The sequence below is a fragment of the Vidua chalybeata genome, chromosome 3 (genome assembly GCF_026979565.1).
Source record: "Vidua chalybeata isolate OUT-0048 chromosome 3, bVidCha1 merged haplotype, whole genome shotgun sequence".
Lineage (NCBI taxonomy): Eukaryota > Metazoa > Chordata > Aves > Passeriformes > Viduidae > Vidua > Vidua chalybeata.
Window position 1 is genome coordinate 50,111,413 of NC_071532.1, and position 288,358 is coordinate 50,399,770.

At 40.6% G+C, this 288,358-nt stretch overlaps 4 protein-coding genes across 5 annotated transcripts in view; 2 read left to right on the forward strand and 2 right to left on the reverse strand.

Moving 5' to 3' along the window:
• The window catches only part of LOC128786407 (p53 apoptosis effector related to PMP-22-like), a 10,702-nt gene extending 10,201 nt beyond the window's left edge, over window positions 1–501 (reverse strand). Inside the window, exon 1 of the mRNA XM_053939651.1 lies at window positions 229–501. Within this exon, the coding sequence (XP_053795626.1) occupies window positions 229–439 (211 nt within the window). The 5' untranslated portion in view covers window positions 440–501. The remainder of the gene's footprint in view (window positions 1–228) is intronic.
• Window positions 502–20,411: 19,910 nt separating this feature from the next.
• On the forward strand, window positions 20,412–107,369 carry ARFGEF3 (ARFGEF family member 3). The gene is made up of 34 exons (XM_053937929.1): window positions 20,412–20,896; window positions 21,992–22,043; window positions 34,373–34,454; window positions 37,467–37,598; window positions 51,727–51,795; window positions 56,358–56,480; window positions 57,953–57,995; window positions 58,960–59,038; window positions 60,935–61,039; window positions 63,745–64,069; window positions 65,417–65,529; window positions 66,260–67,170; window positions 71,623–71,789; window positions 73,764–73,929; window positions 75,322–75,429; window positions 75,674–75,889; window positions 76,142–76,252; window positions 77,568–77,718; window positions 78,159–78,473; window positions 80,088–80,221; window positions 81,644–81,789; window positions 82,485–82,664; window positions 83,040–83,184; window positions 84,270–84,392; window positions 86,481–86,584; window positions 87,964–88,108; window positions 91,241–91,369; window positions 91,900–92,076; window positions 92,658–92,772; window positions 93,541–93,643; window positions 94,192–94,323; window positions 96,421–96,551; window positions 99,322–100,552; window positions 101,249–107,369. The coding sequence occupies exons 1-34, from the start codon at window positions 20,812–20,814 to the stop codon at window positions 101,438–101,440; spliced, it is 6,540 nt and encodes a 2,179-aa protein (XP_053793904.1). The 5' UTR covers window positions 20,412–20,811; the 3' UTR covers window positions 101,441–107,369.
• Window positions 101,729–126,466, forward strand: SMIM28 (small integral membrane protein 28). Of its 2 annotated transcripts, XM_053937927.1 has the most exons (4): window positions 101,729–101,805; window positions 109,011–109,052; window positions 118,669–118,908; window positions 125,264–126,466. In XM_053937927.1, the coding sequence occupies exons 3-4, from the start codon at window positions 118,798–118,800 to the stop codon at window positions 125,660–125,662; spliced, it is 510 nt and encodes a 169-aa protein (XP_053793902.1). In that variant the 5' UTR covers window positions 101,729–101,805; window positions 109,011–109,052; window positions 118,669–118,797; the 3' UTR covers window positions 125,663–126,466. The 2 variants fall into 2 exon arrangements, with proteins under 2 accessions (XP_053793902.1, XP_053793903.1); XM_053937928.1 differs by lacking the exons at window positions 101,729–101,805; window positions 109,011–109,052 and adding an exon at window positions 117,647–117,692.
• A 16,123-nt stretch (window positions 126,467–142,589) lies between these two features.
• On the reverse strand, window positions 142,590–211,032 carry NHSL1 (NHS like 1). The gene is made up of 8 exons (XM_053937509.1): window positions 210,831–211,032; window positions 192,970–193,122; window positions 176,563–176,690; window positions 167,493–167,685; window positions 162,487–162,618; window positions 150,344–153,757; window positions 149,656–149,785; window positions 142,590–146,221 (listed from the first exon to the last, which is right to left on the reverse strand). Exons 1-8 carry the CDS (start codon window positions 211,030–211,032, stop codon window positions 145,498–145,500), a joined length of 5,076 nt encoding a protein of 1,691 aa, XP_053793484.1. The 3' UTR covers window positions 142,590–145,497.
• Window positions 211,033–288,358: the final 77,326 nt, after the last annotated feature.

Below are 288,358 nucleotides of genomic sequence, written 5' to 3' on the forward strand. Positions count from 1 at the left end.
AATAACTTCAGAAAACCCCAAAATATCAACACCACGGCTTCTCAGTGTTGTACTGATAAAAAAAAAGATCGCTCTGGAGTAGTCTAGTCCTGTGTCTCGGAGCTGGTTTAAGCCCCGAAACAGCATGGATACTCCATTCCAGAAAGCAGCTGCTCCACAACAGAGTTAGGGGAGGCCAATAGCCTTGGCACCTACTGCCCCGGATGCCTCGGAAGGCTCCTCACTCACCGTAGTCCATCAGGGATTCGCAGCTCCAGTTGAGGTCCTCCTCGCCCCGCGTGCAGCTCTCCCACAGCGACGCTTGCTGCACGTAGGGCTCCGACTCGGACTCCAGCCAGCCCCGGCCCGCCAGGGCGATGATGCCCATGATGATGGCAAGGCCCAGCAGCAGGGGCAGGAGCCACCTGCACCTCCAGCAGGCGAGGCCGCACACCACCATCGTGCCCGGCCGGCGGCGCGCCCGGCGAGCCCGGGCGTCGCGGGTGTGGTGCGGCGGGAACCTCCGCCGGGACGGGAGACTGCGAACGTGCCGGTCCGAGCGGGGCTTTAAGGCGCCGGGGAGGAGGGAGTCCCACCCACATTCCTCTGACTAAGCCTGCCGCCGCCGGCGGCCCCGACCGGTGAGGCCGGCGGAGAGCGGCGGAGGGAGCGGGGCCCGGCCCGTCCCGGTCCCGCCAGCCCCGCTCGGCCCCGGCCCCTCGCTCGGCCCGCCCGGGCTCACCCTCGCACTTCTCCTCTCGCCGCCCGCCACCCTCCCGCACCCGCTCCCGCTCCGCCGTCGTGGCACAGACACCGCAAAAACGCAACCGCAGCGAAAAAACTTGCGGTTCTCGGGGTTCCACGAGCCCTGCCTTCCTCATGGGGGCTGGAGATCATCCTCCTCCTCTCTGATCACTGGACAGACCGACCAGCATTGCCTAACACTGATAATAGTGATGGTGTTAGCCACTTCAGGTACCAAAAGCTTGCAAAAAGTTGCTTTTGCAGTTGACAAAAAAGAGACACCTTAAAGAAAGGTGTCATATGAGGATGGGAATATGACATTATTAACAAGGAAACCATCATTTGTTTCACATCACACTCAGCATTAAAGAAATGCATGTTTCCTAATGGCCATCTAATGAGTGCTTCATTGCAGTTGTGCTCTGGCTTCCAAGCAGGCTGTTCTGGGCACTGGACAAAGCCCAGCAGTGGTAGTCAGGACCCATCCACCCTGATCCTTTCCCATTCTGTGTCTGGAAATGCACCCCAAGATACCAGATGACCAAAATGAATGCTTGCCCATCATATAGCATGAATGGACACCCACAATTCTGGTCATGGGAGAAGCACTTCTCCACAGTAAGATATCTATATATCCCATTGTGTCACTCCGTTGCCCAGCATCAAATCAAATTCATTGTCTGAGCAGACACATGCCCATGACAGGCCTAGTGGAGCTTGTGTTTTGGGCACACAGCTCACACATGTTTGATTGAGTCCTGGAGCAGCTTCTGAGGCCTCACCAAAGAAGACATTAGGAAGACAAATCACTGAGATCTGAAGGACTGAAAATATAATAGTGGGTGAGAGGGATTACATGTGCTTCATGGAGAATGGGACCATATGAGTTCTTACTGAACTGCATCAAATGGGATTTTGTCACAGCTATGTCACATATAATCAAATGGTGCCCAATGCCAATTCCTCAAAAGATATTCATGGGAGGTGTCCTGTAAGGAGTGATGGTCAACCTCATTAGTGTACTGATTGCTGGCAACTATTAGGGAATGGATTGAGATGCTAAAATCAGAACAATAAGATGACATCACTATAGGCAAGTTGCAAAAATCTCAGGCAGGGTACCTCAAATCATGTGGAGTTTCACCAGTTCTCTCAACATCCTTTTGATGTTCATTCCCATTGTTCAGGCATTATTTAAAATTCATAATAAAGTAGAGCCGTAAATAAAATTTGCCAGAACTACTTACAAGCCTATGTCATCAGCACACAGGTTTTGCATGTCAGAGAAGTAATGGCAGAACTGGGCAATATGATCCTCTCTTTTTGCCACACAACAGAACTTCGTTTGTGCAGTGCCAAGCAGTGATTTTCCAGCAGTCTCATTATTAGCACTCAAGTCACCTCAGAAGGAGATGCAGAAAGTATTTTCTTCAGAAATTCTGCAGAAAGTATCTTCTTCAGAAATTGAGTGCTGTTGGAAGAGAAGTGAGAGTAAATTTCATCCACTGATGAAATGCACCCCTCAGGAAAGTGCTGTCTTCATTATAAGGTCAAAAATGAGTGAGTTCCCCCCGTTCAGACAGGAGTATAGAGCTGGCTCCAATTTTTAGTAATTGCATTACTTGGTTTCCCAAGTCTGTCCTACACCTGGAGTGCCTCAGTGCCCAGATGCTACAGTAGTGTGATGAGAAGCTCTGAGGGCAGCCTCCAAACCCACCTGTGGCATTAGTGGCTTGTGCTGCCTTTGGCCTATCCTCCTACTCCAAGTGATGCCATAAAGAAAGAAATGCCATCTTCTCTTTTCTTCTTAAATCCTTGGTTTTTTAACAACTAGGAAATCCAGCTGAAGTTAAAAGATAATACACCAAAGATTCCATTCTGTATGAGTGAGGGCCTATAACACAGTCCATGAAATTGTCTGCCTTCAGTCCCAATGATTGTATTTATTAGCAAAGAGATCTATTGAACTAATAAACCAGTGCCTCCTGCAGCAAAACAGGCATCTCCAGCAACATATGCAGCTTTTCTCACCTCTGGGCTGTATAACCCACATCTTCCAGAGACCAGATGGTAGGAGTCAGCTCTGTGGGGCTGCAGTGATACAGGCATGAAAAACAAGTAGTGCTTTTATTATGAGGAAAAGATGCCCTAATACATAACAAAACAAACAGGAGGTTTGCTCTCCTAAACACCAAACCTGCCTGAATGTAGCTGGACATTCTTGATCAAGCTGCACTGACAAATGTACATTATCTTCAGTTGTGAACACAGCTACATATTCTGTAGTAATGAAAATAAGAACACTTTCCCCAGTTTTATCTTTGGCCATGTTAAAAAACATCATAAGCTTCTTTCACCACCACTACCCTTATCTATTTATTATGCAAATAATAAATTAATTTCATAAGCTTTGTGGCCCTATAGAAATATTTTTTCTCTGCAGTGTAACAAGGGATATGCCTCTCTAGCAGGCAGTGCTTTACATGGAGTAAATCATTTACTGGTGCTGGCAATCATTCACCTAGCTATCAGAGAAAACCAAGCAGCACTGAGAGAGGGTCAGGGATCAGCTCCAGCCCAGACAGGTATGGCTGGGCTCTCATGGGCTTTGAAATACACCAGCAGGAATCTGCAGGCTGGTTGCCAAGAGTGCATCTGGGGTGAGGGGAGGGGAGTGGGACATATAGTGGGTAGCACAGTGCCAAGGGCATCCCTCTGCCCTGCAGAGTCCGCTCAGGTATAGGGTACTTTCCTTTATCCATTTTACATGGCTGGCCTTTTCTAGCCTGTTTACCTCTCAGATAACAAAAAATTCAGAAAAAAAAAGTCTGCAGACTGAGTATCTGTTATAAATCCGATTCCTATGTAGTTCATGGGTGTTGCCCTTCAGCAGCGTCCTATGCTCACTTTTCTCCATGTCCAAGTGCCCCAATTCTGCTTAATCTCTCTTCAGCATCACAGCCACCTAATTAACATCACCTAAACAGGGTAGTCACTCAACCCATAAAACAGGATAGGCATGGGATGTAATTTGTATAACCCACAACAACCACACCATCAGTGTTTCCAGATCTAACTTCAATGTCCTCATGTGTGCTCAAAAGCTGCCATTATGTGAATTTACAAGAAAGCAATTTTTCTGGCCAGCTCTTGTTAGTAGCCCTTAGCTGAACTCAGTTTACATTACAGACTCCTCTATGGCTGGCATAGATGAAATAAGCTGGCTCTCTGCAACTGATGTACTGTGGAGCCTACTTCAAAAGCCTTGTGGAAATACTGGGGCAACAGTTCGGCCTGCAGAGGTGTGACTAGCCCTTTCTCATTCCTGCAAGGGACAACTCATGTGACTCCATCAGCCTGAGATGACCTAAAATCTTAGAAATAAACGGGTATTAAAGAGTCCTACTTCTGTGCTTGCAGTGCCTATGGCTGTCATACAGCAGTGAAGGTGACGTGTGCTTGCTAACTCCAGTTTTCTACATTTAGGTTGTGCAAAGGTCTCTCTATTGTCCTGAAGTTGCACTGGGTGAAATTCCATTTCAGTAAAGGAAATGGCAGAATCCCAGGTGGCAGGGACTTTACCCCAAAACTCTCTAAAGGCCTCAGGCTCACTTAGATCATACCTACAGAATAATGAGGGTCTTCAGACAACTAAGGTCTATGGACTTGTTGCTGCAACTTTTCCTCCTTTGCCTCATCCTCTCATTTGCATGTCCAAAATGCAAGAAAAGAAATAATCAAATAAAGAACTGTGTCATCCTTGATCTCCTTATTGATTTTTATTTTGTTAAAAAGCCCTTTTCCAAGGTTGCAAAATGGCCATCTTCATGTGTGATGCTACAGCATGCTAGCAATTGCCTGGCTAACACTGGAACTATTCCTGTAGGAATGGGAGATTGATGCAGCGTGTGAACATTTCTCCTAAAGTTGCTATTTACTTGAACCATCCCTCCAACAAAACCCAAGGTACTGTATGTACTTGTGTTGAGGGGCCAGAGGGTTTTACTGGCTTTTAACTTTGTTTTCTTTTAAGATAAACTTTGGTTTATTCAAGAACGGGAAAGATTTATTAATTCTTGCAGAGCAGTATGCTTGTGTTCCTTCTGACTTTTACATTCACATCTGATAAATCAAGAGAAGATGTGTCTTGGAAAATATCACATTTGTGCAATATCAGATGCAAAACTGGAAATCTTTCTTCGCTTAAACTCCGCTTCATACCTGAGATTTCTGCTGCGCTGACACTGTTTTATTTAAACAGCGCCGCGGCTGTCTGGGGGCACCGGGGCGGGGCCGGGGCCTGAGGCGCCTCTGCCACCAGGGGGCAGGAAACACCTGGGGAAAGCTGGGATCGGGAATGGGATCCTGGGGCAGAGACACCGGGGGAAAGCTGCAATAGGGAGTGGGATCCTGGGGACAGGGCAGCCTCCCGCCAAAATCTCCTGCCTGTAGAGGGGCTTGTCGTGTCCTGGGACACTCGGCCCAGTACCCCGGAGCCTCCTGAGCGGCTTGGCCACGCTCAGCGGGGCCCTTTCAGCCATCCTCATTTCTGCTCCTCTGGCAACAAGACAGGTGGTCTAGAAGGCCAGTGGCATCCTGGCCTGCATCAGGAATAGTGTGGCCAGTAGAACCAGGGCAGGGATTGTCCCCTCGTACTCAGCACTGGTGAGGGCATGCTTCAAATCCTGTGTTGAGTTCTAGGCCCCTCATTACAAGAAGGACACTGAGGTGCTGGAGTGAGTCCAGAGAAGAGCAGTGTGGTTGGTGAAGGGTCTGGAGCACAAGTCCTGTGAGGAGCAGCTGAGGGAGCTGGGATTGTTTAGCCTGGAGAAATGGAGAGTCAGGGGTGACCTTATTGCTCTTTACAAGTCCCTGAAAGAAGAGTGTAGCCAGGTGGGGGTCAGCCTCTTCTCCCAGGTGTCCTCTTGACAGGACAAGAGGAAAAGCCCTCAAGTTGCATCGGGGAGGTTTAGATTGGCTACTAGGAAAAAATTCTTCATGGAAAGGGTTGTCAATCATTAGAACACAATGCCCAGGAAAGTGGTTGAGTCACCAGCCCTGGAGGTATTTAAAAGGTATGTAGATATGGCACTTGGGGAATGGTTTATTGGTGGACTTGGCAGTGCTGGATTAATGGCTGGACTTAATGTTCATGCACATCTTTTCCAACCTAAATGATTCTATGACTCTCTGGCATTTAGGTGCTTATCTCCCCTGAAACTGCAGGCCAAGAACCTAAAGTGGATTTGCTATCACTCAGATGTTTTAGATGAGGCTGAAGTGGAGAGAAATATCTGATTGTTTCACCACTGATGAAGGGTCACCCAGGCCATGGAGTTAGCTTCCACCCAGACACCTGCACCACTGGTGTGTGCAAGGCAGAGCCTAGCACCTGTATGCCTTCCAGTGGGAGAGTGGCACTGCCTTCCATCCATGGGTTTGAGTTCATTTAGGGAGATGGAAGCCCCTATACTGGTGTCCATTCTTAGCACTGAGATTTTACATTTATACACACACACACACACACACACACACACACACACGTGTATGTGTATATATATATGTGTATGTATGTATGTATGTATGTATGTATTTAACTCCCTGTTTCTGAGAGTTTGTCATTCCAAAATCTCATGGAAAAACTGGTGTGATACATATACAGTTTTTCTTTCCACCAATATGTGTGTTTGCTTGCATCAATCTGTATTTCCTGTCTCCATTCCTTCTTCTTCTCTGTAAAAGACACATGCATCTCAGAGCTGCCCATACAGCATTGTAAAATCACCATTTTTGTGCTTTCCAACCTCAGCACAGTTAGATCTTGTGAAACAGCATCTTGGTTCCCCGGAGTGACATCAGGAGCTTTTGAGATAAATGTAATCACCACCTGCACATCCAGAAGAAGACACAGTACGTTTGATTGAACAGCTCCACTTTAAAGTCTCTGTTTAGCTTTTATAAATGACTCACCCAATAGCTCAGTTCACTGAGGCCTGATTTTGGAGATACAGTCTGGTCTTTAAGCACATACTCAGATGAGGGATCACAACTCTAAATTAGCAGCACATGTGGACATGATGCTGGATTAACACAGCATGCATGAACATCAATACTTTGAGTCATTATTTTCAGGGGCAAATCAGAGGTGCTGCTTCTGATGCAATTTCTCCCAAGCCTTGTTCCACCAGGAGCTGCTTCTGTGTTTCTCCCTGGCAATGACCCACTTTGTTCTATTATTTAGAAAAGCGTAACCATATAATTCTGAGTTATAATTTTGAGTTTTCTCTCCCCTTGTGCTGGACAGAGAATAGAAATTTCCATCTATTCGTCCTGCTGCAGACAACTCACCTTCTTCACACCAGGCTGATCACATTTGTGGGGTTTAGCTTCCCTTTGCAGAAACCATGCTGTACCTCTAATTTTAAAAGCATGTCTTTCTTGAGCTCCTTGCTGTGACAGACAGAGTTGAGTGCAGGAAGATGAAACAGGATTGTGCAGAACATGGTATTGTATATGCCTAAAAATATGGGAGAAGAAGTAATTTTAAAACTACACACAATATTAACACATACATGACCAAGAGTAAGTATTGAGAACAGTAAGAAAGGGCTGGGAGATGGAAGAGAGAGAATAGGAAATACTGCTTGGGGGGAGAAGTTTCTGTTTTGGGGATGGTTGCAAGGAAGTGTGACAGCATCTACCTGTTTCCCTCAAGTGTTGGTGGGCTTATTTTGTAAGCTCAAAACCTCAAAGCTTTTGTGCTTTGTAGTAGCAAATAGTGAGGTACAAACATTGGACCCATGTAGAAAAGAGTAGAGATGAGTGATTTAGTTTAAATGCTGTCATTGATAAAAAGTAAGCACCGAAGCTATGTGCTTACATAGAAAGAGAGGAATGGTAGGCAGGGGAAAAATACCCTCATCTTTTTGCTCCTCTCTCTCTCGTTTACACATCATACAGTAGATAGCAATTACAATGAAATATAGTCTGTGGTATAGCATGATCTGTCGGAAAAGTGAGACCACAAGAGACTTTAATTGATCACTCAATAACAGATGGGGTTATAAAACCTGGGACAATAAGGAATATTTGTGGAACAAATGAAAGATCAATTCCCCTTCTGTTGTAGAAGCAAGAAAACAGGCAAGTGTTAAAGAACAATCTAAAAGGCAAAATGATGAGGAAAAGAACATATGGCAAAGATGGGAACTGCTAAATACACACAGAGGAAAATATATGTTTTTAAACTTGCTTTATAGCATGCCTCTTTCTAGTTTTTGCATGCTTCTTTTGCTACCATTTGTGAAGAAATAATTACCTGGATCTCAGTAGTACAAACCATGAAGAAACTAGGTACAGAATATAGGTTCAGTAAAAGTTTAAAGCACAATAGGCAGAGGAAAAAGAAAAGGAGTATTTATCACAGGTGGTCTGAACAAAAATGCTACTATGATCTTTTTCCCACACATATCATTGTAAAGGAGATTATGCCACATTTAGAGAGTGAATGTAATTAGAAATGAGAAAGGAATCAGCTCTGTGCAGCCACAGACACTATACTTTATAGTGTAATATCTAAGCAGCAACACCAAGTGTATCCCTTACTCCATTCTCCTGGGAATAGAAGCTCATTAAGCATGGGAAGCATTGATAAACTACTAAAATACTGAAATCCCTTTCAACTACTCAGAGTCTGTTTGTATAGTCTGATGAAGGCCAGGAGGAGGCCAGCGTGTGAAATGAATGACCAGTGCAGAAATTCAACCTAAGAGGGCAGCTCCAAGGACAGCCAGAGCTTGCTGAGTCCCCGTGGGACATGCAGAGCTGGATATGGTTGGCATTTCAGCAGTCCCAAATGGTATTCAGTTTCTGGGTGAGACAGATGTGAGGATGAGAGGTACCCAGATCAGTGCTTGCTGCGTGGCACAATTCAGAGCACCCTGGATGAGTGCAGTCATCCACATCCAGCAGTGACCACTCCAGGGACCCTCTGTGAGAAGTTCATTCCAGACTCAGCACTGAGCAGCCTGACTCCCACTGTGAGCAGGAAGGCTGCCTTTAAACATGTGCTGGAACTGCAGATTTCAGGGAGAGCACCAGGCCTTCTTGTTCCCTCAGTCTATGCCCAGTTCTTTGCTATAAAGGTCCCACAGAGTTCATTAGGACTGTTCTATATTTAAAAGACCTGCCAGCTAGAAGTAACACCTTTTTTTTTTATGTTTCTATGTTTGTTCTAAACAAGTATTTCTTTTTCTTTATGCTGCATTTTCTTTTTCTCATATTAGTATGGAAAAGAAGAAAATTAAATTAAAAGAAGACAGCCCTACATATCTGTTCCTACAGCTCCATTTGAATACATCACAGTGAATGTTAGACTACATCACAGTGAGTACTATCATTTATGGCAATATGAGACCAACAGCATGGAGAGAACAGCAACACTGATACTTATCACCTGGGCTACACTGCAGAAGAGTGTGAGCTGTATTCTCAGCAGAGCTTTTTCTGGGTTATGACTCATGCAGAGCCCTGTTTTTCTGCTGCTCTCCCACCTACTGAGACAAATGAGAGCTACAGTAAATAAGTAAATAAAGAAATAAATAACCAGCTATTGTTATCAATCAGAATTCAATAAAGAAATTTAATATACTGGTGCACATCCTGCATGCAGGCACACCAGGATCCTGAATCCAACATCACACTTGTGCCTTGCCCCCTCCCACTCTGAAGCTTTGGTTGAAGCTCCCTTATTTCAGGCCTTCTCATTTGCAGTCATTTACCTATAAGAGTAGGCCAGCAAAGAAGAGAGGTTTTTGAGGACTGTACAGCCAAGGAAGAGTAGGTGGAGAGGTTGGAAGGAAGAGATGAAAAAGTCAGATGAGGTTAGCAGTAGGGTAATGAGATGCAAATCTGGGCAGTGGGTGAGAGCTTGCTGGCAGCAGCTTTGTTCCCCTGTTGAAGACCTCTCCAATCATGTAGGTAGGGCTTGTGACCACAAGGACCTCAACTTTCTCTTTTTTAAGGATGGGTATGTTCATGTGCCAGATGGAAGTTACAAATGTGAACCAGCATTTATCCAAGTTTGGTGGAGAGCCCTCTTCATATCCACCATAGCAAAGCTGATCCTGAGATATTTCAGAATCTGACCTTGGGGTACCAGCAATCTTTTACCATCCAGTGACCTTTGACAAAGTGAATTAACATAGGAGGCATCTGTATATCTAGATGGGAGGGGATATGTGCTCCATGAACCTGCTTTGTCTATGCTGCATTTCATCTTTTTGCTGGCTTAATGAAGGGGCAAAATCTTGACGTAATTGTAAACTCTTGACTACTTGGAAGTAGAGACTGTCTTTATAAGGTTCACCAAAATAAAGGACATCAGCATCTGTTTCAGATAGCTGTACACAATCAGACTTGAAACAGTAATAATAATGCAAGTGCTCAAGTATGACACATTAGGATAAAATCAGAATGCACAGCCAAGTAAGTGACTTAATCTTCTATGAAGCTGCTTTTATTTGGAACCCTTTAGAAAGCTGCAATAAATTCATTCTTTTGGCTGAACTGGCATAAGCATCTTAAAACATGGCAACATGTTTCCAGTTTCTTGATTGCTAGGCTTTGGGGCTCATCTTTTTGAAATACTTATCAGTTTTCTCCCATCCAGTCATTTTGTGGTTTTTTTTCTTTTTTTTCTGGGGACAATACTGCAACAGTGAAGCTCTTCCCTCGGGCTGGTTTTATTTCATGGACATCTGAAACATTTGGGATCAGATTACATACTGGCAAGTAGGACAGTGGCATTGCTGTAATGAACTGGAGGCTAATTTATAGGCTTTGCAGATGTGAATGCATTATCATGCAAATCGTGAGCAGCTCCTGCCTATAAATAAAATAACTTACCTTGCCAAGGATGGCTGTCCCAAAAATATAATGAGTATTATAAATTATAAGCAGGTGTCAGTTTTCCATTTCCTTTGTATTCTTGTTTGTGCTTCTCTAAGGAAGCATTTAAAGATAAAATGTGCAATACAGCGTATGGCACAGGCAGTAACAATCTTTGCTGCCCGGTACTATTATCACCTTTTGCCAACTGCTACTCCTTCATTTGTTAGAAAAACAGCTAGTCAGACTTGTCAGCAGCTTTGAATAATATCTTCTTACATGGTAGTCCTCTGGAAAGGAAGGATGAACTGTGCTGAATGCACTGAGCAGTGGTGAATGCACTGAACTGTGGCTCAGAAGTTTTCTGTTCACAGCTCTGCCTCAGACATAGCTCTTCCTCAGACCTGGTGTGTGGCCTTTGACAAATCTTTTAAGCAGTCCATTTCATTATTTCTTTAGCTAAGAAATAAGCAACATTGAAGTTTGTTTTACCAGTATTTCCCATTCAAATATTGTTTTGGGGTAAAGCCTGTCTTTGCTGTCTACCTGTGAAAGTTTGTTTGTGTTGGCGCACACTGGGCACACCTGGCAGCAGAAATAACTTCTGAAGTTACAGCTTCAGAAGATATTTAGAAATTAGGTCAAATCTAATGGGTGCAAAAATCTAAGGCGTTTTTGTGGTTTGTTTTTGTTGTTGTTGTTCTTGTTTGGTTTTTGGGTTTTTTTTTTGAAACTTGATGAAAACTTAATGAGACTACACTTAATCACGTGACTTGGTTAATCAAGTCATAAACTCATTCAGGACTGATGTCTCTATGATTTTGCCAGCTTCCTGCCTACTTCCCAAAACACCTTTTAATGACAGGAGAACAGAAACAGCAAAACTGAAGAATTCGTACAAGTTTCACTGAAAAACACTGCCTTGTGGAGGCGAGAATCACAAAGTATTGCCTTCCTCCCCTAAAGGAGAAATTCAACAGTGTACTTAGAGAGAACCTCAGCACTGTTAAATTTTGCTCCTAGTAAAACTACCAGTTTATTTTTAAATCATATTTTTGATGTTGATTCCAGTGGAAGAAAAATCTTTCTCAAAGTGGAATAGGCCTGCTGGAAACAAGGCTCACTGACAGCTTTGCTAATTTTATGGACATATTAGACCAAGCTAAGCCTTTGCCATCTGCTCTGCCACCAATTGTAAATGGAAAAATCTCACACCAAACAAACAAAAAGACCAAATCACAAGAACATGAAGGAGATAAAAGTGATTTATCTACCACCAACAATGCAGCTTACACTGAAGATGTTCTTTCTCATGATTCTGACACAAATCACAAGGAAAAGAGTTCACACACAACATGGTAAGTTTTCTGCTGAGCTGGCATTTTCTTGAACCAGACCTGACTCCACTAGAGTGTTCAAATGTATTTATATGAAATTATGTGAGCTTTATATAAAGTGTGTCCTTAATAACTTTTTATATTGTTGGCATCACAGGCAGTAAGGTACAATGGGATGTGCCCACAACTTTGCAAATACTACAGTGGCTAACTGCAATTTACAGGAACAGCCTTTAAGAAGCAAGCAAGGAAGGAAAAGAATACAGGAATTGCTGCTGCCCTCCTCAGAGAGTCGAGTGTATGTACATACACTGAAGCATCCAACAACTGCATGGAATATGTGAGGTATGTTAACTTGTGTATTGGGAAGGGTTATGGTAGCTACAGGATTTGCGTCCAGTTCTGAAGGGAAAGCCTTTCCCTCTAGTGCTGGTAGGAAAATGTGTCTTAATTTCATGGCAAATAACAGTAAACTAGCTTGAGATATCTTGCATAAGGCTGAATGGAAACAAATGGAACTTGAGTGTTTAATTAAAAAAAATATATTTCATATACTTTGCACTTATAAATCATGGCTAAAGCAACATGACTAAATCCTCTTATTCTGACATCTACATCACTATTCATTAATGGGTCAATGATGCTCTGTTCTTCTGCACTATAAAGATCAGCTTACCCTTGGCCTGGGAAACAACTGGATTAATTTGTTCCCAAATTAAGAAATTATTCAAAGTAGACCCTTTGTATTTAAGAATATAATGTTTTCAACTTTCACAAAGATTGGGAAAGACACAGTAAATGAAATGAACACTTTCCTCATTACTAATTACACGTAACTACATAAAATTAATATTGTATCTGTAATACATATGGCATTTATAAAGTTGGCTGGCATTATAGGTGGCACTACCTCAAGGTTACCTGGCAACTGCCACAGTACAATCTCATTCTCACCCACTTTATCAAATACTAACTGGAGCTGAAATCTTCCATCTGGATGGGTGCAGGGGTGATTGCTTTGCATTTCAATCAGATCAGTTTCACAATTTTGAGACAAAAGAGAGCAGATAATGTTTTGCCAATTTTAATACAATCTGATAACCTTTAATTAAGAAAATGTCCCTGTTTGTTGTCATGAAGAATTAAAGCAAAATGTAAGATTGGCTTATGTATCTGGGTTATGCTTTTTGCTGCATGTCAAGAACTTGTCCAAATGTGTACAAATTTCAGCAGATCAGTGTGGATATTCTCAGTTCAGTCAGAGAGAAAAGGAGAGAGATTTCTACCAGGCTAAGCCTAGGAAAAAGTCCAAGAGGAATGTAAACAATTATTATCTCTCTTTCTGTTCATATTGTTTATAGATATGTTCTACCACCGTGTGCTATTCATAGTGCACCATTCGTGTGAAAAGTTTTCACTTTGAGACCAATCATATTTCACCTTAATGATCCTAGTTATAAAAGAGGAACGCTAGTTGTTAATAAAGATTGGATCATTCTTTACCTTCTGAACTTAGAGTAATTTTATTCCCATCCCGGCCTCAACAGTGAAAGATCAGCTTACAGACATTCAGTAAGCTGACTAGTTTTTATCAGTTCTTACAGATCAAATGTGAGAGAGCACATTGCAAAAGTAAAGGGCTATGGTAGAAAAGCTGCTCTCTTTTCATATCAACAAGACCCAAAATCACACAGTTCTGCTGGTTGCAATTGTTTCAACAAAACATGAGGGAAAAGAGCTGCACAGGACCAATCATGTACTAATGTAATCAGTGAGACTTGCAGTACTACAGAAAGCAAGAGTACTGGTAGTATATTTAAGATCAAACCATCAAAATCCATTTGTGCTAAATCCCTAAAAATAGTCTTTGTTCTTTAAAGGACCATCATTTTAATAATCTCCCCAAAATTTCAGTCTTTTATTTTTCTTTCTGCTTGCCCCATAGTACACAGAAGATAGCAAGCAGTCCAGTTTGACGACTAGAAACCAGATGAACCTGTGGTTATTAGATCTGTTTTCCCCCAAGGTTCTTCTTTTATAGACTGAGTACATTTGATCTGGAAGTTACTGACATTTAAACACAGAACTCTAGAATGCCATTCCTTGAAATCTCTTTTCAAAATACATGTTGGGAGACACTATATTTCTGCTTGATTTTTCTTTTAATGCAAGAGAAGTTTTCAAAAATTATACATTTGGATAGTGGTACTCTCCCTCAGGTCCACAAGGCTGCTTGTGACTATTGCTGTAATAAGAGCTTTTGTGTGGTTCAATATCACTTAGCATTGGATTTTCAGATCATGACTTAGAGGGAATTACTGTCTACTACCAACAAGGTGGAAGCTGAATGCTCTACTCCCTCTGATTATATCTCCAGAAAGTACATGCCAATATCAATCTGAGCATTGATTTCATGTTGATTAATACTAATAGTGAAATATAAAAGGACATCACTCAATATACAAGTTCATCAGTTAGTTTGTAGGAAACTGTTCTCTTGAAGAACATTCCAAGAAGGCTTCCAAGTGTGTGACTATACCACAGGTCTACTTATAGGTCGACTTTACTGCTAATGTGCAATTTAAGTGTCAAATTCAGCAAACCAGTCCTGTGCCCAGTCAGATGGCAGAGGGAGATGTAGAAGTAATTGATAGTCTTTTCCAACCTAATTGATTCTGTGATTCTGTGATACCTTTGAGATGAAAACCAGTGTCTGCAGGGACAAGAGCAAATGACATGTAAAATATCCTTATACCCTTTGGAAGAGCTTTTGGAGACTGGGACTTAATTCCCTTGAAAGAAGTTCCCACTTACTATTGTGAGGAAAAGGCATAATAAATAGGAACTAAACTATGATCTGAAGTTAATTATCTCTCTTAATTCAGAACATTTTATGTTTTAAATCTTTTAAGTTGGTCTTTAAAGCTGGAAAAATATTAATCATTGACTAACAGAGTCAAACTATATCTCTGAGAGTTTGGGAGCAGCATGGAGAAGAAGAAGAAGGAGATTTTTTCCTTGTGTTTATATTGAGTATTATATGACTGCATAAAAAGTAGGCTCTGAATTGAATTTTGCCACTGTTGCATTCTAAACCTGAGAGCATTGCCCTGAAACCAGGGAATTCATTTCAGATTGATCTATCTGTGGCAGAACAGAATCTACATATTAACACTATTAAACATCTACTTAACCTGTCCCTTTGTGTTTCTCTTTACTGTGCACCATACTTTACAAATTCAGGGATTTGTCAGGGAGTGCTTCTACCTTAAAATTTGTAATAGTGGTGGGAAAATCTATTTATCTATTTCAAAAAGAGCATAGTAAGTTCAAAGCTTGTATAATATCTAGCTTTTCTAGGAGTATTTCTAGTACTTCAACTCATGTATTTATATGCTTAACACTAAACAGGCAGTGCAATTCACAATCCATTTCCTGGCCAGTAGAGATGCATTTAGTTAGACCTTGCTGACTTTTCTTGACTTTGTAACATAAGCCTCTGACAACTGCAGATGTGATGATGTCCTTGTTTCCTCATAATGAGGAAAGGCCACAACAGATTTCAAAGCAGGTTATGAACACAAATATCTATAATACATTTGTAACTTTCAGTGACCTACATTTCATACAGCTACATGACAAGTTACCAGCTCAGATAACTTTCCAGAGACAGCTTCAGAGAGTTAGGGTTTGTCCATTTTGAATATTCCAAATATATGATGCCCAGATGATACAAACTTTTTGTATTCAGCTTTTGAACGGACTGCACTTTTAATCTTTCTTTCCACAGATTAATACTAGGGGAATCCTCTAGATTAGGGGAGAAAGGTAGGACACAAGGAGTCCCCTGAAGTTTAGTTTTCTGTCTGACTTGAAACTCTTGTGATATTAGGGTTAACTCCACAATTACTTGTCATTTTCTTGCCCCTTGAAGCCTTTTCAATGGAGTCTGATGGAAGCAAGCGAGCTTTTATAGTACAAATCTTCATGCCACCTTTTGCCATGTACTCCCTCTTCTTCACAAACTCTTATATTTCAGGGTAGAGAAGAACTAGAATTGGTACAGAGAAGGGCAGTCAGAATGACCAAAGATCATTTGGGAAGAAAAATTAAATAGAATAGTCCACTGTAGACTGGAATAAAAACAGCTGAGGGAGAATATGTTCAATGCATAAACAATCATGAATGACAGAGAGAAAATAGGGGATGATTATGCAGTGCTTCTCAAAGCACAAAAGGTAGGTAGCTTCAAAAACCTAAGCAAAAAGAAGAAAAAACTGGTCAAAAAAAGACTTTTCTTTTGTTTGCACACAACTTGGCTGTGGAACTCACTGCCAGAGGGTGGTTGTGCAGGTCACAAGCATAAAAAAGTTTCAAAATATATATTCCCAGAAGAAAAATCTGCCACTGCCTCAGGAAAAGCCTAGTCTGCAATTTAACAGAAACTGGGGGAGTTTAGCATAGGGAAGGGTATTTTACTTTTTCTGCCCTTTCTTTAAGAATGCCCAACTAACTTCTCTCACAAATACAACCACTAGGTATAAATGACCTCGATGTGGCCCAGAATAGCTGTTCTGATGCCTTCTTCAACTGCCTTGGCAACTCTGCAGGGATGAAAATATTATGGTAAATTGAAGACAGTCATGGTGAGTTCTGTTTTTTGTCTGTCTTTGTAAAAAATATATCTTCAATATAAGAAAGTCTTGTCTCATATTTCTACCCTGGCATGCATCTGAAGATTTTACATTTGTTTCAACTGTTCTTCACAGAATAAATGCTGTGAGGCTGTACTGAAAAGACAGTTCTGAATATATGCTGGCTTTATTTACAGCTGCCACTCCAGAGGCTTTTTCTCCCTAACTCTGTAATCCTGCACTGAGCAGCACTGATGCTTAATGTGCTTTGCCGTGCTCAGAAAGGTCATACTTTGAAGGGTGCAGAAAGCAGCAGCAGCTCAGGAAGGACTTAATTGAGTTCTCAGCTCTAGCCTCTGGTAACTCTCTGTGTAATCAGGCAAACTATGACAGATGCCACCCCACCATCAGGGGTGTGCTTACAGTCTAGACAACCAAAACCAAAATCCTGACAAGGGTCTTGTTTGTCTGTGTCTTGATGCCCTCTGGGAGAGAGAAGAAAGGGTACCTCCATCTGCTATGAGGTGTCACAAAGGTGATGATGAGCCCATGGTCCAGCTACTCCCTTCACTTCAAATTTTTTTAGCAATTTATCCTTCATAAGGGGAGTTACATGTACAGAGCTGCCTGAGCAAAACAGAGTCCAAGCTTCTGACTGCTGGTCAGTCCAGTTATACAGGTGCTTCTGGGAAGAGTAATTTTGAAAAATCTGGCTAGGTATAATTTTTGAACCATGGAACCAAGTGGTTTTCCTGTCATGAGAGGGAATTTCTTAGCATTTTGTAATTAAATTTGTAAGAAGTTCTCAGGGACAGAGCCCATTTCTTTGTTACATGCTTTCCAGCATCTGCAGTATACAATGAGATCAAGAACATTGTTAAAATGGCCAAAGCACGGGTAATACATGAGTGATAATGATTAATAGAAAATATATGTGATTATCTCGCAGTCTAACATGCCTGTCTCACACTTTTCCACTTTTTTCCACTTTTCCACAGACTTTTAAATTCTTTCTTATGTACCCAAAGACTAGAATTACAGGGCAGGTGTATCCAGGGGCAGTATGGCTTATGCTATCAGAAAATATTAAAAATAGGGCCACATTGCCTTCCTTGGCGACTAGAAGGCCCAGAGACATAGTAGCATGGAGACCTTTGAAGTCAAGCAACTGCTGCTTTCTAGCCTGGACAGAGAATTGTACTAATACAGCTCTATTACTCCAGGTATCTTGAGTAGCTTGGCTTTGCTTACACACTCTTGGCTTTGCTCAGAGCTGTGACTGTATCCTGGGATATAATCAGTATTCACATAATGCAAAAGATCAGTAGCACTGGCACTGCCAGGTGAAAGCTACAAAAGCATACTGCACATCTGCCACTGCTTCTTAGTGATATATGACCACTGCATTGTGCAAATTCCAGATCTGCATAGGAGCCTTCTGTCTCCCAGTTGGACCAGGATTCAGCTGTGCAGGGGATCAAGAGCACTGACTCCTAGGTAGCCTCTACCACTGTAGAAGGCTGCTTTGCACAACCAGGACAAAGCAAGGAAGATTTATGAGCTGTAAGGGTGACCATAAAAGGCTTAATTTTCTCTTCATGGCAGAAGAGAGGAGCCTTCATCACTATCATCCCGACTCTGTAGCTGCACTTCCAGATATTGTGACATTTTAGGACACTTGCTTTGAAACGGCATCCAGAGCACATGATTAAATATAACCTCCTCCCTAAGCAAAGTTTATGTATGGAGTGACTTCCAGCAGGACATAGTTACTGTGTATTTATGTGAGTATACAGACAACAAACCCAAGGACTGATGGACTCCTGTCCACCTGGAAATGGAGGCCCTCAAGTGAAAAGTTTCAGCAAGCTGACTCATGGTGTTCTGACATACACACTCAGGAAGAGTCATCATGGCTTACTTATTTCTCCTTGTGGATAATCTTACTGGCAGGCCTTAAGATTCTCTAAGGAGCCTGAATATGACCTTTGTTTCTCACAAGCTGATGACATTACTACTGAGAGAAAGTGTTTAGCAACACAGAGTCTGTTTTGCTTGAACACATTGGACAGCAAGTGAAACACAAATTAATACAAATCTTGGTTCAGTGACATCGAGCATCTTTGAAAAACACCATAGCTCTGATGAAGATGCCAGCTGCAAAGGCCTTCCTGTAGAGACTACAGAGAAATTAACCAGTAAGTTCATGATGCATATAGCTAGAAATAATCTGAAATTAAAAATTAATTCAGTTTCATCAGTAGTTCCCTGAAAATATGCAATTAATTATTTACTACTTACAGATACATATTTATCTTTGAGTGTTCCAGAGGCCCAAATGAACTCTGGTAGGTAATTTCTAGATTAAAAATATTTAAATCACCATCATAGTTTTTTTTGTTGTTGTTTTCCCCCCAGGAAAAACAAAAACAAAGCATTGAAAAGCCAGAAATTGACCCTCATGCTTGTTTCCACTAAGCACAATGCAGAATAAAGAGGAAGCATATAGGTGGGAAACAATTTATCATCACTTCAACATGAGCCTTGACTTACAGCATCGTAGTGCCCTGAGAATCCCAGCCACTAGCTATCACTAGATTTTTCATTCCAAGGAAGGTGGCAGAGCATGGTTAGAGAGAAGAAACTTTGGGAAACTACTTTCAGTTTCTTAAAGGTTGTTTTATGGCCTGAAATGGGAAGCTAAATGGTATTTCTGTTAAAGGTTGGGGTTTTTTGATTAAGGTGGGGTTTTTTGTTTGTTTGTTGGTTGGTTGTTGTTGTTGGGCTTTTTGGTTGGTTGGTTGTTTTTTTAAATTTTTAGTATCGTAGCAATAGGCTACACCTTTCCACCTCCAGCAATAATCTATGCACCTCTAGACCCTTCTGGCATTATTCTAAATCCTTTTCTTTTCTGACAGGACTTTTACATTCTGGCTTTAAAAGGCAACTATGGATTACCCATTCATTATATGTCTGAACACAGGATGAGTCCTTGTAAGTATTTGGACAGGGGACAGCCTTTGAAAGCCCAATATCCTATGGGAAATGCTATGGCTGATTCACCGGGTGCCAATATCCTGCCTGGTAATTCACTATTGGTACTCTTCCAATTAGCAGTCGCAGACATAACAGGGCTAATACTACCAGCTGCTACCTGGAATGCCTTTCTTATCTGCTGTCTTTTCATTATCTGCTTGTTTTCTTGTCTCTTTTAAGAGAGATTCTGCACGAAGACAAGGACGTTGTAACACTCAATTAAGCAATGCAGTCACAAAAAGGGCAACTAGCATATAAACTAGAGATAAGGCAGGGAAACAGCAAACAGAAGAAGGTAGGACGTTTGGTGGGTAGGAAGCGTTCCAGGTCTGAGCAAGTGGAGTGGCTGCTCTTTCTCCTGGAGGCTGGCTTGCTGGGGACATTAAGGTGTGCGTTCCTATGAAGGCACAGACAGGTAGCTTAAGTCGTGACCTTCTGCACCTGCCAGCTAAGGAGAAAGGCACAGATCTCACAGCCACTTAGCTGAGCCCACTCGTTACCCAGTGCCGGCACTCACGCCGGTGCGCTGGCCTGGCTCCCTGCGTCCGGCCCGGTGCTGCGCTGCGGCAGCGCCCCCGGGAGCGGAGCGCCGGCCAGCAGGAACCTGCCCCGGGCTGCGCTCAGCGGCAGCAGCAGCAGCCCCGGCCAGAGCTGCGGGCCCCAGCGCACACCCAGCGCCCGCCTCCCGGTGCCCGGAGCGGGCAGGCCGGGGCTGCCGGCGCCCCCCGCCCGCCGGTCGCCATGGCGACTCGCCTGCCCGCCTCCCGCGGGGCTGCCGCTGCCGCCGCAGGGTCCGGCTCCGGCGGCGCCGGCTCCGCTCTGCTCCGCGTCTCCTCCAACCCCAGCGCCGCGAGGGAGTCCTTGCGCTCCCGCGGGCAGGGCCAGGCCCGCCCCAGCCCCGCTGCGCCAGCGGGGCCTGGCCGGGGTGGGAGAGGAGGAGGAGGGACTCCGCAGCGGCAACAACTGACGTGTCCCCGCCATGGAGCTCGGCGTGATTCATCAGCGGCTGCGGGGCGGCAGCGGGGCGCCGTGCTCCGTTCCCGCGTAGGCACTGCCGCGGCGGGGACAGCCCCGGCACCGCTCTGCCGCCCGCGCCGCCCTCCTCCCTCCTCCTCCTCCTCCTCCTCCTCCTTCTCTTCCTCGTCGCCTCTCTTCTTCCCCCGCGGCTAGGCGAATAGCCCGGGGGAGGCAAGATGGAAGAAATCCTACGAAAGCTGCAGAAGGAGGCGTCGGGGAGCAAGCACAGGGCCATCAAGGAGAGCTGCACCTGGGCCATCGGTAAGGGGCGCGGGCGGCGGTGCCGGGCCGCCCGAGGGGGAGCGGAGCGGGGCAGGAGCCACCGATGGAGCGGTTTTGTAACGGAGGGGGCAGGGAGACCTCAACAAACTTGTTCCGCGCTAAGGAGAGCCTCCTTAGCTGAGCCTCCAGCGGCCGGGAAGAGAGCGGAGCACCTGGGCCGTTCAAAATGCCCGGGAGCTCCGCGCTGCTGGAAGGGGCCGTGGCACCTGCTGCCGGTCCCGGAGAGCATCCGCGCCCTCGCCTTCCCCACCGCCTGGATCTGCTTCGTGGCTCTTGCGAGGCAGATATACGTGTATCAGTAGCTGTCAGTTTTCGTGTATGTTTTGGAGGTGCTGTCCTTTTCTTTAAAGGCCCCCTCCCTCAAATCATCGTAAAAAACATGCAGTACAGCTTTTTCGCTGGGTTGTGTTCGAGAATCTATTTTAAAAGCTAAAAGTTTTGTTTTACTGGGTTACATGAGCTCTTTTATCCTTGCAATATAATGATCAGTATAACGAGTTAATCTTTCAAGGGAATACAAGCTTAGGTACATTTTAACATCCACCCATTTTCCGAGATTGTTTGTGGCTTGAAGTGTTTTTTGACATTTACAACCTCGAATGCTAATCATCAAGACCTTAATTTAAATCAGCATAACTGGGATACTTTCAATTGCTTTAAATTTTTGTTTTTTATTCATGCTGCAACATTCTGTGGTAGATTAGACCTGTTGCTGTCTTATTACTGTCCTTTCATCTTGATATTGCATGAGTTGCTTCATTAATTGCATGTTAGTCTTGCAGAGCAGCCATGCAAGTATCCTCTATGCTGTTCCAGTTTTAGTGGATGTGCTACTGAAGTGCTGATAAGTGAAAGGGAAAATATGGTACTCGATGCCTTCTCATTGGGCATGCAATGTCCTGAAAGACTTAGGCAGAGCTTTGGCAACTTGGAGCAGCAGTGGTTGTTGTTCTGTCATGTGGAGTAGCTGTAAACTTTAGGATCATTGGCTCAGAGGCTGTAGCCAGATGCATTAACTGTGGCTGAATGTATAAGTTTCTTTTAAAAGCCCTGTTATTTCCTTTAATTTTACAGAAACCTTGGATTCTCCTGATGCTGCTATCAAGATACCACCATATCAGCTGAGGTAAGAGCATTGAACTTGAGTTCTGTAGAGCTTGTGAGTATTTGTAAAATTGAAGCAAAAATTTTGAATTAAAGGTGAGGTAGAGGAGCAGGCTGCATCTATATGATTTATGTAGTTTGTAGATTTACATATCTAGGCTGGTAGTAGTAGAAAATTTTCTGATGTGTCATTGGCCTTTGGCCCTGAATGAAATGTAAGGAAATGTGATAAAATGGACATGAGTATGTATAGTGGTGAAATTGGTTGTAAAGGAGGGCTCTCTTATGGGCTAAAAGATTTCCCTGCTAAATTCCATCTTTCAGTATAAGCAATGATGCTTCTTAGTTCTTCTCAGTGTGCTTGTGTTCTTTTAAATCTAAATCAGGTTTTGTTACTGAAAATAAATATTCCAGAAATGTAAAAGTTATATCATCATATAGCTAGGACACTGACTAGGAACTAAAATAATACATTTTATATGCCTCCTTCTTCCTTTAGCCTGCTAGATTATCTTGAGTGAGCCTTCTTCCTTCTTCCCACTTCCGTTTGTACACATATAAAATGGGAGCGACAGCATGGCCCTGATTTGTCTAGCTATTTAAAATCTCATTTTGGAAATTGTCATTATTATGGTGTAGGTAAATATGCAAAATTATTCACTGTCCTTTTTGACAGAACCATTAGGAGTCATCAAAGGAAAGTAGCAAGTGCACTGTTTAAAACAAAAGCACGTTCTTTCATACAGCTTAATAGTTAAGATGTGAAATGCTTAGGCTTGCCTTATTAGAGAACGTAATGGATGCTGAAAGATTGTGTGCATGTAAAAGTCACCTCAACAAATCCATGGAAGAAATTGATTGCAATCTATCAGATGCACAGGTAATGTTCTTATTCAGAAGTACTTTAATCAGAGGTGATTGAGTTTATAAATGAGTATATAGGAGTGCTGCTGTATGTTTGGCCTGTCCTGTGATCCTCTCAGGTATCCACTGTGAGCTGCTGACAGGGAGAGACATTTTTTGCTACAATATTACTGCCCTGGGAGTGTTTTTATCACCTCAAGATTCCCTGATTCTTCTTTCATATGTGCTTTTCAAGGAAAGCTAGGGATTGAAGAGCTAGTTATTCCAGAACAGTTGCCAAACAGGGAAAGAATAGGAGCAGTTCTTTTGCCACTCTAAATTCCTGTCAGCTGCAGTCCACAAGAGGCCTCAAATCAAATGGGGGATGGATGTAGCACAGGTCTGACATGACCAGTGCCAGACACAATGCATTTCCAGCACAGGATGGAAACAGCTGGATGACTAATTCTCAATGGGTCCACTAGAATTATGCTTACTTGACACTGTGGCTGGAGAAAACTTGGCTCTTCACCTTCCCATTTATCAGCCTCTAATATGGTGTGTGGTCTGTGCCTTTAAGTGCTATTGTCATTCCCTATGAATTAGTTAGCAAGCTGTTACCACATTTCTTCCTTTTTCCCTTGTCTACTACCTCTTTACAGAGAGGCCTTTTTCTCTTCTTCCTCCAGTGTTCTTAATGATGTATTTGTTTAGTTGGGGTATTTTTTTTCCACTGTAAATCCCAAATTTTTAAAATAAAGTTAATACCTTTGCAGGTGTAGCTATTATTAAATAAGTTCTTAATGTTAGACTTATCAGTAGCAATGCACTCATTATTACTGGATGTTTTGGAAAATGAAAGGTGCACAAGAGGATTTGGACAAAAGCTTTTGTTGCAGGGTCCTTGGTAAGGCTTAGCCACCCAGTGGCTAAGATATTGTGGGAGATGTTGCTAAACATACCCTTCACTCTCTGATAACAAACTACTGCCAGGCTTCAGATCAGCACACTGGGCCACATCTTGGGCTGGAGTTCGCCTGTATGACGTGCAAATTAGATAAAAGTTATTTGCTTGGTATTTGTTAAAAAGCAGCACCATGATGGCTTGGTTCCTAACGCTGGAAAAGAATAGCCTGGAAAGAGGAGCAATAGGTGGGACCAGAAACACAGCCAAGACATAGGATGGAGATGTCCTGGCCATGCCTCTTTTCTGCTTTCATCTTACATCAGGTGCAGGTTGTGTCAGCTGCTGTAACACAGATCAGCCTCTGGCTGCTCATCCAGTTAGAATCTTAATCTACACTTCACACTTAGGTTCTTTTCTTTCTAGAACTGAAGAATGAAGGCTGCTCACAAGAATGAGAATATGTAAACTCTGTACTCACTTCTTTCTTACTTACAAAATAAAAAGCCATTTTCTGCTTCTGACACTCCAGTGCTAGATGAGTAGAGGTTCTTTGTAAAGTTGTCTTTTGTAAAATTGTGGTCCTAGTGCGATAATGTGAAGGACAAGGTGTCTCTGCTTTTCCTCAGAACATGGCCATTTGAGTTCAAGGGTTTTTGACATGTATTATATCAGCCACATGCTTACCTCTGCTGTAGTATTGGGGTAGACTGTGTTCTGTCTTGTTCCTGACCTATCCATAGTTTCATCTTGTCTTGGACTTGTGTTACTGAACACGAGGCAGGCCACATTACACTTCCCTGATATCTGTGCAATTAATTGGGGACATCAGCTGTAGCATTTGCATGGGAGCTGTTTCCAGCAGTTATCTGGTAGCAATTTAGATAGCACATGCCTGCTATGTTTGGAAGCACCTTTTGTCCCAAGGGAGTCCTAGTGACTGACCATCCAGACTAGAATGTAATTCTTTAATTAGTTTGATAGAGATAAGTGTGGTATATCTTCCAGGGGCTAGATCAGACTATTTTGCTGTTCAACTTCCTTTGATGTTAATTTGACTTATGAATCAAAATCCCCATTAATGACCTTGCATATTGATTCTAGTGAGGGGCATTATTTAAATGTCTCCCTTCCTAAAGAAATACAAATCTCCAACAAATACAAATTTTCCCACAGAGTCCTGTCAGCTCTGCCTTGAGATAGGAATATATGTGTGATTTTGCAGTACTTTTAACTTAACGATCAGAGTACTGGGCAAGGGTGTGACATAGTAACAAAGATTAAAGTGGATCAAGATGGAAATGGCCTAAAGGCAGTTAAAGGCTTTGTTGTAGATGTTCCATGAAGAGGAATTCGTGGGAGAGAAGGGAGAGTCACATAACCCATTGGTAACTGGCCTATTGTGATCTGTCTAGTACGATGATATTTGTCTCTGAACATGAGTTGTGAAAATTGGGTATATACTAAGTGCTTAAGGAGGCTGGGTGGCTGACTTATAAATAATGAATTAGATAAGAGAAATTGATGTGCTTGTGTTTTAATTGGTGAATTGATCACATGGAAAATAGCTTAAGAGACGTTAATGTTGTCTGCCAGCAAACAGTTGTTTGCTACTCAGCTGCGCTATATTCACTTCAGCATTTTCAGGATGGCAAATTCTCCCCTAAGGCCAGCACTATACACGGAACAAGACTCTCTTCTTGGCTTGTGATTTTAGAGGCTGAAATATGAGCTATAAAAGGTAACTGAACAGACACAAGAAAATGAGCTTTGAAAAGAATGTTTGATTGGAGCAGTTTAATACTCATGAGGATTATCTACATATCAGAGGATAAAATAAGAGGCTAGACAGCAGTTGCCAGTCACATTCTGCTTTGAAAAAACTTAGGATTGCCAGAGTTTCTTGGAATGCATTATGTCATTAAGTCATGCCTTATAGGCTATGTAAAATTAACTGACTTGCTATCAGCACAGACTTTGCTAGAAAGGAGAGATTGGTTGGGACTTCTGAAAGGACATTTCTTTTTGGAGGAAATGTGAATTGGGTTTGTATGGCCAAGTTTTGGTAGCAGGAGGGGCTACAGGGGTGGCTTCTGTGAGAAGCTGCCAGAAGCTTCCCCCATGTCCAGCAGAGCCCATGCCAGCTGGCTTCAAGACAGAAGTGCCCCTAGCCAAATCTCAGACAGTCAGAAATGGTGGCAACCTCTCTGTGATAACAAATTTAAGAACATGAAAAAAAGTTGTTTTGCAAATGTAATTGCTTCCAGAGAAGAGTGGGGTGAGAATATGTGAGAGAAACTACTCTGAAGATACCAAGGTCAGTGAAGAAGGACAAGGAGGAGGTATTCCAGGCGCCTGAGCTCAGATTCCCCTGAAACCTGTAGTGCAGATCATGGAGAAGCAGCTGTGCCCCTGCAGCTCATGGAGGTCCTTGGGGGCGCAGAGATCCACCTGCAGCCTGTGGAGGACACTCACACTGGAGCAAGTGGATGCCTGAAGGGAAGCTGTGAGCCTGTGAGAGGCCCATGCTGGAGCAGGTTCCTGGCAGGTATCTGTGGACTCATGAACAGAGGAGCAGGTTTCCTGGTAGGACTTGCATCCTTGTGAAGGACCCACATTGAAGCAGGTTGTGACTCCTTTCTCTAAGCCGTGGCAGGAACAACGTGTGATGAACTGACCATAACCCACAGACCCTGCCTCCCTGTATCTCTGGATGGGAGGAGGGAGGAGTGGGGGGGAAGGTGTTTAGGTCTTATTTTACTTCTCATTACCCTGCTCTGGTTTTGGTAATAACAAATTCAATTAGTATCTCTAATTTGAGTCAGTTTTGCCTGTGGCAATATCTGGAGAGTGACTTCTCTCTGTCCATATCGCAAACCATGAACCCTTCATTATATTTTCTCTCTCCCCTGTCGAGTTGGGGAGGGGAGTGATGGAGTGGCTTTGGTGGGAGCCTGGCATCCAATCAGGGTCAATCCACTAAAATCCCTCTTATATTTTTCATTGGCTTTTTAGAAGTGATCAGTATTTCTGGAGATTACAGCTGGAAAGTCAGAAGTCAATGAGAAGCAGGGTCCTGTGTAATAACCAGTTCATGTCCAGTTCTGTCTCTTCCTGCTTGTGTCCCAGTACTAATCATGTTGGTGCTAGCTTTTGAGGGCAGTTTGTGAACTGTTTCTGTAGTCAAGGACAAGTGGGGAGGAGGACATTTGGAGATGAAAGTGGTAGTTCTGCTCTTTTTTTTTTTTGTATCTCTAGATTAGCATCTGGCATACTTCTTGAGAAGTATGCAGTTTATAATCTCTTAAATAAAACACTCATTTTGCCTTACATATGCTCAACAAATAATAAAAGCAGCAGTTGTGGTGCGATCATCACCAAATAAACAATGCTATAGAGACTTTCAATCCAATTAGCTTTGCAGGTAATTCATCCACTTACAGAATCTTGAGTCTTGGGATGCATTTCACCTTCTCTATTGTGAAGAAATGTTTGTGATTTCATCATTTTTCTCTTCTCCCATCTCTTAATTTTGTTCATGTTTTCTGTTTCTTTCTACTGGAAGAGAGTGGCTAGGAAAGTTGACACATACATAGCAGATCCTTGAACAGAAGCAAGGAGTGGGGAGGGAGGAATGGTTGTCTCTGAGGGTTTTTTCCTGGGAGGTGGTTTTAGCATATCTCTCTCTATTTTACTCTTTCTCTTTTTTTAAAACAATTTATTTCCTGCTCCTGCTGCCACAGCCACCTGGCATTAGGTGCTCCTGTGCTTTCTTCCTGCATGTGACTGCTGGATGTGACTCATGGCGCTCAACCATTACACTCTCTGCCATTCAGCAAGTGAATGATGAGTTCCCTGGCAGGCAGCTGGCCAAGAAGAGATCCTAGTGACAATGTGGGTTACTGACCTGCATCTCCCATGCTGGCAGTTTACAGCCTGGATCCAGATTTTTGGGAGCACTTATGTAGTCCATTTGGTGTTTTGGATGGTGTATACACATTGGTTTTGATTTAAAATTTTGCATTCTCAGTTCTAATGCTGAGGAGTAGATGAGGGAAGGAAATTAGTGTTTAGAAAGGCAATGTGCCACTGATACAGTATTTGGATCAATCTGCATGTTTAATCTGGGATATGTAAGTGGCCTTATTTCTTGTATTTTTATCTCAGCAAAACTTAGCATCTGTTCTGGGACCCCAAAAGACAGTTGTGTTGGGGAGGAAAGGGAAAGGGATATGTAGGGTCAGCCTCAGGAGTCCCTGAAAACCTGTTAGCTGGGGTTGTGACTCTTGAATGTATTGAGCAAAGTTTAGCATTGTTAAAATAAAAAGACACATTTCTGTTACTCTTACTTGTGAGTTTGAGTGAGGTTTTTTCCCTTAGTTTTAGTGGGGTTTTTTAAAGAGCAGTGCTTGCTCTTTCTGAAGCTAACTTTCTGCATTTCCTGATGTTCTTTGTATTAGTGAACTATAATAATCACCACTGCCTTGGGTCTTTGTTCCTTTTATAGACTCTTCTAAAAATTCATTCTACTTTTGTGACAAAAGCCCACAGTCTTGGCTGGGTTGAAGTTAATTTTCGTCATGGGAGCTGGTAGAATAGGAGTAGGGAGCAGCTGGGTGAGGCTGAGGATGAGAGCAGCCATAGTTTTAACTGTCTGACTTCTAACAACAAATGCATCTGAAATACTGACTTAAGATTCTAAGGATGATAATGGGATAGCAGTATGTGTGTTTGTTTTAAACATTTGATCACTTTCAGTGTTTTCAGAAGAGAAGACAATGAGAACATCATGAAGATTTTGATAACTGCCTTAGAGAATGAAATATGGTTGGGGGCGGGAAGAGGAGTGGCACTGAAACTGAGAGGACTGTTTTCCTGCTAAATGCTCTGCTCTGATCTTTGTGTGATGCTGTGCAAGTCATGACTTTTCCTTGTTTTGAAAATGAAGGGGTGAGTGGGAATAATGAAAGTCTTTTCTCACATTTCCTTTATTTACATTCCATGAAAAGTAACAAAGCTGCAGGAAATTCAGTACCTTTCATTTCCTTCAATGTTTGTTTGCTTAAAAAACTGAATATGCTGAAGTGCAGTGAGTATAAAATTACGTAATGCATTGCAAACATGGGGATATTTTTAGCAACCATCCCTTAGGTCTGTCAAGATTTAGCACTGAACTGTTGTGAAAGTTGAATGGCATTGCAGGTTACAGCATTGACCTTGAAAATGTAACTAGTAATGACCAGAAACACACCTCATTCTTCCGTTTCTTCATCTGATTTCTGTAACTCACAGCTGCAGTGGAGAAAATAAGGTAATTTGCAGGATGTCCATGTGATGGTACTTCTGTGTCTCTTTTTCCATTCCCTCAGCCTGCCTTCTTCCAGCATTGTAAAACTTCTCTTGATGGAAGTCTAATTACCATAAAACACTTTATTTGTTATTTTGTACTTAAAATTTGAAACAAAATGCTTTCACTAGACAAATCTTCAGCTTCTCTTGCACAGTTACCAAACATAGGGAAGAGAGGTTTAATGGAATAGTTTGATAAGCTTTCAAAATTGTAGACTGAGCAAGTCTAGCTTGTCACCTCATCTTCATACTCTAATTCAAATCATAATCAACAAAATCACCTAAAGGGTACAGATTGCTTTATGACTAAGACCTGGTGAGGTTTACATGTGTCATCAAGCTCTTAAGAGCAGAATTTGCAATTGATACCTTGTGCACAAAGGGCAAAAATATCTGTGGGGGTGGATGTTCTAGGGAAAGCAATGATAACGTGTCAGAGAGAGATTGCACTAGAGCTTTGGAGACTGGAAGCATCTGATTATTATTTTGGCCTTGTCCACCTTACTTTAATATTGTGTGGAATCTTCTGCTGTCTCTCTTCCTCTCCTCTCTAGTAAAAGTACACCTTGTGCTTATAGGGTTTTTTTGTTCTGTTTTGTTCTCATCTTGACAACAAATCCCTATCTAGGAACTTTGTGTTTCTGTTAAAATCAAGATGTTATTAGCTAGTATAGCAAGGAGGCAAATAACCTCAGAAGTGCTCTCCAGCTGAGTGACTGTGGTGAGCTACTTAATTATGATAGTATGAATTCTGTGGTCTTGGCTGCTCTGGGTTGGCTGGAAGATTAAATTGCTCATGTTTCCCTTTCCCATGAGTAGAGTTATGCTGCTTCTGTAGTGGCAAATTCATTTCTCTTAGAAAGGTTGTAAATAAAAAAGATTATAAATACCATTATGTCACTTCTTTAATACCAAGCAGTTTTACATTGCAATCTCATTCATGATTCCAGGTTGAAAAAAGAATTATTAAAGTTCTAGCTAGGAAACTGTGTGAAATTACATTTAGGCATAATTCTGCACTTTTTTTCCCCCTGTGTTATTAAACATCCTCTGATAAGCAACTCATATTTCCCTGCAAAGGCAGACTTATTTAACTGTTGGGTGAAGACTGTGTCTGGGTTTGAAAAGCAAGAGGATTGAAGGGAAGAGAGAATACATGAAAAAAAGAGGAAGGAAAACTTAAATACTGAGTTGGATGGAACGCTGAGAGGGAGCTGATGTCAGCAGCTGAGGTGAGAAAATTAGATATGGAAAGGAAAGGAGCATAAACCTTAAGTCAGAGGAGAAGAAGCCTTTCTATTGTAACTGGATAAAACCAAAGAGTTTTGTTCTCTGTAGGAAGGAAAAGAATGAGATTTTAATAAAAAATAAGATGCAAGTGGTGAGACAGAAAAATGAAAAGGCCTTCAGCCAGAAATAAAAATTTCTTTAGTTATTAGTAAAGCTCACCTGATGTGTGCAAATATATGAGGCAAATCCTGTGATATGGGAAACATGCCCACAAGTGTGCTTGTGAGTAACTGGAGTAAAATCCTGGCCCTGTTGATGCAAGTCAGCATTTATATATGCATAGTTTGGCAACAGTCTCCCAACTGTTTCCTTTATTTTTTCCAGGACCTGTAAACTGCAACATTGAGTGCTTGTTCATTCGTATATAGCATTGGTAGCATCAAAGTTGTCTAACAGTGCATGATCTTCTTGTAGTGGCACAGTGTCATAAAGATAATATGTTGCTTTTTTTTTTTTCTTGAGAAGGAGGGTTCTAACTGGAAGGCTTCAGATTTTGTCTTATTGCTCTACTATGTCTCTAAGTACTATTGACAAACTTGTACTTGCATAGAGGTGCTTGTCTGTTGTAATCTTCTGGTTTGACTTTTTGCATTGTGGAGGTGGCTAAACTTGCACTGGATTACTGTGGATTCCAAACCTCTCTCCTGTAATTCTCTTTGTAAGTGGGATGATAATATTTCTGCAGTAATCTGTCGTTGTTGAGGCAGGACGGGAACAGAAGAACTCCAAGATCAGAAGGCAAAAGAGAGCTCCTTTATTTCAAATGCATCACTCTATTTATAGAGAACATCATGCAAATTAATTTCATTGGTCTTAAAGTAAAAACATCTCACACCATTGGTGCGCTCTGAATGATGCACAGTGGCAGAACATATCTGTAAACAATGTGAACAACAAGAGAGATAGAGAATTATTTACATTCCTTTGAAACACTTTCCCAGGCCAAAGCCCAGTTAGAAACCTCTCTCTTTCTCTTTGACTGAACTGAGAATACCCATAGTAATAATTTCTCTAGAATGTGAGTAAGGACTTAAATATTTCTTCTTCTTGAAGAGTTGCTATTTGAAAAACAATGCATTTATTCCATGTTCCTAGTCCAGGTTTTAAATACTTCCATTATGCCTAAACTTGTTGGTGGAATCTTTTATCAACATTCTTTAAGCTAGTACAGGAAAAAATATTTATGTTTCTATTTTTATATGTACATGTGTTCATATATACAACACTAGAATTTGTTTTATGTAAATTAAATCATTCCTATTTGTGCAAGGACAGTGTTTGTTTCTGTTTGGTTAACTCAAGGATAGCAGCTGTGGGTACTTGCAGAATTCTGAGAATTTGTCGCTACCAATTATTTTCTCATCATGGGCCAACTCGTCTTCTTGAGTAAGTGATGCTAATAATATTACACTGTGCTACTCTGTTCTTTTTAAAGCAGCCAAGACAGAGAAAATCTTTTCAATTGTTGATTACTCTGACTGTATGTCAGACTTTGGTCGTGACTGTTATCCTGCCTAATAAACAGTGTATCAGAAAATAGCAACAGTGGTGAATCAAATTCTCATCTGTTCTTTGACTGGGCTGTGAATTATTCTATGGAATGCAAACTGGATGCTGATAAGGCCTTGAGGTTCTGAATTTTGCTTCTCCTATGTAATTTTCAGCAGGAAGATAATGCAGAGAGCTGTCTTATTTTTAATCTTTAATTTTCAGAAATGGGATTAAAAATAATAGGATTATCACCATTTGTACGAAGGGAAAAATGCTTCATTTATCATGCTTTTTTTCCTAAGTCAAGGAGGGGAAGGTGGGCTGTGAAACTGTGTTCCAGGCACTAACAACAAGGAGTTAAGATTAGGCAATTTCCTATCTTCATTACAGTTTTTATCATGAGAGTGAATTAATGAACCATTATTCTTTTCTTACTAAAGGCTTTTTTTGTTATTACAATGAGAACAGAAAGATTTTTATGATCTCTCTATGTACAATTGTAATTTGTCTTGCTCTGACCTTTCTGTCAGTCTGTTTTGACTGACCTGCCATAGCATCTCTTATTCCAGACCTGCAGGGAAAGAGGTAGGTTGATAGGTTGACAAGCCACAGCAAGCTTGGACAACTACAAAGGTCATTATAACCTAGTGTGCTGAATATAAAGGCTGTGTGTGTTCTCATCACTCATTCTGCAGTTGGCAAAGTGACAGTCATGGAGTGAGGTAGCTCAGGAGGGACAGCCTGTGCTCTGGGAGGTACTGGCCCTGGGTTATGCACTTGGTTCTGTTGCTGAGCTTTTTTGCTTGCCCTGGCAGATAGCTTCTTCTCTTCCAAGTCAAAGGTGTTTCCTTCCTTTCCTTCTCCCTCTGTGTTGTACTTGATGTGTTTCAATCAGGGTTAAGTTGGTATTTGTGCTTCAAACTGTATGTCTATGTATGTCCACACCAGCATGCAACAGTATGGATACTTAAGAGCTGCAGTGTGAAACTACTTTCTGTACATTATATAACTGGAGAATGTTCCTAAACGTGTTTTGAAGTATATTGTTGTGCATCAGCTTATTCTGAGGAGTTCACTTATGTAAAATGTCTTACATGTGTAGTGCCACAAAATCTGCATGAATTGTCACTTAACCGTGCAGAACTGCAGACAGTGCAATAAGCAATGAAATCCCATGGCAGGAGACTGCTCAAGATAGAGTGGAATTATAAAAGGGCTGCAAGGGGAAACCTCATTCCTTTACTTCACTGCACTCCAATCCATTGAGGTAATTTCAATCCGCATTCCATATTTTGCAGCCTTATTGAACTGAATTCTTAAGATGTTAGAAGGGACTGTGTTAATTTACATCATTCTCTCCTGTTCTGCCTGAGGATTATCTGCCGTGTCCTTCATGTTCTCATGCTATCAGATGATGCATTTGAATGGCAGGTTGAACTGAAGTGTGAAGGGTTCTCAAGCTAATCAAACATTATAAGATATCTCTGCAGGTGTTTCATAGCTGTAGCATAGAAATGCTAAAAGCTTAATTGACTGAGTGTGTAACAAGAACAGGAAATGACACAATGGCAATTCATTTTCTCCAAGAATACAGTGGGAGCACAGTCTGCAGCAACCTTAATTAGATTTTCAGTTAAACATTTTTAGCAAGGATGGGAAGTTCAGCTAATTGAATCTGTTCTAATTTCCATCCTCCTGTTTGTAATTTTTTGCTCTTCTTTTTGGGACATCTATCAAAGCTCTTATTGTTCTCTGCCCACTGCAGTATGTGATGACAGATGGCAGGCAACATGCTGATGTGCGAGGTAGCTACACATAAGCCATAGAAGCTCCCACCTGTCTTCATTATCATGAAACTGAACTGGATCCACTCCAGGGGCTTATGACTTTCTTCATTTTCCCCTCTCCTCCCAGTGTTCATCCACTTTAATATGAGAATAAATTCATTCTGTATTAATAATGCCCAAAATGTTTATAAGCTGTTGCAAAAATCTGTAGAAACTGTAAAACAAATGTGGTGTTTTGCCTAGAAGAGATGCAGGTCCAAATAACTATCAGTTTTTAGTATCCTTCAGTTGGTACTATGCACTGTAGTATAGTATTTGAACTTCCTTATTTTTTCGTGTTTGTGTCTGGCTGATAGACTACCAGTTAATGCACAGGAATCTTGTTTTGGCACCTGTTGATCTACTGATTTCAAATGCAAGTTCTCCTCACTTTAACAGAGGGAGTATAACTAAGTCACAATGTAAAAGCACTTATAGGTGCTTTCGGGATTAGAGATGTGTGAAGTGTGTGATGAAATATGCCAGCTTTCTTTAGAGGGTAAAAGTGCTTCACAGAATTGTGAAATTATCTTTGGATGCTGTATGCAAACGTGATCTTTCTGAAACTGATGCATCCCTTCTGCAATGTTACTTGAATACCAATTTTAATTGCATTTTCCCCTCTCATTTGTTTTAAATTTTCCTTAGGGAGAAGTGTCTCCTTCCTCTTCAACTGGCTCTGGAATCAAAGAGCATGAAGCTGGCCCAACAGGCTCTAGCAGGGATGCAGGTATGACTTTGGAGTAGGAGTGTGTTGGCATGCGGTGGGTGTCAAGAAAATCTAGGCTTTTCTTTTGAAAAATACTACAGAAAAAGTGTCTGTCCTTGGATGAATCTAACAATAATGTTCACGTTTCTGTTCAGAAATTAGGATGCAAGTAAAGGCTGGTGATTTTGAAGAAGCTAAAAATGTTTTGCAGATAGGAGGGAGGTCCTGGATTTTAACATTGAAATGTAGATGTACTCTTCCTTGTGGGCCCTGTGCTACTCCCAGAAAAGTTTGCCACTGCTAAGCATCTTAGAAATTAAGCTGGGACTTGCTGTTTTCTTTGATTAAAAAAGAGGACTGCCTAGAAGATTGAGAGGTTAATAGAGGATCTGGAGCTGTGTTCTTTATGTGTGGGCACTTTTCTGGGTTTTTTGTACACTGAAATTAGTAGAAACAGCATCTGATTTGGAAGTCTATGAAATTGCAAAAGAAAACAGCAGTGCAGCACCAGCAACAAAAAACTCTTCTGGGTTTGACAGTATTAAAACTAAAGCAGTTTACTGTTCTTTTAATTGGACAAATGAGTACAAGTCAGTTAATACATATCACTAGGGGGATGCTAGTTGTGGAAAAGGCTGGCACACTGCTGGGGCATAATATCCATTTTCCAAAAATAATTTTTTCCCTTGGAGGGCTGGAAAGAAATTGTTCTGGGAATATAAGGATGTAAGTGAAATTCAAATTCACCTTATCCAGCATATGAGCTGTCAGACACTTGGTTAGGTTCCTCATATTGGGGCATGGTGTGGTTGTAGAAGGGAAAGGCTGTTAAGGTAACAGCAGGACTGGAGCATCTCTCTTATGAGGAAGGGCTGAGAGGTGGGACTGTTTAGACTGGAAAAGAGGTGCCTCCAGGGCTGGAGACACCACAACCTCTCTGGGCAACCTGTGCTTGATCACCCTTACTGTAAATTTTTTTCCTGGTGTTCAGAGGAAACCTTCTGTGTTTCAGTTTGTGCCCAGAGCATCTTGTCTTGTCCGTGGGCACCACTGAAAAGTTCCTGTCTGTTCTTTTTGCCCTCTTCAGATATTTATATGTGGTGGTGAGATCCTCCCCGAGCCTTCTCTCTCCAGTCTGAACAGTCCCAGCTCTCAGCCTTTCCTCATAAGAGAGATGCTCCAGTTCCTTTGTCATCTTAGCACTGGACTCCAGCAGCTCCTTATCTCCCATCCTGAAATAAACATTCTTCTTTATATAGAAAACCCCATTATTGTCATTGCAGATTGAGTTAAATCTCATCAGGCTCTACAGTGCTAAAACACTTGATCTTGTGGTATGTGGGGAATGTTCTGAGTTAAACCCTGGCTGGTAGTTCAGCTTTACCCACTCACTTCTTCCCTCTCAGAGGTATGGGAGAGAGAATCAAAAGGGTAAAAGTGATGAAAATTGTGGGCTAAGACAAAGTTTAATAGCGAAAGCAAAGCTGCATGTGGAAATAAAAGAATATGTGGAATTCGTTCACCACTTCCCATGGAGCAGCAAGTGTTCAGCCATCTCTAGGAAAGCAGGGCTCCATCATGGGTAACTGTTATGTTGGAAGACAAATACCTTAACTCTGAATGTCTGTGTCCCCTCCACTTCCTCTTTCTTTGCCTAGCTGTTGTTGCTGAGCACAGTGTCATATGGATTGGGATATCCCAGTGGTCATGTTGGGGTCAGCTGTCCCAGCTGTGTCCCCTGTCAAACCTTCTGCACCCCCAGCCTACTTGCTGGGGAACCAGTCTGAGAAACAGGCAGCCTTGAGGCTGTGTGAGCTCTGCTCAGCAATAGCAAAACGTGGGTGTGTTATCAGTGCTGCTTTGGTCACATACACAAAACACAGCACTCTTTGAGGTCCTGTGAAGAAAATTAACACCATCCTAGCCAAAACCAGTACAAGCATAGGAAATAAGAGGTAGGAGTGAACCAGTGAAATGTGCTGCAAGGTTGAAGCTGAGGATAAGCATCAGTACAAAAGTGAAGCAGAATGTAGAGAAGGAAGTGCGCTGCTCAAAGTCTCTACTAGGACATAGCAAGACTGTGTTCCTGGGATCTAGCTTGATCTAAGATCTAGCTAGTTTTGCTCTGTTGTGAGATCTTCTGAGAAGATAGGCGCTGGGAAAAGACTTGTGTGGATACATCTCTTGAAAGGTGCCTGCCACTAATAGGAGACACCCATGAAGATGATTATAGACTATATGAAGCGGCATTTCTAGTAGAAGTCCAAGGAAATAGTGCCATTGACGATGTCAGGAGGTAGTTTCTGAGATACTGGGCAAAGTAAATCTGATCAGTCTAAAATATTCAGTCTGAAGTTCAGTCAGTCTGTATTGATTTCAGTTCAACCAACCCAATGTCAGGACAAGGAATTTTGGTATCACCTCATCTTGGGTTGGTTTCTATGTGTGTTTGTGTTAGTCACTTGTTAACTGTGCTCTTTGTGTGAGGACTTGATTGTATCCATTAATGGTCAACTTCTGTATGACACAAAACATGTCTTGCCAGGGATCAAAACTGCCACCTCCACAGCACTTGTGCTCTGTTGGAGTAACTGGGGCAATAGGTGACTGTCTCCTGTTGAGCAGGAGATCTGATAGCGCTAGTTCAATGCCAGGATACTAGCCTGAGTGAGTTTCTTTTAATTTGTTGTTGTTATTTTGATGGTCTGGGGGGTTGCAAAGGTTCCAGTCGCTCCTGGCTTCTAAAATACTGGGAGGTTTCAACATTATTTGAAGTGATATCAATTACAGATGTCTGCTTTCTTCTAAGCACTGGGGATGTGGGATGGGCAAAGATGATACTGGAATGGCAACTGACATGACACAGATCTCTCAGTTTTGCTGTTTTTCTTGTATTTTATATTATTGGATTAATTTGAAAATTTTAGACAGAAAGCCTAACCACCCTCGTACCAAGCGCTAATAGGTTTAGGTGCAGTACTTTGCAGAGGCAGTTTTTGTCTCAACATGTACATTGCCATTTTCTCTCTGCAGAAGCTGCTGTCTGATGAGAGGTTTGTATCCGTGGAAACAGACTCAGATGAGAAACAGTTGCTTAATCAGATGCTGAATGCTGTCAAAGTGACTCCTTCGCTCAATGAAGACCTGCAAGTTGAAGTGATGAAGGTTAGTGTTTCACACACATCAGTGCTTGCAACAGAGGCTGCATGACTGAATGCTGGGGTTAGCAAATAAATTAGCTGTTGCCTTGAAAATCTTCATTTTAGGACAGTGTTTGATTCCCTTTTCCTACTGGCAAGTGTCAGTTGTTTTCATTTCTATTTTGTGTTTCCTTGGATTAAATAGGAGATAGTTTACATTAAGATTCAGAATATCGGTGGTTCCAGTTTTAGCAAACCTAAGCAGGACAATCAATTTCCTCCATGGGAGAGCACAGACGAATGACTTGTAGATCTGGAAATTTGTTATTGAGCTTTAGTGGTCGTGAGGTGGGCTGTGCACATTTGTAATTTTGTATTGTGTGTACATAGGTACTGTGTAATTTGTTATCTATATTTTCTCTTTGTAAAATGCTGATGATGGAGCATGATTTGTTTAGGCATCAAAATGACCCTGGACTGTTGCAGCAGCTCTCTGGTCACAGAGAGCAGGCGCAGACTTTCCCAGGCATTTTCCCAGGGAAGGCTGTGAGAAGACCAGAGAAAGAATAAGAAACAATTCTTATCTCCACTTGTTGCACCTGCTGTTGTGCACATGTTGTATGTGTCATGGAGATTTGTTTACCAAAGGGTGATTTCTTAATTGGACACTGGATGGTGTTTAGATTGATTGACCAGTTAAGTCAAAGCTGTATCGGACTGGCTGTAAGGGTTACTGAGTTTCTTAATAAGTATAGTGTAATATAGTATAAGAAGTTTTAATAACACAATTAATCAGCCTTCTGCAATCATGGAGTCAATACTAATTATTACCCGGCTGGGGGCCTGCGGCGACACTGGACCTGTGCATGAGGAAAATTACTGTTTTGTATATTCTGTCAGAACTTCAATTGCTAGGAATACTCTAGCATTCTTCTGTGTGCATACTAGGAAGCTCACCTCCCAGGAGGTACTGTTTTGGGGGGGAGGCGATACCAAAATTCCTTGCCCTGTGATGATGTTGGTTGCATGACTTTGCAGTCTCTTTTCTATATCACTATTGGCAATACCCGTATTATTTGTACCAAGCAAGATGGTGGTGAACAGTTTTCAGATGTTTGGGTGTAAACTTTGTGCTGCAGGGTTTGTTGTGCTATAGCTGATCATTGGCTGAAATCAGTTTGGGACAAACCTGGTTGTCCTTTTTGCATGTTCATTATACCTAGTACTGATTGAAATATTTGGATCTATTCCTTAACCATCCTTTATTTCTAAGTGCATAGATTAGTTACTTTGTTTCTTCCATGTGACACCTTGGGTCTAATGAATTTGTTATCCACTCAGAAACTACTCTCTACGAGCTGTACTCTTTACCACTGGAGGTGGAATATGCGCACACTGAGTCAGAGCGTGCAGAGGGGTGAACCTAGCAACAAAAAAAAGGGGTGGCATTTGTGTGGACTGTTACCTGTTTTATGGCAGCAGGCTTCTGCTAAACTAGTAGCACCCTGCTCTGCATTCCTAACCCAACACACCTCCTTCCTGCCTCTTGTCTCTACAGAGGGAAAGTGGAAGAGTTAAGTACTTGCTGTACTGAACCAACAGGACCCTCTTGGAATGCAGTAATTTTTTGCAAGTTGCTTTTTTTACATTCTTGAGTGTTACAGATTCAATGTGCATGCACAGTTTCTTTGAAAGATTTAATGTACATCTGCTAGGCAAAGCCCCCACACTAAGAAGAATGTGAACACTGTATTTTTGTACATTTCTGAGTAAACATCTTCTCAAGTTGTCTTGACATGTGAGAAGCAAATATAATTTCAAAGCATCAAACCACAGAAAACCCAAGCCAAAATACTGTATTTATGTATGTTTTTTTTTTTAATTAGAAAAACATGTTCAGTTCCAGTTTAAGTGCAAAAGAGAAAAGAGAACATTGTCTTAATTTCACTGAGTGAAATTTTAATGTGCAAATCCTGAGTGAAATGTATGTATTGTAAAAATCGGGCTGCAACTTCAACTTTACATTCTAAGAACAAAGCAAAATTCTATTTTGATTTAAATACTTCGAGAGACCAGAGGGCCAAAACATATTGTAATCAGGACAGTTAAAACACAAACTCATTAGCCGCATCAGCCTTGCCTGACAGTCAAATAAAGCAGACATGTCTTCAGATTGTAACCTGAAGGTTACAGATGCCATTGCAACACTTGAAAATGTTGTTAGCTAACCCAAGCCTGATGAATGGCTAAAGCCTTTAGGGGGGAAAGAGGAAGATTTCTAGCAGCTAGTCTCAGCAATGTGTTTATGTCCTTGGATCTGCTAAAATGTGTCCTCAAGACAGCTTATGATTGTACTGTGTTATTCCATCTGGAGGAGATAAAATACATCTTTATCTAGTGCAGACAGACATTAGACACTCCTGAGTGAGAGCAGGTTTGTGTGAAACTCTTGTCAGCTGTGGTGCCAGCCTGGTTCTTTGTGACTCGCTGCACAGTTGCAGCAGTCGTAGTGGTATTAAGAATGCAACCATCAAAGACTACGCGAAAGCTTTTAGTCATGTAAAATCAGTGTGAAAGTAAACATGCAGGAGTACAGAATTCACTTTAAGTTGCTGGGGTGTAAACTCCTAAATCACTTAAATATATTTGGGGTTTTTTTTCAAAGTCCTATCCAAAATATCTCCTGCTGTTCCCAGTAAGAGTATAGCAGAAATTCACACTTCACATACTATTAAAAAAAAAAAAGTCTTGGATATTTATGTTAATGGTTTGTTGTGACCCACCTGTATTACAGATGGAGGTGTGAAGGGATCTGATTAGCTGAGGAGAGCATTCTGTAAAGATGCTTTTTACATTCAGATGACTGCATGTTGGAATTGGCAATGAAAGGAAAGAGGTGCAAGGGCAGTTAGTTGCCTTGCTTCACACACTTTTTGACCATGTCCGGTATTGTGAAGGGCCATCCTTAGAGAGGAATGGTATGAGTAGCTGTAATGGTTGCTGTAAATAAATGGAGAAGAGTGCTAGCTGTATCTCTTCTGGAACTGAAAAAAACAGCTGGGGCGTCTGTTTTAAAAATGGAAGGACATTGACTATGGCTAGTCAAATCCTCCTGATTTTTAAGGGTAAGTGTCATGGAATGACACTTACCCTTAAAAATTCTGCGGATTGCCATATTGGAGGATCACAAAACCAGCACTCTGACAGCATTCAGACTTAAAGGCCATGGCAGGGGACTGTGCAGGAGTGAATCCTGGGCAGCCAGGGAAGATTTAAACTGCCCAAATGCAACTGTCAAGACGAACTTAAAGCCTTCCCCTCTCACATTATCTCTCTCCTCTGTGCTAGGTGAGGTGTTGCTGTCGAGCAGGACGGGAACAGAGAACTCCAGATCAGAAGGCAAAGAAAATGAGCTCTGATTTATTTCAAATATACCGCTCTATATATAGAGGACATCGAGCAAACTAATTTCATTGGTCTTAGAGTAAAAACATGTCACACCATTGGTGTACAGTGAATGACGCACAGTGGCAGAGCATATCTATAAACAATGTGAATAACAAGATAGATTAGAAAATTATTTACATTCTTTCCCAACTGTTTCCCAGGCTCTTGCCTGGTTAGAAAACCTTTCTCTTTCTCTCTGACTGAGCTGAGAATATCCACAGTGAGGTACCTCTTACCTTTGCATAAACTTGGCTTGACTCTCTGCTTCCTCTGAATACCTGTTGGGGATTGTGCCTTTCTCTTTAGAAAGGTTTTTCATGTAGTCATTATGTGGGGAAATTCCTCCCTTGAATTTCCAGAATAGAAGTGATACTCTGAAGTCCCTGTTAATTTTTCTTGCAGAACACCCTTATAATTGCTAAATACTGGGTAATTCTTATGCCAACAGCACTTTCATGCCCCAAAAAAAGGTAGTGATCTTTTCAGTGAGGAAGGGAGAAAGGCTGTGGTTTCTCTTTGACATGAATGGGCACGAATAACAAACACAGGTTTTGATTTCCCACATATCAAAGCAAGCTGTCTGGGTATATAAATTTTGCATCCAGACTTATATGTTATTTAACTGCTAAACCAAATATTTCTTTAGAATATCTCAATTACTACACACTCTGTGTATTTTCTGTATCTCTGTTATATTTTATGGTAGAGATTTATTAGTATTTTCACACCAGGGACTAAAGTGAGGCTATTTAAGTGCTTTAATTTATATTAAAAGATACTGAGATAATTCAGAAAGTCTGACTAGAGAGAATAGTGTATCTGACACAAGGCCACCTTAGTATTCATCTTTGCTGTTGTCATTTCTGTTGCCATAAGACTGAAAAGCCTTCTAACATGTGTGTTATCTGTTTGTGTTTTACTATGCTCAACTGGCTGTATCAGTGGAAAGGAAGAATCACACAATCATACAATACCTTGCTGATGATTTTGTTATACATCAATAACTTCAGTTTCAAACTGAATAATTAAATATTTATACCTTCATATTTTCTTTAGAATATTCATGTAGGAAGGAAGAGATATATTGATCGCTAATCAAATGCAATGTTTTATCAGTGAGATACCAAAGTGACTCACCGCTGTATTTGTACAGCTGCAGATGCATAGGAAAATCAGGGGGCAGTAATTTAGCACTTTCCTTGGATGAACACGATCATACAGTGGGGCTGGCTCAGAAGTGGGAAAAATTTTGTTGTGTGACATGGTGCCATGTTATAGTTGGGTGAAGTGCAGGGGTGTATCTCACATTGAGGGCTGGAGACATTCTATTGACGTTAAGTACTAGACTAACAAGCTATAGATATTCTGCAGCAGAAAGGGGACATGTTCTGGACTGAAGATTAACACTTGTTTTTGAGTTCAGTTGTGGAGTCAGAGGATTCTGATTTTTTCCTCCCCCTGGCTTGATGCTTTTAAATTCTGGCTTCAGATGTTTTTAAAATGGCTGAAGTACTTCTGCTTTGTGCAGTTAGACCTTTGCTTGGAGGAATACATACAGTATTGATAAAAGCACTGTCAAATATTGTCAGATCAGCAGTGGAAAATGAAACTGGGAATCTAATCTATAGCTGAACCTCTGGATTGCAGTCACTTCAAACCTCAGCAATTCTGTGATTTTTACTGTCTCTCTGCGTTTTTGGTAATTTCTCATTCCTAGCCCTGACCCTAGAATGCTATCGCTCTGTGAAAGACTAGAATTAGGCTTTGAATGTAAGTGTGGCACTCAAGCAGCTGAAACCAAATATTGAGAAAGTGGGAATTATGGAAGGAATCCTGAACAGCAGAGACATTTGGATTTTTTTTTCTTTTTTTCTTCTTCCTTTATTATCATGCATGTTATAGTCACTTTCATTTATAAGTTGATCATCTTCTTAATAATGCAATATTTCTATCAGACTGTGATAACATTATTCTCAGATAACAACAAAAAATGTTTAATGAAGAATTGCAAATTAATAGATGAGTCCTCACACAGAAATAAGTTCTTCAGACAAACCAGATACACAGAAACAAATTCTCCAGGTAAACCAGATACACTGTAATGTAATGGGTACTGAAGTAAGAAAGTTTCTCTTAGGACAAAGGTGTGATTGATCATGTAAAATTTCCCTTTCTACTGCATCATTTTGTTTTCTTCAGTCACAGAGACAGCCTTGTGATATAATTCAGTGCATTTCAGTCCAGTCTGTGTCCAGATTTCTGGGGAAATTTAGAGCTTGCAGGACAGAAATTTTCAAGCAAGAAAAAGAATAATGATGTTTTGTGAAAGAAACTCAGTTTTTGCATTTGATGCTTTTCCAAATACTTGTTCTTTATTTCACTGTTCTAATTAATGGTGATATGCTGGGCATGTTATGAATATATACTCTGTTTCTGTCGGTGAAGATTCCAAGCTTTGTTTCTTATTACATCTGACAAGATTTCACATGGTTGAGTTGCAGCTACCTTACTTGTGGTGGTTTTTGAATAGACTTGAGGATTGCTTTGAAACAAAAAAATAATCTTCCAAAGTGGCTTTAGAGGGAAGACTCTTCTAGTTCCCATTATTTACCTATTATCCATGGTGAACAGCAGTTTCATTTAGGAAAGATTAGTTTATTCCCAGTGACTCCAACTTGCATTTGTATTTGGATTAGGTGTATTTCTTGCAGATGGGCAAATATGGAATTTTTCTTCTTTAGGCTTTCAGTGAGGAGTCAGCCAGAAGTCTATTTTATCTGTGAATGAGGTTTAATGAACCCTTGCTAAATCTGCTGTGTCAAGGCAATCTTTTCTCTTTGTCTTTTCACTGATCCATTAATACAGCATTTGGGAGCTCTCCAGTAATAATACTAGACAGCTCTTTTTATGATTTCAGTTTTCATTTTGGATATATTTGGAACTGAAATCTGACTTAGAGTTCTGTTGTAAAACTTAGTTTGTATAAGGACAGACTGTCTTTAGTTTGGATATTAGCAACTGTTCTTTCCAAGATTGCTACCATAATGCTTTAAAGGTGCAAAGTTATTCTTTGAGTGCTAAGACTCATCTCCTAGTTTTTATTAATTTATATTCTGTAATAACTAATTAAATTGATAGGGCTCCAGTTATGATGTCAAATTAGTCACTTGAGAAGGTCACTATTGAAAGTCTACAAGGAGTCTGAGAAAGTTTAGAGACTTTTTTTTTTTTTTTGCCTCAGTTTTTGTAACACTTATAGTTGACCTGTTTTAGGGTCTGTACAACCATGTTGTTACAGGTTCAGGGAGGTAGTCCTAATCTGGTGCAAATATTGAATGAAACTGGACTGTGCTTGACCAACCAAGCAAAACTTACAGTTAATTATTTCAGAGAACTCGTCAGGATCTCTGTTGCTGTTGAGCCCTCCAAGACAGAGAACAACTTATGTATTTGAAAAATGGCTCCAAAGTGTTTGATCCAAAATGTTGACACAACACAACTGTACAATCCCAGTCTCTGTGCATGATGATATTCTAAACCATTGAGTATTAATAAATGAGATAATCACTCATAAGCTCTCACAGATACATATCTTCTCATTGTTTTAATATTAATGTTTATGAAATATATTTTTTCCACATACAATGTGGTTATGCTTAGTAGAATGTAATTTACAACTGCTTTGCTTTGTCTTGAACTGTAAAATCAAATGGAGGTGTGTTAGCATCTACTCTGTTAAAGAGGGGATTCTGTAAAGACTAGCACAGTATCATGCAAATGAGATTTTTTTTTTTAAGATCAGTCCTGCTGAGAAATGCTATATAGAGTTCTTAGTGCTTAGCCTTTTCATAAGTTAAATTTTTGTAATGTAGGCCAACTACAAATTCAGACCCTCTTGGGTTTGCTTGTCTCATTTTACTTCTTTCTGGTTATTTTTGAAAGTCATTTTATTCATGTGCTTAGTTATAAGTAACCAGGTTAATTCCAATGGATTGAATGACCTACCTTATGTGCTTCAAGATAAGCTCATCCTTTCCTGACTTAATTAGAACTATAGTAAATGCCTAGTACTGTGTTTAAAGAATTCCCCTGGTTATTAGGTGCCTGGTCAAGACTGTAGCCAAAACCAGTCTTGAATTCAATAGCAGAGCTTTCTCCTTAAGGAATCCAAAAAAATGATAATGGTAATGGCCTGAATGTGACAAAATGGATGCTGGAGGATAACTGCCTAAACCAGTCAGTAGTGAATGCAGTATCTCTATAATGAAACCTTTTTCTAGGATCCATGGCTTTTCCTCACTACCTTTCTGTGCTTGAATTCTATCCCTGAACCTCTGTGGGTTTCGTCAGATGTGTAATTTCAAAAATCTCAACAGAGTGTTGGTCAGCTTAAAAGATTTGCAGGATAGAAAAGCAGGCTTAATTTCTTTCCTGAAGAAATTCTAGTGCAAAAATTTTAACTGTCTCAGAGTTATGAAGGTGTTTTCAGGTAGAGAACATGCTCATTCTGTCACATTGGAACTGTCACATTTGGTGTGGCATAATCAAAATCATTGGCATCAACCAAAAAGCAGCAAGTCCCTAGCTCTGTAAAGTGTAATTTCACACCTATCAAGTGTGGAAATACAAGTTCTTATAGACTTTTTTTAGTCTGACACACATACCAAGAACCTGGAGTTCACTTAACCATTACGAAAATGAATTGCAAAGACATTATATGGTCAGAACCCCAAGTACAGAAACCCTTTAACTTTGACATATGGCCTTTTAGTCTTTTGCCTGCTGCCAGACATTAATGCTGACTGGTGGTAATTGTGCGAGTTCAGCCAGCCAAAGTGGCCATGCAACTGTGGCATGAAAGGGTCACTTGCCATAGCTTTTGCATGCAATTGTACCCGTACTGCAGGTGTGCCACAGCTGTGCACAGATGCACCCAGTTTAGACCTTCTTGCTTATGAGCATCCCGTGATTAGGGCCACTGTTACCACAGCTGTTAGCACCATCTGGTCCTGGGGGCAGCTGAAGGGAGAACTTGCATCCCAATAAACTGTTCTGACACTGCCAGCCAGCTCCTTGGGTCCTCCACCCTGGAGCTCCTCACATCTCTTGTTAGAGAGGAAAAAGACACAGAAACTGTATGTGATGTGGCAGTTGATGATGCAACCACAAAACCAGCTTATCTGGCTTTTTAATATCATTTTCCTGGGTGCAGGTCAGGATATGGTCGGGGATAGGGTAAAATCCTCTGGCAGGCCAAACAGCCCATGGGACACCACTTCCTAGGTTGTCTTGAGGCTAACTTCTTGCCTATTAATCTAGTGACTTGAAAAAGTAATTTTAAATCAGCTGTTGTAAAGTACATTGCCATGCAGAACATTTCCCTGTTACAGTTTTGCATTACCTGAGACCAAGGGAGTTATCTTCCCTCTCCCCTGCCCAAAAAATTCTTTTGTTGTCAAGAATAAATGTCAGAATTTTCCACCCAGGGGAGACACCGGTTCTGTATTTCCTTGACAGCTCTGGCTTTACTTATATCCATGTGTTGACATCCCTTTGAATCATTTTAGTAATTGGTGCATGAAACTTCATTTTTATTTGAGAACTCTTTAAACTATTTGTTGGTGTTTTCTGGTTTGGTATTTCTCCCTTTTCACTTTTGTTTTACTCAGATTTGCATATTATAATTTGTAAAGTAATGCAGTATACCTGACTAGGTTGTAACCTGTAAAGGAGGAAATGTCATCCTAGTACTGCTGTTCAGTCTTTTTCTTTATTTTTCCCTGCCTTTAATCATTAAAATTCTAAAGATAAAACTTCCTGTCAGAATGTTGACAAACACTGTTAAGTATTTATCAAACTTTGAATAATTTCTTTCCCTTCTACAACTGTACTACATAAGCAGAAGTTTCACTTGGTTTCATGCCACCATGTATAGTGCTCAGCAGCAGTTCTGTTTTAATCCAGTGAACTAAATGGGCATTTTCTTCTCGGAGCACTCAGCATGTCATTGCCAATGATGTGTGAGGTTCTTCTGTAGCAGATACAGTCCTTATGTCTGAAGCCCTGGTGCATTCATAATGCTGAGCAGCATTTATGGGTTTACTAATTCATAGCAGACACACTCTCCTCTCTCTCCATAATTAAAGTCTGCTGTTTGACACATGGTGACACAGCGTAAATGCCTTCATTAATGTGCTTTGTTTCTCTTGCCCTTGTTTTCCTTCAAGGCCAAAGAGTGTGACATGAACAGGTTACCATTTATTCTGACAAATAGGGGGACACCCGTCCAAACTATTTTGCAGAAATACTGGATGACTTTAAATGTCAAACTACTGAATGAGATAAAGGGCTGTCTTTCCTATCAGGGTTTTCCTCTGAGGGGCAGGATCTGACACACATTGCATCCAAGTTTACTATCCTGCAAATAAAATAAGTCAGGAAAGGCTTCTTTTACAAATCCCACAAAGGGATTAGAGGTGGTTGCAAAATTGTTTTCTTTGTAAATTGTAAAGTTTTGAACATTTTCTCTCTTTTTTGGGGGTACTACTTGCTTTTCTACACACTGTATTTATTTCATGTGCCTCCACCATAAGCTCTTCAATGTGACAATTGCTTTGTACAGATATGTACTAAGTACTTAAGGAACTTGGCTAGCAATGCTAGGCAGCCTTACAATCTAAAAACATTCCTACTTTTTTCCTCTTCAAGAGGTCACAGAATGGTTCGGGTTAAAAGGAATCTTAAAGTTCATCTAGCTCCAATGCCCCTGCCATGGACGGGGACATCTTCCACTAGACCAGGTTGTTCAAATCCCCATCCGACGTGGCCTGGAATACTCTCTATTAAAGTACAGAATCCCACAGAATCACAGAATGGGTAAGGCTGTAAGGGACCACAGTGGCCATCTGGTCCAATCTCTCTGCTCAAGTAGGGTCATCCTAGAGCACATAGCACAAGGATGGATAGACATAGTGATGTCAGTTTAATTACATTGAACTTCAAATCCTGTATATTTTGTTTCAATTGACCTATCAGAAGCAGAATTTTTTGGTTTTATGTCTACATATTGTGAAAACTACCCATGTGCATGCTCTTATACTACATTTGGGACTGTATCCTGGGACTCTAGAGAGTAGGAATTATATTTCTTGTTCCATGACGGTCAGAGCTTCAACAGTAATTAAAATAAATACTTTTGTTATGAATAAACCATTTATGGAAATGTGATCTCATTGTGCATTTGCAAGATAATGCAAGCCAATTAAAAAATCCTGGAAGTTGTGTGACTTTGAAACTATCTCTACAGTCATAAAAGTTCCTTCTTAAAAAAAAAAAAAAAAAAGAAGCAAAATGGGTTTTAGAGTCCATACCAATCAGTAAAAGCTGATTTTCAAATTTGTTTTTTACTGGAATTGCTTTCTAGTTATTAAAAACCGCTTTGTAGTTTTGTTTTTGCTTTCCACACCAGTGGTTGCAAAAACAACATGTCATTGCCCAAGAAAGCCTCTATCTTGCTTTTCTTTAATTTTTTAAAATACAGATTGTTTGAATTAGTGTCATGGGTAGTTAAGCAGTCTATGGAGGTACCTATTTGGAGATACAATTTTTTCAGTGGATCAGAATTATTATGTTTGGTTTTGTTTGGTTTGTTTTAGTCTCATTTTTCATCCAGTAATCTAAAAGAGGAACCTGCTGTCTTCTGTTTGTTCCACATAAATGGGAAAACATGCAAGTTAAGTGTTTGGATCATTACCAAGACTGTAAATGAGCCCTGCAGCAGTGCTGATGGAAATCATAGCTGAGAGCAGTCTTGTGTATTGGTCAGAGATGCATTTCAGAACTTAAAAATGATTTATGAGGGAAAGTGCTAGCAATGGAGTAAGCCAAGAATATACTGGCTGATAACCTGTGCTTCTGTCAATTGATTGCATCAGATCATATGCCCTTTCTCTAGCTAGTGGGTTCCCAGATCTTATTTTTCACAAAGAAGAGCAGTCAAAACTTAGCGGTCTTTTTGCTGAAATTCTCTTTTGCTTCATAACAAAGTTTTGATCATCACTTCCTTACTAAGCTTGATCTCTGATGTTTCTATCATTCACGTGTTACATGCAGGTTTTTGGCATTTGTGACAGAAAGGAATATATATATATCTGAGTGCATATATACATGTGCACTAACTTTTCACAATTCACTCTATAAAATTTCACAATTCATTCTATAAAAGCTGAAAAAAAAAAAAAAGGAGGAAAGAAAGAGATTTTGAAGAGCAAAGGCTTAAAAGAATGCTGAACTGGTGTGTCCTTCCATGAATCGTAGTGTATTGGCATCCAGGTTTTGATCTGTGGAAAGGATTGGATAGTAACACATCCTACAAAGACAAGATGGGACAAGAGAGCAGAAAATCACATGAAGTAAATAAGGTTTTACAAGCAGGGAAAATCAGGACACACAAACCACTGAACAGGATTAGTCATGGATGTCCATCACGGTTCTTAGTGTGATAAGAAGAGATTTGTCTGTGGGAGGTAACACTTGTGTCTCTCTGTGTTTAGGAACTGTGTTCTACAACTGTGTTTTACACAGCAGTGCCTTGGAGGATGCAAATCAGGTTTTCCTTAAGTACTGATTATATGTTTTTAGCCAGCTGCTGAGTTTTCACAGCTATTAGAAATGTCAATAAAATTTCAGGGTAATTAATAGCTGAGAAAGTGAGGCCCCACAGCTGACTGTGAGGCTAGCCAGTAGTTAAGAATCCAGTAAGTGCTAAACAAAATTCTTTGGCTTCAGAGTTTTAAATTTTTCACATATGGACTGAGCAGCATATGGAAATAACAGCCCTTATAACTTATGTAGTTTTTAACCAAATGAGTTTATTAAGAGTTTTTATAATTGACCATTTACTTTTCTGTTGTTCTATAGAATTTGTTCTGGGGACAGGAGGAAAGGTACCACAGTTCCTTTTCACTAGCACTTGTGCATGTACCAGTAAATGTGATGGATTGCAGAGAAATTTGTGGAGTTCCTATCAAGAAATACAAAGTACAACATTCTTAATTGTTTGTGGTTAGAATTAGATTGTTTCTCTGGCAAGTTCAAGTGCTATGTAGCTTGTATCTCTCCTTGTAATATTGAGGTGTATAACACTTTTAAGAAAATCCATTTTGTCCATTTCAAAGAAAAGAAAACTTGGAAGAAGGACTTTGGCTCATAAACTTTGCTTTGCTGCAAAGATAAATGCTAAATATCTAAAAAAGTTTCTAGTGCAGGACTATTGTAATTCGTAAGAGTAACATGCCCTTTTCTGTTGTTTTCACTACCTCTAGTATTTATCCACATTATTCAGCTTCTATTTGTGAAGGAGTCAAGTCAAGATACCATATACAGAAAACTGTAAAATTGCCATTACACAGTGGTTTACTTGGAACACTCTTTGTAGTCAAATCATCTTCTGTAAGAACAGGATCAAGCTCCTTATTGGTATTTTATTTACAAAACAGAAGTGCAAAGAAACAAACAGAAAACCGTACAACTTTAGAGTAAGGTGTGACATCCTGTAGTAGTGAAATACGGGTTTTCTGCTAAGAAAAACATTTGTAAAGCCATAGTGCATTTCAGTGTATAGAAACTTTTCAGTATGACTTTCAAAATGCAAAACAGTTTATTTATGTCTTCCTTCAGGAAAATGTCACACTCACCTGTGAACAGACTCTTCAGTACTTTGCTTCTAGTTAACAGCCAGTAATGTTGACTTACCTGATACCCCAAACTTCCTTGTGAAGCAGAGAACAGTAGTTCTGCGTAGGGCTGTGAAGCTGTAGGGACCAATACATTAGTGTTAATGTGATTGATATTTGCTGGTACACTTATCCCAAGAAGCTTATACTATTTCAGACCAAGCCAAGCATAAATTCTGGTGCTGGAGGGATTTTATGCTTTGAAGGAGAGAGAACAGTAGCTGAGACTGTCTTCTGTAAGGCAGAAGAGATTGGAAGGGAAGACAGGAGAGAGGGAAGACATCTCCAGACACAAAAGGCATCACACCACAGCACCTCTCACCACATTGCCTCACTCACCCATTTACCCTGGTGGTTCGCATCACATTCTTACTCCCCTTCTCTTCAAAGTAAGATATTGGTCTTTTAGTGTCTTATTCTTCCTGCTGAATTCAGGACAAAACAAGCCTCCCTTCATGAAATAGGGCTTAGGGATTGTTTTTAGCTACTTATTATTAAGTGACTATAATACACTTAGTGGAAATAACCTGTGCTGGGAAATCCTCAGGCAGTAATTGATGGCTCGTTTCACATAATACTTAAGTGGCCTGTGCCACTTAAGTAACAACTTGCACTGTATTTTTCCTTCCTCTTTTGTTATGTTGATAGAAATGGATGGAAGGACTGATTATAAATCATCCAAAGCTTGTGGTTAAAATGTGAATAGAGGTCCAAGGCCAGAATTTATCACTGGATTGTCTTCCTTTTGGTGATCATATGTAGGAGACAGCAATAAGTAATCCATTGTGTGCTGCCTGTGGGGCCAACAGATGCAGCTTCTCAGGAGGATCTCCTCTATCCCAATAACATAAGAAGCTTCTGATGCTTTTCTCAGAATTGGAAGGAGTTGTGGCTAGAAGCACATGGCTGGGAAGGAGAGTCAATAATGGCTGAAACTTAATTTTTTTTTCATTTCCTCTCTTTTGATGCAAGGTCTTGCTCTGTATAACATATACCTCCACCTTTGAGCTGAATGGCAGTTCGGTGTTGAAGATTGCTGAGGTAAGTGCCTCTGTTATACCACAGCTTGTGTCACTTAACCTTTCCCCACTGCCTAGAGTGTGTCTTCCATATGTAACCTGAAACTGAACCAGTCTAAAACACGTCTGCCATCTTTAGGACTGGTATTACCTTCTGCCTAGTGTGAAGAAACAGTTGCAAGTCGGTCATATTTGGGCTTGCATGGGAAGGCAGTCCTGGAAATTGACTGATAATTGTATATTACAGCATTGCACATTTACTACTTCTCATGTTTATTTTGCTTTTTGCAATAGAAAAATTTTCTTGAGTTCTTCATAAAACAGCACTGTGCTGATTTTTTACTGGCTGCAACTCTTAACACTAATGAAGTTTCCTGAAGAGAAATTTATAAGCCATAGTGTGCCATGTTAGCCCAAGTGCCTCAATGTTCCTTGTGTGTATCTCTTTCTTGACACATCCAACTAAAATACTTATAATGCTCCTTGATCCATTGGGTTATTAGTCACTCTACTCCCTTTATTCCATTAGATTTTGGTCTGAATTAAATTGTAAAGGAGTTTTGGTTGTAGAAAAACTTACCTGCAGGCATATTACCTGAGCCTTTGTAGGTGGGTGATATTTTTAGTAGTGTGTTGCAAGCTATGGGCTGTTTGTTCATCTTAGAGAAGATGCACAGGAACACTTAATCCTCCTGTGCCACATACACTGCTGTGTGCAGAATCTATTATAAAATTACATGTTAACATGATATGGGCAGAGCTGGTGTCCATGAAGGAATGTAAATGTTACTTACATGTCCTACACTCCCAAGTGTCTATAGACATTTAGAGATGTGTTACTTCTCAGTTTTTGGTATTTGGGGTGGGTTTTTTTTTGTAAAAACAAAAATCCCATGTGAAAATAGCTTACTTTAGCTGGAAGTTACAGTATTTTCCAAGTTCAAGAATAAAACTGACCTTGCCTTATCTTACTGGAAGCTGAGAAAGGAGTTTTAGGGATAACAGGGAACAAAACAAAATTACTTCCATTTTGTAGAAGAAAAAAAGGGCTTTAAAAGGCAAGGATACAACATAAATAGTTCATGTATATAACATATACCAGATGAAAAAGATAGTAATTGTTCTAGATTAGCACAGCTTAGATTTTGGTTTCTCTTGTGCTAGGTGAGACCATAAGGTGTGGCTATTTCTGGAGGTCTTTGTAAGCCCCATCTGTAGATGCTGCAGCAGGGATGAACTGAATTGCTACTTAAAGCAAGGCACAATTTTTAAATTTCTACTAAGCCCTCTTTATGTCAGTGTCACACACTGAAAAAAAAAATACAGATAATTTCCCCTATTGCAGTTTTTCTCACATTTCTCACAGACTTCCTAACATGCGAGGCAAAAGCTGATGAATTCAGCTTAGTGCATTTCTTGGCTGTAGGTAAAGACCTTGAGATTAAACAAAGTGCTTGCTGGCAAAAGCATTTAATGGCTCTGAACCCTTCATCTTTCACTCTTTAAGAGCACTACCTGAGACTGGGGGCAAATGGTCAATCAGTCATGGTTTGTGTGGTATAAGCTGTAGAAATAATCAGAATTAATATTTTCTCCCTGTTCTGTAAACAGCAGGGTTGTTATTCATCAAAAGTATTCTGAAAATTGGTAGTTGTCTTTCACAGATACATGTGAAACTCTGCTGGATTTGGTAGTTGCACTACACTTTTATTCTCAGAAGGCCAATCTGGCGTTTAAAAAGGTTTGCTAGAGTACTGATACAAGTTAGGACATTGCTAATTCTTTTCTTTTATTGTGAACAAGACTAATGCATGATTAGATGGGCCAGCAAAGCAAGCAAAACTCATTTCCTTCAATGAATCATAGCAAGCAGTAATACAGAGTGTGCTTGCCTCTATTTGGAGTGTTGGGGGTACAGTTATTTTTTCCACGCTTCTTGAGAAAATACTGCCTCAGGTTTTTCTGAATAGCCTAGGTCTTTCTCAATAGCAAATCCTACCAGTCACATACATGTTTCCACAAGTTCCTCCTGCCCAGGCTTTAGGAAAGGCAAAGACTTTTAACAGCTGGCATCACTATGCCTTTGTATCTGAATTATCCAATGTATAAGCAATAGGAAATAGAAAATAATCTCTCAGTTCAGCATTTGGTTAACCTTCTGTCTTGCTGTAAGGGAAAGGTGGCAAAAAGGAACTTTCTGTTCCAGTGCCCATTTCTTTCCAAGTCAGTCCCTTACAGCCTGTGCTCTGTAGCAAGTAGAACCACTGCAGGATTGGAAAAGTGCTGCCTTCATTATTGGTGGAACTCCCTGAGGACTGTCTCTGACAAACAAAGCTACAAAGTCTGGCCATTTCGCACTGCCTGATTGTTTGCAATTCATGTGTACAAAACAGTGGCACTTGAAATAATTCTGAACCTTATCAGCTTCAAATTAAGGAAACATCCAATATGAAGAGTACTATAATTTGTGCCCTAAGTATTAATAGTATTGAAAATAGATTAGTAGTATTAAAAATAAATTAAATCTTGCCCTGTGCACCTTCCCATGCTTGCCTAGACACCTGCAGGAAAATTTAGTTGATGCTGTTGCTTGTTTTTATGTGTGTGTTTGTTGTTCCAGTGTGCCTTCTGGAGGTTTATTTTGTGTAACTCTGTTGTGTTTCATTAGCTAACCCTTCTGTGTTTTGCTCTTAGTTGTGTTTTGCATGCCATAGAGCTGGAAGTCCCCGAATGCATGAAATTATCAAAATGTCCATTGCACACCTCTTTGGAGCCCTGAGCTCTCGCATTTTTACTGCTGCTTCTTCATCAGTGGCTTTTCAAAAGGTACCTTGCCCAGCCGTTTAGAACACAGGCCTTCTGTAAGGTTGCAACTCAAGTATTGTTAGCTCGCATGGGGAGGGAAGAAAAGGAGGAGATATCAACCATGCTCATTTCAGAAAGTCAGCCTACCTTTCAGAATGGCATTTCATTACTTAATTCAGATACTCCAGAAGAAGGCGTACAGCTCAAAAAGAATGATCTCAGCAGCACCAGATTGGTTTGGTCTCTGTGAGATGTATGTGGTTAACAAGCTTTTAGGGTTACTTTGTCCACTGGTGTTCAAGTGATAGCTGAATGATGGGCAGAATTGGTCCAGGCCAACTTACAAGAACATCTTCATCGCTGACCTATTGACAGCTTGGTTTCATTTCAGTAGGAGTTAGAAACAATCAAGAGTCTTGTTTGTGTGTCTATGTCAGTACTGATCAGACTATGTAATCCGATCACTTTAATTTTTTCTTCTTAAAAAGTCATCCTCATTAGGGAACTATAAAAATTACTTTACAACATAGAATATCATTCTCATTCAAAAATGTACACCGGATGGATTTATGTATACTCCTTCTGCATATAATTTATACTACATATTTATATTTTTAAGAATTAATATTTTTAATAATTTTTCACAGCTAGTTCCATTTATATTTACAGTTCTTACTTGCTATATACCTAAACAATGGCAGAATAAAACTGCTAAAACTGAAAAATATAAAAGTATGTGAGCAATCTTTTACTTTTTCGGGTTGTTTTGGTTGCTTGGTTTGGATTTGGGGGATTCTTGTGGTCATTGTGAATGATAAAGCTTAGTGCAGGATAAAGGACCAAAACTGCTTCTTCAAGAAGACTGTATTGTACAGTTCTGTCACAAACATGCTCAGCTCCATCAAGACTTTTATCTACTTATCTACTAGTAGTTACTGTGCAATGTGCTTACACTGTTTACTCCAGTCACAGCAGGTCTTACAGAGACCCAGCACCTCTCACAAAATACCTGATGAAGGATAGAAACTGCACTTTGCAGTGTGCTGTCCCCGGGATCCTAGCTGTGTAACACTTTAGCAGCCATTTGTGCAACATCAGCTGGGGCAAAAGTCAAGCATGACTCTGATCACAGCACATTGTCAGAAAACTGCCAGCAGCTGGGCATGGAGCTGGAAACTGAATGATCCATCAGTGTTCTTCTATTGCTACCTTGGTTCCCATGGGATCTCTGAGAAGAGGAGCCCTCTGCTGGATTGCCAGTTATTAAAAGGCAGTTGTTTGTGTTATTTATGGTAAAGTACTATTGTATTTTCTGTGTTAGAAAGGCCTTAAAGGTTTTCAAATGTGTTACAGTACGTAATGATTATTGTAAAATTAGTGACAAATACCTGTCCATCAGAAGCAACAAGCTTGAAGAATGGGAGGGTATTTATGTTTCAGACATAGACTTGCAGAGAGGTAGTTACAATAAGTATTAAGAGATGAATAATCAAAGCAGCATTCAATGAGTTCTGTACAAAGTGAGACAAGTACCAAAATCACTTGGGTTTGACAGGAGACTTTGCCAATTTTGCCCTACCAATCCTGCAGCTGTGTGACTGATGAATTATTTGGTTTTCCAATCAAGACTGCTAAAAACTTCTAATGTGCTAATAAAGCAATAAGAAATGGTAAGGAAGGCTGACTATCTGCATGTGAGAGACCTTGGTATCTTCCTGAAATGTGTTCCTGGTAAGTGGGAGTTGATCTCTTTGTACTGCTGTCTTGTTTCCTCATCAGGTTTGCATTGAGACATATGTATCTAGCTGTCACCAGCGGAGCATTAACACCGCTGTGCGGGCAACCCTCAGCCAAATGTTGAGTGACTTGACTTTACAGTTACGACAAAAGCAAGAAAACATGGTGAGCCTTCTGGCATCAACAAATGGTTCCATGTCCATGGCTGCAAACCGTTTTGTTCTCATTCATCTGAATGCCTTATGGCTTTTATTTGACACTTCCTCAATTAATCCTGTTTAAAAGCCTTTTTGGGCTCTGACTATGCCTGCTTCAGAGCTCTCACATTGTCAACTCTAGTTGGCTGGGTTTGGTTTTTTTTCTTTCCATTAAATAAAAGAGACCTTGTTCTGATGTCAGGCTGCCTCAGCCTTTTCCATTATTTTATTTTGTTTTCTTGTTTTTCTAAGGTGTATTGAAATTGTTTTGCCAAAACTTTTTGCATGACAAATATTTACATAGTGAAAACAGAGTCTCAACTAAGGAAAGTGTAATTAAAATTTTTCTTCTACTTTTTTTTATAGAAGATAATTTTAAGTTAATGAAATTATTTTTTTCTTTGTTAGCAAAAAATAAATATAATTTTATTTATTTCATTATTAAAATCCATGAGAGCTGTTTGAATGACATCCCAGCACATTTTCCACTATAGATGTTCTGGGTACATGTGGAATTACATTGGCTTCTTACATGTGTTTGTACTGTTTTGTATCATACCATATTGTCAAAGAAGTACTATTTGTAAAAGTTTCTATTTATTAGGGAAACTTAGGGACTGTAGTTGTACAGATTGTTTTCCTTACATCTGTTTTGGGTTAAGATGATCACTTCTATTTTGGATTAGTAGACTAGATTGCTTTTATCCTGTTGAGCAACTGCGAAAATGATTAATCAGTTTAAGTAAACTTGTCTTTAGTTGATGCTAAATAGCTCTGCATTTTACTAGCTAATGCATTTACCAAAAAAAAAAAAAAAACCCACCAAACAAACATTTTGGGTCTGCAAATTCAATTTTCTTAGTTCTTTTCTTAGCTGAGGAGTAGATAAAAGCATATGAGAACTGTATTTAGTTCCTGACATTTTGTTATTGATGCTTGAAAGAATTTGACCCTGTTGTGCACAATAGGCAGACTCCTATACCACAGCTGAACCAAATGTATGAGGTCATTTCCTGACAGCCATTAATTCTGTTGGCACTGTAACATTAACATTGTCAATGTTCTAAACTCTCTAATACTCAGTTGATTTTGGTTTCTAAGTAGTTTGTGACATCTAAACTATGCTTTTTCTCTCAGTTATTTTCAATGCAAGTTATATGCCTAATTATTACTGAGTTGTTCTAGGTGTAGGAAATCCCTTAAGGACTTACAAAACTTTCACCTAAATGAGATGCAATTTCCTTTAATCTAAATGACTGTTGAAACAGATCTTAATGAATTTTTAAAAATGTTTTGCAAAAGGTTCACTTAAAAACCCTAAGAAAAAGCCCAAAACAGATAGAGGACATGAATTTAAGAAAGTTCTGCTGTTGAAGTATTGCTTCTATAACATTCCTCTGCCCCTTGCACCAATTACACCACCTTTGTCTTTCTCAACAGATAGTTGAAAACCCTGACACCTTGCAGAAATTCAAGAGTCAAGGTATTTATAATACTTTTTTAGTGACTCATTCCAATCCAGCTTTTTTATTCTTAACTTTCTTTTTATCTCCACAGTGCTGTTTGATGTCATGGGAGTTGCACCCTTGGGATTTTGTAACTTTTCTATAGTTTGGTGCTCTCTTGGTTACCTGTGGTAAGATCTGAGATAGCCCTGTTAGCTCCTAATATTTCCAGTTGTGTCTTCATTTGGACCATGGTAACAGCATTGCACTCAACATAGTAATAAATTATTGTTTCAAGGTGCTAACTCCTGTAATTAAGGAGTTTCAGTGGTCTGGAAAAAGTTTTGGTAAGTGCCTTACTCCCTGAAATGAAGTAGATTTGCAGAGTAGAATGTGGAATCTGAAAACAATTATTACTCTGTTTCAGGCCAAAGACATTGTTTAGATAATGACTACTTGCCAGGAGATTATTTTACAAGAGAATGTTTTTCTGTTCCCATTGTGGCTTAACTTTCAACATCTTCTAGTAGGAAAAATAGTCTCTGGTTTTGACCTTCACTCAGGATTTCTGTAGAACTTGTGTGAATGGAGACTAAAATCTCTGAAAAGCACAAGCATTCTTTTATAAGATCAGAAGTTGGTCGGACATCAGAAAATGTGTAAGAGAGAGAAACTGCAGGGAGAGATACAGAAATTGGCTGCCATGTAGAAATACTGGGACCAGTCTTTTATATATTTATTTTATTACCTGAATTTGATTTCAGCTAACCTGTAAATGCATGTAAGCAATTAGTGCTCTCTCCGGGTTCAATACTACTGCTTTTGCATTTTGTGGCGATCACTTTCCAATCTAGCACTTTGCCTGCTGCATCTTATCTATTAATTTTGGTAGCCCTCCTCCTTGTTTAGAAGCTCTAACCAGCTCTGAAAACCCATGCAGTTAATTGATGCTGTTATCCAGCTGTTCATATGTAATGCCTCTGATCTTTGTCCTTTTTGGAGGTACTTCAGCTGAGTCTCTTTGTGATGATGTTGTATCTGTCCTCACTGTGCTCTGTGAGAAACTCCAGGCTGTCATAAAGTGAGTTATTTAAGTTTATAATTTAAATTTATTACCTGGAGGTTGAGAGTTTCACTCATGCATGTGATTGTACTGTTGTAGTTCTGGAATTATGGAGCAAAGCTGTGCTTAAATGAAGTGTTTACTAGAGAAAGTATTGTTCATGATGCATTAATGTAATGCTTGCTTGAAATGAGGAGCTAATTTGCCTTCTTTGTGCACTGTTCAGCTTTACAGAGCTTCCAGTAAATCTAATCTGTAGGTAACTTCCATACAGCAGCAAAATACTAATACAAAAGGCTAATAATCCAAGGAGAAGTTTTCTTTTCTGACTGGAAGAACCATTTTAGAGAGAATAACAATTACAAGAGCCATGGAAAGACCTAACAGATACTATATTCAGAATTAATAACTCTGTCCTTCTTAGGCAGCCTTTATCCAATTGAAATAATTTGTCCTGTCAAAGAATTTCTCCAGTTTAGGAATATCATACACTCTACCTACTTGAAAATGCATAATGTTAACTTCTAAAGTGTGGTTGTTATGGACAATAAGTGTGTTACATGCTGTACAATTTTCAGAAACTACCAGAGGCAAAGATAGCACAGGCATCTATGTGCAGTTTTTTTGCAGACTTTCTTCCCATGAGTCTCTCTAATAACAGCAAGATTACAGAGGAGTGTCTTACTTAGCATTATTTAATCAGTGTCAGCATCTGGGAAAATAAAATCAAGAGTGCAGGGATGCCCTGTGCATGTTCAAGGTGATCAAGTGTCAAGGTGATGATCATTTGCATTAAGACACATTGTAAGAAAAGCTGTTGGGAAAGAAGGCATCTGTACCTGGAATGCATGTATCTTTCCAGATAGGCATGGACTGTTGTGAGGAAAAAAATCTATCACCTTTAAAATATGTAAGAAGCCAGCAGTTTTCAACCCTCCATAGCAGAGGGTTAGAAATCCAGCTTTGAGCCTCAGGATTCAGTGTTTTCTCCATGGCACGTGAAACAGGTATTGTTGTACTTGGATGCAAATTCATATATGTGAACAAAAGGCACTCAGGCAGTGACAGAAGAACAGATATTTCTCACTCCTTAATTTCAATTCAGATAAATCCTTTCTTTACATCTTCCTTGACCTACAATCATACATCAGAAAGTGCATTCCTTCCGTTCTCATCTCTGATCAAAAGAGAGTTATTAAATCCGAGTTTTCTTAGGAGTGAAAACCAAATTGTGGGTACACTTGCCATGGAGTGCTCCTTTCATAAGGCAGACCTCAGCCTTGCTTGTCTCCTGGATCCTGCATTTCATGTTAAGAGTAGGGGCAGGCACAATGCATGTTACAAGTGTATCAGTTCCAGGTGTCCACAGGTTCTTTAATATTCTTTCTCATGAGGTTTTCCTTGAGTTTATGGTTCTGACAGAGTTACTGGCAAGGCCCTGAAAGGTAACCATGTTACCGTCTGACTTTCTGCTTGGAGACGTTAACTTATGACCATTGTGGCTGTCACCAAGAAAGAAAAATAACCAGAAGAGAGTAGTCTAAACATGCTTCAGATTGCCTGAGGAAACTATCCAATAGTCCAAAATCTCCTGTTGTCTCTTTTTCCTCTGTTTAAGGTTCCTTCCCAAACTTTTACATTGAATTTGAACAGTTATTTGGATTTTATTCTTCCTATTTTTTCACTTTTTTTTTAAAGTAGTAGATCACTGCATGTGATCACTACAAAATAAATGGGGTGATGCAGGTGATCACACCATTGCAAATTGATGGAAAGAAGCAAAATAAATCACTGCTATAAATTATGGTGTAATTTTCAAGTGAACTAATGTGGTTATTTTAGAAAATTAAGTATTATTAACTTAAAACATAATTAAGTTTTAATATAGTGTGAATGGCATCTTTTCTTTGGCAGTGACAATCGTCAACTTCAGCTTCTTTACTTGGAGTGTATCCTCTCCATGCTGAACAGCTCCTCCCCTAGCATGCACCAGCACAAAGGATTCACTGATCTAATATGGTGAGTACATCTGAAGACTAATGCAAATACTCAGTTTGTAAATGTAAAAGGACCTGCTCCCCTCAGCGTTGCAAAAAAAACCTGTAAAAAGTCTCCAGGTGTGAGCAGAGCTTGCTGTTAACCTAGTATCAGTTCTTTCTGTGCCTCATATAAAATTGGTTGGGACTGCCTGCTCAGCTACCACGTTGAATCCCGGTAGTGAATTATCACTGTAATGAAGTCTAATGGATTTAGCCAGAATAGAAAACCTCTTATGTTTTCTGCAGTAGTTTGGATTTGTGTGTGGCATTGAACATAGAGATGCTCTGCTTGTTGTAGGAAGGTACTGTTGAGATTCTTAATGTTCTGATACAATAATACAGGAAGATAAGCAAAATTAATGTCAAATGTGTGCTGGTGACCAGAAATGCTTATTATGACCTACATTGTTGGGTAAGGTTTGAGGCTAAATAGACTTAATGGTGCTTCTATTTTATCAAGAAATTCTCCTTTTTAATATACTTCACCAGGAAAGCTTGATATTTTTGGTGTTCATATTTACCTCTAAATTGGTGCCATCACGTCAAAGCACCTGAAATAATCCTGCTTTCCTTGTGATTGAAATAGTGGGGTTTTTATAGCCTGTGGATAATTGAGTCATTGTAATAAAGCAAGAATGTAACTAACTAATATGCAGTTCCTTGCAGTCTGTGCCCATCTTTGACCTTGTCAAGTGATTGTATTAAGGAAAGATATATATGACTGTTAATGACCAATGTGTTTCTTGTGCTTTTACCCCGTAATTTTTGAAACTGAAGTTATTGACTTGGGCCCAGTTCTAAGGATGGAACATGGAACAGCACCTGTAATTCCCCTGCTGTCCCAGGAACGTCAGTGGCTGCAAGACTGGGAGGTGTTCAGACTGGCAACACTTGGCAGTGTTGCACAAGGACCTCTTGGAGGTCTAACATACGAGCAGCACTCTCTCTCTCATGGCAGATTCACTTAAGAAGTTTCTGCCTTTGAATTTCACCCAACCCTTTTTCTGCTTATGTGACAGACTGTGGGGCCATCCTGTGAGCAAGGTCACTGAAATGATCTCAGTTAAAAGAAAACACTTCCTGTTTTATTTTCTATATATGTGCTTTTGACAATCCAGCTTATGCTGCAAATCTACAGGTGTTTGTATCTCTTAACTGTGTACCATGAGGGCAAGCCATCAGGGGTGGGACTTCTTAACCTGCACTGCTGCCAAGGAATGAACATGCATTCTTCAGCTACCTGCTTAAGTGGGAGAAAAAAAACCCAAAACACTAGGAAGATACGAAACAGTTTAAGCTGCAAACATCATCTTGAACATTTTGTACACCCTAATACATTACCTATCTGGTGAAGTTGTGATGCAAACTGGTGGCTGTCATTATTCTTTAAGGAGCTGTTGCCTACATGCACACAGATTTCACTTTTAACTGGCACTTTGTAGTCAGTTCCCAAAGAGGATAAAGAAGGGAGCAGACAGAGAAAATTTAGCTCTGTGTGCTGACAGTGTTCTCCATTGTTTGATACAGAAACACTTTGATAGGACTAAAATGTGTGGGGAATATATTGTTGTTGCAACCTGTGATTATGCTTGCTTTGAGACAGGCATATTTCTTAAGCAGTGAATTGTTATGTTTTGAAATGTACTTGATTGGAGAAATAAATGGAATAAGAAGATTCAAAGTCCTAAGAAGATTCTGATGTCCTATTAAAAGCTGGTTTTCTTTCTGTGACTTGGGGAAGCTGAGCTGTTTCAGATATCTTGTTAAGAGAAGCAATGAAAATTCGAGACTGCATAAAACCTTGAGAAAATAAAATGTAGTTACTATGAAGATGTGTTTTATGAATTGTTACTTGTAATTGGGTGCTTGCTCCAGGTACTCACTTGAACCTCTAGATGTGGGTGAAAACCAGATTTGGGACTCATTCTCATGCAGCACTTGACTTCTTAAATTAAGGTCTTGCAGACTGAAGTAAAATGTCAAGTGCGTGAGTTCAAAGCTGAAATAGCAGCTAATGGAGCAAAATGCTGAGCTGGCTTTGGTTCCACAGAAGAGTGATCTGCTGTTGTTGAATCACTTAACATGAGTGTTAGACAGTTGAAGGAAGGATAGGTATTTACTGTATAGTGGCATACGTGTAGTATAGTGCACACTTTGAGTTATTGCAGAGGGCTTTCATTATGCTGTCAAAAGACAGCCAAACAGAGGCTCATAACTAAGGGTGCTTACTAAAATAATGCATGTGCAGCTCAGTGATGGAACATTCAGCCTTCTAGTTAACATAGGTTAGTTCTTGCTTAGTCAGTTTTTTTTAAATCTCCCAAGGTGAACTGAAAAAGAGACACTGAGCAGTCGAAGCCTAGGATTTCTACCTTGTGATAGGCTGCAGCCAGTGAAAGAGGCAGGCATGCTATCCTGCAAAGGGACAGCACTGTGCAGCAACATGAACTTGCAAAATCACTACCATGTTTCTACAGCACACAGAGGCATTTCCATATGGACTCGCATGCTGATGCTTGAGAGATGAAAAAAGCCTGGCATAATTTGTTTTTCTATCTAACCACTGCTGTTTGACTGATCATTAAAACAAGAGTGTGTATCTAATTTAACCATGGGCTATTTTCAATCTGTTCTTGTAGGAGTATTTTTTTTCCAGTTACCATCTGCTGCTTTTCTCTTTCTCAGGAAGCAACTGTGTCCAGCCTTAATAGTAATCCTGGGAAATCCAATCCATGACAAAACTATCACCTCTGCCCACAGCAGCATCTGCCTTGAGGCTGATTCACCTTCCTCAGGGATCTCTGATCATGGCCGGGGTTCAGGTTGTTCTTCCACAGCACCTGCCCTTAGTGGGCCCGTTGCACGGACCATATATTATATTGCAGCAGAACTGGTTCGACTGGTGGGGTCAGTGGAATCCATGAAGCCTGTGCTACAGTCTCTGTATCACCGGATGTTGCTTTACCCACCACCTCAGCATCGAGTAGAAGCCATCAAAATTATGAAAGAGGTAGGGCAATCACATGTGCAAATCCAGGCATGTAAAACAAAGTGTTTAACAGTAAGTTTTGCTGACTCGTGCATACAATGCATATCAAACCTTCCCACTTAGAGATGTTGAAATTGTCCTTTCTGAGCACAGCTGGTACATCAGCACCACTCTGACAAATAGTTTGATGCAGTTGTAATAGCTATATTTGTCTCCATAACACAAGCTACTCTGGCAACTCCGTCAGTGCTCGTGCTGTGGTGCTGCATGGAGCAGATCCTTCACTGAGTCACGACTGCTCTTTTGGGTGAGATAGAGCATAACGATCCAGTTCGTAACTTCTTTGGCATCCTTCCCCAGACACATCCTCACAGTGAGGTTTCCAGGCATTAAGGTGAATATATGCTTTGATTACATGCCAGGTTTTTGAAATCCAGTTTCTTGGAGCTTTATTTGAATAGATACAAGAAAGCTGCCAATGGCTTAATAAGCCATTTCAAGACCAGTTTATTCTGTCCTCTTGCCCAGCGTCTCTGAAAGTGCTAGAAGTGCAACACTGGGAGACTTGTGCCAGCACTAGCTGAAATTATGGACTTTTTTATTCCACATGGGCACCTTTCTTATGCTGTGGAAAACAAGGAAATTTATGTAATTTGTAGGAACAGTGGTATCTCCTAGAGAATTTTTCATCTAGCTTGTGCATACCTAAGCTGTTCTGTTTCTGAAAAAATCTCTCTTAACACCACACAGCCACCCCCTTGGTTCCTGTCTAAACTAGGAGTCATCTTGTCATTATCTTTCTCTCATTTTAAACAATAGCAAGATAACTGAAGTTTAGGAAAAGCTTAGTCTAATGTTGTTTTGTACAGGACATATCTGTTGCTTCTTTGGGCTTATTAATACATATTTGTTTGTATTTCCTGGTGGGCATTAACAAGGTGCCACCCAGCAGGTTGAGTCTTAAGGAATCACTTTGCCTATCTTTGCATGACTCCATAATTTTGTAACTAGGTGGTTGAGGAGAGAGGCCTCCTGTGGTATAAACTATAATTAAAACATACTTATGTAGGCATAAAAATTATCTTGTGTGCAGTATCAGATGAAAAAAAATCAGTCAAAAAAGTAAAGCATTGGAGAACATTCTAAATGTGATTCTTGCTGAATATTCTCCTTTACTTGCTTTTCTGCATCTAAAAAGAGGAAAGGTAGCTTTAATAAGTAGAACATCACTGTGCCATTTTCATTTGCTGTGAGAAATTACAGTATGGCTACCTTGGGTTCCAGGACTTGATAGAATTATGACTTATTTATTGTATTTAAATAATGCTTAGATAATCTTCTACTTACTTCTGTTTCCTTTCTTTTCAGATACTTGGCAGTCCTCGGCAGCTTTGTGATTTGGCAGGGCCTAGCTCTTCTGAGTCAGAATCCAAGAAGAGGTCTATTTCTAAAAGGAAGTCCCATCTGGATCTTCTCAAGCTGTACGCTTTGTTTCTGCCTTTAGCCTCTTCTGTCTTAAACCTGTGCGCACAGAACACTTAAGCAGTTCAGGAGCATACCCAGTATGAGCCAGGGTATCTGCCTGGTTAAATAAGCTCTGAAAATGAAAAAGGTGTAAAAGCTCTTGCTTGGTTTGTCATCAGTCTGGGCCTGTTTCTAAAGACATAGATAACTACCTCGTTGAGTTTGCCAAAATTCCCAAGTATGCTGGTTTACAGCTGAAAATTTTTGGGTATGGGTCCTTAAACTTGCAGTAAAATAAATGTGTATTTCTTTAGAGGTATATTTTCTAGATGAAGCCAAAGAAGGTCATAGAAAATTTAATCATCATCATATTGAGCAAGAAGGGTTCTCAGTTCTTATGAAGATCGAATCTTGTAGATAAGATGATTTTCAGGACTTTAAATTTAGTTCAGCTGGATGTTGAGATTTTTTCTTTTTAGGTTAAGTGCTTGTCTGTAAGAGAGAACATGCTGTGCATGCTGGTATGAATGCATGGTAACTTTCTCTTGTTGGCACTCCCTTTACAGAATGACCATGTTTGCATGGGAGACTCAATAATTTGTTCTTACACTAATCGTCTTTCTCAGGAATAGTCTTAAAGGCTAAGTTCCCTTCTTTTTTCCTGGTTATGGAAAGATGGTGCTGAATGACAGTGATGTGCTCACCATACATGTTACATCACTTAAATAAACTCTGTGTTGATTGTAGTATCATGGATGGGATGACGGAAGCGTGCATCAAAGGTGGTATTGAAGCCTGTTACGCTTCAGTGTCCTGCGTCTTTGCCCTGCTTGGAACATTAGATGAGCTGAGTCAAGGGAGGGGTCTTAGTGAAGAGCAGATCCAGCTGCTGATCCAGCGCATGGAAGAATTGAAGGATGGGACTGAGACATGCAGGGACTCCATGGAGATCAATGATGCCGACTTCAGGTGGCAAAGACGCATTCTGTCCTCAGAAAACCCTGCCTGGGAATCCGGAAATGAGAAGAGTCCCGATATCAGTATTAGTGTTACCACAGACACTGGTCAGACTACTTTGGAAGGGGATATGGGACAAACAACTCCAGAGGATAATCCAGAAAATCAAAAAAACTCCCTGCCATCTCCAGCTGGACACGAAAGCAAAGAGATTCATTACAGAGAACCAGAGTCAGAAACCATTGACCAGCCAGATGTTGTTCAAAGAAGCCACACCATAGTCTATCCAGATATAACTAACTTTTTATCGGTTGATTGCAAGACCCGGTCCTATGGATCCAGATACAGTGAAAGTAACTTCAGTGTAGATGACCAGGACCTTTCTAGGACTGAGTTTGATTCATGTGATCAGTATTCTATGGCAGCAGAAAAGGATTCGGGCAGGTCTGATGTGTCAGACATAGGTTCTGACAATTGCTCCCTGGCTGATGAGGAGCAGACACCACGGGATTGCCCAGGTCACAGGTCCTTACGCACTGCTGCTCTCTCTCTGAAGTTGCTGAAGAGCCAAGAAGCGGATCAACACAGTGCACGGCTCTTCATCCAGTCACTTGAAGCGCTTCTTCCTAGGCTTATAGCTCTTCCCAGCATAGAAGAAGTGGATGGAGCACTGCAGAGCTTCTCTTCAACATTCTGCTCAGGTTTGCAAGCAAATATTTACTGTCTAACCAGCATGCACACTCTGACTGCACTGTACACAGATTCCCTTGTAGGATTTCATCTTCAGAGAACATACCCAGAATGAGGAGGTTTGGGTTTTAAACCATACATTCCTCCACAGGAACATATTTCATTTATGGCAAAGCAAATTGAATATGCAAGCACTGATCCAAAGGGAGGTAAATCCATTGACTCTTAACAGGCTCTGGATTGTGTCCTGAATCAAAAAAGAAGTGGAGATTACTGTAGCAAGATACCTCTTGGCAGGTTTGTGAAGCTCTGTTGAGAAGCTTTGCACATGGTGTCACTAAAGAGAGGTCAGGTTTGCCCGTTAGCATGAGAGGGGTGTGGGAAGTACCATCACCGGTTTGTAATGAGATATAAGTAGCTTAATACATCACTGCACTGATATTATTAGTAATGCCAGCCTCACAAAGAGGGTGGTAACAATTCCACAGCAGTAAGCTCTAGAAAGGATAGGGAAAGAGGAGAGTTTGTCTTCACTGTTTTCTTTTTCTTAATGCTGCTATCTAATAAGTACAAAGCTCAAAGCCCAGACAAAGAGAAAATTAAGATCTTGTCTTCTAAGAGATTAAGTATCTTCAGTTCTTTCATTATTAGAACATTTGGGATCTTCACCTGTCAAACAAACAAAAAAAGTAATGCAAAGGTTAGTTTGTCCTGTTGATAGCATATTTAAAAGGTGTGTAAATACATATTTTTAGAAGGGTTTCACTTTCCTGACAGTGGCCAAAATGAAAATGTTTGCTAAATTTATGTCTCTGTTTCTTTAACTTACTGTACTGCAATTGCCTTTCCTATTGCTCATCTCCTAACCATTGCTTCATTCGTTTGTGCTCTCTCACACACATTAAACTCATACAGAGTCAGAAGGGGGGACTCTTCCCATCATCATACAGCATAATTTAGAAATGAAGCTGAGTGAATAAGATTATATTCCTGATATCCTGTTTAAATGCTACCCAAATAAACCCTAACTCAGGAAGATCATAAATGGTATTCTTAAGAAACATTGGCTATTTTATATCACAGAAAGGAAATATCTTAAAAGAGGCATTAATGTTAACTACTTTCCTAATTGAGGGGCTCAAGAGCACCCTTTCTGTCACAGGTATTTCTTTTTTCCTGAAAAAGTGTAGTCTTGAGATTATGATGAAAGACCAGTGCTAGACCTCTAGCTCAAACCTTTGTGCACCTGTTCCCTTGTGCATGAATGAGTATTTATTTTCCCTTTTGTCTGTAAAGTCTTTATAGAGTGCTTTTAAAGCTTTGGAAGATGTGGACCTAGGAGAAGTCTAGATTTTAAGACTAAACATAGCTTTCTTGGCATTCAGTGTGAGTAATACAGTGAGTAAAATGGAAGAACATAACTCAATTTCTGCATTAAATCCATGATTTGTGGTTTGTGTATCTTAAAAAGATACCTAGTCTTGGGCTTAGATTGTTGTGAGAGACCCTTCACTTTTCTAAGAAAGCCACCCCTGTGGCTAAATCTGTACTTTAAAAATGTGCACCACATTTCCAGATGGATTTTGTGAAGTACTTGTGAAAGACACCATTCAGTAAGGAATCGCGGAAAAGTGGAGTAGCAAAATGTATTAAGACAGCCTAGAAGAGGTATCCTGGAGTTTTCATGACAATGTGGCTCTAGCAGAGTTGTACAGTGTTTTTGTAAGATCTGGGCAGTTCCTGTTTCAGTTGGATGCCTGGAATGAGACTCAGTCCAACTGAAGCAGTCCCTTAACTTGTACCTCAGATCTTAAGCAAATGTCCATCAGTCCTCTTGAGGTGAGAACTTGTGCTCCTGTATAGGTGAGAGAGCTATGAATTTGAAGACCTTTAGAGAAAGATACTTAGGAAAGTTGAAACAAATGGCAGGGGTTAAGAACTCCCCCAGAGAGCTTCTAAGACACCAGTTTGATCTGCCTCTATAAGCAAAGTGTAGGTCCTTACTTTAGGAGTCCTTCATTAGCACCAGCTGCTCAAGGCACGAATTAGGTGAGGAAGTTAGAGGGATTGATCCCATTCATTGTATATACAACACTTATTCATGTCTTGAAGAATACATGGGGAAATTTGAGAGTTGGTTAAGATTTGAGTTGAGAAAAGGCATAGATGTAGTTCTGAGACCAGTCAGTATAGAAGCAGTATTTTTGTATTTCTGGGAGACCTTATTTAACTGCTTTGTTTCATTTTTTGATTTTTCTTTCACTTTGGAAGAATAATTTAGTATTCTTTCCTACAAGCCAGGTCCTTAAATAGATAGCATTGTAAAATTAGGATGTTTTCATAGGATTGAAAGGCAATGAATGGAGGTAGGAATTTAAGGCATTACTGAGATAAGCATGGAAAAGGTGAAGTCAGCTAAGCAGAGTTATAGTGAAATTAAAATTCACAAATAAGTTGGTTAACTCTAAAGTTAGGAGTAAATTAGTTCATCTTCAGATTTATTTCATACTTTTTAAAGGGAAGGGTTTTATGCTGGTAAGTATAATCATATTTTTCTGTGATCTCAGCATCTCACAAATGCAGTTGTTTTCCCATATTTTAGAGGAAGTTAAGGAACATATTTTTCCCCAACAATTTTTGGTACTTAAATACATGCCCTTAATGAAGTATCCACTTTTCTGTGCACTTCTACACCTTTCTTTTTAATTGTAATCTTGTATAGGAGGTTGCACATTTTTTAAACATTCTAAACTAAAATGAAGTGGGCTTCTTTGTTTGGTTGGGGTTTTTTGGTTTGGGTTTTTTTGGGTTTGTTTTTTTTTACATATGTCTCTGCGTTGAGATTTTTATTACTCTAGCAGGTTCTAGTCTCTGAATATTTAAGAGAGATAAGACAAAAAAACAGTGGGAGATGAGATATCTGCATCAATATAATGATCCTCCATCCGACAGAGTGTTAAGATGCATCTTTGTTTTCAGTGAGAAAGAAATCACTACAACTACTCACAGGCTACTTTCAAGCACATAGTTGCAGTTTTGGTAATAGGTAAAGGTTCTCTGTTAACATTCACCATGAGAAATCTACCCCAAGCAATGCCAGCCTGCGTGGGTGTGGTTTGCGGCCGACCCTATCACCCGTCTTCCACAAAGGTTGCTCCCTTGAACAGATATTCATTTTTTAGTCCCACCCTGGAACAGTTACTCTCTTTCTAAATCCACCCTCAAACAGTTATTCACCTTATCCACGCCCCCAAAGTGACGACAGTGGAAAGTCCGAGAAGGCAGCAGCACAGAGCTTTCAAACCCTCACGAGGCAAGAAAAACATTTGCTTTTTTTCTGTGTGTGGATTTTTTTTTTTTTTTATGTTAATGGTTTGTTGTATTTTGTCTAAGAAGAGGTATGAGCTTTATGGTGGGAGGAATATATTCACAGTAAAACTACTGCAGCAGTTAACAAATTACACAGCTTTGCTTCGTCATGTAACTAACCTTGGAAGCTGATTTTTGTTCCATTTCAAACATTCCTTTAGGATAAAGCTGACTTATTAATCTTCTCTAATTGATATTATATGAATGGATTTCACAGTTGATGTGAAAACCATGAAATATTGTGAGTAATGTGGGTGGATCTGGTATTTCTGGTTTTTTCATGGTTCAGACTACAGATCACGGGGATTCAATTAGGTGTTGCTCATACTTGATTGATATTTTTCTAAAAGTAGGTCAGCTATTTGCCATCCATGGGAAGAAGGGATTGTGCCATTGAGCATAGTTGTAGGCTTCATACAAATAGTGTTTTCAGGACTAGTGAGTACTACAGGTGGTTTCTGGGTCTGAAAGAAGTGCAAGTGCTCAGCTATTTAGGCCTTGTATGAAATAAATAGGGCTTGGAGTTGTAACTAGTTCCAGCCAGCTTGGCCCCAGATATTTGTCCACATAACCCTAGGTCATGACAAGAATGATGATTACAGACTGGTCTTACAGGGTGTGGAGCACTCCAGTCCCCATCCAGCAAATGACTTAACCAGAGCAGGTTTACTAGGGGGATAAAAGGGTTGTTAATCTTATTAACACCATTTGGTGCACTGTATTTTCAATTAAGTACACAAGCTTTGGGTCTGCTCCTTTCCACCTCACTTTCCCAGTTAGCATTGCAGATGTATCCTGCCCTGTGCTTTGTATGTGGTAGTCATCCCAATGAATGCTGGTGCTCCTTGCTTATTTCAAATTTAGCACATTGTTTTGCTGGACTGTGACTGGAGTGTTCCGTTTGTCTTGCATTCTAGATGAACTACTTATTTTTCTATTCCCTACTCTAGTATGTTTAGTAGAGTAATTTCTTCTGATGATTCATTAACTATTCCAGCAATCTGTTGCTGCCAAAATGCTAGAGATAGTTTCTGATATTTTTTCCAGGAAAAAATCTGTGTAAAATATGAGAGCTCACATGTTGTTTTTGTTAGGTATGATGCACTCACCAGGATTTGAGGGAAACCTAAATTTCAACTTCCAGACTCTGATGAATGCAGACAGTCTCTATGTGGTATCACATTACACTTTGCTGCTCAACCTAAAATTGGCAAACTCGGATTACTACAGGAAGAAGCCTGCCCAAGCCCCTGTGTTGCTGGTGAGTTGGGGAATATGGGATAATTGTTTCTAAAAAATGAAAATTTATTTTGCTTCGTTTCACATAAACCAGCCCACACATAAAGCTTTCAGGCTGCTTGCTCAGTGGAGAAATAGTAATTGCAAATGAAGCATTCTCCAAGCTGCTTATGAATCTTGCATGATAAGTGTTGTGCATCTGAATTACTCTGTGATTTGGTGGGAAGGAATGCTGCTTACAGATTGTCATTAAGGTCACAGTCATTTTGATGGTGAAACTATTTTCAGAATAGATTAGCATCATGTATTGTCTCTTGACAATGTGCATGAACATACGTTCATCTTGCAACTGTTTTTTTTCTTTTGCCTAATACTCAATTTGAATTTCTGTAGATAAAGACATGAGAAATTAAAGTGAAAAATAAGTAGGTCTTAGTAATGTGAAATTATGATTTTTGTTATACCTGGAATTCCTCCCCTTCTTGGGCTTTTTAAAAATAGTTTTGAAAACATGGATCCATGTTTTTGAACTTCGTTGCCCAAGAGACATTTTCTCAGAGTTTTCTGAAAAACCAAAAAAAAAAAGTGATATATGGAAAAAATAAAAAAATGTGTCAAAATGTATAATTATTGCTGAACTTCCAGTGTAAGAGAATTTATAAGCTAGATAATGTCAAAAACAAATGGAGTTTAACATCATCCTTAGTTCTGGTGTGTTCTGCAGCAGATCAAGATCTGTGACTCAGGACATCCTCTAGAGGATTCAGTGTGCACAACAGGCCTGATCATGACAAAGTATTCTTAGAGATCATTCTGATAAATAATTTGAGACCAGTTCATCTGATGACTTCAATGCAGAAAGGCTCAGTTGCTGGGCAGGCCGCATTAGGTGCCACAACTTCTTTTAATTGGATTTGAGATCCTACTCCTACCTCGTGGAAATAGCGAGAGATCAGCATGTCCCCTTGTCACTGCGCAAAAACTGTCATTCTGATTTGCATCTTGCGTTAACTGCAGTAGGAGAAGGGAGAATTGTTCATGTTCATGTCATTCTCCACTGCAGAGACAGACACAGAAGGATCTGGACAGGCTGGACTTGATGGGGCATGGCCACTTGTATGAGGTTCAATAAGGTGAAGTGTCAGATCCTGCCCTTCGGTCATAAGAACCCAGTGTGGCACTACAGGCTGGGGCAGAGTGGCTGGAAATCTGCCTGGGGGAAAAAGATCTGGGAGTGCTGATGAGCCAGCTGAACGTGAACCAGTGTGTGCTCAGGTGGCCAGGAAGGCCAGTGGCGTCCTGGGCCTGTATCAGGAATAGTGTGGCCAGCAGGGCCAGGGTAGGGATTGTCCTTCTACTGCTGAGGCTGCACCTCAAATCCTGTGTTCAGTCTTGGACTCCCAGTACAAGAAGGACATTGAGGTCCTGGAGAGAGTCCAGAGAAGGGCAACAAAGCTGGTCAAGGGTCTAGAGACCAAGTCCTGTGAGGAGTGGCTGAGGGAGCTGGCATTGTTTAACCTGGAGGAAAGGAGGCTCAGGGGAGACCTTCTTAGTGTCTACAACTCCCTGAAGAGAGGATGTAGTGAGGTGAGGGTAGGCCTCTTCTCCCAGGTAGCAAGTGACAGGACTAGAGGAAATGACTCCAAGTTGTGCCAGGGGAGGTTTAGATTAGATACTGGGAAATTTCTTTACCTGAAAGGGGTTGTAAGGAAGAAGAACAGACTGCCCATGGAAGCATTCAAAAAGCATGTGAGTGTGGCACTTCAGGACATGGTTTAATGGTGAACATGGTGATGGTGCTGTGCTGACAGTTGGACTTGATGATCTTAAAGATATTTTCCAATCTTAACAATTCTAAGATTGCAATCCTCTGTTAATTCTTTTCATAACTTAATTTCTACTTCTGCAATCCCTTACTCAGAAGTAGATCTGGGAGCTGATGCTGTAGGGCTTATACTATTATCTTCTTACATTTGGCTTTTATGGTTCTCTGCAGAAGGAGTTCATGAAGCAGGTCCAGTCCAGTGGAGTGTTGATGGTATTTTCCCAGGCGTGGGTTGAAGAACTGTACCACCAGGTACTAGAAAGGAACATGCTAGGGGAAGCTGGATACTGGGGAAGCCCTGAGGAGCACAGCCTTCCACTTATCAGCATGCTGACGGGTCAGTACAATATTATGGTGGCAAGACTAACTTCCAAATGTGTCTAAAACAAACTACAATGACATGCTGCTTTATTGTGTTACATACAGAACAGCGTGTCATCGTGCAATATGTAGTGTCTCGTGGAATTATCGGTAGAGAAGGAGCCAGACCTAGCTGTGGCCGGTACTTAAGTGTTTGTTTTGGCTCATCAGAGTGGTTTTGAAGCACAGGTTAAAAAAAAAAATCCAAACTATCCCTGGGAGACAAGGAGAGTAGTTTTGTTCACTGAAGCAAAACATCTCTTAATTCTGGCAGCTTCAATTCTTTTTGAGTTGATAGTTGTTAATGATAAACAGTAAGGCTGCTGTTCTCTTGATGTCATAGCAAAGCCATTTCAGTGTGCCTGCGGTGCAGTACAAATATAAATAGTGGCATCTGATCCTGGAAGCCTTCCACAGATTAGACTCCTCTTGGTTCAGGCTTGAGCTATGCCAGGGATATGCCAAATGGCACTAGAGAGAAGCTGAAAACCTGGAGCACAAGTGTGTAGAAGCAATCCTTAGCTTCATTTGAGGGGGAAAAAAAAATCAAATTGTATCAGTTGAAGGACAGCAGGATGGCTATGGTACTGTATTGATACAAAATGCACTGTCTGCTATAATGTGTCTGTAATTAAAATAGTGTATGCAGGGAGAACAATGGCTTCAGCTGAGCAATTAAGTGGTGATCAAAGGGCACTGCTCTGAAAGTGTTTATTGTATTGAGCTCAGTGTTACTTTTAGCTACTGAGCTGGGAAGAGAAAAGAAACACTTTGAAAAAATGATACCCGGATGCGGAGATGGGGCTTGTTAGAAAGGAAATCAACCTGGTGTCCCTAACATTAAACTCTCTGCGAGAAACGGGTCTTTCATTGTGTTGGAGAAGGGGTTGTACTTCTTTTGTTGAGATTGAGCATACACAGATCTACTAAAAATCACATTTAGGAAATAGGATCCCAAGGCATCTTGAGGACTCAGACTGAGGTCTGGAAACATCTAAACACAGGATTTAGCAAGATTTGAAATATTATACTGAGAAATGCAGAGATTTAAGTGTGTGGTAAGTTCTGAACTGTAATACCTTGAAATCTCTACTGTTCATTGTGTAACTTGAAGAGGGGGGAGAGCAGGTTTTGAGAGTGGGATGTCTCCCCTGTTCAACAAAACATTGGTTATACTGGGCAAAACCTAAGATGCCACAATTCATGTTTATACTAAGGCTTTAGAAGGCTGCCAGAAAGAGTAACAAAAAAGCACACCTGAGAAGTCAGGAGTGCTAGTACTTAGCTGAACACAGAACCAGTAAGACATGCTTTCCTTGTGCCATCTGTGTGTCAAATAGTAATCTGATGGTTTTTAATGTTCTGGCAGACATTGACGGCTTGGGCAGCAGTGCAATTGGTGGCCAGTTGATGGCATCTGCTTCAGCTCAATCTCCTCTTTCCCAGAACCGGAAGACAGATGATTCTGTTGTTGCAGGTACTAAGACTGTATTATAAGTATGAGTGTGTTATCCAGCAGTGAGTTGTTATGTACCAAAAGCATATGCAGATAAATAGTGTAGAATAACAATTTAAAAAGAAAGTATATCAGTACATCGTACATGTGAATTGGCAGTTCAGCATGCAGAGGACAAATGTGACTTGGCTTTTTACCATTAACGGTAAAGCTTCTGTTGTGCCATTTTCTTGTAGTAATAGTATTAATGTTTTTCCCACTCTAGGAATTGCTTTTGCCCGATACATTTTAATTGGCTGTTGGAAGAACTTGATTGACACTTTGTCCACCCCGCTGACCGGCCGCATGGCAGGCAGCTCCAAGGGGCTGGCCTTCATCTTGGGAGCAGAAGGAGCCAAAGAGCAGAACCAGAAGGAGAAGGACTCCATCTGTGTGAGCCTGGATGGACTACGGAGGGCAGCCCGGCTGAGCTGTGCTCTAGGTAATGCTGCACGGGGGATGTCATGGCAGATTCATAGAATAGGATGGTAACTTTCCTTGAAGGAATTTGGGAGAAAGAAATGCAGCATCCTGCTCCAGTTTTGCATAGGAACATGGATGGCGGCAATACACATAGAGTGCCCTACAGCATAAACATATCCAGCCAACTTTCCTTGACCCTACCTCTTGTTGAGGTTGTATGGGATTGGGGAGGAAATGTTGGTCATACAGTAATTGTGTTGTTGCTTTACAGGAGTTGCTGCTAACTGTGCATCTGCTCTTGCCCAAATGTCTGCGGCCTCCTGTGTCCAAGAAGAGAAAGAGGAAAAAGAAATCCAAGAACCCAGTGATGCTATAGCTCAAGGTAACTACATGATTAAATTACCTACCTCATCTCACATTGCCTGTGAGGCTGCAACTGGAAAGCACTTTGCCACACATAGTGGCATTTCCCTCTGTTGTTCTGCTGTACACCACTTGCTAGTAGGCACATGGGATGTGTGTCTTCAGTACATGCCTGCTGTCCTAAGTTCTTAACATACTGTCCCACTAATTATATTCTATATGGAACTGAAATCTGTGAAACAATGCATAAGCCAGCAGCATTTTTCAGCATGTACTTTTTAGACCTTTGATGCTAGTACAACCAGAGAGCATCAGAGAAACAGCTTATTTGAGGATTTTTGTGTGTTGGGTAGTAATGTAAGCTGAGCTTACATCACTCTCCCTGTCTGGTTTATATATCCTTGATTATTTTTTGACATCATCATCAGATATTTAAAACTGTTTCTGAATCATGTTTGATTAAAATGGAATAAAAAAATGTGTCTTTTTAGCATCTCTATACCACCATTTCAAACACAGTGGAAGTTGAAGTCAGTTGTTGTCTCCAGTGACTATTTGAAGAAGTACACAAAATTCCTCTATTTATGTTTCTAATGTCAAGAAGCCCATAACAAAAGACAGTGTTGCACAAATGACCCTGCTTGGTACTTAAATTTGTTGTCTTGGTAGAGAAAACAAAACTGAGAAAGCCTGAGCTTACACAAGCTTTTGTTGGCCAGACTGTGCTGAAGCAAAGAGGAGGCAGCAGCAGTGGCCAGAGGCCAACAGATCTGTTCTGTGAAAGCTTGCAAAGCTTCAAAACTTGTTTCCGTTCCAATGCAGCATGCAAACAAAACTTTTCAGGGATTCTCAGAAAAAATAAATAGATTCAAATGGTTGTAGCTCAGATCAAGATTAGTTTTACTTTGACAAGAGCTTTTTGGTGACATTTTCTGTATGGAAATACATAGGAAATCCATAAATGCTATTTTTTTTTTCCATGGCAAAGGAGATTTTGGTAAAAATAAATATCCACTTGGCCATCTATCACTGGCAATCTGCAACTGTTCTGTGGGCAACAGGATGTGAATTTGGGGGTGGAGGGTGTCAATCCAGCACTGATTTTTTTCATGTATATATGATCAGTCAGAAAGGATTTTAGTTTTAAAGCTACCTTAGGTTTATTAGGAAGAAATGGTTTTCTCTGATTTGGTTGACGTTTCTTTGGTCTAAAATTCATGTTGTTTTATAGATTTCAGACTGTAATCTTTTGCCATCACCCTGTATACAAACCAGTGTTTGTTTAAAAGCTGAAGAAGTTAATTTTTTTTTTTTTTTTTTTTTTTATGCTACAGTGAAACAGAAAGTGGAGCAGAAACTGGAGCAGATGGGGAAAGTGCAGGGAGTCTGCCTGCACACTGCTCATGTTTTGTGTATGGATGCAGTCCTTAATGTGGGTCTGGAGATGGGAAGCCATAATCAGGACTGTTGGCCTCATGTATTCAGGTACTCACCAGCTTTCCCAATATAGCAAGAATTCAGGCCATGTTGCCTGAAAGTAAGGGACTGAGAAAAAGGGCTTTGCAAACTCTGTGATGTTCTGTATAAACAGTGTCAGAGTGAATTAACTACCAATATCTCTAAAAGAAAAGATGGTGCTGTTTTCCACCACTTCTCGGGGCAAAATCAATGCTTAGAAGATTCAAAGTTACCAGAAGACTGTGGCAGACCCAGGAACCTAAATGGGCTTTTCAGGCACCTCCACCAAACTATTTGCTGTCTAGGCACATGGGAGGCCAAAGGGTGTAAGAAGAAAGGTTATCTATGTGTAGTTTGAGAGTTAGAAAGCATCTGTTTATGGTTTGAGGGAAATGTCCTGTGATTAGTACAGGGAGGAGTTGTTTTGGGGTGTTTATTAAATTTTTGCTTCTCCTGTGTGTTCCCAGGGTGTGTGAGTACATCAGCACACTGGAGCACACCCACTTCAGTGATGGTGCTGCCCAGCCCTCCCTTACCATCACCCAGTCACAGCAAGCACCTGGAGGGCAGCACCCAGACTCTGAGCCCGGGGAGGCTCCTCAGGCACTGACCCCCGAGCAAGAGACCACCCTCAGCACCCACCCTGTCATTCAGCCAGTTTCTATCCAGGATCTCATCAAGGACAGCAGTAAGGGCAGAGCTTTTGACTTCCGTGGAGGCAGTTTGCTGTGTGGTACCAGTGCTGCCAAGGCTGTTCTCACGCTCTCCACACAGGCTGACAGGTAAAAGCACTGCTGTCAGGAGCCAGAATCCTTGTTCCCAAAGCAGTACCAAAGTGGCCCTTTTTTGCTGCAGTGGGTCTAATCTTTGTTCATTTCAGCCACTTGCTTCAGTTGAATTTCACAAGAGAGCTGCATGTTTGTCACAGCCAGCAGTTTCCAAAAGACCTGGGTTTTTTTTTTTCATCTCTGCAGTACCTGCACGTACTGAGCTGGGTGTGTCTGTGCACAGCAGTGAATATGCCAAGCAAATCAAATGCATCCTGAGAGTGGTGGATTTATTTCTTGCATGTAAATTGATATGTTGTATTCAGTTAAGCAAAGTAAAGGGGTGTCTTGTCCTGACAGGAAGGGACTAATTGACAAGACCCGTGTCAGTCAGAAAGCAGCTGCTTCTGTCAGGGCTGTGTGGACAGTTCATCAGGCTTCCCTGGTGTGTCCAGCTGAGGAAGGGAACCAAGTATGGTCAGAATGGCTGTATTAAATGTCCTTTGATCATGGTCTGCCAACTGATATTATTTCCGCTATTTTTTTAAGCAGCCCAGGCTACAGTTGAAAACTTCCTGGATTTGCATGCTTGCAATTACCTTTTTGATCCAACTGACATTTTTTTATCTTGATCTCTGCACATAGGAAGGTGTAATGTGTAAATTCAGAGCCAAAAGTAATGCATGAACTGCTTGTAAAATTTGACTCTGGGCAAAAAAATACCTTTTATTTAGGAAACTTACAATACAGCTTGGTTCTGAGGATTAGAGAATAGCGATTCTGTAATTTTAATGGTGCTGGTTTCATTTCTACCCTTTTACTTAAGTGCAAATGTTTATTAGGATTTTAATCCCTTGTTTCTTAGGACTATAGAAAGTTTTTCATGAAAAGCAATAACAGAAAACCATATTTTTGTCAATTTCTGGCTGCACCGTATGAAATTTCACTGTAATCTCTGTGGAGATTCCCTCCAGTGTAACCACAGTTACTGTTTTATGTGTACAGATTTTAACTGTTAAATCCTAGGAGCCCATTGCAGCTGAAAATAACAACTCTTGCTTGTATTTTGCACTGTTAATCAAAACATAGCCCTATACTAGCCACTGTTAAAAAAATTAACTCTATCCCAGCCAAAACCAGCAAAATATTCCAAACTAGCAATTCAGGTACAGTAACCTTCAGTTTAAGACTTGAATTAATTTATTTTTCAAGTTATGGTTGGTAAATTCACATGGAGCAAACTGGTGTAACCCTAAAGTCAGAGAAGCTATGGTGATATGTGTTGTGAGGACTGGGCTGTTTCAACTGGTTTTTTTTTGGTTACCGGTTCATGAATGGCTTATAGCATTAAGTTAACTTGAAAAAGTGACTTTCTGTTTTAGCACTGTAGTTGAATCTTGAAAGGGTTCTGGTTGATGCCATAGCAACCTGCTTTCCACCCTCCAATTAATAAAGCTTCTAGATCAAAGTCTTGCTGCAGCACTGTATAAATGAAAAAGCTCTCAATAACCAATGTGTCACGAAAGCCAACATATAGAAGCCACAAACAGACAGGAGTTTTCCTCTTACATACACATTTAAGTCTGCATCTCATGAATTTTTCAGTTAGATTCTGTTCTTTACCTACAGGCTTTTTGAAGATGCTGCTGACAAGTTAAACTTGACGGCATTGGCAGGCTTCCTTTACCAGCTCAAGAAGGCTTCTCAGGCCCAGCTTTTCCATTCAGTCACAGATACAGTTGATTATTCACTAGCAATGCCAGGTAAATCACTTGAAGATCCTGTACAGAGTGTTTTATATGCAATTGTACTGCTTACAGGACTAATCTTTCTTATTAGGATTGTGGGAACAATTTTTTGTCTTTAGAAAAGATTGAGCACTTCATTTGGTCAGGGACCACATCCACACCTGCTTTGAAACACATCACAGGACATTTATTTGATTCTTAGACTTTGGGGGGTGCTAATTGTTTGCCAGTATATATAATCACAGCTCTATTTTTGAACCCAGGCCAGTATGGATGCTTGGGTCAGTCTAGACTTAAGACAGTGGATTTAGGTTTGATACTTGACAGTAGGATAACCTCAGAAGTGTTCAGGAAATGGGCGATAGAGAACAGAGCACAAAAATGAAGAATGTTAAAGCAGTGGGATTTGTCCTGCTTGATTTTCCCCAAGAGTAGAGTATGTACCTCAAAGTACAAAGCCTGTAAATTGTTTCCATCACTGTCTCAAATAGAGCAGAAGAATTGGACATGAAGGAAGATAACTTCACGTAAATTTATATTTTGCCTGGAGAAGCTACATTAGTCATACAGGTTTTGTTCTGTCCTGTGTCAGACACTGTCTCCAATTTAATTGGTTTCCTCTCTCCCTAAAGTGCTACTTGTCATTTTCTCAGTATGACACTTCAAGATTTTGGGTTTTTTGGTCTTGCTTGTCTCCAAACCTCAACATGAATTTCTCTAGTTTTAATAAATATATTTAATCTTTTCATGTTATGTAGTGGTCAATCAACTAACATTTTAATAATGAAATTAAAATTAAGATAGAGAAATTAAGTGCTGTTTTCTGTTTTAAAAGTGATATGTCCCCTGATTACATCTTTTGTTAGAGATAAGAGCATCAGTGTATTTGAAATGAGAGGATGAAGTGTCTTTCCAAATGTTGTAAGAGCAATGAAAGATTCCCTTTCAACAGGAAATAACAAGTGTTAGTGACTGGGGAACAGAAAAGCATTTTCTCACTATCTGTTCTTTGTATCCTTTGCTTAATAAGAGATACAAAGTTAAATACCCAAGCTAAATAATTTGCAGTTTATAATCTTTCCTGTAGATGTCACCAAAACCTTTCATAACTACCATTTTGGGTTTTAATATCAGTTATTTGACTCCTTGCTTAACTTTCCTGCGTGACTTTTCCAAGCCTTTGTCTTTCATATGTTTGCAATATACTTAAAGTATATTTAGTAACCTTTAAACTTGGGTCCATCTCCTGTCCTTTTACCTACACAGGCATAGGCTGTGTTTTATATTGGCTTTGGTTTTTTCTTTCTTTTTCTCGCCCCCACTAAAGCTTATCAATAATTAATCACTTAATCAATAATTTATAATTCCTCCTCAGACATTTAGGAGTGGAGGAGCAGCTGATGCTTAGTTTTGATTTATTCTTATACTTTCTTGTAGGTGAAGTAAAATCTACACAGGACAGGAGAAGTGCTCTTCACTTATTCCGACTTGGGGATGCCATGCTCAGAATTGTAAGGAGTAAATCCCGCCCATTGCTCCACCTCATGCGCTGCTGGAGCCTGGTGGCTCCTCACCTTGTAGAGGTAGGAAGGGGGGACAAAAATGGGAATGTGTGTGCAAAGCAACAAAGCTGAGAAAGATGGAGAAGGCTTGATAGCTCTTAAAATGTATAACCTTCAACATTGTCAAATCTCCTCTGTGTTGTATACACTGCGTCATAAATTGCAATACTGCCAGGGAGTGTGCTTGTAAGTGACTGAAATGGCCAGGGACAGGGTGTTGGACTTTTGCAATATGATGCAAATTGTGCCTGGTGAAAGAAACGAAGCCACCCCAAGTGGCTCTAAGTGACTCCTCCATCTGCCTATATTCCAATGTCAGTGTCTGCATCTTTGCAATTCTTCCTATAAAGGGATGCTTCCTATAAAGCCAGCTACCTTTGGAAGGGAAAAATGGTCACATGGTCCAAACAAATGACAACATTTCACACAAGTTCTGATCTATGTGGTTTTTTGTTTTTTTTTTTTTTATATTTAACTCTATGTGTTTTTAATTGTCAGCCAACTTTCATACATCTGTGGACCTCTAGGCAGCTCAGAGTCTCAGTCATCTGTTTCCAGGGCAGTAGTCTCCTGTTTTCATTACAGTGGGGTCCCTGGTCACATGAGTGGTGAAGCTGTTTTGAAGGTTCAACGTAGTGCTTACCTCCCTTGAAAGTGTCTGACTAAAAGCAAATTTTTTCCTTGGACACAGTTTAATACTTCTCCTTTCCCTACAGGCTGCCTGTCACAAGGAGAGACATGTGTCTCAGAAGGCTGTCTCCTTCATCCATGACATCCTCACAGAAGTGCTGATGGACTGGAACGAGCCTTCTCACTTTCACTTCAATGAGGCACTTTTCCGCCCCTTTGAGCACATCATGCAGCTGGAGCTGTGTGATGAGGATGTCCAAGACCAGGCAAGTTAGCTGTGATCAATGTGTCTGTATCTGGTCTCCATGCCCATAAGAATGGTTTCCAGAGTGCACTTGGTCCACCTGAGAGTGTTTCCCAAATTCCCTTTGAATGCTGCCCCTTAATCATCTTCAAGGAATTGGGAGTGCTCTGCCTACCTAGTCCAGCATTGTGGCAGAGCACAGAGACAGTAGACCTGGCCTTAAAGTAATTAAATAAAGATTTTCTACTATCTAAAGAATTTTAAAGAATAATCTAGATTGTCATAGTGAGGTCTAGGAATGTGTTTAAAAACATTCTCATTCCTTCTGAAGATCCATCTGTATATCAGTTCTGATTTTTGGTTCTTTTTTTTTTAACCCCTCCTACACTGGCTGCAGGTGATCACCTCTATAGGAGAATTGGTGGAAATGTGTTCTACCCAGATCCAGTCGGGATGGAGACCCCTGTTCAGTGCCCTGGAAACTGTACATAGCAGCAGCAAGTCAGAGGTCAAAGAGTACCTCGTAGGAGAATACTCTATGGGTAAGGACTTCCCGCACTGTTTCAAATATGCTTTTGATTCCCTGGGGGACACAGTAACTAACTCAATATATTTAAATACCCAGACTGAACAGTGGCACTACAACACTCCAGAACTGTACCAAAGTATCTGACTTAATAGCTGGGGTAGGAAGGAAAGCAGACATATTGTTCTGATCTTTTGTCTTCTACATTCTAACAAATTATTTTAATAAGAAAGGAAGGCTTACTTGAATAATTCTGAGCAAGACAGTAGTGCAAGGGTACTGAGCTTGGATGAGCATTTGTCACTGACCTACTGGAGAAAGGACTGTACCAAGCAGCATGTCTCTTCTGAACTGTCTTCCCTATTGTATGAAACTTAATGCTCTTATACCTCATGGTAACTTAATGTGATAATCTAGGCAAGTGCTTGTCCAGACATTTGATCACAAGGCTTTCAGATTCCTAGTGCTATTACAGACCACATTTCTGTAATAATGTGCATCCTTCCCAGAGATGTTTGCTTGTATGGAAATGTGTTAATATGGGAAAATCCATCTTTTTTGTTCTTTTGTCCCATTAGAAGGTATGTTTAAATGTGACAAGTCATGTGTAAGGGACGTGACTCTCCTCCTAAACTTTGTCATTGAGATCTGTTATGGTTGATGGCTGAATGCTGGTGTACACAGCTTTTGAAGATGATAATCTACTTCAGAAAATCAAGGCTATTTTGTTACTCTATAGTCTGAATAGTTTTCTGCATGATTGATGTAATCTTGGCAGTTACCAAAAACTAAAACAGAAACTAAACAGAAACCTCCACCAAACAGAAGTATTAGCTCCTGAGTTCAAGAGCTGAACCCTCCTCTTACCATTTGAGCAGGTATAAACTGGTATTTGTCAAAGACTGGGCAAAGTCCAGTCACTTCCTATGAAAGGCTACACAAGTTGCCCCAGGAACAAGAGAAGGTTTTACTTTTAAGATTATTTCTGTCTCTGCCCAGAATAGAAAAGATTCTACAGATTCAGTTAAATTTTTGAAAAATGGTTGGAAAATTATTTGTAAGAGTGTATGAGGAAGAGTTCTCATCTTGTTATCTCCACAGGGAAACGCCAAGCTCCGGTGTTTGATGTCTTTGAAGCATTTCTAAACACAGACAACATCCAGGTCTTTGCCAACGCTGCCACCAGTTATATTATGTGCCTTATGAAGTTTGTCAAAGGACTGGGTAAATACTTTCCTATTAAGTCATGATATCCCACAGAAGAGGATAATTCAATTATGTAATACATAACATAGTAGGAAAGAGAGGGGCACTGAAGATGTTGAGTCCAGAATGCTTTAAAAAATAAAATAAATCAAGACCAAGGGATTATTTCTGTAACATTTTTAATACTATCATTTCTTTAAGTTTTTATAGCAGCAAAGATGCATCTCACTATTGTCTGCATCTTAATTTGATCTTAGTTACACCAGGACTTGCTTATATTCATGTAAATAATAAAACAAAAAAACCATCCAAACCTAGAATATTGCAGAAATGGCCTGGGATTGTGCAGAGACTGCATGGATTGTTTGCAACAGAGCAGGGCCTATTTTACAGTGTAGGCAGCAGAGACTAGGCATAGCGTGTCAGGGTGACCCTGCAGAGTAATTGTCATGCTTCAGCAGCCTTCAGAACAAAGGCATATGCTGCTGGGTCATTCTACCCCCATGCTGGCGATCCATGGCTTGCCTTGATCACTAGAATTTGACACTTTTCATTGAACTGTGACAATGTTGGGGGTTTTTTGTGGATGTAAATTATAGAACTTTTAAGTAGTGATAAAATGGGGCTTTTAGTTTCTATATGAATATTAATTTACAAGGTTCCTAGGTCTGTAAGCAACTCCTTTTGATTTAAATGAAGCACCTAGCTGCAGCAGATCTACTCTTCAAAGTTACTCTTGTCTTACTGAGCTATTTCACCATTGATTCCAATGGGGGAAGAATTCACCTTGTGATGTAATTGTAGTTATTAGTACAAAAGAGAAATAAACTTACATGTCCAGTACCAATGGAGGGAACTCATGTTTCTTCTGGAGAGCTTAAAAGTCTGTGTTATATTTCTTTACGTTTCTTGCTTTCATGAGATAATTTTGACCCCATTGTGGTCAAATATCAAAAAGCATGGTCTTTTTTTTGTATTAAAGGTAATAGGACTATGGGAAACAACAGCAAATACAATGCTCTACTATGTGCATTTTATTGTAAAACTTAAGGATTCAAATGTCACTGGCTGAGTTGGCTGATCTCAGTAGTAGACAAAAGTTTAAAATACATTATGTTAGTTAATAGTTAAGAGCATAGAAAAGGCAAATAAATATAGTGAAAGGAGAACAAAGTAGGATCTAATAAAACAATTTAATATTTATCTTGTGCTCTTTATGAGAGGAATAACTTTTTAAGGCAAGAAAATGTTAATGTTGATAGGCATTTAGTCACGCTTCAGATTTGGTGCTGAATGGGAAGTATTTGGCTAAACTGGTTTTGAAAAATGGTTTTGAGCCAAGTATTCTAAGGTGGACAGAACTTTAGCTGAGATGAGACAGGCAGACTGGCAGACAGGGAAAATGATGGAGTGAATGGAGTTATCCAGAGAAGGAGCTCTGCACCAGGATGCCTTGGAACTGCTCTGCTTATTGAATTCCCTTAGTGAAGCTGGTCTGAAAGAAGCAGCTGCCGATGGAAGTTGGGAATACCAGCAATAGACAGGCACTAGAACCTGAGGACATGTGTCATACAGTTGAAACTGTGAGACCTTGATACCTGCATTAGACAGCAGAAGGAAATGTAGTATACAAAATATAAAATGGTGGATTTAAGCAGTAAATAAACTAATAGGAAGAATTTGTAGTAGAAGAATTTTCCGGGGCAGTGGGGTGCAAATGAGTAGAAAAAAATACTACAGTAATTGAGCAAATGCTGAATATAAGTAAGTAATTCCTACACCCATGGAAGAAAGTGGAATAGAGTCAATATGACAGATAATACAATATATAATTATTAGAATTCCCAAAGACTCTACTAAAGAGATATTAAATAGGCATATGTTTATTAAAGCATTTATTCATATAAAAATTTGTGTACAAACTATGACCAGTATTACTGTATTGTTTGTGTGGGGGTCACCTGGTTGTCATCTAAGAAGATCAAACAAGGGATGTTTTCTGGAATCTGTTCAAACATTAGGGTGTAACTGACTGAGAAAAGAAAATTAATGCTCTATTTATTTCTTTTCTTCTGTCCTTCCCAATGCTGCCTTTCCTGTCCCCAGGGGAAGTAGATTGTAAGGAGATGGGTGACTGTGTGCCAGGATCAGGATCTGCATCTACAGACTTGTGCCTGCCTGCACTTGATTACCTCAGGAGATGTTCTCAGGTATGATGAACAATCTTATACAGACACTCACCTGGCCTGGGAAATAATTCTAACCTGCAGGCTTTGCATCAGTCATTGGATGAGTTGCATGAACCCAACAGAGTCTGTGGTGACCCTGATGGTAACACTGCCAAATGGACAGTGGTAATCTGAGGGAATATCATACCTTCCAGGCCAGTTAAGCAGTGGGAAAACCGAGGAGATAAGAACACTTAGACCCAGGGAGCAAGTGAGAAAATGTGAATGTTCAAAACCTCATAGTAACATAACTCAAAGCTACATTCATTCTTATTTAAACAGTTACCATAAACAGTGTTGTGAATGAAAGACAAAAAAAAAAAAAAAACAAGACAAGAAGTTGAGAATTCTTTTCTTTTAAAAACAATAGGTTACACCCTCTGAAATGCAGAAGCAGCTTATTTGTACCATGCGACATATCTGAAGCTCAGGTCAAATCTCTAATAATTAGAATGCTGGCATGTTTCCTGTAATCTCCTTGCACACAGCATATATTATTATCCAGGGTTACCTGGACAATTTTTGTCTGATTTTATAATGTTATTTATATTTCTGTAGTACCTGCAGGACTTTTTGTTGGACCCAAGCCATGGTTTTTTTGGGTACAATACAAAAGCACAATAAAGGATAGTATCATTAATGAAAGTACTTAATATCTAAATTTAGAGATAATGGGTGGATTCAGTATGCAGACTGAGAAAAGAAGGGAAGAATAAAGCAATTCAGAATAATAAACAGCAGGCATACCAAACTCAACTTGCTATCTTGTTCATCCAAAAAAATCCGTAAATATCTGTGTATATATCTAATGTATGTTCCGTCTATACACTATTTATACCACATTGCTATTCCTCATCCTTACAAACTACAGTTCACAGTGGAGAAATAATTTCTTCTCTTTAAAAGAAGCAGCCATTTATGTCTTGTTATACCTTTTAACTTGCCAGTAAAAGTAGAACAGGAATGACTAAAAAAAATCTTGTCTGTATATTGCAAGTACATTCTTTACTTAGAATTTACTTAGAAAGACCTGATTAAATGCCGGTAGCATCCCTGCAATAGTACAGCTAACGGAGCTTTGTAGGTCATAGATGCAATCAGTGAGTTGTAACGTTAGCCTTTCACAAATGAGGAGAGCACACTCCCATCTCAGAAATGTGTTATTTAAATTACTGCTCTCCTTCTCTTTACCCACAACTTTTCACTTGTCAGTGAACTGAAGACTTCTGGCCTCTAGTTGTGTTTGCATACCTTTTATTTTATTTTACGTACCTGTGTTGTATGTGATTGCTTTTGCAAACTTTCCTATGGATATTTATCTTCTCTTTTCTTTTCTCTCTCCTCTTTTCTACCCTTCCAAGTTGTTAGCCAAAATCTATAAAATGCCCTTGAAACCCATCTTCCTCAGTGGCCGGCTGGTTAACTTGCCCCGAAGAGCGCAGGAACAGTCAGCCAGCAGTGAGGATGGGATTGAGTGCATCCTTTCTGACTTTGATGATGACACGGGTAAGTGCATTGGAAGTAATAAATGCAGAACTAATCAATTGCTTCTTCTGTGTGTTGCTACAAATTTTGCCAACTGCTGAAAGCAAAAAGGAGGGAAAACTTCACAGTTTATTGTTTCCTTGTTGTCTACACAAACCCACGTGTGCACACAGAGCTCAGAAGTTCAGGTCCTGTCACCTTCTTTATGTAAAAGATACAATTCATATATAAGAAAAATACAGCCCCTCTCTTAGGGCAAGATAACAGTATTTTGATTAACAATTATTTTGATTATCCTGATATTCATAATACAACCATTGTGTATTTCTGAGAGCTAACACAAAACTGCTTTCTAGGTGTCATGGTTTGACATGTCAAACTGAAGTAAAAGAGTGAAAATCTTTTAAAGTTGGTATTGGCAGGCCTGCCTTTAACAGAAAAAAATACTAGTATTGAGTTACAGTTTAGAAAGATAAAGAATAATTGTTTAAATGTTTCCAAACTTAGACCCTGTGGTCTGTTGAAATAAACAGTGAATTTCTGAAGTCCATAAAAAGCACCATGACCTCCAGAAAAAAACAAGCAGCATTTGTCTCCTGATTATTTTGATGGTTTATATGGGTTGTAGATAAATCAGGTATTGGATGAACTAGAATGTACAGAGCCAAGCAGTAGAGGAATGCAGCCTTATGGCTTCTGGGCTCAGGACACCTTCACAGCAGTACAGTTGATGCATGGACAGAAGATTCTTTAACTAATTTGAGTTGAAAAGTGGCATGTTTATTCAGAACACTGGGCACATGGAAGGTAGTCCTCTAAAGATGTGCAAATTTCCAAAACTGTAGCTTCTCCATATATGTACAAAAGCTCTACATATTCATAAAGACATCCGAGACACCTCCACATATGCATCACCTGCTCCCACTTTGTATTTCAATGAGCTGAATGTTCATTACTACTGCACAGTCATCTTCTTTAATTGGGTCAGTGAGCTTCTGAAGATGAAGTAAGAGGTCTTCCTCATGGTAAACTCTTTACCTTTATCTGATTGCCAAAACTTCTTGACCCCTTGGTCATGGTCCAAACTCCATCTCCTGGGCCCAATCATTCCTAGAAGCCAGGTGTATTTATGGTTCCTACCGTTCTACAATACTTCATCGATTCCCTGTCATTTCTAAAAATGCAGCTAAGTCAGATACATTATATATTGTCTTTGCTTCAATTTTCCCCATCTGGTAATAATTACTTTTTTCCTAATCTCCTTGTTAAGCCCTTAATCAAAATATATGGCCTTCATCTTACTAGCTACATTTCTAACTTAACCCCTTGCTTCACAGTCACTTTTGAATATGTGGACTACTGAGCTGTTCCAACCAGGCTGCCTCTGTGAAGAGTCAGCTGCAACCTGGCAAAAAGCAGGCTGACTCCAATGCATTTCATTCATGTGCCTCACCAGATTGGCTCTTGGTACCTACTTTTATCTAGACTCTTCCACCACATGGATTGTGCTGTTCCTGCTACCCTGGATAAAGGAGAGAAAAGCTGCTCTTTGAAACCAGAAAGTCACAAGTCCTAGTCTTTCACAAAACAACCTTTTACTTCTTTCTATTCTGGGTTTGGTTTGGTTTTTCTCTCTCAGGGGATTTTAGGATATTCACCTGGGATGTAGGAGACCCAAGTCATTGAAGCCTCTGCTTTGAATCAGACTTGGAACTTGACCTAGAGTCTCCCCACCTCAGTTGCCTATTGTTCTGAAGTGACTCTGCCTGTCAGTCTCCTGCTGTAAACAGAAATACCACCCTGCAGCAAATAAACCTTCTTTTGGTTCTTGTCAGAGCTATGCCCTGAGACTGTCACCCAGTTTGTTATTTACATGGCAGTGGTGTTAGAACATTGCTAGGCAAACTGACTTTACAAAGAGTAAAGACTGACACAAGGCAGTTTCACTTGGTACTCTAGTACTCAAAGTTGGTAGCAGGATGAGGCAAAATGTTTTAACCTACTTTGCCATGTTTGGAGTATATTTTCATACTGTATTTGATTTCATGGTGGACTCTTCAAGAGGGTGTTTTAGAGATACTCAGTTCTCCCACATTGGAAAATGTCCATATTTCATTCTGAGTCATTTGTGCTGTTTCCTTATCCAGAAGTATCATTAAAGTCTAACTGACTCAAAACAGGGCACACCACTGCCCTCTGAAAGTGGTGTGAATAAATAAATCCTCAAACTAGTTATGAAGTAATGATTTCACTGTTTTTTCCTTGTTTCTCAGGAAGATTCTTGCAGTCAGCAAGCTCAGTGACTCTTAAACAAAGTTCCCCCTTGTATTGTTTTTAAAACATAATTAGCCAGCAAGCATCATTAAGATACAGACTACATTGGTAGCATAGCTACCACTGGAAGGGAACAGGACCTTAACTCAAGAGTGTAATGTGCAAGATTCTTTTAGTTCATGGGGAATTAGCAAATACTTAAGGGATCTGTGAAAAATTAAAGGGCAGCAATTCCTAACCATCTTCAAAATAGTATTGAATATTCATTGTATCCTGTAATCTTTTAGGGGATACCTGTTTGCCAGTGTAGACCAGAGCTCACCTGTATTCTATATTCTGTTCTGGCAGTTGTCCAGCTCTATGACCTCTTCAACATCTAAAGATGACATCTGAGGCAGCCTGATCATACCTTATGAGACATTTTTACTGTTCAATCCTGAGTACCAAATAGAGCCAGTTAAATTATGGCTAGTCTCCTCAGGAGCCTTACTTTAAGTCATAACCTAAGGGAGTACAATCTATTAGGGGCAGCATTTGCAATCATAATGAGATGAGGTCTTATTTATATATTTTTGTGGGATGTTTTACACAAGGTTAAAGAGACTGAGCTAGTAGGAATAGTAAAGTGTGCCAAGAACAAGGTGTGTATTGATGAGGAAGGATGGGACAAAACACAAACTTGATAAAGGGAGCGAAAAGGAAACCATCGTTTCAAAAATGACTATTGCCCACAACCATTACATGGCAACAGTAAACATGCAAGAACCATAATCTTGAAGTTACTTAATTTATTAATTTCCATCATTTCTGATGGCAAGTTTCACCTGTGTCAAGCAGTATCTTACTCATGGTTTTTAATCTTTCTTTCTTTACTTGTAGGCCTTATCAATGTCTGGATTATTCTGCTGGAAGAATTAACAACTGCCATATCCAACTGTCCCCGTCAGCACCAGCCTCCTACTTTGGATCTGCTCTTTGAGTTGCTAAGGGACATTGCCAAGACACCTGGTAATGAAAGGGCTTGATAAAATGTGAGCTAGTGGAGTCCTAACCAAACCTTTTAGACTCCTAAGCCATTTCTGTAAAGTATGTTAGTTGTGTTAAAGCTGCACAGACACATTCTCTGCTACAAAGGGATTTTCTCAGAGCTGATACGTTGTTCCAGCTAGTCCATTATTCTGTTGACAAAAGGCATCTTGTAAGAGCATATTGAACATATGCTTCAATTCATTGCACAATAAAGAGGTGTGGTACTCTATCGATGTCCTAGCCACAGAAAATGTTTGCTTCATGTCTAGCAAATGGAAGAGAAAATTACATAATCCTGCAGATATGCTGGGAAACACTGCAGGTAAACAGTTGGCTAAAAGTACCTCATAACTACATCAAAATTTTACTACTCTCATCCCACAAAAAAATTTCAGAACCTTTTTACTTCAGCATTACCTCAGGCTTCAGCTTGGAACAAATTAGCAAATTTACTGAGCATGTAGGCTTTGTAAGCAAGTACATACAACCATTATTGTGTTTATTTTAAGGACCAGGATTTGGCATTTATGCAGTTGTACATCTTCTTCTTCCCACGATGTCTCTTTGGCTCCATCGCAGCCATGGTGACCACTCTTACTGGGATGTGGCATCTTCTAATTTCAAGCATGCCATTGGCCTTTCCAGTGAACTTGTGGTGGAGCACATTCAAAATTTTATACACTCAGGTATGTCATTGTAGTTTCATATCTACTGTCATCAGTGACATGTTGCTGAATAGCTACTTGAGGTGGTTTCATTGCTTTTTTGGTTGCTCAAGCATAAATTAGGAGAGTTAAAAATTTCTGATCAGGATTTTTTTTTTCTTTATAGGGCTTTGAATTATGGGGAAAAAATTGTATGAGGAAAAAAATTGTAAGACACTTATGGAAGTTATTTAGACCAGGCACCTTCTCAGTGCAGGGCTATCTTCAAAATTAAAAGATCATAATCTTTAGTATAAAGTATAAATCATACTCTGATCCCAAAAGAAGATACAAAGACTTTGAGCACAAGGAACTAGAATATCAGAAACAGGATCTAAGATAATTTGTCCTGTACCACTTCAGTCCAGACATTTTATATTATTAACTTAAGAACAAAAAAGATTGTTCTTCTTTCAGCTTGATGCAATGCATGTTTCAATAACTGCATAAAAAGCATTTGGTTTTGCAAATTCGCTGAATAACAGTAAGTGTAGTGTTGCCCTGTTTAATTATAATGAAAAGGCAATGATGTCTGCAAACCAGTCTGTGTTTTTTCCTTATAGATATTGGTTATGAGAATATGATCAATACTATGTTGAAAGATCTTTTCAAGTTACTGGTAGCCTGTGTAGCAGAACCAACAGAAATTATTTCCAGAGTTGGCTGTTCCTGTATCAGGTAACCCAATCTGTTCACTCTTAGCACATTCAAAAATTATGCCTATGTCTTTGAAGAACTTGGGGACTGATAAGTTGGTTAACATCTCAGAAGTCTACAATACATCTTAGGTCTTTTTAGTGGAATAATGGATTGTAGTCTTATTAACCTTTTCTTGCTGTTTTCAGTGTGCTTCAGAACCTGTGATTTTAGGCATTATTATGTGTATGAGTCTCAAAAAAAGCACTTGCACATTACTTATATATAGTTAGAAAATAACTAATCCTTAAGAAAAAGGGTCTTCTGGCATTCACAGGTCTTTAGAGATAATTAGCACCTTTCTCAGTCTTCAGGCTATTATAGTCATAATCAAAATAAGAACTGCATTTATACAATTACATAATGTGTGGTTCTTGTGGCAAGATGTCTACTTAAAGAGGAAAAGCAAAGGAGAAAAAAAAGTCAAACCTATAGTGTAATTATAAAAATAGGTCAGGGTAACAACTGAGGAGATTGGATAACATTAGCTAGCTACTTACTGAGTAAGCCTTTTGTTCTGTTTTCATAGATTCATATAATGGTTTGAGTTGGAAGGGACCTTAAAGATCACTTAGTTTCAACTCCCCTGCCATGGGCAGAGACACTTTCCACTAGACCAAGTTGCTCAAAGCCCCATCAAGCTTGGCTTTGGACATTTCCAAAGATGGGGATTTTCAGCCTTCTCCCTTTAGGAGTAAAAATTGTGTAGTTCCTTCTTGAACATGGTAACATTTTCCTGTGTCCTTGCAGGTATGTGTTGGTGACAGCAGGGCCTGTTTTTACTGAAGAGATGTGGAGGCTTGCATGTTGTGCCTTGCAGGATGCATTCTCTGCCACTCTGGAGCCAGTAAAGGTAAAACTGCCATTTTGCTGTCAGTCAAAATGTAATCACACAGTGGATGCACTAATTTTTGACAAGTTGTTAATTTGTCGATTCACAATTAAACATTTTGGATCAACAGTGGAGATTAAAATCATTTTTTCTAAATGTATACAGACCACACTAGTAGCTTTCAGTTCAGACTTATTTTAAATTGCCTTGCCACTATGAAATCAGAAGAGTTCAATAGGTGAAAAGTTCCCTTTTGATCCATTTCTTCCTTTGGATGTACAAAAGCTAGGTAGAAGACAATGTTGCTTTGCTGTAGCTGCATGCTCCATATAGACTAGTTTTCAATTCACTGTCTGTTTTGTAAACAAAAAATCCTGTGAAGTCTTTGCAGACCAGCATCCATTAAAAGCTGCCTTTACATTGGATATATTATTTGCTAGATGACAGGTGACCAGCTGGTGGGAGTGGCAAAGGTCACTGAATCTTGTATTTCACACAAACAGGCAGGACATGGCTAGAGTAATTTTGTTTAACTCACAGTGAAATTCTGATGTTGTGTCTCTCTATAGAACCTGTTGGGCTATTTCCACAGTGGTACTGAAAGCTTCAGTGGAGATGCCTGTGAAGTGAAGGTGGCAGCCCCCTCCCTCTCGCCAAGTGCTGAAGCTGAGTACTGGAGGATCAGAGCCATGGCACAGCAGGTACTGACAGATGTTTCAGGGGAAGTCAGAAAACCTTTTGAACTTGGAGCTTTTCTTTATGAAGATGTATTTTTTCCACCATCTTCCTCATAAGCCCTACAGGCAAAGACTTTCTCATCACCAGGCTAATATCAATTGTCTTATAGTAGTATTCAGAAAAATTAATTACTCTGAATTCAAAAACTAGGGAAAAAAAAAAAAAAACTCAGAATTGTTGCCCTGTAAACAGGAATTTGAAATGCCTAGGGTGGAAAAAATGCATAGTTATCTAAAGAGGATTGACAATGAGTCTACTGTGTAATGTAATTTTTAAAATTGCCAGGACAGCATACATCAGTGGAGACATTTCTGATAGAGAAAGGAAAATAGTAATGTCACTGTGAATCCTCATCAATAATATAACGTCGATTTCTGAATACTCTGTTAAGGAATGATAAATTCAAAAGACAAAAATTGCACTAGAACAGAGATGATGATATGAAAATAGGAAAACAAGATTTGAGTAACTTAGCCAAGCATTTTTCTCTATAAATACCTAGATATAGATTGCAAAGAAGAAAAAGGGTTACTGGGAACTAGAGGATAAAGCTGACATTTAACAAATGATTCACTAACTCCTAACCAGAATCTGCAGAGTAAACTTGGAACCTTCCTAGGGTCCTTTTGACTACAATGAATTCATTCTATGAAAGTGGTTATATGAAACAAGTTCTTTGAAATACAGCAGACTGAACTTAATGACCTGCAGGGTACCATAAAACTGTAAATACCATATGACAGTTTCAGCATAGGAAAGCAGATAGGTTAAAACAGTCAGCAGATGTTCTGACTTGATAAATCATACTCTGATGCTACTTGAAAATCTGAGACACACAGACTAGGACTGGTGGTCACAAATAATGTGGTAGTGGCAGACATTGTTTGAATAGAAAATGTGTTTTCAAATAAGTTTTAAAGATGCAGAACTCAAGAAAGCAGGGAATGTAACATTAATACTTTTCTTGTAGACCCTATCAGTGGCACTCCCTGAGTCCTCCACAGTGAGGATTTGCTACAACTATGAAGCTACAAAACAAAGCTACAGCAATTGAGAGCTTCCCTGTTTCCCACTGAACTGATTTTGGTTGGGATGGAGTTAATTTTCTTCCTAGTAGTTGGTACAGTGCTGTGGTTTGAATTTAGTATGAGAATAATGTTGGTAACACACTGATGTTCTAGTTGTTGCTGAATAGTGCTTACACTAGGTCACGTTTTCCATCCTCTGCCAGTAAGGAGGGACACGAGAAGCCTGGGGGGAGCAGGGCCAGGACAGCTGATGGTGACTGGCCAGAGGGATATCCCATACCATAGAGTGTCATGCTCAGTATGTAAATGAGGGGAGTTGTCTGGCAGGGGCTGCTCAGGAACAGGCTGAGCATCAGTCATCAGGTGATGACTCTTTTTTTTTTTTCTTTTTTGGTCTCCCTTTTTGTGGTGGCGATAGATACTACTATATTTTATTTAAATTAGTAAACCACTCTTATATCAACCCATGGGGTTTATCTTTTTTTCCCCTGATTCCCCTCCCCATCACTGAGAGGCATGGGGGCTGGGGTGTGGTAAGTTCGTGGCTGCTTGGTATTTAGTTGCTCTCTGTGGTTTAGTTGCTGTCTGTGTCCCCAAAGGATTGCATATTAGGTGTCTGTTGGCTGAAAATAATCCTTCCAACAACCAGCCTTTCTAGGTACAACTGGCTAACTGTGCAAACAGGTCCTTGTCTCCCCTGTACGTGATATTTTCAGATAGAAGCATACAGACAACAGAAAGCTTGATTTGGCATTTGGTGTTATGTCTTATACAGGGTCAAAGAAAAATACGTCTGTCCTTTGCCCTGCACCCTGCTGGATATCTGGAGGCAGCCCATTGCTGTTTTACCAAAGCAGCATACTCCAGGAATGGTCTGCCTGGGGGGATACCTTGCATTTTCTCTATCACTGTAAAATAATTCAGAATGACAGATATTTCACACTGCAGGGAATCCTATTCCCAGCCTCTCCCCCTCCCCAGACCCACTGCAAGCGCTAAACTGATTGTTTTATGTAACTTGTTGTTTTCTAGGTCTTCATGCTGGAGACTCAGTGCTCCCCAAAAACCCCTAACAACAAGGAAGGGTTTGAACATGCCCAGTCGTGTGTGCTCATCATTGACCTGCCACCAGATAAGAAACCAAATGGGCATAACCAGAGAAGGTAAAATATCTTCCAAGGAAGACACTGTGTCATGAAAAGCAAGATAAAAATATTGCTGAACAGGTAGAGATGTGAACTGAGCCTGGTAAATCATACTTCTCCATAGGGCTCATCAGCAAAAATGAATACACTGATCAAATTAGGTTTTGTGACATTGTTGTGGTTTTAGTGATACCTGGCAAATGCAATGTCTGCTTCACTAAGGGTCTTTTAAATTCGGTATTACTTGGTTAAGAAGGTAGAAAAAGGTAATGTATTAACTGGGGCATTATAAACTGAAGAGACCACATCCAAAACTGCTAAGCTGTCAATATTGAGCTAGGGAATGTTGTTTTTGCTTGGCAGATTATTTTTGTGGAAGTCTTTCTGTTATGTTACCAGCTGGGAAACTCATCTATTTGCACTACAGTCTGATCCTGTGAAAGAATATTTCCTTTTGCTTGCATGTGGTTGTTTAAACAACTGCTGTACCATCATTTGGGCCAAGAATCAGAATTCTGCATTCAGGGTTTGTGTTTGTATTGCAAGGTATGTAATGGCATGAAATTGTCTTTTACGAGATACGGAACATGGCTTATACTATTCAAATCTAAACTATTGCTTGCAACAAGGAGCCAAAATGTGATGGTGGTTCTTTGGATGGACAGGAAGAAAGACCATGCAAGATGTGTCTGTTCTTACGCTGCTGTATGGAAGTTTTCCCCCGAGAGCAGGTGCTCTGTTGCCTCACCATCAGAGAACAGGGCCCTGCACAAAGACAAAGAAAGCTTGAAGTCACAGGTTAAACCATTCCTTTATAGGGGAAAATATCCACTTTATCCAAAGGCTAGCAGGTCATTCTTCTTGTTACTATGAATGCAAAGCAAAAGACTGGAATATTCATCTCTCATAGCACATAAGGCCATGCAATCTAACCGGCTGCATTGGTAAGGGTAGCAAGGGTCTTCTTGTCTTTAAACAAATAAATAAAGCTTGCAATTAATGCAAACTCTGAATGCTCTCACACTACTCTTTGTCCAACCAACTGCTAAAGGTGTATCTGCCCATAGCCAAGTGTTATCCCAGCAATGCTCATTTTTTCACCAAAACACAGCTCACAAGTTGACTGTGCCACTGTTTTCATATTATTTGCTACAGCAGTGCAGTAATATGGCAATCATGCATGATAGTAAATGTGGCCTTTCCAAAGTTTTACTTTAACCTTAGCAGGGTTTCACTTCTCCCTTTTGGTTTTGTTTCCCTAATGCTGCATCGTTTCACAGGAAGCTGGGGTAAGGGAGCTTTTCTTCTTCCTGAAAAGTAATCATATATTTCAGTTTGAAACTTTGGGCAGAATAAGAAAATACTATCCTTAGCCAGCTTTGGCACTGTGTTTTCACCTGTAGTTCTCTACCAGTTTCTTTTGGGATTGAGCAGTACTTTACACTGTCCTTGTAAATTGCTTTTTTGGCTGTTACAAGGAAAGCAGATCTCCTTCATTCCTGACCCTGCTTTTGAAACAGGATTAGTTGCTTGAAATCACTGCAAGCTCTCATTTAACTTTATACATGCTCTTAAGAGCTTTTTTGAGTCAGAGCCTCTAATGATTTTTACAGCAGAAAACTACTTTCCCATAAAGAGCTCAACTGTATGTGCTAATCATTAACATTTTATCACTGTCAAATAATAAGACTACTAAATTTTACTGACGTATCAGTTGTGTCATGGTAGGCAAAGTGACTCAGGGAATGTAACTGAATAACAGTTTTGCCTGAACTTTTTTTAAAATGTTATATTCTCAAAATTGGGTTTTGATAGGATTTCTCAAAAAAAAAATACTTTTTGGTATTCCCAAACACTTTTGAAAGTTGTCTAATGAAAGCGGAATAATTTTTGCAACAAAAAATGTCAAAGGTCTGCAGCTGAACTTCTCATGTTACATGAAGATTTGCTTTGACTTACACCTAAAACTTGAGTATTGCAAGCAAACTGAAAAATCTCTTCCTTACTTGATAGCTGTGCTAATTAAAACTTGGCCCGTCACATCAAACCAAATATTATTATGTGCATCAGCTTCATTTAGAACATTGCCCTGTAATCTTACATAAAGACCTTTTAAAAGACCTTAAACTAGGTTTAACAGTTTATAATTTGAAATCCATGAGATACCAAACAACAATCCTGTCTTTTTTCCAAGCCTTGCTTGCCTGTAAGCCTCTCAGTGTTATTTACTGGTGAAAGACCTGAAAACTTTGATCAGAGGCATTTGCTATTCCTGTGTCCGCTGTGTAAATCAAAAATCAGTGAGGGCTAAAAGAGCTCCTAGCATCTCTCTAACGGAAGCACAGCTAAGAATCACCCAGTATCCTGTGTGAGGAACAGGGTTAGGAATATGTATGTCCATGCTAGACTCTCAGTGTTCAAGTTGAAGTCTTAAGAGCAAGCAGTGAAATGTGCCTTCAGCCAGACCAGCTTCTTTGCATGCTGCATTGCACTGCTGATGTTTCTATACATGTTTCTTTATTGGTTGGATACCTCTTCATGGTTTATTTTTAAGTACTCCTGGGCATTAGTGGAAATGGAAACTGAGTAGTAAACTAGTTTTGGCCCCAATTTGTCATGGCAAAATAAAGGTTGTCTGACATGTTGGTGAAGGAATAATTTGTGTGTTAATAAATTCCTCAGATGTAGCAGGCTGAAATATCTGAGTGTGCTTTTATTCTTAGTACAAGCACGATGCACCATTTTAATATTCTATGATTTTTTTCCTTCCCATGCTTGGTTTACCAAGCATTCCTTTCAGGACAATAGTGGTGAGCTTGCTGTCCCACCAAGTACTGCTCCAGAATTTATATGACATCTTACTGGAAGAATTTGTGAAAGGCCCTTCTAACTTAGAGGAGAAAATGTCAATACAAGTACCAGAAAACAAGTTGGCTGGTTTTCTCAGGTACATCTCCATGCAAAACCTGGCTGTTATCTTTGACTTACTTCTGGACTCCTACAGAACAGCCAGAGAGTTTGACACCAGACCTGGGCTGAAGTGTTTGTTGAAAAAAGTGTCTGGCATTGGTGGAGCTGCCAACTTGTATCGCCAGTCAGCAATGAGCTTCAACATCTACTTCCATGCCTTGGTTTGTGCAATCCTGACAAACCAGGAGAACATCACTGCAGAACAAGTGAAAAAGATCCTCTTTGAAGATGATGAGAGGAGCACGGACTCATCACAGCAGTGTTCTTCAGAAGATGAAGACATTTTTGAAGAAACTGCCCAGGTCAGTCCCCCACGAGGGAAGGAGAAGAGGCAGTGGAGGGCTCGAATCCCATCTTTGAGCGTCCAGCCGGTCAGCAATGCAGACTGGGGGTGGCTGATCAAGCGGCTTCACAAGCTCTGCATGGAACTGTGCAACAACTACATCCAAATGCATCTGGACCTGGAGAACAATGTAGAGGAGCCTCCAGTTTTCAAAGGTGACTCTTTCTTCATTTTACCATCTTTTCACTCAGAAACCTCCAGCCCATCAACCGGAGGGCTGTCTGGAAAGGACACACCATCAGAAGATGACCGAAGTCAAATCAGAGACCAACTGGGAGACAGCTTGACACCTCGAGGAGGGAGTGGAGAAATATTGCTGCTACCCCCACCCCTGAGTCCTAAACAAGAAAAGAAAGAGCAAACCAAGAAAAAAGAATGGTGGGAGAGTGCTGGCAACAAAATCTACACCATAGCCACTGACAAAACCATCTCCAAGTTTATGACAGAATACAAAAAGAGAAAGCAGCAACAGGCCATGACATCCTTCACCAAAGAGGTCAAAGTGGAAAAGAAAGGGGAACTCCTGGGTTCAAGAGGGCCAGACTCACCTGTCCTCCAGCGACCACAGCATCTTCTAGATCAAGGTCAAATGAGGCATTCATTCAGTGCTGGTCCAGAGATCCTGAGACAAGAGAAGAGACCCCGTTCAGGGTCCACAGTCAGCTCCCTGAATATATCTATTAGGGATGCAGAGGCTCAGATACAGGTAAGACATTCTTGTAGAAGGCTAATAATAATAGCAATAAATAAAAATACACCTATACATTTTTTTACATTATTATAATCTTTTTGTTAAATATTATATTATATAGTGAAGTCCTCATGATGAGGACTGAATCTATAGGAGCTGGAATTAATAAATACCTGATTCTGCTCTATTAAAAGAAAGTCAGTCTTCAGGGAAGTGTCATCAGGCATGACACTTTCAAGAGTGCTTCTGTAAGTGGGGCCATAGCTGCCCTTAATCCTGAGAACTGACAACATACAGGAAACTCATTGCTTACTGCTATGGGCTGTAGCCCACCGAAGGCTTTTGAAAATGCCATGCTGCACGTCACGTTGCTTTTGTACTTAAGAATGGGGTTTTTTAATTCCAGAGAAAAATAATGGGTTCTTTTGCTAAACAGAAGCTTGCTGTTTGTGTATCCAAGTGAACAAATCAGTGAAAGCATTAAACTTGACAGATTTTGTTCACCGTGAGACAAAAAAAAGGAAAGGGTGAGCATGATACCTGCAATACAAAGTCAAGTGATTTAGGAACATTAAATTAATATGCTGGCATTACTCAGTCTGCTTAATGAGGCTGCAGCTACCAGATACCTTATTTTCTGCCTCAACCACTGGGCTCACCTATTTAGAAAAGTCTTCTAAAGAGGTTTTTTTAAATCCAATTTCTTCGTAGGCATGGACCAACATGGTGTTGACAGTTCTCAACCAGATTCAGGCTCTGCCAGACCAAACCTTCACAGCCCTGCAGCCAGCAGTGTTTCCCTGTATCAGCCAGCTGACTTGCCACGTGACAGATATCCGTGTCCGCCAGGCAGTACGGGAATGGCTGGGAAGAGTGGGCCGAGTTTACGATATCATCATTTAAACCAAGCTGTGTTCTGTTGCAAAAAGCAGAAGACATTCAAGGTATACAGCAAAGAAGTACTTGGGGTTCATTAATTGCCTATTTGTTGGTGAGAAATTAAGAAAACAACGAGCTTGTCAATTTATATTGTCTGTCCACCTGAGATTGTGTCCCTCACTCACACCAGCAAAGGAGGCAAAGCACGTTTAGAAGATTTGGCATGGCACCAGGACCTGTCCCTAGATTAAGCTCCTACCAGAAGAGGTGCATTTCATAGCCTTCATTTTAATTCAAATTTGCAGCAGTGAGAGCCACCAGAAACTGCAGCAGAACTTCCACACTTGGAATTAGCTGTGAGTGCAACTGTCATGTGGGTGTCAAACCAGGTCAGTAAACCTATTTAACTTAGAAAATAAATAAATAAATCCAAGTCAGTGAAAAGGTGGGGTTACAGGACAAGTAAGAAGATGACATTTTTTAGGGTAACATCTTCCCTTCAAAAATTGGCATGAGAGAGGGTAGCCAAGATTGTTGTAGTAACTAAATGTGTCGCTCCTTAGAGAAAGTGGAAAGTGGATCCTTTCATTGCTCTTATGGAGTATTGCTCGAAGAGAAATGGCACTGTCAAGCTGCCCTCTCTGCAGCACCACCCTGGCTGCCTCTTCACCTATGCCTACAGCTGAGCATTTTGCCACATGTCTAATTCCCTCTAAGGGCAAAAGGGAAGTTTGTTTTGCTCTTTCCTGTGAAGCTGTGGGGAAGACACACCACAGCAAATACCAGCATGTGCCAGTATCCATCATTCAACTAAGCAGGGTAAAGTGTTCCAGTTTAAGCACCAGTGGCAGCTATTATTCTACTGGAAATTTGTGTTTGCTTATGTAGAGCTGCTGTAGCCAGGAACAACCTTATCACCTTCATTAAATGTAGCCTATCACTCCACTTGGAGCTGAAGCAAGATGGAAAATGGTATGAAACGGAGGTATATTTCCTGTTTCTCTCTCATTTCTTGTCTGCTGCTGTAAATAGAAAAGGGCAGATCCTCATGGAGGTACATCCCCTCTCCATGCAGCACTCCTATTGGGACTACCGCAATTTGCTGTTATTAATAAGAGGGAGGAGAAGGGGAGGGATTGACTATTGTGTTGTCAAATGCATATGTGATGCTTTTCACACTATACAAAGCAAGGTGTTACCTTGCTGCACAAGTTATGTCACAGCTGTTGGGACATTTCATCTCATACTCCCATGTGATATCATTTGTTGAAAATTTGTTGAAAATTAGTTGATTTTAATTTTGGGTGACCCTTAATGCTGTTCTCCCAAGGCTTTTAAAATATGCATGCCAACTAAATATACAGCTTCAGTCCCTGCTCCAAAACATCCTAAGAATATCATCCCTTTATGTAAGGCCTGGATTTTGCAAAAGCAACTGCTTTTTGCATCTTAAACCTGGAAAAACAGAGGGAGCCAAGAAGCTCCACTGAACAGCCATCTCCCAAGCTGCTTTGTTTACAAAGAGTCTGACACTACCCTCCTGCCTTTTCCCTCCATTGCCTACTTCCCATTTGTCACCTGCTAGTCTTGTGCAGGGAGTATTTGTCCTGTAACTTTCTGTAGTGCCAGTCATGCTGTTTCTCTTTATAAATAAAGTTCCTTTTGCTAAATTGTTTAAAGGACATAAAAAATTTGCAAAACCAGCTCTTTTGTATGACCTAATCCAACTTTATGAATTACTAATTTAACAATGTTTTCAATTGTCAATTTTCTCCCAACAGTCTTAATACTTCCTCCGGGACAGGTTAGATTATGCTTTGGTATCTGGGAAAGTAGTAGCATAGTTTGATTTCTGTTGCCATGTCTTTCTTATACATCTTTAGGTAGAGTGAAAGTGTGGTTACATTTTTTGTTAAAGTTTTTATTTAGCATTTATACAGTACATTTATTAGGCAACAACAGAAATCAGAATAATAAACAATATTCAAAGCAGCCACCTCTGATGGTTTTCATTATAAATGCATTGAATGGATGCAGGTCCTTGCTGTACTGATCTAAAACTAAAGCAAATCCCTACATTATGTAGGGGAAATAAATTTATAGCAGTACTAGTGAAATCATTCAGGACTACAGGAGAGGTCCTAGAATCTAGGAAACACCATGGTTGTATTGTGGTTGCAATACAAAATCCTTCTGTAAATCAGAAAGAAAAGCTTTAGGAGTGTCAATACCATTACCACCACCTCCCTTAAACTCATGAACACAGTATAACCTGATTAGCCACCATCTTGACCTAAAATGTAATTTCATTTTAACTATTTACACTACAAATACCACATTGGGAAATGAGGACAAGTACATTTGCTATGTTGCTGTTGGCCTGTTTTGAACTTCGTCCTTCAAATTATGCACTAAGTGCCCACTGTCACCCTCAGTGCCTCTACTTGTTAAGAGCCCTCCCTAAAAGGTTATAAGTAACTTTGAATAATTCCAGAAATGTAATTTAGAAGGAGGGGAGAAGGAATATTTGAAGCAGCAATTATTTACAGAGCAATTTACAGAGCAAAGTTCAGCATGTGCTGCTCTTCCTTTTCCTTGTGTGTATAAAATGCTAACCAGGTGAGGAGAGCAGCCCATGGCCACTTCAGTAACCACAACCATGAGATATAGAAGCAAAAGCTTTCTGATGCGCCTTAAAAACATAAATAAAAATCAGTTGGTTCATCAGATTCTCAGCAACTGCTAGTTTAGCTATAGACATCAGTAAGCCCCAAAGAGGTAGAATAAAAAATGTGTCATATCACCATTTCATAGGTCCTGTGTGGCCTGTTTCATGGCTCATGACTGCCAGCATGATACCTTCAGACCTCATAAAGCAAGCTTTTAGCCCAAAGGAGAAGTCTGCCAGAACAGTCCCAGGAAAAGAGGGCTGGCATCAGCCTGTCCTAAGCTTCAGAGGGGGAATTCCATACACTGCACACCCCAATCATGTCCATGCTACAGTGGCTTTTCTGCTTTCTGCTTGTGAATGAGGAAGCACCTCAGTCAGTAGCAGTAGTAGTCCTTGTATCCACGTGTGTATTCACACATGTATCCCATTCAAATCCTTACTGTTAGCTCTATAACCTCGTGTATGGCAGAATACTGGCAGCTTTACTGTTGAACCAAACATTTGAACCTTGAGCAAACCATCTGCACAGACCTGGGAATACTTTCCTTGTACAACTCCCAGCACAGGCAACACAGCTTTTGCCTCCTCACAGATGAAAAATTTCTGTCATCTGCGCTGTGGCTTGCTCATGTCAAGGCCATGCACAGTTTACACCTGTGACTCGTAAGGTGCTTTCCCTTTCAGTTTGAGCTTCAAGTTCTGTTTAAAACTTAAACCTTTATGTAAAATTCACTGACAAATCCTCACTCAGCAAAGATAAAACCCCCCACCTCTAAGTACAATGTGCGATCTTCACCTGTACTTTATATAGCAGCATCTCAATATTGATATCAACACTGCAGAGCCCAGCACAGCACTGGTATGAAACCAAGTGGCAAACAAGTTAGAAAGTAGAGTCCAGCTCCATGTTCTGCCTCCACTTTGTACCTTTCTTCACAGCTTGGGCCCACACTCAGAATGCTGAAGCTGTCAAAATCAATGGAAGTTAAGTAGCTAGGGATCTTTAAAACTCAGGATTCAGTCCTTGAATTCTTCAATCTCTACATAGGGGTTCACAAGTTCTCAGGAAAGGGGGAGTCCTCTAAAGTTTTTTGTGTCACCCTCTCTGCTGCTGTCCTCCATACACCTCCTGCTTGAAAAATCCAAGGGAACCAGCACACAGTCCCACACAACCCTCTGCTGCAAAACTAGAACCCTCACTTTTGCACAGATCCAGCAAGCCAAAGTGATTTATTTTTGACCTAGCTCATGTGCACAGAAGACTGTTGAGAAATTGTGCATGTGGTTTGGCTGTTGTCATCTTCAGCAATCCATTTTAGAAATGCCATTTCTCAGTGCTAAATTGTTTTAATTCACAAAAGAAGTGAAATGCTTCCTTTCCACCCCCCACCCCACCCTTTTATATTAAGATGTGTCTAAGCAGGCTATTTACTCATTACTCCAGTCACAGTAATTTATGGGAAGACCTGTATACTGGTCTCATCATGGTATATGACATGAAATAGGTTTTTTCCAGTTGCTGATCATTCCACAATTGTTCAAGAAGTAAGATGATACCATCAATTTACCAAAGGAAGTTTCATTTCTTTCAGTGTAAAGGACCAATTTACCACAGCACAGAAGCACAAATGTTGGATTTTATGCAATGTAGATAAAAGCATCTGGCAGCTAGCAATCCCTCTTCACTGAGCCTCTCTAATTTGAGCAGAGCTTCTATAGGGATATCACCAAAGGGTCTCAGCAGCCCTCACCAGCAACATGCCAGGGACTCCAGAAGTTGTACAACAGCAAGGAAGAAGTAATTTCCACTAATCCCTTCAGAATGCATACTTTATGTGTGACACTAATACGATACTAAACAAACAGTTTTGGCCAAACATTTAAAAAACCAGTAGTGCTGGCTTTTTAAAAAGAAAAAATGAAAATACACATGGCCTACGTGTGTCTACATCAGTTTTTTCACTTAGTGCTCCGAGGTCTCCAAGCTGAAAACTAAAAGCAGAGGGAAGAAGAAATGCCCTAATTCTGCAGATATTAGTAGAGCTATGCTGTATGATCCTGGATTAATGCAATAATGAGCTCGCCTGTGGAACCAGATCCCTCAAATTCCAATTTTTGGCAAAATCACAAGTTGAGGTTTGCATAGTCTACACTGCCACACTGAATCAGGGAGCTGAGTTTATGGAAAGCATTTTTGGTTAAGAAACATGGCAACAGGATCTATTCAATCATTTTACCCCAACATCCCACTTTTCAAAAGGCAGTTTATCTACTTCAGTAAATTTTGTCTGACTCCCATGGAGCATCAGGGCCCTGTTTCCTGTCCATGCATTTGGTCCATCTGGGCTGTGGTGAAGTGCCACAGTTCCACAAGCAGCAAGCTGCAGTGAGAGAGCTGAGCTGGCAGACAGGCACAGGTACACAAATTCAAGCAAGGGACAAATATCTCCTCCACAATCAGGCTGTGACACCTGAGCCCCCCACTCTGCAGAGGAAGACAGGACTGGATACCAAAGGGAGAACAGCCAGGAAGGGCAGAGCATGGTGGTGACAGAGCCCTGTAGCACACACTGTTTGCTAGAGCAGATGGGAGCACGGGATTGAGGTGTGCAATGACAACAGCAAGAACCTTCTTTCAGTTTCCCCCACTTCCTCTTCTCTGCCACTTTCTCCTCCCCCACTTTTGTCATTTTTGTGAGACTGCAAACATACTTCTATAGGCCCTTCAATTAGAACTGAAAGTAAGCCAAAGGGAGTGGACACTCCATTTCACCAAAGATCTAAGTTTTTTCTGTTTGAAAATTAAAAAAAAAAAAAAAATCAAATTTTATTTCCATGATGATGGCTGCCAGAGGAAGCATTTTACCACAAAACGTGATTCCCAGGACTTAATCTCTCTAGCTGTATATTCAAGAGGAGCCAATAGTACTTCTTAAGAGAGACTGTAAATTACCTTGTCAAACAAGTGCTTACATTGGGTTTACCTTCTGGTGAGTTCATTCCTATTTGCAATTCCTTGGTCTCATCCATGTTTCCTCCCTCTACCTTTTTGCTCTTCTTCAGAAGAACACTTCCCCGTGTCCACCATGTCCTATTGTGCCGCTAGCTTTGTATGGTCCTTGGGTGTCCAGTGGTCGGGCAGTCACTGTCAGCTGGCTTGCAAATTGTATTTTGTGTATATTTTATTCTGACTGAATTCTGAAATAGAAATATTTTAAAACAAAAAGTATAAACTATTTATGTTGCTTGTGTTGTAGAATAAAGATGCAAATGCAAAATAAATTATGCTTTGGTTTTGTCTAATGAAAGTTATTGTACAGTTCCTGATGAAGCAAAGGAATAGAGCAGAGAAAGGGCCTGAAATACTTGGTATGTACTAGCAGGAACTGCAATTTTCATGGATGACCTTGGGAATTTAGTTACTCTGAACTGCTATGTGTTTTTGGTGGGAACTGAGATCTAAACACTTACAAATTACTCCTACAGCACTTCTAGCCAGAGTCTGAGTTTGTGGGGTGGAGAAGAATGAAGCTACTGAGATAGTTAAAGGTGCAAGTATATGCCGTGCAGAATTTTGATGCATCTAGACAGGTGAAACATTTCTCTCCCCTCCTCCAGTATTCTCCCTTAAATGAGGAGAATACTGTTGGCTCTGATTTCATTAGAGATGGGTTTCTCAGAGCTCTCGTTCACAGCCAGACTTCTGTTGGGTTTTTAAGCTGGGCATTCCCTGAGCACAGACAGTTTAGATAGCACTCATCAGGTGTTCCCAGTAAACAAGTGCATGGACGCTGCAGTGTTTCATTCTACTAAAATGAGAGCTCAGCAAGGGTTCTCCCTGTCACCTACATCCCTCTTTTGATTAAAGTCAAACCAAAGAATGCTCCTGTTGAAAAAAAACCTTTAATTTAATGAAAATAATAAACACTTTCTTTACAGCAGTCACCCCTGCTTCTGTATGCAGCTAAAATTTAGGTACCGAAGGAGAATGGGTTTGCCAGTGTCCCTGTCAAGAGAATTGCCATGGGCTTCCTAAAAGCAGGAGTGTTTCAGCGACAAGACATAGCATCATACAGTAAACGTTAGGATACACCTCTCTGTGGTCAAGGATGTTACCCACAGCCCAAAAGCAAGTTTTCCACATAATCTCAAGAGGGAAAATGCAGCCAGCTTTCCACCTGGCCCCACTGGGGTCTCTGGGCATGGGCTCCCATACACTGAAGGACCATAAGGTCTGGCCTTCACTGGTTGTTACATAACAGCCTCATCAGCATGAAGGTTAAGAACAGATTACAAAGCGACCAAATGAGGTTTGTGATGCTTTAATAATCTTACACACTTCTGGCAAAAGAGAGTGTGTTAAATCCCAACCGTCAGATCTCATTTCATTCCAGGGAACTACCTTCTGCTGCTCCACACATCTCATTTAGATCCCATTAGAAAGATTTTCATTTCCTCCTAAACAGCATTCAGTAATGTGAAACAGCAAGAGAGTAAATACAGAAAGTAATGCTCCACTATTCCACTCACTCCTTACATGTACAAATTCCCAGTTGCCTTCCCACTAATGCTGGGGTCAGGCTAGCATGGCTTCTGCTGCCACTAGACTTACCTAGAAGACACTTGCTCTTGTTCTTCTGTCGAGGAGCAGAGTGTTAAGAACACTTACCAAAGAAAACAGCTGTCAACAAATACTTCAAAAAGCAATAAAGGAAATTTTAAAAGGGACTAAACCTTCAAAGGCATGCCATTGAATTTCAGACATCCTCTTCACTTCAGTGGGTTCACTAAACTCATTCATGTTTTCACAATCTAGGTTTATCACTGGCTACACAGTGTTAATCTGTGTTAAACTAAATGTTAAAAGCTCCCCTGATACCAAGCCAGACTGTTTCTTAATAACTAATTTTTATTTTTTGACAGGGTGCCAAAGGAGTCCCCAGTGTCACTATTATCATTTTACAGGTGGGATGAACTACCAAGCAAGTAAAAAATTTTCCTTGACCTCAAAACAGCCCAAAGTATCTAAACACATGCTCTGGCCTCTTGCTTATCCCAAAGTTGTAGATCTGTGAGATAATTTGGCAAGAGAGGAAAAAAAAAAAAAAACCAAAACAAAAAAACCAGCAGCAAAGATTGTTTATAGGAGGGGTACAGAAAGGCAAACTAGAGATACCAGTGGGTACTTCAGGTACAAGACAAAAGGGAAACACACTTTGGATGTAACAGGTAATGCACAGTAGGGTTGCATAGGAGACCACTGTCACATCTGTACCCCTAAGCACTCAGATTAAAATGGGACAGTATTTTCAGTAAGCCTGCTGGAAGCATGCTCTCCCCAGGCCAGATACTTCCTAATCAGTTTTCCAGATGAAGAAACCTTTTGATCACTGAGCAAACCTATGGCAGAAGTTGAAAGAAGAAGTAGAACAAGGCCAGGATTCTGTCCACAGAGCAATGTGAAATACAGGGTGATCTCTGATTTTGGAGCTTCTGGCAAAGAAGCTAGCATCAGGATAAACCTCTTAACATCTAATATCACTGTAAACAAACACAAATTGAAGTCTTTATCCAAATGCATGACACAGAGTGCTAGAAGAGTGCAGTCAGTATCAGATTTCAAAACTCAACAAAATCCAAAATAAATCAGAACACAGGTCAGCTAGGTCCTACTCTTATACTGAAGGGAAAAAAAAAAAAAACCCACCAGAACCCAAAATATTGGCCAACATTTTTCTGACTCCTGATAGAAATTCATAGGAATAAATCTTGATGACTTTTTGTTTTGCTTTTACAAGAGATTTGTACCTTTGCTGACCCTGTAATTGCTGGGAAATATGTATCCACAAAGGAGAGACAATACTTCTGGTTTGCCAGCTCTGAGAAAATATGCCCAACTTGAAATATTTTTCTTCACTGTGGTTAGTGTGACCATTTCTGATCTCTTGTTATGTTCATTCCCTACCACAGTCAAACAAAATTACTTAAAATAATGTGGAATACTTTTCTGCCTAGCATTTATAAATTATTTACTATGTTTTTATATGTTACATTATATTCCCAGCTGACCACCTTGTATTTCAAATGAGGTTCTTTGTTCCAAAGATTACAGGGAGAGCAAGAGATCAAAATAAAACTGGGTAAGATGCTGTACTGAAATCTATCCCTATAAGTAATTTTGCCTAGGAGGTCAAAAAAGACAAATTTTCAAGCCTGAGAAACAATATTGTCAAACATAATGAGAAAGTGAATAATGGTTTTGAAAAGGTATTGCAGTAACTCATGTGAGGAGAGGAAGGTGACAAGGCTCTTGGTTGGTTTGCTTACTTGCAAAAACAATTCATTGTCCCTTGAGAAAACAGGGGATTGGTTTCTGGGTAGAATTGCAATGGTGGCATCACAAGCACAAGGGCCCTGACAAAAATGTTCTCTTGAAATTCCAGCTGCAGGGTTGGTCACCAGAGCAGATCTTACATCTCTCTTGCTTACATTACCTTTTCTTTTAAAAGGACACTAAATAATTGAATATCTCAATGCAGGCCCTTGTGACCAGCCCCAAACCCAAGAGAATAAAGATTATTAGTTTGCAATGCCAGGAATGAAGGTTAAAAAAAAAAAAAAAAAAAAAAAAAAGGAAATATTTTAATGTAGTTTGCTAATTTTTTCTCACACATTTTCATTTTTTTAGGTAGAACTGTGCTGAGAGTAGGGCAAGAAGGATGACCACTATTGAGGGTCTGTTGGGATTGTGGGGTATATAGGGTATGCTGTGTTGTTCTAGACAACATCAGAGATCTGCAGTGACTGCAGAAGAAAAACAGGATGAGAAAGAGCAGCCTGGGACAAGGCACAAGTGCCAAATGACATCAATTTGAGTGTCTCTTTTAAAGAGTCTGAGCCATGAAACCAAGCCAGTCTGGCTGGACAAGCATCCCTCTCAAGAAGGTTACACCCTGCACATAGCAAAAAGTAATGGTTGGAGTCAAATAAAGCTTAAAAACCCCTAAACCCTGAAGAGCAACACCAGAACGTAAATGCCTCTAACCAGTCAGGCCTAGAGCTGCCCTTACAAGCTGGGCACATTGTAAATGCTCACCCCTACAGGTCCCATTGCCCCTTAGCAGCCAGCTGGCTGCTCCTGCTGTTAACACACCAACTCACTTGACACAGAGTGTGAGGAGGATATGCCTGGAAAAGGGGTGAGAGGATCCCCATCTTGTAGCAGAATGAAATAACTACCTCAGATGTTCTTTTCATTATGATTCCCTTTGCCCACGACTGCCCCAAGCAAAATCTACTTTTTCCTCAAAGAGAAAATCCACATTTAATCAGCCTGGCCTTAGGCTTTCCCCTCTGTACAAGTCTGAGTGACCCTGAAGCTCCACACAGGAACAACATTTTGCATGCAGCGTCAATGCAGCCCATGCAGGCTGACCTGGAATGCACCACGGGACAGACACCCTCTTCCCATTCCCTATCCAGAAGTGGGTCACTGCAGTGGATATTTTCTCAATACTCTCTCAAATGACAATATAGTCTCCTGAATGAAGGACTGCACATATGGAAGAACTGGTCAGATCATCCATTCAACCACACCAAGCCCCAGAGCAGAATCTTCTCTACATTTTGCTGCTGTTTTGACCCTTCTCGTACAATCCCTCACCTTAACATCAGTTTACTGCAGAAGGCACTTCCACATACGTCTGTACACCTTAACATCAGCATATCAGTCTTGGGATGCAGCTTGCATTTCCTAACTGAAAACCTGGCCTGTTAGTTATAAAGCTGACGCCGTTGAGCAGGACAGGAACGGAGAACTCCAGATCAGAAGGTGAAGAAAATGAACTCTGATTTATTTCAAATGTACCGCTTTATATATAGAGAACATTGAGAAGACTAATTTCATTGGTCTTAGAGTAAAAACATGTCACACCATTGGTGGGCAGTGAATGACGCACAGCGGCAGAACATATCTATAAACAATGTGAACAACAAGGTAGATTAGAGAATTATTTACATTCTTTCCCAACTGCTTCCCAGGCTCTCACCTGGTTAGAAAACCCTTTTCTCTTTCTCTCTGACTGAGCTGAGAATATCCACAATAAAGCTGCCCATGCTGAGTAGTGGTTCTCAGCAGCTCAACTGTCCAGGTATTTCTAACGTGCAATTATTCCCCTCTAAACATTCACATATCCCTCAGACAACATGTTTCTTTCAGGATGGGTTTGCCATGCCACTCCCTGCTGTCAGACTAAGCCTCTTGTTTTAATAAACCACACTTATGCAGGGTATTGCATGACACATTGCATTTTCTAATACCAAGATTCTCATTTCCAATCTCATGGCATACTTTCCACTTGCATCTATGTAAGCTCTAATGTCCCCAGCCCAAGAAAACTGTGGCAGTGCCTTTACCCCACTGTTACAAGTGTTCGTATCCTTAAGGCCTTGCACTGGTCAATTCTGAAATGTTTTTACACTGGAAACATCTGCTTGTTGTGTTTAACTCATCCCTTTCCCTCTCTGCCTCCTGACATTTTAATTTTCCAGTCTATTGCTCCATTTTAGGAGCTCCTCAGCCTTCCCCTCATTGTTTATAACAGGCAGCTTCAGCACCTACAAGGGTAATGGGTTTTTACTTATCCAGCAGACATTGCCCACTAACACACAAGCACAAAGCACGGCAGCCAGTCAGGACAGGTACCACACCGAGTGTGGCACAATTGATGCAAACGGCATCATAAAGCAAGACCAGCCAAGGGGAGTTTGAGCAGCTGCCACAGAGTCACACTCAGCAGCGTCACACAGCACCTGCTGCACCAACAGGACACCCCAAGGAGGAGGGCACCTGCCTGGGAGTCCCTCACTTCCCACCTGACTGGTGGGGAGAAGTTTTCCCTTTTCTCTGCCCCTTCAGGTATGCTGCTGTCCATGCATGCCATCAGCTCTGCTTTATTAGTATTTATTAACATTTATTATCATGCATTTAAGGCTAACTGACCTGCCTTTGTGTAACAAGGCTCATACCCTAAAACCTAGGCTTGACTGCAACTTTGCTGGCCAGTTGAACCATTAACAAGTGCACTTGAAAAAACAAAGTTGTTCTCACTTCTGCAGATTTGGGGCCTTTTTTATATACAAGATTTTCTTAATATATTTCATTCCTATAGCAAGCTTTTTTCTACAGGTTGCAGGAGAATGTATCTTCTCCATAAGTTTGAAGTAAAAGTCTTTAGGTTCAAATCAGGAAATTAAACTTCAGGATGTGAGGTCTGAATTGGAACTGTACAGAAATCGTGTTTGATTTCAAGCAAAACAGTACAAAATTACTCAAAGCCTCTCAGCTGATGTTCTGTTAAATAATACAGTTCATACGGATTCAGAAGTCCACAGACAGTTTCCCACCTGCCAAAGGCCTCAACAACTGAATACAACACTGAACAAGTGTATCCTGATTTTTCAAAAGTTTAAAGCATTTAAATAATGGCAAATGAAGCGTTACAGATTAATTGTTAATGATGGGCAATATCAGGGCCTCTCCAAGTCTGTAATCAGAGACAGTAACCTGTAAGAAGGTATGTTAATAACTACAGTTCTGCTCTGGAGCTGCACCTGGCTTTAAAGGGATGGCCAAGGACTTATAAGTTAATTTGCATTTTTTTCCACTCTGATGAAGAACTGAGCTAGTTTTAGAAGCTAGAAGAGCTATTGCTTCTCCAACAGTGCTCTCCTGAGAGTGGTTCTAAGCAACAATATCAGAAAGAATAATTCCTTTGGAATCTAGAGAATAGATTTTTGGCAGCAGATGATACCAGCCAAATCAGGCTATATAAAGATATGATCATTCTTTTGTATAAAATCTACTGTGTTAGCAACAAGTAGTGACACAGGGATTGCTGTACTTGGATACAGTCTCAAGAGATTTCATTCAGAGATTCACAATATTGTAGCAGAATATTGCATCAGTTTGAACAAAAAATTGAACACACCACTATGTGAGATATACAGATATGTTGAGAGTTCAGTATCTAAGGCCTGCCCAGCACTACATAAGGTCAACCACCAGGGTAAGCAACCTCAAATACAATGAGCAAGGTAAATCTTAAAATTTTATTTTTAAAAACTCACCTGAAGGTTAGCCACACATTCACATTTCTCCTTAGAAGTTTATGTCCTTAAATTGGTGTCATGGTTTAGGAATGGTACTCCCAAGTTTAGTGCTTCCCACTGAAACTCTGAACTCCACACCACTTGCTCACCTACCCCCTTTTCCCCTTCCCTCTCAGAGGATTTGAGAGGAGAATTGGATCCACAAAAGGCAAAGATTATGGGTTGTCTTTGGGTTTGGATTACGGGTTGAGATAAGAACTATTTACTAGAAACAGCAATGAGACAAGAAAATGAACAATATTGATAATGAAAGTGTACAAAAGGGAGAGTGTGGAGCTTGACCTGACTGCAGCCACACCACCCAAAATTGTTTCTTTTTAGAATATCATCCTTATAAAGTAGCAAAATGCTTAATTTCTCACTAAGCTTATGGCAACACTTTTAAAAGCAAATGCAACCTAAAGCATAACGTGGTCAGCTAGCCCTTCAGAAATGCTGAAAATAACCCAAATCACCAGAAACCCAGCCACAACATCAACCCCTCCCCCACTCCCTTCCCACTAAAACAAAGAGTTTCTATATTTTGGCTAAATAGGAATGAAGTGTCATACAGTGTGTGCTGGTGGATATACAGTCTTAAATAAAGTGGCAGACTTTTCTCTTAAATAAGAGAAAACAAAAATTCAGGGTAAGGATGACCAAATGTAAATGAAGGGGATCAAACATAGATTGACAGAAGTTACCAAAAAAGTTCCTAATAAAACCCCATAGCTCTAGGCAGAGCTATCTATCTATCTATCCATCAGATGGATACTGCTCAGCCACCAGCACTCTGCCTTGACCACAGAGCTTTTCAGGTGTTATCTCACTCACAGAACTTTGAGGGATATTCTGTAGGAGGCAACCCTGCTCTGGCAGCAGCCTGAGGTCTCTCCCTGGCGCTCTCTCTAATGACTTTGTTTTCAGCTACCCATCTGCAGCACAGGGATCTGGGATCAATATCTCAGCAGCACCTCCTGCTGCTCCCGACTCCGAGGGGCAGTGACAGTGTGCACACATTTTGTAGCAGGGTCTCCCTGCCTCTGATTTTACAGACTGTGAGTACATCCACCCTGTCCTCAAACACTGCTCTCCAGAACTGTGGTAGAGCTATGCCAACTTTTCTCTATCCTTTGAAGTAACAGTGGGTTTAGTAAAAGTAAAGCTAAAATCTCAATATAATGAAGATTTATCCAAAAAAGTACAAAACAGAATTGCTTAATTACCCAAGTGAGAAGGGAATGGACAGAAATTAACACCACTCCCACCTGAAGGACACAGAAGCACCTGCCAGCTGGTTATAGGCAAAAGCAATCATGTACCACCATTACTTCTGGGTAATCTACACCTGCCAACACAGGACTGCTAACAGTGGAACACCTCACCCACTAAAATTCTAGTTTTGCATTATTCAGATTAACCCTCATACCATCCCTCACAGCATCACAGTCATTCAATCAAGGAAGTTTCACCACCACCTGTGGGCAGCAGTTAAAGAAACTGGGGGAAGAAAGTATCAAGAAACTTGAAGGGTTGTCTAAGGCACTGTGGATATTGTGTTCCCTACCAATACTGGTGGCAATATAGCCTAGAATTACACTTCAAGCCTCAAACATCTCAGCAAATCAGAGAGATTAATAATTTATGACAGACAGTTTGATCTTCAAACTGAGCACAGTGGAGGTGCCTATTTTCTGCAGTGGCTTCCTCAGAAAGTCTCTCCCTGTTTCTCTGCTAGGGCATTGGGAGTGATAATACCAACACTGCCTTAGTTAAAAACATCATGTTGGCATTGTTTCACAAACCTTTACCAAACTTTAATCAAAGTCAGTGATGCCATTCCATGTCAGCTATTTTCTCCAGATTGTTTGACCTGGCAACTTCCAGATCAAACTATTTCAAAGAACAAAGCCAGTGGAGGAGGAGAGTAGGACACTTTGTCCATGTCAAGATCTGGTGTCTCTGAACCCAGACTACACTTCAAAGTGGCAAGCCTGACATCTGGCCAAGGGCTTGGAATTAAGGACAAGCCTCTTTGCCCCAGCTTTCACATTACAGCATGCCTCAAGCTACAACGGTATTTATGAACTCCGTGTGAGAAGGAAAAATAAGTGTCTGCGAGCCCCACAGGGCTGGCAGAAATCTACACCAGATTTGCCATCACAAACACAGTCTTGAATGGCTTTGTTTCAGTTCTGCACAAGAGCAGATCTGCTCTACAAAGGCAGTGCAGCAAACGGACACCTGACCCCTGGCAGCAGAAAGAGAATATCCCAATCACGCTCACTAATCTTTCTGCTGGGTCCACTGATGATATAAAAAGCCAGAGGGACAATCATTACTTTATATTCTAATTACCTGCCTGACAAAAGGCACTGCATTTCCCCAAATCCCCATTCGGCCTCAGCTCTACAAAGTTAAATCATTCTTATACATTTTCCAGAGGTCAAGTATTCAAAGCAGCACTTGACAAATCAGGTAAGTGAGTCATAAAAGTACACATCTTGTTTTTCTTGGCTAAAATTCATCAGCTAGAATCTAAGGATGCCAAACATGTGTTTGTACTGTAAGGAGACATATTTTTTTACTTCTCCTCATTATTCATGCACAGTCTCTAGGCAAATTTATAGCAAGCTTTTAAAAATAGCATTAATAATCTTAGGGGCTGCACTAAGACCCTAATTAAGATGGTATATGAATGTTTCCTGCTTGCATGTGAGATTATAGATTTAAGCTACACAGTCTCAAGGCTCCTTAAGGAATTAATTGTATTAACAGTGATTTGGGAAAGATGGTCATTATTCTTGCTTTTTTTACAAGGTGTTGAGACATCAAGAGAAATATTTTACTATTTTGACCTGTGACCTGTTAATCCATGTTTAGGACCTGGCTTCTCAGTGGACATTGTAAGTCACAGTGTAATTGCCCTGGTCCTGGTGGTTGGACACACTCACCACCTCTGAAAGTGCTTTCCAACTAGTGAGGCATTGAGGAAAGGAGGAGCTTTCTCAGAAGCATGCAAAGGCTTTGCTGAGGTGAGATTTCTAGCTTCACACAGGATCACCTCAGCAGAAACAAGAGTTCAGTTTCCAACAAATGATGTGGCTGCTTCAGCAACAAGACCAGCCTTTCATGCAATATTGTTCCACTGCTCACCTGGCAAATTCAGTAACAAAACAGGATAGATTTATCAAACTACCACCTCTCTTTCCCACAGCCATGGCTCACCTGCACGGTGAGTCCTTCCTGCAAGCTGCAGACACATGGATCACAGCCAGTTTTGGAACGGGTTCTTGCAGGGCCCTCCCACTAGAAATGGCAAATGCTGGCACCGCTGACTGCCACTGCTGGAGCTGCAGGAGCAGAGCCTGCCACTGCCAACTACACCTGCAGTTTTCTGGGAGCCGTGAACCAAAAGAAGAGTTGATGAAAAAAAGTCCAAGCAAGAAATAAGAGGTTAAGATTCTAACCCCAAGTTTCTATCATCAGTCCTAAACACAACTTTTGCTCGGAGAGATAAGCCTTGAGAAATCATAAAAAGTGCACCACAGTTGAACAGTTGCAGAGTTGAAAGGGACATTTAGCAAGAGCTTTTCCCTCTGCCCACAGCAAGGCAGCAAAAGACACCTGCAGCTTTGCAGCATAAGTTGCAGGTTGAGTCAAGGTTTAACTCAGGTTAAAGACTGCTCTCTTCAGAAGTTACCACACATCAGTGAAATAAGTTCATGTTTCTTTTTGTGGATAAACAGAGTCTTCTCACTGGAAACAATTGCCATGTAACGAGTAGCCTAGAAAGCTGTTAACCTGATTTAACTGAACTGACAACTCGTTCTTACCAGAACCAATCATACACTCCCACAGTGACCAAAGCTTTCCTGGCAGAGCTCTCTCTCTGGATTTATCATTAACATCTACATCCTAACACTGCTAAATAATTCAGTACAGCATTTAGCCTTGTGTCCTTGCCTCTCTACTCAGAAAACACTTTCTTTTCTGTATGCTTCAGCAACAGGGAACAAAACCCTGCCTGGATTGTGGTTCCACCTTGTGCTGTATAACTGAGGGGGCAATCTCAGTTACCCTTTCACTCTCAACATAGAAGCATGGGTTTTATTTCTTTTATTTTGTTGGAAATAGTATTTATTAGATAACTAAATATAGAGCGTTATTTATCCACATGGAGTCATGACCATGTGGGCTTAGATTCACATGCAAATTCCCCTTTTAATAATCCTAATGCAGGGAGTGCTCCAATCAGAGCTATCAGCCCCAGCTCCCAGATACCTGATGCCAGCTTTGCTGGTAATGTAGGCCACCGAAGCAAATCCAGAGAGATTGAGATGGAAAAGGAGAGAGGCTCTGAGATCTATTTGCTTGGCTTCCTGACGACGAGGGGGTGTCTAACTTCTTTTTTTTCTTTTCCACTGTAAAGGGGATGTCGTTTAAGAGAGATCATTAGCTGCAAGCAGCCTGGCTGGGTCAAGGCTGGGAGGCGGAGACGCAGTTGCAAGCAGCGAAGCAAGGTGGAGGCACGAAGACAGAAGACCAGGTTAATGAAAGCATGAGGTGGCTCTTGGGCAGCAGCTTGAAAAATTTTGGACATGCTGACAGGGGAAACTATGACTGGCTAAACAGTGAACCAGGTGGGCCACTTCTGGAAACAGAGCTTCAGGTCTGTACCCCCCTGCTCATCTCTGTGGCACGTCCTTTGACTTTGCATGTGTGTGTATGTCTGTGTAATGCCTCAGTGTAGAGCACAGAGTAAATCCCTGGGTATTGGGATGTATCAAAGCAGTACTGATCGATTACATAGAGTCGGAGCATTTCTTTATTGCTGTTAAGTCATTTTAAACACATTTATGGAAGAGAAAAACATTAGATAGAAAAATTTTGCTGGGGTGGCAGGTAAGGAAGTTTAATTACTTCTTTTAAGTGTAATGCATCCTTGATTTCCTTTCTGTTAAAGGCGTGTTTACGCTTTGCATCTGGTCCCGTGAAGCCTTTCTGCAGCTGTTGCGAGTCAGCCGCAGGCAGCAATGAACTCTTGTTCCCTAAGCTGTGTGCTGATTACTTCTGCGAGAGAGGATCACATGCAGCGAGTGGGGGGAGGAAAGTAGCCCCCAGAGATGAAAACACAGCCTGCTTTCTGGCTTTGTCTGGGATACAGCAAAAGGATTTCTCTGATCAAAAATAATAATTTAAGGCGCACGCACTTCCTCAGTACATGTCCGAAGCATGTTGCATTAGCAAATGAACTGGCCACACTACTCAGCCGATATAAAGTGTACTGTTGCTAAATAAATGGGGGTAGGAGTTTCAAAACAGGACAAAAAGTAGTCCTTAAATGTCACCACGATTTTAAGAAAGTCTGCCTCACTGGTAATGTTGCCAGAGTTAGAATAGCAATGGCAATGTCTTCACACCTTGAGACTGCTTTTATCTGACAGTGAGAAACAAACAGCATCACTAGAGTCACTTTCCAACAAGTATTTGAAGATTCTGTGTAAATCCAGGCTCACTTCTAAATTACCTGTCTTTACTAATGGATACAAAAGCACATAAAAATGTTTTTCTATTTGCCAGAGTTACAGGATTTTGCTTTTTACAAGCAGTAATAAATCTTCAAGAAGCAGGATAGAGCTTGGAAAAGAACCTATGGGGGGACCACACCCTAATGACTTCAAAGCAGACTTTGTTCCAAATCCACTTAAAACATTTCAGAAGTATCAGTTTCCTGATTCAACTTCAAAAGATATTAGTATAAATATTGTCTGTATTAACAAAAAATTAATTTAATGGAATTCTTAGTATGCTAGCAAATCATTAACAACATAATAAATCTTAGCACAACTCAATCACTTCAATAGGAATTTCAGTAAGCAAAATAAACTTTAATTTTTCCATCCTCACACAAAAGCTTCCTCATGTTTTGCATTATGAGGTCATTCCCTCCCAAGGCAGATACTACCCCTCTTTTGTTAGACACATAGCTCAGCTCCAAGCCCATTCCTTTACTCATCATGGATATACCACACAACTCAGCCACACTCTGCCTTTTATTCCTTTACCAACAGGCACAAGTAAAAGCTCGTCTTAACTGATATTGGTCACATAATCTGTAAGCTGGCAACTGTACATGCTCAGCATGTTCAAAAAACACAGGCAGACAGAGTACTAATGAAAGGCTTTACTCCTTCCAGTATGTGCTCAGTGGTTGGAGGAAACTGACCCCCTGCTTCAGTCCCTACAAATATATAAACAAAAGGAGGAGAACTAACAATGTCCAAACTATCCTACTAAGAATTAGTTCTGGGAAAACAGGACTTTTTAGAAATATGATCCCTTTTACTTCCATGCTCTTTTCTGCCTCTCTCTATTTTAAAATGGATATTTTCCCATATTTATGTGTCTGTAACTTATTTCATGCTGGAACTGAGATCCTTATTTTTGTCACTTACAAATCTGACAATAGATGCTTGTGATGACACAGGCAGAGCACGCTGATCTCCAATGAAGCAGCATCAAACAAAACCAGTCAATTAATAATTCCGTCAGTCACTTCATATGCCTGGTGTGGAAACTTTCAGATGTAAAACAGTAGAGAATTTTACCTTGAATATGTTCTGCAGCCATATTACTTTCAATTAATGAAGATTGAGTTTGATTTCTAGAAATTTTTATTTTCCAGTTCTGGCAGCTATTCCAGATACCTATACACAGTGGTGACTTTTCGAGTTCTAGAGCTTCAGCTGCAGAAGTTAGTTTTAGGCTAGTTTAGAACTAGTTTTAGACTTTCAAATTTTTTCTTAAAGTGACTTTTGATTCATTGTATTAAAATGATTCCTATTTTTAGTGTAATTTTTTAAATGCCTATTAGATTTTCCAATTCTTTATGTCAAGATCTTTGCAACATTCTTCAGTAGCCCTTTAGGCATTCATTGCAGAAATGGAAACAAAACTATAGAAAAAGAGGGACTAATATTGATCAATTGTCTCCTAATACATTTGATATATTTATATGGATATACATACAAGAGGTCCATCATCGTCCTTTTGGAACTATATCTCAAAGTAAAATCAGTCCATGTAATGTTTGGCAGGAGGCAGCATCAAAATGGAAATATAATTCCCTGTTCAGGTTCAAAAGATAGGTTCAGGGCATCTGTGGGGCAGTAGTTATGAAAAATTATTTCAGCTCAAATAATACATTATGTAGCCTACAAATTACTTCTCCCAGATAGGAAAGTCTTAAGATTAGCTGTGTTTAAACAGTTATGAGCACTCTGAAACACAGACTGAGGAATACTGGTCTTTATTGTCACCTGTTAACATACAGAAAAAGCATGAAGCTGAGTCAGGGGAGGTTTAGGTTACATATGAGGAAAACATTTTCATTCAGAGGGTGTTTGGGCCCTGGAACAGGCTCCCCAGGGCAGTGGTCACAGCACCAAGCCTGACAGAGTTCAAAAATAATTTGGACAATGCTCAGCGTTACATGGTGTGGCTCTTGGGGTGCCTTGCACAGGGCCAGGAATTGGGTTCAATGATCCTGATCAGTCCCCTCTAACTCAGCATATTTTATAATTCTATAATATTGCCTAATTCTTAATCCTATCTGCTTTACATGCCACTAATTTGCATATCATAGTAAAACACACTTACTGTTCTTCCACAAGTATACAGTAGTCATGAAACAAAAGAACAAACTAAACAAATTTATTATGTCTTCTTTTGCACACATTACTGAATAGGTAGCTACCAGACTCTGGTTATTGTGGTTAATTTGAAATAGAATAGGATAAAATAGGAGTAGTTCAGTTGGAAGGGGTCTGCAATGAAAACCTAGTCCAACCACCTGACCTCTTTACAGAGTATATGAGAATATGGGCTGCTTTGTAATAACCTGTGCAATTTTTGTCCAGATCCTACAGTGAAATTAAGTACTTGCAGGTTCAGGGCACTGCCTCTTCACCTTCAGAGACAGCAATAGAGGTGCAGAATTTCTGCAGACCATACCCAAGGGTCTCAACCCAGGCACTCAAACCAACGAATAACCCACAAGAAACACCTCCACTGATCTGTCTTGCGCATTCCCTAGAGCATTTGGTAGCAGAGACAGAAGAACAGCTCCCCAGGAGAACATTTGCTTTACCACACAAGCAGGCAGTCCTCTCTCTTCCCACAGTCTTCTGACTCAGTCACTGCATACTCTACACACCCTGCAACACGGTACCCTGAGGTATTGTGGTGTTCATCTCCTTCCCTAAGCAATCCATCACAACCCTCAGGAGGCACTTTGTGCACAATAATGTAATTAAAAATTATATGCGTTGCAGAGCAAATTAAGGATTTTACAGATTTCAAAAATGCTGGCATTTATTCAGGTTTGAGAGCTTGATTTTGCAATTTTAGAAGTAGTGCTATAGGTTACTCTTAGAGGGCCTTTAAACAAGAAGAGTTTTCAGGCTAGTAACCCACTGATACCCTAAGGTGTCCTTTTGTGGCTACTTCACAGACTGTTGCCATATGAGCTAACTCATACTACAAATAGTTGCACTCCTTCCATTCTTTTACCATTAGATGCAAACTGTGCCCTCCAACAATAATATATTTTGCACATTTCTCTTAATAGGTACTTCATTGCAAGGCCCAAGATCTCTGGGTTCCAGTCAAGGCTTTGGGGCAAAGTATATTTCCCTGAGACCCAAGACCATTTGTTGATTCCTTCCATCAAGCTTAACTTTTCCTTCCCTTCAGAAGTCCAGTATTTGTAGGAGGTCATGTCTTACAGCCCTAATTCTTGCCTGTGTTTCTACCAGCATATGAAGGATACACTGTCCTTGGCCATTATTTAACACACAAATATCTTTTCAGTGAAATTTCTAGGGAAGCTGCACTGAGTTTAAAAGATAATTAGGGCGTTATATACCTTTTACTAATCTCATGTAGGAAACACTGGCAATCTCACTCTCTGTCCTCACAAACCACCAGAATACTGTACAACTCAGATCCTAAGACCATCACTTAACCTGGATGAAAGCCTGCTTCCTACAAATTAAACCCAAAATTTAGACTTTGATTTTCAAAACAAACTCTTCACTGATCAGGAATAAAGCTATCATTATAAGCTCAGCTCTTCTCAATATTTACTGTAAGAGTATTGATAACATATCAGTATCAGTGAGTCTCCACATACATAGAGTACTGAAACATAATACTGAATGCTTTTTTCTCATTTTCTCTTGAAATGTTTTATGCATCTCATAAGGCACACTAAAAAAGCATTAACAAACTTTTTAAAAAAATCCCCTCATTTTGAAGAGATTATTTAATGCCTGCATTGGAAGAACAGCTGGAACAATTTCTTCCAATTCTGTTCTTTCCTGTCACTTATAGAATGGTCAGGTAAGACAACAGCTTGTATAGCCAGAAAATCTTTAATAAATAATAATCTTTAATAAAAAGTATCAAGAAATATAAAATAGTTCTTTAATATGCATTTTTTGGGGTAAAAGACCATTGGAGAAAAATAGCTTAATAGCTAACCTGCAAAGGTTTCAGTGTATTCTAAAATAACTTTAATGCATTTAGCTTCAGACCCACAATACCTTCGGGAAAAAACAGAAAAGCAGTAATCTTCCCTACATTATTTGTTAGGAGTCAATGCCTAATTACTTCATTTTTCTTAGGCATGGCCACATAATAATAATTTCGTAATATGACAACAAAGCAAAGAGGTTACAAATGACAGGTAGATAACTAGTTGAATGTAGATTACAGTGTGATTTTGTAGCTAGAAGAATGGCTGTGATTCCTGGAAGAATGAGAACAGAAAGTTTTTGTAAACTAAGAAGGAAACTCTGGAGTTATTGTCCTTTTCACAAAGCCTTTGCTGCAAATGGCCAGTTTGCATCCCTGCTTCCAAACCCTTTGAGGAAACAATCACTCAAGTTCTCCTAGCCTGAATGGGCACCTTCACTCAAAATAAAGGAAATCTGATCCATTGACCTGTTTAGCCTCACTATACAAATGTGAGAAAGCCACCTCACAGCATTAGTCAAGAGCTTACAAAGGGAATGACTTGATAAACAGCATTATAGGGTTTGGGTTTTCCTTCTGCCCTAGACTAGACTCTGAATAAGACCCAATTATTAGAAGATGGAGTCAGACTGGAAACATAATATACTAAATTTTAAAACTGAATTTAATACAGCATAAGAGCACAAATGGCTTTATTGCTTTTTCTCATAGCTTATGAGCCCAGTTAACATTACATCACAATTTAAAATCTGTGGGACAGAGGTCTTTTGTGCTACATTTTGCAGAAACAAAGCTGACACAACAGTCACAACTGTTATTTCTCTTACACCAGAAGTTCTTTTTCCATAGTTCCAAACAGGGAAAAATGATTCTTGGATCACTGGCAGAGCAAGCTCAAGAGATCCAGTCCAAGCTGTCCTGTCCAATAAAAACACTGTGTTTTATTTGGAACTGGCCTGTGAGGTTAGAACAGGTATTGTAGGCAATGGGCCCTGTTTGAAAGGGCTAGTTGTTGTAATATTTGTTCTTTGTACAGTTTTCCAAACACAAAGAAACACCAGATGGTGGATCACCAGCCTTCTTCATCTGCAATTCAATGTTCTCCCAAATTTTAAAAGCTCAACCGATCTCCTGCAAAGTTGACTGGTCCCACTATAATCCATGAGTAATAAAATGTCATACAAAATTGTGTATACTTCCAGGCTTTTGGGGTTTTTTCCCCATTGGAGACAGGGTTTTCTAAAATTCCAACACTCTTTACAACTTCTCTGGGTTGTAATTTGTCTCTGGTTGTAATTTGCTTTAATTGGCCAATAAGTAGAATTCATGAGTCTGCAAAACATACTGCTTGATTGATACTAGTGCAGAGAGAAAGAAATTTGGAAAAGCAACTGCTATGTCATAAGGCAGAGATGGGGAATGTGGTTTTGCTCTCAAATTAAGAGATCTCCAGGAATCCAACAGCCTTCCTATTTGCTTGGTTACAGAGCAGACAACAGACAAGTTCAACCAAAGACGACATAGAACCATTTCTGTGTATCATATTGCCTGCCACCATGATGCTCTTCCTGGCATTCCTGCTGCTCTTCCTGTACCGCCGTTGCCAGCGCCCCACTCAGCAGGGGCAGATCTTCAGCATCGACCTTCCCGAGGCTCTGCCTGAGCACGATGTGTCCAATTTCCTTTCTGCGCTGCCCTGGAGCAGTGAGCAGAGCTTCCACTACTCAACGCTGCTCCCTGATGCCACATTCCTGTCTGTGTGTTTGCCTCCATCATACGAGGAGGCCACAATGAAAACTTCTGTGGAAGAGGCTCACACTGAGCTCTCTCCAGACCCAGTGCCTCCTTATGAAGAGAGCACGCTGCAAACCAGCAGCGCCAAATAAACTTCCTACAGAAGCACCTCAGCTGAAGCATGCAGCACAAAGGTAGAACTGCTATGGCCTTTAAAATTTGTGAAAAGATTCCAAATGAGGCACAAAACCAATGAATTTATGAAGGAAGAAACTTGAAGTAACAGGGACTGCGTCTCTTCACCTCATCCTAGGATTCCCTACCTTCCATTTGTGGCAAGTGAACACACAGTGTAGCACGTCCAATCCAGACTGGTAACATGGGGATTCTAGTTAACAAACATGTCATGCAAGGATTAAACTTAAGGAAAGCTGGGAAGCTCTTCCTCTGTAATCCCTCAGCTACAATGAAATGTCAATAATGCTATAGATTCAGCAATCACAAAAAGGGCTTCTAGCACGTATATATTCCAGTTTGGGGTTTTTTTTCTATTTTATGCATTTATATTTAAATGAGTTTTTGACAAGCTGAGTCGCTCAGTCTGTGTGTGTTTACATCACATCGTTCTGCAGTGCTCTGGAATGACCACAACAGCTCTCAGGAAAGCAAATATATAACCTCTACAAAATTTCCAGTAACTGTCCCCAAAGGTTCAAATGTGCACTGTGAATAAAGGCTGTCTTTTCTCACAGTTGGACAATGAGGACAACCAGCAACCAGAGAAGACCTGATTGTTCTAGGTGAGGAAACCTCCATGCAAGAGCACACTCACTCTGTTGCTGCAAGCTGCTTGCCAAGGTCTGCAAGGTCCCAGCATTCCAGACTACCCGCTTGACTTATTTTCCAAGTCTAAAATAATAAACCATGGGACTTACTTGGTGCGGTGTGTAAAGGAGTTGGGAAAAATTAATAAAACCAAATGCACCAAAAAAGCCCTGATCTGTATTTCAAAACAGCATTATAATCCCTTCCCCTTCATCCCTAGGGCAGGATGAGGCTAGTTCAAGTGTGTTGGTGGCAGTGGTTCAGAGGGTTTGCTTATGCTTTCAGAAAATGATGTATGTCATCTTTAATTCTTTCTTACAGGTTAGCATTTTTGCTAGGTTGATAGATGCTCTTGTTACAGAAGGTGGCTACTACAGATCCTGACAGCCTCAAAAGTTATGCTGGCAAGCCACAGACAAATGTAGTGCCATGGAATAGCTGACACCTGCAAGGAAGAAACTGTCGTAGCAGCTGGTGCAGTCTTGGTGTAACTTACAAACCCAAAGGCTTGCACTTGGTGATTTCAACAGCTGTCAGGAGGTGTCAATAACAGCCAGTCCTGCTTTACAAACTTAGCACATTCCTTAAAACAAAAACAACACAGTAACAGAAGAAAAAATCCTCACTGTACAGCAGAAGAAAGGCCACTTTAGAGCTGCAAGGTTGTTGAATTTTGTGTTATGTCAACAGTGAGACAATCACAGTAACCAAATTGTTCATATCAAAACTGATGTTCCCACTCATACATTTCTCTTACAATAAGGAAAAAATATGCCTTTTTTTATTTAGAAAAGAAGGGTTATTTTCTTGAACTACAAATTTGAGATAATTCTTTTTCTAATGCTCCATTTGGGTCATCAAAATGAAGCAGCAGATGTTTTGGAAAACTCCAAATTCAATCAACCATTTTTCTTCTCAGACCATATCTGGGAACAGTTCCCAATATAACAGTTCCTGAACATGTTTGAAAGTACCATATTCTACTGTCTCCTCACGTTTTCTTTACTTCCTTAATATTTGATACGTGCAGTTGTTTCTAAGGAAAGCTGGAAAAATGCAAGAGCCCCAGACAACACACTTAATTGGAAAAGTGCTAAGGTTTGAGGTTCAAAGATAAACCACTTCTGCCTCTGGTGTTTGTATATTCCACTAACTTCAGGAGAATTGTACAGATATGCTTGAAAACTCACACATTGTCATACCAAGTTGAATATATTTTGCCTTAAGAGATCTACAGAGATCTACTGTGTTCTGAAATGAGTTATGCTGTTCTTCAGCACGATCTCTTGTTTGCCCTTAACTTGGGTAGAGCCTGATACTCAGCCTCTGGGCTCATCATTCTAAATTGCTCTCTAGTTACCTTAGTAACTTAGTTAAGAAAAATTTTGACTGGTATTTCTTGTGATCAAGACTGATACACTTCTATACCTAGTTAAGAATTGCTATTCTCTGCAAGAATATAGAGAGTGATTGTGTTTCGTGCAGTTTTTATTGGGCAACTCTCAAATCCTGCTTTAGAAAATAGCTTCTGATTGTTAGCACTGCTAAAGAAAATTAAAAACAGATACTTGCTCAAATCCATATTAACAGAAACACTGCCATGACTTAAATTCTTCTTTCTAGAAAACTGCTTTTTATTCCATCTGGAATTGGTATCCCTTATCTCATTCCAACACAGATTTTTCTAGTCTCATACGCTAATTGTCCCTAGTAGGTTTCAATATAACCGGCATCTCTAGTCTTAAATCTCCACCCCAAAGAGAAGGCCCACCAAAAAAAGAGAGACAATGTTTCTTAAGCAAACATACTGAAATTAAATCCCCATTGCCTAGAAGCTGCCTCTGATCCCATCGGGCTGTGCTGACACACATCTCAGCAGCCACTGTGCTACTGATGTTGGTGCTACTGGTTGTGGAGCAGCTATCAGGTCCTCTGGGCAAACACCTTGTGCATCAAAGCAGAGAGCTCATGACCTGAAAGGAACTCGTGCCTGACAATAGGAGCAACCAGAGGTGCAATGGGAAGATTTTCCATTGTTTTAGCTGCAGTAATCTGAAAGTTTTAGAGCACCCCATCTAAAAGATGTTGGAATTGGGACCATAAACAAAAAGACTGAGGAGAGACATTAAGCTTTCAGTTACATAAAAGGTAACAGCAAACACAGTAAAATAGAGACCCTTCATGCCTACACCAATGTGAACTGGTGCAAGTGATTTTAAACTGAAGCAAGATTAAATCAGAAAAGAAAATTCCAAAAGTAAAGTGTAGTCTGAAAGTGCAGTGAAGCAGTGGCAGCACCATCTCTGGACACACTGAGAAGGTAGACAAAGATCTGTCCAGAATGAGGAAGGCTCCTGGTTAGAGCAGAGAATGGATTAGATTTCTTCTCTGTGTCCTTTCCTGTTCCTATGCCCTAAAAATTACACTTTCTTTGAAAATTTCATATTATGAGATTTCATGTGCGTCCAGAAATCACTGTAACATTGGCATTGTACTTTATAGCCATAAGGTTATTTTTCCCTTTTTTTTTGTTTAAATCTTGTATCTGCTAGTGCACATACAAATGATGAACTTACCTTGATGCAAAGGGTAATTGTAATTCATTTTTCTATTATGAAAATACTAAGGAACCCTGATGAGATTAATTATGTATACACTACCCCTTGTTTATTTTTAGTAGGAAACTATGGAACAATACAGGCCCTTTCGTTAAGGGGGCTTCACAAGCTTAGAGAGCAATCTCTGTGCTTGTCTTCCCTGTGAGAGCTGCCAGTCTCTCACTGACATGGGTCCATTGTTCTGCAGACCAAGACAAATACACATCTTGCACACATGGCACATTCTTGATCAAAATACATTTAATGTAAAAGAACACAGGTAATTTATACAAAATAGTTCTTCTAGATATCCACTGAAAGTATTCAGCAGGTATCTCCAATAATACTGCAGTAGTTTTGTATTAATAGAATACCCTGCCTGTCTCATTTTAGCCAAAGAAAGAAAAGATGACACAGCTCTTTGCAACCACTGTGGGATCTCAGCAAATAACAGCTCACATAAAATTGATGCATGCTTCTGCATAGATTGAACATCTGGCACCTGATCTTTGCTGAACTTAAAACTAACTCGTGACTCATTGGTTTGTATTTGCCAATGATAAAATGTGCTTTTCAAAAGAGAATTGTCATTGCTGGGCGTTATGAAGTAACCCTTAAGTCTAGAGAAGGCAGAATAAGCATTTCGGTGCATACATTTCACTTCAGAGAGATTCTCACCTGTAACAGGTATCTTGACTAGAAATTTAGAAACACAACTGAAGTGGGAAGCATTTTGAAAAAAAGAAAACCAAACAAACCCTGACAGTATATCTTTATGATAGTTCAATAATATCACAGTGGTCAAGAAAGAACTGCTCCCAAAATAGAACTCTTCACTTAATCCACACTTCAAAGGATTTTACTTGGGTTCTTATGGGAGCAAAGCCTCCAAATACAGATACACAACTACTTTTGCTAGTACAAACTCCACTGGCATGAACTATATATGCTCCAGTAGTGAAAACTCTTACAAATGTAGGTTATATCAATAGGAGAAAGTGAATGGGCAGTCTTATTCTGGTTAGGAGAGTAATTTTATTTGGGTGAGGGTTTTTTTCTATTGTTGTTTGCTGGAGTTTTTTTACAAATTTCAAGAACAAACATTTTACAAAAACGTCAGATAAGGATAAGCTGAATGCTTATGGCAAATAAATTATTCACTGACTCCTCTCTCAAAAACTGTCATAAGTGAAACAGCTATGAATTTTTAATAATTAAATTTCTTAATTTCAGTCTGTTAGTAAATAATCATGTCATGCCATGACTTTCATTACAAAGCAGTTCTATTCATCTCTTGGATAATGAGGTCTTCTGCAGAACAGGAAAGGCATGTGAGTGTGGAGCCTAAGGAATGTGTCCTCTGTAATAAAGACAACCTGCTATTCTCAGTGGTATGGCTAGCAAGGCTGACACAGCTATTCAATCAATGCTGCAGACGCCTGGGTGTTGATGGAGAAGCAAAACCTCATTGAAGACTCTCAGATACGTGACTAGGCTGACAGCAGTGTAAATGTATGCTTGCACTTTCACAAACTTTCCATTAAAAAGGTAGAAAAATGCCAATGCCTTTCATGCTTGTTGAGGGTATGAAAGAATCAAACTTGTCTGTGAGTTTGGCTCCATCAGTAGTTTTGCTTCTGATTATTCACAGGAATATCATGTCTATGAGACCTTACTGTCAGAAATTAAGGAAGAAGAAGCAATCATAACTGTAGTACTCAGAATTTCATAGAACCAAATTATAGAATCATTGAGGTTGGAAAAGGCCTCTAAGATCATCAAGTCCAACTTCAAGCCCAGCATTGCCATGTTCACTGCTAAACCACGTAAATGACACATCTACATATTTTTTGAACACTTCCAGGGATGGTGACACAGACGCTTTCCTGGACAGCCTGTTTCAAGGCTTGATAACTTTTTTTAGTGAATTTTCCCTAATATCCAATTTAAACCTTCTCTGGTGCAATTTTCCCTCTCTTCTTGTCACTTTTTACCTGGGAGAAGAGGCCAACCCCTACCTCACCACAAACATCGTTTTAAAAGGTTGTGCCATTAATATAATTTTATCATATCCAGCTCCTTCTATATTCATTTGTCCCTACAATGTCAGCATTATTTTATTCTTGAATGTTATTTTTTTTTTATTGATTGCTTACCTTATAACTTTTCAGACATTTCTATCTGTGGCAGAAATAAATACTTTAAAGCAAGAGAGCATGGACAGGCAACCATCTCCAGTCATGTCAAGTACCTTCATAGGTCTATCTTATTTTATAGTGTTTTGGCTTCTTGTTTTGTTTTTTTTACAGGTTCAAACTGAGAGAACTGAATGCATTTTTTTTTTTAGTTCTTTGAATACTAGTGAACTGAATTCCTTTAGTGGCCTTCCAAGCACAAAGCACAGGAAGCAAAGCCATACTCTTCCTGCCCTACACCATCAACTATCCTGAAAGGAAAGTGAAAAAGATCACAAATCAGGATGAAAAGAGGTAAGAGAAATGCCCATCCAGAAATAAGCCTCTCACAAAACTGCTTTCTCCTCCCCGACTTCCTATTTTTCACTTCTCTCTCCTTTGGCTTAATTTTAATTTTCTGCCAACTATATAAAAGACGACACAGGAAGAAAAACTACCTCCACAGACTGACCCATGGCTCTAGAGAGCAAAACTAAGTGCCATGTGTTATGTTCTACTAGTAATCTGGAATATCTGCTTGTGATTATAAAATGCTTTGCACAAAGTCAGTTTCCACTGCAGGTAAACCAGACAAATTCAAACATATTTCTACAAACACATTTCCCTGCTTGCGTACCAACAACACGGCAAATAATTTAAACAGCGCCATTAAAAACTAAGCATGTGTTTCAGTTCTATGGCACTTTTTCTCTGTCTTTTTCTCCAGTTTGGAAAACTCACAGTTGACAACACTCTCAGATGTTAGTATGGCCTAAGGCTCTTCAGAAAGACTATACACCTATGTTTTAGAAAAAAAATAATAAACTTGATGGGAATTAGCTTGTTTATAAACCCTATCTTAATTAACACTGACCCCTTTTTCACTTGTTAATGATGCAGAACCTAAATATTTCTATATAAGACTGATTTCTAGTGGTTTCTAGCAGCAAAACATTGTGGCCATCAGGAACTAAAAATGCTGCTGTCATGCAATGAAAGGGAAAAAAAAAAAAAAAAGCAGATCCATTAGCACAACCCTTCAGTGTCTGGCTGCATCAGGAAGATCAAAGCAGACAGAGGACATTAGTTTGGAGACAGAAGAAGCCACACAAGTACAGTCCTGTCTAGCACAATTCTGAGACTTTCACAGTGGTTCTTTTCCACAGCATTACCAGAAATCATCACCTGGAGAAAAAGCATGGTGCTACATGACAGAGGAGCATGGTGTCCCTGATGCATGACAGGTGACACCTGAGGCATTAGCATCAATGGGCCCAGTGGTGCCATGCTCCACCATGAGGTCCTGCACCTCTCCCGTGCTTCTGTGCATCTCTCCAGCAGCCCCAGTCCTGCCACTCCCGCCCGTAAGAAGGAAAGGTTGAGCGGTCTCAACCTGCCCTGTAAGATTCCTACTGGAAACAAAATAATGAAGTTTTAGACCCTTACAGCATATTTTTATAACAAAAGTAGCAAGTTAATACACTGGTAACATCTAGATCTGTGTGCCAGTTATTATGGCAGACTCTATAAAAGAGACACATAGTAAATTGTACTTTCTTTGTCTAAAAACATAACCTAACATAAACTAGAGCACAAGGAAAGAACTATTGCATTTTATGCTTTGCAGATCATCCTGTAAGTCAGAGGGCTTATTTTCTAATCTATTATTCTTTATCTAGCTTATGCATATCTTATTTTAAATAATGTAAATAGAAATTGTAGGTATGGCAGGCAAGGTAAACTATGAGCAGGAAGCATGCCTGGATACCATATCTGAGAGCTCCACACAAACAGCTCGCTCTCTTTAGCTAACATCACTTCAAAAGATTATCACCTCCTATATATTTTCTGGACTCCTTCCAAATCCCCACTCCAACGACCAACTAACCACAGAGTTGTTGGAGGCATTTATGAATTTGGTTTGTCCAGTTTCATTTATTAACAGATTTTCTGTTTTAGCTGGGACTGAGTGCCAGGAAATATTTACACTAAATGCATTAACTTCTAATAAATACCATTTTCTACTTTTGTTAGAAGACAAAGAAGGTTTCCAGAATGGCTTGCATTTAGAGCAATCATACTGATTTTTAAAGAGCTGAAAAGAATTTTTCATGATAATGACAACCTGCTTCCCTGGCCCAAGTTATGCTGGGCACCACTCCCAGCTACCAGAAGAGGGGAGCTTGGCAAGGCCTTCTATCCATTAGGTAGCTTGCCATCATGTTTAACAGACAACAAGATTAAATTCCCAATTTTTCCAGGACTCAGCTTGTTTGGTGAAACTGGACAGCAGAACATCTGACAGCTACTCTAAGGGAGGTTGGATTTCACTGCTGATGGGCCTTAGAGAGTTTCCAGCAACTCCTGTTCACCCAGTCCCTTGTCCCCAGTGCTGAACCAGCCCTTTTTAAAGTTGTACACCTTTCTTTAGTACTTCTCATAAATTACCACAATAGTACCCAACAACACAGACTACTCCAACTGGTATCTTTCCAGCTAACACTATTTTGAACCATACATTCTGGCAAAATACGTATTATTCTTAATCCCAGTCATTAGCTCTCAACAGCCTCGCTCCCGGTTTGTGACAGCTACACAGCAAAGGTCCCTTTCTGCTCATGCCTGCCCAAAACAGCTGCCAGTGGCTAAATAATGACTGGCTCCTTGGGCTGGTTTGGGATCAACTGCCCTGAATGGCACCAGGGCTTCCAAAGGAGGCTGCCAGGAGATGTTCTCCTGCATCCTCCAAGTTTCTGGAAATGAGAGGGAACTGCCAAAGCCATCCAGGAGCACCAGGAGTACAACACAGTAGTGCTGAACCAAGTGGCAGCTGCATCCAGAGACCCCAGTGACAGTCCAAGAGCTCTGTATTGAACCATTAAGTGTCTGGCAAATCAGCACAGTTGTAAATATTTAATACCAGATAGTCTGCTCAGAGTAGACAAGCACTTACCCATTTTTGTCTCAGTTTCCTTCCCTAGGCACTCTGCACAGAGGGGAGAGATGGCCTCCAAGCCCCAACAGTGTTTGCTCCTGTGTCCCCTGCCTGCACACCTTCCTCAAGGTGTGTCTGTGGTGGGCAGATACCCTCACGAGGTAACAGCCTGAGCAGGTACAAGGCCTTATAGATGGCAAAAAGTGAGCGAAGTGTACATAAGAGGATCAGGAGTGCTATTTCCAACACCAAGGGAAGAGCCTGGATATCCCATCAGTTTCCTAGAAAGGCTCACCAAGTATCTGCTGAATTATGGAGGTTGCTGCACAGCCACAAGGATCCATCAGCACAGATTACCTTAATTCATTAAACACAAAACTGCAGCAACCCAGAACGAGATTCACAGTTCTGGATTTAGAGCCTTGCAGAGAGAGGTAATTGGCAAGCATAACATCTACTGCTGCCCACTTTTAACCCAGAGCCTCCATACATCTGCCAGTCAGGGCACCCTTAATCTAGCTGCTGGTTCAATCAAGGGCACAGAAGATAATGGGGAGTAGCAGCCCTTACAGCAGTCAGCTTAAGGACAAGAATGAAAAACAAAGGCTTTAAAGTCACAGCCTGTTCACCAGAAGCATTTTACACGTCTCCTTCTATTTTCCAATTTCTTCCTCTTGAAGAGGCCTGGAAGTTTTGCATCCTCTGGTTCCAACTGCTTACACCACATGGAAAGTTATAATTTCAGATTAAATGCAATTTGTATCAAATAGTAAAGAATGATAGGACAATTTCTATACTGGATAAAGCAACTTGAACATTTGACCTACATACTTGATTACAACCATTTTGAGAGGATTTAAATAGCTGTTTTCTATTCTGTACACAGGCTGTCTTCAGCTTTGATAAAGCTCCCTGAACAAGAAGTTTTTCCTGATATGATATTAAGGAGGCAAGGATGCTTCCAACAGAGGGAATTACTTATGTTCTAGGTCACAGTCAATAAAACATCAATAAATCTTGTAACTCAACAAATTTAAAAGTATTTAAAAGTACCTGTAGAAACTGTTGATAAACCATGAGAAAACAAGATGCAGCATTACAGATATCTTTAACTGCACCTGCCTCTTTCATCCTGCTTTTCTAAGCTCCCTCACAAACTAGCTTTAACTTCTTATCAGAATTCACCTGTGGCTTGTTTTCTGCAGAGCAGTCAAGGGGTTCTCAGGACTTAAAGGAAACCCTAAGCAATCATTATGCAACTAGTTTCAATTAGGTGCTAGTGCTGCTTCAGACTTTGACTTGGCTGCTACAACCTAATCTTCCCAATCCCACAGGGAGCTGTGGTCTTGTCTTGTGCCCACCTGTAAGTAAACTTAGTGCTTCCCAGTTCTCAGTGAGGAGAAATCAACTGAGTTGAATAAAGACCACTTAGGGATAGGAACATTTGTTTTGTCAGGTCTGCAAAGTGCATGGCCCACAGAGAGCTGCCCCCATTCCTGACAGGCTTGCTACAAAACAGCGTTCAGGATTAGTAAGGATCTTTCAGATATACTTCCTTGGGTCATAAGGAGCCTACTTTGCAGCTGAGGAAAAAGGGTGTGCTGGGTAGCAAGGTTTCCTCAGAACACTAATATAATGTGATTATGCTGCATGGGGTCGGAGTCTTCTCTTACTGGCTTTTCCACCCTGTTATGGTTTCTCTGTGAAATCTGTATGAAATCAGGTAATTTCAAAAGTACAAAGTTTCTCTCAGTTTCATGGAAACTCATTTCAATTAAAGTGACTACAACAGTGACCTCATTATGGGAAGTGTCTCTTGCAAGACACTGAGGAAACCCACGTAGAAGAAAGGCTCCATAAGTATGGTGAAAATATTGTAGTGGGCCCTCTGTGATGCAGCAGAGAATCCAACAAGTCAAAAAGGTACAGAAAAACTGGTGTTTGTACTTTGTTGCCCTCAGAACTACAGCAGAACAATGAAATTGTTAGATTTGTTTGCGGAATTAAAGGAGCAAATGCAGACTTTGAACAAGCCACCAAGACAGATGCTTTTTCGAACTCCAAGCTCTTTAGCTGATCTGCCTGTGTTTCTATGTGCCATTGAGCTGTTTTTACTCACCTGATCTTCTGAAGGAATGACAATATTGATGGTGCCCCAATGAGTCTGGTGCACATCCAATCTGCATCCACCTTTGCAGTCTTCTCTTAATGCCACTCAAACACCAGAATAATGGAATCAGTCTCTTGGAATTGGATATCTTTGCTGAAGAAAGAGGAGAAACGTGTGGGTCTGCCAGGTGTGGATTAATTTGTGTGGTGCTGTCAAATGGTTTGTGTCCCTCTAATCCAAAGGCAATATCCAGAATAATAAACTTGGATAAATTACCTACTTTCCTGCATTAGGGAACTAATTTTTCACTTTCAGCAACTAAATCATGTGCTGCCTAGAGACAAAACCTAGTCTGAATTAGCCTGTAGTATAGCAATAGTCATTACCCTCCTACAATAGGCATTCACTGGGGCAATTCTCACACAAAAACCTCACATTTTTCTGTTTTTAAATCTGACCAAGGCCACAATTTATGTAGATTGTGTCCCATCAGATTATGTATTACTTTCTATAATGGCATATTTTCCCTACTTGGTTGTGTGAGTCAGCACAGGCAGGACACAGGAAGAATGGCAAAAACACAAAGATGACATATATTTCCCTTACCTCACCAACCAGGGGATCCCCAAAGCAGCACCCAGGCAGAGGCACACAAGTGGGACACAGGCACCACAGAGCTTGGCCCATGCTAGAGGATCACCAAACCTGCTGTCCTTGCCTGTTTATCAGGGATTCACACAGGGATTTTACCACTCTGCTTTGATCTTTCCTGAAGCAGAGCAGGAATCTCAAGCATGTGTGATAGGGTGCCTCTAAGTCTCTCACAGGCTTATGTTATCCAAACACAGATGTTCTACTTGTCAAACACACAAGGCTAAACAACAATTAGTATGATGTATGTGTTTTTCTACACCCCAGCTGCAAGTCACTTCAGCGTGTTTATAATCCTCCTCACCAGTCTTCTGCTAATATCCCACATTAGTTGTTCATATCACAGTAAAAACATTGTGCCAGCAGGAGCTAGGGAGAGGAAGGAAGAACTTGAACAGTTTGCAAATGTGAAGGAAACAAACTGAATTCCACATTTCAGTATTTTCTCAGAGTTACAGACTGCAAAAAGGCAGAATTGAAGACTACCAGGTAAAACTTAAGATTAATATCCAGTGTTACCAATTAGGCCCTATTTGATGGAATTCTGCTTTTCAGGTAGAGTCTCTCAGGACATCAGGCTCTTAAGAAATGCAGATCAAGGTGTGCAGCCAGTTATCTTACCAATTTATCTTGCCATTGAATAGTTGTTTAATATTCGCTGTCTTCTATCCTAAGGGCCACCTCTCTTCATAGGCATTTAGGAAACCCGTATGTTTGCAGGTGAGGAGAGCCCAGTAAAACAGACTCTAGGCAACACTTTTGTAAGGTGTAGGCTAACAGACTGTGGGAGAGGCCCCCACAGCATGGGCACAAACCACAGCTCGATGTTGGGTGCCGAGGGCAGAGACAACTCCCTCACCACGAGTGGTCACCACGAGAGCCTGCCTGTACTGTTACTGGTGTGGAGTGGTGCCGTAGCTGCATGCAGGCCTTTCGCGGCTGCAAGGAGGAGCTGGAGTGGCTGAGGACAGAGCTGAGCTTGTTTGTGGGAGCTGGGTGTGAATTGGGACACAGAGAGAGCTTGGAGGTCAGCGTCAGTCTCTGGAGCTCTGCTGGAGCAGAATGCAGAGGTGGCATCTGGGGCTGGGATTAAGGGAAGCAGGCATACTAAGAGGCATGTTAGAAAGAAATGTTGGCAGGTCACGTTAGAAAAGGTGGGAGTAGGAAACTCTTCTCTGGATCCAGAGTTTAGCAAAAAGGTTTTGGCTGTTTGTCCCAACTGAAGAGCCAGCAAGTCTGGAGGCCCCGGTGCTGTCACGTACACACATGGACCGGCACAGAAGCAGGAGTTGCTGCTCCTGATGGCATTTTCCTAGACAGATGAATGTTGGGAAGTCCATGGTCTACAGACTAAGGCATAAAGAACAATCAAGCTCAGATTCCCTTAGTATTTATTATTCTTGGCAGGACTTCCAAAAGATATACCAGTATCACAGCTTGATGCTAGCAAGATGTTTCAAGCAGGATGAGGAAATACCTGTTGAAAGAGTACTGCTAAGGCACTCTACAAGAATTAATAGCTGACATGAGATCTGGTTTATCCAAAGAAGGAAAAGTCCAACAAACAAGAACAACAACCAGAATGACTTTTGAGAAAGGCATTTCAGTTTATTGTCAAGACGCTTTCTTCCCTCTTTTCTCAGCAAGTATTTCAGATAATTTCTAACATGGAATTCCAGTTCAAAGAGGTCACAATTTCCCAGACCTTGGTGATCATTTGAGAGAGCAAGTTTGTGGCACAGAAAGTAATCTTTTAGATTCTTTGTTCCCAAAATCCAACATGGTTTCGGAGGAGATTGTCACATCATACAAGAAACTCATCCCATTAATTTGATGACTAATTTGTTGTAGTCAGTCCTGGACCCCACAGCTACACTTCAAAAAAAGCTTTTATGTTACACAGCTCACTTGCCTTGGGTTGTGCTTAACAGTCTAAAACCAGAGTACTGCTCGTGGTTTTTTAAACTCAGAAATAACCTATTAACTACTTTCCATGTTTCTACATGCCACAATCTTAAATTCTGACAAATTTTGCAAGAAAATGCCTGAGTAAATAGAGAAATCAGGCTTAATGTTCTGTGCTGTCTCTTGAATATTACATTGAGGTACATAAACTTTTTTCCCTGTGTATCACATCACAAGAGACCTTTCTGTGGAATTTAAGTTTGTTTGATCTTTGCCCTAAATGATCCAAGTGTGCTGTGCATGGGAATATGCCAACCTCATTTGGGATCACCTGTGGTTTGATACTGTCTATCCATGGCTTGCAAATGGATTTAAGCTACCTTAGACTCAAACTTGGACTTACGTGAAACTCTGCATGACCTCTGCTCACAGCCACGTGCTCCCTGTGCACCCCATCTTCCTTAGGATCCCCTTTCTGAAATGCACTTCTGTTTTGTATCAGGGCTCTATAAAAATGTAAATAGATTGAAATCCCTAGTCTGTGACTGCTGTACTGACTACATAAACCTGGGCTTTGCTTTTTAAGTCCTTTGGACTACGCTGCAGCTCCCGGTTGGCACAGTAATTTGCAAAATCACCATTTCCACACAGCACATTACAACACCCTGATTAAGGCAAAAAGGATGGGACCATCTCTTACTAAGGCAGCTTCTCAACTGCTGCCTGGACACTGAATTCTTGTGTCACTGTAATGCTCTTTCACCTCTTTTAAACTGACCTAGAAATCAGGGATTTTCTCCAAATTTAACTTCCAAAGGCAGGAATGTATGTGTCCATTTTCTGCAACCCAGTGTGAGAGACTGTTAGAAATAGCCTGTAACTTCTTCTGGAAAAAGTACACTGAACAGATATTTTAAAAAAAGAAAACGAAATTAGTGTACAACCAAGATGCACATGAACAACATTCCTCTTCAGATAGCAGATAATTAATTTAGTTTCTTGTATTTCTTGTTTCCAGGATTTAATCTTGTGGTGTTTTGGAATTTTTTTGGTTTTTGGAGGTTTTTGTTTTGTTTGGGGTTTTTGTTTTCATAAATTATGTGTTTTTTCCTCACAAATTAGTTTTTACCATCTAAACACAAAACTTAAATTTTTACTGTTTTTTTCTAGAGGTAGTGAAAATGCAGAAACTTCTGCTACTTTATGCATCCTAACAGATTTTCTTCTTCTTTTTTTTTTTTTTTTTTTTTTTTTTTTTTTTTTTTTTTTTCCCTTCAGCAGCTAATAATTCTGAAGGTTGGTGCACAAATAGACCAGTGTACTACAGACAGAAGCAACTCAGGTACATTGGGACTAGACTTTCTTCTCTATATACCTCCCCACATGCTTATACAAATACATTTGGATTCTCTATTAACAGACAATTTCCTACTAAAAATCAATGACATTTTCCATTAGCATTGTTGGGAGAAGCATTGATTGGCCCTTAAAAGGTTGGTTGCACATTATGTGAAAGAACCCAACTGCAAAGAGCTAAATTTGCAACATAAAATGTACTCAACATTCTGCTGGGGAAGCACTATAAAGGCTTTTACCCAGTTTTTCAGGACAATGTATGACACAGCACATCTTTATCAAACATTTCTATATTTTACTCTGTTGAGTGTTTATTAATTCACATCAGTATAGCCATAGTCACAATCCATCACTGAGTAGCTGCAATATTTTACTGCTGCGCTCTGATTTAAGTTGATAACACCCCTTTAGAACCAAGAAAGATACCAATTCCGCCAGAAGACTTTTCTAGTCTTAACCATGCAAGAAATCACTTCTGAAAGTTATTCAGATAATAAAGTACAAGGGGGGAACTCAGAAAGCTACCAAAGGCATTATAAAACTATTGTGTTCCCTTTGGTGAGTACTGAAGTTATTTTAACTAAAACATAAAATGATTCCTCATTGCCACTTTAACACTTTGTTTTACCATTGAAGTCCATCCTTTTAATTCTCTCCTATAAAAGCAAACAATGCATCATTTTGAATCACTCAAATGTACTGTGGCAACAGCTTTGTTTCAACAGTGACTGCTGCTATAAATTACTTTTCCAGAACTTTGTGGTATCCAAATACCTAACAAGATCTATTTTCTTGCAGCAGTATTAACACATTCATTCCTGTGCTGCATGCATGAATGGGCTCTCTTTTTTACTTCAGGAAATGACTGAAGGTTTAGCAAGTTACCCCAATGCAAGTGTCTGGAGACCTGTACCCCGTACATTGGAAGCACTGGATGCACAGGTGTTGGTAGAAATTAGACAAGATCAATCTGAGCTTTGATCTTCCCAATCCCCTTTATTCTTTCCAGACTTCAGGCACAGTGGTCCTATAGAACCCTCCCAAGAGCTGTGCTTGAGCCACCTACCCAGTGTTGCCTGAGGTCTCCTACAGCAGTTCTCACTCCAGACTATTACTGCTTCTCTAAGCTCACCCAATTTTGCTCATTTTCCTCTTCTAAATTGTTAGGGGTTTTGGTTTTTTTTTTCCCCCGCCATGTTTGACTGACTTCAGCCTTCTACACCCTTTGAATTAGGTTGAAACACACAGGCTACAATTTTTCTTCCTCCTTGCTCTGGCTATTCCATTTTTCCTTTGCCTTTTTCTCTCTTCTGTACTTGCTGGAACTTCTTTATCATCTAGAATCTGCACTAGCCTGCCCACCTCATACCTTAATCTGTGCATTCACTGTACTTCTGAGTAATCTCTTTGCTTCACCTTTTCTGCCAGTGCTTTCTTTCAGGCCAAGCCTTATGCAGGAACCAGCATCCCAGTCCTGGTTTCTCAAAATCCTGTCTTCACCAAATCTACTTCTTTCCCAAATCTTTTAACTGATATTCAGTAGCATTCCAAACCTCCTCTCACCAAGCTATTGCTCTTTGCATAACCTCCATCATTTCAATTAAGGTAATAAGTTCTCCTTTCCAGCATACAAATAGCAGTGAAGACTTGTAAATGCCCCAGGACCTTGTGAATGTATTAATAGAGTAATTGGAGGGCTCTGATTCACAGGGTTATTGGGCCTGCCTACATCTAACAGCAGAACTTTGAACATAAAGGAACGAAACATGAAATGAGTTAATAGAGGGCAGAATTTAGAAAAGGACTGAAGCTGAAAACCATTCCCAGTAAAACAGAAACCAGAAATTAATCTCACATCTAGCTTCAATAAAGATTCTTGTTTTAGAGGCAAACTGCACACCAGCTATAAACTCCAAACAAGCCCTGTGACAGTATGATGCATTAAGCATCAGGATGACAAGTCTGCTTCTTTTCTTCAGCACAACCAAGTTTGTGTATGTGCCCTCCTCTCCTTCTGCTCTGGATGTCTTTAGAAGAGGGAGGGCATAAATTGCTAAATTTAATCTAGAGTTATAGACCAATAAAACCTCAACTGCAAAACCTCCCTATGGAGGAATCTTATTGTCTAAGAGAGTAACTTTGAAGCTGTAAGCATGACAAAATAATTAACCACTTCTGCCTGTGGGGAGATGACAGGGTGACACCTCTGTAAGAAAGTTACATCAGCTACCAAAGTAAATGGTCTAAGCACCATTAAACGTATTTCAGCACACTTAAGGTATTTCACTACACCTTGTACTGTGTAAAATGCAGTCTTGTAGCAACATCAGTAGGGCTGCATAAACACTGCCTTCTGAATGTTAGCCAGAGCCTGAGCTTCAGCCCAAGTTCACCAAGTTCACCAGATGTGGGTTTTAGAGGAGCATCAATGCTACCTGTGGCCAGAGAGGAAATTCAGCCTGTTCTACATTCAAGTTTAATCTCATCTACCTGCACTGCATACCTAGTGCATTTAAGCCAGGCTTTTCCCAAGAGTTTCCCACATAGTCCATAAAAACAGCTGGCAGCATCAGCTGGCCATCACCAGGGAAGAGCGAGCTCCCCCCTACAGGCACTTGATGCAAAAGGCTGCACATGGCTGCAGAAGCTGCGGGCACCAGAGCTACAATTTCGCCCAGTGCATCCATTTCTCACTTAGATGATTAATCTTAAGAGTTCATCTGTAAACAATAAAACAAAGCCTGAGTATTATTTATGACACACTATCCTGTCAGGATGGTGGCACAAGGACTGGCTAGCATTTAGCATGGCTTCCAAAGGGACAGTACCTGCTGTGCAAAGGACTTGGTCCTTTCATGTTTCATGAGATCAGCTGAGCAAGACAGACCAAAGCAACATTGGCAAGATGTTTAGCCCAAAACATTCTGCCACTGCTACCTCTTTGTAACAGAATGTAGTTCAATATTAACAATATCTAAAACAATCTACTTTATCCAATTAGGTTTTATTTTCATTTAAAAAAATCCAATGGTTCTTTCAATATAGTTATCACATGAAAATGGTAGAAAGTTTGCTGTGCACCAGTTAATACCACCCTTGCTCCACAGAGTGCAGCTAGATTCAACTTGTCCATTTCACTTCTCACTCTGCTTATAATCTGGTTCTCCAAGAATTTTAGTTTTCTGGGACAGGTTGCAAGTAGGAGAGAAGTAGTAGAAACACTCACATGACATCGGAAAAAGCTTAGGATTATTTAAATTCTTTTAGTCTCAGAACTGAGATACCAAAATGGGATGGATGTGTGAGTACACTTTAGTTGTGTCTAAAGTGAATTAGTAAGTTTTGCAATGAAAACTGGAAATTAGTAGCTGGATGCAGGGATGATGGCATTCAGTGGGCTGCCATATGCATCATCTTTTGAAGGAGATTTTAATTGACTCAAAAGACAATATGGCAACTGGCAGGTTTTTTCTTTATTGAAGCAAAGTCACAGCATTTTCAGCACTATTCCCCTCTTGTGAAGGGAAGAGTTAAACGAAGGCCCCTGAAATTTACATAACTAACACTAAAGGATTGAAGAAAGAGATTACAAGCATATTTCTCTAAAATAAATAATCTACAAAGAGTGCTTTTTCTTCTTAAAAGCAATCTAAAAATGTAAAAATTCTACAGTAAGGAGATCAAAAGATATTTTAACAACTTTCAATATTTACAAACAATACAAAAACTGCGCATGCCATCAAATGATGCAAAATTCTTATTAAAAATTAAAAGCTTCATTCCTACCAAGAACCAAAAACTCCAGCCAATATTTCAGTTTTAATTAATGGTCTTCTTTACAATTGGAAAACCGTTAAATGCTCTTATTATCTGTAAAATATACAATAAAAATGAACCTCACTAAATTATTAAGGTTAAAAAAGAAGAGCAATACTGCAGGCAAATCAAAAAGGAAAGTAACCGTAACTTATTCTTTGGTAACCAAAAGTTAGCAAGTATCTGTATTTCAAGTGATGATAAGTAATAGTCTCCCCATTTTGACAAATGAAAGATAGATTTCCGGCAAAACACAATTCCCAAGTTTCAGTTTTGATAAACGGGCTCCACCTACAGCTTTGCAGTGCAAGTCAAATTTCTCTTTCTAATTCAGAAACACAAGTGTCCTGGTTCCGGCCAGGACAGGGTTCATTTTCTGCAGTAGCTAGGAGGGGCTGTGGCCAGGACACAGAGGTTATTCTACACCACCTCACAACACTGCTGAAAACAAGGAAGAGGGTCAGCAAGTCACACATTACCAGGCTCTGTGTGGTGAGCAGTCACCTGTGAGCCATTCATCTCTTTTGTGCACACTCTAAGTATTGTTGCTGTTACTGTCCATTTTCTTATTTCATTGTTGTTTCCAGTAAATTTTTCTTTTATCAGCCCCCAACCTTCACCTTTTGTGCCTCCAATTCTCCTCTCCAGCTACCCACAGAGGTAAGAGGAGAGGGGAGTGAGTGAGCAGGTACATGGTTTGGAGTGTTTTGGTGGGAACACTAAATTGGAGAATACTGTTCCTAAACAATTATAGTAACCCTTCCAAATTCTGGCAGTACACTGCTTCATTCATCTCCCACTTTCCTGGTGTCTGCTTGCACCCTCCACACACATCCAGCTGTTATAATTCTCTAAGGGAGTACTCCAGTCAAGGAAGCAATTCACCTGGAAATGTATGTTTCACCAAGTGAAAGTGTGTGGCTGCATAGCAGCTAGTAGTGCGTTATAAAATCAGCTCCCTTCTACCACCTTAACCACCTTAACTACACAGTTAATTTTCCCTCAGGAAAAAGAATTAAAAGTACAGTACCCTGGACCAATCCATAACCTGGTGAGCTCATTGCTCGAGCAGGACACGCTTCATCGAACGCTGGGCCATATCCCACTAAGGAGCCATGTAACCCCAGCACCAACCCTGCTACCTTCTCTCAGAGGTGAATGTGCCCCATTGTGCCTCCTTCTGCTTAACGAATGCACTACGCTGCATCACTACAACGCTTTTGAACCAAATGTCCAGCTTGTATCACAGGAGCCTTCCCATTTCAGGCTTATTCCTAAATTTTGCTTGCACAATTGCAGTCTCAAGAAAAAGAAAAACTTCACACCCCTACAGACTCTGAGAAAACTTCCCCACCCCACAAGAGGACTTCTAAGGCTTTACACAAAAAATTCAACTGTTAACATTCTTCAAGCCACAGACCACTCATTCAAAGCAAGTGCTCCCCACCCCAACCCAACCATGCAGAACCATCGTCACTTTAGCATTTAAACATACACATGCAGTTCGTGGAATAAATGCTCTCAGCAAAGTAACCTTGTCATGGTCTGGGCTTTCTTCTGGAATCTAGTCCCTGTGATTTTCTAGATTAATATCCAAAGCCTTTTGTCACACTGCCTTTTAACTTTCTTCAGCTGAAGAGTTTAGATACTTCCTTGAAGCACCTGGTTGAGTCATTAAGTCTACATGGGCTGGATCCAAGGTCTCCTTGCAACCTGCCTCCTCAGCATATGGGAAGTCATTCATGTCCATTTCATCACTGTTAAACATATCAAGCTGCCCCTCTTGCTGCTCTTCCGAAGTCCTCCGGACCCTGCCCTCGGACTGTTCCACCACTTCCCCATCTCCTTCACTAATGACAGTCATGGGGCTGCTCTGGATGCGGTTGCGGACGCTGTACTTGCTGCTGGCAGCAGACGGGGGTGTCCGTGACCGGCCGTACCTTGTGCCAGAGAAGGACATGCTCCTTGGCATCAGGCCCTCACTCTTGGCCCACTCTTCCTGGGCCCGTTTGCTCTTGCTGGGTGAGCAGCTGGCAGGGCTGTCAGAAAGGTCAGGGGGGGCGTCTGTCTTTGTCCGGTGGAACCGCGGGTCTGTGTTCTTCAACATCTCTGCTGCGGACATACGGGAACTGGTGTCACAGCGACTCCCTTTCTTCAGCAGCAGAGCTTTGAAGTTGTCATTGCTGGTGCTGCTCTTGCGAACGCTTCTCTGGATAGATCCAGCTTGTTTGAGGGTAGCTAAATTTGGAGAAGCACCAGTGGGAGTTACGGGGGGAGACGGAGAATGGTTGCGAGTACGGTCGTCTTCAGAATCTTTACGGCCAAGGACTTTCCTTTTGGATCTGAGTTTGAAACACACACACAAAAAGAGGATGACACAAAAATGAAAGTTTTTACCTCCTCTAATTAAATGCAGTTTAGAAGGATGACAATGAATTTAAGCTAAAGCAGAGATAGGGAAAAGGGAGAAGTGATCTAAATCTAAAGCATGAGTAAGAACACCACCAGAACTGTACAGGCAGTAATGCAGGTATTGGAGGTATAGGATAAGTTTATTACTCTTTTTCTGCAAATCTGGAACAATGAAACTACTAAAACTGGCAATACTGATGTTCAAAACACTTTAGTAAATTCAGTGAATCAGGTTTTCTGGAGTCAGTATTCAACTGCTCAGACTAATGTGCTATGAAGATTTAAACTCCATGCTGTTTTTCTGTTAATTGGGGGACCTGATTCAAAATATGTCATCTAGAGTATATAGGTTGTTTTGTTTCATTTTACGATTTGACAGTCTCTGGAGAATTAGAGGGGTAGTTTGGTACTTTTCCTTCAGAAAAAAGGACACAGCAATGCACTGCTGCTGAAGATGGAGAAAAGGGAGCCACGTGTAACAATTCTCAATAAAATGATTTTTTAAAAAACCCCTCCCTAATCCAAGTATTAAATAAATAGAGAAAAAACTTTTCCAGCTCAAGATGCACAGACAAAATTCAGTTATGTTGGTGCTCTGTCATTGCAACTTTCAACTAAATGAAGGAGAGACCAACTTCCTGACAAGAAAGTTATCCTTCCAAATGAAAGAGCGGAGTGTTTGTCTATTTAGATATGAAGTGCAGGGACAACACACCAAAAAAAAAAAAAAAAAAAAATAACCATGGAACTGGGAATATGTGGAAACTGGACTTTTATTGCCTCATTTTCAAATTAATAGAAATCCTAAAGAAATGTAGATGCCTAGTAGCCGTAGTACAGCTGCTTTTTTTTTTTTTTTGCTGACTGAGCAAGAATTAATTAAAAAGGATTGTGTAATGCCTGATTTTAAATATGGTATTTTGGCAGAAGTTTAAAACAAGTCAACAGACTTCTTAGAGATATAAAATCATCATGCTATAAAACTCCATATTAATTTTTATCAAGCATGTGTTCAATCCAGACCATTCCCTTTGTGAAACAGATTTCTACTTAATGTGATCTTTAGCTTTATTTTCTTAAAAGCCTTGAGATTTTGCCAAGGTAAGCTCAAATGTGTTCATGCATCACAGTCTATTAATAATTAAAAAAACCCTGAAAACAAAGAAGCAGGATCCATCAGCTGAGTAGGTGGCAGCAACAGACATTGCTATAGGCTGTGCCAAGACTTTGGAGAGATCCTGTCTCTCCCCTAAGTGGCGCAGTTCATGCATAGCTCACTTGATATCCCCGCAGGCAGCTGTACCAGCTGTTAGTTTCAGCAGCTGCTGCTGCCTCCACCTGTCTTTCTGGAATAAGAATGTAATACCAATGTCCATTCAGCCTGAGAATGAATGGACACAGAAGACAACAAAGAGAGAAAATGATGACTTCAGGAACGTCATCTAGATTTAACTGTGTGTTAGTGCTGTAGGCAGCAGATAATTTTGGTGGTTGGATGCTCTGCAAGTCTATATGTGAATACTAGTGTGCATTTGTTACAGGGAAAAGATTTTCCTTCATTACGGTTTTGGCTGCCTATGGATGTCTTTAAACACTGCAGTGCTGGGGTTGTACTGTTACCAAACCCCAAATTAAATTGGAAAAAAAAAATCAGTTGCAAAGATCTGGACGGAAGGACTTCAATCCTAGCTTGGAGTGATCTGCTAAGACTGTGAATGCAGTGCAGAGCAGTCAGTTTGCTGTCAGCACCTAGCCAGCTTTTCTCAGTATGTATGAATTATGGAAGAAACTTGAAATTAAGAACCAAATTTGGTTTTGGTGGCTTTTCAGACACAGATAGGGTATATGTTCAAACAAAACTATGACTTAAAACTTTGGACTGTTCTTCCTGCCCTTAACGCACATACCACTAGATTTCAAGAGTGCTAATTACTGAAGTAATATCTCTTAGAAACAGTGAGGGAAAACCAAAACCTTTTTTATTAATTAACAACCAAGGAAAAAAGTGGTTCAAGTCTAAAGCCAGCAAAAGCAAAGTCATAATAAAAAATGTGTCAAGCAGTTCTAAGTATGTCACATCCAGTTCCATTGTCCATTTCCCCACAAACTCATGAATTACAGATATGGGCATATACACAGAAATCCGCTCTCTATCTGCATACATAAAGGAGAATGGCTACTGGCCAGAGTATCTCATTCTAAAGCCAGATCTGGCACAGTTCTAGAGAGAGCCATACAACATGAATGCAACAGGCCATTTTTGGAATGGCTCATACAGGCCAAGTCCTAAGGGGTAACAGTAAATGATCAAAAGTCAGTATCATATATATGTAATTTTTGTAACGTCTGGAGTATTTTCAAGAAATGAAAAAAAAAATAGTATTTGCATCTAAAATGCTGCAGCCTCCCAGCTCCCAGCCACTCTCTTCCCGTCCCTCATTCCCGATGCACAGATGTGCAACGTGACTGAACACCTGGATAATCCCCCACTCCCTGGCAGGGAGGCGGCCCCTCCGCGGCTTGCAGTGCGCGGCGCAGCCACGCGATGGCGCTGGCGCCACGCCCAGCCCGGCCCGGGCGGCTCCGGCCGCGGTCCGGGAGCGCTGCTCCAAGGGAGCCCGCGTTCCCTGCTCTGCCTTTGGGCGTTCCTGTCCTTGGGGCTTTCTTGGGTTTTCTTCTTTCTGAGCACCTAACGTGAACAGCACATTAATCTAGCCACCATTCCGGATGATTTTGTTTTCAAGGGAAATGAATAATGCCATTAATAATAGAGCCCGTATTGCACGTTTCATTCATGAACCAGTTTGACACAAAATACCCGACCTCAGGCTGGATTATGGCAAACTATAATCCAGCGTTTGCCATATGTTTTGCCATATGACTGACATGTTGTGTTACTTGCCAGTTTCAGCCACGCTTGCCATGAAGCATTAGCGTTGAGCCTCTGTCCCAAACTGCACCATATAAGCAGCGAAGAGAGTAAAAAGAGATGGAGAAGAACGAGAATGAAAACAGAAGATACACAGAAAAAGCAACAGTAGAGTTAATATGGCAGATTGAGAACAGCACAGTAAATACTAGATGTAAATTGATATTTTAAAGGGCAAGATATTTATAATATAATCTACATCCATTTAATCTGGGTGGGTTTAGTTCAGAATGGATTAAATACATTTATAAAACAATAAAATGCAAGTTCTTTTCCTCATCTTTTTCACATATAGCCTTACTAGAAAGTTGATAAATACGTGCTTTCTGTTAAAGCCATGACTGTTTTAATTGGGTGTTCAATAAAAGAATGTAAAATTTATTTCTGAGAGACCTACCACACCTGACAGTACAGGAAGGGCAGTTTCTACAGTACCTGTGAATGGCTGCAAAAAGATCCTCAGTAGTCCTTGGTCTTGCTGGTGTTGCCACTCCATCTGTCTCTTCCCCATAACTACTGCTTGGCAGGAATGAACTACTGGCTGTGTCTGATTCAAACACCTCCACTATGCAAAGAGAATGAACAACACAGTCAGTCTGTCGTGCGAACCCCACGGGCACACAGTCCTGAAACCAGTCCTTGCTGCCTCCAAGGAGAAGCATTCAATGATTCAATGATTCAATGATTCAATGAGTGAGTGCAGCGCTGTCATTATTGCCATTTCAGATCAACACTTGCTTAGGGAACTGCAGTGCATGAAATACATGCCTGTGCCTGCTCACACATAACAAGCGGAAAACAGTAACAAAACAGAATTTGTAACATTTCCACTAAAATGCAAAACCAGTATTAAAAAATTAACGGCTTTCATAGCATGCTTTAATACTACCATAGTTAAAGCATTTTCTTTCTGTGTCTCCAACAATGAGAAGTCAGAAAGGAATTGTATGAAATGTCATACAGTATTAATCAGATCCCTGCAACTTCTTTTGTTTTAGATTTAACAATCACAAGAGGTTCTGCCCTTTACAGAATGCCACCTCAGTGCTAGGATGGCTATTCTCACTCCCTATCTTCTTCAAAATAGCTACTGCTGCATCTGAATTAGAGAAAAGAGACTCACCACTTTCGTTCTCTTGAGATAGCTGCCCGTCAGTGTTACTGCAACTGTCTTGGCTGCTGCCTGAACTGCTTCCTTCATCAAAAGCAGACTGCTCCTCCTGCCTGGGTTCTTCTTGAACTGGTGATGCAGCAGGCTGTACCACAAAGACATTCGCTCCCACTGTCTCAGAGAAGGTGAATCCAGCAGCTCCTCCCTCAGGAACCAGGCTGCCAGAGTCCATCTCGCTAGAACCGAGTCCATCTGTAAGACAATTTCTCGCCTCCTCAGAGCGTGCAAGCACAGCGTCTCTCTTAGTTGGGCTTCTGGCAGTATCACTCACTTCAGCTGCTTTCTCCACTGTAAGGTCTAACTGTGGAGGTGGTACCAGAAGGAACAGTTTGGGTTTCTTTGAAATAGGAGGTGGTTTCTTGCTTGGCAATACAACCTGAGTCTTGTCAGGAGATGCTGGTGACCCCTGAAGTGACATGCCAGAAGGGAGGTCTTCACTCTGCACTGAGGACTCAGGTGTATCATCAGTGGCTGACCCCAGAGCATCAGCTTCAGAAGATTTCTTTAGACCTACTGCACTCATCGGCTTTTGATCACTGTCAAGCACAGGTGTGTTATCAGAGAGAATGAGAGGAAAACCCCGAGACAGTGTCTGAATTGCATTTTTAAATGAGGTGCCTTGAGGTTTTATTTCCTCATTGCCTAAGCTGGTACTGAGTTTTAGTGAGAGAGATGGCTTTAACAAGGACTGTGATGATGAATTTGCAGTACCCTTTTCCTGAGAAGTGGTTTCAGAAAAAGATTCAGTTGATGATTCACCTTCTGTCGATTTTTTCACAGACCTCAACTGCACCATTTGCAGTGCTTTGGTGGTTACTAATGGCATCACAGGTCTTGATGAATCTTGCTTGTTGACTGGCTGTTTCACTGGACTGTAGCAAGAATCCTCCTGGTTGCGTCTCTTAAAAGAATACTGTGGGTACATTGCTGCACCTTTTGTTATTTTGGGATCAAGCGGTGGTGCTGGTGGCAGGACAGCCAAGGGGCAAGAAGGAGGAGGAGGAACAGGGGAAGAGAACGAACTGATGGAGGCTTCTTGCGGAAACCATGGGACAGTCTGAGCAAAGGTAGAACTTACACTAGCTTCTGGCGGAGGAGGGGGGAACGTGGGAGAGGTCGACAATGGTGACAGATCCATTACTTCTGCTGGAGGAGGAGGAGGAGGAGGAGAAAGCTCAGGGCAATGCTGAGATGTTGGAAGAGGAGGTGGTGGAGGAGGTGCACCAGAATCCACAGGAGGGCTCAGGACAGGGTCCAGTTTCTTCACACTCACACTCCCTTCAGTAGATGTATTTGAAGAAAGAGAAGTAGATGACGAAGACATGGAAACTGAAGACAAAAGAGAGGACTTCCTTTCAGGCACTTTAGGCTTCATCTTGGATTTCCCATTTCCTGATGATGCAGACTTTACAAGTACAGGCACTGGAGTAAGCGCAGTGGGTGTATTGGACTGGCTGGAGTACCCACTCGATGGTGATGTGACTCGGTGGGATTTCTCGGGAGAAGCACTCTTTGGTTTGGCCAGTCCACTGGACACTTGTGGCACAGAAGCCCTTGAGCCATCACTGAAGTGGCTGATGCTGTAATCGCTGAGAGCAGATGAAGTACTGGCAGAATGGGTCACTGGAGATTTCACCTGTTCATCTGCCACTGCAGCATAGTCACTGTAGTAACCCCACTGGTCAGCATACTCCGACTTTATGCTACTTGTTTCACTCTGGGAGGGAGTGACTGTGCAGATGGAATACAGGTTTGGAGCAGTGGTGGACATCATGCTGCTGCTCGCGCTGACTGAGCTTTGGCTGCGGGAGCGCAACACCCAGGGATCCTCATAATCACTGCAGGGACTCTGGGAAGGGGAGCTGCTATTTTTGCACTTGAGATTCAGCTGCAAAGAATGCTGGAGAGTGGCAATGAGGGTTTCATCAAGTATCTGTCCATTGGATTGGGCTTTCTTCTTAGGCACCCTTCTGAGTGAGTCTGTTCTGGATGGTGGCAAAGGTGGCTTCTTTGCCTTTTTCAGTGAGATGTTTCTTGCAAGGGATTTGTCCCCTTGGCCTGAGTGGTCATCCTGATGTTTCTTCTCCTTTCCTTCAAAGACATTTATCACGCTGTCTCGGGGGTTCTCAAAACCATTAGTACTGTTGCATGGCATGTCTGCCTTCAGTCCGGAGTCCATATGCATGGAGCCATAATAGCCATCCTGGTCCACAGAATACAGGGAAGTAGAATCATCCCTGACTGATGTCCTCTCCAGGCTACTGCTGCTCAGATTGCTACCGGGCGTGGCACAGCCTGGTGTCGTACAAACCAACTTGCGTGAAGGGGTCTCGCTGTTTTCTGAAGACTTGTGCAACCAATGCTCTGTGCTGCTCACTGCTGCCTGTGCTTGCTCCCCAGAATAGCTGGATTCACTCCGACCATCGCTGTCCTGGGAAGGGCTTGCTAAAGCAGCAGGGTTCCTACAGCTGTAACTCATGCTCTGAGACCCAGCCTCTGCATTCCCAGGAGTGCTTAGAGAGACAGCAGAGTCACCAAGAGAAAGCATCGTAACAGTGGTAGATGGCATGGTATCTGAAGTCTGTGAGTGACGTGTGGAGCTACTCTCACTCCAGTTACCACTTGAAGAATGGTGATCTTCCTTCCCACTTACTGCACTGCTGGCAGCAGGATTGTCTCTTGGATTTGGAAAGGCAGTGGAGCTGGAAATTTTACTATCCAATGATCCAACACTCTGGGCAGCATGAATAAGGATAACCTCCGAGGAGGAGGACAGTGTTGCATTGGGTATGATGCTTGTTGAGTAAGTGGCATGAGGAGAGACCACACATGCTGGGCTTGAGGACTTCTCGCTATCACAGCTTCTCACCTCTTGGGACTTTGGCCTTGACGGAGTCCCCATCGTAGGATTACTCCTCAGATGCACAACACTATCATCCACTTGCAATTTACTTATCTGGTGGGGTAAAGTGCCAGCAATGTCTTCTGTCTGCCTTGACATCATGCTCTGTGTCTGATCTAGGGACTGCAGAGACACTCTCGCACCAACCCGAGGCAAGCTGTGGAAACCCATATCGTTATTTTGGCGAGAAGCAAATATAACTGCAGCAGAATCACTCATCACTGACATGTTTCCAGATGAGCTGGAGAACTGAGACATTTGCGCTGCAATGCCTTGTCCTTTCTGTGCTCGTATTCTTCTCATCGAAGGGGGCACAACTTTAACTTCCTCCGTCTGGCAGCTGGTGTCCTTGGTTTCAGAGCGCTGCACAGCAGAGCGATAGCTGTCTAGCCTCCCTAGCGTGGAACAGTGATCTGGGACATACATCGAATGCCCTCGGAAATCACTTTGGCCAGTACCAACTGCTGGAGTCAAAATAAAAGAATTATTTCTTGAAGCGCAAATTCACATTTATCTTCTCACTCATTTAAAAAAAAAAACAGCAACTCAGCAAACTGTTCGATCCCCATGCTCCTGCAGGTTATGCCTTCTGAAGAAGAATCTGCAACAATGGATTTTGCAGAGGCATCATCTGTTTTCTGCATTTCTCTTCCCTTTTTCTTTATTACCAGGAACCTTCTGCTTACAGAATTGTCTACGTTCCTGCCGCACATTTGACACATGAAATCCTCTGTTTATGACATGGTAATAATTTCCATAGTAATCAGTTATGTCAGAAACCAAGTAGTACTGTTTGACTTCCAGTAGGCAACGCAGCAGGAACACACAAAAGCCCGAGAAACATGAAGTGTGTTCCCATGCTAATGCCTCATGCAATAAAGAAAAGGGGAAGGAAATCTGAGACTAATATGAATAAAGGATTTACTTTTTACAAGCATTACACTTCAGAAAAAAATATTTCAGGAGACACAGATAGCTCTCCAAGTCCTGCAGTTTGTCTGAAAGAATGCTAACACATGGAAACATGCATTGTTTTACCACAAGTAATACATATGCTGTAACAGCATTCATATAAGCATTATCCAACACTGCAAAGAAAACCATTAGATGACGTTTCTCCATACAACTGCTTTCTATTTATCATAAAGGAAAAACACTAAGAACTGGGGGAAAGAAACAGCTGGTATTGATGGTTGTCTCATCCTCAGCACCATCAGGAAATAAAAAAAAATCACTTTTTCTACAAGAAGGAATAATAACATATTGGCATAACTCCCCCCACCCCCAACTTTGAAGACAATGGAAAATCAGTTTTAGTTCAATTTGTAGCTATCACTGGGTCAATGGAAAGGATTTTAGGGCTCTTTTAAACTTACAATTATATTGGTAGCCGCCTTTTAAAATCACAAACCAGAGGACTGCTTTAAAATTAGTCTGTGTAAAGCTGTTGCTTTTGAGTTCAGTTGCACTGCTGTATAAATAGCAAGAGAGAGGCAGGCATGCTGCTGGAGATGCTGGTAAGGATGCTACACATATGTCACTGTGGGGGAGAACTGGTTATTTCAAGTCTCTGCCTTAGTGAGTCTCAGGAGCAATAAAGTAGCATGCCTGAAAGAAATGTTCTCCTTTCATATTTACTGTATGAAACTGCATTGGGAGGATAGGTATTCTTATCATGCAGCTTTAAAAACACCACTTAAAGGACATTTAATCATCCTCATTCTTGGCAGGCAAAAGAGGCATTTAGGGTAAGGAAAAGAAGGCTCTGAAAAGGCTACAGTTAAAGCAGCACACACAAAAAGGATTGTTTACTTCTTTTCCTCAGGCATGTAAGTAGTCTTTCAGCAGCTTGAAGCCTAGTTAGCTTGCTTTGTGTAAATTCTCTTGCTCTCATAAAAATGCAGCCTCTTTCTGCTTCTGGTAGAGCTTTGCTGCAAAGCTAGATACTCAGATGCTGGCAAATGTCTTGGATAATCTAATACAAGATACTGTCAGAACAGATGGACTACTGCAGCCAACCAAGAGAGGGATTTGCATATTCTGTATGCAGTTATTAAGAACTGTACAGTAAGAAAAATAATCATCCTTTCCAGGTGTATTTTTTTCTATGGAATCAGTGCACCCCTTTGGTTAAGACAGAGAAAAACATCAAAGTAGACATTACAAATGTTTCTGGAACCATGACATCACTGATTTTAATGTTGGTCAATTAAAAATATCTGGTAACAAAAATCTGCATGCCAAGATATGTAAATAACCAAAGAGATGGGGTATTTTTCTTCTTCTGCCACTGTGAAACACACACACGCACACAAACACATATGCAGATGAGACAAAAGGCTTGTGCTGGTGGAGAATGAAGCTGTCAGCACTACAGCAAGTGTCTAATACTGTCACACACTGACCTGTGGCTGAGAGCATTTGTATGTGGTATGTCTGTACTGTATTCACAGAGGAAGCTAAATGCACCCTTCTTTCACAAGTAGTATAATGCAGATGGGTGTTTTATGTCTGTTCAAAATGTTACTGCTGGAGAAGGTAAATGGCAAAGTGAACCAATGCTGGACTTGCTAATCTCTCCTTCTCCTTTCAAAACAAGGAGAGTTAGAATCATTTATTGGGACATACTGTTCATGGTAAATGCACAGTGATGTCTGAAAAAGAAAATTAATGGCACTGAATAAAAAAGGCCACTGAATAAAGGAGGCCACTGAAGGCTATACCAAAATGCCTGGTGCAGCAGCTCCTGCCCCTTCCCTTGGCACACACCCCAAAAAAGCCTGGGCACTGCTGGCTGCCCCAGCCAGAACAGTACACTAACAAGAGGGTAGCTACAGGATGCTGCTGAGAACCAGTGCTTACCCTGGGTTTGTTAACAGAATAGATGTCATTTATGGTCCAGCCTAATATGCTCTGGGAAACTGCATAAATTGACTCAACAGCAGCAAATGTTCACAACCTCAATACTGCAGGGAAGCCCACTGGGGCAAGTCTTTGCAGTGGTGTGGGGCCTCTTCTAGTTAGAATGATTCAGAGCCCAAATAAACACAGGATTATGGAGGGCAAGACAGCCCAGCTTCAGACAGATAAACTACAGGGCTACATCCTTCAATCCTTCTATGGGATATGGTCAGGGAAGGAATTTTGCATTGTTGTTACTATTACAGGAACATAACTTTGAGGTTTTAAGAAAATTTTTTTTTTTTTAGAATTCTGAAACTCTATCAGCAAAGCTGTGAGGATTTACTCTTTTTATAGTTCTATTTTCTGAAGAGGGACAACAGAAATCTGCAGGGAAAATGGTTCAAAAAACCAACCAGAGGAACATTTAAGACTCAGGTATACTGGTAAAATGCTGAGGTGTTTATGATTTTGGTGAAATTCAGAGGAGGGTAGGAAGGAATATTTTATTTGCGATTTACAAATGCACTGTAAAACCCCCACTCACCTCTAGAGTAATACTGGAAAGTAAGGACTTTCAAATCACCTTAAAATCTTTGTTAGTACTGCAGCTAGAAGCCAATCCCATTCTAAGGGACAGCTCAAGCCTTTGACTAAGTACACTAATGATGTTAGGTTTGTCAGAAAACACCTACTTAAATAAATAGCAGTCAGAAGATAGAAGATATCTGCAACACCAAAATCCTTGAAGAGAATCAGATCTTTTAAAGAATACCATCCATAAATCCATCAAGTTGCAGGGAAAACGTGTAAGCAGGCTGCAGCAAAAAATGCTGCAGAACCAGACATCAGATTACTGATGCTGAACATTATGAATTCAGAAGTATGTGCAAACTGGGTGCATGATAAAAGTGGCTGAAAGTAATTGTCCTGTCTGCCTTTTGTATGATCCTGTATCCAGCAGCACTGCAGTCAGTGCTACGTCCACCACAGCAGACCTGTATCTATGCTCTTCTTCATTACCCTACTATGCTGCAAATCTCTCACGGCAAATGCTCTTCACTAATGTGCATGTTCAGTGCAGGCTCCAGCAGCTAGTAAATATCCACTCTGGGGACTCTGGTAGTCACTGGTGTTGCTCATTAGAGAGGACAGGGATTGAGAATGACAAATTTGGCGATTTTGATGGGGAAGAAAGTGTGTCTGTATATAATCCCTGGGGCCTAGCTACTAGCAGCCATGCTGTGACTCCAGCTGATCTGGTGCCACCAGCAGCTCCTTGCAGAGAATCACATGAAAGGTCCTCTGCATTGAAATGAGCATGGAAAACTGAGGGCTTGAAAAGATAAACAGCGTGTGTGTTGGTGTCACAAAGCAGATGCCTGTTTCAATGAGAACAAAGAAGTAGTCTCTCTTACCTTCTGACTAACCATTTCTAATGTAAGCACTTGTTTCTTATGCCACAGGCACATTCCTAAGGTGTGTTGCTCTCACTGCCTCCTCATGCCCCACCTAGCAATCCTGCAAACTTGGTAAACTGGCTAAGTCACTGTGCAGGCACCACAGTTTATTGTGACAAAAAAAAAACCCCAGATATTCTGTTTTACCCCAGCAATTACAAACTGAGTGATTTTAACAGATACACAACAAGAAACAGACAAGTACACTGAGCTTATGGCAATTTTAAGGAATTTTCATTGTGATCCATGAAGCATCTGTAATCTCTCAGAGGGGAAGAAAAATATTGCAGTGAATCTTGTGAAACTTTTCAGTACTGCCAGCTAAAAAACATCCTGAATACCTGCACATATCACTGCCACCCTGAGAGGGAGAACTCTGATGTAAATATCAGGAATTCAGGTTTTCTTGATTCTGTTCATTTCTCTAACCTAACAGCCTCTGGTGAAGTTTATATTCTCGGCATCTGTGTTCTTCATTCTCCCAGTATCAAAAAGCAGATTATACCTGCTTTCTAACACCTGATCTATACATGGATAGTGCTGGAAAGGTAAAATTGTGAAAAACTACAGGTAGAAACCCAGTGTTAGTCAAAAGGCACAATAACTTTGAAACAGAGATATTCTCTCCAAAGACTGTTAAGTTCCAAATAGAAGCAGGTGCAGAATTACTTGGCTGGAACAGCTGGGTATTTGTGTGGTATTTCTGTAGGACCAATGGGTATCTGGGACTTTTTTTACCCATGGGACCCGTAACTTGAGTGATTGCTAGCCCTGGAGGGAACTAATTGGAAAAGAGTATCAATTAAGAGGCGTTTTTAATAGAACAGCTGAGTTTTCAAAGATCAGAAGGACTCATTTGCCCCCATGTTGCTGAGATGGAATTGCTTCCTCTCAGGCATGTCAAGAGAGAGCTTCAACAGTCCCAAATGATACCTGAGACACCAACTGGTACCACCAGGGGTCTGAGCTGCACGGCAAGAAAGCAAATGAAGGACTGACAGTTGAGGTGTCAGTTGTTTCCATCTCAATGACTGACATGAGATCCTACAGGTGACAGTGAGCTACTGAAAAAGTGAGGTAGGAAAATAAGCCGAAAAAACAGTATGAGGTTATTCTGACCCTTTGAACCTTTAGGTCAAGAAGGGGAAAAGAAAGTTCTTGGGGCAAGAAAATCACAGAACCAAAACGACTACGAATTGCATCTCTAAGATGTAAAAAAAGGATTGGATCTGTAACATGGAAAAAAAGGATTTAAATAATCTAAATGAAGCATAAAATTAGAAGACATTTTTGGAAACCAAGAAGACAGAAAATTTACGTTGGAATAAAAAAAAAAAAAAACATCAAACAGACAGAAGGAGGAATCAAAAGGTGGAGAAGTTGAAGATGTTTTCCTCTCCCCTGTTTTGGTAGGGTATGTTTATTAGGAACTGTGTTGGAACTGATAGTCAGGTCTGAGACCTGCTCCTCCTTGCAAGACAGGGAGGGAGTCTGAGACATCAGAAGCTGCTCACTGGTGTCTAGGATTGCACTGGTGCAGAGCTCTGAGAATCACTCACAGCCAGGTAACTTAGAACTTCACAAAAAGAAAGTTAGTCTGAGCTAGACCCTAGAGCACTGACACAAAGAAGGGACCATGGAAAGCATTTTGCTGCCTTTACTTCATCTGGAGAGTTGGAATGCATGAAGGGAGCTGATGATAACCAAGAGCCAAGAAATGTGCAAGGCCAGTGACAGGCTCTTCCAGAGAGGTGCTCATCTCTACCAAACTTCTGTTTGGGAATCATCTTCTTGTCTGAGGGGCGAATATAGGTTTGCATGTAAGGTACCATCTGAAGAAGACATCTAGAGACAATGGATAATGGCAACAGAGCAGAGAAACCAAGAGCACTTGAAGTAAAACATCTCAAAGTTTCTTGCTCTTTCTGCCATTTTGACCCAACACTGACTCCCATTAAGTATGTATGTAATATTTATGTTCGGTAAGACAAGGAAGGTAATTCAGAAGCATGCAGAACTAATTCTTTATCATTGCTGTCTTTGGCAGAGAGAAGAATGCTTTGCCTTCTCCTTTTACTTTGGTGTCACTCTTCTAAATAGTACTGAGAGGGTGCTGCAGTTAAAAAACAACTTCAAAAAGTAGTTGCCATCTCTAAACTGGTAGACACTTCACATTCTTACTGTGTCTCAGAATCCCATCTATCACGTTGCATTTTATTTACACAGAATTTTTTATGCAGAATTTTCCAGTCTACACAGAGAGACTGGCTCATCGCTGGAAGACACCTGTGAAAACATAACAGCATTTCCATGCTAAAAAGCAGGAACGTTTAAAGATACTTTGAGCACATGGGTGAAGTTAATGTTTCCTTTCAGTATGTCTGGCTAAGTTCTATGAGGGCACCACATCCGGTGAGCTCAGGCCAGCAGCCAGTGCAGGCTTTCTCTTCTGCTTGGTCTCTTCTGTTCCAAAGGACCCAAAGCAGCCAAGGGAGAACCCCAGCAGCTTGGCCTCACAAAAGTTCTTCTAGGCTCTCTCACAAGAAATGAAAATAGTCCAAGCCTGGTTGAAGCTTTGAGGTTCTCTCAAGTTTCTGCTTCCTTCTGAAGGATAAACAACAGGTTACAAGAATCTGCTGTATATATTGGTTATTTAGCCTGCACACAGCAATTCTAGTGTACCAAGGGATTTTAATCTTTGTGCAAATATTATAACCATTCACAGCAATGCTTTAGAGGAGAAACAAAGAGATTTATTCAGCTGAAACCACAGGGAGAATGTCAATATGCATAATGCAACTGCTTAATTTGGAGTTTAGTCCGGATACTTTTTCCGATCAAATGAACTGTGGAATGTTTTAAAACAACTCGTTGTTTGTTTTGGGACAGTGTAAGAGAAATAGGGAATGGACTGCTACAGAAATATCTGGGGAGTGACAGGGGAGAAAAGGCAGAAAGTGCACTGAACAGGGATGCGGGAGACTTGCAGTTATTCCCAGCTTTGCCAGCAGCCTGGTGGCTGACTGGCTATGTCCCTTCACTGCAGTATGTCTGGTTTCCCCAGGTATAAGATAAGATACTATCACTCTTTTCTAGTGCACCTTCTGTCTTGTGATGGAAACCAATATGCTAATAGGATGGATACTGCCGTCACAGAGTTCTCCTGGCATACAATTTGCTCCCTGGAAGAGATACAACCACCATGGAAGCAATATGGAGCTCCTCAGACAACTTATGCCCTAAGGCAGATGGCTGAAGCCCTGTGTGCCTGCAGGCTGGGGGCCAGGGAACCATCCAGAGAGCGCTACTACAGTGGGATACTGACAGTCCACAATTTAAACTAGAAGCCAAGGGAAACCTCCAAGTAGTGCAACATGAAATGTGCTCAGCACAGACATGAAAGATGAAAATCAAGGTAAAAACTTGTCATCCTTAGTGAACCAATTGGCAAAAGTCATAAACTTCTTTTAAGGTATTAATTGAAGAATTCTTTTTAGGATAGATGCCAACTGCATTCTCAGTTTACTCCACCAAATACAACTACAGTTGATGTCTTCAAGCATGAAAAATCTTTTTGAAATGATCACAAATGTAACCTTTGCATTTTGTAAATGCTTTCTTGAGGCAGAGGATTCCCATGGCAGAGGACTCTTTCATTACAGATGCTGAAGGAGCACAGTTCCACTCACAAACTTTTCTGCATGTAATTGTCTGTTTCTTGGCTTTCTCTGTGCCTGACCCTCTAGCTCATTTCAAACCCATCCAGACAAGCTACAGAATTTTGTTTCTGTTTCTGAAAAATCCAGAAAAATGACCAAGAACTGAAAACATAATTAAAAATAAATAAATAAATAGATGCAACATGCAAGGTACTAAAACTTACTGAAATCATCAATATATGAGATGATTTCACACGTAAAGCACCAAAATTAAGTTCTGCCAGACTATTTTAAAACATATTTTTCCTCTATGGAAAAAAAAAAAAAAAAAGGGGGGGGGGGTGGAGATACTTTTATCTGTAAAGTTATAATCTGGGAAAAACTGAAATAATTTTTCAAAAAATAAACTAAAATAACACAATTTAAATCAAAGAATTCTGCAAAAAGTGTCTGAAAGATCTGCCAAAATTCAGACTGTTTCATCAGCTTTGAATTCGCATCTATTACCAAATGGGAAGGAGATAGACCACATTTATACTACCTCAGGCAGTCCTCCTTCTTAATAAACCCAACTTACCTGGGTTTATTAGCTATTCCATATATTCTAAAGGAAAGAAATATATTCCATATATTCTATTACTTTAGAATATATGGAATAGCTAATAAACCCAGGTAAGTTACTGCCAATCAAGTAACACTGATACTTAAGGGGTTGCCAAAACTGAACTGGAAAATAGGTTCTTCACTCTGAATCTGCAATCTGCAATCCTTGGCAGATTCAGGAAGGCATCCATGAATTGATTTACTCCACTAAATAATTACTCACAAGCCAATACATCTGCCCACTTCAGTTTTGCTTCAGTGAACATCCTGGAAGAGATGACCAAATCTGAAGGAAAGCATTAAAGTCCAGACACCTTACATCCCTGCACATTTTCATTGTACCAGCACACCATTTTCCAAACACCCTGTTCCCTTTAACAGATGGAAGTCAACAGATTAAAGGTCCCAGCTTCCCAATGCAAGAGGTGGCAAGGAGGCACACACATATTTGGAACTGAAATAGGCTATCAGACTGTATTTGGTTTCATGAGCACTGGTGATGTAGTTAGTCGAGTAATGATAAGCAGTGACAATGAACAGTGGATGGAATACAGTTCTGATGAGCCATACCTAGCTCCTTTTGTATGTTGTCAGGGATTCCTGTAATAGTCTTTCTCCTTTTGACTTTCTTCGGCCGTCTTACCACCGTGTCTGTGTAAATTAGAGACCGCCGAATGCTGGCTTGGCGGTCGAAATTCTCCCCTAATACATGGTAGAACAAGCAAAGCAACATTACTTCCAAGCACACTGACATCATGCACTTTCTTCCACTAGTTTTGTTGTAGAAATGGAAAAAAAGGCATTAATAAATGGTGTTAGCTTGGTCCTACAATGAAGGTTTACACTGAAGGAAGATACAGCACACTGTCACAGTAAGGCTTTAGACACAAATATCCATTACACAGTACTGCATGTTTTAAAAGGAATTTTGACTTCCTGAGCCCAATTCATATTTGGTGAGAGCAGCTCTAATTCCACAAGCAAAGAGAATCCTTGCTTTATTTTGGCCCTTCATAGCTTTTTCTGTGGTTTTGTTAATTTATTTTTAAGTAATGAGCTGCAGAAAAAGCAAATCTGCTCATGAAAATGAAGGATCACAATGGTTTATGTGGGAACAGACATTGCTATTGGCAACAGCTATTACGATGCCTTTGCACAGCTCCATCATTAATTCGCATGAGGCCCTTTTTTTCATTCCAAGTTCCTCTGAACCTGTCAAGTGTACCGCATTTCTGGTGTTGATCTTTTAACACGAATACAAATAAGAACTATGGAGCACACAGAGATCAAACTGATCTCGTGGACTCATAAATATTTCAGAGCGAAAGCTGCTTCAAATCGAAATTTTACAGATGATTATAAAAATATACAATGCCATGAGCTAAAAAAAATGTGTAAGTGCACTTTGCCAGACAAAGCCTTATGATGACCATGTGCTGTATCATAATGGGACCCAGAAGCACCACTATCATAAAGCAGCTTTTCTTTAGGAATTCACTTTTGTTTAGAGGTTTATAATTTGGCCATTTCAATAGCAGTAAGATAAAGATTGCACTATAGATCATGAGCTAATTCTCTGCTACTTTTAAACTTTAACAGCTACCCCCTGTAGCTCACATGTTAATTCCCTTTTTAAAGCACTGCTCAATGTCCTTTAGATGATCCATTTAAAACTTAAAGGCAGGAAAACCTTGAAATGCATTATACATGTTTTTTTCCATTCTACACTTTTTTTTGAAAATTGATGGCCAAATTATTTACCTCTAGAAAGTGATTAATGCACGGTAACTAATACATCATAACAATTACCCCTGGCTGACTGCACACATCAGTACGATGTGTGTCGTGCGAGTAGCATAGAAAACCTCATTACCTCTATACAGTTAAAGATACAGTCATATATGGAAGTATAGCATGTGGACTTGTGAAAATGCAAGGGAAAAAATGTAGCATTTTCATTTACCATGTTGTAAATATAAAGACTCTGACTCTGTTTGACCAGAGCCTTGACCACAGGCCGCACTTTTGCTGAGTGGAATCCTTGCAGTCGCAAAATGTCAGCTTCATCCAACTTTTGGATTGACTGAAGTCAGATTAAGGGAGGAGGGGAAGCCCATGGGAACTACAAAATTGAGAGCTATGGATCCCACTGGCTTAGTAGTAGTCCTGAAATATTGAGACAGACTATCCACTGTCTCGGGAAGCACCGCTATTAGGATGTTACGACCCATATGGGGCAAAAGTCAGGACATTAGGTTATTCTGTCCTGCAGGACGATAAAAATAATTCTAACCATATTATACAAATCCAACTGATTTGAAGAATAAAGTTTTGCATCTCTGAACATATCTCTATCCACACAAAGGCCAGCAATCATGCCCAAGATGGTGAGTTGCAAGAAATTTGTACCGTAGCTTTGAATAAAGCCCTGGAATAAAATGTAAGTGGTAAGCACAGGGTGCAAACAAGGAAAGAGTCTTTTACATGAAGCTTCAGATAGCACAAACAGGATGGTCATGGGGAAATGTTACTGTGTCAAATGATCCACAGCAATTTGTTCCAAATGAGCTACCTAAAAGCTAACTCAACCAATCCATCTTTAATGGCTTTTGATATACAAAGGCCACTATGCAAATTTGTAGAATTTCAAAATAGCAACTTCAGTGAAATCCAACAAGCAAAATCAGAATGTCTCAGTCTTTTTTTCTTTCTTCATTGTCATCTTTTTCATTTTAGAAAATATCAATGTCAATGGTAAGTATATTTTACAGATTTAAGAATACTTTTCTCCTTCTCTTACAGGTTTGTAATAAATCATCTAGGTATTCCTTATATACTTTATTCAGTTGTCCCTCACGCAGCATACTCAGTTTCCTTGGATTCACAGAAAATATTTAAGTATGCACTTAAATCTCACTGAAGTCAATCAAGCCGGACTCAAGCAAATGCTTAAAATTTTGCAGGATCCAGCCTGGCACTGATCACCTCCACCATTACCAGACTCCTCCATCTGTAAAGAAAGTTAGTTCTGGAAAGCCCATGAGAGCAGACACCATTATATATATACATATATATCTTTTAACCCATAGGATATGTAAATGCAAAGACTGGCCACCACTGAAAAATTCAGTCTATGCCCTTCCAGAATAAAGCTCCACCCAAGCACTCTTGAGACCAAAACTGCTTCCAAATCTGGATGTCTAGTCAGCAGCTTGTAAGCCTAATGCAATGCCCCTCCACCTTCAGGCGATCCAACAGATTTTTATGACTACTGTATTAGTTGCAATCTGTTCACCAAAGAGCCCTGAAAGCTGAACTCATGGAGCATTAATTGCACAGCCACGTGAGACGCCTTTGTAGCAGAATCACCACTGATGCACTGCTGAGAACGTTATCAATTGCCAGCAACCTCTTCAGAGGTTAACCTTTTATTTCATGCCAGGAGTAATAAAATTGAAGTTTTTTGACCTCTCTTCTGGGAGAGTAAGGAAACGAGTGTGTGAAGGAAAAAGCCAAATCAAAACAAAAATCCTCAATGGTTTGTTCCGTGTTATGTTGAACAAACGGCACCGGATTTCTTGTCAGGTTTTTTTCCTGCCTCGTGCAGTAACATAAGGAACTTCACAAAACAAAATTACTTGGTATGTGGGAGAGCAGAGGAGGGGAGCAGATTGTGACTTTTTAAAAGGAACAAGGACAGCAGCTTTTTCTGTATGTTGTGTGTGGCTCACATGCTTGCCTTGTTTCACAGCGGCAATACAATTATTTCAAGGGAAGGGGAATGATGGATCCTGGAGACCAGATCGCATGATGCAAGAGCAGTCTTCCTTTAATGCCCTGCCTTTCTACCTCTTCCAATTACCATGTTTAAAAGGGAGTAAGTGCTCTGTCATACATTCCAGAAAAAGTGAGATAAATATGAGTGAGATATAATTTGCATGTGCACATTTCAATTGCAAAAGTTGAGAATTGCTGAGTTTTCTGAGTCCTGGCTAATCAATTCAGGGGACACAAGCTTTGCTACACCAATCAAATTATGCAGGTTGAAGTCACACACATAATTTATCCAAACAAGGTAATGTTCCACATGATACTGAATTAATTCTCTGAGTTATTTGATCCCTCTACCTCATTTTTCTTTTCATCTGTTTACTTCTCCCATATCTTTTGCAGTATGCAGAGTCATTAAATCAAACAACAGATTACTGTTTCTCTAAGTATACTGTGTTCCTGCTGCCACAGTATCTAAAGCTTATTGATTATGTCAGATTATCCGCTGTTCCCATAACTTGGCCTTCTGCATCTGTACCCTAAATTCCCTAGATAATACCAACTGGCCTAGTAACATTTCAGCATTGCATGTATTTTCCTTTTATTAGTTTTCCAGAGGTGGAGTATTCATGACTTCATGTTGTCTTCATCTATCTGTCTACTTCAAATACTTTCTGCTATTGAAGGAATAATTTCTTGTTGATTTCTCAGAGATTGCTGATGTTAGAGCTGTCCTGTTCCTATACTACTAGAATATTTAAATACTATTAAATAATACTAATTAAAATACTAGCTTATAAAAATACAGGTGAAAAAGGCATTGGTAGTCATGAAGGGAAAGAGAACCTAATTTACTTTCAAAACAAAACCAAACATTGCAAACTATTGATTGTCAGAGTAAGCATGGAGTCAGAGCATGCCATATGGCATTTGAAATAAATTGGATATTGAATATCATCCTGGCTTTGGCAGGCAAGCAGTCAGTTATCTGAATTAACTAATAAGAGACAATCTTGATACTGTGCAGAAAAACGAGGTTATTAAAACTAAGTGATAATGCCATCTTTGACATAAATTCTATTTTACCCACAACGAATTGTCTATTCTGCATTAGTCTTTAATGTAATTTAACTTCCTCAGAGTGAGAGTTCTGCAACTGTAAAATCAAAGAGCATTTTCAAAATGAAGAGTTAATACACAGTTCATAACAAGAAGATGTGGACTATGATTATGTAAGTGGAGTGTCTTACCTAGAGTATTGCTCAAAGGTGTAGCCTCATTAACTTTTGCTGTTCTAACCCTACTCTCCTTGACACCTGAAACTTTTGTTGCTGATAAAAATGAGACCCTAGAGCTTTCTTCTTTGATTTTTGTAACATTTAGTCTTTGGAACACAGAAGTTCCTGACAACCTTCCTTAAATAAAATTACTAGAAGAAAATCTTAAAATACCATCAACATTTGATAAAACATGATTTTCAATTACACATCCTCAGCGCAGTCCTCAGCAAAACACTGCTATTTCTCAGCCCTCTTTTTGCACTTCGTCAATATCTAATGCTGTTTCAAACCCACATATTTTAACTATCTCCATTAATGACAGTTTTAAGGGATTTTGATATTTTCTAATTAAGTTCAGGTTTAGACTATTAAATGCAAAATGGTTTTCATATAAAGATGTGGTAAGTAATTTAAAATTCATGCATTGAATATATGAGTGTCTAAAGACTAGCCAATTGTACAGATCCCCTTTCATCTCTGCCCTCTCTCATCAGTGTAATGCAATTAGTGAAATTGAAAGCCTACCAGTCACATTAATAGGAACCACATCTGTTTGGACGGCTTGTGCTTGTTGTCGCATTTTCTCTTCTGGCGTTGGCAGCGGGAGAGACTTAGTCCAGTTGGTTTGGGTGTTGATATCTGATAACTCATTTGTAGCTGGACTTTTAGGCCTTTTGATGGTGATAAGCTTTTCTTCTTCAGGGGGAGAGACAGGACACTACAAACAGAAATACATACAACACTGTGAGTTTACTACTGAAAAAAATAGGACTATAGTATTACTAAAGTGCTGCTGTAGTCAGCACTGATTGCTCATGCAGCAAAACACACCTTCACAAATATCACACTTTGACCTACATAAAGAGCAGTTTTAAAAATACACAAAAAATGCACAATAAAACATCTAGTTTGTATTTTTTCAAGACATTTGATTTGTCTAAGGAATATATACCAACAAAGGAGAAAGGAGTGGTGTTGTGCATAGCAAAGCACAGTAACTAATTACACCTTACACACTGACACTGCAGAGATTAACGTCTCTCTCCCTGCACCAATGTTTGCCTTCCCTTCCCCTCTCACCTCCCCATGCCCTATTATAAGATGAGATTTGAGCACTGCTTTGTTCCAGCTGCACTAGGTTGTACAAATGCCTAAGGTCTCAGCAAGAATCCTGTTATCAAAAGACAGATTTTAGTATTGCTCAGTAAAAGAACCAATCAGCACACTCCACAGAATCATCAGCCATGGATCAGTGATGTAAGCAAGTAAGTTTGCTTTGGACTTGGAGAAACTCATGCCACAGTTCAAGGGGTTACTCATTTTTCAGGGGTAAAGCACTTAATATTATTAGTAGCCACAGAGCGATAATTTTAAGTCAGTTCTTCTCAAAGTGGCACTTTGAGCTGCACTCAATTGCATGAAGTGTTTTATTTAAGGAAAAAAAAAACCCAAACCAATAAAATAAAAATCTTTCTGCATGAGAAAAAGAGGTTGCAGCCGCTTGTGCAAATCCCTCTACCAAAGTTATAAGCCAAAAAAAAAAAAACAACATTTCCTTTCGGGGAGCAAATCTATTTTCATTACAAGGTCTTTGCTTGCATGCCAGTAATGGCAGAGAAAGCCATAGAGAAGCTTTTTACTGACAGGACTGTACTTGTCCATCACTAGGGCTTCTAACAGGTGGTCACAACCCAAGTGAATCTGAGAGAAGCAGCAAGGCACTCCAGGGAATCCCATGAACAGGAGAGGAAGGAAGACCTGGAGGGAAACCAACCACAGTCTCCTTCTGCCCCGAGACAAAACAAAAAAGAGAACATGGAAGAGGAGTTGCATAGCATTCGCAGCACTAGCAGAGATTTCTCTGCAACCTCCCAACTCCACTGCTTCAGAGGAGTTTGCTTTGGGACCTTCCTCCCTACCACTAGACCAGAATTACCCCCCTCTTTTCTTTATTACCCTCTCCCTTTCGAAAATCAAATACTACTCAGAAGAGGGTTGTCAGTAGTGGGCCTCTTCCCCCCTCATTGCTGCACACAGGCATGGAAGAAAACATCACAGCTATTTATAACAGATGGATTCTTTATTATTGTAGGTGTTCAGTCCAAGTGATCTGTTTTCTCTTGAAGCTGAGTGCTATACAAAAGACATGCCTAAACACTGTACTGCAACCACTGTTAATCATTTCTGATTTTAATTTCTTCCTGTTACTATGAGGAGTTCCCACTTTTTATAAATAAATAGCTATTTATTTATTCTGTTATGCTTTGACTCTATATTCTTTAGGACAGAGTCCAACACTATCAACACTATTAAATAGAAAATAAAAATAAAAACAACTTCCAGGCAAAAAGTAAAAGAAAAGTAAAACCTCTTCAAGCAACACTGAAAAAACATTTCAGGCAATGAAGCTATTACTAATATTATTCTGTGGTTTAGAACCACACTTTAAAACATGGGAGCTTTTCTTCAAGGAAATAATTGATTTCTGACAGTCTTGAATTTTTTTCCTAGAGAGGCAGTGGAAGGGATAGATGCTGCTCTGCAGGTAAGGGCTCAGCCCAGTGAAAGCCCTGGCAGTTCTATCAATACAATCTTCTTGGAAAACACCAGTATTTTTTCAGGCCTCTGCTGTTTCTAAAAGGCTCTAAACCCAAGTAATAATATGATGTGCTTATCTTTTTTTGAGAGTGTGTCTATACACTGTACATATACAGTGTGGGCACATACATATGTACTTACAAACACAAGGACTTTCCCACCTCAAATTACCCAAATTCATAAACACCATCATTAACTTAAGAAATTTGGGACAGGAATGCCATTGAAGAAGGAAAAGTTGCCTCCAGGCCATGCTTTCCCCAGTTAGGTTTAAAAAGTGATTGAGAGAAAGGGCTTGTAAGGAACATGGCGGGGGGGTGATAGCCCATCTGCCACAGCAGGCATGTGTATATGCACTTGAAGGAGTAAGCAAGGGTTGAGGCAAAGACATGTTGCTTACCCTGTTCTACAATGAGCTTTTCTCCACCTGAATCAGGGCGACCAAGGGAGACACCTCAAGCATAATTTTGCAGTTTGTTTGGGATGAGGATGAGCACCAGTGACATTCAAATACACTGCTTGCTTGATACTGTCAGTATCAGTGTGTGTCACTTCAGACTGCACTGCAGTGTCAGGTCTCAGCTGACATGCAGCAGTCTCTAAGGGCTATTCCAGTACGTTAAGTGGCAAAGATACTGGTTACAAAGCCATCCTTCCTTTTAAAAGAAATTATCCAAGCCAAGCAGAAAAGGTTTTTTGTTATAGCATATGAACAGAAAAACGGAAGTAGTAAAGCATCTGCTACAAGGGAACCCTAATTATTCAAAGAATGTAGAACATCAATCAGAAATTTTGCAGAATTAGAAGTTGAGAAAATTGGGGACAGATGGGAGCAAGACAGACAGAAATAAGTCAGGTTATATGAGCATATAACCAATGAGAAGCAACTGTAAACTCTATGGTGCAGTTGAGTTCAAAGCAGTGTCAGTGAGAACAATCTCCTGCCACAGGACACACATATGTACTTCTACAAAACAATTCAGTAGAAAAGGTGGAAGTGATTTTGGGTGTAGGAATAAGTGTTCACATTTCAACTGTAGGTACATTTTCCATGGATCCTGAAGAAACATGACTGTCTCTATTCATATCCTTTCTTCCAAAGTATTCTCAGTGATAATGGTACATACAACAAAGCTGTACACAGCTTTATTACACATAGAAGAAGGGCAGCAACTCATCTTTCAGTCTTCTTCAGACAGAAATTATTCACCTATATAATCAGGATGAAAGTGAGATTAATATATTTTTAGCAAATATTCCCAGATTTACAGCACAGAAGCTTGCTGGAAGAGGCAGTGAATTGCTCCTGTGTGACAGGAATGTCTTCTCCAGTCAGGTCTGTTACACTGGAAGTAGAACTAGGCATAGCTGATCATATACTCTGTGTTCATAACTTGTCCCATTTTTAAAGCAACTCTGAGTCATAATAACTTTCCTGGTAGTCTTAAATGCCCAAATCCCTGGAATGAGTTGTTACACTCATCTGCACAGAAAAATTTGCTGGAATTCGTTCTTTTTCATGGACATGATAAGGGGTAAAGGTGGGATGTGAAACCAGCAGCCTTGGACCTTGCAGTGTTTCCACAAACATGCTCTAGGGGGGAAAAAGCATAAATCTTCAAATGGGAGTTAAAATAAGAGTCCAGGAGAAAAATGGCCTATAAATATCCTATAGACAAGCTATATGGCTTAGTAAGCTGGAGCCTCTCTGACGCCTTGTTGACATATTGTCCCCCAGCCAACTGAGCTGCTGAGATACAACAAAAGAGTTTCACTATCTCAGCACTTTCATGCTATTTGAGAGGTCCCAGATGACAAATGAGTTTATGCTATGTATCTTCCAGCACTCTCAGCCTAAATAATCTGTTTCTTTTAAATCCTTTTTATATAACAGGGGTTTATACTACAGTATCTAAAAAAAGATGGACCCTCCAGGAGGAGAACTTAATCCTTACAAATTTTACTTTTCAGCAAAGAGACTTCAAACTTCTAGTCATGCCATTTACCCTACCGTCTACTAAAATCACTTCTAAAATCATAATTTATCAGAAAAACAAAATAGAGAAAAAAAAGCCCCAGTGTTGCAGACAGCAGCCATACAAGTTCAGCTGTCTATTATATTTGCCAACATCCTATTTCTGCCTCCAGTGTTTTACTAGGTTTGATTGCTTCAAGAGCCATTTTCCCAACACCAAGGGATCAAGACAGTAATAGGGAAAAGAAACCCAAGACCAAAACCTAGCCAACTGAGAATCGCACTTCACAGGGTTTCACACTGTCTCATGGAATACTGACACATTATAAATTTACATGAATTTACACTTTAGATGAATTCGTCATTAGACTCTAGTTGGTGTCCTCTAGACCAAGGTCACCAGTCTAGTTCCCACGGTTTTCACAGAATATTCCATTTTATTACTTCTACACACAGATCTCCAGTTGCACTAGCCAACACTTCTATCCCTACTAAATTCCTCATTTCAGAACCTTCATTGTGTCTCAGTAAGGAAAGAACTTTTTGTCAGTGAAATTACTGACTATCAAGCAAATTATTACCTTAACAAGCACTGCGGAAATGTTTTCTTCTTCCTCTACTCTGTTGTAATGGGATGAAAAACACGAGAAGATCTGTACTGTTTGGAGCTCTAAAAGCTCTATCTGCCTTAAGACAAAGGCCAATGAATTGTATCAAGGTAAAATTTAAATGTGACGATGCATAGAGCAGATACTTTTTTCTGAATATTCTCTCAGCACTGGATGGAGTTTTCGCCCTTCAAGAATGTACCCAGTTGCTTTCTAAACCTGTGTAAACTTTCAGCATCCACAATTTACCCCTTACCATGCACAGCTGGAGTATGCGACGAGTGAAGAATTACCCTCTTTTCTTTGTTCAAAGACTTTCTGTACTCACTTCCTTATGCTTTGGCATTTCATGTATTATGAGCTGCTGTTTCAGCTCAGTAAATGGCACAGTATTTAAAAAAAACAAACCCCTATAAATGGTATAAAATAGATGTGCTGCTTACAAGAGCAGTGCCATGCAACTGCAGCAGAGGGGCAGGGTGGCCACCTTAGAACACCACCACCCAGAGGTATCTTAGCTCTGCCAGACCTTACGCCTCAGGCCTTTTCAGGCATTCCCACCTCCAAAACTGAGTGCTCAACTTTACCTCCTCTTAGCACCAAGTAAAGTTTTGCATTAGACTTCCTCAAATCAATACAGTTAGTGCACTTGCTTTCACTTACAATACTAAATAGTTTCGTGCAGATATTGGAGAGATAACTAACAGTTCAGATGATCACAGTGGCAAAAACATACTCTCCCCCCCATCCCACAAGCCACCTTCCCCTCAATAAGGGAAGTGTTTCTCACCCAAAGCATAACTATCAAAGCAAAGTTCATAAGCCAAATGACATGACATAGGGAAAAACAACATGAGGTTTGGGTGCACAAACATTTTCATAAATGGAATAAAGAAATAATATATGCAATACTGCATGCTTGGGAGCAGGTATTCTCTGTAGCTCACATTTATCATTCAAGAAAGACATATTCCTCCAAATTAGCAGAGTTTTTCCTTGGCTAATTAGAAACCAATGAAGCATCCAATTAAATAAAACACAGTGTCCATTTGGTGAGGGGTTTCAAAGGAGACAAATGTTAATAGATAAAAAAGGGAATAAAAAATTCTGTGAACCAAGTAAATACAGGATACTCTACTGCAGACAAAAAGGAGTACAGGGGAACACAGAAGAAACAAACTCGGCATGGGACTCTTCTTTTTTTAATTGCTTTTTTTTCCAAGCAGAAAAAAAGCAGGAGGTAACAACTGAAGGCTAAGAGCAGAGTAAGAGTGCATATACGCTAAATGCTACAGGTAACATCAAGCTGCAGATATGGCAGCTGGATGGTCCCACTTGTGGGCAAAGTACCTTGTTTTTCCAGGGAACCAAGTTACAGCAGGTGCTAATGCAAGACTGAGAGATGCAGTCTAACAGACTAGACTGTTGAGTGAGACAAAAAGAAACAAAGAGAATGAGTGGTAAAAAGGGAAAGAAAAAGAAATAAGAAAAAACACACAAAAGACAAATACAGTTAATATACACATGCATACATTTCAGAACATAAGGAGAACTGGAGTTTGAACGTGACATTTCAAAACATCTTTCACACTGGTGAAACAGAGTAATACTGAAGGACAGGAATAGCTCCCAAGTTGTGTCACCAACAGCAGCATGTAAGATACAAGAAAAGAGAAGACTGGTCACAGTACTGAGATGTAAAATCCAGGTAAACCAATTTAATCACCAACAAACTCAATTAGGATCAGTACCACACTGGAGCTTGGCCTGTGCTCCATTAATCTAACTTGTAAGAATCAACATTAAAAGGGCAGATCCAAACACTTAATTTTATATCAACTTCCACTCAGAGAATCCAGCTTTCTATGTTTTCTAATTTTGTTTGTTCATTTTTGAGTTGGGTCTGCTTCTCTTCAGGGTTTTCTCTTGGAACAGCACATGTTCTGCTTACCTTAGACATTTGCTAAGATGCTGAACCAATGTGCTTGGTGGTGTGACTATTACCCTCTGCTGACAGACAACCACCTCCACAAAACCTGAAAATGCTTGTGGATTGACACCTAACAATGGTTTCATATTGTCTCCACTGTAGACAGACATGCAGAATATTTGGCTATGGTTTTTATTTTTAGAAGCAAATTAAATAACAGGGAAATCTGTTTTCCTTTGTGGTATCACTCACTGTTTTTTGCTGTAAGTTGGCAATTATATCAACCAAGAAGTTTATGATCTGTAAATAGGTATTCATCCACCCATCATTATTTTGCTGTTCTCAAATTTCAATTACTAAATACTGCATACCCAGAATTTAAATGTTGGCTTTTTTTACTTTGAATAGACAACAAAGCTTTCATCTAGTGGTAAGGAGTTCACATTTTGAATCATAGGATTTTTGGTGACCCCAGTTTCATACTGTTACTGAAGAACTCTCCTGACAGCTAAAATATGACCCCCTCAAGGCATAAGACTTATTAGAATTACTTGGCTCTTCACCAGTAGGATAATAATTCAAGGTCAGAAATTTGTTGTGGTAAACATTCTAAAGAAAGTAAACAATCTTCTAAATAAAGATTAAACATTTAGAGCATGAAAAAAACAAAGCACCAATCAAACAGAGATACTGGTCAAAAAATTCCACAAAAGTTAGTTATACAATATTAATGGAGAATCATGCAACAGTTTACAAGAAATGTATGTCTTTGTGAGCTGGAAATAAGAGTGGCAGGGTTAATGCTAAGGTTCTGAGATAATTAGTAACAGCCAAGACTGTCAGTTTGGCAGCTATCTTTCTCTACAGCTCTGAATCATCCTTTCAGCTACAATATTTAAAGGAACCCATTCCAATTTGAAATGGAAGTGCTGTCCTATATTTAAAGCATACTTAGTTGCATTCATTTTCTCCAGAATGCACAGAAATTGTTAGTAACACATTATGTTAACACTCAAAAAACCCTTAACCAAGAAAGGATGACAGCTCTCAGCCTCCAAGAATCCTCACCCATGCTTATATACTTCCATGCAAATTGTTTAAAGAAAAGCGTATTTATATTTTTTAAATGTTACGTTAGTTTTACATGTGCAGATGGTTGTATGCTGCACAGCACTGGCCAGGACAAGTTGGTATGTATGCATTTATGTGCAGTACATTAATAGCAACAAACAAGGTGTTAATATTTTCCCGACTGGAAATCATAATTCCAATGATTTCAGCAAGGTTTTGCAAATTACCATTATAATGTATTCCACAGTCTGAATGTGCTTTACATTCTCGGCTCACTGCCAGTACATACCACACACAGTTAAACAAGATGCTCTGACATTCCCTGCCAATACACATATAAAATGCAATCACCACCCGGACAAGAGACTCTACTTATTCCACAACACCTCTTATTATGTGACTAAAATCCACGTAGGATAAAACTCAAAACACTGTACCCATTAAAGTGCATTCTCAGTGTCCGCACATTTTGCTGATACAAGTTATTTGGTCCGTACTACCAGAGGGACATATGGTTTAGTAACAATTCGAAGAAATTAAACTGTGTTACAATCAAGGGTATCCTCCCATTCTCGAAGCAAGAGCTGGTTTTGGCAAAGTATTCTAGAATATCTATCTTGAAAATGCCAGGAAATGGCATTTCAGTTTTAGGCAGGCACATACCCCAGCAGTAACATCCCAAACCACTACACCACAGTCAGCTTTTCCTTCAGAGCCCACAGGCACAATGAGACAAAGACAGGAGAGCAGAACTTTTCTTCTTCAGAACAATAACACAACTTACTAGTTCTGTAATTGAAATCTAAATAAATTGATGTACAAAGCAATATGGCTTCATAACTTTCCTAAAACTTGTGATCAACTGTTCCTTCTCTTTATTTAATTTATTTCTAGATTCTAAGAGTTGAGATGTGTGGATATAAGCACAAAAATCATGAAGTAAACTGAAAGAAAGGCAATAAACCCAACTTAGCAGACAATCTTCATTTTCTGGATACCTTTACCAAACAGTTGTGCTATATTAGGACAAAGCCCCTACCTAACTGAATAACCACCTCTATTAGCAAATCGAAGTGTGCACCTATCCAAGTTACAATTCAAGTATGCTGATGGCTGCTGATGGCTGCTGAACAGCTCTTCCTGCTACCCTTGCTGGGGTCTTCCCTCCAGAACATTGCCAAACCCCTTCTTTCACACTCTGAACATGCCAGTGGGAACTTCGTATCACTGCATGGGTAGAATTCGGAATTTTAAGACACCATGGAAGTCAGATGAACTACTGTCACTGCAATTCAAAGAAACAAACATCTTTGTGATCCTCTAAAAATCCTGCTTTATTTGAACAGTGTTATGGCAGGCAATTAAATTGCACCACACAAGTATTTTCTCCAGTGCTTTTCCCCCCACCATTACCTTTTGTTCAATTTCTTCATAATCATCCTGGTAACTTCCACAGATTGCACTGGACGATGAGGAGAAGGTGGGGCCCTGAGAGTAATACTGCGAGCTCCGGTAGCCATCCCGCCGCAGCTTGTCACACTCTGCCACAAGAAAGAGAAACAGGAGGTTAAACCATGGCAAGAGCCATTACTGCTTATGCTTGGTGTTCAATGGCATTTCAGTACTGAATGTTTTTCTGAGAACGTTTACCATGCATTAACATTGTCTGCCCCAAGTGACAGAACCCAAGGATGCGTTCCTCATATTGGTATCTATATTTCCTCCTCCCTCACATGTGTGACATACGTAAGCCCACACAGAGCATATTAACCCAGGCGATGGCAAGTGCTTCGGAAAGAAGGGGGAAATAGATTTCTTTATTTATTTAAGTGAGGCCTGGCTCGGTGTCTTGACAGATGGCAGCATCTCGCAGGATGGGAGACGGATGCATGCGAGTAACTCCAGAGGTCTCATTTGCCAGGCCGGGAGACATCTATTATATGCCTTACACTTGAAATGATGATGATGTTGCTCACTACTCAAGCACCATCTGCTAAATAACTTTGGCACTGACCACTTGTCTTGTCTTGTCTTCCTGTCCATGGAAGAGACCATTTACTGTGATTTTGCAGAGAGGAATGCTAATCACGGGGATCTCAAAATTTTGTGTTGCTGCACAGCACATGTAGTTGTATACCACAGAGTTTCTAAAATTCAGAAAGAACTCAGAGCACACATGCATCCCCACTCACAATAGCCAAAATTCTAGTCAGCATAGCATCCCCCTCACCAAGTTTTCCACAATCATCTTCCTGCCTCCTAATTGATATTCAGTGTGATTGTGCTAAATAATAACAGACGCCAGAGCATAAGGAAAAATTAAATGTTCAAGATGCATCAACCAAACTCATCAGACCAGTTAGCTTTACGTTTCCAAAGACAGATATCTGAATCTGTTGAAAGATGATGAAAGCAAGAGGAAAATTAAGTATTTGGTGTATTTCCATTTAAAGAACTGAAATTTCTGCACGATACGCAGGCATTATCACAACACAAAGCACTTTTGTCATCACTTGCTGGAGAAGGTCTTTCTGTGATTACATTATCTGTCTGCCTATCTTGATCTTCTGAATACTCCTTAAAAAAGAAAAGATGGAGTGCTTATACCAAGGGCAAGGTTTGAGAGGCTTTTGCCTGGCAAATGATTAGGTGGAGTTACAATGTGCAACTCTAGCATACATGTCCTCTGTTATGCCCAGATGCTTCTGAGACCAAGGTCTGGAGGACTTGTGCTGACAGGTTAACTGACCTACAGCAACCATAGATCTTTGAGGATTTAATAATAAGGACTCCCCTGTATCTACACATGGACACTGAGGAGGCAAGCTTACACTATGACAACCAGCCATTTCCATTGGTGTCAGATATATGTCCTTGCCTACGTACCCCTAATATGTTAAAAAGAGCAGTATGACAGTAACCTTTCCTTCTCTCTCAATTCAAGGACCAGCAGTGGCAGTGTGGGTTTTGAGATCCAAATCAATGGCTGTATGAGGATCAGAGGGCTGGTAACCCTATATACCCGTTCCACATGTGTGAGCATGCTGACATTGTGCACATCTGGCAAACTGTTGCTGTACAGGAGGGGGGTAAAAAATGACTGTCAGCAACCACAGCAAAGCAAATTCCTCCACTGCCGTTCCAAATCTGGCACTGGATCCAGCCAGATCCAGCACATAACACTCACAGATGTGAGCACCTTGATGGGCTGTTTGGTGGTTTGAGCTACAAATGAACAGGCTAAGCAGACTGTGGCAGAACAAGACAGCCCAAAGACTTGCATCAACTTGTAGCACGGGTTAACATGCTAAGTTGTCAACTTAGACACTGCAAATTTTACCTTCAGAGGAATCATTAATCACTGCAAACAAGCATGAATACAACCTAAGGGGTGAATAAGAAGGGAGTTCTTTTTCCTCTGATTTTTGGACTAAGGCTTAGGGTCTTTGCTGGCCACTCCTGAGACTCTCTGACATCAGACATCATGGCCCCCAAAAAAAAATACCTATTGTGGTTTGACCTGGGCTAGATGCCAGATGCCCACTAAAGCTGCTCTATCACTCTCTTCCTCTGAAGAGAGCTGGGCAGGAGAGAGAAAATATAATAAAAGACTTATGAGCTGAGAAAAGGACAGGGAGAGATCACTCACCAGTTAAAGCCACAGGCAAAACAGTTGTGATTTAGGAGACTTAGTTGAATTTATTACCAATCAAAATAAGAGCATGATAATGAGAAGTAAAGCAAATCTGAAAAAAACCCACTCCACCCACTCCTCCCCTCAGTCCCAATTAATTTTATACCCAATTCTCTACCTCTTCCCCACTCAGCAATGCAGGGAGATGGGGAATGCGGGTTACGGTCAGTTCATCATGTTGTTCCGTGCTTCAGTGTGGAGTTCCTTCCTTGGGAGACAGTCCTCTAAAAACTCTCCAATGTGAGCCCTTCCGATGGGCTACAATTCTTCACAAACTGCTCCAGCAGTGGTTCTCGCATGGGTGCAGTCCTTCAGGAACAGTCTGCTTCAGTGTGGGTTCCCTACTGTGGGTCAGAAGTCCTGACAGCAAATCTGCTCTTCCTTGGGCTTCTCTATCTAGGGATTCCCAGGGCCTGTCAGGAGCCTGCTCCAGTGTGAGCTTCTCATGGAGTCACTGTTGTCACAGGACACTTCTGGAGGCAACAGGCTCTTCTGGAGCGTAAAATATGAATGCTCTAATATTAACTGTTTTACCTTATTTATTTTCCTAATCAAGAAGGTGAAGATGATGAATAGTGCACCTCATGAAGCCCAGAAAAGCTCCAAAAACTTAAGGAAGTCAATGCTGAAGGTCTCAAGTCCATTAGAAGTTCAAGTGGACTGCCAATAACAACCTGTCAGCTTATCAAGCTCACAACCTCCCACTGTCCACCACAGAAAATCTATGTAACTTCAGAAGTTATTGCAGCAACATTGCTGATGAAGCCAAATTGCCAAAAACTGCTAGGTGAAACCAAGAAAAAGGTGGCTTGTCCCCAAGAACAGCTTTTCTATTTATGTACTGTAACTGTACATATTGCAGTACAGCAGGACACACACTGGGGATGGCACCCAAGGCCAACAAACCAGAGGCTTTAGGCAGACATTTTTTACTTCATGTTGCAACAGCCTGCCAGCACAACACAAGGTCAAACATTGCACCTGACTGAAGGTACTTCATTGCCAAACCAAGGGTGACACTGCTATTTAAAAACTGTTCTAGCTGGCTCCTCCCCTCCATCTCCTTATTCTTATTAGAGGTGCACACTGTCTTCTGTAAGCAATCAGATTCGTATTTTTCAGATACAGGGGTTTTCTTTTGTAAAAAAATACAGATGAAGAAGCTAGAGATACTTACTCTAGGAATACTCCAGATACTTTTGGAAAGACTCTCTTCTTCCCAGAGGAGCAATACGTTGTCCTAGTCTGACAACCCCAAACAGAGAAGAGCACTATACACTACTTGAAAAGTTCTTACAGTTATGCATGTTATTTCAAAGATGTCTGTAATGAAGCTGACAAGGTAACAGAATGGATCCATCCAGTTCCAGTTATTAAAAATCTTCATTTTAAAGAATGACAATACATTAGCACCAGCTGAATCGGGGACATAGACACTCTTGGCTGCCACTTCCCACATTATACCACACACAAAACCATGCACTGCATTTCCATATTTCTGCCAAAGAACTGCCAGGTGGACCCCCAGGATACCACATCACACAGGACACAAACAGCCACTCCTGAGGATGCACTTGCCAGTCCAAATCTGCAGCACATGCTGCAGGCAAGCTCGAACTCATAATTTTCACGTGAATCTGATCTGGAAAGTGCAACAACATGATTATGCCCCAGAAGAACCAATATTGCTCACACAAACTTTAATTCCAGGAAAATCAGGGAAGTGTTACTGCCTTGGCAATTGCAACTGGTGGCTGCACTGGGTAGGGCCACAACTCAAAAGTCTGAAGCTACCTCCCTCCCCTTCATCTCCTGACTGATTGCTTCTGGGGCTAAGCGCCCAGGGACATTGCCTTCTGCTGCCCTACAAGTGCTTTTCTGCCTAGGTGAAACCATAGGTTAGTTCTTGTTTTCCTTCTATACTAGTGATACATTAAATTTCAGAACCACCTCTGTATTAGAAGCATAGCTCAAAAATGATTGTCATTAGATTATATAATAATTTCTTTCCACCTATGTGTCCAAGTGAAACCTTTCCTAAAAGATTAATTTTTTCCTTGTGTTTTGGTGTTCACAGGGTGGTTTTAGTTAAGCATGAAGAAAGTGCGTGGGAAATGCAGTCAAAGCCCTTTTAAGGGCCCCTTCATCATTTCCACAGTTATTAGAACAGGCTTCAGGAGACACAACCAAAGCAAATGTGTTAAAGCTGTCAGTGCCCAATACAATCATTCCTAAGACTCTGCTATATACCCAGACACTCGTATATTTACTCAATAATCAAGATTGCAGTATTACAGCCTTTGCTAAATCTTGGCATCAGACAGAAGTGTGCTGGGGACAGGTCCTGTGCATCACTCATCTCTGCTCTCCTCCCTCCTGCTAAATAAGCTGGGGAACAGGCAAGTACCTGCAGCAGAAAACTAAGAGCAAAAGGCTCAACCAGCCATGTGCAGTTCTGCACCAGAGTTTTCAGCTACAAGGACTGAATTCAGCACTGTTGTGAATAACTCAACCTCTCCATATGAAAACTTACAGCTTTTGTGACAGACTTGCCAGGCCAAGTGTATGAAAATACCTCCGAGGCCTCTCAGCCCAGATCTCTCTACTACACTCAAGGAACTTGTATGTGCCCCTGAATTGGTAAGACACACAAGTCTCAAACACAGAGGCAATTTACTGCTTTTCCAACAACTGAAATCATATTCTCGCATGATAATTTGAGGCACAAATCATAGGAGTGAACAGAAGGCACAGCACTGATACCTCAGTAATTCGTCTGACATGGTATTACCATGTAAAGCAGGATTTAACATTTACCTTGTCAGACCTACACGCCACACGGTGCCACGACAGATGGAAGGCTGGGTTTGCTGGGAGGGGACCGGATGCACTGGCTCTTTTCCTCTCCTTTAACCAGCTTTGGTCATGTTTTGTACCTGCTGAGCTTCCTACCCATAAAATTTGTTGCCGTATCTTGAAGTTTTTAGGAAGGAAAATGCATTACCCTGTCAGAAGCAGAACAGGTCAAAGCGACATGGATTCAGTTATTTTCAAAAGCTGTGCTTTTTATTTTTCTTATTGTAAATGAACTGTGCAAAACTGCTATTTGTAACAAGCTTCTTCATAAAACAATTATTTTGCCTGTCAGTATTAGTGTGCCCCATATATACCTGTCTGCAGGGAGAAAAGCCTCCAGGTGGTGGCTTCCATGGCTAGAGCCCATCTGAGCCCGAGACCTCTCCCTAAGGCAAAGCCCCAGCAAGAGCACAAATCCACAGCTTTATGCCACCATCCTGGACCAGTCCTTCACGTCTCAGGCCTGAAAGGCACCCATCACTCATTAAATTAGCCCTAATGAGATTACTCCAATTACTCCTGTAAGCAAACACTGCTCACATGACTGTTGCAGGATCAGGCCTGTAGCTGTCTACATCCACATGTACACATTCAGGCACACTCTCACAAGCATATACTGAAGAGGCTAATATTAAAAAATTAAAATCCACATCTCTAAGTATTTATTAGTAACCAGCAAAGGCACTACTTAAAGAATTAAAGTACCATGATACTGACTAGTATAAACTTAGAAACTTGGCATCAAAGTTATTCAGATATCTTAATAGCTCCAATTAGTTTGGAATAACTACCCATCCCATTGCATGGGTCAAGCAATGAAAAGACAGGAAAATCATATCCTGGAAATGTCTAAATTTGCCCTATATGCAAGAACAGGACCTGGAACTGAAGACTAACTGCTAAAATCCAAAGAGATTAAAATAAAATGTAAGTGGGACCAGGAGCAGATGCACTGCCTGCCTGGCAGAGCTGCTGAAACAAAAACTCCCAGGTACAGACGTAGAAAGGGGAAAGACCAGCACACATCAATTACTTTTATATCATCTCTTGCTGTCTCCTTGTCAGCAAGAAGGGACATGTGATGAGCTGACAGCTTCATCTGCATGCTTGAAAAATTATCTCAGCTGAAGTCTGGGTGACTTCTTGGCAGAGCCTTTCATGTTGTAACTTGTATTTTTCTATTTTTCTTTTTTTTTCTTTCTTTTTCTTACTACAGAGAGGCTATTAACTGCTCAAGTCTGCTAAACTGTCAACTAGAGAAATAAATCTGCTGACTAGTATATTAAAATACATTTATCCATTCACTGCACATACCACTGGAAAACCACTCTACTCCTCAGGGTCAGAAACCTTTTTTTTCAGTCTTCAAACATTGTAGTTAATTTCTTCTGTAAATATCCCCAAACCATGTTCCTCCCTAAGTCACAACTACAAACACTGTCTTACAAGTAGCTTTTCAAAATTTCACCTAAAACCAGACAGATTGTAGTATACTATACATTTGTCTTGTAAACTCAAATTGTTTAAAACTACCTCTTACTTTACAGGCGACAATGCACTTTAATAATCTAAGTATCAGTACTTTTGGTTTTAAAATAAATTACTTTCACCACTGGTAAGTAACTGCATATAATTTTAATTTACTTGATAGAGACTTTGAATTTGTTTTTCCAGCTGAGTTGAGACAACTAAGATCTTGTGGGCTTGCAACAGACAGGCATGGGTGTTGAAGACCTGGATTTCTGAGCTGGCATTGCTGCATTTGAGCAAATCACGCTGGGTTAGATCCAGTCAAGGACTTCCTGCAGACAGACAGGGCATGATCTAAACTTCACGTATGTGCCTCCTAAATTCAGAGGCAAACAGGTATGTACACACTGCCTGCAGCATATGAATACACAAAAAGGCATCTCAGGATAAATCCAACTAAGGAAGAACTTGAGATGCCTTAACTCTCATCATCACCATGGCAGTAATGGCTGGTGCTGGGTCCAATGCTGCAGGCCCTTCTCATGAGGGGCAAGAGAACCTAACAGGGATATCAACATCTTTGCTTCTATGGATGATGTGCTTCTGCAAGTTAAAAGTATTTTTCATTTAGATACAAATTTAAGATCTTTACAGATAAGGTGGGCACAGGCTAACTCTCCAGCTTCCTAATGGTGTTCTCAGAACACTAAGCAAAAGGTTGTCCCCTGTAAAAGCCAGAGTTGTACTTTGTTTGGGACTGTCGTACGGTATGGTGCTAAGTACCAAAACACACTCTGAGCACTGAACCAGGACCTCTTCAAAGGGCATGGCTGCCTCTCTGCTTGCTCACAGCACTGTGGTAAGACTGGAAAAAAAACAAGGTAACACTTGACTATGCAGTTAACTGGGGAATTTCAGGGAGGTAACTTTTCAAGATAAAGAGCTTGTTGAGAATGATTATGCCTGGGACTGTCATTAAAACAGACACCTTAGTTCAAAGGTTTCTTTGGTTAGTAAATCTAACTGAAATTACTACCTTTCACTCTGTGCCTCTTTATGGTTCCCTCATTTGTAAACTGGGGTTAAGAATGCAGAGTTCTCTGTGTGTAGATGAGACAGGCTATATAAAAGCTCAGCTGTACAAAGGCAATCTTGTTTCTCACAAATATCTAAAGTTAAATATGACTTAAAAAAAAAGCAGCTCAATATAACTCCAATATAGCACCTATTTTTGTCCCTGGAACTAAATATGCAGCAGACAGCTTGCCTCTACCACTTTACATTCCTTCCAAAAATTCACTCAGCTTGGATCATGTCCCATTTTCTTTAAATGTATAAATCACCATATCATCTGCAGAACTTGACTATCACAGAGAATGCTTCTATATCAAAGCTTTAAAATATGTTGTAAAGCCACAGCAATGATGCACTTGTGTACCCATTAAACTGTAACCAATGCTGACTGCAAAGCAAGTTCATGAACTTCAGCTGTGATATATGCAGTGCACCATTTTGTTCAGACCCCCAGTTAAACAGGTCAGGGATTTCAACAGATGGAGTACTGTTGCCACCCAGCTGAAAAAAGAACTTCTGCCCAACAGCTCAATCTAGGCGCTCTGGCTAGTACCGGCCTTTGTCAATCCTGCCAACTTCCTTATTATTCCCATCCCTTGCCCCATAATGCAGTTTTATACTGATATTTCTGTATCTTTTATCAGTACATACAGAAAAGCTCAAGACAAGCCCAGAGACAGTGAACACGGGTACCAACATATTTCTTCCACAAGCACCATTTAAAGTGGCAAGTGGCAAAACAAAGAAAAAGACCACTAGCAAAACTTAATTGTTTGCTTCAAAGCTGTCTTACTTGATGAGTAAGAGCTTGAAAGGTCCATCAGACTTTTTCAAAGACTATTTTGCACATTTTTTTTCATGAACAAGTAGCCATGACCAGCCACACAGGTAGCTTTTAAGGATAGATGCTGCCCAGAGATACCCAGACACAAAGATGTCTTGGGTTCCAATGGGATGAAGGTAATCCTAACACAGGGCTGCTGGACTGTGACAGAGAAGTGCATTGGTACTTCAAAGAAGTCTTACTGAAAGTGTACAAATGTATTTATGTTAGGTCTATTTTCCCCCACACACAAATGTTGGGAAACGTGTTCTGGAGGCCAGTTGGGCTGGGAAATCCACCCTTCCAAGCAGCTTCAGGGCTCAGCTGTGCAGACACTTAAAGCAGCACAAGGATGGGGCATGAAAGTGCAACATTAGAGGAAAGCAATTGCACAGATTTATTTTCAAGGGTCTAAATCAGATGCAAGTGTTTAAGAAGGATCCAAATTAAAAGGAACTCTTAAATGTCAAAATACCATTAACAGGGTCAAGTACATGCAAACACGTTGATCATTCTCTTCTTCTCTTGGAACTTTTAAAAAATAAATACATTTAATACCAACCTTTAATTCCCCAGGTGATCCGCATAATTTAGCGATAGAGAAAACCTTTTTAATGGCACCAAAATGCAACAGCCTTGACAAATTATATTTGTTAACAAGCTGTCACTAGGGAGTGCTCAAAATAATTATCACCGTTTGTCTCAAGTTAATTTAAATTTCTGCAAGTGCCTTATAGAACTGCATTTAGTGGTGACAAGATGTCTTAAGTATAACAGTGTATTTGCTTTCTTTTCTATCTTTGATGCATGCATTAAAGTAACACTCCCTGCTTTTTCTCTAGCATTTTTTATGGATATTTGCTGTTTCTTAGACAACTGAACACAGCTAATGTAAAAATATGAAGGGATTTTTCACTGTTTTTTCTCCTAGGACATTTCAAATGTAAAGCTATCTCAGATGTTGGCAACATGCACATAACATCCTAAATCTAAAAGAGTAAGGAGGAAGAAAAGCAAAAAAGAAATCAACTGGAAGTTCAATATTCCTTGTGATAGAAGTTGCTTTACCTTGTACTTAAGTAACTGCTACAGAGAGTTAACAGTTTCAATTTATTATTTTTACTAAAGGCGTGGATCCGAAATGGGTTCAATAATCCGTCAGGTATAGCTGCCTGAAAAACCACATTCATCTAGTTTAAGAAAAAAACCTGTATTATTTTGAAACAAATTTTATCTTCTTTAAACCCTTTCACTGGAATTGCTTTCACTGCTCATGTGTATCATGCAATCAATCTACATATAATCACTCTATGTTTTTACACTCAGCACTGCACTATATAAACTAAACCTAAAAATAGGCCACCTAGATGCTTCCAAGTAGCTCAATTTTGCAGCACAAGACCAGCTTTCAAACACATGCAGTGTAGCCTCTTGGTCAAAATCTGTTTTATTTCATTTGAGTATGTGCTTTTTGAAATTCCTTATTAGAAAGGGCAGTTGGAATATGGAACTTGGCCAAAAGCATCAGCAGATGTATGGTGAATTAATTCAGTAACAGTAAAAAAAGCAGGATACATAAGCAGAAGCTCTGATAGTAACCTGACAACTGAAACTAAAATAATGAAAAATAGGTTGATTTCTATTTTTTCATTTTATAGCTTCAAGGCCTTTCAGGAACATATGGTCCACTCCTAGCTTTAATGGCCTTTTACTTCATAAAGGTTTCCAGTTGGTAGGGAGTTCACATCTTGACATCTCTCTGAACCTGAACCAGAGCTATTGTCAATACGAAGTGGTCTCCCCCTATTTTGCAGCTCTTTAATGAAACATAAGATTATTTTAAGTCCATAATCTTCTCAGCAGGATTATCAACTAGTAGGTCTGACCCTAATATTGCTCATCTGAACAGTGACCTGGCAGATGCACTGAGAAAACAAAGGCTAAACACATACCTGTCTGGAGGGTCTTGTAGCAAGACATAATAGAGGCTTTATGACTAACTACTTAAATCCTGTTTTATTTGACAATGCTAACCAGATGTCTTCTGGAAAACAAATCAAGTGTTTCAATCACTGCTGCTTAAATACATTCCTTGAATTTGGCCAACAAAGCTAAACAGAAGCTAGAGTCAGCCAAATCCAGCTCTTCTGAAGATGAGATAATAAATGAATCATCACAGGCATTGGAACAACAAGCCCTATATTATGTACGTAGCTTGAATCAACACAATTACCCTGGGGGGAGGGCACAAAGCACAGGCAGTTGTGCAAGAGGTTTCAGCAGTTACAGACTGAAAAGGGGTATGAAAGTCAGTGTGTGGACTGTTCCCACTACTTAGAGCAACACCTTCCTCCGTACATATCCGACACCTTGTTATCTGCTGGAAAGGAGAAGAAGTCTCGGCAGTGACCAGCAAGTGTGTGAAAAGACACTGCCCCTCATCTGCAACTTCAACAGTGCCGAGTGTGTTCACAACACTTTTTAGGAGCTGGATATCTCCTAACAGCCTGGTATCATTTCAGTCTAGCTGTGTCAAACCTTTAACACTAATACACAGTTATTTCATCCCTGCCCTTTATGTCTGTTGTCTCCCAGCTCATGAAAAAATGACAACAGTGGAGATTGTACTCCCCCACTTTTTTTTTTTTTTTTTTTTTAAATCAGAAATGCTGTACATTGCTAGTTGTAGGAACTGGAAGACAAGTGCCCCTTGGAAATTCCACTATACATGCCCTGCTCTGGTTCCCATCACTGCAACTGGCATATATTCACATTTGAGGGAGAATTTAGAGTAGTTAAAAAAAAAAAAAAATAGAAACTAAGCATTCAGGTACATGGTAAGAATTCTTTTTTCTCTTCCTTCACTTCATCATAGCTTGCAAAATTATCCAAGGCCAATGCATTCTAGATCAAACTTTAGTCTTTCCCTTTAGGACATTGGACCTCCATCTGTAACACACTGTTGATGTCACAAACCTGCTCAGAAGGTAAACAGGCACACTTAAAATACACCCCAAGCAGTTAAGTAAAGCAACAATTAGAACAGTGCTGTGTCTCCTCCCCATCTTCATACTTCATGCCTTATTGCTTGCCAATTTTAGAGTATAACACACTTCACAAAATGAGGATTAGTCTCAATTTACTTTTACTGCCAAATATTTGTGTCATTGCTATGTACTACAGCTGTTCTATCTGTGCACCCAGCTAAGACCACTGTACTTCAGAGACTTCCTCAGATACTGGTTCTTCAAACAGGACCATGCAACAAGCCAGATCTGTCAATGTGCTGTGTCAGGGATGGGAGCCGTTTTACAGTGCTACCCTACCCACTGAACCTCTTGGCCTTAGCACCAAGAACACCGTAGGAAACACCGCAATATGCTGCTCTGGCCCCTTCAGCACAGTTAACAGCCTGCCTTAAGAAATAATGCCACTCTGAACAACATCAAACTCACAGCTCTGCTACTGCCCAGACCAGACTTTCAGTGCTACTCCAGACACTCAGCAGACATTAGCAACATGAGACTAGCCAAGTCTAGTAGTCCCTCAGCCTTAGAGCAGAGCATACAGCATGGGAACAGGATTGATTTGAGGATCTTGGCCCCATGAAGAGCCTCAGCTCTTCCTTCCCATCCATCATCTTCATCTCCTGTTTTCATAACTTCCTAGGACACAATAGTGACACACAGCACAGAGTCACATTAAGACTCCTCAGTGGTTAATACTGTTTTATTTCTACCTGAACATCTGTATTTTGGGAGACACTTTTCATGAAGTGCCCATGAAAACATTAGGAAGAGGCCATATAGGACAGGGTTTCAGGAAAGGCCAGCCAGAGCAGCTTGGCCCTGAGGGTAAGAAGACATGCATCCTGCATGGCACATCACTCCATTTGCTTCAGCAGGCACTCCGAGGTCCTCGCTCTTTCCCCAGAGTAAACGAGGGTCTGCTTTATCCAATGCAAACAAAACACTAAGAAGAAGTACTGTATCTATCACCACAACCCAAGAACTGCATCATTTTCTAAACATTTAAATCAAATTGCAGTGGTACCAAGACTGTGAAGTGCAGCTGAAGTTACTCTTCCTCCGTAGCCATCATATTAAGCACTGAGACCTTTCATTTAAAATTAAGTAACACAGCCTGAATTTAATACATCAAGCCACTGGTTTTAGTCAATAACAACTTTAAATTTTAATACAGGTTACATAAAGCAACTTCAGTTCTCGAGAACAGACAGATTATGCATCACAAACTTTCCAGGTTCCAGTGCTTAATTTTCTAATTCAGATTACTGGACAATATGCTTTTTAAAACTTCAGAGGGCAGCAGAGCACCCGCATGCCTAAAGGATAAATAGCTTTACCTCAGTTATGAACACATTTGAATGAAAGATCTCACCACTTATACTTGAAAGAAGCTTCATAAAGGAATAACAGTATTTCCCCTTAATTTCAAAAGGATAAAAGCCTAGTTCATAGGTTAAAACCTAAATATCTCCCTATGCAACATCTAGTATTAAATACAGCATGCATTACCATAGTGTTGATAAGCAAAGGACACACCAACATATAATATACAAAGTAAAATAATCAACTGCACAAAAGTTAATGAAGATCTTTTCCTCCTCCAAACACAACACTGCTTCCTGAAAAAGTATGCAGAGATCAGCATACAATGCACTTAATTTTCGTTAATTCCACATTAAATACTATTTATTTTAATATCTCTAAATTTTTATTCTTAAACCAATTTAAGCAGCAATATTAGCTTCTGCTTCTAAAGTGGTACTTAAAAGTTTATTCTAAATAATAGACAGTTTCTTTTTATTTCATTAGATTTTTTTTATTAGACCACACTGTAAAGAATTTGCTGTTAAAATCATACCAGAACAAACAGTTTGCCCTTGCACTGACTGTCTTAAAAGCTAGCCAGGATTCCATCTGGTTGCTATTAGATGGGTGAAAATACCTTGACAGAAATACTTTACTTGAGTTATTTTAAAAGATTTTATACATTTGATACTTTGACAGGTGGTTTAAATGTGCTCTACATGTGAATTACTATATGTAATCTAAGTTTTATACTTCCTTTTCCATTTACAGGGGAGCCACATGTGTAGAAACAAATAAATAGTCTTCAATCAAGCCGCTGTAGCTGCTATCTACCAACAACATCAACTCTCATAATGTGAACAAGAACAGGACTGGAAAACTTTCAAACCTGTTTTATGATGGTCTGAACAATAGCTGCTAACTTAGTCCTCATGAACTCGTTATCAGGTTCAAGGGGACCACTGGAGGTTCTTTCTTCTTTCCCAACCTCCTCTGAAGATAGCATTAAATATACACAAATGACTTTTGAGTAGTGCTTGTCTGATCTATTCTTAAAAACTTTAAATTACTTCATAACCCCAAAAATGTATGGGGGACATTTAAATATCTTTGCCCTCATATTTCTCCACCGCTGTACATGTCTACTGCTTAATTTCTAACTTAGCATAAAGCAAAAATTATATCTGCTTTAGTTCTACTTCCTTCCAGTTTCCCTTTGTTGTCACCATTTTTTGGAGACAAAAGCGATTCATCCAACTTTCTCCACAGAATACAGTGCATTTTGTCATCCAGCGTCATTCTTTCCCCACCACCCATACAGCATGTTGGGTCACATACAACTGTTCTACTGCTCCATGGTTTAGCTCAGCCAAAGAATCTAAAACACCAAAAGGATGCCAAAACTGCAAGCTTTATCATGAGGCCAAGACATGCAGAACTGAAGTCCCCATGCTAGCCCAATGGTGCTTCGCATCAGACTACTTCAAGCTCTTCTGCTTTATGGTCACATAATTCCTTTCTACCTATTAAGAAGATTTAGAAAATTTTGTTTTTTCTAAAAAAGAAACAGGTGGAAAAGCAGTTCAGCAGTTGTCAGAATTATGTCACAATTCTGACAGTGCTTTTACACTGAATGAAACTCTGCTCTGGATACAGAACTTTTAACTCAAATCTCCAAGGCACCAGTGCTTTCCTGATTTCACACTGCTGGTTGCAGCAACAGCACAGTAAAACTGATAAAACTTTACTCAGAGCCTTTCTTAATACTACTCATGCTGTAACTTCTCAGGACAGTTCCAGGCAACAGCAAGGAGTTATTTTAAAACTGCACTTAGGGGAAAAAAAGTGGCTCAAGGAAAGTGCTTAAGGTTAAACAAATAAGTAAAGAAATAAACAACAGAGTTGTATTCACTAAATCAGCAGTATGACGTCTGGTGAAGGTATCATCACAGTTTCTCCTCTCAGTTACTACCCTGAAAGCATGAAACTGAAACTCACTTCATTACCAAGCAGTCCTACACCATGTACACAAGCCAGGTTATTTAACACAAATGGCTAACTAGCAAATTGTAGTAGTAATCAATAGCTTCTTTTTTATAATGAGCTGCACCACCAGACCAAAACAACTCCAGGTGTGTAAGAAGGGGAAGCAGCATATATTACTTGGTTTCACACAAATATATTAGATAAAAATTTGTTTAAACAGAACATGAACCTGCAGTAGATACATTTATGATAAAACTCAAGAAAATCAGTGCATTTTAGCCTGTGCAGGTTTTTTTTTTTTAACAGTCCAAAACAGAGAACAGGAAAAGAAGTATTATAATAAGTGGTTAATGTTCACAAAAAGCTAATAACAATCAGTATTCTTTTTAATCTAAAGCAGGCAAATATTTTTATTTTGTAAAGGACTGGTAAGTGTGTCTGCAAGAGAACAATGAATGTTTCGAGGCTAAGGAACTGCAAATCTATTAATCCAGTAGTAAGTACAGAGGGCAGACAGGCTATCTGCTGAGCCATGCAGGATACAATAACACTGGCTGTCAAGACTTCCCTATTAAATGATAACAAAAAGCCCCTAGTAAGAGACAGTGAAAATCAATTAACTGGGGAAATGGCAAAAGAACTCAAATATGGCTGTCAAACACTTCTCTATTCAGACATACAAAATCAAGCTTTCTTCAAGTCTAAGAAGCAGAAATGTCATGTTAATCAAATAAAAACTACAATATTCTTTTAAATCAGGTTAACTATGCAAGGTATCAAGCACCTGCAGCTCCTGATGAAACAAAAAGGGACTTGAACAAGTTGGCTCTTTGCAGGGCAAACCCCTTTGTTAAACAGCCAGTGTAAAGAAAAAATCTACGTTAACCATTTCCAGAACACGAACTGTGTTTTTTACTGTTATTTTAAACTTTATGTCTGGCCCAAGGACAGACATTCTGCAGGCCTCCTTGCTCGCTGCATGTCTTTGTTCTCATGGACTGACACAACACAATGCCTTGCATGACAGACTGCACAGGTACAGCCCCAGTGAAGCTACTATGGGTAAAAACTGGGCCTTAAAAATATGCTGAACACTTCTGCAAGAAAGCACTTTCATTACTGGAGGAGTCCTTATGAGTGCCCTGCTCCCCATTTCCCTTTTCTGCCCTCAGCACCTTTTCCAGCTTCTCACAAGCAACCACAGCCCTGGAAATGACACTGTACAACAACAGAAGAAATCACCAAATGAAACACCTCTGATGTGTTTTTTCTCCACAAATGGACTAATTAAGGACTTACTAAAATTGAAGGTACCATTTGGAAACACTCCAAAGACTAAACAGATATGACAAGAGACACTCTTCTGTTTTAGAGTGCTCTGTCAGATAACACATTTACTCATGTCTTTATTGCAAAGTAATTTTCCCATCCCTTCATTTGAGCAGGAAAATCCCACTAATGTTCTACATGTGGTAGAGAAAAACAAGTGAACTTCTTGCAAAGCCTGCAATTTGGATGTTTACAAAGACTGGCAAAAAGTACTGTTGTTTTAGGACATGTCTGTGTCAGTAGCAGCACCTTACCTCTCAGCACTGACTTGAGGTTCAGCTTGGCTTGCCTGTGCAGGTCCTCCACACAAGGCGGTCTTGAGGAGGGTAGGAAGACATTTTCCTGCTGGTGCCATGGAGCAGTGTAGTGCACAGTCCATCTACTCTCTTCATCTAGGTTGGAAACAGCTGCAGAGAGACACAATAAGAAAACTAGATGTTACTGCAGATATCTCTGTCACGAAATCCCACATGTAAGTTTGCTACACATAATCTAAAAATTAAAGAAGCATTGTTTGCCACTCTAGACCCATCAAAATATTCCTTAGAACCTCACTTCCGTGACAGTTAGAAAACCCTTCCTTACATTTCTATCCTAAAATTAGTTCTGTAGGAAACACCTTTTACTCTTCCCATTTTTGTACTTGCTGTTTTATTTACTCTAAATTTGAAACTCTGTTTTCCCCCCCCTCTAGCTCCAACTCTTCAAAAAGGAATCAGTTTTCCATTCCCTGATGGAAAGCAGGTGCTGTGCAGTGCGGAATAGCTTGGCTCAAAGGTGCCCCTGGGAATATGACAGCCATCGTGAGAGATGACAACAGGTTCATTTGTATTGGGAAACAACCTTGTCTGACCTCCTGCTTCCTCACACCAGAAACAAGATTCCAGTGAAGCAAATATATTAGCTATGTTCCTTTGTCACGAGTGGAAAGCAGATATAAACAAAACCAACTCCATGGACAAATACTGCTCAGAGCACGACAGCACTGAAGAAGGCTATCTCTGGCCACCTCTCTGCACTCAATACAAACGTGAAAATAAAACACAGACCTTGCTCAAGTTCAGACAGTCTAGCAATGAAACAGCCAAAGCACATACTGCCAAGATTTGTCATTTACGCTTCCCAAGAGACAGCCACTGCATTTTGTTTCAAGTTTATCATCAATAAAAACTTATATACAGTTGAATAGTCTTATCCCTCTACCCTGCTGTAAACAGAAAAAGGGCAGTTGGAGGTCATATTTTATGATCCCCCAGGCACCCTCTGGCCTTCAGCCAGCATGCTGCACATCCTTGCTTTTTAGCTCTCCAAAGCAGGAAAAGACACTACAGATGTGCTGCCTTCCAAGCACCTGCCCTGCTGCCACAGCTCCCAGCCTTGCTGTCAGCTCTGCATCTTCCCTTTGCTGCCTTCATTGCTGCACTGCCTGTGGCATCACTTTGTAGTTTGTCTGATGCTCTTGTGGTAGCAGAGGTGGTATGTAAAGCTGAGAAGCAAAAAGGATGCAACAACCTCCTGTCATCTGAAAAATTACCCTTTCCTTAACACTACTGTGCATCTGCTGGGATCATTTCAGATGAAAACAATTGGCATTCATAAGGAAAATAAGCTATGCCTATAGCTTCAAAACATACCTACAGCCTAAATGCTCAATGCCTGCTCTTTCCTAAAAGGACTTGAGGTAGAGGGGGAGGTTCTTAACTGCTTCCCCTCACGTATTTTAGATTCATTTCAGACCTCGAATGGTCTGAAAATGGGTGTCCTCATGTCTCTGTCTTGGTCCTGCATCTCACCCCCTCTTCTAAGACATACTGGTTGCAACAAGGCAGATACACATTCAGCCTGTGCCCATTCTCACCGTTCTTGCTAATCAGCGGTCAAACCTAAATCACAAAAAACCGGAGAAGACATCACCTACCTGGTTACAGCATCAATCACCCCCATCTAACAGAAAGTGACACTTAAAGTCAGTGAAAGACACCCACACCATCCCCTGGCTGAACCGGTGGATGGGGAGTGGGATAAGGCTGGAGGAGGAAGAGGAGGAGGGAAACACCTGCCGCCAAGCCCACTGTCTGGCTGCAGCCCTGCCACGGCAAAATTAAGGTGTACTACTCGTCAGAGCAATAATGGTCATCAAAACTAGTCAAGAGAAGTGGTGTGCACATTTGCAAACTACTCTCTCTAGTGTGATTTGTCTGTCCTTCATGACTTAAAGGAAGATCAACATAATTTTAAAAGTCACTCTGAAACCAGAACATCTTTAAAAACAAACTTTGGCCCAGAACAAACTACATCGACACCTCAGCGATACAAGCCCATAGCTGCATAAGCAGGGACAGATGTCTGACAAACTACCAGGACACGACGACACACCGGCACACCCTGCCTTGTCACCGAGTTACCCATTTCACACCGAGAACTTTGGCTCCTTCAAAATCACCGTGACAAAGCACTTCCAAAGCCACTGTATCCCAAAGCAGAGGTCCTAAAAAGCCTCACAAGGCTGCCTCCACACACTCCATAACGATAAACTATTAAAAGAGTGACAAAAACTTAAAAAGAGGCTGCAGGAAGCAGAACTGAAGCTGAAGGGACCTGCACTTTCCTTCAGAACTGGGCTGCCTCCTGAAAGCACAGTGAGCACACAGAACTATACTTACTCTTTCTCTTGAAAAGTTTCATGAGAGATTTAAGCTTTGTGTTGATGAAAACCACCATTTTCAAGGTGCTGAACTGCGATCCTGGAGCTGAAATCCCATAGAAAGGAGGAGTTGCAGAAAGGTGCCAGACTGAACCTGTTCAAACTCTGCACGCCAAATTTCTCTTTTCCCCCTTTCTCCCCTCTGCCTTTTTTCTGAAATCGCTTTAAATATGTCTACATCTTTCTGACAGACGAAATAATTTACAGTTCTTTAGCCTGAGTTTCTCCTCGCATGTAACGCTGTGGGTTGAAAACAGCCACTTCCAACAAGCAAAACAGGAGAAAAAAGCACCCCGGCTGTTATTCTCCTTTGCGCTGGACGAAAAAGATTTTCTTGCTGTCCACAGCAATTACTCTGCTCTTGTTCCTCTCCCTTCCTCCGCTCTCCAAGTTTGGCTGCTCCAGAAAGTCCCGAGTTGGCAGGTGCTTGCTCTCCTTCCCATGTCTCCAGCCGGCTGTGCCGGCGAAGCAGCAGGAGATCCCGGCACCTTCCCTGCCCCCGCCCCCGCCCGCCGCAGCCCCGGCCTCCTTCCAGTTGCAAATGAGTGTTGCATTTTCGTGCTAATCAGGATGCTCTGCTTTCCCACCGCTCCCATCCTTCCCCCATCTCCCCCCACCACACCTTTTTTTTATTTTTTATTTTTATTTTCACCCTCTTGCTCCCACTTTATTAATGATCCAGAGCTGCGCCTTAGCTGGCTACAACATGCAGTCTCGGCTCTGCATTGCCTCCCCTTCCAGTCCCACTGCTCCCCCCGTAGTCACTGCCACCGCCCGAGACATCAGCACACTAATTTTACATATTGAATTTTATTCAGTTGCACTCCTAATTTATTCTTATTAGCGTCATCTCAGACCAGATACATGGAAAACAAAATCGAGTTATTTCTGGCTAACAGAGATTCTGTTATTCATCAAACAAAACTTGTGCACGGAGATGAAATAGCCCAGCTTTTTGAGATGCGCATTTTATCCTCATGTCTTCAAAAAATGCATCTGTACAGAGGTCCGCAGCCATCCTTCCTAGGAATGAACTGCAATTTTGCAGAAGTTAAAGAGAAAATTCTAAGCACCAAATGAATGTGCTCAGCAGGGCATGCCCTTCGCACAATGTTCAGGCTCAAGAAGCAAGCCCTCCCTCACAAAGCAAGCTTAGGAAACCCCCTCGAGTTAACAATGAAAAGGATTTTTTTCCTCAGGAAGAAGAAAAATGCCAGCAGCGGGGGGCTCAGGCTGACCCCCAAGCTGCAGCAGGCTCCAGCCTCTGGAGCACAGCATGTAAAAAGCAGATGCTCCACAGGAACTTTTACGTTTCATCGAACAGTTGAGACCCAGCACTGCAAAAAACAGACTGTAAATGAAATCTGTTCATCATTCTCTGAACACAGTATCATCAACATTTTATTAGTATTTTCAAAATCCAGAGATTTTGCAATTGCAACATGGGCTTGACATCAAAACTACCATGAGCAGCAGGTCTCTTCAGCAGCTGCTGGTCCAAGAGGCATTTTGACTGGCTCAGCTCTGCCAAAGGGACAGAAGACCATGGTGCCATGGCAGCAGGGGCAATGAAGGTACCTCTGCTTTTTGCATTTATTTCCATCAAGTACCTTACACAAAAAATTACTCTGGCATCGAACTCTGATAAGAAGGTAACTATTTAGTGCTGGTTTAGAATTAAATATACAGTAATACCCCTGTCAAACATTTGCTCTCCACAAACCATAAAATGTGTGCTTGCTGGACACACACTGAAAGTGAGTTTAGAGTGATGCCATTTCTAACTCCAGCTACATTGCCATCAGAAAGCAAACCAAGGAGATGGTGACTCCTTTTCTAGTGTGGTGTCGATCTTTTTTAGGATGTAGGAAGTGCCTCTACTTACACGTGCCTCTTCCTTAGCACGTAGAAAGGGGAGCACAGGGAAAGGAGGGAGTTTCAAGCTATAAAATGATGGAGTCTCGGCTGCTGGAAGTGAGACAGTCTCTTCCAAAGGTCTTCATGGAACCTCAAAAGAGCCTTGCAAGTCCTGAGAAGCAAGACTTTGCTACCTTTTCATGGTCAAGCCACTGTGAATCAACATGATCCTGGGTACTTTGGGCAGCTTGGAATCCTTTTCATTTCACCGCGGGCTACAAGGTGTGCCAAGTGCATTGTGCTTTGTGTTATTGGATCCTCAACCCACCCTGGAGCATTTCTCCTGCCTGAGACAAGCACTTGACCACTGTCCTCTATCCCGGATCTCAGCACGGAGGCAGACATTCAAACCCAGCAACAAACAATACCTTAACTGATGTCTGCCTTTCATCCCCCTCCCCACCCCGACCTTGCTTCCACCTACCCTCAGGTCATGCTGTTAAAGAGGTCAGACATCAAAAATGGCTATCATGAGGGACTACCCCAAAGGAAACACCGTCTGGCTACTCCTGTCTGCACACCTCTGAGAGTGTGCACTAGTCCAACAACAAACAAAACCTCTCTCCACCTGAGACAAACCCATTGACTTCCATAAAATTCATCACGTCGTCTCAACCCAGCTTCGTGTAAATGTTTTTCCTGTCTCAAGAAACTGTCATCGAATAGCAATTCTCTGAGAACTTAAAGCATGAAAATGCCTACATTCCTCTGCACTTAGCCTCCTTACATTGAGAAGAGAAGGAAAAGATGGGGCAGTTTGAGAAAATTTATACTGTAGCCACTATGCAAACAAAGGACTTCAGCCTCAAACATTGCCAATCCAGGAGACAAACTCACAAGAATCCCCACTAAACAAGAACAAAAAAAAACCCACCTAAAATGAACTTGATAGAATAAAATTTAAAAGCTTGTTAAAGCCAAATAAACCCAGCATGAACAGTAGGTGTGCACACTGTGATATCAGTTCTTTACATGCAAATGACTCAGAGACAAGTAGCAGACTGAGGAGACCTTGCTCCATGACACACTTGCTACTCAACCTTAGGCAAGTTAATATTAACACACTGCCTGAGTTACCACATCCTTAGAAGCAAGGATCACACTCACTGCCACATAAGGACCACAGAAACACAGAGGAATCAGGAATATCACAAGGAATATAGAAAACATGGAGAACACGTTCAGTAAATGTTAATTTTTTCTTCACACTGGATGGGACTAGTAACAAAGTAGAGGCTCAGAAGAATCTTCTTCCTAAAAAGTCAGGGGCTGGAGCAAAGAAACTGAGAGGCACGAGTTGCAGTGTCAAACAGCATCCTCAAAATCACAACTGTATAATGAACTCATTAGCAAAATGCTTTTTTTAGTCCAACCATAATAGTTTTTAATCCCTGAGTGGTTAAACTGATTCTAATTTTCTAGTAAAGGCCACATACATGCAGAAGAGAAGAGCGGCTGCCTGCATGTGGTATGCCTGAAACGCTGTAGCCATTCCTTCACTCCCCTCCCTGCTCTATCCCCTCTTTAGAGGGGCTTTCCAGCTGACTTGCTCCACGACAGCCATCTGGGACAGCCACCCCTCCACATTCACAGCAGCATAAAACATCGGTGCCAGTGAAATAATCTGGAAATATTCAGCTTCCACAGAAATATTTTCTGCCAGCCCCTGTGGGAGAGGGGCTCTTGTGTCTAGCCCCCACTCACAACCCAGTGCCCCGAACCTTAGCACCAATGCACAAAATCCACTGAAAAAGCTGAAGGTTTATAAAAAAGCAAATGTTGAAAAGTGACATTTTTGGGTCCTTCATAACCACAGCTGGGGCAGCTGTCCACAGGGACACTGGAATCAGTGAGAATCAGCCTTCTCTTCCTAATCACCAGCCCATGCATATATATGCAGTACAAAATTTAGGAGATATTTAAGTTAAAAAAAAAAAAAAAAATAGCTAAAGCAATGCTTTCCAGCTCCCTCCCACAAATGAAAACAATTTTTACCACTTTATTTCATGAAGGAGAGGTAAGCCCAACACACGATATATCAAGTTAATTAAGGGAATGATGCATCAAACTACTAAAATGTACCATCATCTCAAAACCTAAACTTCAAGTTGCAGACCGTACCAACTTTATCTCGACAATGGAAAAATCCTCCATTAAACAACTGTGTAGCATTTATGACATTTTAAGAGGAAAGAAAAAGTAAAACCGTCCATCTGAGCTGGAAACTAACTGCATTGTGAGACCTCTTCCAGTGAGTCTCTGTTTAATGTACAAAAGGGAAAGTGGAAATACTGGCAAGCAGATGTACTCAAAACAATTAAATCGATGCCTTTGCTTTTACAGACACGTCACTCAGTTGCTCTAAATAAGTTTCCACTGTGCCATCCTACAGCAGCTCGCAGGGAAGAAGCTGTTGAAGGGCAGTTGTTTCCAGCACGTCTGCAGGAATCTGTCTGTGTAGGACATGCTTGGGATTGCTCCCTGCCACCCCCACCCACCCACTCTGAGCAGCTGTGGTGTCCAGAGGGGTGGAAGGGACCCCCACACACCCCCTCCTCAGGCTGCACAGAGCACCCAGGCACCTGCAGGGCAAGCCTGAAACTGAGGAGGGCTATTAAACTCCTTCCTGCAGGTCACAAGGCTCCTGCCTGCCTCAGACTAAGACCACCCAGCTTTGAAATCTGCACTTTTACTTCTAAGTGAGATTTCTATCATGAAGAAACATCAAAAAGCTAAATGCCTCAGGTATTTTCAAAACTCAGACCCAAGCTCTGTGCCTGTTCTGGCCACCTTCACCCATGCTGTTAACCATTTGCTGGTGCCTAAATGGACTCCTTGCAGAGCACAGGAGTCAGTAATTTATGGTCAGAATGGGTTTCTCCCTCCCTGAGATCCCATCCCGGCTGGCCCTCTCCCGACATCTTTCAGGAGAACAAAAGTGCTCCCTCCACAAAGGCCGTCCCAGGCGGCACCGCATTCAGCTGCCCTCGAGTCCCAGCTCCCCTCGCTCACAATGGCCTCTTTCAAGGCAACCTCAGCCTTGGTGAAGCACGATACTGCCCCGGCTACTGAGAAATTACAATCCATTAAACCTGGGATCAGGAGGAAGAGGAGGAGGAGGAGAATGCACAGGGGAGAAGGAACGAAGAAGAAAAATTATTTCATCCTAAAGCCACCACAACAACACACCGAGAAGGACCCATGCCCCAGTGCAGGGGCGGGGGAGTCAGGGCTGAGCCTGGGCCTCTGCAGGCTATCACGGGGCAGGTATTGCTGGAAAAGAGGGTACCCGGCTGTGCCCTCCTTTATCCAAGATCATAAAGGATTATGCCTGCAGGCTCTGGGAAAGGGGCTGCCCGGCGGGGGCAGAGGGAAGAGGGAGCAAGATGAGAAGGAGAAGCAACACAACCTAAGCCATAGAGGACAGAAAAGCAGCAGACTGATTGATCTGATGATCCTATTTAGGTCACAGCACAATAAAGCTAATTCATTCCTTTAACAATTCAAAACATCTTTCCACAGGATCCTCTATCATGCAAACACATCGGCAGAGAGAAAAGGCAGCATTTGGGCAGGGCTGCTGGCAGACAAAGCAGCAGTTTCTTTTGGTTAGAGCATCTCCCCACACAGTAATGGCACTCGGGAGAACAGAAAACGTTTTGTGAATGTGCAATTTTGTTTTATTTTAAATTGCAGGGCACAATCGTTTTTCCTTTGGCCATTTCTGGACCCCAGCTAAGGCAACTTCAGCTCCCAGAGAAGAATTTTTCTCATTCCCTAGGGAATAATACCCTTTTAGGATGTCACCAGGAAATATTCTCAATTTAAATTTAAATACCAAATCTACCTGAATGCTCCAGTGCTATGGCTTATCCTAGAGAACTGATCAAAGCTGGCAGGGTCAACTAAAATCTTGACTCTCACTTGCCCTAATAATACACAACAGAGAAAATCATTCTCTTCTGAATTAGTGATGGAAAAAATACCAGGCAGACAAGTTTGTAAGTCTTCTCATTCGAATCATCCTACAGGACGAGAAGCAAAACCAACAAAACCAGACTGCAAAAATTCCATTTCTGAACTTCTGTCCCAAACAATCTCCCAGTAATTCCATCTTTGGCAGCTGTGCTCTTGGGCATCCACATTAATATCCAACAGACATCTTCAACTAATCTCAGTCTGCATTCTCCTTATGGGTTTCCTGAAGGGGACATGCTCCCTACTCATTCCACTTATTTAAAGGTCACAAGAAAGAATTTTTGTAGCCTGTCTTGACTTCCCTGCCCAGCACTGCTCTTTGGCATGCTTTTATTTATACTCAGATTATCCTGGTATAAGGGGTTACAAATTCTTCTATTTTTTTTGGCTTTCTGCTGACTCTCAATAAATTCTGGGTGGGTCTCATTTAAGCTTGGAGGCACACTTTCTTAAAATTAGGCATGTACATTCTCTAGTTTCCTATAAATGAAAAAAGTTAAGCTCATTGGAAAATACTAACCTGCATAGAACCATACAACTGCTCATGCCAAAATAAAGTATCAAACACCTATTTACTGTCTTTCACAGCAGCTTGAAAAAAAGTTTTGTTCATTAGAAACTTTCAAAAATTGGTTCAGAAGACTGTTAATTACTGACATATGTGCTATTACAGAATTGAAACAGGAGAGCATTTTTCATTATTAGTCATTCAGAAAAGAGAAGAATATAGAATAATACCACAGAAGTATTCTTCTATACCATAGAATACTTCTATGATATTAGAAGTCCAGAAGAATCAGGTGTAAAATTTTACACTAGCTCCAGGGTAGGGCTGACCCCTGGAGCAGAAGATTCTATTTAAACATAAATGAGATAGGAGATCACGGTCAATGTGAATAAACCTTCAGGAAAACCAGTCAATAAAACCACAGTAGTATTTTCCCAAAATTGGTATGCCATGCGCATGAAAAGGCAATTCCTTTTTCTCATCCTGATGGATAATGACACAAGTAATCTTGACTTTGGCACCCATTTAGGATGCTCTGATGCGCCATTTAAAAACTTCAATCCCAATTCACCTTAGACACAAGCACCACCTAACATGATCCCTGCTTTGCCATCATGCAAGGAATTGTCTAAGCTGATGCACACCAAAACTCAATTTACATCTTTGTTTTTCAACCATAGTTGGTTTGAAGAACATACTTGAAACTACAGCCATTAAAAGTACCTGACACATCCACAATGTCTAGTATTCTGTACAGAGCACATACCCAGCTCCAGGAGCAAATAAATTAAAACACTGCATTCTTATAAGGCATTGAAAATATTAATTTTAAAATCAGGGTAATCAGCATCCTTCTTCTCATTGCATTAATTAAACCTATCAGGAACAGGTTAGCATCATACCCAGGGAAAAAAACTGTGCTCACCTTCAACTACTGGACATAAAGGGAGTGTCATTTCCTTTGATGTTATTAATTATTTACCTTAACATTGCCACCAGCATCTGTCTGGGGACCTGCTTGCTCCCCCAAACAGCAGTCCACTGTTCCTGGTCTAGCCACAGCATTGTGTTTGTGGCAAACATCTGACAAGCAGAAGGAGGGTCAGGTTGCTTATAAGACAGTGAGAACAACTATGAGGGATCATTCAGTCAGGAGGTGTGCCAAATCTGCTTTGGAGATGCTACCTAGCTCCACATTTAATTAGCCCTTCCTGGAACACATCACAAAACCACTCAGAAATGGTTTTATAAACTTCTGTTGATGCCTTTGGGCAATGACAAATGTGCTCTGCAACCCTTGTGTTGGAAACTTCACTGTTCTTAAATTCGTCGTCAAACCACATAAAAGACAATGAACAAACGACAGTACTAAAAACCAGAGGAGGAAAAGTTGCCCCATAGTCATTGTGGCTCAAATCAGAAGTCAGTCAGACAGGGGATGAGACCTTTGAGATGAGCAGCACATGGCCACTGACCCCACACAGAGCAGCTAGCTGAGCATTGCCATGGAAAAGACATCACAGACAGGTAACTTGTTTTTCAACCATAGCATTTACAAGTTTTCTTATCTTCTCCAGCGACACCAGTTTGTGCTCAGCTGGCGGGATCAGCCCTCACTGGTAATCTAGTCAGTCCCCAGTACACTGAGATACAGTTTCCAAGCAAATGCCAGGAGCTGCAGCCTAACAGCCACAAGCAGTGCATTGGGGAATTCAGCCTTTAAATTAGTAATGGTCAGACCCCAGCCTGCCTGCCTGAGTAGAGAAGACACAGGGAGGCTGATTAAGCACCCTTATGCTGGGACTGGAGAGGTGGCATCATGGGGTTTCACATTTATTCTCTTCCAATGATTCCAAGTCAAGACTGGTCAGCTCACACATCAGGCACTGTTTCTGTAACTGCTGTAATGGCAGGCACTGTTTGCAATCCAAAATTCATGCTTTAGCTCTATAATCCAGACTCCACACTGCCGTGTATCACAGCACCAATTGAGACATAATTGTGATGAGCCACCTAAAGCATTTTTCTTATTTAAAAAAAAAACAAAACTCAAACAACCCCTCTGCCCCAATTTCTGCCTAGGCATAAGAATGTCACCATTATTGTTTGGTTTGCACTGCATGTTCTTAGAAAAGATCAGATCCAATCTATCTCTCAACTGCTTATTAGCAATTCCTTAACTGTGCGACTCCTTGTGTCTCCTTTTGTGCCTTCCAATACAGTTTGAAAAATGCTTTTTAGGGAGTTTTTTTGGTATTAATTAAAACAAAGGCTCTGACTCTCTCACTTTCTTTTAAACTAGCCAATCTCTCTCAATCCCAGCTCTTCTGAGAGATATAGGAAATGCAAGCAAAATGCCATCTGTTGGCAATGAGATGGGAGTAAGCCTTTAACATTGAAATATTCATTTTAGAAAAGCCAAGCCAAAATATTTACTCAACTGACAAGACTGAGTTCTCTGTATCACTGTAGATTCCAGGTCCAGTCCTGCAATTTATTTCACAGTAGTTGTATTTCTATTTGATCTGCCATTAACTCATTACTTCTTTTCTAAGAAAGCAAAGAGCTGCCCTTGGGCCTTCCTCCTACCAAACCTCCTGCCTCTTTGGCCTACAAATTGTAACATGGGTCTTTGCTTTCCTTTCTGAAGAGAAATGAAGGGGAAGGCAGAGAAAATAAACTCAAGGTAAACCCTGAGGACTTTTTTAGGTCTCAGTCCAGTAGGCTTTCTTTGCATGTATCATGTAAATTGTCCCTACTGCACGTACCCGCCTGCAGGACAGTGCTACTTGGAGGCAGGAGACAGACACCCCACAGCCCTGCTGAAGGAGATGCTCTACAGACCGTGATAATGTCAGTCTGGGGGTGACAGGACAGAAATCACTTAATGTCTGCTCCAGCCTGCACCTGCTGCCTGATAGAACTGCTGCACATCTGCTGAGAGTGGCTGCTGCCTCCAAACAGCAAAAAGAAAGAGGAAAAAAAAAAAAAAAAAAAAGAAGTTGAGGGTATTTTTCTCAAGTCTCATTTCCAAGAAGAGAAATTAAATATCATTAAATATCCTACTAGGTAAAACTGATGCCAGATAAATGCAGAGGGCCAGGCCATCTGCTTTTTGCTGTAGGTTATTTTACACCAGTTAATCCACCTATGTCGCCGTTTTTATTTTTCATCCTAAGAAATCCAGTTCTATTCAAGACTTACTGCCATTATCTAAAAAGACTACATACTTGGAGCAAAACTGCATAAAATATAAAACCCAGCAACTCCTCTTGGATCTTCCAGCCTTGCTCCTATGAGAAGTGATTCCAGGCAGCGCAGGTGCATCCATCGGCACAGCATGCAAAGACAGATGGCCATGTGCCAGCAGGGCTGCCTTCTGCAAATTACCAAACAAATTCAATACCAACTTGCACAGTAGTATTTTCACAAATATGCAGTCACCATGCAAGATGCAATCCTTTCTACTCAAATCCCCCTCACTTTTAAATACAGTAATTTAGATGGGTGAAAAAACCCCAGATTTATTGTAAAAATCAGATTGCATCAACAAGCTCGAGGCACCCTATCATTCTAAGATTTGTCCTCTGCAGACACCACTCTGCCAGTTCATTTTCTCTCTTCCATCAGCAAGTAGCCTTCACTCTACTCCACTGTCTCCCATATGGTTAACATGAATGTGGCAATTAATATGCAATTAATAAAATGGTGTGATCAACTGCTTTTGTTCACAGCAGCAGCTGGCCTGCATGTTAGAGTGTAATTAGACAAATTAAGACGTACCGCTTTTGTTTGCGGATGGACTGACTGCATCGCGCATGCTTAAATGTCACTAAGCCTATTGGCATTTGGGATTATTTTAAATGTGTCTTTTTTTATTAACACTACAAGGTATGAATAAACCAGATTTATATGCTACCAGCTCCAATGCCAGCAAAGTGCAAGTCTGCTTTACCTCAAAGATGTTTGCATAAGCAACTGAGAGTGGAGGACAGAAGTGATGTATTTCAGAGAATGAGCACCTTTTAAGTACCACAGCCCACAGGATGGAGCACATGTCTCTGGATGGGTGAAAAAAAAGCTGAGCTCATCTACAACTGTGTCTAAGCAGAGGTTTGAAAATCTTGAAAATCAAGCAACATGGGCATTTGTCAATGATGGGTGATTGGATTATGGCAGAGGGCTAAAAATCTGTTGTAATCTATCACTTTTAATAACCATTTCCTTTAAAGGATTCCCTTTCTGTGGAGTTTCCATTCTCCTTACCACGTTTCCACTATAGTCTCTGATCTGATTTTCTTACAGCACTCAAAACTATTTATTGACTTCACAAGCAACTTGCAGTAAGACCTGGAAACATACTGTACCCAGTATCCATAAAACCCCAGAAGCTTTCATCAAATTAAGCACTGAAGAACCTACTCAATGTACCATTAACCACTATCCTCAGCCACAGGCTTTCCAATCTTACTTGTTTCACATGTGAATTTCCATTTATCTCCAGATGCACTTGAGTGGTGTTAATGAGCTCCATCCAAAACCTCACCACCTCTTCCTTGTACTCCTGAGTACCACACACAGCTTCTTCACTGCTCACAGGCAGAGAGGAATGAAATGTCCACCATCAGCATCTCCTTGCAACAGCAAGCTCAGGTTCACAGCTAACAGTGAGCAGTCAGGCTAGCCAAGTGTTTTCTTTCAGCAAGGAAAATCAGGAAGACCTTCATATTAATGTTAGTGGGAGTGTTTTACAACAACCCAACATCTTTTAACCCACTGTATTCCAAGTTCTTCTTCATCCCTCTCTTCATCTACATTACTCTTGCATTTGATGCATGGAAAGGCATAGTAGACCAAGTGCTGGACCTCCATGGCCCATCCAGAAGACAACAGGCAGGGAGGCTTGTTTTCTATGGAATATGCAGAGAATGTGCAGCAAAGTGAATAAGAAATGCATTACACATATAGAAACACACATCAGAAGAGTTGTTATTTATCCAAGACCTGAAGTAATTTTGTCCAAATGGAGATGTTCCCCTGCTTTGCAACATTACCATGGCTTGTTTTAGCCAAATGAACAAAACCTCCAAAAAAGCTCAGCCGTAAGACAAGACATTAAAAACACACAGAGAAAAGGAAGGAGGGAGAGGGGAATTCCCCCATTTTTTAGACATGCAATAAAAATTATAGAAAATTTACTTTTTCTTTTCAAAACAAACCAGTTCCTGGCTTTTTCTAGCGCAATCCGATATGTCAGCTGTTACAGTATGAGCTGGACACAGCAGATAAAACTGGGAATGAGGGTGGCCAGTCACTTGCATGAGGCTCTGTAAGTAGCTGTCCCAGCCATTCACCACATAGACTGAGTCCTTGTGTCACTTAGGGCACGAAAGGCCACAAAGGCGTGCTCAGTGCTCCGCGTGGCCCAGAATTTGCAGAGATGGAAAGCAATTCAGCCTTTGTTTCATACTGCTAAATGAGAAAGCAAAGAATGAATTCTCCCAGTTTGCAAGGATTCTGGCATCCTTTTCTTTTTAGTATAACGTTCTTATATAGGGACATTTAAATCTCATATCTATTGGAAGAGAAACCTGGGAAAAAGAATAGCAAACAGTGGATAATAAAATACCCAACTTGGTTCACAACATCCTATTAATGTATAAATAGATTTAGTTATTATTTCAAATTTAATGTTTTTCACAACATACAAATCACACAGACAAGTCTCAGCTTTACAGATGTGAATAAAGAAGAGGAAAGCAAGCCACTGGCTTGCTCCTGCATCTGTAAAAGACAGAAAAAACTCACAACTCCTTGTCAAAACTTTATCATCACAAAAAGCCGGCAAGAGCACACTGTACATTTAAACTTTGCAAATTTGATAAAATATCAAGTGGCAATGGGAACTACAAGAGGCAGGTGATGCTCTAACCAGGAGAAGGTGACAGCCTCCTACAGCAGCAGTCACTGCCAGCAGTCTCAGTTTCAATTCAGCCTCATGTTTCAATTCACCAGGCAATTAAACCAAACTAAACCAAGCCCCTGACATTTCTGCCAAACCTGCTCAGTGGAGTATCTCAGTTTAACTTTGCTGCAGGAAAACCAGTTACCAAATGCTCAGCTCCACTGGCGTTTGTAATTGTGAATGAACATGTGATGGTGACAGCCCCAACACCACTGCAATACTGCTTTTCTGGCAGGCAGACAGGCTGTTAAAGGATGTACTGCTGCACTCTGGCTGATTTTAATCCTACATTGTCTATTTGCACTTAGTCTGGCAGCAAAGAACAGCAGAAGAACAGCATCACAGACACTGGAACAAGGCTGAGCTGGTAATGCAGAACTTTCACTTCACAATATGACTAATTTCAGAGTTTAATCAGAATAATTGCAACAGCTTGAAAACCTTCAAAACCTAAAATGGTAACTTGATTATTATGGCTGCTACATCACACCACAAGTATTTTGATTATTGATTACTTGGTAGCAGGACTGCAAGGACTACTGCTGCAAACTACTGAGATCCCCTCAGTGAGGATGCCCCCCCAGCCCATCAGGAAGTTCAAATCATTTGACTGTATTATGTTTTCAAACAACTCTACCACTACTGGAAGCATTTTCTGTGTCGTCTATCAGCACTGTGAAACCTCTCCAAGTGCAGTTCTCATGATGCTGGATAACGACCCCAAAGGGAGGCCTTTATCAACAGAGATAAAGCCCAGCCAATAATCCCCTGCTGTGCTCTGCAGTTATCACTTGACCTGGTCCCAGAAAGCACTTCCACTCTTAAACACTTTTGTTCCTTAAAATAAACATTAACAGAGTTTAAAGTGGCAGAGTCTCTCTACTCAAAGAGAAACAGTACCTGTCCCACCCATAACACTTTTAACTGATGGCTTAATTACTCTGCTATTCTTTTGTTTCCATGGACCGAGAACGAATAAGAAAGGAGTCAGTGAGGCAGAGATGGTGTCCCACAATCTACACACTTTTTCTGTGGTGGGACACCACCACTGAAGCACTAGAGGTTCTCCTGGGAAAAGTCAGGCCAGAAAGCAGGGTGACTGATTTTTGTCATTCACTGTTTCAATGAAAAAAAAAATCACTGGAACTCTGATGATTTGAAATTCAGAAAGAATAAACAAAATGTATGGGGTCATACTATATATCAGCAAAATTCAACATAAGGAATACTGCAATTAACTTGGTCTGAAACATGTGAAAGTTCATTGCTAAGGACCAAAAACTGCATTAAATGGCTTTGTTAGATCACAAGTCAAAGAATTCTATTTCTTATGTAAGTGTTGTACTATATATCAGTGAAATTACACACATGGACACAATCATCAAGTCATCTTCTGAAAAGTTTTATAATTTCAATGCAGGTGCATTTTAGAGAGAAGGGGATGCTTTCCCTATGGACAGCACAAAGAGAAAAAGGAGGCTGCAGTGAGGGAGCAGGATTTCTGCTCACCTTACCCATTCTCCTCAATCCCAGTTCCACATTCTGGAGAAGCAGATTCAAACAGAGCAGTTGCTCACAATGCTCTGAGCAACACCTCCGAAGGCACTACAAGAACCAGCTCTGAAAGTCAGTGTCACAACTTGGTAGGAATGAATTAACCTGTCATCCAGCAAGAGACACAAATCCCAAAAGACACATACACACACCCCAGGCTGTCTGGGGCAAGAAGGGCTATATCCTCCTTCCTAAGAGCATCCCTGGAAGCTGCCTCCTAGTCCCTAACCTCTTCAGGGCTTCCCTAGGTCTGACAGTGACTATACAGTTTTACATAAAGGAAGAATTTTCATTTTCCCTCTGAATGAGCCAGAATTGACCCTGTGCTCAAAAATACAAAAATTCAGCAGAAGATGTGGTTTTTTCTTTGTATGCAGTATAAAAAATTACCTCCTCTTGAAAAAGGCCTGAAACAATCATGTAAATCACACTACTCCTACAGGAGGGGACATCAAATGAAGCTTGCTTAGTAATGAATGGAGAATATGATAATTCAGGAAACAAAATACAGGTGGTTTTGCTAATCAGTGTTAGCATCATGTGGCAAGATGGGGATTTTTCAATTCCTGGTAATAACGAGCCATTGTCAGATAGTCAGTGTGAGACTAATGAGAAAAAGAAAAATCAATACAGTTGTAAATATACTCATGTACCTTTTTTTTTTTTTTTCTCAAAAGACCTGGCACAAGATAGCCAGGCAGCTGGCTTTTGCAGGAAAAGCTTTCTTTGTCTTGTGAAATTTCTCTCCCATCACTCTTAAATAGACTTTTCTGAGCAACCATTCCACAAACAGCTGGGTGCCTTTGCTTAGGTGGCCAGAAAAGAAGGGAAGGCAAGCATTAAGGCTAAAAACAAAACAGCTGAACATTACCATTGTCTGTCCTCTCCTTATTTCCCATCTGTATTTGCCAGTGAAACTTGAAACTATTCAGATTAAAAAAGGAGAGTCATCACAATTCAGGAATTCTTTCTTCTCACGTTCAGAGGGAAAATAACCTTAGACCAAAGGTTATTCAAAAGCCGACTGTTTTTTAAAATAAGTACTCATCAACTGCATTAAGCACCTTTTGAGTCGGTTAGACCTTTTTCTTATTTTTCCTGGCCTTTTCATCCACTGATTGTTCCTATGGCTTTCAATTAGAGTGCTACGTCCACAGTTCCACTCATCTAAAACAATCATTTCGCTGAAAAGGAGCATTATTGAACTGAAAGTGAGTGCTCAAGACCTCTCAAACACAGGCATATCACATGCACAAAACAGTACCATCTGTATCAACTCAGCAGCCCCATCAGATACAATATTTACATACATTGTCCTGAAAGGGAAATACATTTTTTTGGTAAGAAAATTGTTCCTAATGCCTTCATTCTCCAAAAGAGAAATAAGACTATTTTCCTTGTTTATGTTTGTTTTATTTATTCATTTCCTCAATAATGACAACACAATTCTAAACGACCAAAATAGCTAAGGAACAGGAACTGATCTTACTTGGCCAAAAGGAGTTGTCGTCTTTGCTCAGAAACTTTTTCTTGAGGCGCCCAGGCAGCCTGGTGTGAGCGTTGCCCATTTTGCTGGAATACAGTGGGATGAGTTCCTCCTCCTCCTCATCGTTGCAGCTGGGCTGCCACTTGCTCCTGCCGAGGCACCCGACCATCGGGTCGGCGGGCAGGCAGTGCACATAGGCGATCATTGTGAGATGCTGCTCTCAAGGATGTCCCTGCTGTCCCCAATGGCTAGTTCCGAGCAGAAGGGAGTGGCCTGCTTATAACCCTTGAGCGGACGCATTCAAAAGGCTGTGGAGGAAAAGATTTTCTCCTCCTTCGCACTTAGGCGAGCTAACTATTTGGATATCCCGAAAACTGTCTGGAATAGGATTCTGTAAGTCCTTGAAAAAGAAGGAAAACAACAACAAAAAAAATCAAGCACCTGGTTAACTAGCCCACTGTAGCTACTGGCTGCCCTGTTCCTGCCCTCCTCCCGCCCGCGGCTCACAGCCACAGGCAGGAAAATAGAGGCTGCAGAGAGCCGGGAAACCCAGTCACCTGCCACAGACCTCGGCCCTTTCTGCTTCCTCTCCAGTCTGTAGCTTCTCTTAAGCCTTATCCCCGATTATTCACTACTCTCAACAACAGGTACTACAGCCTGTAGCCACACACAGATGGTCACATCCAAGAAGCTTACTTAAAGCTAAGTTACTATAATTGCTGTGACACTGGCAGCTACAGAACCGTAGCTGGGCAGGAACCTGCCAAGAACAAGAACATACTACCTTCTTCAAGAATGCAAAAGCAGGAAAAAACATACAGACTAAAGAAAAAAGAGTGAAGTGTTGTGATTTCAGTATTTGGATTTTATTATAGAAGTTCCATTTCCAAGTTAGAACCATAATGTTTGATACCAAAAGAAGACGGTATCTTCTAGGTTAGACTACTGGATTGATGCTGAACACAGAGCATAAGCAGTTATCACCTTGCCTGCAGTACTGCATAAATACATACATCCTCACAATGCCTCTACAGGGTAGCTATTTTTCTTATTTAAAGATGAAGACATAGTCTCAAAGGGATTTAGTAACCTGCCCACACAGTGGAAAAGCCAGGATTAAAGTCAAGGTATTCTCAGTTCTTTAGCCTCATTCACAAGTTACTAGTCCACGGCACCTCTCCCTAATACTCCACTACTAAGGAAGTTTCCATGCTGCTAACAGTGTCAACCCTAATCTCCCATTCTGTTCTTCTCTGGGATTCAGAAGAGTGCCCTTTCTAGGCTTCTGAAATGGCCTTAACAGCACAGTCAGATTGGGACAGCAAGGAGAATGTCACATGAAGAGAGCACACTGCATGAACTGCTGTCTTCAGCAATTTTTAAAGGTTTATATTGTTTGAAAGAATACATTGGAGAATATTTGTTTTTTAAAAAGGGAAGATATCAAAACCTTAAGTAAAGTACAACAAAGAACAATTCTTTGTCTGCTTTCTTAACTGTTCTTTATAAATGCTTTGGTTGCAGCCCATACCATGCATGGAAGTGGCTGTTCTATATATAGGAGCATAACAGCAAAATGTAAGTATTTGCACATATTTAAAAAGGCTTTGTGTGCTGTTTGGTTGAGAGCTACAATAAACTTTTGGTCAGGAAGAAAAAGCAAACCAAGCCCACTGTTTAACAACAACAACACAGATGCATATCTCCTCTTCCCCCTGACACACATGCATCTCCTGCTGCCTCGGCACTTCTGCCACCTGCGCTAGCAGCCGCAGCCTGGGAGCAGAGTGTACACACCAGCTGCCCACAGGCACTGCACCAGCGTGGCATCAGCCTCCAGACACACAAAACACAGAGCACCATCCAGCATAAACTGTCTGCAGCGCTGACTCAACAGCGCTGGCAAAGCATAGAAAGTTTACGAAAAACTGACTAGTTTGGTGGGGGGAGGTTGCTTGCTTGGTTTTTTTCGTTTAACATCCTGTTACTTTGCACAGCAGTCTGAGCAAATAATTTTCACTATAAAGCCTTTCATACACATCTCATATGACTGAATCTCAGCAATCTTGCAAATAGATGAAAACAGGTCTTATAATGAACTGTGCCAGATACCTTTAATAAATAGGGGTGAAACAAGCCCTGCCTGCAATTTTACATTTTTTGATAACAATTTCAAGTATCTGCAAAAATATGGATGGAAAGGGGGAAATATGCCAACAGCAATAGCTGTTGGTACCACTGCCTTGTCCGTATAGATTGCAGAAACTCACTGGCAAACAGTGAATGCTGGCAAACAGGCCTTTGAGGCAAATACAAATTTACAAAGCCAAGTACATTTACTCATCAGACTATGAGAAAGACAAACTGTGATTAGCATTAGCAGAGCTCAATTCACTCATCAACCATGCTGATACTCTTGTGTCTGCCAGAATAAATGAATGTCTAGACAGTTGTCCTGGGTGGAATGAAACCCCAAGAGTGCTGTCAGTGAAGCAGTTCATCAGGAAGCCCTGTTGCTGCCACCTCCCTAAGGGGACAGTACCTCTGCAACCAACTTGTCTAGCCACCATGCCTGCTGTCTCACCCTTTCAGTTCCCTGTGATTTCAGGGTCCTGGGAAGAGTCACTGTCATAGATGTGATGCACAAAATTTCCAAGCATCACCAGGCTATTGATAAAGAGTGTATGCTAGAACTTGCACTTATTTTTCCTGTAGACAGGACCAGTATCTTTTATTACATAAGAATACAGGTGGATTTCAGTGATGTTTTGTTTTTTTTTTTTTTTTTGTTTTGGTTTTTTTTTTTGTTTTTGTTTTTTTTTTTTTTTAATTTATTTTAACAACTCAAAATCACATTACCAAATTACATTTCCTAAAGGATACTGGCTGATGTTTGCATGCAGTCTTTCTATTCTACACAATCATGTTATCTGACATTAAAGTTCATTGTTGATCTACACACCAAGCCAGTATTATTAGGTAACATGCAGTACAAACACAAGACACAGAAGACAGAGGACACCAACAATTCAGTGTTCAGCAGATTCTCATGCTCCCAAACACTTATCAAGATGACACAGGATAACATATTGCCCTAGAGTCCCCATGACATTTACCGTGCACTTCTCTAGAGTACAGACATACTCAATTATCCATGTTTCCAATGCATGCTCACGAAGTAAGGCTGATGCACAATAATGGGATCATGGCTGAAATCCAGTTTAACAAGTATATTTACCATATGGTAGGCATTAATGTCCCCACAAGTTTTTTACTTGAAGAATAAATCTGTTCTTCCCTGAAGCCTGGAAGACCTTGGTAACATAAATGACAAATAATTTGGTGATGGTTATGGTCTCCGCTATTAGCAAATGTAAAACCATAAAGAGCTGCTAAGATGTACCATTATCATGTGAGAAAGACACTGTGTACATTGCCTCTTCATCTCCCCCCAAAAATCCTATAAAAACCCCCCAATTTCTTTATGCTATGTCTATACAGAGCAAGAACCTAAGTTTAATAAAGTCAATATTTTATCACAAAACTTTTGATTAATCTTCACTTATTCTGCTGCAGCTGTAGCACAGCTTTATGTTTTCAAATACACAAAAGTGAGGCTGTTAATTCTTCTCACCCTTGAGTTATCATTTATAGAAAGATTTCCCAAAAGTAACATTTTATTTCCTTTATTATTCTTTTTCATGCAGTTTAAAAATTGAACTATTAGTAATGCTAGTATGAATGCTCTGAGCAGACTAGTACACATGCATATTCATCTTCATCAGCATATTTCACTTTTGCTAAACCAACTCCTTACACTCAGGCTCTATTAGAGAGAACTTGAATAATTAGGAATAATTACAGAAAATGCAATCAATATTGCATTATATTAGAAAGGTTTGGTTAAACAAAATAGATCATTAAGAGTCTGACAGACTCACAAAACTGTGAGTCCGTCAGACTGTAAGACTAACTCAGGGATTACAAGAAACAAAACTAGAAAGAAAAAACAACCAAAGAAAACATTATCCCTTTTATTAGACAAGCATATATGGTCCTGAGCTCTGAGAACAGCAATGACACCGATGGGTATTGCACATAGGAGTTTTAAAAATATATAGGATACATCTATTGGGAACTCAAGGAATATGGAAATTGCAAAGGATTGTCATGTCAGCCCTACTCTGGCATTAAGATAATCTTTATAAATATGCTACGTAAGGAATTATATCATCGGTCTTTATGTACAATTTGTAGATCCCCTGGATAGAAGGTAATGTCATGAAGTAACAGCAATTTTATAGACACCTTGCACAACAAAACCATCAAATGAAGTAATTCCCAGCAGCCAAACTGGAAATTAAAGACAGCTTATAGAAATCCATGGGGATAAACTTTGCCCTAATTAGACACAGATTCTATTTTTAGCAGTGATGAATTGATGTGTTCTAGGCTTTTTGGATGAGCAGCTGGAGCTTTTGAATTGTACTTAGATAGTTATTTTTAAAACAGAGGGAAAAAATTATATATTAAATGTATTTTATTGGACCATATAGCATGAACTAGTCCTCAAAATAACACACTCAAAGAGAAGTATCCTCCTTCTACAGATAGACAACTCAAGACACAGTAAGAATCAGGACATATCTGTCATGGTGGAGCACCCCAGCATCCTTTGGAACTGGAAATGGCCAGATTGGACATGGGATGTCCTGCTCTCCTGACCTGTGCATGTACTTTCCTCTTTTTTGTACATATAGTGTGTGTGGAGTTTTAACTCATGTCCCTTAAACATAAATACAGCAGACAAAAGCTACAGAATTTCAAAACAAAGAGGAAAAAAACCCCACCTTGAGGTATTGTAGATCTGTTTTTTAACTGAACATGACTCTCTCAAACAGGAAGTGAGCAGAAGGTATCAGCTTTGCAGTGTTTAAAACAAGCCCAGCATTTGAGGAGCTTGTACAATACCGACAGACATCAGGGTGCAAGGGAGATGAAAGGGCCCCGGGGTGGCAGAAATGCACACAAAGCTTTGCGATGTTCCAAAAAACTCTCTCCATTTGGCCATATTCACATTCTCCAAAATTAGCTCTGTCCCCTACTACTTTCAATGGATGTATTTTTATCATATGCTTGTGATCATACAGAATCTATGAGCTTTTAACTCTTCATTTTTTTAAAAGGATGTAAGTAGTAAGGTCATGTGCAGCTTGAAGAGCTTGACTGGCATGGCAGCTAAAAGCAGTCCTAACAAGCAAATATGCTTTGTAAAACGGTACAGCAAGTGTCACTGGCAACTGTAGACCCAAGAAACTGGATGCAAATCCCTGAATGATGGGGTATTCGGCTAGCTTAATTCCTGGTACCCACATAGCCAGATTCAAGGTGTCATCCCTAGGCAATCTCAGCCCTCTGCAAGCAAGGACGATGAATCTGCAAACCATTGTATAGCAGGCACCCGTAAAACACAACAAAAACCAACAGCAATAAAACCAAACGTAATGTACAGGGATCACTAGGAATCTGCGTGCCTGTATTTCCTCTGCTGCACCAACTCTGAACATACCCATTACCCTCTCTTCCATACCTTAATTTAATTTTTCCTTTGCTGTTATGTAATCACCCTCTGCAATTATTTTTAATTCAATAAGTATTTTGATATACAACACATAAGACACTAAACGAGAAAAACAGACTTTGTATTGTATTATTGGCAGTCTTAAATATTTTAAAATACACTTCTGTGTTCTGATTATTCAACTCTACTTTCAATTAGAAAGCCTTCTTAAGAGCAACAAGCAATATTGTATGTTTGATATTAACACTTGACCACTGCTTTGCAATATTTAAACAAGAAAGCAATTAAAGCCAGCCATATAAGCAGCAGGTAACTCAGAAAAACCTTCCTATGCCTTTCTGGTTTAGTTCTGCTGCCGTAAAAAAAGAAAGATAAAGTACTTTGGTCAGTGCATTCTGTGAACTGGACCACTTTTGGGAAGGGGGTAACACATGTTTAGGGCAGAAGATAGGGCTATTAGTGAAACAGAAGTAATTAGATATTGCTGCTGATAGTTTGAACAAGCTGATCTTGCTGCCTTGCTCTAGTAGTTGAGTCCCACACAGCTCTGATCCTTCTGAAAACACAGAGCAAAAGATGATGCTGCCAGAAGCCAGGGGAGAAGGTGGTTTCCAGTCTGGGGCCACAATGGATCGCAGTGTCAGCAATGCTGGTACACCCACACACTCTGTGAGCAAAGGAGTCACATTCTACCAGCTTATTTTACAGTTCATATTAAACAGCAATGCAGACAGGGTTGGGTAGGATTACCCGGTTCAAGTCTGCTCATTAAACTTATTACCATGGTAACAGGAAGAGAAAGGAGTCATCTCCCCGCTCCTATTATCTCACACAATTCTTTTTAATGGATTTAAAAGCCCAAGGAGGGAAGCACCTTCCTGATACAGAGCACCAGCGACCTCTCTGCCACCTGCACAGCTCACTGGAAGAGTTCACACACAGTGGGGTTTTCAAATCAAAAGCCAAAGCAACCTACATTACTTGATAAAAGCCACTGTTAGAAAGCAGCCTTCAGTTAGAAGGCTGAAGCCTCCTTGCCCTCCTCCTTCTGGAAGAAACCGTCTGAGGATGCTGCCTTCTGTTCATGTACACCATCACTGCAGTCAAAAACGCAGTGCCACCTCCTGGACACGCATGTTCCCAGAAAGGTCTGCTTTGGCCAGGTGTGCCATAGAGAGTCAGGAAAGCTTTCAAGATTAAAGCAATAAAAATGGTAAAACAAATTGCAAATCTGTACTGAGATGATTCATTATTTTTAGTGAGCACTTCCAAAACATTTTGGTTTTACATGGTCAGTGTTTCAGTAAGTACCCCAATAAAGAACTGCTTTTAAGCTCTATGTAAGACGACGGAAAGGCTGTAGATGTTGTCTACTTGGACTTTAGTAAAGCCTTTAAGAATTTCCCACAGCATTCTCCTGAAGAAATGGGCAGCCCATAACTTCGCTGGGTGCAGAGTTGGCTGGGTAGAAACCTGGCTGGATGGCTGGGCCAAGAGAGTGGTGGTGAATGGAGTTATTACATCCAGCTGGCAGCTGGCTGTTAGTGGCACTCCCCAGGGATCAGTGTTGGGGTCAGTCCTGTTTAATATCTTAAGCAATGATCCAGGGGATCAAGAGCACCCTCATTCAGTTTGAAGAGACCAAGCTGGGCGGAACTGGGATCTGGACAGGCTGGATCAGTGGTACGAGGACAACTGTGAGGTTCAACAATGCCAATGGGTCACAACAACCCTGTTGGTTGTGCAGAGGAAAGACCAACTGGAAAGCCACCTGGCAAAGAAGGACCTGGAAGTGCTGGTCAACAGTGTCTGAACATGATCCAGCATGTGCCCAGGTGGCCAAGGCAGCCAGTGGCATCCTGGTCTTTATAAGGAATAGTGTGGCCAGCAAGTCCAGGGCAGTGATTGTCCCCCTGTACTCAGCACTGATGAGGTCACACTGCGAGTCCTCATTACAAGGTGAAGTGCTGGAGCATGTCCAGGGGACAACAAAGATAGTGAATGGTCTGGAGCACAAGTAATGAGGAGTGGCTGAGGAAGCTGGGAATGTTTAGCCTGGAGAAAAGGAGGCTCAGAGAGGACTCTGAGAACTTACTGGTCTCCGGAGCTCCCTGAAAGCAGGGTGTAGCCTGGTGAGGGTTGGCCTCTTCTCCCAGGCAACAAGTGACAGGATAAGAGGAAATGCCCCCAAGTTGCACCAGGGGAGGTTTAACTAGGATATTAGGAAAACGGTCTTTATTGAAAGGGCTGTGAAACATTGGAACATGCTGTCCAGGGAAGTGGTTGAGCTCTTATCACTGGAAGTTATTTAAAAGACCTGTAGCATTTGGGGACATGGTTCAGTGATGGACTTGGCACTTGGCAGTGCTGGATTAACATTGGACTGAATTATTTTAGCAGTCCTTCCCAACCTAAATGATTCTATAAATCTAGGCAAGGAAAAAAAGCAAAACTCAGTTTTATTAACAGAGTGGTGCTTCAGTATATAGTAAAAAAAAATCTTAAGATGTCAAAAGATAAGCTGATCTGCACATCCATTTAAAATAGAAACTGGTAGGTAATAGCTGCACAAGGACAGGATTTTCCATTCTGTAGGGCACAACATTCAACACTGAAGACCATCATTCAGCTCTGCTGGGCAGAGCATTCATTCACTGTTTTTCAGACAACAGAGCAGCAGCTAATATGTTAGGCACACTACAATAAATGCAACAATATTAAAACACCAGTAAAGGAACAAGAATTGCAAACCTAATTGACTAAAAGTTGGAAATGAAATAGTAATGTTTTTCAATTTTCAGCCTAAAGGGGTTTTCCTGCCTATTGGTGCACATTTCAGCCGCACATTGGTTCCACCCAGAGATGCTCTTCCACATCCCATGCCACTGGTTTGCATTGCAGGCTCAAGGATGTCACACCTACTCCATGCTACGGATCCCTCTCCTGTCATGGTAACTTGCCAATGTAGACATTGCATATGCAATAATCATTGCATATGCTCAAGATAAAACAGTTCTATATTTTTAAAAGCACAACCAATGAAAAAAAAAATTCTTTTCATATGCTTCTGTCAGCAGCCTAAGGAATGGTCATATCTCAGCAAAGATAATTATTAAATTAAAAGAACTAAAACAAGACTTTGTATCAAACATAATCCCATTAACCTGCAATGGTTCTGTAGGAAATTTTTAATCTGTAGTGTCACATTTACTCAAAAATCGTATCTATGCAAGATAAGCCGGTTAGCACTAGCTTCTTATGAACTATGACTAAATACAGCCCACCTACTTTCCAACAGGTCACATAAAGGCTTTCTAAAAAGAGTAAGTAAACTCTTGGGTTTACAGATCAGGTTACAGGAATGCATCAAATTCCATTAGAAAGAATAATGACAAAAATATGCAGCCCTTGCCAAAGAAAAGATTAAGCTAAGGAGGAGCAGTACAAATTAGCAGTATTTCAATCCAAAACCAAGCTGCACCCTAAGAAGAGCATTCTTGTGAAGTCCCAGTCAAGAATATATCCGTATGATGTGTGAACCTTTTACTATCAATTACACAGTCTTGATGTTTTTTACTGAAAATTCATATTGACTTGTCATTTTTTCTGTCTTTAACAACAAACTTGCTGGACTGCTTTTTCATGTGGAATATGAAGTTACCAAACCAACAGTCAACTGTTCTTACAACAACTGATTTTTCAATGAAATTATTGAATGCAGATGCTACTGCTATGCAGCCCACCAGGCCATTCTTTCTTGTATTGTATTTGGAGTTGCTGCTCTGTTACGAAAGATGTCAAATGGTTCAGCTTCACAAAATGAACTGGAAAGAGCAGCCATCTGTATATGTACAAGTCCACAAATTAACAGACCCACTTGTCTATTGGTTTCATTTTCAGTCTGTTTACTGGCAAAAAAAACAAAAAAAAAACCAACAAAAAACCAAAAAAATAAAAAAAAAACCCAAAACCAACAAAAAACAAAAAAACAAAAAACCAAAAAAAACAACAAAAAAAAAAAAACCACAAACCCCCCCCAAAAAAAACCCAAAAAAAACCCCACAAATTTTTTAAAATTTTGAATTGAATTTCAAGGAATTGAATTTCCAAGGAATACTCTTGAAAATAAGTCTCCTTTCTGATAATCCTCCCTATATGCCAAACTTCTGTTAGAGAAGGATCTACTCTGCAACGACTCTGAATGAGTAATGCAATATGCCTTCGTTATGACAAGACTCACATCAAAGCCACAAACTAAGACATGAAAAATTTACGTAATTCTTCACGTCCATGCTTCAGGTAATTTCAGAATTATGTATTCCTAAAATTCCATATTTTGACAGACTGTAGGCCACTGAATCAAGGTTAATCTGAAGTTGAACAGATTATAAACCTTTTTGTTCTTAGAAAGAGTCACTCAGCCTTTATATGTATTATGCATTAGACTTTTTTTTTTTTAGTGAGAGTAAAGCCACACAACTTAGCATGATAATTCAATAACAGGTTTAAAAAATTGAGCAGGAAAGTAAAATTATTTTTAACTGACTGGAAAATGATTCTTTAAGATAAGAAGCAATAAGATGAGAGCAACCCCTGCAAGGGAGAACAACAAGAGAAACCCTTCAAGATCTTCAGAATGGAGCTACAAGCTGTGTGACCTGACAGAGTGGGATGCCTTTCAACACAGCAATCTCCTGGACCACTGCCCTAACCAGCAATACTGCTCCAGAGCATGAACCGACTCATGACAATATACATGGACGCAGTGAAGACTGAGGGAAAAAAGGCTTTGAAAAGAATCAAAAACTGTTTTCCAAATATCCATTAGGCAGGAAACACAGCTTTGCATTTTCTTCTGTTCTCCTAATTTGTCTGCCACATTTACTCCAGCACTCCGCCTGTAAAGATAGAAGTTAACACTAACCCTTGCTCCCATCTTCTGTTTTCCAGCATGGCTTGCATGAGGAAGGGCACCTCTCCAGAAGGTGCTGCACAAACGATGGCTCCTGGCTGCTCGCAACTACAAAAACCTCCTTGTGGTCTCGGATTCATCTGAGGTATGAAACTAGGACAACAAAACCTCAATGACTGAAGAAGCGTCCACTTGTGCACTCAGATGGTGGAAAGATTTTCTCCTATTTTAACACAAGCATCCCTGCAAATTGAGCCTTCAGACAGGAGCTGGCAACTTGTTGGCCTTAATAATGAATGGAGGAAAAAACTGGGTTTTCCTCATCACTTAAGCATCATGCTTCTTTATCCCACATAAGCATGTTAAAGATGCAGCAATTCTCTTAAGGCTAAAAGTCACACAAAATAATCCAAGACTTCATGACTGAGATGCAGAGATGTAGAAAGAAAGCATCATTACTCTCCTGAAAAGCAGAATCTGCCGATGCTGGAAATGCCTCTGCTTGAGCACCACAGGTATTACTCCTTAACCATGGGATATGGCTAAAATTCCTGGCTTGTATTTCTGTTTCAGCACTAGTGATGGGTTTCAATTGAAGCAGAGATGGATCAAAAGTCAGAAAGAGGCCAGGATGCTATGCTGCAAGGAGCAGATTTTCAACGCGTCTCTGGATTTAAAGGTTTCACAGGCCACAAAGACCTTATCAACAAACAGCCTGAAGTGAGACACAGCAGTATCTCACTACGTACATAAAACCAGCACGTCACAGGAGAAGGGCAAGAGAAAACTGAAAGTGCCAGCAAGGTCTGAGACTTTGAAAGTAGGATGTCTGCAAGATAAAACTTGTAAGGAGAGTGCAGCACACTTGGCACTAGAAAAGAACAGGAAAAGTCCAGCAATCCCAACCAGGCTGAGCTTTTGGGGAAATTTCCACCTCAGCAGTACTTGTTGCTGAGTCTACAGGAAAGAACAGGGCGAGCAGGGCACACATAAGATGGTGTGATGCCATGAGAACCTGCAGAACACACTGCTCCTCATCCAGCCTTTTCCTGTAGCCAGCCTCCAGTGAAGCAAAACAAAGAGAAACTTCAGAAGATGCAATTACATATTTAAAGGGATAATTCTTCCTGGTCTTCACAGGAAGACCAACAGAAGCATTTAAACATGGACAACTACAACATATGCAAAGTGCAAATGCAATCCTGTCCCCAAGTTTCCATGTAGCTCTCTGTCACAAACTTCCCTTACCAGCTCCAGAAATTCGGACTTAAAACTCTCCACAACATTATCAAGAACCATCTTAAAAACATTCTTTGTCCACATTATCCTGTTTGGAAGTTGTTTCACAACTTCCCTCCTCAGATGGTTTGGAACCTTTTAATGTCTGACTTCAATTAATTCAGAACTCAGTCATAACCATTTATCTTGTGCCAATACTCTCCTTGGACTTCAACAGGCTTCCTCCTTCCTTGTGGTATTTACCTCCCAAGCTACCAGCTAGACTAAATAAGCTATGCTTTTATAATTCCTCTGCATATGACCAGCAATTAAGTTTAAAATATTTTAAAGTCCAGATAACTTATACAAGAACTTCAAATGCCAAGAACATCTTCTGAATTTTTAAAAAATATAGCTAGAAAAAAGTGGGATGCTCTGGATGACTGGGCTAATATTAGGAAGAGATGCCTTAGGTAATTATAGACTGTTTTGCCAGCCATTAACCACAGGCAAGATCACAGCTGTGACAGGACTCTGAATAAAAGAATTAAAATTTCCATTTCTTAATACCAGGCAAGTGCTTTCACAGGGAACAGATCTCCCATTTGACAAAGGTTTATGGCATTTCCCTGGAAGTAACAGTAGCCTTCTGCAAAAATGCTGCTGGGGGGGATGGGGCTAGGGGAGAAAACCAGAGAAGAATGACAAGCATAGAGAATACAAATCTGGTAACACAATACTTACATAACATGCAATCATTACTATGCTTAAAACACTGAAAAATTCATGAAGATATTAATAGATTTTGAGTATGTGTATGCTGTCTCAAAGACCACTTGAACATGGAATTCTTTCAGTGCTTTTAAATCCAATCAGCTGTGCGTGCTACTTCTACATCTAATTTAATGTTCTCTAGACTGCATGCATTTTACTGCTTAATTTTAAGTGCTGGCTTCTTGCTGCAATTTGACAGAAATTCACTGCCCTCTATTATTGCTTTGCACAGCGATGGCCAAATTCATTGTACTGCAGCCCTCCAGACAATGGAGGGGGTTAACAGATATTGCTTAAAAGCAAACATTACCAGGTCAAGGAAAACAGCAGATGATCTTTCTGCCTATGATTCATTTACCAACAGGCCCTCCTCAGGACTGCAGTGCTGTGTGAATTGTGCAAATGGCTCCTGTTGCAGCCTGCAGTAAAGACCCAGATGTGGCGCAGAAAGGAAGAGTGTGCATTAAATGCACATGTGAATGAAAAGCTGTGTCTTAATTATACAGTTGTGACAGTAGAGGAGTCAATTTCCATAGTCTTAAGAATAATACCACCTGAGTCAACAAACGGACTACAAACATCAAGTATTTTTTCTCTGTGTGTTTATACTGTGCAGTGTTTGAAAAGCACAAGCTGAATTCAAGTACTGAAGGCACTGAATTCAAGCACATACAGCAGTCTGCCCTGACTCCACATTTCCAATCATCACCTAAAGACTTACTGATGGAGAGCTTCAACACTAACTGATTTCGCAGCTGTATCCATCTGGCTTGCACTGTCACCATACCACCCAAGGGTCAAAGCCCACGTGCACTGGGAAAGGCTGCTGTACCTGCCAGAAGAGATTTTTATCTAATGCCTGAATATGTCCACCCTGCTTCACCCACTGCCACTGACCTTCTTAAAAATTTAACGGAAAAAATAGGCACCCACACCCTGTTCTCTGACCAAAAAAAAAAAAACTAAGCAAAACGACAGCAAACAATAGGCATTCATTCTGCAGGTTCTGTACCCGCGCCATTTGGTTGGTCTCCTCAGAGGCAGTCAAATGAAGCAGCTCCAAGGAGTGGAGTAACATGCCTCCACAATGTGGTGATTAAATGCATTTACAGGCAACCTCTGAATTGCAGAAGCAAGAGCTGGGGTACTCCACTCTCCCCCAGTGAGTCAGCATGGCACAAATACTCCCTGGGGTTTGCACCTCTGCTACAAACAGAGCCAAGAAAGAAGCAGGGCAGGCACCACAGGCACAGATGCAGCTCTGCCACCCAGGCATTCCACTACCTTTGAAAATTCACTTTGTTTTTATATATACTGACCTTCTTCCAGTGTATTTAGATTATAAATGAATCCAAGAAGAAACAGTGTTTTGTTGGTGTTCAAGTACATTCAACAATAGAACTGTAGCCATAGGTGAAGGACTTGAATGATACTTAAAAGCAGAAGAATATATTCAGAATTTCTGAGCATGGACTACCTTCAGCAAGAACGTTATTATCCAGATCTGTAATCTTCCTTTTGTTCAATTTCATTCTCTACTTCCAGGCACAGTTAGAAGCCATTCTCGTTCACTGACACATGACAGAGAAAGGCTGGTCCTGTACCAGATGCTGTTATCCACACTCAGCCACGAACATATCCTTCTCTACCTCCAATCCTCTCCTTCCTTCAGTGTGAATTTATAAAGCTGTCATTTAATGACCAAAACCTTCAAACTTTATGCTGTCTTAAACAGTAAAATCTTGCTAGCAGCTAAGTAGAAACTGATTTTTTCCCCCCACAGCATGAGAACTCAGCGTGTCTGACAGAGCTCCTAGTGGTGCAGCTGACAGAGCCATCCTGGCATGTCCAAGGTTCACACAGGTGTAACTGAGAATTGAGAAGTAGAGTTTTTTAACCTTATAGTCATATGCTTAATTGTCGATCTGTACTTATTCTGTGTTTGTTCAAACTGCTTTTATCCATCAAAGAACTGCAGATAGTAAGAGTCCTCAAAGTTACTCACCCTAATAAAATAATGCATATGATATAAAAAACAACTACAAAAATAATGGATCCCATTGTGATTATGCCTAACCAAAACAGAAATAAAAAAAATTGAAATGAATACAGGGGAAGAAATGCTACAAGATCAATTCAGGCTTAAACTAGACTCATTTAATTCTGCCAGGAATCTTCACTTTGATAGATTCCTTCATTTAGATTATTTTAAGTCCCCTTCCTCATTTTGGCCTGGTGTTATACACACAAAAAAGTAAAACTTTAAATAGAAATTTAAAAAGCAACTAGTAGAATTTTTTTCTTGTCTAGTTCAACTTGGAAAACACATTTATTTAAAGACAGAGAAAATCTGTTTCTGATTTCAAACATTGGATATTTCACGAGAAAATTGCCAGGAAAGGAATCCAAAGAATGTCCTTACATACACACAACACATGAGACAACTGGTGAGCAGCCCTGTGATCTTTAAAAAAAAAAATTAAAAAAAAAAAAAATCCGCATTTCTAATATGGAACTCTTCTCCAGAGAGCAAGCAGCACATGCCTGGGATTTTTCATGGATAGCTTCTATCGTAACTTATTGCTATTATTAGTATAAAATACTTCCCTCCCAAATGCACAGCTGTAATAAAAGCAAGGGCAGAAAATACTGCCCAAGTGCAGGCAAAGCAGTAAGCACACATGCCTACTTTACAGCATTTCTTGGCACTACTCTTTCTGCCTTTATAAAAGCTACAAAGGAAAGAGAAACTCCAGGCAAGCATGAAAGAAACGTAAGCTCATTTTTCACCACATGCCAATGAACAGTTCATGATGTTTCTAGGAATTAATTCTTTACCAGGGAAATTTATTTAAATATTCCATCTGTACTCCTTCAGTCCCAAAGATCAGTACCTAGCACCCAGATTGCCTCTGCTGCAGGTGCCCAACTTAGCTCAAACTCCAATATATGTTTCAGGACATGGGGGAACCTGAAGGCTATGAAGAGAAGCCCTTAGGTGGGCTTTCATTTTGGAACTAGCAACTTATTCACAAATAAAACCTGAAAATATTGAAAAGAATCTTCCTATGCATTCAACTTAGAATTGAAAAGAAAAAAGCTAGAGCAATTCAATTTAATTACATAAAGCAAAAATACTTTGCTTCTGTACAAGATCATTTGCTCATAGGACAATCTCTGAAAACTTCACTCCTTGGTTCATTTTCAGCCAGGTGATCTAGATTGCAGAAGTCTCAGTCTTTTTAGCTGCCTCAACAGGCTTGAAAACCTTTTACCTAGTATAGTTTTAATTTAAACAATTTCTGTCCTGTAACATTAATGCTGCAGCAAAAGTTTCATCTTTTATTGGTTTGTAATTCCAGTGATCTGCTGAATTGTTGTGAATTGAAAACCTCTTGTTGAGGAGTTACAAATTTTAAACTGTGCAGTTTTTTTGTCCACAAGAACAGTTTAATTTAAGGTAAACCACTGCACAGCAAATTGTGTTGTGAATTCGCTAAGGCTTTCTCTAGGAACAGTGGATCACTACTCTGAAATTTGCAGGAAAGGAACTATTTTTATTGTCTTTTTTAATTTATGGTTGTACCAAGATCCTTTAGTGGGAACCTTGCATTAACAGAAGATCAGAAGAATAAAAGTAGTCAATGGTTTATAGAATCATAGAACCATTTCCTTTGGAAAAGACCTCGCAGATCATGGAATCCAACTATTAACTCAGCACTGCCAAGTCCCCCTCTAAACCATGTCCCTAACTAGCTTAGAAAAACACTCTGAGCAAGCACTGATAAGCACTTAAGTAATTAACGTAATTGTTATTCTTTCCCAGGGAAATTGTTTTTTTTTAATAAAAACTCCTAAACCCTTCCTTACAACGGCTCTCCGGTGTCAGCTTTCACCTTACTTCGGTCAGAAAGGTAGCAGTAATACCAATTTCTAAGAAAAACAGAAATATGGGCGTGAAACAAAACCAGTAAGCTTTTCCTAGTCTTTTAGTTTCAGAACCACGTGCTTAAGAAGTTCAATTAAAAAGATAAAATAAGACTATCTCATTGGACACAAAAACTCTTGTTGTTCTGACGGCTTGCGCCATCTCTGAATGAGAGGAAGCATCACCCAGCAGAGCAGCAGAGTTTCTATCAAGCACCTGCAATAACACAGCACGACCAACTACCTCTCTGCTCTTCCTCGGGTGCTCCGTGACACCTCACCCGCACGGGGGAAACACCAAATGAAGGCAAATCCGCCCCTGGTGCTGTCACCGGGAGCGACGCTCTCCACACGAAGCCTTGCGGCGTCTCCCGCGCCGGCCGCGCTCCTGCCCTCGCACCGTGCCAGCCTTTTGTCTGCCGGGCTGCCCGGCACCTTCCCGCAGGATCGGGACAACAAAAGGACAACAAATCCACGCGATGTCCCCCAGGCCGAGCGGCCCCGCTGGGCACGCCGGCATCCGCTCCCCTCCCCGCGCAGCAGCCTCACCTTTCAGGCAGAACATCCTGCGGCCCGGCGAGCAGCGGCCAGGCGGGGCCCGGCCTCCCTCCTCCCGCGGGGAAACGCGGCCGAACGAGAGCGGCCACTCACGGGATGGGCCGCAGCTCCTGGGGAGGGACAGTCCGGAGCATCTGTCAGCATTTGTCACTGCCCTCCTGTAGCTCGTGGGCGTCCAGGGGTCAGCGCTAGGGAAGGAAGTCACTGTACTCCAGCTCGCCTGTTCCTTGCAAATTACTGACTCTTGGTGATCCTCCCCCGGCATCTGGCCTCTCTCTGGAAAGTGCTTTGAGCAGTTTTCTACTTCTTCTATAAATATAGGGTTTATTCATAACCCAAAATCTTCTAAGTGTATCTGAACAGTCAAGCTAGAGAAAATGTTTATTTTTACATATATATATATATGCCTGTGTGCTTTAAGACTGCAGGTGACTGCAGAGTGACTACAAAGATGGGATGCCCCATGTCTGGAAGTGTTCAAAGGCAAGGCTGGATGAGGCTTTGAGCAACCTGGTCTACTGGGAGATATTCCTGGCCAGAGCAGGGGGGTTGGAACTACATGGTCTCTAAGGTCCCTTCCAGCCCAAGCCATTCTATGATTCCTCTGCTCAGCAGCAGAGATGTTGTGGCTAAACAGATTTCTTACATCATTCTCTGTTCCTGCAGAGAGCACCTTCCATAATAGAAGGACACAACCTTGTAAGCATTTTATTTTATTTTATAAGGGTCACAAAAAGCTGCCACCAGCACTGTGCTTATCCGTGGTATTTGGGTCTAAATTAAGCCATGTTGTGTTGACTAACTGTTACAGGGCTTGGCCTTGTACAGCAAAGAAATACAAGAACCAGGGAACAAGGTAAGGGTCAGAATAGCCTATCTTGCTGAACAAAGAATTGCAACTGTCTCCAAAAGCACAAATCCTAAAATCCTCCATGAAAAGCCAAATGAAAAAAAAGAACACATGCAAACAGATGTTATCTTTAGGTGGAGCTCCAAAAAAAACCCTGTCCCAGACACCTTGAAAACAGCAATTCACACCCCAGATGAAGCAGTGTTAATGAGATGCTGAGTACCATTAGCTGGGCTTCAGTATTAAAGAATAACATTACATGTCCTCATGCAAGAAAAGTTACTTCGCTTTAGAGTGGACTATGAGCAGGCTATGGTGGCAGAAAAATTGAGACATCAAATTGGAATGATTCAAAATCAAAAAAGAACATTTATATAGCTTAGCCTGACCTTTCTCTTTCAAATCCTGCTAGAAAGGGTACAGACTAATGTCAAGATTTCCTTGTGCCCTGAAAAGCAAAGGGGCCCTTTCCCCTTAATTCCATTTTCTGGTGCTCTGGATGTGCATGTGGTCTTTCCTACCCTAACTTTCCAGAGGGCTCTGGGAGTAAACAGTTTATGAAGGCAAAATAAACAAAAACATATTGTAGCTGGAGGAAGGTTACTTGGATACCAGAGGGATTTTAAGGTCCAGTCTTGTTAAATCTACTCATTAATTACCTGGAAGGGGAAGTAAGAAGCGCATCAGTGATAATCACTGGGGACTGAGAGCAGCTGCCAACATTTGACTGGAAACTAAGAAAGGATACAGCAGATTCTAGGGGAATCACAAACACAAGTAGAAAATACAAAAAATACAAAAATAAATAAACTACAAAAAACAACCAAAAAAAAACTACAAAAAAAATATCCAAAAACCAAAATAACAACCAAAACCAGCAGTCTGTTCCGCACATGGGCAATGGGGAAGACTGTGTCAATAAAACAAGGAAGAGGAAGCCAACTATGGAAAAATAACACTGAGAAATTAGACACAGCTTAGAGACAATTGCTGAAAAGTCCAATTTGCTCTGAGCTGTAACACCAGTGGCACACACTCCTCTGGGAAGGTTTGGGCCCTTGGGGAAGTGTATCTTCCTCAGGGGATAGACTCTGTCCCATTCACCAGCTTCCCCTCCCACCCTCACCAGGAGTAGAGCAAAGAAGTGTGAAAAGGATCCCCACTTTCCTGATGTCAATTGGGAAAAAGGGAATGCTTAAAACAAAAAATAAGTTATAAAAATTCATATATTTTTGAAGAGGGCAGAATTCTCTACCCTCAGACAGGCCTAAAGCAGTTAAGCAGTTCAGCTATTTTTTTTTTTTTTTTTTTAGTGTTTTAGGACTCTATGAGTGATCCAAGGTCACGTGCAGCTTTACAGCAGCAAAACCAAGGAGGCCTGATATCCCTGACTGCCTCAAAGGTAGTGGACCTTGCTCTCTAGGAAGCTGGCAGCTCCTTGCTCCAGCTCTTCTGTTGCCTGGCCATTTGCAGTATGAAATCAAATTCCTATCAGGGAACCAGTTCTCCTGCACCCTGCATCTCATTTTGCAGTCTGTGACTCTAGGCAACCAAATTTCCCCATCATACCTGGGTGAACGCTATGGAAAGAACATGGAAATATCCTCCAACAGCCGTATTACAAAATATGCTGACTCTGCAAGGCATTACATGTTGTGCTGGATATCAAGAGACAGCTACAAATGTGAAAGAACATATCCCACCAGATCTATCCTAGGACAGGAGAAGCACCTCTCCCAGCTGCCATAATGCCATCTGCCATTGCCATCTCTCAGGAGGGCACTGCTTCCCCCAAATGGATGCTAAATAGACTGGCTCCATAGAGGAGACCACAACTGACATGGAGAACTGCGCATATATATCCGTGTTTAATAGGGAATGGTCATGATCTTTTAAATAGAAATGTTTTAACCACATGAAACACCAAACCACATCTTTCATCCTCTCCCTTACCCTCAACTCACTGAAATGTCTATCAGCTCTCTGAGCACAACTAGAAGAAAAGCTGTAGTGTCATTTTTCCCTTGTTGAAACATAACACTGCTAGTGCCATTTCTATTAGCTGCCCTAATCTGAAAATGCGACAGGATGGGAGGAAAATAAATTTAAGAAAAATATGTGCATAGAGTCACCACTTTTTGGATACTAAAGATTGTACCATTAAAATGAGCATGGAAGAAAATCCAGCTCAGATCTGCCCAACTCACAGGAAAAAATGATGAGGGTTTAGGCTCTTTCTGTCCCGTTTCACGTGTTGCTGCACATCAAGGTACATCCCAATTTAACTGCCAGCTGACTGGCAGAGCTGTTGGGACACCTAATTAAGCCTTGTTCCCTTTTAGAAGCAAAGCAATCCTTGGAGATGTCCATTTCTGATACCCTGGATGGTGCCAACTATCATTTTTCTAAAGCCTGAATTCTTCTTACATGTTTGCCTTTCAAGCTGTGCATAACACAAAACCAAAAGCAACAGAACAAAACAAAAACCCAAAACAAACAAACAAACAAAAAACCACCCTGAAAAGCTATCCAAAGGAAACAGCTGGAGTAAAAACAAAATTTTCAATTTGAGGGTTGACACAAGCCACACTATCTAGTGTGCAGGCAGCTCAAGCAATAAGGAAAGCCAGACCCAGAACCCACCAGGCCCTGTGCTCCCACTGGTGATAAGAGACAGGAGATAATGAGAGGTTAGGTCAGCCCCAGCATATCTTTAAAGAGTCAGCACTGACTCGGAAGCCAAGCACTGGAGAAAAAGATATTAAACATTATTTTGATAAGTAAAACCAAATATTCTTACAACTCCAAAGCAAGAGAGAAATATTTTGCTATTATCTTTTGCACCTGATAGCACATATGATATTCTACTTGAGGACTAAGGGTGGAGTTTCCTCATACAGTGAGGAAGGAAAGAAATATTTCAAAAATTATTTAAGAAAATAGTTTGGGGAAAGTCACAGCAAACATAATGAAACAAGTAACTTACTCAAATGATCAGGCAGAAAATATATCCTTTAAAGCAGTAACTCAAAGTAATTCAAATTGCTAAGTATCCACCATAGCAGGAGCTAAAAAGATGTATCCTGTCCTGGAAAAAGTCATGCAGGCAGGTGACTTGTGATGAATGGATCTTTCTAAAATTATCAGTGAAACAACTACTATAGAGCTACTCTTGCACTCCAGATTTGCAGCTGCAGGGCCTTGTACCACCCTTCAAGACTGGCATCAGAAACAGAATTTTCCAAACTGTCAAATGTAGAAGAAAAAATGGAGTTTTTCATACCATTAAGGAGCAGGAATGAACAGAACCAATATAAACATTTAGGGAAAAAATATATGTCCATAATTAGAACAACTTTTTTTCCAATAAAACCTCTGACACTATTTGACATTGTTTTCCTAGAGAATTAAAACAATGACCTTTTGAAGGAGGGACACAGTTCCACTTTGATTCTATGTAAACTCAGGAGCCAAAGTAAAATCCTTTATCTACGTGTCTTTTTTTCATCAAAATATGATTTTCAATGAAAAATCTTTATTTTTATTTCTACCCTAGCTACAGCTATACTGGTGGAGTTTTCAATCAGATACTGTGGACAGCATTTATTAAATCCTGTTGTGGTTTCTGATTATTGCAAACAAAAAGTTCTTCTGTAATAAACCCAGCAGCGTTTGCAGGTGCTGACACAAAGTGCTTGGCCTTAAAATTAATAAAATAAATAGTTTTAGGAATGGGCTGCCTTCTGCCTTAAGCGAGGAAGAAAACAAACACAATGAAGTCATGAATTAGTTCGCCTTATCTTTTGTTTGCCTTACTCTTCAGACAAAGGGCACAGAAAGGGCAAAATCTTTTAAAGAACTGCTGTAGGTCAAGAAAGGAATCTGTAACCAACTTCTCCAAATTCATTCAGGAATTTCTTTGCCACAGAATTTGAACACAGAGGGCATTCCTGGTTTTGCGGGTAGGACCAGAGTGTACAGAGCCTTAACACATGACCAGAAAAACACACTAATTATATGGAAACAGTGGCTGATGGTCCTAAATTTAAAGAGAGGCTAGAGCAGAAATCCTGAAGAAAAAGCCTGGGAAAACAACAGGCAATCCAGTAATTTCAATCTGCTGCTAAAAGACGTGCTTCTCAATAAAAAAAAAAAGATTCATTGTTTTGCAAGGGCTGTGTGCCAAATTAGCTTTGATTAATGGATGCAACAGGGCTTTATTGATTATGTTTACTATTAAAACAAAACAAAAATGTCCCTCACGGGCACTTTCATTTACCCAGTCATCTGTGCATTGCTCCAGAAAATTGCCACAGGTTGGCAAGGGCTTGTTCCCTCAGATTGATGTCATCAGTGTTTCACTAACGTTGGTAACAAGAAGCCACTGGGGAATGCTCTGAGGCCACCTTTGGGTAATCAGGAATACCAAAACCACAGGCAGCATGAGGAACACATGAATTCCCCTGCTATCACCCTGGCACATAAAGACAGCTGCACCGTCCTACAAGGATGAGGAGAACAGGTTGTTTCCTGAAATACGCACAATTGCGGCATGTTGTAAGCAAACAGAGCAATGGTCTTTTATGAAAAAAAAAAAAAAAAAAACTTCTCCAAGGCTGAAACAAATGCCAGACCAACACAAAGAAGCAGCAAAGAGAAAAATCAGTTTCTCTTCTGCCCTAATGTGTACAAGTGTGCAGACACACACCATCCATCCTGCCTGGGGAGCTGTCTTCATTCACACCACCAAAATGCTTATCTGACAAAAAATAGTTCACTGAAAAATTGAGGTAAAACCAGCAGCACTTTATACAGTTGTCTTTTGATTTAAAGCTATGGGCCAAAATACACTCAAATCCTTGACAAAAATTACAAAAGTTGGCACTTTAGCATGAGCTGTCCTTGGGCAGCAAATTGAGCCAGTGTCCTTATCAGTAACCGTGCTAGGGCAGGGTGACAGAGCCATTTATAGGTTGTTACAACTTCAGGTGAGTAGTTCAATGGGAGCTATTTCTGCATTCCCACCTGCTTTGATTCCTTCCTTGCTACAAACCTGAGATAGCCTCAAGTTGTTTTCTGCCATTGTCCCTGGGGCAAAAACACATCTGCTGCTTCACTGAGATCCAGGCATGTGAGAAGTGTCAGCACAGAGCAGCCAGAACAAAATGGGTTATTCCTTATTTGACCTGATTAATTTAATATATTTGCTGCCTTCCTCACAGTCCCAGCTGAATGACAATCTGACAGAAAACACGGAAGAGTTGCAGCCCCGTTGCTATTGACAGCTCCACTATCAGAGCCAGCTGGCACGGTGGGAAAGGAGTTGCGGTGCTGAGTGCAGGGTATCTTCTCCCTTTGCAAAACCAGGTCAAGCTGGCTACAAGTCAAACACAGAATTTAATACCTGATTCTGGCACTGCATGTCACAATACTTCATTTCATTCTGAAATGAAAATGCTTTATTTACCATATATGGCATTACATGCATGACTCAAGGTTAATAAAATTGAGTTAGTAACTCCTGGATGAGAGTTTCCATGTAAGTGTACAGTAGGCTGTAATCAGTCTCCCTTACTCATCACCTCTTTGGCAGTCTGGATTACAAAGGAGAAAAATATACAAAAGACTCAATGGAAATTACAAGTAAATACAAACACATTTCAGTTTCTAAAAGGCAACAGCCTCCACTATTCATTAGTTTCTGTCCCTATTTCAGACATGAATGACAGAAACAAAATTAAGAGCCTGTTTCTTCCAAAGGTCCCTCTTTAATTAATGTAGTCATTAACAAGGTGCCTGCAAGAGTGTGATTCAGAGTATGAAGCCTAATGCATAAACTGTGAGCACCCCCACTGCATTAGGGAGCAAACACCTGCATATGCAAAACAAAGCCATGGGGAAGAAAAAAATAAAATTCAGACATGCAAACAAGCAAAAGGAAAGACAGGCAGCAGGTACAGGAGCAGGTCTGATGGGATGTGACTGATGGGGATATGCTGCATGAACCAAGGCACAGAGCGTGTGGAGGGCAGGTGCTCCCTCCAAAGCAGGCAGGAAGCAAAGCTGTCCCTCGCTCCAAGAACTGCTCCTATCAAAGCTCTTGTGCCGTGATTCATGGACACAGCCCCCAGTTCAAGCAAGAAACGACAAGAGGTGTGGGCAGAAACCTCCCCATCCCCTCCAGTATCTACAATATATACTGGTGCACTGGTACTACGGACCTGTGTTACCTTGGAGAAAGTGTGACCAGGGATAACTTCTATTTAACATCCCCAGGTGCTGATCTCAAGCAAAATGCAGTCCTGTCACTCCCTCTGCTTAGGTGTTTGATCTGACAACTTCTGAGAAGCTTTATATGAAAACCTTCTACTGTGCTTCTCAGATCTCTTATTTCGGAGTGAATAAGTAAGTAATTGATGCACCAGTTGCAAAGCACCTAATTCACAGCCCATAATTGCCTTCCAAACGCTACAAGTTCACCACGACTCAATGTCCAGGGAACCCATCTGCTTCAGGGAGATAAAGTGCCAGGCAGAAGCTGCCATGCCATATGTAATGGAAGCTCTAGAAGGAGCAGAGGGTGTACATATTAATTACCTTTCCTTGGGATGGAAAATGTGCCATTCTCTTAGGTGTCCAACATACATGCTCACATGCTGAAAATACACCTTGCTTAGGTATCAAAAGCACCTAGGCCTTACATTCTACCCACTTCAGCTCAGGCTTTGGAACAACAAGCTACAGATTCGAGTTGTTACAGCATTTACACTCCAATTCTCCAGAAAAAAAAAAAAAAAAAGCCAACAACACAGAGGTTTCCACTTGCAAATGGGAGAGGCGAGTAGATAAATTAATACACAAATATAAGCAAAAATAAACAAATATCCAAACCAACTCCAAACAAATGAGGTGGATGGCAAACCTCGAGTTTAATTTCTTTAATTTTATTGAAGTTCTGCAGCTAAAAGACAAGAAGAAAATGTATTTCACATTTTGAATCACAAACTGTCAAATCCACTCTATTTACTTCTTCCAAATATTATAATAGAAACTAAATATGCTCTTTCAGAATTCATCAACTTTATTAACTTAGCCACATTCTTAACCTTCACCTTCACTTTCTTTTCAGTTTTAATAGATTGGAGGAAAAACAAGAAGTTGTTACACTTGTAATGTTCTGCCAGAATGGTGAGCTACGACCATACTGGAGACAAAGGTCTCCGTTTTAGAGGACAATTGGCTAACAACTGCATACAAACAGAATTTTTCATGTACTCTGTAACGATGAGCAGTGCATGGGAAAGCACATACAGCACGTTGTTTCAGCTCAAACAGTGCATCCAATTGCTGGAAAGCATCCAGTCTGCTTTACAAAATATAGCTACTTAACAGTAAAATATGAAGGTCAGGAGGCATCAGTTTTGACCCCTAGTGAGGGGGAAACATTTCCCCCCACGTATTCAGCCTTAAGGGTACCCTGGGAACAAGAAAAAGCATATAAAGCATATAAAAGTATAGAGAATTTTATATATTATGAAGTAAAACTGGAAACCTTTCAAAGCAATACACTCCCAGAATGAAAACCACAGCACCTCGTTTGTTTCATCAGGGCCACAAAGAAGCCAAGGAGCGCTGCACCAGCAAGCCTGCTAATCCAAACAGCACAGAAACAGCGAGACAAATTGGGTTGCAGTGTCCCTGTAACTTTGGAAACACTGGGTTAAGTCAGATGCTGCTCAATTTGTTTGCATTTCCCACAATTGTGGTCTTCTACAGTGCAACCAGCCAAGAGAACTCTGGCTGGAGCTACTCTGAACCTGAAATTCAAGGTGTCAATAAAGGCAAGCACAGTCAGGGTCTCACCTGACAGCAGCACAGAGCTGCCCAGAAGGAACTGGGATCTGCCCCAGGAGTTCTCAAACACCAGGGGTTAACTTCCCCTCTGCCTAAGAAAAGCGCACTTCTGACACAGCAGCTCTAACACACGAATTCAGCAACAACACACTGTTCTTTCCTTCAGCTCCTCCATCCTAACAAAAAACATTCCACAATCCCCTGAGAGATTAAGACTCTTAAACACAGCTTACATTAGTTATGGCTCTCGGAGTAGGCAGTGGAACTAGCCACAACTCTTCATAAGAAAAATCTACTGGGAAATGTCCTTTAGCACAGACTGCTGTTCTCCTGTCACTACTTCCTGGAGAGGCACAGACATGCTGGGATGGCAGACGGGAAAAAGGGAAGGACTGCAGCAAGTTTTATACAATTATAGATTTTTTTTTAATTTCTATTTTTACCTGGAACACTTTTGATCAAATAAAAAATTCTATTGTTTTTTAAATAAAATATATTTGCACTTTCAAAATAGCAAAGAATTGAAATTTGGCAAGGAATTTATAGAATAAATAACCATGATGTCTGGATCCATAGTTTTTTTTATAAAGCCGAAGTAGAGATGTGGGTTTAAACAAATGGTTCTGTGACACCAATGCAGATATTCTGTGATATCAACATTTCTTATTTAAACTTGTTTCTGTAGGTTACAAATTTTTGCTTAGCAAACCCATTTTCAGATTCCCATCTGTAGCAATATTTGCCAGAAGACATAGGAAAGTCCGCAAAGTTTTGACTGAATTTGTCTCTATGTACAAGCACACAAAAGTTAGTACTTCAAGTTACAGTTAAATGCAGGACTTGTGACTGTCCCCAGCTGTTTTACCAGTGTGAAAACTTTTGTTTGCCACTGTACATCATGAAAGTTTTACAGAACCCTCTGCTGTGCCACGATAAAATATGCTAAGACAAATAGTACATACATCAGTAATTGAAGTAGTACCTCTGCTCCCAGCTGTGCTTCCATAAAAGCACAACATCCAACAGTCCAACCACAAAAATTTGATATAAACTTGACCAATTGTTACAGATGCATAGATCTATATCCAATTTCATCCTTGCACACAGAACCTACATGTAAAAGGTAGTAGAAGACAGAAAATTAGCTTTTATATCAAATCTCTCATTATTTTTTCTGTCATTCATATTTGCATATGTATGCTTATACTTACTAAATAAACATTATTGTTTAAAAAAAATCCCCCCAGAAAACATACCAAACAAAACCCACGACCCAAAAAAAAAAAAAAAAAAAAAAAAAAAAAGAAGTCTTCCACAAAAAGGTATATAAAGCATATAATATTTGTTTTGGGCTTACTCTAGGCTCTTACACAAATGCTTTCTGAGGTTTCCATAAATGATTATTTATGGACTTGCCCAAAGCTTCAAGAATCCTTTTCACAGACACACATGCCCCAACACTACAATCCATCACATGTTATGGCTTCTCCAAATGCTAACAGCTCCCTTTGGGTTTATGGGCCTTTATCTGTGTAGTAACTGGCATGACTTTTCCCACTTTGAACACAAGATCTCGTGCAGTAACATACAGGAAAAAAAGCCCAATAAAATGATTTCACATTGGAATAGCAAGAAGATGTCTAGATTTCATAATCTTGCTTATAGAAACTTAATAGTTATTGGCACTCTCACATCTCATTACTAAAAAAATATGATTACTTGTCTGTTCCTGAAACCCCCTAGTAAACGATATTCACGACTTAGAAATCTAGAATTTAAAAAATTATTTGGACTAAAGACTGGGGTGATACTCTGGTGCTGCTGTTAGGTGAGATCAGAGTTGCCTATCTCTACTCTGAGTTTCTATAGGAAACACTGAAAATACAAGCTCCGAGAACCAAAAGGTCTTGAGTCTCAAGTCTGCCTCGGGAACATGAGGAAAACCACATCTGATAGTATTAAACTTACATAATGCACATTTAACCAATCACAGGTAGTATAAGCATAACTAAAGGGCATCATTTTTACTGACATAATGAGGCAGCATTATGCTACAAACTGCTACTGTGACAATTCGGTAATTGTTCAGTTTATGGAGATCTGACCCCTTGGTAAGTGTGATGTTCTCAGACCATGATAAGTCATTAGGAATTTAACTGACAGCTTTGGTCAGAGTTGTCATCAGGATGTTAGGATTGCTTCCATCAGACACATTGCAAGAACACAAAAGGCTTAGCCCACAAAGAGTTAATTATGAATTAAAATTACTTTTAGCATTAAAACAAATTCTCACATTTAGACTGGTTTTGCAAGGAAAAAAAATGGGCATTTCACACTTTTGGTATTGAAGACTGAGACATGGCCAGCAGACAGCAGAAAGCTAGTGGCTGCCACCTTCTGAACTGGGTTTGATCAGTCATTAAAACACAGCAGTTACCTGAGAAACAAAGTTTCTCTAATGACTCTAAGTAAGTTTTCCAGGTAATATAACCAGCACTAAAAAGCAACCAAGACTTTTAACTTTTGTGATGCAGAAAGATTGGAAAGCAACCCAGTGAAATGCAGGGAGTGGGTAAAACATCAGAGCAATAAACAGGGACAGGAACTGGGGAGAGCTTGGAAAACCTCTTTGTGTAAGAGCTTCTTCTGATGCATTGTCACTTGTGGCCAGACCTGATTACTAGTTGTGCTTCTCCAGCACCTGGCCAGAAAAGCTCAGCTAAGATGTTCTGATGCTGCCATGTGACTCATTTCCTTTTTGAAAAAATTAAAGTAAATATGGTGAGGCCTGTGCCATGCCATGAACTAACTCATGTGTTATCTCTATTCAAAGTTACTTGCTATGTCGTACTTGTGATAAACAGCACAGGCACACATGAACCACTGTCCCATTCTTCCACCCATCACAAATCCTTTGCAACACACCCAAGCACTTTCTTTTCAAAGAATACTCCTCTCAGTCTTTTTCCAATAAAGTGGTTTTTAAAGGAAAAAAATGCTCTGAGCTTCAGTCTCAAAATAGGTGCTCCTCCAGAAAGTAAAACATCTGAACTAAGAACTCTGATTAAAGAAGAAACATGAGAGTTACAGTGTGCCCTCATTTCAAAGGGCCTCCAGCTGACTGAGGAGGAAGAGGGCTGAGCAAGAAATGCTTCAAAAACCAAACCTTTATTTTACTGTCAACTTTTACCATCTCTTCTGCTAAGAGCTTTATCAAATGTGAAGTCTGATTGGTGCTACCAGCTCCAAAACACTCTGCCCTACTGTGTACATTTTAAAAAGAAGAAAGATGCAGCAGCCCCTGACCTCCACATACGCAGGAATCAGCCACGCAGGACACCGGGGAGTGCCCCAGGTTCGCAGTTACCGTTTACTTTTGTTCTTCTTGCTCATTTCAAACTGACAAATCCAGCCAATCTCTGTGCTCGCTACTGTGTGCAAGCTCCGGTTTGCAGCCAAGGCAGATTGGCCACTTTGCTGGTGAAATACCATGCAACACATGCTGCCTTGTGCCTGTCACCCAGCACCCTCGTGGGAATGCAATCTGAGCCTGGAGGAGCAATGGAGCGGCAAAAGAAGAGGTTTAAAAAGACAGGAAGAAAAACAGCTCAGAAAGAGCAACAATTCCTTAATTTCCAACTTCTGTTATTAACACTCCTGTCTTTACACGTACAGTTAGGAGAAAAAGAGACTGTGATTTGTCAGACTTACTTTTTTTACCCATTTACCTGAGGAAGAACTGGAGGGAAAATTATTCTGGATAGATGAAAAACAATTAAAATTTCATCTAGATTAAAACAGTCTGATTTTCTATAACACTTGCTATGTCTGCTGTGCCTCTTATTCTTTCTAGTTTGTGTTAATTTAGTGATGTGGTTAATTTGAGCACCAAAGACAATACTGTTTTGAGCCCTCAGTTTTACAGAGGCTGGCAAGCAGTTAGACAGAGCAGCAGAACAAATTAATTCAAGAACACAAGTGGGCATTTATCACACACGGTTTAGCCTTTGAACACAAACGTAAGACGAGCACTCTGCCAGGTATGGATTCTCAAACTCTTCCAACACTGTGCAAGCCTGACTCACAGCCCAGGGTAAAAGACTTGCAGCTGTGACAAGTTTCTCCTGCCCAAATACATAACCCCACACTCCCTTCAGCCCTGGCAATCCTTGTCAGTCTGGCAGAGGATCCTGGTCAGACAGAAATGTGCAGTTAGATTTATGATCCAGGCAGATTTTACAAGTTGAGTCAAATTGTTCCCTGCAAAGAGGAAATAAGCCCTGCACAATCTACACCTTCCCACACCTTCCCTTCAAAAACGACATATTGTCATCTCCTCTATAAGGCAGGCAGGGAGGCTTTCATAGCTTGCTGCCCAATTACAGGAGGAATTCTGCCCTCCCCCTCCAGCCGGTACAATGGGTTCTTTATGTAAATCCGAAAAATTAATACACCATTAATCCATCAGTAAAGCTTCCTTTCCCATCTCTGCCCTGCAGCATGAGCACAGGCTAAGGAAGGCAGCACAAGAAACTTTATGAAAGTTACACAGAATCCAGCAGCAGGGCTCAATGGTTCTTCTGCTACTTGCAAGATCCCAACCCACAGGCGTTAGAAGCTAATCTGGCATCGCTGTACAATATCAATACACCAACAGTCAAAAGTAAAAATTACTGGTTGCAAACACAAACTCCCTTTTAGAAATTTTTCAGCAGCAAAGTAGGTTAAAAAACAATCTTCAAAGCACAGATTAAAGTTGTGTCCTAGCATGCAGGGAGCAAAGCACAGGCATATATACATCCTGTGTTAGTGTTCCTGCATACAAACCATTTACTAAAGCCACAATCTGTTCTGACACGGAAGTGAAATTCTGGTCAAATAGCTATTAACTGCTCTGAGAAATGAAAAGAATTAAAAGGCCCTTTGAAGATCAAATGCCCTTTGAGAGCCTGCTTGCTTTTACAAAAATGACCTTACAGCACAACAGAGTCAACCTTACATTTTTATTAACAAACTACTGCTCTGGCAGCACTAGAGAAATTACAACCAAATCACTCACTTTACTGAGTATTTTCAACCTTGCGTGCACACACACTCTGCTGCCTGCCAGCCAACTACTGGTGGCAAATATGAGGTAATTGGTTATTTAGTGACCTGACAAACTTCATTCAAAAACAGAACACAAAAAAATAAAAGTACTTTTTAGAAGTCTCATGTAAAATATACTCCAGGTCTGAACACTTCAAGGGTTCAGTCAGAGCTGCTTATCTCATATCCTAGATGTCCCTCCTCTCTGTGGAGCAATTCCCATCACTTTCTCATCATCTCTTTTATTTTGCATCTGGGACCTCTTCTCAGTCTGCCCTCATAAAACAAAATATGCTTAAATTTTTCCCAGCAGGACCATGAGGCAATCATTCAAGAAAAGCCACCCAGTCGTTTAGAAGTGTAGTCTTAAATAGCTTTTGGTTCCTCATTTTGAAGAGAGATTCTTGCAGCACCTGCCTAAAGACTCTGGCACCAATGATTACTGGCTACAAGAAGCATAAACAAAACTTACCTATTAGATCCCATACAAACAGTACCCAGATGGGAAATTAAAGGTTTTTCCTGTTAATTATTATAACCTTTCAGAGTTTTAACCCCTCAGAAAACTTGGCAAGGCAGTGCTGCACCTCAGCTTTTGTGCTGCCCTCCTCCTCCTCCCCCACCTGCGGCTCCTGGCCCCCGGTGGGACCCGAGCAGCTGGACAGAGCCGCATGGAGCACGGCTGGCATTTCAGCAGCAATCGCAAGGGTTAAAGAGAAAGCAAGTCACCTTTCCTCTGCTGGCTCCGGTAGGTCCAGTTCTCGTCATCCTCGTCTACCTGCTGCACGCACATGGAGGAGAGTTCCCCATCGCTGCGAAACAATCTCTTTGTCTGCCTTGACAAGGACGAGAAATTTATCCAGCTGACAGCACGCGAGAGGGAGCCTGGGTTTTGTCTGAGTTTGAAAGATCTCGAAACACACTCCTTTTTCATTTTCTTTCAAGCCAGCCACTGGCGTCGGTTCCAAAGAGACCTCTCTGAAATTGTTCCTGTCCCCTTTCTCAGCGGTTTTCGCGGGAGGCTAAACAAACTCAATCCGACTTCAGTCCAGGTTTCTGCTCGCTGCCTTTAAACCAGCACCAGTATGGAGGTAGGTGGCTGTGCCAGCGCAGCTCCCCTGAAGCTGTTTTGATACAGCACTTAGGGAGCTGCCAAAGAAAACAAAGGGGAGAAAAGCAGCAGAAAGTGGCACCTTGCAGCAGCTCAGCGGAGCATGTAAGGGCTGAGCAGAGCATAGCACTGAAGCAAGTGTTTTCCCCATTCTCCACTCAACAGCAAAAACTGGAGGTTCAGGTCCACTCTTCTCCCTGGCATCGCTGCCCAGGAGCGTGCAGGCAATTCAGTCCCCTCTTCTGGCTCATCAAAAACAGCCCACGAGGAGGGAAGAGCAGGCAGAGATCACGCCTTGGCACGGCATAGCTCATGCGGGACAATAAAGCGACTACACTTCTGCCGCCTCATCCTGGCTTCCCTGTTCTCCCTTAGAGAAAAGCCTTGTGAAGGAGCTCCAGGAAGGCTCTTCTAACAATAAAATCGACTGCGTGGCTATCGCTTAGGATTAGAGTGAAATATGATAGGCTCGCTCTCCTAAAAGCAAAACTCCTCCTTTCCTCAGCCAGCTCAGCGGCAGCACAAACTTCTGAACTCTGCGTGCAGAAATAGGAAAGCACTTGCACACCTCTGCGGGGTTGGAGAGGGGGGAAAATAAAATCCTGGAGCTTTTCCACACTAAAAGCATCCTGAACAGTGTGCTGAAAACATTAGCGCCCCCGTAGCTGGTGGTACATTTGAAAAGAAATTAAATAAAAGTGCATAGACATAAACAAAATTTGAGCAGATATTTAGTGATCAGGCTCTCATTGGGGTCACTACAACTCATAGAACAGGTTTCACTCCCAGATGTTACTCCTCTTTAAACTAGCAGCTAGGAAAAGCACTCCACAGTATGAAAGCTGCAGTGCTTTCCCTGCATGCCAATACCAATACTGCTCCCAGAAGGGAATAAGCCTGCAAGATGGAGGGGCAAAGGGAGCATTTTAAAGCAGACGGGAGTTGCTTATACCAAGGCCCCCCAGTACCCACGGGTTTTGCTGGAACTGGTCACCAAGATAAGTTGACAAAGAAAAAACCCCACAAGTTTCTATCTTGCAGAAAAAAAAAAAAAAAAAAACAAAAAAAAAAAAAAAAAACCAAAAAAACAAAAAACAAAAAAAAAAAAAAAAAAAAAAAAAAAAAAAAAACAAAAAAAAAAACCCTTGAATTTGCGAGATAGCCAGTAAGGTCAGCTCAGTGAATCCTCAAGGAGATGGTGGTAGCGAGGAATCCGGGGGAGGGGGGGCGCGGGGAGGAAAACTTAGACAAAACGATACCCTTTATCTGAGCAACAAACATTAATGTCTTAAAGTCCCAATGGCTGCAGATGATGTTATCAAAAGGACAAGGATCGTAAGAAAAGAGGGGTGCAGTGTTCGGGCTCCCAAGCTGCCAGTCAGATTTACACTATTGCAGAACACGCCCCAACCCCTTGGCAGATGCTACCTCAGCCCTCTGAATTCTGCTGCACAGCCTCTTCAAAACCATTAAAAACAAAGGCTCTGGCTTTTTCTGAAACTTATGGCTCTCTGACTCATAATAAGAGGATAAGGTTTAACCCACTGACTGGGAGGCAAAAAGCTAAGTACTGTATCAGATTACCCTATGAATCAGCCAGGCACACCAAAGTGACCTTTGGCTCCCACTAACACAGCACCACAATGGGTCGGCCAACTGTCTTCTGTAAATAATTTAATAGACTGCATTTAAATTGACCTCACTCCAACAAGGTAATGCAAATGTACATACACAAGTCTCCCACCACTTCCCAAAGCCAGTGGTGCTGTAGTGGGGTTGTGCAGGGAGGGGGTGCACGCTGCGTGTGTGCTAAGTGAGTGTGAGTGGGAGCTAACACACTGCTAACACTCTCTTTTCTCACTGTGCGACAGGTCCTTCTGGTTTGAGGTTTTTTGTCTTTGTTAACAGACACCACTCCCCATCCCTGATGAGACAAGAGACCTGTGTAGTGTTGGGAGGTTTCCTTTGTTTTTCTTCCTTTTGCTTACAAGAAGACTTGAGAATGCGGAGTGGGGTAGCCCTAGAGACCCAAGTACAGAAATATCCATCTTGGAGCAGCTCATGTATAAATAGGCGGGATTTAATATAAAAATAAATAAAAAACCATGCTTAAAGTCAACTTAATTTTTTTGACAAAAAGCAAACATTTGGAATTGCCAGTACTGAAAAGTACAGAGAACTGTAAACTACCACAGCTATTACTGGCTAAATTATACAGAGCCAGATGTATAAAAACCCTGGTAGGAACTGCAGAATCACAGTCATCTCCTCTCCACTGTACTACTTAGAAACAGAAGACCAGAGGAACCAACAAGAAGGAAACCCTTTCAGGTTAACCCAAAATGCCAGGCTAAATCCCAGAAGCCTGCCCAGAGTCTAAGCAGCAATTTAATTTCAGGAATTTTCCTGACCTGTCTGTACCTCTGCCTTTTTAACACAGTGCTGAGTCACAACTTGGTGATGCAAGAGCAAAAGCACCGTGTCTGACCATAACATTTCCATTGTTCCTGTAAACAGAGTAGTGCAATGCTTTGCTCAGAGTTTGGTATCATTCGATTTCATTGCAGGAAAAGATCCATTGATAGACACTTCAACACTGTCACTACCACAGAATGCTTATTTCTAGGTGACAAGCTTAATATCAGCAAACATTGTTATACAGGTGGATCAAAAATTAATTTCCCGAGATCAAGAGAAAACAGCAATTACCATTTGAAAAACAAAACATGTTGAGTAACTGTTGCAAGTTAAACCACTTTTTAATCACTACCCAAATACAAGGCCACGGAGTTGGAAATCTGTCCAGACGAGGGCAACTAGGTTGGTGAGGGGCTTGGAACACAAGCCCTGTGAGGAACGACTGGGGGTGTTCAGTCTGGAGAAAAGGAGACTCAGGGGTGACCTTATCATTCTCTACAACTTCCTGACAGGTGGCTGTAGCCAGGTGGGGGTTGGTCTCTTTCTCCAGGCACCAACTGACAGAACCAGAGGATACAATCTTATGCTGCGCCAAGGAAAATATTGGTTGGATATTAGGAAAAAAGTTTTTTACAGAAAGAGCGATAAAGTTTTTGAATTGTCTACCCCGGGAGGTGGTGGAGTCGTCATCCCTGGATGTGTTTCAAGAAAGACTGGGTGTGGCACTCAGTGCGGTGGTTTAGTTGAGCTGTTTAGGGCATGGGTTGGGCTTGGTGATCTCGAAGGTCTCTTCCAACCCGGTGATTCTGTGAAATTTTAGCGTCTGAAACACTGTAGAGGCTTAAATTAAATTATGTAAAACACTCTAAAAAGGCATATGAAAGAAACAAGTACACTTCAGCTAAGCTAATTTTCCAACCTATTTTCTCCCTCATGAAGATGTCATACAAGTATATAGGCTTCATATTTTCCAGGTTATGTGTGTAAAGATTAAGGCATTCTTTTTGGTACATTTTTTAAATACAAATCTATCTCAGTAAAAAATATGAAGGAATGACAGAAGAAGAAACACAGGAGTTGAAGTAGAAAGCTAAACTGGTTCCTTTCCCTGCTCTTTTTTATTTATTTCTTTTTAGAGGTGAATGAGACCAAATAACCGCAGTGTCACATACCATCAGGATTTTTACCATGTATCACAACCTGACTCTCTAAGAATTCTCTAAAAGTTGCTAAGTAAACACACGTACATGGTTCACAGCCACTGTGTTCTCCTAATGCCAGAAAAAACAGCAAAAAAAAGTTTCATAGGAAAGGTTTCAGATCAGTGAAAAAACTAACAAAGCAGAAAGACAAAACCCCCGAAACACCACAGACATGCTCCGTTTTTGGCTTTTGGCACAATCCATATGTTAATTTAATTCCTACATCTCCCAGTCTATCATTTCTCATGACTCAACGAGACAATAACATGGATGATTCACAATTACAGATAGCTCATTCTCCTACAATGCTCCTACAGCTGAGAGGACGTCTCTCTCAGGCTTCCTGGGTATTTTCCTTCAGGTGGTAACAACTCATCATCAGCCAGTCATAAAGCCATTTGGATTTAGCACCGGCAAAAAGCCATTGAAAACACCTTCCCGGTAGTCTCATCCCATCCTTACAAGGCTCTTGCTGCAGCCAGTGAAATGAGAGGGATGCTCCAGCAGGCCTGAGAACCCCTCCATCCCAAAAACCACCTCAACACCACCAGATCAGCTACATATGGTCACTTTCCCAGTGCACTCATCATCCCCAGGCAGATGTGTGGGAATTTCAGTCAGTTTTGAAACCTTTTCAACCTGACCTCCATCAGAGGTCTTTATCTACGACATGCCTGTTCTTTTACAGGGACCCTATGAAATGCTCACATAGCAAACCCACAAAGTAATCCATATTCCTGCATGATTATTTACTGCAAAGCAGCCACGGAGAGCATTTTGGTGTAAGAGGGCCTCAAACTAGGTTGTGTCCCTTTTTATGTGCAGGGCACATAAGTGAGAAACTCTTTCCCTCCCAGTGTGAATGGACCAGTGAGGGAAAAAAAAAGAGCACAGTAAAGGAACAAAAATGAAGTTACTTGCCCAAGATCACAGAATGGATAAGCAGCCAAGCTAAGAAAAGAAAGTAGGTCCCCTGGCTACCAGCCTTGCGACCTACTTAAGTAGGCCCTGTCTCACACAAAAGCAATGCCAATTAATTGTTTCTATCACAACCCTTACAGAGCCTTTGAATGCCCTAATTATAAAGAAAAACTTCCTTTCTGTTTTTACCCTTTTGATTTTGGTTTTTTTTTTTTTTCAATTTAAAAATACACCATATCCAAACTAAAGGAGGAGGGAGTTTTATACTGCTTCCAAGCAGCCCATCCACATTTCCAGCTTTATTAGGTCCACAAGGAAAACAAAACAAAACAAAACAAAACAAAACAAAACCCAAAACAACCACACCCCAAAACCAAACAAAGAAACCCCCAAAAAAACCCAAAAAATCAGACTGCAGACAACTATTTTATCCTACAGAGGATAGAGCAGCTTTTGGACAGGTCTGCATGATGAGCCTGCCACCAGTCTCTCTTCCTTCTTTCAGCTTCTGTGTCCCAGGATTCACTGCGTCAAGGCAATGTTTTCTCTGGTTCAACAGCTGCACTTGCTTTGATAGGGAAATTCTATAAGAACAGGGGTACAGTTTCTATAAAGTGCTAGGCTAACCTGGAGCTGGTTCTCCCCTCAACAGCAGCAGTATGTAGGGATAATGATGGCTCTTACTGAGAGAGAGAAATCAAGCAAGGAACACAAACAGTACAAGCTGATTGTTAGCCAAAAAGATATTTGTAAAAGGGGCAGAACCAATGCCAGAATTGCCCAGAAAAAAAAAAAAAAAAAAAAAAAAAAACTTGTCTAAAATACTTTGATGCCAAAAGAGGAAGCAAGTTAATTGCACATAGAGACACCCACCTGCTTCAGCCATATACAAATGCATTCACAAGCTTTTGGCTTTCTTCATCAGCGTAATTCCAGAACTGATGCAAACCCCAAATTTCATAGCAAATGTGCTTCCAAGTATGCAAGGAGTAGGGCGATTACTGATGGCAGGAGCAGTTTCAAGTACTGAGCTCTGCCAGGTAAGAGTGTGATGGATACCCTTAAGGCATTTAAAAGACCTGGTGGTGTGACACCCGGGGACATGGTTCAGTGATGGACGGCAGCGCTGGGCCAACAGTTGGACTCAGTGATCTTAGAGCTCCTTTCCAACTTAAATAATTCTATGATATTCTGATGGACACAGGAGGAAACGCTTGATCTGCGTTAAGTTTCAGTCTTGCCTACACACAGACGAGCTTTTCCTTCGTGAGGTTTGATGCTGTCATACACCTTGAAGGGGACGAGTAACGGGGGTTTGGTGACTTCGGGCAATGTGCAAATATTTGAGTACTTCACGGGCAGCCCTCCCGCCCAGCAGCGCAGCCCAGGGCAGCGCCGGGCCGGGACCGAGCCCGGCCGGAGGCGGGCAGCGCGCGCCGGCAGGTGGCAGCAGGGATCCAGCCGGGATCCGCGCTCCCACCGCCCGAGGGACCTCAGCAGCGACACAGTTACGGTGACACACGGTAGTGACTTATCTTTCAGCAGTGTGGCCGGAGTAAGCTGTTATTATCTCTGCTTGAAACGTAATTAACAATTTTAGTGTTTTTTCATTAGGGCATGACAAGTCACTAATTGAGACAGCTCTGCTAAAAGCTTCCTCTAACTGTAGTCACCGCCTCGATTCCTACACACGTTCTCCTAGGTTCTGGGGCTCTTGCTTTCATAACACAAATTGTTTTTTAAAATCCCCTAACCGTAGGGTCACCTCTTTTCCAAAGTTGAGGCTTGGCCAAGCTCTGCTCACAGTTGTTAGCCAACACATCCCAAGTGCTGATAGACTGGGAAGATTAACTATCTTAGTATGGAATTTTTGCGGACAGAGGAAGTTTTCTGTCTGAAGGGAAGATTGCAGGTTTTTTTTCCCCCCAGGCACTCATCTGTTCGCTGAATCACCAGAAGTTATCAACAGCAGTTCTGAACAACATGGGAAGTCACTTACAGGATCTGGGAGAGAAACTGGAGAGGTGCTCCAGCAGCATTCAGCACCTCGGCGCTCCTCTGCCGCACTGCACTGACCCTTACTCCAGCAGCACCCACCCGCTCCAAGCTGCCGGCACAGCTGGCACAAAGGATGCTCCAAATCAAACCACCCCGTGCCTCACAGGGCAACTCCAACCTCCCAGAAAAGCTGTGTGCTTTTGTAGTATCCTGTATCCACAGCTACTCCTCTTTGCTCTGGAACACTCCACAATGAACACATGAGTTTATAAACTCAATTTGCACTGCTTTAATCTAAATTGTAAGATTAAATTTATAAACTTATAAAGTTTAGTCTCTCCTACTACCAGTTACATTAGAATTTTTTAAATAGTGAAGCACAAGAAACTTCTACAGATCATCCAAGTTTCCTGTGGAAATGCTGACGGCTGTATTGAAAGTAACTGGAAGCCAGTTAAAAACAAACTGTATAAAAAAATTAGTTAACATGTAATTGCAGATCATTCTGCCAGCAGGGAAGTACCCTAAGACAACTAAATAAATGTCTATTTCCCACTTCTCTGATTAAGAGGATACCAGGGAAACTGCAAAAGGGATAAGGCTGTTTGCTTTGAGGTGGAAGCCCTCTGCTGGTTAACATAAACTAATTAGCGCACTAATCTAAATGTTTTTGTAGATAAGAGAACCACAAAGAACAAGAAAGGAGACAGTGGCTAAAGAAAAAGCAGAGAAGAACCATCAGCATCTCAGAAATCCTTTTTTTTTTTTTTTTTTTTTTTTTTACTTTTTTTCCTGTTCGTATTTACATACCCTTTGAATTACAAAATACACAATTTAATAAACTTTACCAGGTCTTTGCAATAATAAACTGCTAAAAAGGAAATTAGGAACCCTGTGAGACACTTGGGCAGACCTGACCATTCAAACACAGAAAACACAGCCCACGAGTGTTATAAACAGGTCTCACTGTTTGATGTATAAACCACAGGAAAGTATTTCTTCATATAGATACAAATGCTGTTTGTGCACGCACGTCTTTTTGTCTTGAGTCCTGTATCTTTAAAACACATTTCAAAATTACTTCACAGTCAAACCAGCAAAATTATTTACCTTACTGAAACTGTATGTAAACCTTTTCTAGGAACCAATCTAAGCATGTACAATTCCTGTAAACCATACATAATACTGAACTTCAGAAGACAGTCAAAGGACTCACATTTGCATGTGTATGCACAGGTACAGGACTGCAGCAGTGCTTTTTCAGTTTATTGCTGTGTTTACATGCCAGCTAAGCCTGGCACTTGGTAAGTACAAAGGAGTGTGTTGCAACTCTGAACAAAATTTGTAAATGAAACTCAGCACCACCACACCTGGAAGAATGCTGCAATCTCCTCTCTTCCTGACAACAGGACCTAGGTTAAAATAAACTCATTTCTAGGTGGGGGATGAGCACAAGGAATGTTGCTGACACACAGAGGGTGAGGAGGAAAACACTGAATTTGTGTCTTAGTTACTGTCCTACATAGTTATATTTAATCCCAATTAAAATAGCTCTGTTAAAAGCTTGATGAAAATGCAAGAGAAAACAAAACTTCTGAAATAATGAACATATGGCCCATGTGAGTGCTCTCTCTGTATGGAGTGCCTGTGCATGTGCTCACTCCATATGTACACATCCACATATTCAGCAGGAGCACTGCAACCAACAAGAAAAATTTTCTCCCTGCCTGCAATTTCCTCTTCTGCCATATATAGGTCTGAAATAAACTTTGATTTTGATTTTTTTTCAATATGAAACACTCAAATATTTTCCCCTACCAACAGAAGTTTCTATGTGAGAAAAACCCCTGAGAATACAGAAGAATAGTCTGCAGGGTCAATCCTGCAGAGCCTATGGTCCCCCCTAAATAAAACATTTGAGACACAGGAAGTGTTCACATTCATCAGCTGCAAACATAAGGTGAAAACAGGACGTAAAATTAAAATCCAAATTATTCTCAGTAGAAGAAAAGACAGGATAAATAAGGACATTCATGCAAGCAGCAGCAATAATCTGATGCTACCTCTCAACCACTGGCATGTGAAATAATCAGCCTCAACAAAACAGTTGCTTAGTCACAGTTAAAAAAACAGGAGTATCAATTCTTAAATCATAGCACAGAGAAACTAAATCAAGGGTTTGCAATCTTCTGTAATTTGCACCACATCATCTTGTTTATGTATCTAAAGAAAGCTCATCTTCTGGCACTCACTGAAATAAAGGGTGGGAAGGGTAGAAAGTGAAAGAGAAGTCACATACTATTGAAATTACAGGTGTAAAAAATGTTTGTTCATCAGATACTAATCTGTTGAGATCCCAGTGAATGTCTCCCACAATAGTAACACCCCAAACCCACTTCTCTTAAGCAGGAGAGTTTAGAAAGCAGACTCACTGCCTTCTCACAGCCAATGCCAACCACCAATCACTAGTTCAGTGGTTTCATCAGGGCAAAAAAGATTCACACCTTGATAGTCATTGTTCAATGAAGTCATCCAGACATTTCACTGTTAGCCAGTGGACTAAATTACAGGCTTAGTCTTCACTTAGTGCTTTTGCCTGCCCACAAGACAATCTGCTTGGATTGCCCTGAAAGCAACTCTAATGTACTCATCACACAGGTTCTTCAGTGCCTTCCTTTTCAGATGCTTGTAAACCAAGTATCAATCTTGATGTATCCTTCAGCTTGACTTCTCCTATGGCCAAGGCCAAAATATTGCTCCAGTCTACACCACTGTTTTTTTCTTTTTTTTGGCACAACTGTCAGCCCACATGCTAAATCCAGTATTTCAAGAGGTCTCTTACCTTCTCCTTGTCAGAAACAAAGAACATGGCTAGAGCTGGATACTTACACAAAAAGAAGCGGAGCATCAGATATGCAGGAGACCATGCCCAGGTCCCAGGGCAGCACAGCACCCCAGCAATAATATGTCTTTACATCTTTCAGAAGGTGATTGGTGAGAAAAAGAAGGACCAAAATGGAAGCCAACCCCCTTCATACTGTATTTTCTGTGTAAGTAAAGGCCACTAGAGATAACAGGATATGTCATATCAATTTAAATGAAACACCTCCCTCAAAAGAAAATACTCATCTCTATACTGTAAAAGATAGATTTTTATTGTAATGAAATTAAAGCAAATATTTTAACTGCTGTGTTTTTCATGTAATTCTGCCTGTAAAGTCAAGCTACCTTCCCCAACAAGAATACTACATCATTAAATGCAAATGGCAAACAAATTACATTGAGAAGTAAGAGATGAGTATTATTTCACTTGCAGTACACATTCCTTATTTACAGGCATCTGGCAAATTGCCTGCAGTAGAAAGAGATGCCATGTAGATATTCCTAAAGAAATAAGAATACAGACACATGGGATTAGATACAAAATAAATTTATGCAGAAATACTGATTATCTAATCATGTACTCTATCTATCACATACCACATTCTTGTAGTGCAACCAAGTTTATTCACCCAGGGGAATCCACCAAAAATAAGAATGCTTCATATGTATTTATTCATCAAATAAAAATAACAATGGTTTCTAGATGGGAACTACCACCTTCTTTTGATTCACATGCCTCCCATGCTACACCTGTTCTAAACTCATCAAGTTGACAAGATTATCAAGATTGCTTAGAGAGCCAATATTTCTCTGGAGTACTTTTTTCCCCCCGACATAGTGAAGTGGAAAATATTCTGGCTCTCTCAGACAGCTTTGGCATAGAGATAATGCCATGCTCTGTGTTTAACTGCTAGCTCTTCTTCCTCCAAGGCACTGTGAGTCATCTCTGCTTTCCACACTGGTATCTACCAAACAATTCTGGGTAAAACTCTGCTAGTTCATTCTCACCAAAGACATTGTATGAGAGCACAATTACACAGAAGGGATCACATATTAAACAAGTTTGTTTTTTTTTTTTTAAGCATTCCATTAAAAAATGTGCAAGGCAAATATTGAAGTAACTATTAATCAAGTCTAAATTAAAACTAGCTTCATGAAAGATGCCTGGCCATTTGCTGGCATTTAAGGCTTTCCCTTCAAGCACAAGCACAGTCACAGCAGGATTTGCTACTCTCATCCAATGGCACCTTTTCCCAAGCTTAGACAAACAGATGTGAGGAGACGCTTTCAATCCCTACTTGCAGACAGTATTGTTTTTTCATTATGACAAAGTGTTGCTGAGCTTGGCAGTAGAAACCACCCACTTTCAGGAACTCCCAGTGTAGCTAATATTCCTCTGGTTAACAAAAGATGCCTTGGTCTGAGGCTGTTGCTACAGGCTGTTTTTACAGCACTGCACCCAACTGACCTTAATTTATGAAGGGCTGTTCTGGTTACAGGATCCTGAGTTATTCTGCTTAGTGTAGGGCTAGCAAAATGCAACAGATTGACAGCTCTAAACATCACTCAGGAGGGGAATGAATAAATAAATAATATCACATATCAAATATTTGGTACCTGCCAGCATCCTTCAGCAGTGCTTAAAAGACATCTTAAAATCCAGTTTGATTGCCAACTTAGTATCCTACATGCTTTGTCTTAAAAGGAAAAAAAAAAAGTGTGCCACTTCTTAGACATTTATTAAAGAAACTAAATGACAATGCAGTTCCTTTATGGCTCCCAAATTCTGGGTGCTCTAGGGGTCACTGTGAAAATCTCAAAAAAAAACCAGGAGGGTGCTTGCAGCCCACCCTCCTGGGTAGTCAATGGGGCCTACCCTGAGGTGAGGGCATTACGAAGCACCTTTTCTCTTGCTCTCAAGTAAAACCAGGAAAGCAAGCTCCTGTCCTTCCCACCCTCTGCATGCACCTCAGCCGGGCTCATCCTGCGCAAGCTCCGCTGCTTCAGGCACTGCCCCGCGTGCTGCGACACTGCAACCCCGGCCTCCCAGAAATGCTGGGATTTCATCTAAATCACTGCAGCCAGCCAGCTCAATGGCCCCAAAACAGCTGTGCCAGCACAACCCAGGGCACTGAAACCTGAAGGGGAAGGGTGGACATGACCACTGAAAGAACAGGAGCTCCTTCTAGAGCAGGGTGAGAGGCAGGTTAAGCTGCTGTAGCCCCAAGGCAACAACTGTCCAGGATTTCTGCAAACTCTCCAGTTCTCTGGTGAACAAATTCAGGGTATTGATAAGGAAAATAAGGTCTGAGCATAGTACTTCCCTGGATGTCGATTCAGCTTGTACTTCAAAGTTAAAAAACCCAAAAAACCAAGCAACCACTTTGATTTTCAAACAGAACTCTTCTTTTGGGGGAAAATCTGTTTGGAGTGGTGTTTCTTGTGTGGTTTTTTGGTTTGGTGTTTTTTTTTTTTTTTTTTTAAGTGCTTTATTTCCACTGTGTGTGGGAAAATGATGCCTGAAGTCTTTCACAGTTTTCAACATAGGAAAAAACTAAAAAAAAATCTCAATAGGGGTGAGGTCAGGGTTGAGCAAAGAGAGCACTCAAAACATTCATGTGAATTCTATCACCAAAATAGACTCAAAACAACTTCATAAAAATGTGTGGAAAATTCATTGAGATGGCAGAAAAGAAATATGGCATCCAGGATCTCCAGAATGTCATTACTGGATGCAAACTTTCTTTTTTTTTTAAGTTTGGCAATCAGTTTTGCTATGTTAGAAGTTCCCTCCTATGTTAAGAATTATATCCAAAAGCATCTCAGCAACCAGCCAAGACAGAGATCAAGAGCGGGAAACATTATTATGTTCTCCCCAGTTCAGGGAAGGATGAAGCCAAGGTAAATAATTTGAGAGCTGTCTTCCGAAGTAAACTTTTCTTTTGGTTCATGAGTTATTTCTACACTGTCAGCCAACTATAAACATTACAATTTGTTAGCCCATTGAAATTAAGTGGAAGTTTATTTCCACCTTAATTCCAGAGAAACTTGTTTCCCTTACAAATTTTTTAACTCCAGGCCTACTTGACATTGCTTTTGCCTGCTACTTGGCTTTCAACACTTTCGATTTTTCATGGAAACCTCCAGCTTCAGACCATACTGTAGAAAGCCAGTACAACAAGACAGGGCAGAAAATACATTTCTGTGCTAGAGTGGTAAGCACAGAGAGAAAAAAAACAAGACAAGTCAGTCATGTGAGTGAGGGTAGGACAGGCATCCCTGGCATTCCAGCCCCGATGGAAAAGAGATGTCACTGCCTTGCAGCTGAGGTGTGCACACACAAGCTCACTCCTCAACCGAAGCACAGAACATGCACACACCCCTTCTCGGGAAAAACAGCTCAAGATGCCTCCTAAAATACCCTCCCTGCCTTCAGCAGCAGGTCCACTGGGTAGACACTCATCCTTTAGGCACTACCAGCTAATTTTATGCTTACAGAAAGCTGTTGCATTTGCATGTCTTCACTAAGGTTCATCTGCAGTAGTCCCACAGGTTCTGCCTGTAAAACTGGGTCTGCCGTCTCCTTGCAGGGAGGCTGGCCTCCTCCTACCTTCCCTTCTCATCCCACAGTTTCTCCATAATGACTGCTTTCTTCTTCTCCAGTCATGGACACTGTTAGTCAGAGCCACAAACTGACACATGAGAAAATATCTTTAATTTCATCAAACACTCTCTCCAATATCACTCCCTCTCCTTATGCAGCTTCCCGGGATAGCGCAAGTGGGAAACTAAGCCAAGGAAGGCAAGATAGCACAGAGCAACCACAGAGCCACTCTGCATGCAGGGTGTGGGGGAAGCAGCGTCCATGTGCACTCTTCCCTCAGTGCCTTTCACAGCACTGCCAATTTCTGACAAACTCAGGGTAAATCATATTTGCACTGCTCCTTCCCACTTCCCAGTTCTTGGGAGTCACGTATCTGGGCAAGAGTCATGTCTTTTATCTTCAAAGGAAAGTGAAAATTTCTGAATTTAATTTGAGGGATGCAGGAATTCACACAACCTAAACATTATAGAAGATCAAATCCCAAGAGGTATTAAAACCACTTTTTGTTTCCATATTTCACAATTATTTGGGGGGTAAGCTCGAGATCCTGAGTGCTTTGCTTAAACACACTTCTACAGGTGGGAAAATCTTAGCCAGATTCTCTGCAATGGGAAGAGTTAGACTACAGGAATGCAGCTAGAGCAGGATAAGTGATGCTTTTCTGGGGAGGGTGCTGAATGCTTGCATACAGTATTTTTAACTCCTGTCGAGGTAATGCCCCATCAGGGTGGAAGCAAGAAAAAAAATACAAGCTTTTCATTATTGGATAATTGGATGCACACCCTTAGTAGTGAAAGTAGTTTGTTAAGTAGTTAACTCATCTCCAAGTAGTGAGAACAAGCACACTAACAAAACTACTGCAAGATCCCATGGGTTAGAAGAGAAGGAAGAACTGAAGCAGTAGCTGTGTGAAAGTAAGAAATCTTTCCATATGGCTGAAAGGGTTTAGCCAGTAGAAAACAATAACACACATTCTTCCTAAAAAAGCACAGCCAAAAATTAGCACAAGTGGTTAAAATTATTTCGCTCAATAATTAATGAAACTTAAAATCTTATCCTACAATGCTTATTTTACTCAGAGAATTTACTGAAAATCTGATCTCAATTTTTAAAAAATTTCATCATTGAGTACACTCAGATTTTATTCAGACTTAAAAAACACCCCAAACTTTAAAAAGCTCTCAATCTGAAAAGAGCAATTCCAAAGTTGTTTTTTTTTAAAGCACAAAGTAAACAACATTTGTGATATCCAGAGTGGGACTGTCACTAGCAAATACACCCCCCTCCCTTTCTTTATCAGCTCTATGTAAAATCTTTTCTCAATCACACTAAACTGGGTGTGTATAAAGGCAAGCAGGCAGCTCTGGATGGATGCCTCCACCTAGCTATCAATTACTGTCACAAGATTTGTACTTCATCTATTTTCTGCCTCTCCCATCTCATTTTTCCTGCATCAGCAGTAAATTTAGGACAAAAACACAAGACCAAAAATTCAATCACTGCCACCTACTCAAGCCAATTCACCAATAAATGAGCTTACCAATTTTTATATTGCATGATGTAAAAGATTAAACTGTAAGGTCCTATTAAAAACTTCTGTACAGTCCTAAACTGTAAGATCCTAAAAATTTCCTAATTATATTTCCTTATTTTCTTCTAAGAGACAGGTTACTACTGAATTCGTAGATCAGCTTCCAAAAAAAGCCCCTTTGTTCTCAGAAAAAGGAAGAAATTATTAAATTCAACATTTAACACTTTGTATCTAAAGATGAAACATGCCTACAAATTTTGTCAAGTGACCTTTGTTTGCTATACACTGACATTTTCTTTTGTCCTTTCTTAGAGAAAATTAAGCCAATATATTTAGGGATGAGAGTGAAGCAGCATTAATGACTGACTATATAAATCAGGGTATACTGAAAATATTTTAATTGACATTTAATAAACTAAGCCATTAATTGATAGATTTGCCTTGAACACAAGAGGTGTAGCCCAGATAACTTTTCTGTTCTGATCAAATGAACGGACAGCTGGCAAGAGATAAGTAGTGCAGAAGAATCAGTTACTCAAAACAAATTGTAATTCCTTTAAACTGAAATAATGTTTTGGAATTAGAACTCAACAACAGTTTAGAACATTTACAAAAAAAAAATCACATGCTTATGCCATGCAAAGGAAGACGATGATGAGAGTGCTGGACAACATAGGAGTCTGCTAATAAAGGTTTGAAAGAAAAAAAGATAATCAGCAGAATGTGAGCTGGTGTTTCCATCAGAAGGATGAAGATGATCCCCTGCCCACAGGAAAGATGACACAATCTGGGAACAGAAGAGAGAAGTATTCTCACCCGCATGAGGCATCTGACTTAAAGCTTCATTGCCTTCAAAGATCTTACAAGTGTAGGGCATTTGAACATGGATTGGTTTTGTTTAGTGATTTTTTTTTTCTCTGTTTTGGGTAGGGTTTTTGTTTGTTTTGTTGGTGGTGAGGGATTTTTGAGAACTCAGCACAGCCTTCATATGACAAAAAATTAAAAACTTCTTCCATTTTATTGATTCCCTTTCAGTGCTCTGAAACACAAACCATGGCTAAAGAAACACCAGGTACGCTCTACTGTTCATCTCTTGGTCCACAGCTGAAGCAGTCTGCTATCATCTCCTCTGTTTCTATATTACTGTTTAATTTCCTCTTCTCAATTTTTATGGTATTTCTGAATCATCAACACAAAAGACCAAAATGGGGTCACGGTTTTGGGAACTGGGAAGTTCTCAGGAAACCTGGGGGTAGTATTAAGGAACAGGAACTTTGCAAATAAGAGAAAAGACATACAAGGAAAAATAAACTCCATTTAGTAGGATTATATAGTCAAACTGAAAAATGATTTTTTGATCTGATGTATAGCTTGCTGGCCCTTTGTTAAAGCAGACACACATATGCTGAATGTCTATTTAAAAGCGGAATACTTCACTAAAGTATACTGAAGCTAAAAAAAATTATTTGTAATGGAGACCATAAAAGGGAGAAAACTATGGAATGTGTTATGTTCATCTAGCAAAGCTGTTCCCTAGCAATCAGCAGTTTCAAGCAGCCTAGATCAATCCTGGTCTTAGACACAATAGAGTGTAGTCTGAAATACAAGTGAAAACTAAGACAAACCATTAGAAAACTCTCCAGAGATCTTTCTTTTTTTTTTTGCAGATACCAGTGGCAGGAAATCCTGATGGCAAGGAACATCATAAGTTCAAAGTTCTGACTTTTTAGCAAGAGGATGGAATCAAAATACCTCCCTACACTTTACACTTTAAAAAAAGGAAAAATAGAGAGAAACAAATTTTTAAAAAGGAAAACTTAGACAGAGGTCTAAGTAAAAATAGACCATCATAGTAATTAAATGTCTGGAAACAATTAGCAAATGAAAAATGAAAGAGGAAGAGTAATAAAAACTTGAAAAAACTTAAAACACTAAGTAGTAAAGTATTCAATTTTTATGAGTAAAACATCCTAAAAATTGCAGGCATGTAACTTAAAATTCAACACATACTTCCACAGAATTGAATGCAGTTCAAAATAAAACCAGCCTTTTTAGTTATTGACATTCCGAGGCCAAAAACCTACGCAGCAAGTCATCAAAGCAAAACATCTGTGCACTGTCCACACATGCAGCGCGTGCTTATGAAACAGAAAGAATGATGTCATTTCAGCCTGGTTTTTATTATATTCCATTTGCTAAATTCTCAGCAGTATGGCCCTACCTCTGCCTCTCAGAAACAGCCCAATGTTGCTTGGACAGCACTCATTTACAGTGAAAGACTCTTGCAGTGACCCATGGAGTCCAAGGGCTCCCTGTCACGAGCTAAGGAAGATGCTGTATGGTTTAATTTACCTGCCACAGCTGCCAACAAGCCCTTGCCTATAAATGAACCTGAAGTGATACAGATTTTGTCAGCATTCCTTCTGTGCCACCAGTGCAGCCAGCAGCCTGCTTCCCGAACACAGCTGGCCTCCAGCAAAAGTGCTCAAGTCCACACAAAGCAACACAAACACGATGCTAAAATCAAGTTTCTCATCGAGATAAAATCTGCTCTCCAGCAGAACCACTGCAACCAAAGCTGAAATTCTCAGAAATCTACTGTCCTCGACGCTGACATGGCTTGAGCCCATTTGATGCAGCAAGGAGGGAAAACCATATGCAAGAGAAAATATAAGAGGCCAAACACATCATTGCTTTTCCGAGCCAACTGCACTCTATCCATCAGCCTTCATCCTTCACGCTGTCCCCCTCAGAAACTTCACTTGCACCAGCTTCCTCACCACTTGTTCAAAAATTCTCCCAGACAAGTGCCCAGTTTACCACCTGCCAGTTGTTTCTCGAAACCAGCCATTCCCTCCATTGTCCCACCACTGTTCCCCATCACCTGTTACTTCTCCTGAAGATGATCACTCATGTTATCAACACATTTTCTAAAGAGACCATAAACAGGAGAATTACTCTTGCAACCTCCAGAAGCACTAGAAAGCATGGCTAGGCTAACACAGCACTGTGCTGCATGTTTCTTCCCCTTTGGGGGAAGCTAATGTAAATAAAATGAACAGATTTCTCGTACTAGGGCCTGGAATATTCCTAAAAACTGTCTACCAGACTGGCTGCCTTTTTTTTTAAATATACCATTCTAAAGAGAAAGACAGTGTTGTTGAGCAGAGCATATCGTTTTATAAACTTGGCAATTCATTTCTTGTTTTTACTGATTTGAGAAGGACTAGCACATTTTAATGAGGGCTTTGTAAATGTGGACCCTCGGCAGTTCTGTGGAAGGATACAGATTACATGTGTTTCTCTCAGGCCAGTTCCAGGAGATGGTGGAAAAAAGCCATACCCCTTGATTCAAATGAAGTCACTCCTGTGTCTCTTCCAAAAATTACAATAGCACCATGTAGAAAACTCATCAGTAACTGGAGAATCTTGGACTTCATTATTTAAACCTGGATTTGATGCAATATGAATGCTTTTTCAAAAACAACTTTTCACATAAAGGCATTAATATAAACTCGATCATATGTTTTGGGTTTTTTTTTTACACATACCAACACTTTCTTGTAATACTCTTGGACTGTGTTATATTGGCCTTACACACTGCATGTAAAAATAGTCTGTCCTCTTACCAAATAATGGGCTTGAGGAACTCCAGGGATTTTAAATCTGGACAGACTGTAATGGAAACACAGGATCTGCCTGTGGACTCTGAATGGGAAGCAAGTAGTTCTCCTAGGGCTGTGGAGGCCAGCCTCCCCACGGGATGGTCCACTTGGCTGCCTCTTCAGTCAGAGCCACTGCAGGCACACTGCCTTCTTTCCATCCCTGTCATCTCTTCTGGCCCTCACCTGATCTGATATCAGTGTTACTAAGGCAGCAAATGCATACAGTACCTGGACAAACTGCACAACAATTCTCTCTGCCCACATATTCATCCAAATTTTCATGAGTGTTGTACTAGTCCTGAAAGGAACACAAAATTTTTAAAATTCCCAAATGGATCAATTTCCTGCTTTAAAACAGTCTTTGTATATAAGGTGACCTAAGCCAGCTAAAATCCACAGTCTAGTGCCTGAAAACCTCCTGTCCGGAGAACTGAGAGCAGTATTTCATTTTCAGACCCTAAAGTGAACCCCAAAACTCAGGTTTACTCCAAACAAAAACATCAAGTGAAAGAGTGAATAGCAACAGATAAGGAACTTAAAATGGAACAACTTTACTAATATAAATTAAACTGCTTTGACTGCCGCTGAGGAAGAAAATACTATGACCACCTTACTATTCCTATAATTGATGGCAAGTTCTTTAACATTCTAAATTTATATGAAAGCTATCAATAGACAGATTACTTCATTAAAGGCTTCCGATGTTCTATAAAACACATACAAGCACACATAGAACAACAAAATAAATCAGGTGCAAGAATGGAGTGCATTCAGTCAGCATCTTCTCTCTGCAGGAAATTACTCCCATCAGACATCTGCTTATAGCTATATATACATATACACAGATAGATACATTTTCCATTCTTTTTAAATATTGCAGACTACCCAATAGTTGAAGTCCCAAATACAAAGCAGCTAACAAAAAGGTCATCCAAAGAGTGATACTGCTCCTGGAACATGTGAAATATTAAATCCCATTTTAAAAGGCATTCTTAGTTTTACTTCAATTTATAAATCTCCCCCATCTGGAGTGAGGCAATATGAGAATACGGACACTCATTTGATTGTATTGTAAATCTGAATTTTGACATCTTCCAAGTAAAGGTTCAGTTCACTAGTATTGCTTAAAAAACAAAGAGTGGAGAGTCTTTGCCTTTTTTTATTATTGACTTTGTTAAAGTGGTTCATCAATTTAGGTTTACTCAGCAGCATTCTCTCTTGTTATTTATGCTTGGTTTAAAATGTATTGTGTACTCAAAATGACAAATACTTAGGTTAGAATCTGTGCACTTGGACTTTGACCTTTTATGTACATCAAATAAATTGTAAAGTTTTCATCCCTAAACCAAAATGTGGCCTTTAGCTGCATAATTATAAATGCTGCACAGTTCTAATAAAAACCTTCAGTTGCTCCTGCTGTAGTCAATTGTCCCCTTCTAAATATAGAATAATGCCCGGCCTGGACACTCAGGTCATCAGGTAAAGCTTTGCACAGCATAAATCTGTCACCACCTTTGCTCAAAGTATCTCTTTAATCAAAATTCATTTACTGTGACAGTGAAAAGCAGCCAATTTAGACAACACAGCCAGATAAATTTGAACCCGTTTGTCCTGTTTTCAAAGGAAGGCGATCACAGTGGAAACTCAGAGGAATCAGCAGAAACTCCAGCAAGTTGTCAGCCTGCCAACTGACTTTTTTATTTTTTTTGGTTTTTTTACTTAATCTTCTTAAAAAATGCATGTTCATTGCAGTTGTTACTAAGCTCCAAAGAAATTTATGTAGGATGAGAAAACCCCATGTTTCTGTTTTGCTTCTGTGTAACGATTACAGTTATTAGACATACCGGTAGCCAGCCAGTACCACAAATAAGATCATGTATTTCCCATAATTATAAGGGGAAACATTAAGAGTAATATTGTTCAGTTTTTCCAATGAATATAGTTACCACTGAACTCTAATTTGACTCATCTATGTCAACATAAAGAGATAATAACAAGTGCACTTGCAAAAGGAGGGCATTTCACTTAGTGATGTCTAAGGCATAAATGCATTTGTAGTAAGCAACTACAGAGCAACTCTAGGTATTTATGTATTTCTTCCCTCTTTTTTGCTTCATACATATATTTTAAAAAATCATAAATCTACCATTTATCGACAATTAAATGAAGATATTTGCTTTAAAGATAACAGGAGATACTCACTTTTCTAAAGCAACTTACATTTTATGAGTGACACTGAGCTTTAACAAAATAATAAAGCTGTGTTCCACCAAGATCAGTTCAAAGTACCTTAAAATATTTAAATATTCTTATTAAAGTGCAAAGCTGAAAATTTTACTGGAAATAAACATATCTTTACAACTTCAATAAATGCTTCAGTCCAAGCTACTAGAACAGAGACTGAGCATTAGCACAGATTACTGAAATTCAGCATTCTTGGGGAAAATGGAATCACACAGTTCCCTGTGGCACATCACATGGTTAATGAGGGAGGAATTAGTCAAGCAACATTATTACATTTACATTTTCATAACAAAAGGCTTTCCCTAGGGAAGCCCAAACAAATTACCCCGACTGTTAGAGCAGCGCAGGACACACCGAAGCTGTGGTTTGACATCTCAGCGGCAGCGCTGCCCACCCGCAGCTGCTCCTGCCCGCAGCTCTCCCTGCGCCAGGCAAGGGACACGGCTGCCCCCACACACCCCCCGCCCCAGGAGCTGATCTGGTTGAAAAATAACCTGGCAGAGTCAAGTAAAGCAAATCAAACCTTCTGTGGTCAAGTTTCCATCCTCTCCACCGCCATCTGATTCTCCGTGCGATCACAAACACACGCACGCCAGTGCAAGGAAGGCACAACAGGCACGGGGGGCAAAGATTTGCTCAAAATAGGCCCCAAATTTTCTTCATTTCCCAATGAAGCCCATCAAGAGAAGAACACAACTGACCAGCTGCAGAGATGTAGCTCCAGCTGCAGCAATCCGAGAGCTGCGCTGGCACTGACCCCAGCCCCAGCCCAGGCAGCTCCTGCTGCAAACCTCGCTGCAGTGGGAGTAGGGACCAGCCAGTTACAGCTGAGAGATGAAGCAGAAGGAAGCCCCGGGGCCCCAATTTCGTGCAGCTTAAACCGATCTAATTGCTGTCTGCTGGCATCCCAGCCCTCCACTCCTGAGCCCATTACCCAACAGAAAATTATCTTTTTTTTTCTGTTGTGTCATCCCATGGGTTTTGTTTCTGTCTGCTTACTGAAATGGCTCAGCAAAGAATGGAGAGTGGGACCACAGTAGTGGAGGAGACAACATTCAGCTCACAGGTAGGTTTTCTTAGGCTGCTGTTGACATTAAATCATTTTGCAGCAATTCCTACTGTCTTCTTTTAGATGTAACTCAGCATTGCCACAAACCTTTGCATCACCCATACTTCTAATTTAACTTAAAGTTTGCTCATAGGCTGTACATTAAAGCAAAGAGCTGTTGAAAATACTTCTCATATCTTTCAGGACTGTAGAATATACAGGTCTCACCGCAGCACTGCTCCACAATGCTGCCACAGCAAGCCATCAAAGGGATGCAAGGGCTGGCTGATGATTCCTATGGGTCTCATAACTTGCATACTAAATCCCAGCTCTGTAAAGCAAAAATCAATCAGGACTTCCTCCAAACTGCCCTCTTCAAAGCCACAGAGAAAGGCTGTGGTGAGACATGGGGTGGAGTGGCGTCTCACCGCAGGTTGAGGGAAGTCCTGACTGAAGTCCAACATTTGCAGGCTCACTCAAACACCCACGACTGACACTGAAGCTCAGTGGTGCTCCCAGGCTGGGCGCTGAGCAAGGGGCAGGTTACACACCCACTTCTCAGGTTCCCAACAGTGCAGCCCCGGCAGGATAACCACGGCTGTGTCTCAGCATCTTCGATCTCAGGAGAGATCCGATGCAACACAGCCGGCACAGCCTGTCACCGCTTGCATGTGACAGCGTGGCATTTTCCACAGAGAAACACTGCATGTACTACTACATGAACGTGCTATGAAGGCAGGGCCACGATCCTTTAATTTCCTGCAGTAGGTGGAAAAAAACACAAAAGAAAACACCATCAAGATCATCAAGGAGGAAACGCCCTTGTCTGAAATCACCATCCAGCTACAAATACCTTAAAAGAATTAATTGGTACCTGCATAACTATGCCTTTGTTTAATAAATGAGATTGCTTTCTGCTGCGTTTCCACTAGTGAATTAGTACATAGGGAGGAGACAACTTTATTATTTACAAGAGACTCAATATTATCTATCTAGACACCCACATCATGCTTAAACCAAGACAATCAACACTCCATTAGAGATTATTAATACATGAAGCCCCATGACCATCTCATGATTTGTGATATTATTTCCTCCACTTTACAAACAGAGAAAACTACAAAACAGCAGTTATTAAAAAGCTCTGTGAGGAAACCCATAATGGAAGACAGCATATTTCCATGGGGCCAGGATTTTTCTCTGGTCTCTCACTCCGGGCCTGTGCTTTAACTTCACAATTCCTACCAAACTTCAGTGAAGCAAAGCTCAAATAATTAAAGAGATATAGCCTGCTTCCACTGAAGCCTGTGGCAAAACTCTCATTATTTTTAACAGAAGTAAGACTAGACTAAGCATTTATAGAACAGTTGTGATCGCTGGAAGGCACCACTGAGTTCTCAATGTTATTAGCTACAAGACTGCATCTACATAAGAGCAATATTTCTTTTAAAATCTTTAAAATCTGGTCTCAAAACCTACCAGGTTTTTAAAAACTCTTGTAAGAACATTATTGAAAAAGCACTGAATGGTTATTACTTACAATGAATTTTTTGGTATGAATAATTTAAATTTGTTGCTAAAGCACATACCAAAGGCCACTCCAGCAAGGGATGGAGTCCCTCTGAGGATTCTCACTTCTTTCATATTTGCTTTTGCCCCTGGTTATAACAGCTTTTCCTTCATTTTCCAATTAAAATAGTATTGTAATGAGATTTGGAGTCAACAAGCTTATTGCCGAATTCACTGAAAAAAAAGCATTATATATCTCAAAATGGAGGAAGGAAAGCTATTCAAAGTCCTTTAGATCAAGTTCTTAATATGAAATTGCTTAGATTATAACAGAGTTTTTTCACTTGGCTGACCTGGGATTTTTTTGAGTAATGAAATTTTCTTTACATAGATAGTTTCCCATTGAAACAAACACATCCTAAAGATCATGAAAGATAGGTTCCACCACACTTCCTTGCTCAGTTTTAAAACAAAAATTATCTCCTGGGTGTGAGATATTCCTAACAAAAGGTATACAGAAGTTCTTACCAAGCCTTTTGGGCAGAAAATGAGCAAACATGCATGACTTCATTATGCTTTAACTGTGACCAAATCATTTCAGCCAAGGGCCTTCGCATACAGAGCTGTGCCAACAGCATCAAAAGGAGCTGCCTTTATTAAGCGTGAGCAAGAAGTACACTGACCAACGTGAGTACAACAGCTCTCCCAGGAAAGGTCACAGGCAAATGAACCGCTGTGAGCCACACCAGGCAGGGGAGAAGGATTCAGCACAGCAGCTGAATGACCCTCCCTGCAAGGAAAGTGATAAACAGGAGGGTCTGCTCCACTCTGATCTGGCTACACCTCTCACAGGATTTTAAAGAGAAGGCCAGAAAAGCATCGCTAACAGCAGCAAGTGTCACACAGGAGAAAAATACCACGGTTATTATATAAGAGTGTTCTCCAGGAAACAAGGGATGCAACAACATCCTGAAACCACACACACCTGTATGTCAAATAAATCTCAAACAGTAATTTTATTTTGCATGAGCTTTCTTTGATTTTGCAGCACAATGTAAACATTTGCCATGTGGACACTAACTGCCATGTCAGCATAGTTTTTCAGATATACTCACCCTGATTAAAGAAAATGGAAGTGAAAGCCTAGAGTGTTGATGCTTAAAGGAAATTCCAACATTTCAAGTTTCATACTTTTCACTAAAAACATGTAAGGCCATGGGAAGGCAAAGTAACTTCAACAAATGCTGCTTCTGACCTACCCACAAACACAGAACAGAATTACAGAAGACTTCAAGCAAAAAAGCAGCTTAGATTGGTCTCAAACAAGAATATCTGTGAATACTCAAAACTCTTACTTAATATTTTAAAAGGCATGAAAATATTTTTGCAAATCAGCTTTAAAGAAAAAATAATCTTTGTTCTTTGCCAGTCTTAGTCCGCACCTCTTGTAAGCTTATCAGTATAAGGAAGTTTAAGTTTTCCATAGTCTTACCTGGCTATTTTTAGTAGGGCAATGTATCCTGTCATTCCAGGATTCATTACAAAGTCCCTCACAACTTCACCACATTACAGTCCTGACTGAAGATAAATCTGTGGATAAATTTATTCACTTAAAGCGAAGAATATGCATGTTTCTCTACAGCAGCAGACTTTGTGCATTTTGCATGGTTAGACAATTTTTTAAAACTACCTCAATTTTCAGATGAAGAACAACAGTATTCTCAACAGGAAGGACAATTTGTTTTTTTACAAGCACGAAAACAATCCCTTCTTCTCTTTGGTCAACCAAATGCAAAAAAATATAATCCTCTATTTAAATTTACTTGCAGTAAGGAGGGGCCAGAAATCTGTTTTACATAAAAATAAAACAGTGCATGCATCCAGAAATGCATGCATCCAGAAATGGCCCTACTTGCTTCCCTTTGACTATCCACTCTCTCTCCAGATTAACTCACAAGAGACTTGCAAACTCAAACCACATTTACAAAAAGCACTACCTGCTGTTTCCTTAGAGGAACATCTCCTAAGTAGCTCAGTTTTCCATAAAGGAACATGAACTGTCTCCATTCTTCACAACACAGGGACTTCCCATATCACAAGGAAGGATTTCATCGTGCTGGTGAGCACAGCGCAATTTCAGCTGCTTAAGCCGTCTGTACCACTGGATTTCTTTGTTCAAACTAATCCAATTCAATCTAATTTGTGTCTTTTCAGTCTACATATTTTCATCCTTGCAGATAACTGTACATCCATGCCAGCTACTAAATATCAGTCACTCATACACTTTCTCTACTCCCCTGGCCCCCCTCTAAATCTCAGACACTAGCTAGTTTCACATACTCCACAATGTGCCAGGTAAGCATTAGTCTCATTTCACAGCTGAAGACACAGATACAAAAAAGTGTACTGACTTGGTTAAACTGAGGGAAAAAAAAAAAAAAAAAAAAAAGACTTGTGATCAACAGAAACAGCGTAAAGGATAAGAACTTTTAAATTTAACTATTTATTTAAGACACTGTTAGTACTGTGCTACTGAAACTTTAAGTTAATACAATACTATCATTATGTTTGGCAGAGTAATGTTTTGAAAGCACTCATTAAGCCCAACTTTGATCACAAAAAGACCTATATGCTACTAAAGCAGATTTTTAAAATATAAAAAGAGATGCACAGGACTGACATTAATAAACATTCAAAAGAAGCCTACACATAGAAATAAAGGGGGGAAATAGTCTATAATTCTTCACACAATCTTTTATCCCATTTAAATTGTACTATTAAGCTGTGCTACTAAAAAAAAAAGAAGTTGGAAACCTATTTACCAAAGGGTAATTCTTTGCTTTATATACCCAGAAACAGATAGGGCGATTACAGTACATTTAATATTTGATATGAAAAAGAATTAAAGAAGAGAAAAATAAACTGCTACCAGATCTAATTTCACACTCAGGGGATTACAATGTAGAGAATACAACACACAAGAATTCTTCACTGACAACAGCACAACAGTGAAATGCTCAGTAGATTGCTGGCACTCCTAGGATTTAAAAGATTTAATGTTCTGCTTCGTTACTTCACAGCATGCAAAAGTTTGGAGGCCACTGGAAACCAAGCAGCTTAGCAAGGAAAAATAACAGAAGAAAAGGGCCTCATCAGACTTACAGGATCTTGATGGACCTTTTTTTGACAGTATTTTACTGTGCTTAAATTGTGGAAATTAAAAGCCAGAGTCCTTCTGTTCCCTTACGGTAGTCAAGGCCATGTAGTGGGTGCCATTCTGACTGCCCCAAAAGTAGCCTGCACATGTACTGACATCCCATTTTTACTTAACCAAATAAAAAGAAACTTAAGTCCTTTTCTGCTGTAAGGAATAACGCCTGCCTCCCTTAAAAAACATATATTCTTGCAAGAGGAAAAAAAAAAAACCACACACAAAAAAAGAGAAACAAACCGATCAAACTCACACCTGGAGTAGCTGAATTAGAAATTTTCTTTATACCTGAATAGAGGTCATTGCTTGTCCTGGATCTCCAGGAGTACACACTTGGCAAATGCATGCTTTCCCATGGTCAGCACTGGAGTGGACCATTGCTCCTCAATGTAAGAATCATAATTAGGGCAAAGCATCTTTGTGAGCTGCAGTAATTTCCCCCTTTTCTCCCCCGTGCAGCCAAGCAGGAGCAACCCTGCAGGGTAGGTGACAGCACTACAATAGCTAATCCCAACAAGAGAAACTCTGAGCAAAGAAATGTGCTCTGAAAATGTAATATGTATTCTAAGAGGATGAGACTCCTGAGAAAACAGAAGGCCTCAGTAATTAGTCCTGGGGATGAGAAGGTGGCTCTTTTGCCTAAGAAGTTCTTTAAAATCTTGGGTATTTAGTTTAACACAAAAAAAAAAAAAAAAACCAAGCTCTTTTGTTAAACAAACATCTGATCACCTAGAAATTTTAGAGGCACACATGAAACTTCAACAAAAAATAACTTCAAACAACTGAATTTGGTATTTAAGGTGCCCTCTGAGTTATCTGCATAACACAAAGGGGTTTTCCGTTGTTTTTATACATTTTATGAAGAAACATTTGGGAAGAAAGGTTTTGTTCCTCTTGTTCTGTTTAGAAAGAGCTAGAGGGGAAAGTCAAAATCCACACAAAATCCACACAAAATACACCTCCCCTGCGCGTCCCTTCTTGTGGTGCCTCCTGGGCCCTGCCATAAGCCTCCCCCAGTGCTGAAGAGCACCGGTGGGTCTGATACACCACAAGCACAGCCTGAATGCCTCAGGGGGAGCCCCTATCCTTCTTAAGCTTTATTCCCCCTCTTGGTAACCATTTCATCAAGACCTGCCCTCACATACTTCTTCCTATTTTCATCCCTCTAAAGAAACCCACCTGGGCCAGGAAGAGCCCATCCCAGGAGGAGATGGCACAGTGGCTCCTCAGGCACTGCACATGGAAGGTGGTTTCTGTCTCATGCCTCTTCAGAAGTTGCAACCTGTTAGCAGAGAGCTGGTCACTGACCTCACGTGGTCCTGAGCACTCCCAACTACATGATGAATAGACATTAAACCACATTCACTTTGTTAAAAGTGTACACAAGCAGCAAAAGCATCTGAAGCTCTGCACAGGAACGTCTGAGCCGGCAGTAAGTCGGCTGTGGGATGTGCTCTGACACTACGGCCTCACTGCTCAGAGTGAGAGCTGCACTTGGGCTAAACAACTGCCATTCCTCACCATTTAATCCCTCCCCTCCCTTTCCCCACTAGCTGTACCCAGAAAGGATGTGACACTGGTGAAAAAAGCCTGATCCTTTTCTTTTTTTCCTCTTCCATGCTAGCTTATACTTCAGCTCACAGGAGAGCTGCACAGCATACAGAGCTGCAATGGCACAGCCAACCTACGGTGTGAGGCCACATAGCCATGAGAGAAAAGGATGTGCCAGATGAAGGGACAGCAGGTGGCAAGGGAAAGACAGCCAACATATTTGAAACCATCACAATGACATGATTTTTTGGCAATATAGGCAGCTTCATGTGTGCTCTCCCATCATGCCTCTCCCATGGCTCTACAGAGAGTTCAAGGGTCATGCGTTGACAACTGGAATTTCTGTAGCTGACCTACTAATTTAAAATAATGCAGGCTGCATTTCTACCACCAGGATCGTGTTCTCTGTGAGTTCATCCATTCCCAAGTCTCACTGAGCACCATCACTCACCTCCTAACCTTGTCATATTATTCCAAAAGTATTCAGAATCTGTGGCTTTCATAGGTAAAACATGAGAAGCAAAAGGAAGACAGAATTGAACAAGAAACAAACCAGGATTCCTTAAGCAGTTCTAGCTAATGCAAAGTTTGAAATATCTAGGTCTATTTTATTTTATATCCCATATGAAAATGTTTTTTACAGCAAGTACAGCACAGCATGTAAGCAATAATTGGTTTAGAAGGCACAGTAGTACACAAGATGAATATTAGTGCTGTGGCCAAGAGAGTCCAGGGAGAGCTCATTTGCAAAAGAAAGATATTTGAATTAGAAAGTGTATATTAGTAAGTAAGGATCACATCAGCATATGTATTTTCACCAAGCAGCTCTAAACACAGTATGAAATAGCTGCTGTTTACAGGACATTATTAGAGCCATACAATATAGTGTTTCATTTTGAAAGCTTACTGGACTTAAACTAGACTGGATAGACAAAACAGAAGGCTACTTATTATTTAAGCAACACTCACCTCAGAAGGATATTAAGTTTACAGCCTGATGCTGCTTACTCATAACAAAGTCTAATTACAGCCTAACAAGCACACCCACTGGCTTCAGTGAGACTCAGCAGAGAATAAGACAGAATCCACTGTATGTCAGGTTTGGCAGCTCCCTGATGAAGTGCTCTAGAGGAAACAAACCATTTGGGCAGTTAATAGAGGAAACTATTTAACACGGAAGCCGGGGAAAAGTGATGCAACTCGCTCAGCACCACAGCAGTGGCTGCCAGAGCCAGAAGCAGAGCTTGGGAGCTCCGCAGCTCCCGCGTGTATGCACAAGACCATCAAATCTCCTCATGGAAAATGATCACCTCCAGCAGGTCCTTAATTTCATCATTTGTTTACAGCTTTGAAAGAAAGTTACTGAATAATTTATCCTTATTACACTGGTAATTGCAGAGGGACTTCAGGGGTATATGTGTGTATATATATATGTCACCATCTTCTATTCTGTTAGAGGAACGTACTCTTCTGCAGCTATAATAAAGTGCAGAAAAACAAAGGAAAATAACTGGGGAAGAAACTGAGGACTAAATGACTGCTGGTTTTGAGCTCTACCTCCCATCATGAGACAAACATCAAGTAGTAAATCAGTTCTGCATATCAGCTTGGCATACCACAACACACAAAATACACACCCATCCAACTGGTATCTCTCCTTCAAAACACTGAATATTCAATGCCAGCCATATCAACCTAGACAGCAATTTCATTCCAAGAGCTACCTCTTGGTTTCGAGTTGGGCTTTCTGCTTTGCTATTCAAACTATACTCCACATTGCCCATAGACTACTCCTGATCATAGTCCCTGCTCAAAGAATCTTAATTCAATCAGACCAGACAAAGTGGCCAACAACAAAGTGGCTGTGGAGGTGTCTCTGTTACAGGGTGTCACAGCTGGGACAGAACTGACCTATGGAGAGCATCCTGGAAAGCAATGCTACTGGTAATGCAGGGACTGCAAGACAGTGACATATTGTGGGGAAACCATGTCAAACTGACTAAATGTGGATTCCTTCCAGCATCCCTTTTATGTTCTCTATTTATATTTATTAAAAAACAGACTTTCTTAAGCTGTGCAGACTCAGGTGTGGAGATGAATCTGACTGCACTTAAGGGCTGGCAATGTATAAGAGAAAGTCTTTGCTCTGTTTACAACAAGCCATGTATAATTTGTTGCAACTCTAGAACAATGGCCTAGATAAAGTGAATATCAACAGCAGTTGTGTTCCTGACGTATCGCAGCACTAGCAGTCTCAAAACATCTAGGGGGCCAAATACCTGTGTTTCTGAAAAATAACAAAGAGAAATCATGGAAGGAGGAAGGGATGGAGGTAAGAGTAGAGCATGGCACACTGCTTCACTGAAGAAATTACAGCTTATATCTTTCCATTAAAACATTGAAACCAACTACATCAACAACACCCATTTTATCTGTCACAAATAGATGTGTGCATTTGGAATGCCTTGAGAGCCAATTCATCAAAGCAGACCAGCCCAGCAGGCCATGCCCACACGTGGTCCTCCCACGCTGAAGCTTGTCCCAGAGCCCAGCACCGGCTGCAGTGGCCAGAAGGACGAGGATGGAGCAGCACAGACATCAGCCACAGTGCAGGCAAGGGCTGGCAGCAGCTCCGTGCACACAGCACACTTCCTTTCCTTTTTGCCGGATCTCCTGAAATGTCTGATCTCCGTGCATTAAGCACAGGAGAAATTGCAGTCATGCATATACAAAATAAGCCTAACATGACAATTTTGGATGTGCACTAACTGGTGAATCAGACATTTTTCCACCTCTCACTTCTTTCCTGTGTTAACTGATGAGTCAAACTAATCCCTCCCCTTTGAAACTGTCATATTTAGATGAGAAGTGTAAAAGCAGACTTGGTCTTTAATTCTAAATTTTACATGTATTTTGGTTACAGTGTTAATAAGGGCATGCCAAAGGCCCTTCAGTCACTTCCTTTCTTCTTGATTTTATCTTGTTTCATTCAAATTACTATGTACGACTTCATACAATTTTGCTGTTTCAAGCATTGAAACCTGAATGCAGTAACAATCAGACTGCCATCAAGTTCTAAGGCCTCCCCAGCAAACGCAAACACAGACAACCTGCAATTTCTTTTGCATGCTACTACTAGCAATGCTGCAGGTATCTCTACATGGTTTCAGGCGTGCCTCCATGTGCTTCTCCTCAATGAGCTGGGAGGAGGAGAAGGAATGAAGGAAAAGGATAAAAACCCAGAGTGGCCATTATGTCACCACATCCATTTTTCAGGATGCAGTACTAAGGAAAAGCTCTTGGGCTGACATATCAGCAGGAACAGCCAGTTGGGATTCCTGCCTCACTCAAGAGGAAGAACTTCAAAAAACACACACAACTGGTTCTCAGGTGCTTCAAAGAGCTCTAGAAGCAGGAAAATACCAGACTACAACATATTCAAAACCCAGTAATAACAGTGGCAGCTTCTTCCATCTTCTCACATTAGAGATGTATCTGCAACCAACTCCAGGAGCCAGCAGAGATAACAAGCCAGTATAATCAGCTCACAGGAGAAAATGGAAGTCAGGAAGAGGAAAGATGGAGATGTCTCCCAAAATATTTAAATTTAACTATTTTGGTCAACTACTGCACTGGAAGTTTTGAAGATTAACTTGAGGGGAGGTAGAGGTTAGGATAGAAGTAGAAAAGGGAAGAAGTAGAAAAATGCTTCTTTTTGATCAGTGTTGTCAGATGTGCTCTTCAACTTCTAACTCTGCTTCCTTGGTGAAGAAGAAAGTGAGCTATAAAGGGGTTGCCAAGCTTCGAAGCAGGGGGAAAAAAAAGGAAAATAAGCAAGCAGGTAAGTCTCTCAAAGACACAGCTTCAAAAGGAACTGACAGTGCCAACACCATTAACTGGGGAGACTGCCTGCATAAATCCATCCATATTTGAATGTGTTAATTTTCCCAAAGCTTACAACTGAATCAAAGGCTATTTCATACTTCAAGAAAAGAGAAAGGGTCTGAATGAAGCAGGGAAAGAAAACCAAAAATCAGCACAACTGTTCCAGTGAGAAGAACACAGGCTGACCCCCACACAGACGTGCTGTAAACTCACGATATGATTTCATCCACAAGAGCCTCCCACAGTAGTGCCTGACTGAAATGCTGCTGCCTGCACCCTGCAGTGATGCCAACATGCCTGTTTACACAGCCATGCTGAGAATCAGATCTGGCTTCACCGTGCAAAACAAAAGCTGCAAAACATGTCCGGGCTTTTTTCCATTTTTAAGCCAGATCCAGTCCCTGTTCTGGGTCACATGAGAGAGCTGTATGGCTGCACCAGAACAACCGGAGTTTGTGTGTGCACAGGGTTGAAACAGGGAATGTGAACCCATCTCGTAAAAACACAGTTAAAGCCAGCTCTTCCTGCCAGGGACAGACTTATCTAGACTTAGAGGAATTTATAAATGAGCAAGTAAAACATATCCACTAAGGTCTTTTTGGAGACAAAGCTACATTTCGTGCATTACTGTATTGTGTATCCAACAGTCATTTTCAGGGGATGAATAAATAATACCGTGTTCCAAAGATGCTGTCTCCCTGTCACTGTCTGCTGTCACTAGACTGCAGAAGGGAGTCCCCTACAGTGTAAGACACAATCTGCCTGCTGAAGGGATTGCCTGTGGCTGGCACGCCCAGGCTGCAGCCTCGATTTTAGGTTACAAAAGGACAAACTGTGACATGGCATCCCAAGTGCGGCAACTGTCCAAGGCTTGTCACCTGTGCTCCTGGACAGGCACGTGCAAGAAAATGCACACTAGAAAAGCTTTACTTGCAAACTCCAAAGCCCTTGTGTTCTAGTGCATGTAACACTGACATTCAAACACAGCTCTGAATCCAAGGGGAAAATGCAATTACTAAAACACCTGTATTACAAGCAGGGTTCTGAGTGCAGTTAAATGCCTGTTTCTTTTGTTACATATTAGTTTCAAATCCCCTCTACTCAATTTACTTTAACTCACTCATTTGCATTACTTTTGCAATCTCTATGTTTTGTTTCATTCATACATTCACAACTGCTGAAGTGATCTTTGATTTGAGAAGCTGAATTCTCATTTGCAAGGCAAACAGCATTCATACCCAAGGAAAATAAAATGCTCATCTCTTTTATTAAAATAAAAATACCTTTCCACCTTTTCAAATGCTTGATTCCTGTTCCCCTGAGTTTTAACTCTGCAGAGCTATCACAGCACACTCCAACAGACCTTTTCCACCACTAGAGTGAGAAAACACTCAGATGTGAACTCTTGCTTTGAAAGAGAATGGAAAATCCTGGCAGGCTTCTGCAGAATGCAAAATAAGCCTTATGTGCAGTAAAAATCACACGTGCAACAATGCAGAGGAGAAAAGTAGCAAGAGTCATTGGTCTGACTAATTCTTGCACAGATAAATTTTGAAGAATAAAATAACCACGTAGAAAACTCATATACACTGAAAAAAAAAAAAAAACAGTTTGAAAAAGGTAGCAGGGCTCATTTTTTGCCCCCACTCTGTCCCAGCAAGCCTCACAATCACTTAGACAAGAAAAGGTATTTCATGCCTTTTATTAACAGAGATTCACAGATCCATGTAATCCATATTCCATGCGTACTCCCAGCATCCATGTAATCCATATTTCACTTATATAAGTTACTAATTTGGAAAATTAATATACACAGACCTGAAAATTTAACAAAAGAGCAACTCTAAGAAGTGTCTTAACCAAAGCTAGTACTAACACACAGAAGCTTTCAGCTCATTGAGAAATTAAGTTGCAAAGCTCTGATTTGTAGCTCTTCAGGTCTCTGGCACTATACCATGGTACACAGCTGAAAAAAATTCATCAAGATTTGGAAGCACATCCTAATGATGTTTATTTATGTGAAAACTCGTGCAAGTAGTCAAACTCACGCAAAATATATTTTATCAATTCTCCCCAGCTACCTTCCCCAGGTTTACATTACTTCTGTTTAACACCTATTTTCTCCTTATTTGAATATTTCATTAGAATCCTTCAAAAGAAGATTGTAAGTTTCTAATACTGCATTTTTTTAGCTCTGACAACAGTGAGAGAATCTTTGGCTCCCTGGAATCACACCACCACAAAAATAAATCACGGGTGCTGCGAGAACTTCTGCTGCTCATTAAATGTTCTCAGAGTGTACGGCACATACCGCGTTCAGAGCAGTTACTGTGCTTTCCTAGAAAGAAGCATTTGATGTACATCTAACAAAATTAACTGATTGAAGCAGTTGGAAAACAAAAGGAATGTAACAATAAGGTTATTTTTCTCCTGCTTCATAGACACCATGGGCTGACAAAGTGCCACCTCTAAGGAAGTCCTGCCTATTTGGTAAAAAGTGTTAGTAGTAGAAAATGCCCTATTGTGAGGACACAAACTCCAAAAGTTTGGTCAGGAGTTGTATGACAGATACACATTGATAAAGCTGCTATTTCCAGCTTTAGAGCTAAAACTAGTCAGTTTTCTTTCTGCATTAAGTTTTGGCTGAGTATGTGGCCTCAGTAAGTCCTTCTGGTGCTGTCTTTTGAAATGATGCAAATAAGTTGCAAATTCAATATTTCCATACACATGGGATTTTATAAGGAATGCCAGGACAACCCAGATTTACTAAAAACAAATATTACTCATGTTCAAATATTTTGTAGTTATTTTTTCTCTACTGAAAATAACTTAAACTTGTATTTCTCACATATGTTACAGAGTACAAAGTCTTCGGGAAGAGGAATAGACTTCAAAGTATACCTTCAAAGTATATCTCTTTTAGGATGAAAAATGGTTTTGTTTTTTATAATTTTTAGTTGTCAAACATATTTTGAAGAGAGATGATCAGCTCAGACATGCATTACTGAGCCTGATAGAGAGTTTATTGGATAAAATTCCATGGGCTGTGCAGGTCTGACTAAGCACTGCTCTGTAAAAGCTTGGTATGAAGCTACAGACTTGAGCAGAACAGAGAAACAGGCTACTCCAATTTTGCACCCAGATCATAATTTGGAGCTTATGCTTATCCTAAAATTGGCCCTACCTCTTTACTTTAATGTTGGTGCCAGAACTGCTGCCTCTCTCCTGTGTCACTCCCATGGAAAACTCCCACTGACTACACTAAGAGACTCCAACCTGAGCTGTATCCTAATAAAAGACCTTTTCTCAAAGTCACTTAAAGCCTTGAGAGAAAGTAAAACAGATGGGGATAAACAAATGGCGAGGCTGATGAACAGAAGGAATAGAAATAGAGAAAAGAAGACGCAGCTTTACAGTAGTATTATAAGCATGATTAATTGGAAAGAAGCCTATGGATTTGCAGCTCAAAATAAACAGTACTTGCTTAAATTGCAGTATTAAATACTGCAACTTAAACAACTACTTCCTTACTCATTAGACTCAGGTATGCATCAAGCCTTTCTATATTAAAATGGTGAATAATTCTGCATATATCATTCAGCAAAAGCTCATGCATGATATATGACATGAAAGAAAAATGAAGCAACAAGCAAGTCAGGGAAACACATTCAATGACTAAGCATCAGACCTGGCAAGGACAACAGTGAAGCAATCCCTGCACTGACAAGTAGAGTTAATACACAATACTGACAAGGTGGGCCAAACTTGTGCCTCAGAAGGCGGCAAAGCCTGGAAGAACAAGATAGTAGCAAATAATTGTAAAGACTGACATGCCTACTGCTTCCTGCTGAAGAGCAGCAGTGGCAAGAGCACTGCTGTGCAAGGAGCTATGGCTGGCTGCTTCCCTATCCCCTGTCCTGCCAGCTCCACAGCAGGGGCTGCAAGGAAACAGCACAGACAAAAGGGAACATAAGGCAAAAGCACAGCAGACAGTGAACCAGAAAACATGGTTATCTAGCCAAAGCTTGCTCTTTTTAAAACACTTGTCTCTCTAATATTACCAAAAACTTTCTGGATATTCATCTTGATGGAAGTGGAGAGGGATTTTTTAACAAGAGCAGTGATAGGACAAGGGGTAAATGGCTTTAAACTCAAAGAGGGCAGGTTTGGATTCCAGGCGTTAGGAAGAAATTCTTTACTGTGAGGGTGGTGAGGCACTGGAAGAGGTCATCCAGTGAAGCTGTGGATGCTCCATCCCTGGACAGGGGGGATGGAGCTCTGAGCAACCTGGTCTAGTACAAGGTGTCCCTGCCCATGGCAGGAGGGTTGGAACTAGAACTCAAGGTCACTTCCAGCCCAAACCATTCTATGAAATCCAAGTGTGCAAAAACATTAAGTACCTGCACAATGTAGTAAAGCAGTCAAAACTGCAAAAGTTTAGGCCCATGCTAATTATGAAATAGAAATATAGCAATATGGATAGGTGTAATGCTTTTAAGGACATCAGATCCCCTGTGGAGAGGGCAAATTTCCAAGAGTCACATGATATCTGGTTTGAATTTTTACTCTCCTGCCATTTAGCAATACAAATTGTGGTTAAGAATTTGTGTAAAAATTGGAGCAGGTTACAGAGAAGTAAACTATTTCTGAATTTATAAAATGACCACGAAAATGTTCCACCCTATTGACATCTCATAGTGAAACCTCGAAGTAGATTGAGGGTACTTTTAAAGAAGTTTCATGATAAAGCAGCACTTGATAGATAAGCTTTGGAAAAATCTTGCTGTCAGGGCACTAACTTGCAGCTGAGAGCTCAAGGCAAGAACTCTCTGAACTCTGCTGTAGTTCCTTCCTCAGTCATTCACATCAGTGAATCACATTCACATCAAATTCACATCAGTCCTCTGACAGATTTGTAGCAGTTGGTAAAAGTCAGACAAGTAAAGCAGCTACTATCTCCACCCACACACCCTGTCCCAGTGCAAAGGTGCCCAGTTTGCACATGGAGCAGCTTGGGAACAAATGTAGTTTTCCTCCCAGGAACCAGAGTCTGTTTACCTTGGTACATGCCCAGGTAAAATGTGTAAATTTCTACATAGGAGCAAGTGGAATTGCCTGTCAGTTGTAGCCTCTCCCTGAAACACTGTTTTCAGTTTCCATATCATTTCCCATCACAGAAGGCAGACAACCACACTGGGAAATGGCTCCAACAGGCCCAAGAATGAATGGGATATGAACATACTCCTCAAACCAGCTTCTGGCTGCACAGGCTATGGCCAACTGCTCCTTGCTGCTGTATCCCACAACTTGGCATAAGGAAGTGTCCAACCAAAGGACCATCTTTAGACTTGAAGACCCTGCTAGAATTGTAACCTTAACTTCTAAAGGATATTCTACTATAGCTCCATTGTTACATTTCTCTGCTTTCAAAGTGACACCTCCTACTAAAATTGTTTCTATTCCAGTTAATTCGCACTTTGAATCTGCTCATATAGTATCAGTTTCTGTAACACTCAAATAATGTTATGGATTAACATTAATGTTTTATTTCAGCTCTACAGACACACAGTGAAAATTACCCTAGTAGGAAAAATGTGAAGGAAACCTCTAACTAGATGAAGTCACAAGAAATATGAACACCACAGTTATACCCAACAACCAGTTACAAATAAAACTCTATAGTCAAAATCAACTTCCAAATTATTTGTTACCATGAAAGCAACTTCCATTGTTCTTCCCGAGCCAACCTGTCTGTAAGGACTATGAGCACCAAATGATGTCCATCTCAGTGATGGTCTTCCAGAACTCTTACCACAAATTAGACATCAGAACAAAATTTATCATTTACCAAAATTATCACCACAATATTCCTATGTTCATTGCTACTTATATTCAAGATTTATGCCAAACTAACATTTACTCCAATGGCATTTATTTTGGTGAATGATGGCAAGACATGTGATGACACACCTGACAAATAAGTTTGGTATGGGGAAACATGGATATTGGCAAGTTCTCAATCTTCAATTTATTGTTTTCATCAACACAACCCCAGCTCTAATTTGGGAGCATTTTATTTTGGGCAAAGAACTCATCTAGCAGAACAAGTCATACCTTGTTAGTTCTTGCCCAGGGAATAGGTGTGTTTCTCAAATCATACTCTCACAGACTAGGATTAAAGAGGATAGGTTGGGAAAGAAAATCATTATTGGAGCTGGGGTTCAATTTTGTTGGAGACAGTGGAAAAGAAAATACTGACAAGGTATTAGCACATTTAGATTTTTTTCATACAGTGAAATATTGAAAAAAAAGTCAGAAAATGTAACTCTAAAAATATTTTTAACGTACCCTATTGTAACAAAATACCCCATTTTACTTCATGTTTCACCTGCTAACATTATGACCCTATGTCCTGAACAGTCTTTGTATTTTGAATGTGCATTTTCTATTTGACAAACATCTACTCTACAAAGGTGTATTTTAAATGAAACCTACCAGAATTTAATTCTTGAGTGTTACTGGAGATGCATTTTTTAATAACCCTTAAAATGTGTGGATATTACAGTGTTTCACATTTTAAGGAAAATTGCTGCAATTGAAGTGTCAATTTTGAGTAAAATTAGTGCTCATGAGAAGGTGCTAAGTTAATAACTCTGGAGAAACTTGTCTATTTTTGTTCCATTTAGATCTGTAAAAAGCCTGAATTTTTGTATTAGAAATGCAGATTCTGTCTAGCCTAGAAGATCAAGAGTTTGCGAAACGGTGACACTGCAAGAGTAACAAAATCAAGTTCAGACAACAAAAAAGCCAATTTCATTTGCGCCTCCTGTAAGTTTTTTAACCCTTTTGAAGAAATAAAATCACAGCAGTAATGTGCCAGTTAACAGAAAACAGGTCAGCATGGCTGTTTCACATAAATCACAGAGAGGGTCAGGAGTATCTCTGCAAGGCACACAAAAGGCACGAGGCCCTCAAGGGATGCCAAACTAGGAGGATCTGAAATAGACAAGTTTAAGTTTCAGCTCTGGCCTGTCCTATCCCAAACACAAACAGATGGAAAGAACACAATTGATAAAAACTCTAAATACAACTTCATAGTTCAGTTTAACCTTGTAATATTTTTAGCTTACAGTGCTTTCCCTTTGCCTACATTTTTTTTTTTTGAGGAAAGAGACAAAAACATGTAAAAATTATTTAACTATTGAATTAAAATGTCTATAAACAATTACATAAACCACTTATTGCAGTTTACTTTTGAGCTCTACAACCATATGAGCATTATCTTTAAATGTAATTTCTCAGTGACTTCAGTTCCTCTGTCATCTGTTGCCTGGGAATTCAGCACCTCTGGGCAGTATACAAATTTATGGTCTTCAGTTCAAAAAAAGATAATAAAGTGGAAAAAAAAATGCTCTTACAATCAAATCTCTTACATTGAGAGTTTTCTATTGAACTTCTTCTTCAGCTTTATTGCATAAAAGCATCAAGGTATAAAATGTCAAAAATTATATAATGTCAAAAAAGGGGGTTCTTTTCCTCAAAATTTTTCAGACTTTAGCTGACACAGAGTAACTAGAGGCACATTTGTGCATTCATGCTTTTCCAAAAAAAATAACCACCTATAACTTCTCCCAGTGGGCAGCATCAATTTAAAAACAATCAGGAAAAGCTTTATAAACTAGCAGTGAAAAAAAAGATGTTTCTGGTGTCATGACAAAGCCAACACTGACACAGCGGAGTTAGCAGGGCATTGTATTCCTCCTGAGCAGCTACTGCAAGCTTCAGCAAATGGAAAGACCAGCATCATGATCCAATCACAATGTATTCCTGAGTTTAGGATCAAAGTGCCAGGATGACAGATTTCTGCCAGCTAAAAAACAGGTACATTTACTGTCAGGAAAAAAAAAATAGGTGGAAAAAAAATTTTTACTAATGTGAAAATGAAGAGCAGTTTTCATTTCTGCCCTGGTTGCCTCCTCAGTGCTAAGGCTGCAGTCCTGCTCTTCACATCATTAACATTGGAGACAAGGATGCAACCAGCACCTATGACTTAAAAGATGTCAGACAAAACCAGAGTGGATTTACATATCACAGGACATAAATGAAAGCAAGTTAACATTGAAGCCTTTCCTTATACTAAACTCTGCACTGTGGTTTTCCAAAGCCTCATTTATCCTGCAAGATTTAAAAACTGACACAAAGAAGCAGACGTACAGGACGGAACATAGCACACACAATTCTTTATCAGATATAATAAAATAGCAGTTTTTATAAAACCTAAGAGGAGGAGAGACACGAACACAAGATGATGGGCTAAATCAGTGTGCTGCTGTGGTGGACACGTACCATGGTACAAGGCTACTCACCATCCAGTGGTGCCAAAGGAAAAGGAGCAAAAAATGGAAGAGAATACTTGTTAACTATGACCCTCTGGTTTACAGTTTCCTAGGAGGATTAAGGAAACACATTTTTCATTGTGACAAAGCAGCAGCCCAATTTCATCAGCTTAAACAAGCATTAAATTCACCTGGCCAGCAGTAAGAGAGTAAATTTAGTGCTACTGACTGTGCAGCCATGAAGAAACTCTTGGTAACTCTTTAATAACTGAAGTTTTATTAATTTAACTACATCTTCCACATGTGAGCAAACAAAAAATTAAATGTGCTGTGGAAATTACTTTATTTGTGCTTTTCCCTCCAATCCTTTACACATCTCCAGCTATTTACAGAGCGCTTCTGTGTACCAGGCATTCACATATTTCAAGCTGACAAATAAAAGCAATGAATGCTGGAACTGCAGCAATAACACATCTCAGATGTGAACATTCCAGCACCAGTAGGGAATAACCTGGATTACTGGCATTCTGCAGGGAAACCAGGCATCTCCCAGTACAAGGGGCAATGATGTAAAGGTCAGGTCCCAGTGCTGACAGTCCCACCTCGATCAGCAGTGATCTGGTGAGCACAGACCATCTCAGCTGGGTAGCACGACACCAATTCTGTGTTTATTGCAGCACAGGAGTGCTGGGGTGGCACAGCCATCAGCCTCACTTCACTCATCAGGGAGCTGCAACCCTGCAGCTAACAGCAGCACTGCTAGCTGCATCCAGAGCCACAACACAGCATTTCCCCTCAGCATCTCACTTTTCTGACATTTTGCATCTCTGCTCCCAGTTATACTCCCTTTGTTCTAGCCCTCTGTGTGATGCCATATAGCACATGTTAAATTTCCCTGATCTGGGAGAAAAAGACACCACATTCTTATTGTGCCCTCTCCAGCTGTCCCTCTTCATGCTGCTCTAACTGCTGCATCCCTCCTCACCTCACATTCCCTCACTCTCTGCCTGGGACACCCAGCTCAAGACCTGGCTGCCCAGTTCCACCTCTTCCCTCACAGGCTTTTCCCATATTAAGAAATATACAGGACTGCTCATTCTCTCTTGTTACCATGTCTGCCTTGCTGATATTTTATTTTTAAGAGAACCATATGAAAATCAGCATGACAATGAAGCAGGGCCAAGCCACTAATCAGAAACCATTTGAAATTAATTTCCTTAAGAACATAAAATATAAACACTTGCACAGTAGGATGAGGATCAAAAGTTCTCCAACATCAAAATGAAATCTTTTTTCTTTTCCTTTTTTTAAAGTATGATATCATTGTAGCACCTCTAGATTTTTAGAAGCAAATAGTTTTTAAAAGTATCCTTTGGTTTGTTGTGTTAAAAAATAAAAAGAGAGAGCAAGCATATAAAAGACAGAGAAACAAAAAGAAAGAAATGTTGGGGTTTTTCACCTTAGAAATTATGCAGACATCTACCTGAGATAAAACATGAAAACACCTGCTACCTATTTATCTTAAAAACACTAAAATGCATAAAAATATTTTGGAGAACTTTTATTATTTAATTATTATTATTATTTATTATTTAATTCTGCAAAGGTTTATGCATTTGATTGATCACACAAACAGTTCCCTTTAGGTAGTGTAAGAAAACAAAATGTACATATCTGTGTAATTGTTCCTTAAGAACTGCATTAATTCCTAAAATACAAACAAGGATTATAGAAACAAATCGGAAAAGTTCCTTTGGAGCACTCTTATCCAATTTCAGTATTTGATATGGCACTAACTGAGCAGAAAAACCTTTAATAAATTAGAAGTGCAAAGAATGCAAGATACAGTGCACAGACTTCTATACATCTTTTTCATCCATATCTGCAGATTTTTGTACAATCTTCTCCCAAAACTCAGCACTCAGTTTGTACCCATAATTTCAGGCTTTCCTACATTTTTTTCTTATTTCATCAAGGCAGGCATTCCAAATGCCCTTTTTTTTTTGGTAGCTCCTCCTCAGTTTATGCTATTTAGCTTGGTGGTACCTTTAAAGCCAGATTTCACAGAAGACCCTTTTACACATCGTATATAATTAGATGTGGTTATTATCCTACATTTATGTAGGATTTTTTATGTTTCCAGAAATAACAGAAACCAAAAATCTTCCTTTGTTATCACAGCACTATACTGCAAACAAGATTTTTTTTTCTCCCTGTGCAGTTTGTCTCTTTTCCATGTATTTACATTCATGGGATTTTGCTGGTATCCAGAGCTCTGGACAGTACTGTCACCTCACCCACATACAATTAGAGTCATAAAACATGTGCCGGACCTGAACAAAATCAATATCTCTAAAAACAGTGACATAAATAGAAGACTCATATTTACCATTCGGCTCAGAATATTCTGTATCCATCATCAGCTGTCAGCAGGGACTAAGCGAAGCGTCTCGGAGCACCATCAAATGGGCTGCTTCCACTGAATAATTTGGATGCAGTTTGACAATGAAAACACTTTTTAAAACAGAAAACAAGCAGGCAATGGCAAGCTGAATAGAGGTTGGAAAGCTCTAGTAAGCGCATTCTGTGGTGCAGGCAGCTGCAAATCACAACAGGCCATTCCCCCGGTTTGTCAAGGGATCCCTACGAGTTGACACAACTTGCAAACAATAAATATTGTTCTGGCCACTCATAAAGGCCCATTAATTTTGTCCACGTTTATCAGAGATTGTATCTCAATTCATAAAACTCTGTGTATAAAAGAGCCTGTCCTCCAAAACAGATTACATCAGCTCCTCATTAGTAAATATCTTTAGAAACAAAAGAGGAGTCAAAGTTTTCACAGTTTGAAAGGCACAAATAAAAACAGTAGTTTTAAATCGACTCTAAATGAAAGCATGGTAGAGTGAAACAGCTATATTCCCAGCAATTGTACAAGGCAAAACACCCATGCAGATGGTTTGCTCAATATCACTTTTTTGTGACAGAAGACTCAATGTTGCCCATTTGCATTAGAACGGCCAGACAAAATCTCAGTGTGTGATAATTTGCTGTAGCTAGAGAGAATTTGCAATGAGAGCTTGAAAGTTTTCATAGCAACCCCCAGTGTCCCTGTGTGCATAAGGGATTAGAAAGAAGATGGATGCTTCCTTTGCTGGCCGCTCAAAACCAGTGACACAGGGCACAATCCCAATGCCACACACCTTGAGCTTTCTCTAGCTGAGCTCCAAACTTCCTGACCTTTCCTTCAGTGTTTTTTAGTTATTCATCATCTTTCTCTTGCCTAAACACCCTGCCGTCTCTTCCCCCTCTTTCCCAGCTCTCCATTTGAAGCCCCTAATGCAGGTCAATTCTGGCATTCAGTAGTTTTTTTGGGGGGGTTGAGCTGTATCAGTTTGGTTCTAATTTCTGTCTCTGTATTTTTTTATAAGCCATCTGAATGAAGGGCAGTTCTTACATGCTAAAGATCTATCCAGATCAGTGACACCATACACAACTATAACGGATTGACAACAATTATTTTATACCTTGATGCTTTTATGCAATAAAGCTGAAGAAGAAGTTAAATAGAAAACTCTCAATGTAAGAAATTGCTTCTGACATGCATCAGGAACTGGAAGCATATAAGTTGATATATTTTACCGAGACAAATGCCTGCCCAGCAAAATCAGTAGATTAGTCCCATCTAGGACTCGAGTTTTCATTAGTACCTGAAATTCTTGAAAGGCTATAAAATGAAAAAATGTAAACATCAAACACAGTACAGATATTTTCTAGAACTCTTCTGGCTGCTTCCTGCAAGGGTGTGTGATAATGCACAGGTAGATACAAACCACAGCTACCACAGTGCTCTCACTCAATTCCTCGAGAGTCTAAAGAAAGCAGATTCCATTAGGAAACAAGAGTACTTCAGCTAACTGCAAGGCTTATTACCATGCAAAGCTTTTCCAGAATAAATGGAAAAACTCCATTGTGTGCCAAATTCTCATTTAAACTAGCGTAACTCACAAACTATAAATGTGTAGTCATAATATACACAGTGAATAATGTCAGGTATGCTTAGCTAAGAAGGAAGCCCTTTAACAGCTGCATGAAAAGGCAAAATGAAAGGAAAACTTTTGAGAATTACCCATAAAGAGAATAAAATATGCAAGTCTGTGCTGGAGATCAGAAATCATACTTTACAATATGCAATAAGAGGGAAATAATTAAACATCAGATAACATGATATCCCTGGAAGAACACTGGGGGAAAATCAACTTCCCTAACTTCAGAAACACAGAAACAGAAAGTAGCAAAAGAATTGAAGCTCTGCATTTTGGCTAGTTTATTTAACCATTTAAATTTTATCCTTTAATACCATAAATATGGCAACTGTTATTTAAAGAGCAGGAAAATATAGCACAAAGAGAGGCCCTTGCAGATTCAATAAAGATACAAATCGAATGAATTATTATTAAATGTCACTAATATCTTCCAGACACAGAGTAGATTTTGTAGGATACAGTTACTGTGAAGAGCCCTTCATCAGTCTTTTGTGACAATCAAAGTTAGCACTATCACCTTTATTGTCTCAAAACAACACAAGCCAGAGGAAAACCTTGCTACTATAGTTTCAGAGACCCCTTCACCACATTATCAGCTACATAAATGTAATGTGGTGGCTCTGAATTCCCTTATGACTAAGAATAGGGCATGAATCAATTGCTCACCCTCTACCTTGTTCCAAGCAGGAAGAAAAGGTGAGCCAATTGTCATGTTTATTGCATTTGATAAAACACACAATGTTCCCAAGGTCATGGTGGTACCTTGCCCTGGGATGCCAGCAGATACGCTCTCGGGGACTCTGGGTTTTCCTGCTGCAGAGTGAGATCTTCTCAACAAGTAGGAGCATTTCCAGAAGGCCCTGGAAGGAACAGCATCTTAAAACACCTTTTTCCTTTTTCTTTGGCCTCTGAGGTTTTTCAGTCTCTTGACAGGATTGTTTTGTCTTTCCTCTTACTCCAGGTAAGGTACAGAGGGAGCAATACAGGACAGAAAATACAGCTCCTTGGTGCCAGCCACGGCTGCCCCTCTTCAGGGACCAAAGGGAAGATGAAGAATTACCATAAGAGCATGAAACACAAAATGCTGAGAAGCAATGACAAGAGCCTGAATCACTGGTGGCTGAGCTAATTAAAAGAAAAGAAAAATTAAGGGAAAAATAGAAGGAAGTGTGCATAGTCAAATTAACAGCATTTAGTTTAACCAAACCTGGGTCTAATGTGTGTGTTCATTAGAAGGAGACTTGCAGCAAGTGAGTACAAATCTCCACTTTAAAAATACTCCCAAAAATTAAGGGACCATCCAGATTTCACCCAGAATAAAAATTGTTTTATCTTGTTGATAAATCATGTAACATGTAAGCATCTTTCCTTTTTTTTGACTAACAGGCATCACTTACAAACCTTAATGCACTTCATCTGTACCATTGCTTCCTGTTCCTGATAGGGAAAGGAAAATTCATGAGGCAAATATTTAGCTCCAGGCAACAGGCCAGTATAGCAACAGAAAGTTTTACACTTGTGCCAAGATGTCTTGGTTTCCTTTTAAAATGAAAATCGTGACAATTATCTTGATGCTCTCTGATGAATCAGATCTATCTATATGAAA

Coding starts and splice junctions, on each gene's coding strand:
- SMIM28 (XM_053937927.1), top strand. CDS start 118,798: ATGAGGTGGCTCTTGGGCAGCAGCTTGAAAAATTTTGGACATGCTGAC. Junction 118,909..125,263: donor TTCTGGAAACAGAGCTTCAG/GTCTGTACCCCC, acceptor GCTTGGTTACAG/AGCAGACAACAGACAAGTTC.
- ARFGEF3 (XM_053937929.1), top strand. CDS start 20,812: ATGGAAGAAATCCTACGAAAGCTGCAGAAGGAGGCGTCGGGGAGCAAG. Junction 80,222..81,643: donor TTATTCACTAGCAATGCCAG/GTAAATCACTTG, acceptor ACTTTCTTGTAG/GTGAAGTAAAATCTACACAG. Junction 91,370..91,899: donor GGACATTGCCAAGACACCTG/GTAATGAAAGGG, acceptor GTTTATTTTAAG/GACCAGGATTTGGCATTTAT.
- NHSL1 (XM_053937509.1), bottom strand. CDS start 211,032: ATGATCGCCTATGTGCACTGCCTGCCCGCCGACCCGATGGTCGGGTGC. Junction 193,123..210,830: donor CGACAACTCCTTTTGGCCAA/GTAAGATCAGTT, acceptor GTCTCTCTGCAG/CTGTTTCCAACCTAGATGAA. Junction 176,691..192,969: donor CCTCAAGTCAGTGCTGAGAG/GTAAGGTGCTGC, acceptor TTCTTGTGGCAG/AGTGTGACAAGCTGCGGCGG.